Source organism: Macaca mulatta, chromosome 3, assembly GCF_049350105.2.
Source record: "Macaca mulatta isolate MMU2019108-1 chromosome 3, T2T-MMU8v2.0, whole genome shotgun sequence".
In the NCBI taxonomy this organism is placed as follows: Eukaryota; Metazoa; Chordata; class Mammalia; order Primates; family Cercopithecidae; genus Macaca; species Macaca mulatta.
In genome coordinates, this window is record NC_133408.1 from 181300696 (window position 1) to 181589053 (window position 288358).

Genomic DNA, 288358 nt, shown 5'->3' on the forward strand with positions numbered 1-288358 from the left:
ACTTCACGACCTCCCTTGCTCACGAGGATTATCTCCGCTTGAGAAAAAAAAAAAAAGGAAACATTTCAAAAAATGTAAAAATATAAACATTGAATGAAGACAAACTTTTCTTCTTCTGTGTGCTCCTTCCCCGCAGTGGCATCTTTGGAGTTGGTTTTCTTAATCTTTTCAGCAGTATCCAAATTCCTTGGCTGTGTACCACCATCATTGGTGGTTTTAATAACCTGATAAATGCTCTAAAATTGTAGACCTTAAAAGATAATTATCTCTGAGGTTCATATACTAGAACAGTGAAGGGTTGAGACCTAAAAAAAAAAAAAAAAAAAAAACTTTGATAATCTGTATCTATAAGGTGAGTGGGAAGAATCCCCATAAGGCACTGCTTTAGAAGGTAAAATGATGCTTATGCAAAGTAGTTCTCATTAATTCTGAACCAAACGCTCATAAAAACAAAATGGCCTTCAGAAAGTACTCTAGCTATCCAAGCTTGAGAATTTGGTTTCTAGCCCCCAGAGGTCTGCCTTTTAATATAACTTTCAAACGCTGAAGGATTGAGCTGCATCTACACTAAAATTAGGACTAAGCAAAAATAAAATCTATCCTTAGCTATTTTGGAGGCCAAGTGTGGATTCATCCTATTGGATATTGCATGTCCTGGAATATGCATTTTCTTTTTTTTTTCTTTTTCTCTTTTTTGAGACAGAGTCTCTCTCTGTCGCCAGGCTGGAGTGCAGTGGCATGATCTCAGCTCACGGCAACCTCTGCCTCCCGGGTTCAAGTGATTCTCCTGCCTCAGCCTCCCGAGTACCTGGGACTACAGGCACATGCTACCATGGCCGGCTAATTTTTGTATTTTTAGTAGAGACGGGGTTTCCCCATGTTGGCCAGGATGGTCTTGATCTCCTGAGCTCAGGATCTGCCTGCCTCGGCCTCCCAAAGTGCTGGGATTACAGGCATGAGCCACTGCACCTGTCCTGTATTTTCTTCTAGAATAACCCAGTTCCTCTGATACTGAAGACTTTTCTGAAACTAAAATATGCAATGACTTTTAAGTCATTTTAGAAAAAAAAAAAGTTGTCAGTTTATCTACACTAAGAACTGCAATTTTAAAAAACCAAAGGATTCTTAACATTAATTTTTTTCCCCATTGGAGAAAATAAGGAAAAGGCAAAGGGAGGAGGGGAAGGAGGAGAAGGAGGAGGAGGGGAGGAGGAAGAGGAGGAAGAAAAGAAGAAAGAAGAAGTAGGGGCATCCACAGTATCCTACCACCTAAAGATAACCACTATTAACATTTTGACATACTTTTTTCTGGTTATTTGTTAAAATATTTGTAATCATGTTGAATACACAGCATAAGTGTTTTTACATATTGGCTTGTAAAAATCAGGGGCATTCTCTTCTTTGCACTGAATACTTCATCCTTCCATCTCTTATTATCTTCCTGCTTCAACATCAAAATACTTCAGCTTGAAAAGAGGCCAGACTTTGAGCACCAGCTCCAGCCTTGATCTGGAAATCCATCTCAGTTTTAAAACCTGCATATTGCCTTCAAGTGCATAACAGTGAAGCTCCACTTTTCATTTTGCCCCCTTTTATCCCTTAATAATTTGCACAATGGTTCTGCCAATACCTAAGCTGCCGATTGGCTTCTTCTCCATCATTTAACGAATTTCCTTATCAGAGCCCTTATTAAAGTGTTGCTTTTCCTGTCATTAGCGATTTTGAAGGATTATATACAGGTTATTCTATTGTGACCTCTTACTTCCCTCATTTCTCTTTCCTTCCTCTCAATCTCCCTCCCTCCTTCTCTCCCTGCTCCCTTCATGTGTGTGTGTCTCTCTCTTTCTTTCTCTCTCTCTCTCTCTCTCTCGCCTCCCCCCTGCCATGGGCACACATACTTTCCTGTGTTCCACCAGCAGAACAGAAGTAAACCTGAATACTCAGTTGGGAAACTTGTGGGAAAGCAGTTGATGAGAAAAACTGAGGTGTAGGGATTAGATGAGGGCTCAAGAATTTTGCATGCTTTTGTACAAAATAGACTATAATGTAAATAGCATCCTCTAGATTTGTGCAGTATACAACCTGGACAATATTCACAGTGGCCCAGTGGTGCAATCTCAAGGCTAAATCCCAATGAAGGTGAAAAAAGAGCACACAGGAAGCAGAGCTTGATGCTTGCTCATTTGTTTAGGGGCTGCTACAAGTGTTAGTGTGGACACATGGATCTGATGGTCTGGTTGCCTGCAAGCAAGCTGCTGTTGCCTATTTGGGAGCATTTGACTTAGTGAGGAGGGACTCCTAGGAGAGATGATTTGCAGAGTCCATCTGTGAAGAATCAGCCGTGGTCTTCCACTCCCTCCCCAACCTCCACACTAGCTGTGGAAGCCTGGACTATCTTCATACTCTGACATGAAAACAGTGCTGGTATTACTATGAATTGTGTCCCTCCAAAAAGATGTTGAAACCTTAAGCCTCAGTACCTGAGAATGTGACCTTATTTGGAAATATGGTCTGTGCAGATGATTAAGTTAAGATGAAGTAATTAGACTTGGCCCCTAATTCAGTATGAACGGTGTCTTTGTAAAAAGAGGAAATTTGGACACAGAGACACGCAAATAGGGAGAATGCTAGATGAACATAAAGGCGAAGGCCAGGTGACACATCTACAAGCCAAGGAACCCCAATGATTGCCAGTAACCACCAGCAGCTTGGGGAGAGGCATGGAACAGATTCTCCCTCACAGCCTCAGGGGGAGCCAACTCTGCCAACATCTCCAGAACCGTAAGACAATACATTGCTGTTGTTTCAGCCAACTGCTTTGTGGTACTTTGTCACAACAGCCTATTGAGTGTGCAGAGAAGCACCATGTGGCATCTCCTTCTCCAGCGATGCCTTTGTCATTTCAAAGAAGCTTTACCTTTTATGGAGATGGGTCTCCTAACCCCTAACGCATCAGCATAACGTTTCTCCCTTTCTTCAGCAGCTCCCCGTTTACTGAACCCTTGCTAGGTCCTAGGCCTCATGCCAAGAAAGCCCTTTAATGCGTTTTGTAACTCACTCCTCACTGTGTCTCTATGCAGAAAGCATGGCTATTAGCTATGTTTGCAGATGAGAAGCTGTGCTCACAGAAGTTAGGTGACATTCCTGAGGTTCACACAGCTGGTATGGAACAAACCTAGGATTCAAAATCCAGATCCGTCTGGCTCCAAAACTCACACTTTTTTTTTTTTTTTTTTTTAGGCTGGGTCTTGATCTGTTGCCCAGGCTGGAGTGCAGTGGTGCAATTATGGCTCACTGTGGCCTTGACCTCCCCAACTCAAGCAATTCTCCCACCTCAGCCTCCTGAGTAGCTGGGACTACAGGAGCATGCTACCATGCCTGAATCATTTTTGTTTTCAATTTTTAGTAGAGATGGAGTCTCCCTAGGTTTTCCAGGCTGAACTCAAACTCCTGGGCTCAAGTGATCCTCCTACTTTGGCCTCCCAAAGTGCTGGGATTACAGGTGTGAGTCACTGTGCCCAGCCAAAACTCATATTCTTAATGATTATAATGTATTTTCCTTGCCACCATGTAGTTTATATTTTCAAAATCCTTAAACATCTTTAAATTTACCTTTTATTTGCTCTCTCTAGATTCTTTTCATAAATCCAAACTTCTTATTTTGTTAAAGATGTATTTTTATTGAGGGAAAAAGCTCCCTGTGTTCACCCTATTATAATTTTACTTGACCTGAAATTGGGCAGTTTGAAGTTGTCAGTGACTGATAACATAAGCTTCCTATTTTTTGAGCATTTACTATATACCCAGCATCATACTAATCACTTTACATTAATTGTCTCTCTCAATCTCTATACCAAGTCTCATTTTTCAAACATGAGTTTAGGTAACTTGCCAAGGGCACATAGGAAGTGGGGTCGTGTCAGATTTCGACTGTAGAGCTTGCATCTTAACTACTTTGTTTTATTGTATGTCGGTTTTTTCCTACTAAAGAGAATAAACAAGCAAAACATAAAAGCACTTGGAGCCTGGGCTCTGTTGCAGGAATGCCATCGTGTACCCTTTCACCTGCCTCCTCATCTCTCTCCAGGACCACCACAGTCATCAGCAATCTGCCTCCTCCCTCTCCACACCCTCCCATTCAGTCTGTGCCCAGTAGCCATATTGAAATGAAATACACATCTGATCACAGCACTCCTAGGCTGAAAACCATTCAATGGCCTGCTGTCATACTAAGAAGAAAATCTACATGCCTTCTGAGGCCTTCAAGGCCCTATTTCTTCTGACCTCCCCTATTATTGATCCTCATCTGCCTACCTCACCTTACGCACGAATCTGACACCAGCTTGGTCTAATTCCCGTTCCTCTAGCAATGCCAGCATGTCCTGGCCTCTCAGTCTCCCCAAGTGGTCCCTCTGCTGAGCACAGTCTCCCCATCTTTCCCTAGCTCCTAATCATGCTTCAGATCTTGTCTTAAATGACACTTCTTCAAAGGCCTTCCCTGATCCCCCAAACAAAAGTAAGTCCTTCTCTCTTAATCTCAGACCCTGGCTTTGCAATGCACTTTTATTCTAACCTGCAATTATGTTGTTTGTCTATTTGCTTGTTTTTGTGAGCCTTTCCCACTAAAAACTCACGTTCCATGAGGGCAGGGACTCTGTCTTTAACTCTGCAGCCCCCGAGCCTAGCACAATGCCTGGTACATACTGGCCTGCGAAATGTGTGTGGAATCAATCAACAAAAAGAAACAGGTCAGCACCTACTAGGAGCCACACAGAAACGGACTGCTAAAGGCGAGTTCCCATGACAGGACCTCTGAAAAGAGGTCAGAGGGACAGAAATGAAAATGGGAATAAATTCTGCTTATGCCTTCCACCTTTGTTCCATTTTTGTGGTTTCTAGAAACAATGAGCTAATCAACTGCCTGATATTATAGCTGTGCTGCTAGCCATCCCCTTTTCCTGTTCTCACAAACCCCATTCTTGACTCCTCTCTCTCTTGTCCCCAGTGAGAGGTGGCCATTCAAACCACCACCTCCCACATGTGCTTCAAAAATGTATTTTCCTTCCCCACATCTTAGATCTCACTGTTTTCCTCATTTTGCCTCATTTCCTTACAGCAAAGAGTCTGGTGATCTTAGAGGATTATTAAAGAGGGAAAAATGTTGATGTGTGTGTGTTGCAGTTAGAGAAAAAGGGCTTGTAGGGAAAAGAGGGAAATTTAATGGAAATTGCCAAGTAACGGTTCTGCCTGTTACCTGGTTGCCAAGGTAATTGTGAATCTCCGTCTTGCTCTTGACCAGCCATGGGGAGCCGAGGACACTGGTGGTGCATGTCTCCCCAGAATCCAGAGTCCTCTCCAGGTTGTCTGTGTGATGTCTCCCCAACCCCAGCTCCCCTCTGCAGTCTCTCCCCTCCTCACCACCCTCAGGAAGAAGCAGACTCTTGGCCTGTGATCTTTGAACAGAGCCAGGTGGTTGTTAGAGCCCTTGCTGTGTTTAAGTGAGAAGATATTGAGTCTAGATGTGTGGGCACTTGTGTTCAGATGAAGGACAGAAACAAAACCCTATAGACTTTGGAATAGCAGAATGCAGCCTGTTCAAACCTTGAGGACTGTTGACTTCACAAGAGAGAGAAAGTACCCACCCCTCAGCCTTCCCCAACTGTTTTTCTACTTTAGTAGAAAACTAAAGCTAAAGCTGGATGCTTTTAACATCCAGCTCATGGAGAAAATAGAGACACGTGGCATCCCTAGCAGCTGGAGCCCACCTGCGGCTGCAGTCTGGGAAGATCTTCTCAATTCTGTGTTCACCAAACCACAAGGAGAACTGCAGGTAATTTTTTTGTTCATTTTCTCCTCCATCTTGTTACACCACCAGCTCCATCACCTTCCGCTGCCCTGACATGAACATGAAGCAAGGGAAATGGATGGGTAATGGTCTCTTTTTTCTATCTTCCAAGAGTTTTTAGTAATATTTTGCTTTCCTGTCAATGCATATCTTCATTTAGCTATTTTACCTTCCTTCACCTGGTCTTCTAGATTTTGATAGAAAATACATTTTTCTCCAGAAATACAACTATTGCCAATACAAATTCAGTAGGGAAAATACTGGGTGTGATTTAGAACCATCTGGTGAGCCTCATTTCTCTCATAAAAGTTTTATGGCTCCTGATAACATATGTATGCATCCATTATCTCATGTGACATTAGAGCCACCAATGGCCTTGCTTCACTTCCAGAATCACTGGCAAATCTTAGTCCTTTCTTCCTTCCTTTCTCCCCTCCCCGTTTCCCAGTTTTCTAACTAACACGATTATTTTAAAGGAGTATCTGTGAGATTTAAACAAATACTATATTAAGATTATGTGCCTTAAAATGAAAGCAGCTTCTATCACTACTTCATTTTGAAAACTACTTATCTACCAAGAGGAGAAGATAAGGATCCCCTGACTCTACCATTTCTCTTTTATAGAGATAAGAGTAGACAGATTTTGTAACTTTTATTGAATTTGGTGGACACAATGACTTTATAACTATTATCTAATTTGTTGACTCTGATTTCAGTTATTGCAACAGGCCTTTTCCTATTCCTTTCTTCTCATCCTCAACACTATCTGAAAATTTTTAGATTTATATGTCCTTTTTAGCCCTCACATTCTAAGAAAAAGAGGCAATGAAAGAGGAGTCAACTACAGTCACCCAAGGAGAAAGAGACAAATCTGAGACTTGAACTCAGTTCTCCCAACTCTGAACATTTGCTTTGATAACATTTTAAAAATCATATTAAAATTGTTATGAGGCAATTGGAAATTTGAACACCAACTGCACTGAGTATATTAAAAATCATTGCTGAGCCCAGCACAGTGGTTCATGCCTGTCATCCTAGCACTCTGAGAGGCCAAGGTGGGAGGCTCACTTGAGCTCAGGAGTTGGAGCCCAGCCTGGGCAATGTAGTAAAACCTCGTCTTTAAGACAAACAAACAAAAAATTATTGTTAATCATTTTAGGAGTGTTAATGATAGTATGAGTATATCTTTTTAAAGAGACCTTATATTTTAAATGTAGACACTGAGATAGTTGTGGGTTAAGTAATGTCTGGGATTTGCTTCACGATAATACAGGAGGTGAGGAATTGGTCGAGGTACAGGAAAGCAAGATAGGTGATAGGTTGATAATTATTGAAGCCGGGTGGTGGGAGCACCATCACATGATTTTCTATACTTTTATATATGTTTGTAAGTTCCCATAATTATAGTTTATTAAATAATAAAAATAAAAACCATGTTTTCCTCATACATCTTTCCAAATAACAAAGACTATAAGGTTCTGATTTTGGGATTTGCATTCTCACCGTTGTTACAGGGGACCAACATGTCAAATCCCAAAATAGATTTCATAGCAGACATGGGGATTAAGAGACCAGCTAAATATTCAGCCACAAATGGGTCATTGCTGAGGGAAGCCAAAAGTCCACTAGAAATGCAGGGAGCATGTCACTAGGTTGCCAAAAATAAGCCCAGATTCTGACAGATGTCCCCTCTGAGGAAAGCACAACTGTGCTCTCATCTTCAGTGGAGTCGGCACCCAAGGACCCCTAAAATAGCACCAACAATGCCTTGCTGGTGCGTTAAAGAATAGCAAAAGACGGCCGGGCGCAGTGGCTCAAGCCTGTAATCCCAGCACTTTGGGAGGCCGAGACTGGCGGATCACAAGGTCAGGAAATCGAGACCATCCTGGCTAACCCGGTGAAACCCCGTCTCTACTAAAAAATACAAAAAACTAGCCGGGCGAGGTGGCGGGCGCCTGTAGTCCCAGCTACTCGGGAGGCTGAGGTGGGAGAATGGCGTAAACTCAGGAGGCGGAGCTTGCAGTGAGCTGAAATCCGGCCACTGCACTCCAGCCTGGGCGGCAGAGCGAGACTCCGTCTCAAAAAATAAAAGAATAGCAAAAGACATTTTTAGTTCCCTCAATATGACTTTCGTTCTTCCTTCTTAGTGCCTTATCAAAGAGAAGCCTTCTTGGGCACCATTAGTGGGTGGTAAATTGGTGGAGGTGCTTTAGAGGACAACTTGACAATATCAAGATTTGAAAGGCACTTGCAGAAATTCTCTTTCTGGAAATTTTGTTATATTTGTATACAGATACTTACGCAAATATATTCATTGCAGCATTGTTTGCTATAGCAAACATCATTAACAACTTAGCATTAATTCTTGGAAAATGGCAAACATAAATCTGGTCATATAGTGGAATACTATATAGTCATTAAAACAATCAAGGTCAAGTTCTGTGTGTTGGTTATAGAAAGATGTACAAGATAAACCATTAAGCAGAAGACACCAGACATGTAAGTTTGATCTTAGAGGAGACTAGCAGTTTCCAGAAGGTATGTGAGTTTGTCCTTGGACAGAGTTGAGAGTCGCCCTGGACTAGGGGAAGAAAATTGATAGAGCCAATATTCAATCCAGGTGTGTCTGGCCACAAAGCCTGTGTTCCTAACCATTCACAAACTCTTCATGTTTACGTACTTGATCTTTTGCAATTCTGGTGGCATGAACTTGGGAACTCGGCCATTCTCTGCAGTGCCCAGCACTTCCTTGGACCTGTGGGCCTCAGAGCTCTCTCAAAAAGAGCTCCTAAGCTCTGGGGCCAGATGGAGCAAGCTAAGCCCATGCTCCTGTGAAGACCTGGTCCCCAGAATCAGTCACTGGAGACGTGGCCTCTTGAAGTTTTCTCCTCATAGTTGGGACACAGTGTCCTTGTATTTTTCCCAGGAATTTCTCCTGGGGCAAGATGGAGAAAGCTAGCTCTCGAACTTTTCCCCTTGCTGTCAGTGGCCTGTGAGAACCTGGTATGTGATCCGTCTAAGGCTCTTTCTCCTTGGCATGTCTTTCTTTCGGCTTTCTTTCCTTTGCTTTCTTCAGGGGAGATAAAAAGCTTAAAACCTCTGTAGAAGGGAAAAGAAGACATGACAGAGGAATTGTCTTAAAATCATCACTACCTTTCTCCAAAATACAGAAATACTGCAAAAAAATTGTCTAAAATCAAAAGAATCCTAGTTTTTTACTTCTGGAAGTCAATGTTGAGTCTCTGTGTTTGACCTATATATTTCCCCATTGTATTCAGTGTGCTGATACATAAAGAAAGCATCTCAGCATGGGGGGAAGGTGGTAGTGGTTCAGACTCCCGCATAGATTTGGTGAAGACAGGGAGAAAATCTTTCACGTACAGGCTGAAAACAAGTTCAAAAATCAGATAGAGGCTACGAGATTGCTGTAGTCAGTGTGGGGCTGCAGGCATGAGCCTGGGGCTGCTCAACCAGTTTCGCTCTTGAAGTCCCTGGAGCCAGCAGTGGAAGTGGTGACTTATACAGTAAGAGCCCTGCACAGGTAGAGAAGCCATCCCTAAGATCTGATTATGAGAGGCTGCAAGTTTTCAGAGAGATCAAGCAGGGGATCTTAACCTTGACCGGAAGGTGAGTGGGCAGAACATGCTTCTAAAATTCTGTGCTGAGAGGCCAGAAGGTTGGAGAGAAATTTCTGGCTGAGACAACTCTCCTTCCCTTTTCTCCTCTCTTTCCTCCTGCCTGTTGAAGCAATCAGACAATGGATGGAATCCAAGAAAATGGTTGCCTTTAGCAACCCAAATTCCTTAACTTTAAGTTGTGATTTTCTGTTACTTTGTTACCCTCTTTGGGCTCTCTCTTTTCAAAGTGTGACAAACTGAGCATCATATTGAATAGAGATCTAATATAGACTGTAGCCTAGTGATTGCTTCGTGGGCTTTGCATGTCATCCTTCTATAAATACAGCCTGGTATTATTTTGGCTTTTCAGCAATAGCAGTCCACTGCTGCATCTCTCCGTCTGTGGTCAAGCGTGACCTCTCTCGTCTCTTTGTGTTACACCTGTGCCAAATCTCTCCTCCTCAACCCTGATTTTCCGTGACTGGCTTCTCTGTCTCTAAATTTACCACTTTCTATATTTCCACTCTTAGAAAATGCGGCATGATATTAGCAGAAGCCAGAGTTATTCAAATCCTCCTCTTTCACTATTGTCTAGAAATAAAAAACATCTTCAAACTGGAAGGAGCAGAAATAAAGGCTGACAGAGCAACTACAACTCATGGACAAAAGCAGCAACAGCCCCTTAAGAAGAATGGAGCCTGAAGCTGCAAAACCCTGGGTTCAAGGGCAAGCTCCATTTTTTTCATAACCGTGTGACCTTGGGCAAGTCATCAAGCCTCCTTGGGCTTCAGTTTTCTTACCTGTGAAAGGAGGCCATTTCACTACTTTATCTCTATGCTAACTTTTAAAGACTCAAGCATTAATACCCCACCCTGCAATGAGTCCCCTTTTGGAAAGCTTATGGATTTTTGGAGTTTCAGAGTCAGATGGAAGAGACAAAGCCTGACCCGGTTTTCTAAATCTTAGGATGTTTTATTGATCTCATTATGTTTGACGCCTCATGGAAACAAGAACATGAATATCTTCTACCAATTCCAAGGCTTACATCCTGAACAAGGACTATAGGAGTAAGAGGAAAACTCCTTCCCCCGTCAGGATATTTTCCAGTTGCCTCCTGGTTTGGCACCATCTTCTCAGGATAGCAGCTTGAATAATGATCAGGGAAGGAGTGAGTCTGCCCTGTGACCTTCACCTCTAATTCTGGCATGTTTGACCTGGAAGGTCTCCTTCTTCTAAGTCCCTGGCATCTTGTGACAACTAGCTTGGCCTCTTTATACCATGGGAATCATTCACGGCCTTAATATGTTCAGCCTCAGAAAAGCGGAAGAATGCCAAGATGTACAGAATCTTCAAGTCAACCAGGGAAAAGGTTTAAAGCTTCCTGAGATGAAGATAAGCAGCTTCTCATCAGGTGGCTGTGTTTGATAGTTAAAGATGTTTAGGGTGACAAAGCCTGTTCCATTGCCTCATCCCGAAGCATTGGGCAAAAATCAGAAGAAGAGTAGTAATCAATCTCTGACAGCAGACCCTTGCCACTTAAGTGAGGAATCCAGGAGCGCTCTCCTACCCTTATTAAGCCTCAAAAAGTTTATTTTCAAGTCTAAATAACCTTATCTGTGGATGTTTAAAGAACTTGTAGTATAGTCTCAAAGTCAGTTATTAACTTTTGAGGAATCATGAAAGAGATAAATAAGATTGGAGATAGCCATCGGATGGGATGCCAGTCATGGAAAGTCAGCCTAATATCAATGCCAAGGCATATGCTAAATTAGACTTACTTAAAAAGCAGAGGGTGGTGGGAGGAGACTAGAATTTAAAAAAGAATGACACTGGTACCATGGCCACCATACGCATGCACCATACTTGCCTTGTTTCATTTATGTTTTAATGATTATTTGGCTGGCAAGCTTCAGAGGCTACTGTGCTTAAAAGTATTTCTGTGCTTTAGGAAATGTTTTTAAAGTGTCATCTGTAAGATCTTTGTGGATAAGATGGTAAAATAAGGGATGTCTGGTAGTATTTCAGTGTGCATTTCTAGCTGTTGGTTGATTACCCAACGTGGAAGGGGGTGACTTTTATTAGAGCTAGTCTGAATCCTTCCAACATTGTCAAAGAGTGGGATAAAAACAGAAAAGAGGGTGGAGTGCGGTGGCTCATGCCTGTAATCTCAGCACTTTGGGAGGCCAAGGTGGGTGGATTGCTTAAGCCCAGGAGTTAAGACCAGCCTGGGCACCATAGGATAGACCACATCTCTACAGGAAAAAAAAAAAAAAAAAAAAAAAATCAGCCAGACATTGTGGTGCATGCCTGTAGTCCCAGCTACTCAGGAGGCTGAGGTGGGAGGATTGCTTAAGCCTGGGAGGTCAAGGCTTCAGTGAGCCATTTTCAAGTCACTGCACTCTAGCTTAGGTGACAGAGTGAGACCCTGTCTCAAAACAACAACAACAACAAAAACAACAACAAAACTCACAAAAGATATGTGTATCAAATGTGCCAGTGACCTTAAGCCAGGAAGGATTGCTAATGTCTTCACTGACAGCATCAAATTTAACGTGATTTTTGTTGGACTTTACCTTGAGTTAAAACAAATAAATATATAGTCCTACTATTTGAGTTAAAGATCAATCACACACATGAAGAATGGGAGAAAAGCAGCTTTGCAGAAATCCACATGCAAATATCGTAGCATTTCAGTTGATCACAAACGTAATGTGATATATCTTTAAGAATAATCCAGTGCAGTGTTTATTTTCTCCAACCAGAAGTAAAGTATTCAGGCACAAAGCATTTTTTTTCTCCCTGTATCTCGTGCTGCTCAATGACCTGGGGAACTGTGTTCAATTTCTCACCTTTACAATTTTAAGAGAGTTACCGAATAAAACTGTGTATAGAGGAGAGCATCCGGATTGAGAAAGAATAACCATAACACATTTTTTAAATGGGAGTTTCTTGTTATTATTGAACCAAAATTTATTGACCAACAATTATGTGGCAGGCACTATCATTGTCTCTGGAAATTCAGGGATACACAAGATATGATCCTATTGTCAAGGTGCTGATAATCTAGAAGAGGAATCAGACAGGTGTACAAGGTGAGGCATAATGAAGCCAGTACTGCAGGGTAGGAGCATGAACCAATGGGAATGGATGGGCAGGTGCGAGTCATTTTGATTGAGCGGCTCAGGAAAACTCGGAGGAAGTGCACTTCAAGAATCATACCTTTCTAAGTTGAAAGAAACCTTTTTCTTAGGGCATATAAAATTGGGAGGAGGGGGTAGATAATGGCTTCTTCTCAAAGATCCCTTTAACTCCAAACTATTTTGTATCTGAAGACTGGTCCTTGTACTACAAGGTCACATAGCTGGTTGCAGCCCTCAAGTTAGAATTCTATGGCCGTGTAGTCCTACAGAATTTCATCCTATTGTTTTTCCTGTGGGCCGTTTTTCCCCAATTGCTAAACCTTATTTTGCATGATTTTCTGCTAGAATTCAGCTGGCCAGCCAAATTTAGTATTGCCTGACAATTTGACAGCCACAGACTCAATTCCTTTGTCCAGATCACAAAGCCTCTGACTAGAATAGATCCACCCTCAACCCAGAGCAGGTGGCCTACCACTAGGTATGTCCCAGGCTAGTTTCCAAAGATCTTTGCCAAGGACAGGATGGATGTGAGAGGGCCTCAGGAGGAAGTAATAAGCTCGATTGGAAATTCTATTACATTAAGAAAAGGCAGCCATGAAAATAGAGCTAAATAATCCTACTGAGCTCAACAAGATAAATGTATACGTATTTTATCAGTATTGAAAATAGAGGAAGGAGAAAGAACGGAAGACAACTTGTATAGTTTGTTATCTCTAAAGTATCTACATCTTGTTGCTAGGGAGGGTCTCCAGTAGATTTGCCAACTGGGGCTTCAAGATCAGAATTTGCATTTAGGAGGTTCACTTTCATGGGGTTTATCCACCTGTGTTAAAATGGTAGCTCTTCTTGTAGGTGAGGTGGACTCCCACAGGAAGGTCTCAGCTGTGGCCTTCCATGCTGTCTTCATTAACTCTGGCTCCCTTGAAACCCTGTGGCCAAGAATCAGGTAAAATCTTAAATTTGTTAGGAGAAAAAAAAAAAGGAGAGTGAACATCTGGTCAACAGAGCACCTACTGCCAGCCAGAACCTCCTAGAATCCACATTCTCTCCACATTTTATAGTCTTCTCCTGATCTACGTGATCTCATATTTTCACTATTGATATAAATGGGATGATTAATACTCTGTGATGGTCTAATTTTACGTGTCAACTTGGCTAAGTCATGGTGCCCAGATATTTGGTCAAACACCGGTCTGAATGTTGCTGTAAAAATACTTTTTAAAGATGAGATTAATATTTAAATCAGTAGACTTTGAGTAAAACAAATTACCCTCTGAATATGGGTGGGCCTCATTTAATCAGTTGAAGAAATCCTTACTTGGAAAGTGAGTGAAGTCCCCAGAAGGAGAAGGGAATTCTGCCTTAGACTGCCTTTGGACTCAAGTTGCAACATCAACCCTTCTATGGGTCTCCAGCCTGCCAGGTTACCCTGCAGGTGTTTGGACTTGTCTCAGCCTCCACAATTACGTGAGCCAATTCCTTATGATCAGTCTCTCATGCTCTCTCTCTCTCTGCCCCCAGATATAATCTCACCTGCTACTTAGCAGAGGAACACTAGGCTCCAGATGTAAACTCCTTGCACTTTCCACTCCTATACTCAAGCAATCACCTGGGCTTGCATGTGTCCTCACCTTGTACCTTCAAAGCTAGGAGAAGATGACCCATTTTCTATTCTGAGTTGGTCTGTCCACCCGTGCTCTTGATCTGAACCCTTCCCATCTTCCCCCAAACTGAGACTTTGCTTCATCTGTTATCCCCTTTCCAGTATTTACAGCTGTGCATCCACTACCTTCCCTAATACTTAAAAGCATGCTGGAATATCTCCCATGTTTTACAAAAATAAGCAAAACACCATCTCTTTGAATGCCTTATCTCTCTCCTTCACAGCTAAGCTCCTCATGCTCATTTTTCCCACTGTCATCTCCCATTCACTCTTCAACCTGCTACATTCTACCTTTCACCCCTCACCATGCCATTAAATTCACTCTGCCAAAGGCACCGGTGATCCTTGGTTGCCAAATCCAGGGGTTGCTTTTCAGTCCTGACTTTGCCTAGCCTCTCTGCAGCCTCGGACACTGACCACTCACTCCCTCTTGGACCTCTCCACTCCCGGATACTATGACTCCATCTCTCCTGGTTTTTCCAAGTGAGAGATTCATACTGTGGTGGCAGAAGAGATCATCTTAGATGGTACAAGGTCTCAACTAGAGCTGCGAATGCTGCGTGAAATTGTACCTTCTATATCTGAGCCTTCAACACTAATAAAACACAAGTTTTATAGTGAGAACGTTGATGCTTTTTAAATTCTCTTCTAATTCTTCTGATTTAAACAAAGAGAAAATCTCAGTTTCATATTAGTATGTCTTTAACACCTCTCTAACACTTGCTCATCTTCCTTTTCTAAAAACAGAGAGAGAGAGCAGTCTCAGACATAGAGCCTTCTCTGGCCGATAGTCACCAGCAGGAATACAGAAAAAGAGGTTTTGGTTTTCTATTTCCATTGGTAGATATTTTAAGATTACTATCTATTACAATTGATACTACTTTCTCATTTATTACGGGGATAACATGTTCCCTTTCAAAACTTACAAAACAGAGAACTGAATGGAGAAAAAAATCCCAAGAAAATCATAGCACAGGTGACATGAGCCTGGGGTTTGCGAATGCCTGAGGTTTGGGAAATATGGCCTTCTCTGTCAGTGTTTCTTAGGACTCTGACCGTGGCCTCCTCTCACGCCATACAATCTTCCTGCGATTTCTCAGCTCGTCCCATAAATTCAATGACCTCTGATAAAACGCTGACCTCCAAATCTCTATGTGTAGCTCTCTCCTGAACTGTCAATACAGATTTAACCACCTCTGGGATATCCCCATGAGATATCCCACAGGTGTGTCAAATCATTGTCCTCCTTCCCTCCCTGCATTCCCTGTCTCGGTGAATGGCACCAGCCTGTCAACTAAACTGAGAAACTTGGAGTCATCCTTGGAACCTCCCTCTACCTCACCACCTCCTAATATATGGAGTGCCCGAGTCTTTACGCACTGAAGTGAGTCCTCTATTTTCTCTCCTCTGTGCTGCTGCCTTAAGGTAGTCTCATTATCTCTTGGAAGGGTTCACCATGTGCATCCTCTGCTAAGCTTTCAGGGCATTGTTTTTCCCCACATACAGAAACAAATGGGCCATGTGAAGAGTGTGTCTAGATCTGAGATCCACAGATGGGCCCCATGGGAGTCTTAAAATTGATTGCAAACCTTTATGTGAGTGGCCATGAATGCATTTCTCTAGGATAAGAGCCCATGACTGTCCAGATCCTCAGAAAGACTTTTGAGGCTAAGTGGGGAGCCCTTTCTCAACAAACAGAACCGTCATGAAGATTAACAAGGAGACTGAATGAGACGTGGGTTGCACTTAGGATTCTCTAGCCCTAGCCTCAACCAGGCTTTGCTTTGGGAACTTCCCTCACATCTGCATTGCTCACCCCACAAACACCTACCTTCTGAAGTCCTCAGCCTCTATGTACTAGCACACTGCTTAGATAATGACTTTAGCTGTTTGGGGTATCTCCCTCTTAGATGTGTACAGAAGATAATGAGGGAAGATAGATGCTTCTATGAAGGGAAAAATGCAGAGTTAGAATGCCACAGGCAACTCTTTCAAAACATTCTTCAAAACCCCAGTTAGAGTATTCAGGGCCTTGAGGGAGCCATGAGGAACACATGTATCTGTCCCTCACCATTACAGGGAAGGAGTGTGGGGTTGTGTGTGTCTTTGGTCATCATTATAACAAAAATAAAAACTACCCTTTCTGGAGTTTACTATTTCCAGGTACTGTGCAACACCACTCTATGATCTGTTACTATCCTCATTTACCAGATAAAGATACTGAGATTTGGAGTAATTAAATAACTTGCCCATAGTCCCAAGGCTAGTAAGATACGGAGTTGGAATTCAAGTGCAGATGCTAACCATTTTCTTATTGCTAACAAAAGCATAATCAATTTTTCAAAGTTGATTTATATCTACTATAGTGACTGGAAAACAAAAGTCACAGTTCAATTTGTTCCATGCATGGCAAATATTTTACCCAAGACAGAAAAAAATATACCTACACTATCATATTCAAAGGTCCTGTACCCCGCCTACTTGGAAACATTTTAGTCAGGCTATGTTTATGAGTTTTTTGGGGTTAGGGGGATATAGATTAAGTCGCTTGCCCCATTATTGATTAAATGATGGCACAGACAAACTTTAAATCATGGACTTTCATGCAAAGGTTTTTGTGAAAGCCTCCCGCATGTTGGGAATGCAGGAGGGGCTCTGCCATGCCAAGGCTGCAGGGATCTTCAGGGGGCAGTCCAGACCCACACCACCTCTCCCAGTTTTGTCCCTGCTCTCATATCCTGCTAGTGTTTCAGTGACTACTAAGGTTCAGAAAAGAGGCCGGGGTTGGTGTCCATAGAACAGAGCCAGCTTTAATGCCTGGAAGTTTCCAATAATTATGAAGAGAACCCCGCAGGCATCACCAGTCCAACAGGCTAAATCCAAGGGAACTCTAAAGTGAAAGGTTAAGACAGCTGGTCATAGGCATCAGGAAGACATATAAGAAATACAGCTGGCCGGGCGCAGTGGCTCACGCTTGTAATCCCAGCACTTTGGGAGGCCGAGGCAGCAGATCACCTGAGATCAGGGGTTCAAGACCAGCCTGACCAATATGAAGAACCCCTGTGTCTACTAAAGATACAAAATTAGCCGGGCATGGTGGTGGCGCATGCCTGTAATCCCAGCTACTCGGGAGGCTGAGGCAGGAAAATCGCTTGAACCTGGGAGGCGGAGGTTGCAGTGAGCCAAGAGCACCCCATTGCACTCCAGCCTGGGTAACAAGAGCGAAAAGAGCGAAAATCTGGATCCAAAAAAAAAAAAAGCCGTTACTGGCGCAACATAAATGGTAATAATCACTATCATTTATTGAGCACTTACTGGGTGCTAGGTACTGTTTCAAGGAATTTAATGTTTAATCTCCCAATAAGCATAGAAGAGACCAAATTCATTTCTTTTTCCTCCTAGACACAGAGACTTTGTTTTTCAGCCTGCCTTGCCATGAGTGGCTCCCGGGTATTCTGGAAAGTGTATTGCCTTTAGGTCTGATCCATAACCCCTCCCCTCATCCACCCAGCTCTTCTCCAGACGATCTTCCTCTATCTGGTAGTTAGCAGAATCACAAAATGGAAGGAATGTGAACTGAATTTCCATGTGGAAGGTTGCCCATTGAACACTCATTTGGACAACTTTACACGTGCAGTCAGTCTTTATTATATTAAGCCAGTAAGATTTAAGGGCTCATCTGTTAAAGCAGCTAGAGTCCCTACCTAATTGCACAAGCCCACAAGTAGTGCTATTACTATTGTCATTTTCAAATGAGGCTTTTCAAGCAGAGAGTAGCTTTCCCAAGGCCTCAACGAGTAAGTACCAGAGTCAAGATTCAAATCCAAGCCATTTGGCGCCAAAGCCTATGCTGGTAGCCACTAGTTCTCTCCTATAAGGAGTTGTGGGCATGAATGAGATAATGCATACACAGTGTTAGCATAGTGAAGGAAGCGTGGCCACTGTTAAACAGTCAACTCAATGTACTTGTTCATGATTATTATGAATGCCCTGAGGTCCTTCGTAGACTCTTCTTCCAGTCCCATCCTGATGCCCCCACCCTCAGTGTAGGGGCACATTTCTGTCACCTGAAGAAAAGGAGCCACAAAAAAACAGGCAAATTTGTATTCTAATAAACCCTAACTCACACCTACTATGTGTCTCTGACCAACTATAGGGAATAGTATATTTGCTACCTTTCTGCTTTTTCTGTGTGATTATAGCTGTATATTGAGGTTTCAGGTGCAAGTTGGGGCAATGTATGTATGTGTTGCTTGTAGAATAGGTCTGTTTGCACTGTGGTAAAGTTACGGATCTGTCCTGGTCTGGGTTTTTTTATCACCAGCTTGAAAGGACCTCTTCATACATATGTATATCAAATTGGAAGTTGGGGGAATAGCTAATATGAGAGAAGACAAAACCAAGATTTCAATTGTTCTCAACAGGCTGGAATGATGAGCAAGAGCCAGGAAGAAATTTAATGGAGAAAAACAAATGGCAGAATTTTAGAAAAAAAGGACTTTATAGGTCATTGACTGGAGCCTCTGATTAAATCCTTGAACTAGATAGATTTCCTCCCTCCTGATTTTTACTATTCTAATCACACCTGTTTCTGACGATCTCTGAGTGTGTGAAGAAATTACCTTATCTGTTTAAAAATCCTGTTAAATTCCAATTAAATGAACTGGGATAGCTTAGATTTTTAAACCCCAAGCTTTTAAGGAACATATATCAGAGGCAGACTTGTATTTAATCCCGTGTGTGTGATCTGTACTTTGGAAAGTGTTTAGTGAATACACTTCAGTTTTGTTTGTTATTAATTGGTACGGTAGTTCTGGTAGGGAAATCACTGTGAAGCTACAATTAAACTGGTCATTTTATTTATTTCTGTCACCTGCAGAAAAGGAGCCACAAAAAAATAGGCAAATATGTATTCTAATAAACTTGAAGTCAGGTAAATAGAACAAATTTATTAGTTTCCTATATGAGAGAAGTGTTAATAGGTTTGATGTCTAATAAAGTTGCTAAAGCTGAATGCTCCTCAAAATGTTCTCATGTTAACCTAAAAAATTCAAGGTAAACTAGTCCCACTTAAGTACAAGGTAAAAGCAAAGGGTTAGACTGAACAAAGAGTGGTAATATCATCACTAATAATTACAACAATCTTTTTTATTTCAATAGCTTTTGGGGTGCAAGTGGTTTTGGTTATGTGGATGAATTGTATAGTGGTGAAGTCTGACACTTTAATGCACCCATCACCTGGGTAGTGTACGTTGTACCCAATAAAACAATCTTTCTTAAATTGCAAAAGACATTAGAGTCACTTTGAGTACTCATCAAAATGCAGAGTCCTCAGTCCTGTCCCAAGACTATTAACCCAGAATCGCTGTGGACAGGGCCTAGGCCTGTATTTTAACAAGGTCCTAGCATTTTTTTATGCATACATGAACCTCTGGACTAGAAAGAAAATATCTAGATATTCCTATTTCCTTACAGAAATAGAGAATTCATGATTTAAAACAATAGTTTATATTCTGCTAGTACTAGTTTATGCTGATCTGGTTTTATTAAAGATTTGTATTTTTATGCAAAAATATAACTGAATAGAAAAGCATGCTATTCAACACTCTATAGAAAGCCTAGTGGTTTGGATTATAAATCCATAACCAAGTCACCTCCCATTTCATCAGTGGCAGGGTACGTAATGGCAATCAAGTACCTGGAAGCTAAAAAGCATCCACCATTTCCGGGTTGTAAGCCCAATCTCTGGTCATAGTAAAGACTGCCGTGAGAGTGACCAAGTCAAAACAGAAAGTCCACATCCTTCCCATGTATTTTAATTGTAGGTCAGCGAATGTTTTCATAGGTCCTTATCTGCTCCCCTGCTCATCATAGTCTGTGTGCCATTATAAGTCCTTGCTACACTGAACTCAACTCCCCTCATGTCCCTTTGATTCTGCTCTGAAGACTAGTTTTTGTCCTGGGCCTGGCAAGTCCTGGGCAGGTCTTAAGATTTGTCTCGTCCTGTTAGTCATGAGAGTAAGTTTCTTCTCATAGTTAATATGCCCAGTCCCAGATAATACTTAATCCCATCTGAAGCTTTACTGCTCCCTCAACTCTGTACTGCCTGCCGAATAGGACTGGGGCAGATGGCTGCTTTTCTTTCTCCACTGGCTTCTTAACTACTTGCTAGCTGCTATTTCTGGCCCTCATGAAGATGGAGAAAGGGATTCAGGAAAGGGTACAGTTTCTGGCTGCTGTGCAGTTGGCCTGTGGCCTTGCAGAGTTTCCAAGTGTACTCTTCACTCAAGCTTTATCTCTGTGGTTTCTCTGAGATGGCCCTCAAGAGCCTCCCAATGGTGTTGTCGTAGATCAGGCGCTGACTCCCCACAATGGTTGTGTCAGCTACCAACATTGAGGCTCTCCACAGCAAGGGTATACCCCTCTGCTGGTTCAGTTCATCCCACCAGGCAGAGTTTGTGGGCCAGGTCCCTTTGCAGGTGACTCTGGGTCATCTCCATCCAGCATATCACACATACGGTTCACCAGGAAACATCATTGCTCTACAAGTACACGTGCAAGTGCACATTGCTCCCAGGGCCATTCTCCGTGTCTCTGTCTCTGCCTCTCTCTCTCTTTGCTCTGCCACTTCAAGCCTTTTTCCTTTATATTTTCAAGCAAGTATTAGATAGTAGTTCCTAATATTCCCTAAGAGACATATCAGTCTCTCTGAGTCAATGCCTGCTGATTTGAGAGGAGAGCAAAGCATCTGTATTAGTTTGTTTTCACACTGCTGATAAAGACATACCCAAAACTCATAACAAAAAGAAGTTTAATTGGACTTACAGTTCCACATGGCTGGGGAGGCCTCAGAATCATGGCGGGAAGCAAAAGGCACTTCTTCCATGGTGACGGCAAGAGAAAACGAGGAAGAAGCAAAAGCAGAAACCCCTGATAAACCATCAGATCTTGTGAGACTTATTCACTGTCATGAGAATAGCACAGGAAAGACCAGCCCCCATGATTTAATTACCTCCCTCTGGATCCTTCCTCCAGCACATGGGAATTCTGGGAGATACAATTCAAGTTGAAATTTGTTTGTTTTTTTTTTTTTTAATTTATTTATTATTATTATACTTTAAGTTGTAGGGTACATGTGCATAACGTGCAGGTTTGTTACATATGTATACTTGTGCCATGTTGCTGTGCTGCACCCATCAACTCGTCATTTACATCAGGTATAACTCCCAATGCAATCCCTCCCCCCTACCCCCTCCCCATGATAGGCCCCGGTGTGTGATGTTCCCCTTCCTGAGTCCGAGTGATCTCATTGTTCAGTTCCCACCTATGAGTGAGAACATGCGGTGTTTGGTTTTCTGTTCTTGTGATAGTTTGCTAAGAATGATGGATTCCAGCTGCATCCAAGTCCCTACAAAGGACTCAAACTCATCCTTTTTTATGGCTGCATAGTATTCCATGGTGTATATGTGCCACATTTTCTTAATCCAATCTGTCACTGATGGACATTTGGGTTGATTCCAAGTCTTTGCTATTGTGAATAGTGCTGCAATAAACATATGTGTGCATGTGTCTTTATAGCAGCATAATTTATAATCCTTTGGGTATATACCCAGTAATGGGATGGCTGGGTCATATGGTACATTTAGTTCTAGATCCTTGAGGAATCGCCATACTGTTTTCCATAATGGTTGAACTAGTTTACAATCCCACCAACAGTGTAAAAGTGTTCCTATTTCTCCACATCCTCTCCAGCACCTGTTGTTTCCTGACTTTTTAATGATTGCCATTCTAACTGGTGTGAGATGGTATCTCATTGTGGTTTTGATTTGCATTTCTCTGATGGCCAGTGATGATGAGCATTTTTTCATGTGTCTGTTGGCTGTATGAATGTCTTCTTTTGAGAAATGTCTGTTCATATCCTTTGCCCACTTTTTGATGGGGTTGTTTGTTTTTTTCTTGTAAATTTGTTTGAGTTCTTTGTAGGTTCTGGATATTAGCCCTTTGTCAGATGAGTAGATTGCAAAAATTTTCTCCCATTCTGTAGGTTGCCTGTTCACTCTGATGGTAGTTTCTTTTGCTGTGCAGAAGCTCTTTAGTTTAATGAGATCCCATTTGTCAATTTTGGCTTTTGCTGCCGTTGCTTTTGGTGTTTCAGACATGAAGTCTTTGCCCATGCCTATGTCCTGAATGGTACTACCTAGGCTTTCCTCTAGGATTTTTATGGTATTAGGTCTAACATTTAAGTCTCTAATCCATCTTGAATTAATTTTCGTATAAGGAGTAAGGAAAGGATCCAGTTTCAGCTTTCTACTTATGGCTAGCCAATTTTCCCAGCACCATTTATTAAATAGGGAATCCTTTCCCCATTTCTTGTTTCTCTCAGGTTTGTCAAAGATCAGATGGCTGTAGATGTGTGGTATTATTTCTGAGGACTCTGTTCTGTTCCATTGGTCTATATCTCTGTTTTGGTACCAGTACCATGCTGTTTTGGTTACTGTAGCCTTGTAGTATAGTTTGAAGTCAGGTAGCGTGATGCCTCCAGCTTTGTTCTTTTGACTTAGGATTGTCTTGGAGATGCGGGCTCTTTTTTGGTTCCATATGAACTTTAAAGCAGTTTTTTCCAATTCTGTGAAGAAACTCATTGGTAGCTTGATGGGGATGGCATTGAATCTATAAATTACCTTGGGCAGTATGGCCATTTTCATGATATTGATTCTTCCTATCCATGAGCATGGTATGTTCTTCCATTTGTTTGTGTCCTCTTTTATTTCACTGAGCAGTGGTTTGTAGTTCTCCTTGAAGAGGTCTTTTACATCCCTTGTAAGTTGGATTCCTAGGTATTTGATTCTCTTTGAAGCAATTGTGAATGGAAGTTCATTCCTGATTTGGCTCTCTGTTTGTCTGTTACTGGTGTATAAGAATGCTTGTGATTTTTGCACATTAATTTTGTATCCTGAGACTTCGCTGAAGTTGCTTATCAGCTTAAGGAGATTTTGGGCTGAGACAATGGGGTTTTCTAAATATACAATCATGTCATCTGCAAACAGGGACAATTTGACTTCTTCTTTTCCTAACTGAATACCCTTGATTTCTTTCTCTTGCCTGATTGCCCTAGCCAGAACTTCCAACACTATGTTGAATAGGAGTGGTGAGAGAGGGCATCCCTGTCTTGTGCCAGTTTTCAAAGGGAATTTTTCCAGTTTTTGCCCATTCAGTATGATATTGGCTGTGGGTTTGTCATAAATAGCTCTTATTATTTTGAGGTACGTTCCATCAATACCGAATTTATTGAGCGTTTTTAGCATGAAGGGCTGTTGAATTTTGTCAAAAGCCTTTTCTGCATCAATTGAGATAATCATGTGGTTCTTGTCTTTGGTTCTGTTTATATGCTGGATTATGTTTATTGATTTGCGAATGTTGAACCAGCCTTGCATCCCAGGGATGAAGCCCACTTGATCATGGTGGATAAGCTTTTTGATGTGTTGCTGAATCCAGTTTGCCAGTATTTTATTGAGGATTTTTGCATCGATGTTCATCAGGGATATTGGTCTAAAATTCTCTTTTTTTGTTGTGTCTCTGCCAGGCTTTGGTATCAGGATGATGTTGGCCTCATAAAATGAGTTAGGGAGGATTCCCTCTTTTTCTATTGATTGGAATAGTTTCAGAAGGAATGGTACCAACTCCTCCTTGTACCTCTGGTAGAATTCAGCTGTGAATCCATCTGGTCCTGGACTTTTTTTGGTTGGTAGGCTATTAATTGTTGCCTCAATTTCAGAGCCTGCTATTGGTCTATTCAGGGATTCAACTTCTTCCTGGTTTAGTCTTGGAAGAGTGTAAGTGTCCAGGAAATTATCCATTTCTTCTAGATTTTCCAGTTTATTTGCGTAGAGGTGTTTATAGTATTCTCTGATGGTAGTTTGTATTTCTGTGGGGTCGGTGGTGATATCCCCTTTATCATTTTTAATTGCGTCGATTTGATTCTTCTCTCTTTTCTTCTTTATTAGTCTTGCTAGTGGTCTGTCAATTTTGTTGATCTTTTCAAAAAGCCAACTCCTGGATTCATTGATTTTTTTGGAGGGTTTTTTGTGTCTCTATCTCCTTCAGTTCTGCTCTGATCTTAGTTATTTCTTGCCTTCTGCTAGCTTTCGAATGTGTTTGCTCTTGCTTCTCTAGTTCTTTTAATTGCGATGTTAGAGTGTCAATTTTAGATCTTTCCTGCTTTCTCTTGTGGGCATTTAGTGCTATAAATTTCCCTCTACACACTGCTTTAAATGTGTCCCAGAGATTCTGGTATGTTGTATCTTTGTTCTCATTGGTTTCAAAGAACATCTTTATTTCTGCCTTCATTTCGTTATGTACCCAGTAGTCATTCAGGAGCAGGTTGTTCAGTTTCCATGTAGTTGAGCGGTTTTGATTGAGTTTCTTAGTCCTGAGTTCTAGTTTGATTGCACTGTGGTCTGAGAGACAGTTTGTTATAATTTCTGTTCTTGTACATTTGCTGAGGAGTGCTTTACTTCCAATTACGTGGTCAATTTTGGAGTAAGTATGATGTGGTGCTGAGAAGAATGTATATTCTGTTGATTTGGGGTGGAGAGTTCTATAGATGTCTATTAGGTCTGCTTGCTGCAGAGATGAGTTCAATTCCTGGATATCCTTGTTAACTTTCTGTCTCGTTGATCTGTCTAATGTTGACAGTGGAGTGTTGAAGTCTCCCATTATTATTGTATGGGAGTCTAAGTCTCTTTGTAAGTCTCTAAGGACTTGCTTTATGAATCTGGGTGCTCCTGTATTGGGTGCATATATATTTAGGATAGTTAGCTCTTCCTGTTGAATTGATCCCTTTACCATTATGTAATGGCCTTCTTTGTCTCTTTTGATCTTTGATGGTTTAAAGTCTGTTTTATCAGAGACTAGTATTGCAACCCCCGCTTTTTTTTGTTCTCCATTTGCTTGGTAAATCTTCCTCCATCCCTTTATTTTGAGCCTATGTATGTCTCTGCGTGTGAGATGGGTCTCCTGAATACAGCAGACTGATGGGTCTTGACTCTTTATCCAGTTTGCCAGTCTGTGTCTTTTAATTGGAGCATATAGTCCATTTACATTTAAGGTTAATATTGTTATGTGTGAACTTGATCCTGCCATTATGATATTAACTGGTTATTTTGCTCGTTAGTTGATGCAGTTTCTTCCTAGCCTCAATGGTCTTTACATTTTGGCATGTTTTTGCAATGGCTGGTACCGGTTGTTCCTTTCCATGTTTAGTGCTTCCTTCAGGGTCTCTTGTAAGGCAGGTCTAGTGGTGACAAAATCTCTAAGCATTTGCTTATCTGTAAAGGATTTTATTTCTCCTTCACTTATGAAACTTAGTTTGGCTGGATATGAAATTCTGGGTTTAAAATTCTTTTCTTTAAGAATGTTGAATATTGGCCCCCACTCTCTTCTGGCTTGTAGAGTTTCTGCTGAGAGATCTGCTGTTAGTCTGATGGGCTTCCCTTTGTGGGTAACCCGACCTTTCTCTCTGGCTGCCCTTAAGATTTTTTCCTTCATTTCAACTTTGGTGAATCTGGCAATTATGTGTCTTGGAGTTGCTCTTCTCGAGGAGTATCTTTGTGGCGTTCTCTGTATTTCCTGGATTTGAATGTTGGCCTGCCCTACTAGGTTGGGGAAGTTCTCCTGGATGATATCCTGAAGAGTGTTTTCCAACTTGGTTCCATTTTCCCCCTCACTTTCAGGCACCCCAATCAGACGTAGATTTGGTCTTTTTACATAATCCCATACTTCTTGCAGGCTTTGTTCATTTCTTTTTCTTCTTTTTTCTTTTGGTTTCTCTTCTCGCTTCATTTCATTCATTTGATCCTCAATCGCTGATACTCTTTCTTCCAGTTGATCAAGTCGGTTACTGAAGCTTGTGCATTTGTCACGTATTTCTCGTGTCTGGTTTTCATCTCTTTCATTTCGTTTAGGACCTTCTCTGCATTAATTACTCTAGCCATCAATTCTTCCACTTTTTTTTTCAAGATTTTTAGTTTCTTTGCGCTGGGTATGTAATTCCTCCTTTAGCTCTGAGAAATTTGATGGACTGAAGCCTTCTTCTCTCATCTCGTCAAAGTCATTCTCCGTCCAGCTTTGATCCGTTGCTGGCGATGAGCTGCGCTCCTTTGCCGGGGGAGATGCGCTCTTATTTTTTGAATTTCCAGCTTTTCTGCCCTGCTTTTTCCCCATCTTTGTGGTTTTATCTGCCTCTGGTCTTTGATGATGGTGATGTACTGATGGGGTTTTGGTGTAGGTGTCCTTCCTGTTTGATAGTTTTCCTTCTAACAGTCAGGACCCTCAGCTGTAGGTCTGTTGGAGATTGCTTGAGGTCCACTCCAGACCCTGTTTGCCTGGGTATCAGCAGCAGAGGCTGCAGAAGATAGAATATTTCTGAACAGCGAGTGTACCTGTCTGATTCTTGCTTTGGAAGCTTCCTCTCAGGGGTGTACTCCTCCCTGTGAGGTGTGGGGTGTCAGACTGCCCTTAGTGGGGGATGTCTCCCAGTTAGGCTACTCAGGGGTCAGGGACCCACTTGAGCAGGGAGTCCCTTCTCAGATCTCAACCTCTGTGTTGGGAGATCCACTGCTCTCTTCAAAGCTGTCAGACAGAGTCGTTTGCATCTGCAGAGGTGTCTGCTGCGTTTGTTTAGTTTACTGTGCCCTGTCCCCAGAGGTGGAGTCTACAGAGACAGGCAGGTTTCCTTGAGCTGCTGTGAGCTCCACCCAGTTCGAGCTTCCCAGCAGCTTTGTTTACCTACCTCAGCCTCAGCAATGGCGGGCGCCCCTCTCCCAGCCTCGCTGCTGCCTTGCCGGTAGATCACAGACTGCTGTGCTAGCAATGAGGGAGGCTCCGTGGGTGTGGGACCCTCCCGGCCAGGTGTGGGATATGATCTCCTGGTGTGCCTGTTTGCTTAAAGCGCAGTATTGGGGTGGGAGTTACCCGATTTTCCAGGTGTTGTGTGTCTCAGTTCCCCTGGCTAGGAAAAGGGACTCCCTTCCCCCTTGCGCTTCCCAGGTAAGGCAATGCCTCGCCCTGCTTCAGCTCTCGCTGGTCGGGCTGCAGCAGCTGACCAGCACCGATCGTCCGGCACTCCCCAGTGAGATGAACCCAGTACCTCAGTTGAAAATGCAGAAATCACCGGTCTTCTGTGTCGCTCGCGCTGGGAGTTGGAGAGTGGAGCTGCTCCTATTCGGCCATCTTGCTCCGCCCCCTCAAGTTGAGATTTGGATGGTGACACAGCCAAACCATAGTATTCCGCACTTGGCCCCTCCCAAATCTTATGTCCTCACATTTCAAAACCAATCATGCCTTCCCAACAGTTCCCCAAAGTCTTAACTCATGTCAGCATTAACCCAAAAGTCCACAGTCCAAAGTCTCATCTAAGACAAGGCAAGTCCCTTCTGCCCATGATCCTGTAAAATCAAAAGTAAGGTAGTTACTTCCTAGATACAATGGGGGTACAGGTATTTAGGGTAAATACAGCCATTCCAAATGGGAGAAATTGGCCAAAACAAAGGGGTTACAGGGCCCATGCAAGTCTGAAATCCAGTGGGGCAATCAAATTTTAAAGCTCCAAAATGATTTCCTTTGACTCCACGTCTCACATCCAGGCAAGAGGTGGGTTCCCATGGTCTTGGGCAGCTTTGCCCCTTTGGCTTTGCAGGGTACAGCCTCCCTCCCAGCTGCTTTCATGGGCTGGCATTGAGTGTCTGCAGCTTTTCCAGGTGCACTGTGCAAGCTGTCAGTGCATCTACTATTCTGGGGTCTGGAGAACAGTGGCCCTCTTCTCACAGCTCCACTAGGTGGTGCCCCAGTAGCGACTCTGTGTTGGGGCTCCAACCCCACATTTCCCTTCTGCACTGTCCTAGGAAAGGTTCTCTATGAGGGCTGTGCCCCTGCAAACTTTCACTTGGGCATCCAGGCATTTCCATACATCTTCTGAAATCTAGATTCCCAAACCTCAACTGTTTTTTGTGTTTTTTTTTTAGATGGAGTTTCACTCTTGTCACTCAGGCTGGTGGGCAGTGGTGCGATCTCAGCTCACTGCAACCTCTGCCACCCAGGTTCAAGTGATTCTCCTGCCTCAGCCTCCCGAGTCACTGGGATTACAGACGTGCACCACCATGCCCAGCTAATTTTATATTTTTAGTAGAGACGGGGTTTTGCCATGTTTGCCAGGCTGGTCTTGAACTCCTGACCTCAGGTGATGGGCCCACCTCAGCCTTCCAAAGTGCTGGGATTACAGGCATGAACCACCATGCCTGGCCCAAATCACAATTATTGACTTCTGTGCACCCACAGGCTCAACACCACATGGAAGCTGCCAAGGCCCAGGGCTTCCACCTTCTGAGGCCACAGCACAAGTTGTATGTTGGCCCCTTTCAGCCACAGCTGAAGCAGCTGGGACACAGGGGACCAAGTCCCTAGGCTGCGCACAGCACAGGCACCCTTGGTCTGGCCCATGAAACCGTTTTTTGCTCCTGGGCCTCTGGGCCTATGATGGGAAGGGCTTCTGTGAAGGTCTGACATGGCCTAGAGACATTTTCCCCATGGTCTTGGGGATTAACATGAGGGCCCTTGCTACTTATACAAATTTCTGCAGCCCACTTGAATTTCTCCCCTGAAAATGGGTTTTTCTTTTTTATCATGTAGTCAGGCTGCAAATTTTCCAAACTTTTATGCTCTGCTCCCTTACAAAACTGAATGCCTTTAACAGTACCCAAGTCACCTCTTGAATGCTTTGCTGCTTAGAAATTTCTTCTGCCAGATACCCTAAATCATCTTTCTCAAGTTCAAAGTTCCACAAATCTCTAGGGCAGGGGCAAAATGCTCTAGCTTTAGCAGTCTCTTTGCTAAAACATAACAAGTGTCACCTTTACTCCAGTTACCAACAAGTTCCTCACTCCATCTGAGACCACCAAAACCTGGAACTTACTGTCCATATCACTATCAGCATTTTGGGCAAAGCCATTCAGCAAGTCTCTAGGAAATTCCCAAACTTTCCCACATTTTCCTGTCTTCCTCTGAGCCTTCCAAACTGTTTCAACCTTTGCCTGTTACCCAGTTCCAAAGTCACTTCCACATTTTCGGGTATCTTTTCAGCAGTGTCCCACTCTACTGGTACCAATTTACTGTTTTAGTCCGTTTTCACCCTGCTGATAAAGACATACCCAAAACTGGTAACAAAAAGGTTTAATTGGACTTACAATTCCACATGGCTGAGGAGGCCTCAGAATCATGGCGGGAGGTGAAAGGCACTTCTTACACGGTGGCAGCAAGAGAAAATGAGGAAGAAGCAAAAGTGGAAACCCCTGATAAACCCATCATATCTCGTGAGACTTATTCACTATCATGAGAATAGCACAGGAAAGACTGGTCCCATGATTTAATTACCTCCCCCTTGGTCCCTCCCACAACACGTGGGAATTCTGGGAGACACAATTCAAGTTGAGATTTGGTGGGGACACAGCCAAACCATATCAGCATCAAAACTCTGTAAGCATGCGGATGACTCCTTCCATGGGACAATGGCAAGTGATGGACTAACTGTAGCAACACTGGTTTCTTAAGCTCATGAGGTGTTTTGCATGTGATTCAACACCTTCTAGTATATGGGGGATGTGACATCTATTACATTGTTCTCTACTTTTAGGGATTTGGTGGAAACAGTAGACCTCAGGAAGACTGGTATTAAACATCCTATTACATGTGTACATTCATAGACATGCCATTGTGTGCCAACTGAGCATGGGAGAGAGGGAGAACTTATCTAGATGGTATGTTCTTTAGAAGATAGCATGAATGAGAATAAATATGAAGACACATCGTAAATATAAAGTGATGATGATTTCTATGCTATCCTATGCTATTTGTGTGGGACTCGATTGGTGGGTGGAAAAGCAGAGAATTTTAGGAAATAGAGTAAGTGAAGAGGAAGGAGAAAGCCACCAAAAAAATTAGTAGGGAGGATAGAAAATTTCAGAAGAACAAGTGGACAAAGAATCTGAAGAAATAGTTAACATTTTAGAGGCCAGGTGCGGTGGCTCATGCCTGTAATCCCAGCTCTTTGGGGGGCCAAGGCAGGAGGATCACCTGAGGTCAGGAGTTTGAGGCTAGCCTGGCCAACATGGCGAAACCCCATCTCTACTAAAAGTACAAAAATTAGCTGGGCATGGTGGCGGATGCCTGTAATCCCAGCTACTCAGGAGGCTGAGGCAGGAGAATCACTTGAACCTGGGAGGCGGAGGTTGCAGTGAGCCGAGATCACGCCACGGCACTCCAGCCTGGGTGACAAGAGGAAGATTCCGTCTCAATTAAAAAAAAACAAAAAACAAAAAAACAAAAACATTTCAGGGAATCTCAGTAGACAAGGGAAAGGTACACTGAGCAGAAACTTGGCAACCCAGCTCCCCTGTGACCCTGATGATCAGCTGGGCATGGAACCATTTTCCTAGTCTACCTTGCCTGAATGTTACAGATGCTCGGAAACACTGTTGGTTTCCTCTCGCTGTTATCTTTCAGCTCTACTAATCCTCTGCATCTCCTTTGGGAACCACTGGACTAGAGGATGTCTAAGGTCAAGTCAAGCTCTGGGAGTCTACAAGGCACTCTATTATCTAAAGACAGTCATTTTGGGAGCTCAGCTCCACAGCCTTCCTTTAGAGTGGCAGTATCCTGAGTAGAAACTGAGACTAAGCTGGAAATTAGGCTGTGTCTCTGGAATAGCAAATAGACTCAACTTCTTAAGAATGTTCATTTAGGCTGGGCGCGGTGGGTCACGTCTGTAATCCCAGCACTTTGGGAGGCTGAGGCGGGTGGATCATGAGGTCAGGAGATCGAGACCATCCTGGCTAACACAGTGAAACCCCATCTCTACTAAAAATACAAAAAATTAGCCGGGCAAGGTGGTGGGCGCCTGTAGTCCCAGCTATTCGGGAGGCTGAGGCAGGAGAATGGTGTGAACCCGGGAGGCGGAGCTTGCAGTGAGCCGAGATTGCGCCACTGCACTCCAGCCTGGGCGACAGAACGAGACTCCATCTCAAAAAAAAAAAAAAAGGAATGTTCATTTATAAGCAGAACTCAGCTGGGACTTGGCAACAGAGGATGCTAGCTTCCTGGAGCCTCACTGTAGGTCAAGGTAATGTGGTGACAGGGTTGGGCCCTGGAGCATCCAGGTAAGCCCAGTATTGCCAAGGCCAGGGACTGGAGCTGTGAGAAGATAAGGGAACTCCCTTGTGTAGTTGTTCCAGAAAGCAGGCTACAGAGTTGCTAAAATAAGTGGAATTAGAGTAAAGGAAGGGCCAGGAGACCCTATGAGCAAGAAGGAAACAGAGCAAGAACTAAAAGGAAGAAGAGGTCTATAACAATGGTGGCTCATGCCCGTAATCCCAGCACTTTGGGAGGCCGAGGTGGGCAGATCACCTGAGGTCGGGAGTTCGAGACCAGCCTGATCAATATGGAGAAACCTCATCTCTACTAAAAATACTAAATTAGCCAGTGTGGTGGTGCATGCCTGTAATCCCAGCTACTCAGGAGGCTGAGGCAGGAGAATCCCTTGAACTCCAGAGAAAGAGGTTGTGGTGAGCCGAGATCAGGCCGTTGCACTCCAGGCTGGGCAACAAGAGCAAAACTGTCTCAAAAAAAAAAAAAAAAGAATGGAGCTCAGAAAGTGCTTGGTGGACTCAGGCAACTCAGGCAACCCAAGAGCCTTGGTTTCCAAAGCTTCCAAGAGGCAGACAGAGGTAGAAGCACGGACAACACCAACTGCCCATGCCTTCCTCCAGCTCCAGGGAACCTGGCCCAAAGAGCCACAAAGAAGGGTGACAACTGGGGATACATGGAAAGGGCATTCAATCCATGCTTAAATATTTGAGTGAAACAAGGTTAGACCATTACTGCCACCATTGATGTGTAGCTGAAGTGATGAAGTAGTTTTTCTAGGGAGCTTGAAACGTCAGCTCCATTACTTTAGAACTGTGCAATGTATTATCAGCTGTTCCAACAGAAAAGCTGCTCTAAACAGTTTGTAAATTGTTTATTTTTAACCCACAGGCTTGCGGTGGAGTTTGGCAGTGAGGAGACTTAGTGTAACAGAAGAAAGTCACCCAAGCTGCCTGAGGAAAGAAACCTTCAATTGAGGTGGCTTTAGTGATGCCCTTTATATTAATTGCTCTGTATACTGGGTAACGTCTATGGACCCTAGAGAAGTCTCAGATATGGCCCAGAAAGAAGAAGAACAAGAGAGAAAGAGAGAAGAGAGAAGCAGACAGAGAGAAGGGGAGGGGAAGGGGAGGGGAAGGGGAAGGGGAAGGGAGGAGGGAGGGGGCGCGGGCGGGAGGGGAAGGGAGGGAGGAGCGGAGGTTATAGTCCTCGGATCCTCCTGCAGAGCAGTAGAAAGTCCGGGAGGGGCCCGTGCCCGTGGCTCCAGAAAAGGAGCGGCCAGGTACCTGCCAGGTGCGACCAGGCACTTCCAGGTGCGACCAGGTACCTCCCAGGTGCGGCCAGGCGCCGCCTCATCTCTCAGTGGGCGACTGTATTTATTCTAAACCTAGACTGAGAGATGACAGCTTCGAGTCTGATCGGGAAGGAAACACCTCGCATGCCAAGCACAAAGGGGCTTACTCGTTTCTTTCCTGCAGCGGCAGCTTTCACCCTCCCTCCTGTTTCTCCGCTTTCCCTCCTTTCCCTCCACCATTCCCCGCCCACCCCTGCCCTTCCCGGGTGGGACACGTGAGCTGGTTTGCTGCCCGGATGGAGGCTCTAGGGCTCCGCAGCTCCCAAGGCGCTCCCGGATGAGTCTGCGACGCGTGGAGCGACAGCGCTGCGCCAGCCTCGTGGCCCACACCTGCGGCTTGATGTGTTTCTTAAAGGGCCCTTCCCTCTTTCCCGCTGCAGCTGACCTCTCTTCAGCCTCCTCGCTCACCTTAGTTTCACCTTATCCACGTTCTTGCGCTCTCAGTGTTTGTCCCCTACAACCCCTTTCCTTCCTGTACTGACTTTCACCATTACCTTCTCTTCTTTCCTCTCATTTACATGTCTGTTTTTATCTTCACTGTTTAGCTGGGGTCTCACCCCTTACCCCTGTCCCCATTAACCCAGCCTTTTCCCTCCTTTTCTTCTCAATGTTTTTGAACCCCTTTTCCTCAGCTAGCCATGAGTAACACTTGACAGCGGTAGAACCTGGCTTACTTCTGGAACTAGAAGGAGATCCTCGAAATAACTAAATTTAGGACACGCTTCGCCGACATATTAAACAGAGCACAGGTAATGTACTTAAACCTTTCTTGATGACTCAGGTGGACAGTGTTCAGGATGAACTGTGGTGGGAGGAACTTCATGGATTGACTACACTTTGAGGTCAGCATGGTTGGGTTCTCAAATTGCAGAATCAGCAGCTTTATCCTTTTGATTCACCAGGAGCAATCACACATTGTAGAGTCACACTATAACATTCGCAAGAGAACAAAGACAAAACTAGAGTGTCAGTGTATTGATTTATTTGGGGGGATAAACTGTTAGTGGTAGAGATGGGCAAGATGCTCACCAATCCTGTTTCTTCTGCCTGGGCACATAGGGAGACTATATTCCTCAGCCTCACTTGCAGTTAGGTGAAGCAATGTGATTGAGTTCTACCCAAGTGAATGTGGGCAGAAGTGATATATACCAGTTGTAGATATAGCTAAAAAATGTCTCAAATGCTGGAAGCAAAGGATTTTGCAATGGAGGAGAAACACAATAGAAGAATCCTGGATCCATGAGTCACCACATGGAAGAGAGCCACCAGGAGAGATGCCTGATTCACTCTGGATTATCATGTGGACAAGAAATAAAATGTTATTATGTTAAGACACTGAGCTTTAGAGATTGTTTATAAGTTAGCATCAGTATATTTTTACAGGGGAAAAATAACTTGTTTCCACTGTTCCAAATACCCATTTCCCATACCAAGGTAGATAAAAAACCTTGTTGTCAGAGGCTTGCTTGGTGAGCTTGAAATAGAACAAAGCCCTGAGAGTTAGTTTATTTAACTGCAATTCAACTTAAGCAAGAATGTTTGCTTTAGCGTAGAATACTGGAAAAAAGTTGATGATGCAAGTAAGGTGAGAGCGGCATTTAAATGGTCATTTTTGAAACGTGGGGTACCATCTAACTACCTGTTCATCTTTTGATTTAGGAGAAAAGAGGAGCATGAGAACCCAGAGGAAATTGTACCTATTCAGAAGTGTGGAGTGAGGATAGAAGTGCCCAGATTCAAAGGCATCATGAAGTGTCATGACAAGATAGAAAAGACTTTGAGCTGGCCAAGAAGGAATTGGACAAAATTATGAGTGAGGTAGGTGTTAGTTAAGTTCCAGGCACACATATGGTTTGCCATCTCGTCAACATCTCCATGTGAATGCCTAATCAGTGTTAACAGAAAAACTTTTGACAAATTAAATTTAACAGAGTTTATTTGAGCAAAGAATGATTCATGAGTTGGGCAGCACTCAGAACTAGAAGAGGTTTGGAGACTGCCCTGCAAAGTGGGTAGTGAGTACTTATAGACAGAAAATGGAAGTGAAGTACAGAAATAGCTTGATTGGTTACAGCTAGGTGTTTGCATTATTTGGACATGGTCTGATCAGTTGGCTGCCCATGATTAAAGCTTAGCTGCTTGTATTGGCTAAGATTGGGCTATCTGTTACCAAATATATACTCCTAAATTAGGTTTTCAGTTTGTTTACTTACTGAGTTAGCTTGCAGTTTGCTACATAGTGAGTCAAAGTAGAGAAACAGCCTCAGGCAAATGGCCTCCTGCTTATTTAATTTAATACAGGCCTTCCAAATCTAGCAAGTCCAAAACTTCCTCCCAAAGCCCCTCCCATCTCAATAAACATTTATTCTATTTTTCCAATTTCTTGGGCCAGAAAACATAAAGCTTGTCTTAACTCATCTCTTTTTCTCATGCTCCACGTTAAGTCCATTAGCAAATTCTGTATGCCTTACCTTCAAAATATGTCCAGAAATCAGCTACCTCTACCATCAGGCTGTGCCACTTTGTTCCAAGTGACAAACTTATCTTCCCTATGGTGGTGCAAAGGTCTCCTAATTGCCCTCCCTGCTTCCAGCCTTGCTTCCCTACTATCTATTTGCAGTCACAACATTTTTATTTTAAAATGGAAATCAGATTACATTAATCAAACTCTCCAAATGATTGCCATCTTACCAAAAATGAAATCCCAAGTTCTTATTGTGGTCTCCATGATCTGTGCTCCTGCTTCATGAGAAGAGGAAGTTAGTCTGTTTTGTTCTGTTTTGTTTACTGCTGTGTTCCCAGCAAGAATGTTGTCTGGCACACATTAGGTATTTACTAAGTATTTATTGAATGATGGATATAGAGATAGAGACTAGGAGGAAAAAAAAAAAAAGGAAAGAATATTTGAGACCATAGTCACAAGCATACATGGCATGGATTTAATGACCTTTGGTGGTGATAGCTCAAATGCTACAACATGAGAATGTCACCACTGTATAAGGAAGATCTTGGAACACACTCAGTTTCCTATTTTTTATGAAAAATATGAGGCTTTCTCCAATGGAAATGAGGAAGACAGTTAATTCCACAAGCATCTTGGATTCTTGACTTTTTATCTAAAGTTTTTTTTTATTTTTATTTTTTGGAGACAGAGTCTTACTCTGTGGCCCAGGCTGAAGTGCAGTCGCGTGATCTCAGCTCACTGCAACCTCTGCCTCCTGGTTTCAAGCAATTCTCATGTCTCAGCCTCCTGAGTAGCTTGGACTACAGGCACACACCACCACACCTGGCTAATTTTTTGTATTTTTAGTAGAGACGGGGTTTCACCGTATTGGCCAGGCTGGTCTCAAACTCCTGACCTGGGGTGATCCACCAGCCTTGGCCTCCCAAAGTGCTGGGATTATAGGCATGAGTCACCATGCCTGGCCTTATAAAAAGTATTTTAAATCCTCATTTATAACATCATTCATAAATTCTTTTAATTTAGAAAGTTCTACTAAAAAGTGGAAGACATGTACCACTATGTAGCTTAATGTGCATATGTCAAGGGCATTGTATATTCAGATACTGTATTTCCTTTGATAGATGCAAACTTGCAGGTGGATTTTAATGAATAAGCATAACCAAAAATATGGAACATCGCTGTAAATCTGTTCTATTGGATTTGAGGAGTCCCCCTGAGCTCATTTCCTCATTGTCTCTTGTTTTCCTTGACACACCATCCCTGTGGGTAGTGATTCAGGTCTCACCTCTGCTTTATGTCATCCTTCAGGTTCTAGCTTAAATGTCTCTTCTCAGAGAAACCATCCTTGACCACCATCTAAAGTAGGCAGCCTCTACCTGGTAATTCTCCTTCATAGAGTCCTTTTGTTTTCCTTTGTGGCACTTATCAGTGATCTGTAATCACATATTGATCTCTTGCCATTTATTCATTGTTGCCTATCTTCCCAGAGTGTGAGCCCCTTGAGGTCAAGACCATGTCTATTTTGCCATAATGGGATGCCTAGTGCTTGACTTAAGTGGATACTCCATAGAAGACACTGCATAGGTATTCAGTGGATACAAGAGTGAAACAGTGAATGAAGGAAGGTGGGCCTGGGCCAAGGAGCTGGGTGGCCAAGGTCAGGTTTAGACCATCAGCCCTACTCAGGACAAACGTCCTGACTCCTGCTTGGAGGCTTCCTCCCAGTCCTGCTCTGTGCTTCCCACAGCTGTTGATCATCTTACTGACAGGCAGACTCAGCCAAGAAAGTGGAAAGAGGAAAAGAAAAATGAGGCACAGGAGGGTAGAATGGAAAATCTCAGCTCTTAGCAGCCGCTCTTCCTTATTTCTTGCTAGAGTATTGGCATCTGTAAAAGCCTTGGCTGTCCTCCCCAACCTCCCCACTCAATCACAAACCGCAGCACCTAGAAAAAAATAAAGGCAAAAATCAATGTGCTAAATCTCAGTTGGGCTCAGTAGCAACTCCCTGCAGCTTCCCTCTTCATGCCATGGAACTGAGCTCTCCAGCCCTCTCTCTGAACTTGACTCCAGGGTTGGGGAACTTACATGCTAAAATATGCCCTCTCCCATTCGGCAACCCATTCCCAACCTGGTGAAGACCAAGGAGGAAGCTTCTGAGATTCTCCCCCTTGCCTTCCATTCGCAGCTCAGATTATCTGTCCAATGACTTCATCTATCCTCTCCTGCTGTCCACTCTTTGCTCCCTTTCTTCTCAGTCCTCACTCAGTCTCTGCCCTACTTACCCAGCAAGTGTGGCCTCTAAAGTTTTCCATTCAAAATTTCCCTCTTTACCTTCTCTTTTAGATGTGTAGAAAGTGAAAGGGAAAAGGAGATTGTTATCTGGGTACAGAGGGTTGAGTTGGGAAGAGAATCGTATTTTGATTATTAAAATATTAAAATGATACAGTTTCATTTCCACGTCACCACCACCACCCACCCCTCCCTGCCCCCACCTTTTTTTTTTTTTTTTTTTTTTTTTGAGACAGAGTCTCACTGCATTGCCCAGGCTGGAGTACAGTGGCATGATCTTGGCTCACTGCAACCTCCGCCTCCCTGGTTCAAACAATTCTCATGCCTCAGCCTCCCAAGTAGTTGGGATTACAGGTGTGCGCCACCACACCCAGCTGATTTTTTGTATTTTTAGTAGAGGGGGTTTTGTAATCTTGCCCAGGTTGGTCTTGAACTCCTGGCCTCAAGCAGTCCACCTGCCTTGGCCTCCCAAAGTGCTGCAATTACAGATGTGAGCCACCCCACCTGGCCCATTTTTCCCTTAACTCATATTCTTTTCAGCTCTTCCCCTCCAAGTCTGAGCCAAGGAGTCTACTGCCCCAGGGAAGGAGAAGGTGAGAGCCATGGAGAACTAAGAGGCAACCAAGCACCTCTTGGTGTCAAATCTCACTTACTTGACCACTTAATCAGGAGCTTTCTCTTGAAAGCTAGGCTTTGTGGAAAAAGAGCAGGAATTTCTAAATTTTAGAACTCTTCCTTTAATGCATTGAAAGCCCTGCCTGGCTGGCTAGATGGATAAATTTTAGGAAAGGACGACGGTCCATGTCAGAGAGAAGACCCATCTCATTGGGTGCTAGAAAGAAGCATATGAGGGATACAAAGAGACAGAGCAGGGACAAGAGATCACATAGGTTCACATTCCTAGGGACAGACACTCAGGTAAGTGTGTGTGTGCACGTGCACGCTCACGTGTGAGGGCACATGCATGGCCGCAGGTGAAGAGCAGGGGAGAGAAGTAGGGAACCTGCAAATGTTAAAGTGAAAGGTGGGCTTGTGTCACACATACCTGGGCATGCCTTAGAGGAAGCTCCCAGCTCCCAACTCCCAACTAAAGTCCCACTTCTTCAGGGTGACAAGAAGCAGTCATAAAGGCATCCGCTGAGGAAGTGGCTGGATGAGGGAGCCTGGGGCAGCACTCCCAGCTCTCCACTGCTGGCTCAGGAGAGCAGAGGACTCAGATGATCTTACCAGGCCCAGAGAGGATGCCGAGAGGGCTGGGGACCCACAGAGGTTTGTGGTCAGGAAAAAGGGACTGTTAAGGGTGCAGACTTTGAGACCAGGGCCAATGGCTGGGCCCTGCCACACTTCTCAGTCCTTTTTGCAGATAATCCTTTATTCCTTTATATCCTTTATTCTTCTTGGTATCTAAACTCTGGACTTCCTAACTTCCTCTCTTAGTGATATAATCCAATGTCACAGCTTTAAACGCGTGCAAGTCTCTAGTCCTAGCTCTTCCTTGAACACCAGATTGTTAAAGGCAGTTCCTTCCTCACCATTTCCACTTACAAAATAAAAGTATCGGCTGGGCATGGTGGCTCACGCCTGTAATCCCAGCAGTTTGGGAAGCCAAGGTGGGTGGATCACCTGAGGTCAGGAGTTCGAGACCAGCCTGACCAACATGGTGAAACTCCCTCTCTACTAAAAATGCAAAAATTAGCCAGATGTAGTGGTGTGCACCTGTAGTCTCAGCTACTCAGGAGGCTGAGGCAGGAGAATTGCTTGAACCTGGGAAGCAGAGGTTGCAGTGAGCCAAGATCATGCCACTGCACTCCAGCCTGGGCAACAGAATGAGACTCCGTCTCAAAAAAATAAAATAAATAAATAAGTAAATAAAAGTATCCAAAACTGAGCTGGGTGTGGTGGCTCACGCCTGTAATCCCAGCACTTTGGAAGGCTGAGGCTGATGAATCCCCTGAGGTCAGGATTTCGAGACCAGCTTGGCTAACGTGGTGAAAACCCATCTCTATTAAAAGTAAAAAAAAGTAGCCGGGCTTGGTGGCACATGCCTGTAGTCCCAGCTACTTGGGAGGCTGAGGCAAGAGAATTGCTTGAACCTGGGAGGCGGAGGTTGTAGTGAGCCGAGATCGCACCACTGCATTCCAACCTGGGCAACAGAGTGAGGCTCCATCTTGAAAATATATATATATCTCTCTCCAAAACTGAACTCCTTGACCTCTTCTGTCCCTAGAAAACTGCCCCCTCTCAGTCTTCCCTTTTTCCATATGGAAACACCAGTCTTCTAGTTGCTCAACGAAATCCCGCAAAACATGTGTGGTCCCTTTTTCTCCCCTGCCATTAGTAAACCTTGCCTACCCTGGCCTGTGCCCTTGTCATCTACCCCAGGATTTTGCAGTTGCCTCCTAACTCACCTTTCTTCTCCTACCCTTGCTCTCTACAGTCTATTCTCCACACAGCAGCTATAGTGAGACCTCTAAAATCTACCTGGTGCAGAATCTTCCACTGTCTTCTCATCTCATTTAGAGTAAAAGCAAAACTCCTTCCCATGGTCCTCCAGGCCCACCACAGTCTGTCTGCCCACTGCCTCTCCTGTTCACCTGCTCCAGTCTAGCCAGCTGGACCTCCTTGCTCTTCCTCTGACATCACACATGCTCTTGCCTGAGGCCTTTTGCACTTGATAGTCTCTATGCCTGGAAGGCCCTTCCCCATATTCAGACCTTCAGTGTCTTCGGGACTTAGCTTCAGATGGCTTCGTATTAATGGGGACTTCCCTGCCCACACTACCTGAATAATGATGGTCTCACCCTGCACGCCCTATTTCCCTCAGCCTGCCTCTCCACCCCCTGTATTGCTCATCTCCCTGACACATTGCAAGTTATTTGTCTATTTATTATCCACTGCACATCCAGAAGAATATAAGATCCATGAAGCCAGAGGGTGAGGACTTTGTTTTGTTCACTGCTATATATTCAGCACCCAGAACACACCTGGTACATAGCAGGGGTTCAATCCATATTGTGAGTGAGATGATTGAACAAAGGTTCCGGGTCCCCCATCTCTGCCACCACCAACTCCTGAAGACTCTCTACCTTCCCATGCACTATCCTGAAAAGGAACCAGCTGTGGAGGAAATCTGAACAACTTAACTTGAAACCAGAAAGAGTCTGAGTGATCTAGAAGCAAGACTACCTGTGGCCAAATAAGCTATGAAACCATACGCTGAGCAAGTATTACTTTTCTTTCTCTTAGTAGTTACCCAGTGGGTTGGAGGCTGCTGATGAAGAGCAGATCAGTTATGAGAAATTAAAAAGCTACATTTTCTTGGCACATCTGAGTGAACGGTGGCAACAAACATATTTCTGTACATGTGAATCTGTGTGGCTCCTTGCATGAGTCCAAGGAGCACATGTGATCACCTCCCTTTGTGTGCAATATGACAGAGGATGCATGAGACCAAATCTCTGCCTTCAAAATGCCAGCTAGCTGGGGTGCTATGATACATATTGTAGAGTTGGAGACATCCTCACGAAAGCAAGTGGCCAGATTCAATTATACAACCACAAAACCACAAAATCTTTTGACAAAGTTGTCCTGGTATGAAAATGTTAGGAAGAATGCATGCTCCTCCAAACTGGGTTGTAGGAGGGGCAGTGGAGTGGACATGGCAGTGTCAGGTCTCTATTACCTGACTGAGTGGGCCAGGCTTAGAGCTGGGTGTCAGAACAGTCATGTCTAGACAGCCCTCTAACAAACAAAAGGAGATGTAACTTCTCAGAACTCACTTGTTTCCATCCTTTGGAAACCATTTCTCAGAACAACTGCTCCAAGAAAGACTTGAGAAACCATCCTGTGGATTGAAAAGGATCAAGAAACCACTGGTTGCTATACTCAAAGGGAAAGAAGGGTCCATCTGAAGTCTTGCTGGCAAGGAATCCATGTCCTGATTTGCATACACGGAGTGTGTAGGGATCTCAGCCAACGAGAGCTTTATTTCTGCTACCTAGCGTTTGTGAGAGGAATGTCTAGATGTGACTATTCTGACACATTGCCACTGTTACCTGTCTTCTTCTACAGTGAGGGCACTGCTCTTCAACCAACAAATGTGGATTGCACACCAAGCCCGTCCCTGTTCTCCGTGGCAGGACACTGCCTTCATTCAGGGAGTCACTGTTTTAAATCTGAGCTACCCTTAATGCTTTCACATGGATGTGTGAACTGCACAGGCCAAACCTCTCCCACAAATCCCTGCTGACGGCAGCAGTACTATGTGATTCCTGTAGTATTGATCTGTGACTGACTCACAGACTATCCCAAACCTAGCCATTTAAAACAGAAAGTATCAATTACCTCACAGTTCCTATGGGTTAAGAATCTGAGTTGGTTTAGCTGGTGCTTCTGGCTCAAGGTCTCTGGCCAGGGCTGCAGTCTTATCTGAAAGCTCAAAGGGAGAAGAGCTGATTCACAACCCACTCATGTGGCTGTTTGCAGGCCTCCAAAGATCTGCTTCCAAACTTATTCATGTGGGCTACCTCCATGACACGACAGCTGGAATCTTCAGAAAGAGTAATCAGAAAGAGAGCAAGAGGCTGGTCTTGGTGGCTCATGCCTGTAATCCCAGCACTTTGGGAGGCCAAGGCAGGCAGATCACTTGAGGCCAGGAATTCGAGACCAGCCTGACCAACATGGCCAAAGCCCATCTCTACTAAAAATACAAAAAAAAAAAAAAAAATCAGCAGGATATGGTGGTATAGCCCTGTAGTCCCAGTTACTTGGGAGGCTGAGGCACAAGAATAACTTGAACCCAGGAGGTGGGGGTTGCAGTGAGCTGAGATCACGCCACTGCACTCCATTCAGGCTGGGTGACAGAGAGACTCCATCTTAAAAAAAAAAAAAAAGAGAGAGAGAGAGCAACAGAAAGTAATCAAGATGTAAGCCAGAGGCATTTTATAACCTAATATCTTGGAAGTGACATACCATCACTGAAGCCAGTCAAAAAGTCCAGTCCACAATCAAGGGAAGGGATTACATAAGGGTGTGAATACTAGGAGGTGGGGTTCACTGGGGCCATTGTAGAGGCTGCCTACCACAATTCCTTAATCCCAAATTTCCTTCCTGCTACCACATGGATGCTGCTTCCTGAGCCACAGCTGATTGGACCAAGAGCAGGCTTCTGACTCAGGCACATCCATCCCGCAAGCTGGCCAGGTGTGTCTTGGTATGAGAGCTAAGTCCAATAGAGGTGAAGATAATAAAGTCCAACCAATTACCTTCTCTCTCTATGTTCAATTTGATCTGAAGGTACAGCAAGTGGGAACAGTGTCACTGAACCCTATCAACAGCAGAGCATGAGAATGTGAATTCCTGTTGTTGGGGAGGCAATGAAATGATATGGGCCTTGAGATGTCTATGAATCCTGACCCACCATGGGTGCCAGTCTTCAAGAGGGTAAGCTGTGCTACCTTTTCACCCTTTGAAACCTGCTTGTTCTGCCCTTCACACATTCCCACAAGTTATTACTGCCTGGCTGAGAGATTTCCTGTTTTACTTATTTTCCCATAAAGAAACCATCTCTTAGCACTCATGCCTTAAGGAGGACTATGCCCTGCCATCAGGGGAGTCTAAGACCATGTGGTGACATCAGGTGGTATACCACAAACATGGTCAGGTCAATAAATGCATGGGTGCTCACAGCAATAAAAGATCTATTAATCAACAGGTATTTTTAAAAATAGCCACCATTTATTAAAGGTACTTATCTCAGTGCTTTGCCTGAGTTATTTTATTTAATGCTCACAATAACCCTATGACCTCTGTCTTATTATCTCTGTTTTACCAATAAAAACAGAGCCTTGGCCAAGTTCAAATAGCTAAGGAGCAGAGTCAAGATATGGGTCTAAGTTTTTCTCATTCTAGAGCCCATTACATTAAGCCACCTTTCCAGAAACTTCCATTTCCAGATATGTCTCCATCCTCAGGTGTGACCTTAGATATGTGTGCGATAAATAATTTCGCATTGCCTAAAGAGAGGCCTGGACTTTGTGCTCAGCTCTTAAGAGGCAATCTCTAAGCCCTTGGAATGTCCTGCCTGATAAAAGTTTTCCTGAGGGCTTTGGGCCATACCAGAAAGTCTAACATTGTGATGTATGGTGGGGTCTTTGAGTCATGTGGTATCAGCTTAACTTCTAGAGCGGCTGGGGACTTAGGCCAACCACATGGGCAGAGACCGTGTCTATGTGATGAAGCCCAACACAGACTCTGGACACCAAGGCGTGGGGAACTTCCCTGGTTGGCAGTATTCCATGTGTATTGTCACACATCATTACTGAGAAAGTAATACTGGGTATGTCTCCTTGGGAGAACACAACTGGAAGCTCTGTGTGTTTGGAACTTTCCTGGATTCTACCCCGTGCATTTCTTCCCTTAGCTGTTTTTATTCTGTTTTCTTTCACTGTAATAAACCATAACTCTGAGTAGAACAGCTTTCAGCAAAGCTATGAGTCCTTCTAGTAAATATCAAACCTGAAAGTGGTTTGGAGAACCGCTGAACTTGCAGTTAATGTCAGAGTCAGGGCAATTTTGTGATCTGTTCCCTCACTTTGTAATGTGTCTCTTAGGCTCTCAGCCTGGGTTTCCTCATCCATGACACTGGACAAGGTGATAACAATTGCTTTACTTATGTGGAGCCAGAGACAGTGTGGATAACAAGCTCTGGGAGTGGTGTGGTGCGCATCCGGAGAAACCATATGTGGCAGCCCCGGTTATCTTGGAAGTGGTTGTTAAGGACTAAATCTTTTTTTTTTTTTTTTTTTCTGAGATGGAGTCTGGCTCTGTTGCCCAGGCTGGAGTGCAGTGGCGAGATCTCTGCTCACTGCAAGCCCCACCCCCCGGGTTCACGCTATTCTCCTACCTCATCAGCCTCCTGAGTAGCTGGGACTACAGGCGCCCACCACCACACCCAGCTAATTTTTTTTTTTTTTTTTTTTTGTATTTTTAGTAGAGACAGGGTTTCACCATGTTAGACAGGATGGTCTCAATCTCCTGACCTTGTGATCCGCCCGCCTCGGCCTCCCAAAGTGTTGGGATTACAGGCGTGAGCCACTGGGACTGAATCTTTTTGACATGTATTGAGCATCCGTTCTGGAGAGCCACAGATAAGACATGACCCTTGTCCTCAAGGGCTTATCTTGTAGGGATGAGACCAATAGGAAAGAAACATTTGATGAGAAACAGTGCCACAACTATGTTTTTAAAAAAAATCTTATTGGAGCATTACAAAGATACAAAAAGTACACACATTTGCTTGTATGGCTCGATGAATGCTCATGAAGTGAACACGTGTGTCATGTAACCACCCAGGTCAAGAAGCAGAACATGCCCCAGAAGCGTCCCAAAGCCCTCACTCTCTTCCTAATCACTTTTCTTCTTCCTCCCCACATGAGGCCACTACCTTGACTTCCAGCACCAGGCTTGCGTGTTTTTAAACTTTATGTAAGCGGAGTACTACCATATGTATTCTTTTTGTGTCTGGCTTCTTGCTTAACGTTATGTTTGTGAGATCCATTCAAGCTGGAGCTTGAAGCTGTGACTCATTTATTTCACTGCTGTAAAGAATTATGTTTTATGAACATACCACAATATACAATATATAAAAATCTACTCTACCCCTGATGTACATTTGGGCTTTTTCTACCTTTTGGCCAACAAAGATTATACTGTGCTAAGCAACCTTAGAGGTAGGTGTCTTTGGAAGCACATATGTGTGCATTTCTGTTGGCTATCATGGCAGGTGAAGTAATGATCCCTCAAAGATGCCTGTGTCCTCATCCCTAGAACCTGTGAATATGCTACATTTCATGGCAGAGGGAATGAAGGTAGAAGATGGAAGTAAATTTGTTAATAGCCAGCCTTAAAGTAGGAAGATTATTCTGGATTATCTAGGCAGACCCAGGGTAGCACAAGCATCCTTAAATGTGGAAGAGGGAGACAGAAGAGGACGTCACAGTGGCGTAATGTGAGAACTCTCCTTTGCTAGCTTTGGGACCATCAGACAAGCACTGTGCCTGGGCCTCTAGGAGCTGAAATGGTTAAGGAAATGGATTCTTTCATAGGGTTTCCAGAAGGAACACACCTTTGCTGACACCTTGATTTTAAGTCAGGAGATCCATTTCCCACTTCTGAGCTGCAGAACTGTAGGATAATAAACTGGTATTCTTTTAAGCCACTAAGTTTGTGGTCATCTGTTATGGCAGTGATCGAAAATTAATACAACTGTATTCTTATAAGTAGAATAACTGAATATGTACATGTTCATCTCTTATGGAGATTGTCACGCAGTTTTCGATTGTGGTTGTATCAATTATACTCCCACCAGGAATGTAGGAGTGTTCCCATTGCTCCACACCCTCATCAATGCTTGGTGTCATCAGTCTTTTTAATTGTAGCCATTCTGTTATGATATCTCATTTCTATTTCAATATGTGTTCCTCTAATTATGAAGACAGTGGGGTAACTTTTCATATGATTATTGAACATTTGGGTTTCCTTTATCGTGAAGTGCTGATCAAATCTCTCACCATGTGTGATATTGGGATAGAAGAAGATATATTTGGCCTTCATCCCCAGTTGCTGCCACAGAGTTCCTGAAACTTTTATAATTTCCTTTGGTAAAATGTTTAATTAACTGATCTTCTTTGATATCTTTTATTCTCGTAAGGAGCATCTTTTCTTCTAATATTTGGTCTTTAACCCCGGTTCCTGACACAGAGATCCTAAATTCTTTGAAATGTTCTAGGTGACAGTAGTGTCTTTTGTCAAATGAGATGACTGTTGGTGGGCCCCTGGATGGGGGCTGCTCACCAGAAATGTATGATACTGCTGTGGTTAGATGCTTGGAACTTTCAGCCCTACCCCCTATCCTCCAGGAGGGGAAGAGGGCCTGGAGATGGAGTTAATAATTGGTTATGCCTATGTGATGAAACCTCCATAAAAATCCCTGACATATGGGGTTCGGAGAGCTTCTGGGTTGGTGAATACATCCACATGCTGGGAGGGCGGTGTACCCAAACCGTAACGGGACAGCAGCCCCTGCACGCAGGACCCTTCTCCACCTCACCCTGTACACCTCTTCATGTTGCTGCTCCTCTGTCTCCTTTATTATATGGTAAACCAGCAAACATCAGTGTTTCCCTGAGTTCTGTGAGCAGTTTTAGCAAATTGTCAAACCTGAGGGGAGTTGTGAGAACCTCTGATGTGTAGCCAAGTCAGACAGAAGTGTGGGTAACCTGGGGACCCACCTGTGATTGGCGTCTGAGTGGAGGGCAGTCTCGTGGCCTGATCCCTCAATGTGGGGGATCTGCACCAACTCCAGGTAGGCAGTATCAGAATTGCTTGGTATGGGAAACCCACACATTTGGTGTCAGAAGTATTGACTACAGATGGAAAAACAGCTTTTTCTTAGTACCATGCTATACCTGTTTGCTGTTGTGATAAAAGAGGAATAGACTTTAGAAGATATCTCTCTATTTATTCATAAAGCCATTCTGTATTCTCAAGTAACAAAATTAGGATTTTCTTTAATATTTTATGAGATTTTTTTCTTTTCTTACTTGTCTTTAAAATAGTATTGCAAACAGGAGCAGATTCTTCATCTGGCTATCACAGCATGGCTATTTTAGTGGGCTACAACATAAACCCACACACATACACACACACATACACTCACACAGAGTTGCAAACATATATGGGACAGTGGAAAGAAATATGAAACAGCTCTTAAAGCCACTAATAAATATTTTAAAACAGTAGTCTTAAACACTAACAGACCATTAGGGTATTATTTATAGATTAATAATCTCTGCATGAGACTATTTCATTCAGAGGCTCTGTGATGAGTGTATTTGGGCTGGCCTGGGTATTGAATGATGAGATTGATATATTTATTATTTTCTTTCCAGCTGATATAACTTCTAAAATAAATCATTCATACAGTTGGTGACTCATACAATCCATTTCAGTATGCTCAGCTACATGTTAGGAGATTTTTATTTAATTTAAGCATTTTCATTATTGTAGATTTTTATTGTTCACTGTTTACTTTTAAGTCTTGGGCACTTGCTATAATAAGGTTACTTGTCAGAGACTGCAGATAAAGAACAGCAATTCAACAATTAAAAGGCAACCAAGAATGCAATCTGTCGAGTAGCAAAAAAAAAAAAAAAAATCAGATCTGAAACTGCATGAAGATGGGCTGAAGGCCAAAACTATTATGCAAAATATGATTATTTCCAGTGGTAAACCAATATGTTTTGGGCTCCTGTGTTACATAGGGGATTTTGTAAGAGAATCAGAGCATCAGCATTTGGTAGGACACAATTCTTAGACTATCTCCTCACAGAATTCCCTTTTTAATACTTTCAGGATTTATTATACCAGGCCCTAATCCTTTCCTCTTCCTCTTTTCCTCTTTGTTTCTTCCCTTTACCAGTCCTCTGTTTTTTTTTTTTTTTTTTTTTTTCTTGAGATTGAGTCTTGCTCTATCGCCCAGGCTGGAGTGTAGTGATACAATCTTGGCTCACTGCAACCTCCACCTCCCAGATTCAAGCGATTCTCCTGCCTCACCCTCCTGAGTAGCTGGGACTACAGGTGTGCACCACCATACCTGGCTATTTTTTTTTTTTTTTTTGTATTTTTAGTAGGGACGGGGTTTCACCATGTTGGCCAAGCTGGTCTCAAATTCCTGACCTCATGATCCACTTGCCTCGGCCTCCCAAAGTGCTGGGATTACAGGTGTGAGCCACCGCGCCTGGCCTACAATTCCTCTATGTGTCTTTCCATGCTCAGAAAAAGTAAGTCTTGAAGACAAGGACCTAGTCTTCTTTGCATATCTTTCTAAGTATGTTTGGAAATTGTCTGTTCAGCTCTGCTTCCCTCAGCCTACTTCAAGCCACAGTTTCTCACATTGCCTCCTGTGGACTCCTGGTCATTCTACAGCTGTCCTGACTCTCGCCCCATCCCTCTTCAACCCCATCTTAGAAAGCCTCCACCCAGCAGCCAGACTGATCTTACGCAAATTTGATGGAATCATTCCTGTACTTAAAATGGCTTCTCATTACTCCAAACTCTTCCACATCTCCTGAAGGTCTTACCTGGTCAGCCTCCAGCCTGCCTCACCTGCCTCTTCTAGAATATTTCTCCTTCTTGCTTTGAGTTCTACCTTTCAGATCCTAGAACATACTGTGCTCCTTTCCACCTCAGGGCCTTTGCACATACTACTCCCCCGAGTCACGAAGGCCTTCTATGTGATACCAGTCCATTGGGTCTCAACTTAAGCATCACTTCCCCAGACCAGCCCTCCAATAATCCCAGCCTCGGTCGAGTTGTGTTAAAGTTTGTTCTCAGAGCAAATAACCCTTATTTGTCCTTTCCAGTACTTACCACAGTGAAATTTTAGCTGTATAATTCATTCATTCCTTCAACTTTCTTGAGCACTTAATATGTGCCCAACACCAAATATATACTGATGAACAAGACAGACCTGTCCCCAAAGAGCTTATAGTCTGGGCAGGATGGAGCATGGGGGGATGGGGGGAGCGGCTGATACTAATACATAGATATATATTGCAAATTATAGTAAGTACTTAAAGGAAAGAACAGAGTGCCATGAGAGACAAATGCAGGAGCCCCTACTATAGACTAAGGAGTTAGGAAAGCTCTCTCCATGGAGATGAGTTTTAAGTTAAGACCCAAGGCAGAGAAGGAGCCAGCCATGGAAATGCCTTCACGTGAGCTGTTCCCTCTCCTGGGACAGGGAATTGGGTGGGAGAGAGTTTGGCATGTTTGGAAAGAAGGAAAGAAGCCAGGATGATTGGAATGCAGTAAGTGACAGGGAGAGTAACCCATGGCAAAGTTGGAGAGTAGGCAGGGGTTAGATTGATTACACAGGGGCTTGTGGCTATGGGAAGGATTTAGGAGACTATTGTAAGGACATTGGGAAGATTTTTTAAAGATTTTAAGCAGGGTAGCTATGAGGCAACTCTCTGAAGTGGAGAATAGACCGTTGGAGGCAAATGTGAAGGCGGGGATTGCAATTGGGCTATTTCCAAAAACTTCCAGGAGGAGGGAAGTGTAATCCCTTGGACTAGCATGGTGGTGATGGAAATAGGGGATAAACTGGTTAGGGAGGCAAATCTAGAACTTAGCTTTGAACATGCTGGTTTGAGATGTGTGTGAGACACTCAACTAGATGTGTTCAGCAGCCAGTTATAGAAGCTGGAGTGAAAGATGGGGTGTTGGCTAGAGATCCAATAGAATCTCATCTAACCTCAGGATTAATTTGTAAAGTCAGCATGTGAGGCCAAAGCATTAACAATTAAAAATCATCCTTCAAAAACCCTTAGAGCTGTGGACCCAAGTCTTTGGAAGCTCAAAAGCCAGGAGTTAACTTGTTTTTCTCTCCGGTGTGTGGCCACAACTCCTCTCATCTCCCCTCCTCTCCAACAGTATCTTCTCCAATAAAGTCTGGTTTGTAGAAATGGAAATATGGAAAAAGTAGGGTCACTGTTCATCTAATGAAGCTTTACTGTCTTACTTGGGAGTCATCAACAAACAGATGGTTTTTAAATTACGGAGATGGGTAAGTTCACTTAGGGCAAGAGATGAGGGCTCTGCTAGTTTTCCAGGGCCATCATAACAAAGTAGCAAACCCCAGGGACTTAAAACAACAGAAGTTCATTTTCTCACCATTCTGGAGGCCGGAAGTCAGGAATCAAGGTGTCTGCAAGGCCAGGCTCCCTCTGAAACCTGCACAGGAGAATCCTTGGGCCCATCAAGCGTCTGGTGTTTGCTGGCAGTGCTTGGCATCCCTCGGCTGATTGATGCGTCATCCCATTTCCACCTCTGTGGTCACCAGGCATCCTCCCCTTGTGCGTCTGTGTCTCCACATGGTATTATTCTCTTGCCCATGTGTCTTTCTCCCTGCCTCTTAAAAAGACACCAGTCAGATCAGATTAAGAGCTCACCTTGCTCCCCATATGACCTCATCTTAAATAATTGTAGCTGCAGAGACCCTATTTCCAAATAAACAAGGCACTGGGGGGTTAGGACTTCAATGTGTCTTTGTGGGGAACACACCTCAATGCGTAACAAGGGTGCAGGGCTCTATCTCAGCAATAGCAATGGTAGAAGTCTGGTGGGCTGGGCAAGGTGAAAGAAATAGCAGCTCATCTGGGCTGTCGTTTTCATCTGCGCTGTGCTCCCCATTAGAATGTCTGCCTTCCCCCTCAGAATGTAGTAGACTCCATGGAAACAGAGGCTGCATCTCTCCTGTTCCCCACTGTTCCTCAAAACTGCGGGTAACAAATGTGAAAATAAGTTACCTTTGATAGGCTAGGTGCAGTGGCTCACACCTGTAATCTTAGCACTTTGGGAAGCTGAGGCAGGTGGATCACTTGAGGTCAGGAGTTTGAGACCAGCCTGGCCAACATGGTGAAACCCGGTCTCTACTAAAAATACAAAAATTAGCCAGGTGCCTGTAATCCCAGCTACTCAGGATCCTGAGGCAGGAGAATCACTTGAACCTGCGAGGCAGAGATTGCAGTGAGCTGAGATCATGCCACTGAACTCCAGCCTGGGCAACAGAACAAGACTCCATCTAATAATTAATTAATTAATTAATTAAAAGTTACCTTTGCCATGACTTTCTAAACCACAGTCTATTTCTCATAGGAAAAGCTCCGCTTTCCCCAGACATTTCACCACTAATCTCTTCACCTTCTAGATTGATCTTCCCCTTTCAGACCACATCTCTGCTTACTTAAGTTTCATCTACCTTCCTGAGGCTGGCGAGAACATACTGCAGTAGAGACAGCCATCACATAAGAATCACAGTCAGAGGATGCTTCCATTGCATCTACTTTGCCCTGGTCATTATATGGACATTCCCAATCTACTTCAGTCCTTTCCAAAACGTGTCTTTCCAGATTACACATTCCCTGCTGTAGTTTTTGTGAACTGCTCCCCAACCTCAAGGTGCAAACATGATCGCAATCTTTTTTTATTTTTCTATTCAATTGCACAAGGGGCCAAATGGCTAATTTGCTGAAAGCAGGTGCCTGTCTTGGGAACTTTCATTCCCCTCGGCCACCATGTTGAGGAATTCTGGAGGTTTATGCAGCCTCCAGAAGAGTCAGGATGGTCTCCATAACCCCCCAAAAGAGAAAATTAGGGGCTCCAGTCTTCTACTGCTATTGATTCTCAGTATCACGAGGTGTCACTGTTGAAAACTTGTTCTGTGCAGTCTCAGAGCTAACAATGATTTGCCCTGGGGTGATGCCTTCTAGAAGGCTCACATCCCATCGCAAGCCACTGTGGTTCTCTTAAGAGAACAATCCCACATTCTCAGTATGAGGCTATAGAAAAGTGTCCCCAGCCTCTTCTAGCTGGTCTCTGTGCTTTCATTCTTGCTGTAATAGAGTATTCTAAAAGTGTAGAGGAAGCTAAAATACCAAAAGATGCTGGAGGAAAGAATGGGTGGTAGTGTTGGGAGAAGAAAGTACATTGAAGCTGCTGTTTTCTGCATGAGATCCTTGCATTAAATCATGTCAGCCTTAGTGTGAAGTCTTGAGTTATGCTTTATGTTGTATACCTCTATCAAACTGAGCTCACCTAAAACCCTAGGAGAGACACAGAATAGTCACTGGAGAATGGAGGGGACTGACAACATTTCCCCTGCTTGCAAGTGTTTAGAATGTCGAGAAAAGAGCTCTGGACCTGGAACCAGAAGACCTGGGTTCAAGTCGTTGCCTTGCTGCTTATTAGCTGTGAGGCCTCCAGAAGTCGCTTGATTTCTTTGACCTCAATGATGAATCTGTGAACTTAGGGCCGTTCTAGTCTTTTCCATCTTGTGGTGTTCATGTGAGAATCAAATGGAGTAATGTGAAAACTGTAAAGCACCATGTAAAATGAGGCCTTTCCTCTCAGGCTTTTCTTTTATTTCTTTTCTTTTTTTTTTGAGAAAGAGTCTCGCACTGTCACCTGGGCTGGAGTGCAGTGGTGCCATCTCAGCTCACTGTAACCTCCACCTCTGGGTTCAAGTGATTCTCCTGCCTCAGCCTTCCAAGTAGCTGGGATTACAGGCACCCACCACCACACCCAGGTAATTTTTTGTACTTTTAGTAGAGACAGGTTTCACCATGTTGATCAGGCTGATCTCCAACTCCTGACTTCAGGTGATCCACCCGCCTCGGCCTCCCAAAGTGTTGGGATTACAGGCGTGAGCCACCACGCCCGGCCCCTCTCAGGCATTTCTAAAAATTAATAGACTTTTCTGGTTTACAGAAAAATTAAGCAGAAAGTAGAGTCCCCATATACTCTCTACCCTCATCCTCTGTTTCCCCTGTTATTAACTCCTTGCAACTATTTGTTACAATTGAAGAGCCAATATTGCTGTATCATTATTAACTAATGACCATAGTCTATATTAGGGTTTATTCTTTGTGTTGTCCATTCTGTGGGTTTTGGCAAATGTGTGACACGTATCCACCATTATGGTATTACACAGAATAGTTTCACTACCCCACAAATCTCCTGTGTTCCGCCTATTTATCTCCTCCTCCCTCCCCCTGAACCTCTGGCAACCTCTGATCGTTTCACTGTCTCCATAGCCTTGTCTTTCCCAGAACATCATATAGTTGGAATCACACAGTATGTAGCCTTTTCAGATTGGCTTCCTTTACTTGGCAATATGCATTTAAGTTTCCTCCATGTCTTGTCTTTTTTTTTTTTTTTTTTGAGATGGAGTCTCACTCTGTCACCCAGGCTGCAACCTCTGCTTCCTGGGTTCAAGCGATTCTCCTGCCTCAGCCTACGGAGTAGCTGGGATTACAGGTGCACACCACCATACCTGGCTAATTTTTGTATTTTTAGTAGAAATGGAGGTTTCACCATGTTGGCCGGGCTGGTCTCGAACTCCTGGCCTCAAGTGATCTGCACGTCTCAGCCTCCCAAAGTGCTGGGATTACAGGCATGAGCCACCACACCCAGTCACTTCCATGTCTTTTAATTGATAGCTTAATAGCTCACTTTTTTTCATTGCTGAGTAATATTCCAGTTTATAAGTGTATTCCCAACAGACTTTTTACTTTAAAAAAAAAATGACCAAAGACTACATTGCCTTAGAGTTCAATTAAAATAAGTATCAAGAGCTATGTGAAAGAGAAAAAATGGTGAAGAATGGAAGATGGATATGGGAGGATGGACGGAGGCTATAGGCCCTCATGCAGATGTTGTGTTTTGGAGAAGGGAGGAATTCTGGGTTTTGTGGTTGTAAATATAAGAACCACAATATATCCACTCTATCCCCTCCTTGAAATACAGCTTATCTGCCAGCAGCCTGATCCCCTAAGTGCAGAGCCTGAGCAGTCACCCTAATGCACGGTACCTGGGTTCGGTACTAATGGCAGATCAAGAAAGAAATGCTAGAGTTATGTGTCTCTCAAACCACAGTACTCTTAGCTGTATGCCTGATCCATAAGAGCATGCAATAGGCCGGGAGTGGTGGCTCACGCCTGTAATCCTCACACTTTGGGAGGCCGAGGCGGGTGGATCACCTGAGGTCAGGAGTTCGAGACCAGCCTGGCCAATATGGTGAAACCCTGTCTCTACTAAAAATCCAAAATTAGCTGGGCATGGTGGCGCGTGCCTGTAATCCCAGCTACTCGGGAGGCTGAGGTAGTGAGCCTGGGAGGTGGAGGTTGCAGTGAACCTGGGAGGTGGAGGTTGCACCGAGATCACGCCATTGCACTCCAGCCTGGGTGACAAGAGCGAAACTCTGTCTCAAAAAAAAAAAAAAGCGTGCAGTAGATGTTTGAATGAATGGTTGAAGAAACACAGGATAGGCCGCCAGACTTGGGGACTGACGGAAGGTGGAGGCAGGAGACAGAAAGAAAGGGTCATTAATGATCTTTTCATAAGGCCTTGGAGACACTATTGCCAGGCCCCAGACCTCCTTTACAAACTGCTGAGCACTGCAGAGGGACTGTTTGCATCAGACTCAAGCCAAGACATCCCCAATATCCCTGACAATAAAGCAAACAGTAGGCTGGCACTGGCTAATAGAGGAACCCAGGGGGAAAAACGCTTGTGGTGTTTATAGACAATTCTCCTTCTACAGCCGTATCTTCAGCGCCACCTAGTGGTGTACTCTTCAGGCTGGCCGCACTACCAAAGCTACCGACTAAGACTCAAATGCCTTGGTTTAAAGCTGCAAGGATTAAAGCTTTCCTCTTCAGTTCTAAGATAAGAGACTATGTGGGCATAATGAACAAATTGAGAGCTTTAGGATTCACGTCAGAGAATTTTAAGTCACAAAACTTAATCTCAGCAGTTACATACACAATTAGTAGTAGGATTTTGTATTTGCCCATACCGTTTTGCAATTTTGGACTTTGAATAGTTTTGGACATTGAATAGTTTTGGACAATGAGGCCAAGATCAAAAGTTAAAGCTGTGCAAAGGAAATGCAGAACTGAGAAGGGAAAAAGAGAATCTGATCCAGCCTCTGCCCCCAGGCGGGGGAAGTGTTATTTCCATTTCACATTTAAAGCAACTAAAGCCCTACAAGATGTCCGAGGTCAAATGTCCAATGTATGAGGCAAGGACTTCAATTGTGCCTTTTCTTTTGCTATGCTGCTTCAGAGTGCCCCTTTTCTTTCAATATTTGCTTTGTTTCGCTACAATTGCACTGATATTCTCCTACCAATGGGTCAATAAGTTTTATTTCTATTCTAAAGTCACAAACTACAGTGTTCCCCTAAAGGCTTGGATCATTCTGTTTCTCATGCAGGCACTAGACTTCCCTAGAATGTTCATAATGTGAATGGCAGTTCATGTGTTATATATACATTAAATATCTTATGTTTAATGTTAACTCATATTCCTTTTACTTGTTAACTGACCTTAAATTAGGTCAGTTTCTATAGGTAATATTGTAAATATTAATTAGATTGCAGTCAATTCACTGATAATTCATGGTAATTGTGTTATACAATTCACGATGAATTTTTAAAATCTGCCTTTTCTTTAAGAGATTGTGGTTTGGAATTCAAAGGAGAACTTACATTTATTCAGCATCAGATATTGACTGGGTGATTTTACGTATACTAATTTAATCTTTATGATTAACCCTATGAAGTAAGTCAAATAATTATCTTTATATTGATGAAGAAAGAAAGAAATTGTAAATAACCACCCCTAGATAGACTCTAAACAGAAGAGCTGGAAATTGAAAGTGGACTTTCTGTCTTGAAGTCAAGTAGTATTTCTACCAGACCTCTTGAATCCATTAGACTCAAAGTTCAGAAGTCTAAGTTTTATTTCCAACTTAAATACCACATACAATGCTGTATACTATAACATCCTTTTGAAAATTCACTATGCTCATTTGTAGATCCACAGTCTTATTGAATTCTAATATAAACATACATGTTTAGCAACACTCATGGAATTATTGTTCTTTTTTGGGTTTTTTTTTTTTTTTTTTTTGAGTGTGTATATATATCTATTAACTCTCCTCTGAAATAGTGCTCTATAAAGCACACAGTGAGGAATGCTGGTCTGGAAGATAATATGCTGGAAAGCCTGATTGGAGTGATCTGGACTAGAGAGATAGCTGTGAACTGAACGAGGATTCAGTCTTCCAAAACAGTCCTTGGGCACACTTGCCAAAAACAGCTCAGAGCATAATTGTGTTTTAAAATACTTGTTTGTAACCTTCCTTGTTGAAGAAAGAATTAATGTAGGAGAATAGGATTTCAATGGCATAATGGTTATCACCAGGGCTCTCAATGAGAATGTAAAACCTATCTATGGCCTCCTCTCACTTCCTCCTCTCACTTCCCTTCTTTGACATCTCTCTCCTCTTCTTGGATTGCTTCCCGCTCTGGCGGCTTATCTTAACCTGCCCCTCCCAGGGCTTACTGGGTTTCAACGTTACCTCTCACGCCTCTTCCGAGTTCCTTAGTGCTTGTCAGTTTGATGTTAGGAAAACAATCTGACCGAATTAATATTCATTATATTATCAGTCCTTTGTGCTTCAGGAGTATTTGTGATGGGAATAATTAAGCCTCCTCTAACTGGAAAATTTGAAATAGCTTCAGGGAGGTTTGGGAGAAAGAGTGTCAATGACTGTCTGAGTTTGTAACCCCAAGCTTGTCTGTTCCATTTTCCTGTGTCACATAGCCGCTGCCAGTGGATTCAGTGCTATTTATACTGGGACTCTCATCCCAGTCCTAAATCTAGCATAGGAGCAGACAGATAGATGCAGAAAAAATACAGCAACCATTCATGATAAAAACTCCCAGAAAACTAGAAATGCAAGGAACTTCCTTAACCTGATGAAGAGCACCTATGAAAAATTTACAGCTAAGATAACTCTTAACGGTGAGATTCGGAATGCTTTTCTCCCCAAATCAGGAACTAGACAAGAATATCTACTCTCACCAATTATATTTAATAGTCCCCTTAAATACTAATTGATAATATAAAGAAATAAAAGAGATGAAAAATATCGAGATTGAAAAGCAAAAAGTAAAACTGCCCTTATTTGCAGATGACACGATTGCATCCATGGAAAATCCTAACAACTACAAAACGTACTATACCAAAGACATGTATTTAGTAAAGTCGCAGTATCCAAAATGGATGAAAAAAAAAGGTCTATCTAGGTCGGGCACGGTGGCTCGTGCCTATAATCCCAGCACTTTGAGAGGCCTAGGTGGGTGGATCACCTGAGGTCAGGAGTTCGAGACAAGCCTCACCAACATGGAGAAATCCTGTCTCTACTAAAAATACAAAATTAGCCGGGTATGTTGACGCATGCCTGTAATCCCAGCTACTCGGGAGGCTGAGGCAGGAGAATCATTTGAACCTGGGAGGTGGAGGTTGTGAGCCGAGATCGGGCCATTGCACTCCAGCCTGAGCAACAAGAGCGAAAGTCCGTCTCAAGAAAAAAACGGTAATCTAGGCCGGTCGCGGTGGCTCACGCCTGTAATCCCAGCACTCTGGGAGGCCAAGGTGGGTGGATCACCTGAGGTCAGGAGTTTGAGACCAGCCTGGCCAACATGGTGAAACCCCGTCGCTACTAAATTTACAAAAACTTAGTCAGGTGTAGTGGTGGGCGCCTGTAACCTCAGCTACTCGGGAAGCTGAGGCAGGAGAATCACTTGAACCCAGGAGGTGTAGGTTGCAGTGAGCCAAGATCGCGCCATTGTACTCCAGCCTGGGCGACAAAAGTGAAACTCATCTCAAAAAAAAAAAAAAAAAGTTTATCTATATTCTAGTAATCAACAATTGGAAATGGAAATTTAAACCATACCATATATAACAATACTAAACAGTGGAAAACACTGGGATATATTTAACAAAATACGGTGCAAGACATGTACACTTAAACTTAAAAAACATTACTGAGATAAATGAAATAATACCCAAATAAATGGAGATAAATACCATATTTATGAATTGAAAGATGCAATATTGTAAAATGATTAAGTCTTCTTTAATTGGTCTATAAATTCAACATAATCTGGATCACAAGCACAGTCAAAAAACAAATTGACAAGATGATTCTAAACTCTGTGTAGAAATTCAAAGGACTTAGAATAGCCAAAATATTTTGCGAAAAGAGAACAAAATTGGAGGACTTAAGCTAGCCAATTTCAAAACTTACTAAAGAGCCTTATTAATCACAATAGCATGGTTTTGGCATAAAGATGTACATATAGACCAATAGAACAGAGTAAGGAATCCAGAAACAGTCCATACATATACGGTTCAATGACTTACCAAGGTAAATCAGTGGAAGAAAGGATGGCATTTTAAGAAATAATGGTGGACCAGGCACTGTGGCTCACGCCTGTAATCCCAGCACTTTGAGAGGCCTAGGCGGTAGATCTCCTGGGGTTGGGAGTTGACCAGCCTGGCCAACGTAGTGAAACCCCATCTCTACTAAAAATACAAAATTAGCTGGGCATGGTGGTGCGTGCCTGTAATCCCAGTTACTCGGGAGGCTGAGGCAGGAGAATTGTTTGAATCCTGGAGGCAGAGATTGTGGTGAGCCAAGATCGCGTCATTGCACTCTAGCCTGGGCAACAAGAGAGAAACTCCATCTCAAAAAAAAAAAAAAAAAAAAAAAAGAACGAAAAGAAAAGAAATAGTATTGGAACAACTGAAGAGAGGCATATGGGAAAAAGAACCTCAACCCCTACCTCACACAGTTCACAAATATTAACTTAAAATAGGTAATAGACCTAACCAAAAAATAAACATAAAAATTATAAAACTGCTGCAAGAAAACATCAGAGAAGTTGGAATGATCCTGCATTAAGCAAAAAACTCTTAAATGGGCCCTATAAATATGAACTATAAAAGAAAAAAACAATAAATTGTACTTCACCAAAATGTAAAGCTTTTGCTTTTCAAAAAGCACTATTATAAAAATAAAGCACAACATAGACTGGAATAAAATATTTGCAAAATATATCTGAAAACGATTTGTATCTAAAATACATAAAGAACTTTAAAAATTCAATAAGAAGAAAGATCACATAATTTTTAAAATGGGCAAAACATTTCAACAGATGCTTCATCAGTGTCTTCTACAGACGATTAGATATATTAGGATGTCTTCAGTTTTAAAACTAACATACCAAGTGCTGGCGAGGATGTGGAGCCATTGGAACTCTCTAGGAATGTAAAGGAGTGCAACCAGTTTGGAAACTAGTTTGACAGTTTCTTAAGAAGTTAAACACACCATAAAACCCAGCCATCACTTTCCTATGTATTTACCCAAAAGAAATAAAAACATAAACATATATCACACAAAGACTTGTATACAAATGTTGAATGCACCTTTGTTCATAATGGCAAAAAGCCAGAAACACCTAAATGTCTGTCAACAGGTGAATGAATGAAAAAAATTGCAGTAAACCCATGCAATGGGCTACTATTCATCAATAAGAGCAAACTACTAATGCACACAATGGATAAATCGTTTTTTGTTTTTTGTTTTTTTTTTAACTGTTGAGAGAAAAGCCAGAAACAAAAGGCTGCATAGTGTACAATTCCAATTATGTAAAACTCTAAAAGATACAAATTAACAAACAGTGGTAGAAAGTAGATTAGTGATTGACTGGTGCTGGGGTGGACTGAGGGAATGTGGGAATTGACTGGAAAAGGGTAAGAGAACACTTGGCTGGCAATGGAAATGTTCTATATCTTCACTGTGGCCAGTGTAAGAACATGTGCCTTTATCAAAAGTCATCAATCTGCACACTAAAAATGGGTGCATTTCATTGTATGTAAATGTTACGCCAATAAGATTTATTTTAAAAATTGTAGTGGAAATGCAAGGAGAAGAAAGGGGGTAATTTAGGTATAATTCTATGTGAGAGTGGGCAGATTTTGAGTAGGTTTATATGCTAAGAGGAAAAGACAGTGGAGATGGAGGGAGAAAATACCAGAGGGAGGAAAGGACTGATGAGGCAGATTTCTCAGGGACAGGAAGGTGGGGTTGCCATCCCGAGCACTGGTGGATGGATGAGCCGTGGATGAGAGGAGTGAACACAAGCTCCCTGAGTCTGCAGTGGAGGAAAGTGGTTGTACTATTAAGTTTGAACAAAGACAAATGTAATTTTGTTTGTGGGAGGGCAGAAAGTAGAGGAAGTTCATGGTTCATTCAATCATTCAACCTTTATTTATTTTATGCCAAACACTGTATTAATAAAGATATGGATATTCTATAAGAAAGAATAATACTGTCTCTGCTCTCATAGAATTTAGAATACAGTAGATGGGGGGCATTAAACAATTAAAGAACTAAATATATAATTACAGATTATTATGAATGCCATACAGGATAAGGAATCTATTAAAGAGTACAACAGAAGGAACCTAATTTAGACAGATGGCTCAGGGAAGCTCTCTTTGGTGAAGCCACCTGTCAGCTGAGAGGAGGAAGATGAGAAGGAGTTAGGTGATAAGTGAATGGAATGACTTCAGTGAAGACCTTAATATTGGACAGATTTGGGTGCATTTTGATACAGAACAATAATTATATGTGAATTTTAAGAGATTAATTTAGGGCCAGGTGTGGTGGCTTACGCCTGTAATCCCAGCACTTTGGGAGGCCGAGATGGGCAGATCACTTGAAGTCAGAAGTTCAAGACCAGCCTGGTCAACATGGTGAAACCCCATCTCTACTAAATATACAAAAATTATCTGGGCACGGTGGCAGTCGCCTGTAATCCCAGCTACTCAGGAGGCTGAGGCAGGAGAATTGCTTGAACCCGGGAGGCAGAGGTTGCAGTGAGCCGAGATCGTGCCATTGCGCTCTAGCCTGGACAACAAGAGTGAAACTTTGTCTCAAAAAAAAAAAAAAGAGATTAATTAAAAAAATGAAACCATAGAAAACTCCAAAGAAATATAAGTAAATTTCAATCACTAGATAGATGACTCTCCAAGAATATGCCTGAGATTTAACAATAGAAAATTCAAAATGTTTTTTTCTTTATTTTTATTTCAAAACATATTGTAAACCAAGTGCTTAATACTTGCAACAAATAAGTAAAAGGATTACCATCCTTACTACATAAAGAGCATGTACCAAACTGACAAGAAAATATTAAAACATCAACAGAATCCAGTTAGTAGATCATCCTTCTAAATTGATTGATCCTTTGGTCATTTAGGTAAGTTTATAGAATTTTAAAAATAAAAATAAACATAAAAAGCAAGTTTGGAAAATAGAATAAAAATACAAGTAAAAGACATGTAAATTTCTGTGGAAGAGGAAATAAAAATGGCTGGATAGATGAAAAAATAGCTTTACTCATAATCAAAGAAATTTAAACTGAAACAATGAAATACTGTTTTCCCAGCTATTAAATAAGTAGACATTGGGGAAAACAATACTTATTGATGGCAAGGGTGCTATGAGAGGCGCTATCCTATGAAGATAATGGGAATATAAATTGGTTTTAAGCTTTTCATTAAAAAATTTGGAAAAATATATCTGGAACCTCAAATATATTTCCTCTGATTCATTAATTCTAGTTTTAAAAACTAACCCTAAGGTTAAAATAAATGACATCAGTTATTTAAAATTTTTAAGTTAAAATCTTAATGGCTAATCATTCAACAGTAAAGGAATAGGCTGGGCACAATGAACTTGCTCCTGTAATCCCAGCACTTTGGGAGGCTGAGGCGGGCAGATCACTTGAGGTCAGGGGTTCGAGACCAGCCTGGCCAAAATGGTGAAACGCTGTCTCTACTAAAAAAAAGACAAAAATTAGCCAGACGTGGTGGCATGCCCCTGTAATCCTAGCTACTGGGGAGGCTGAGGCAGGAGAATTGCTTGAACCTGGGAGGTGGAGGTTGCAGCAAGCTGAGATCGTACCAGGGCCACTGTACTCCAGCCTGGGCAGCAGAGCAAGACTCCAATCCCAAAACAAAAACAAAACAGTGAAGGAATAAACAGTGATATATTCAATATTGAAAATATCATGATGTATGGTCACTGGAACAATGTGGCCCTAAGGACAAGGGACTTTTACTACCATACCAACCCAAAAGACATCACATTGGCTAGTCCACTGCATCAACGCGTCAGAATAAGGGAAGGGTGCTGTGCACTGCACCTTCTACCAAAAGAAGGCACATGTTTTCGAGGCAACAAGTATAAGATTTGTGTGTGCTCCAGTACCCACTTGAGAGGTGAATGAAAAGCTACCAGGTTTCAGTGAGCTCAGAGCATGAAAAGGCTCCTCTGCTGATCTGGTACGATCTGATTTTGACCTTTAGATCTAATCATGCTTCCAGTGTCTACGGACAGATCAGCATACAGTAAGACCCATGAAGGATTCAGAGACTTGGCTTTGGTCATGCTTTGCCAGAGCCCCTGTCTGGGGACTTACTGGAGGCCTTATAAATGATTGTAGTTTCTTGAACAATATTGCTTCTAACCAAGGACCCCATGTTAAATAACAGGTTATAGCAAATGAGAATCACTGGTCTTATGTGATACCCAACACCCAGAAGCAGCTGGCCTTATAGAATGGTGGAATGACCTATTATACTTCACTGATGGCCTCAGTTAAATAAAAGCTTTCAATATAAAGTGCTACCTGTAAGATTAAGAATATTCTTTGTACCAGCTCAATATATGATGCAGTTCTTTCATTAGCCAGAGTACATGAGTCAGGGAACTAAGTAGTAGAATTGAAGATGGATCATCTCACAAATACTCAGTGACCTCTGTCCACAATTTTTGTTCCATGTCCCCATTGTATAGAAAATTTAATACCCAATAAGGGAATTCTAGCACTAAGGGATTAATAGTTCTGCTGACTTTGAAGCTTAGACTAGCAGCTGGTCAATACAGGCACACAACAGGGTTTTTAGTCAGTGTGTCCAACACAAGTATTCATTCGTGACTAATGACCCCACTTACCTCTTGTCTGGTTGTCACTATGGTGACCAGCTTTGCATGTGCTCTGGCTGACTTTAGAGAGGCACTGTCAGATGGAACCCAAGCCTCTTGCCTCCTTCTCCCTGGGCTCCCTTGCTGGCACAGCTGCGAAGCCCTGCTCAGCACCCACACCTGTGCTTCCTGGACGTGTAGGTTCTTAACACACTGTGGGGCAAACCTTTGACCAGTGGGAGGCAAGAGTTGGTGGATAAATCCTTCCACCTACCTCTCCTCTATGGGATGGTTCCTGAGACTCAGTTTATATGGATTTTTTGGAGGACTGCCCCTTTGAATGAAGCAATTGGTCACATTTAACAGTGGTCAGCTCAGTACCACATCCTCATTTGGGCTGACATGCATTTGCACTCCCCTTGCTTCTCATCCTCCTCCTTGGAATTGCATGTCTTCATAAAGTAACAACACATGAGCCCTAGCCCACAAACTCTACTTACTGAGGAACCCGGGCTGAGACAGCTAGCAATGTGCAAGGGGCATGGGTGAGCATGCAGACATATGCACACACACATACACACCCCGTATCATACAAATACTATTGAAATGTAAAGGAAGGTTTGTTGAGAAAAACTTATAGTAGCGGCAGCAAAGAGAGGAGGAGGAAAAGAGTGCATATGACATGATCCCTTAAATTCTTGTTATTTCATATTGAGATGTTCTTGGATTGGACACAGCTGGTCATACTGTGGAACGTCTTCCAGGAATGGAATCCTGTCCCTTCTGCTTTTTGTATTTCTAGGTAAGTTGGGAGACAGACAGAAACACCTGGTCTACTATGTGATGCTGGGAGCATCCACACCGAGGAAATGACTAGGATCTGGAACTTAGCTAGGGGAGCCTGCACACCAAGCCAGAGATGTTGCATTCTTTGTTGACCTGGCTCAGTCCTACCAACTCAGCTTACAGTTAAGCCGGCTAAAGCTGGAAGGGAAGCAAGTCACCAGAGGCCCTAAGCAAAAGATTTTTTCTCATCAGGGACAAGTCACCACAGTTTTCAAGGGGAAATAAAGTTGCTGCTGTACAATGAGGGCAGGAAGATGAATGCATGAAACCCAGAAGAACACCCTGGGCACCTCTTTATGTTGCCATATCCGGTGCGAGTGTTAGTGAAAGACGACTACATTTCCAACCAGGCAGGCCCAGAACTCAATCCTCCAGGAATGCAGATCAGATCCCCCTTGCCCTCTGCAAAAACAAACCAAAACAAAAAGCCTAGCTCGAGACCAGGTGCAGTGGCTCACACCTGTAATCCCAGCACTTTGGGAGGCCAAGGCAGGGGAATCACTTGAGGGAGGCTGAGGAAGCAGATCACTTGAGGCCAGGAGTTCGAGACTGGTGTGGCCAACATGGTGAAACCCCGTCTCTATTAAACAAACATAACAAACGAACAAAAAAAACAAAAAGCCTAGCCAGCTGAGGGCTGGCCTGAGGTGAGGAGGTATGAAATGAATAACAGAGGGGCAAGTCAGAATCACAGCCACAGCCCAGCAGCAAGTGGCAGAACCAAGAACTGCAACCTCCACTTGTGTTTCGCTTTTGTAAGGTCACATCCATTTATATGTTTTCATTTGATTTCCTTTGCTTCCCTGTAAGATTTGCCTTTAATGTTCTGCACTTTCAGTCTGATGTATCTGCTGGGTTTGTTTGTTTTGAGACAGAGTCTTGCTGTGTCACCCAGGCTGGAGTGCAGAGGCCTGATCTCAGCTCACTGCAACCTCTGCCTCCCTGGTTCAAGGGATTCTCCTGCCTCAGCCTCCCGAGTATCTGGGATCACAGGCACCTGCCACCATGCCCAGCTAATTTTTGTATTTTTTTTAGTAGTAATGGGGTTTCGCCATGTTTGGCCAGGCTGGTCTTGAACTCCTGACCTTGAGTGATCTGTCCATCTCAGCTTTCCAAAGTGCTGGGATTACAGTCATGAGCCACTGCACCGGGCCTGCTGTTATATTTTGAAAACTGCCTCTTCCCATCTCTCTACTCTCTCATTCTGGAGCTCCTATTAGACATCTATTGGATTTCATTCTGTCTTCCAGCACCTTAACTCTTATTTATATTTTGCCTCTCTTTTTCGTCTTCTTGCTGTATTGGGTTAATATCCTCACATCTGTCTTCTAGTTCAACAATTTTCTCATCAGCTGTGTTTAACCTCCTGTTTAACTTATCACTGAATTTTTAATTTTAGTAACTATGCATTTTAAAACTTTCTGGGTATTATACTGAGTTCTTTTAAAATTTTGCTATTTTGTTTTTCTTTGTGCCTTGTATTCTTCTTAAGATTTAAATTTTTATGTTTAGTAATGATTTTGATCATTTTGAACTACTTTATTTCAAACTATAATTCAATTATTTTAAGTTTGTGGGGCTCTAATTCTCCTTTGGGTTTTTTTTCCCTCACTTACTCAAGGTAAATCATTTTTTTCATGTATTTTGTGATTTTAAAAAATTGTGACATCTTTAGAAAGGTTTTTCAAAAAACAGGAAAATCCTTTTTGGCCTGGTATGGGAGCATTCCCCCAGAGGCCTTTGTGTTTGCTTCTGTCAGACACTCAAAGCTATTATCAGTCTGGGACAAATTTTTATATTAACTTTCCCAGTTTTGAGACTTCTGTACCACTGAGATAATGTGTATTCAAATTAGAAAACCCACCCTAGGCACAGATTTGGTGTTATCACTTATTTGGGGACTCTTTTTCCACCTAGAGCTCGGGCTGGGACACACTGCTTCCTTGTCATCTTCCACATTGGTGAGTAGTTTTAAAAAAATTTTTTTCCCTAGTGATGTAGTCAGAGGTTTTGCTTCCAGCTCCCTGACTTTGGAGGACCCAAGTTCTCATGTCTTGTGCTGAGACATAGCTCCTAGATTGTTGAGCTGGAACCCTCAAGCCAGGCAATCACATCATCGGCTCATGTATTTCCATTTTAGCTTTCAGGTCCCGCTTATTTTCTGGCCCCATGGATGAAGCTTCCTTTACAGCAAGTTCAGTTATGCACTATGAATCCTCTTGTTATGTTTTAACCAGAATTTCTAGGTATTGGAAATAGGGAGACTTTGCAGGTCTACTACCTTGCCAGAACCAAAATTCCCCAAAAAAGTCTTATAATGATGGTGAGTACCTGTTGTTCTCCAGTGCCCCATTCTTAGAGCAATTCATAGTTAAAAAAATAAGAAAATTCAGAGTTGTTATTATATGGTAATGTATTAGGATGACAATACCATAATTACTGTTTTGTTTGAAATTTGGTTTCCTAAAAAAAAAAACAACAAAAAACTGCTGGACTCTATGCTCCTGGAAATGAAAAAATGAATTACCAAAGTAAAAAACTTAAAATTCATTCCAGGTAGAAGTTCCCTCTTCTTGTTCCAGGGTACTTAGAATTTGGTTTACTCCTGAAAACTAAAATTTGCAAACAATGTTGGAGACCTGGCTTGATACAATCAATGTGGGCCCTATGTTTGTTCCTACTCACTGTCATATTAAACAGGCAGCTGGAAAGTGCCGACCAGGGCCTAGCTGGAGTCAGGAGGAATAAGTGGCAAAGGATGACAAGAAAACACATTAACAAGAGAAGTCACATTCGGGAAAAGGCAGGGCCCATATAGGTCATGGGTGACAATGGGCAACATAGAGGGTTCTCATAAAATCTCATGCAATAATGTGAAAAAGTATTCTCTGTCCTAGGAACCTGTTGGTTTCTTGAAAGGCCTCATTTACATGTTTCCAATCTGGTAGCAGTAGATTCAGTGGATATTAAAGGTCATAATAAGGAAAGGATTTTAAGCACAAATACCACAAGAACACCATTTCATATTTTTTTCCTTAGGGGAAACAAAGTAGTCTAAAGAAATATCTGTATGCAAAAAATGAGCAAATAAACCAAGATAAGTGTTAAAAGAATTTGTACACAATTGTCCGTGATAAAAGTACTGACCCTAGGGAGCACCTATTCCCACAAGCAGGTTTCATTGGCGATGCTACATACTAAGGTTACTAATGGTGATAAGAACACTATATCTTTTTTTTTTTTTAAAACTTTTAACTCTATTTTAGTGTTAAGGAATCTACAGAAAAAGAGCATAGCACAGGTCCAAGGTCCAGGGAAATGACCGGAGGATGATTTTAGGAAAAACCAAAGGTTAAGCATCCTGTTGATGTCAACTTGCTTTCTTCTGTCATTGATTTTCACCCTTAAAACCTTGCCATAGGCCAGTGCGGTGGCTCACACCTGTAATCCCAGCACTTTGGGAGGCCAAGGCAGGTGGATCACGAGATCAGGAGTTCGAGACCAGCCTGGCCAATATGGTGAAACCAGTTTCTACTGAAATACAAAAATTAGCTGGACTTGGTGGCCCACACCTGTAGTCCCAGCTGCTCAGGAGGCTGAGGCAGGAGGATCACTTGAACCCGGGAGGTAGAGGTTGTAGTGAGCAAAGATCATGCCACTGCATTCCAGCTTGAGCGACAGAGCAAGATTCTGTTAAAAACAACAACAACAACAACAAAAATCACACAAAAAAACCTTGCCATCATATATATATATTTTTTTATCACTGTCCTCATTGTGTTTCCTATCCACCAATATAGCCTACGGCTTGCAGTTTATCAAGTTGGTGCTTATGGCTCCAGGGAACAGAAAACCCTGACTCTAGCCTAAACAATAAGATAATTTATTATTTCACATAATAGGATGTCCCAGAGTTTGGGCAAACTCCAGACACAGTACAACCATTTGGTTCCGTGATGTCATTGAGGACCTGGGCTCTTTATCATTTCCCTGGGACATTGTCTGTGAGTTGGCTTTGCCCCAGGGCTGGCTCCCTTCATGGATGAAGAATGACTATAGCAGTTTCAGGCATTACGTACACATAGATGACCCAATAGGAGAAAAGTGCGACCATCTCTTTCTCTTTTTTTAAAAACAGCTTTATTGAGATATAATTCACATACCATACAATTTTCCCACTTAAACTTTATGTTTCACTGATTTTTAGTAGATTCATAGGGTTGTCCTACAACTACCACCATCAAGTTTAGAACATTTTCATCTCTCTAAAAATAAATCCCATACCCATTAGCAATCATTTCCCACTTCTCCCCAAGCTCCCCCCAACTGTAGTCCTAGACAACCTCTAATCCATGTTCCATTTTCATGCATCTGCCACTTCTGGTGGTTTCATGTAAGTGGAGTCATATCCTATGTGGTCTTTTGTGACTGGCCTATTTTGCCTAGCCTATTTTTTTTTTTTTTTTTTGAGATGGAGTCTCACTCTGTCACCCAGGCTGGAGTGCAGTGGCGTGACCTTGACTTGCTGTAGCTTCCGCCTCCCGGGTTCCAGTGATTCTTCTGCCTCAGCCTCCAGGTGGCTGGGATTACAGGCATGCACCACCGTGCCCAGCTAATTTTTGTATTTTCAGTAGAAATGGGGTTTCACCATGTTGGCCAGGCTGGCCTCGAACTCCTGGCCTCAGATGATCCTCCCACCTCGGCCTCCCAAAGTGCTGGGGTAACAGGCGTGAGCCACTGAACCTGGCCTGCCTAGCCTAATGTTTTTAACATTGATTGCCATTTCTTTCTTGAATTCTCCCTTTTAAGAGGAAACCTTTCCTAGAGATCTCTCAGCAGACTTCCTTTTAAGACTGTTCTAAATCGAGTGACATGATCTATTCCTAATCTAATCATTGGAGATGGAAAAGGAATGACTGTGATTACCTAAAGTGAGTGTAAACTAACCCTTGGCAAAGGGGATGGGGTTATCTAGTCACCTGCTCTGTAGTTACAGGCAAACAGGGGCTGGGAAGGTGAAGAGTGGATGTCTGAACAAAATTTAGTTCCTGTTAGGAAAGAAGAAAGGGGCAATGGATGTTAGGTAAGGAGATAAAATGTACACTACACTTTAACGATACAACATAACAGTTATGAAAAAGGATAAGAATGGCGAAGGGGGCTCCACTTACCTTTGGTTTATTTATTCCACCAGTCTTCCTTCCTTCCTTTTTGTTTTACACCTGTAAGCTTCAGACTCTAGAGTGGTGGGTTCACCAACCACTCCAAATCCTACCCCTGCAATGGATTTTATTATACCACCAGGTTGAGTGAAGCTGACCAACTTCAGGGGCTTCAGGGAGGAGGCAAAGGCAGGGAGCGGGTAACTGAGAGGTGAGAGCCACACAGTACCCACTTTCTAGGTAATCAATCACCAGCAATTCAGCATGCCATCATTGCTGTTCTAGCCGTATGTAGTTGATGTATGCAAATGAGAGGGAGGTTGCAAATAGAATTTTTTGATACATATATTAAAAAATTATGTATCTCTATCTTGTCAATGAGCAAAAAATTGAAATGTGGGACTACCTTAAACCTCGATTCTGTCTCTCTTGTCTTATGTTCTTGAACACTCTTCCACAGTAGGGGGCAATCTGACTGGAGAGTGAAATACTCTTTCCTGTTGAATGACCATGGCACTCCTGTCTTAGTTTCTTCTCACCCTATTTCTAGGCCAAGGTCATTTCCCTCTAACATCCTTAATAACAGATTCTGAGCCAAGACCAGGCACAGTGGCTCATGCCTGTAATCCCAGCACTTTGGGAGGTTAAGACAGGTGGATCACCTGAGGTCAGGAGCTGGACACCAGCCTGGCCAACATGGTGAAACCCCATATCTACTAAAAATACAAAAATTAGCTAGGCGTGGTGGTGGGCTCCTGTAATCCCAGCTACTTGGGAGGCTGAGACAGGAAAATTGCTTGAACCCAGGAGGTGGAGGTTGCAGTGAGCTGAGATCACGCCATTGCATTCTGGCCTGGGTGACAGGAGCAAAACTGCATCTTTCAAAAAAACAGACAAACAAAACAAAACAGGTTCTGAGCCAAGAGAACGTTACCTCAGGATTGGTTCTGGACTAATGAGAAGCTACTGGGATGGTCAGCCACCATATTTGGAAAATGCTAGAGATCTTGAGATGTAAGTAAGACTCTTCTATTCTTGGGATCTACTGGGTGTCAGTCAGTACATTTACCCTCAAGGGAACATAAATTCATTTTGTAAGCAACTGGGGCCCATACTTTCAATGTGTCACTTATTTCAATATGCAATAAGTATAGTAGTATATGTGGCAATGTGTTAGATGTGAAAAGAGACACAAGTCCCTATCCTTGACAGTGAAAAATGGTCTTCTCTGAAGATCCCAGGTAAGGCTGAAGACCAAGGCAAATTCCAAATAGCTGCTTGGGATGACTTTTCTGCTCCTTGGGAACCTCACTCAGCTGTCAGCGATAGTGAACAGAGCACATGGAAAAGGAAGTACATAAGCCAAACCCTTCTCTCTGGCTGTGTGCATTTGGATATTTGGATCTGTCTTTGGTCCTCTCTGTGGCATGAATGTGCCATTGAGCCTTAGGGACTGTGCCTGAGGCACTGTTCCAGGCATCTAAGAGCCAGAGTGTCAGACCTGAGTCTTCTCTGGCATTGTAGATCCTTAAAATGGATCAGCAGAGGAAGCTCTCCAGGACTCTCTTTGACTGTGAGAGGGAACTTGTGTTAGTCCTTGACTAAGAGGTTTTTTTTTTTTTTTGAGAGGTAGTTTTGATCTTGCCCAGGCTGCAGTGCTTTGGCGCGATATCGGCTCACTGCAACCTCTGCCTCCCAGGTTCAAGCGATTCTCCTGTCTTAGCCTCCCACGTAGCTGGGATTACAGACACCTGCCACCACGCTTGGCTAATTTTTGTAATTTTAGTAGAGTCATGGTTTCACCATGTTGGCCAGGCTGGTCTTGAACTCCGACCTCAGGCAATCCACCCGCCTCGGCCTCCCCAAGTGCTGGGATTACAGGCTTGAGCCACCGCACCCAGCCTAACAGAAGCTCTTGGGGCTGCCTAAGTCAGACTGTCAGGTTTCTGTTGGGCTGCAGGAACCCATTAAGGGCTGGCTAGAGCTTGAGCCTGATTATGCTGGAATCTGAATGCATCCTCATAAAATGGGATTTGGAAGAGAGCAGAACTGGTATAGGTCTCCAACACTCCGACCTACACATCTGCCTGCAGGTGTGTATTCAGATTCCCTCCATCTCCTATATTTCCATCCTTCTTATAAAAATACAGGATGCATAGCAGAAATAAGTGATGCAGACTAAAAATATTACCATCATTCAAGAAAGGGGCAGGTCAACAAGGATGTGGCTATCAGGAAAGGCTGCGTGAAGGGGAGCTATGCAGGAAGGATGTGATTAGGATGGGCAGAGAGGAGGAATGGGGACACTGGAGGTTTGTGTGGGACTTCATAAATGGTGGACAGAAATAATTTAAATACTGATTCACTAAAAGTATTTAAATATCAACCTGTCACCCAGGTCGAATTCTCCAGGAAGCATATTCTAAGACAGTGTGTACTAATTCGTTTCTTGTGGCTGCTGTAATAAGTTACTACATACTTAGCAGCATAAAACGACAAACTTTTATTATCTTATAATTCTGGAGGTCAGAAGTCTAAAATGGTCCTCAGGGTTGCATTCCTTCTGGCTCTAGGGGAAAATCCACAGGCAAACATACAAGCATGAGCACATTCCATGTGGTCATACTCACATTCACACGTGATGCAGATGTCCCAGCCATGATGGATCTGGTCTTTAGGGGCCCTGAAGAACGGAAATGAGTACAGAACTCCCTATTCATATAATCCAAAACAAAATCAGCCCCAAAACAACACCAGCAAAAAGCATACATATGTGTGAAGTTAAAAAAAAATTCTTTCTAGATTGTTCTGATTGGACAATTACGGAAAGTTCATCAAAGCTGACCTTTTCTTATTTGGGGAACCACTTTCATGCTGAAGCCCTAAAGCATATGCTGAGTCTGAACCTTGGAACATCAGCATCAAGTCTCAGATTTTTCTAGCCTGCAGGTGAGCAGCTCAGCAGCTTATCTCCACACATAAACGCTTTAGATAGTTGGAAAAGAAGAACTGAAAATAATGGTCTTCCATACTCTATGACAACATTTTAAAGCTAGAAGGGTTTTTAAAAATGGTAATGTTCTCAGTCCCCTAGTTTACAGGTAGAGACTCAGGAGAGAGGGCTAGAAAGTTCTTGCTACTAAATAGTGTGACCCAGTGAGGACTGGTGCACCCTGGCATAAGGAATAGGTTTACTGCACCATAACTTCATTGAATGTTTCCCCCCACCGCCTTTTTTTTGTTTTGTTTTTTGTTCTGAAGCATTCAACTAGGGGGACATAGGTAAGTCTACACGTAGGAAATGCGCAGACTCAAGCGCCATGGGGCAGGAACCATGAAGGGCATTGTACCTGAGCATATCCCCAGTGCCTGTTGCAGGGCCTAGCACACTTTCAAATGTTGGTTGACAGGCCGGGTGCTGTGGCTCAAGCGTATAATCCTAGCACTTTGGGAGGCCGAGGTCGGTGGATCACTTGAGGTCAGGAGTTCGAGACCAGCCTGGCCAACATGGCGAAACCCCCGTCTCTACTAAAAATGCAAAAAAATTTAGCTGGGCTTGTTGGCACACATCTGTAATCCCAATTACTCGGGAGGCTGAGGCATGAGAATTGCTTGAACCCGGGAAGCAGAGGTTGCAGTGAGCTGAGATTGTGCCACTGCACTAGAGCCTGAGAGAGTGAGACCCTGTCTTAAAAAAAAGTTGGCTGACTGAATGCTGGAAGGAAGAAGGACCTGGCTTGGTCCCCACCCACACCAATCTGGGGGGCGAGTACAGAGTGTAAACTGTCTGGAGGTTGGCATTGGCCTAGCTTCTCCGTTACTCTCTTGTTCTTTAGAATCCAATCAAGCACCTGTGGCCAGAGAGATGTGTAAAATGGAAACCAGTCCCACCAGTCCCTGACTGCACCCCCTCAATGCCTTCTCGCCCTGTTTAACGTCATGTCCAAACTCCTGGCCGCGGTGGCCTGTCTCCACCTCTCCAGCTTCCTCGCTTGGCTTGGCCTTTCTCCTTAGCTCTCTCTGCCTCACCCGCACCGGCCTGCAACTCGCCAGACTGCCCCAGGTTTCTGAGCTTCTGCACAGGCCCTTCCCTCTCCAGGCTCTCTCCCCTGGATCTTTGCTTCAGCTGCTCCTTCTTGACATTCAGGTCTCAGACCAATGGCCCCGTACTCAGAAGGCCTAGCACAGGCCGCCTAATTTCACGCAGTTCTCCCCCAACCCGCGCTGCCTTCCGTCACCCGTTTCATTTTCTTCATGGCACGGAGCACCATCTCCAACGGCCTTGTTCATTTAGTTAATTTATTTTCCGACTTAGTTCCAGGCGCTAAAGCAGTGTTACCTTGGCAGACTTCCCATCAAATATAATAATATTTGCAAAGGATGGATGGATGAAAGGAAGAATGAGCCAATCAACGAGGGAACGCGGGGAAAGGCAGCCTCAGGGCGGCAGGCCCTGCCACCCACACCGTCCCTGGGCATCCAAGCCGGTTCCCGCCCCCGGCCCGCGCGCGCTCGCAGACCCGCGGCGGAACCCGAGGGCAGCGGCAGCGGTTTCCCTTGAACGAGCCGGGGAATCTGGTGGGAGCACACAGGAAAGGCAGAGCCGCGAGCTGGACCAGCCGTGGTGAGTGCAGCGGCGTCCGGGCGGGGAGCGGAGTGCGGGGCGCTGGGAACGGGCGCGCGAGCGGGGTGGTAGTCGGGATGGGGGCCCGGGGCGCTGGGCGGAGCCTCTGGAGTCTCGCTGGGCCGAGAGCCTCGGGTACCCGAGCATCAGGCGTTGTGGGTGCAGGCGGCTGCGCGGCTTGAGGGTAGGGGGTGCGGGCCTGGCCGGCGCGGCGGGGGAGGGCCTCGCGCGGATCTCGTGGTCACTGCGGGAGTCAGCTGCCCTGGGTTCGAGTCCCAGAGCTGTTGCTAACTTGTGAACCCTCCCTCACTCCACCCCTTGGACTTCAGTATAGTCCTTTGCAAAATGGGGTCAATAGTATCCCATCCATTGATGGGATGGTTGGTTCATTCATTCTGGCGCTTTACTAGGTTCTGGTGCTGCAGATGGATAGACAGAACTTGCCCACGAGGGGTTCACTGTCTAGTGAGAAAAACATTTCCACCTGGATGCTCCACAGGCATGTCAAATTCAGTGTCTCTTAAACCGCACTACTCTTCTCCACAAACCTACCACTCAAATCTAAATGATTGGAATCACTATTCAATCAGTCACCCAAGCACAAAAACCTGGCTTGGTTCCTCCTCTCTCACTTCCTACAGTCAATGAACCACCAAGTGCTGCCAATTTCTACTTTCTAAAGCTTTCCAAATCCATCCTTTATCTTGGTTTGTTCTTTTAGGTGCCTAGAGATTATGGCAATAACTTCCTAATGGTTCTCTTTAGCTTTAATTTTAGCTTCTTCCAGTTCATTTTTCATTCTGCTACAAAGTGGTCTTTTAACAGTTCAAATATGATTATATCACCCACCTGCTTAAAGCTCATTAAAGGTTTTTCATTGTCTTCAAAATAATAGCCAAAGTCCTTAGTGTGGGTTCAAGGTGGTCTTTTCTAAACCCCCCGTGGTCCTCAATCCTTTATCTCTAAACCACTGTTTCTCAAAGTCTGGTATAGTGGTGACCTCCATTACAACCAACATGGGAGTACTTGTTAAAAGTGAAGATGACAGCTTAATTCCAAAACAAATGAGACTCTTTGGGGAGGGGGCAGTTTCCAGGATTCTGTGTTTTTAACAAGTCCTGCACTAAAGGTTGAGAACCCCTGTTCTAGACACTCCAATTTTTACTCTGCTGTTGATGGGGTACGGGACACACTGCCCCAAAATATGACTCGTTGGCATTAGAGGAAACAACTGAAGCAGGAAAGTCACTTTGTGGCTTTTCCACTCTTCTCCCCTGAAGCAGGCCAGGAAATAAGTCTTTGACCTTCTTCTGTATGAGACCCTCCTGTGAGAGGTGCTCATCCTATGAGTATAGGATCGAGGAAAGGAATGCCCTTATCTTTGAAGACACAGGTACACAGAGAAGAATCTGAACAAACAGGCCTTGCTAAGTTCTCCCTAGCGTATTACCGTGAGATCATACCCCCTTTTTCCAGTCATACTTCTCCACGGCCGTCCACTCTGCATCAAACCTAGCATAAAAATACATGAATTTACCCGTTTCTGGGTATTCATTTTCTTAGGAAGGTTCCTGTGTCGCCTAAAACTTACCTTAAATAAATATGTATGTTTTTCTCTTGTTAATCTCTCTCTTGTTATAGGGGTCTCAGCCATGAACCTAGTTCTCCCCTCACTACCTACGTATTTTTCTCTCAACACACTTTACTGTCATTTATGCCTTTGTACACTCTCAGTTTGGGCTACTGTAAAAAAAAAAAAAAAAAAAAAACCAAAAACTGGGTGGCTTAAACAACAGAAATTTAATTCTTACAGTTCTGGAGGCTGGAAGTCCAAAGTCAGGGCCAGTATGGTTGAGTGCTTGGTGATAGCCCTCTTCCTTGGTTTGTAGATATCTCTTCTTGCTGAGTCTAGTCTTATAAGGACACTAATCCCTTTCATGGGAGCCACTCTCATGACCCAATTATCTCCCGAAGGCTCTATCTCCTAATACCATCTCACTGGGGATAGGGCTTCTATATCAGCATTTTTGGGGAACACAGCATTCAGACAATAGCATCCACAAAGCTCCTTCGTTACTTTAGTGACTCCTCCTCATTCTTCAGGGCTCAGGGAAGACTTCATTGACTGTGCGTCACCGCCTCAGCCCTAGACCAGGTTAGGTTCATTCTTGGCAGACTCTCACAAAGCCTTGTGCTGACTCATTTATCTCACTGTACTGCAATCATAATTGTATAATTGTGTTAGCATTGTGGGTTTGACAGTTGTGATTACTTGAGAACGAATGAGACCGGTTCTTCTCTGCCCTCACACTCAGCACAGAGCCTACCACATAGGTGTTTATTAAAGGGCTCTTGAATGAAGGAGTGATTTAGGGTCAGATGGAGAGGAGTTCAATAATTAGTTGGGGGTTTGGAATCATGTGTCAGCCTGACGTTGTATGGGATTCACAGGAAGATGGTCTCCCTGGCATTGGCTTCACTGCTGCTTTCGATAAGGATGTTTCTTCCCTTGAGAGGAATTTTGTTTTTTTGTTTTTTTTTTTTGAGACGGAGTCTCGCTCTGTCGCCCAGGCTGGAGTGCAGTGGCCGGATCTCGGCTCACTGCAAGCTCCGCCTCCTGGGTTCACGCCATTCTCCTGCCTCAGCCTCCCGAGTAGCTGGGACTACAGGCGCCCGCCACCTCGCCCGGCTAGTTTTTTGTATTTTTTTTTAGTAGAGACGGGGTTTCACCGTGTTAGCCAGGATGGTCTCGATCTCCTGACCTCGTGATCCGCCCGTCTCGGTCTCCCAAAGTGCTGGGATTACAGGCTTGAGCCACCGCGCCCGGCCGCCTTGAGAGGAATTTTAACCAATGGAATTTAAAGGGAGTCATAAAAGAACTGGACTTTTAAGTGGAAACAGTTTCTTTTTCTTGGTCTATATACCTCACTAACAGATAGTCATAAAAAATTTCTTCTTAAATTTTTGTTTATCTAGAAACTAATTAAGTTCATTTTCAAAAACTTAGAAAGTACATTGCAATTTTAAAAATGAAATAAACATCACCCACCATTCCACAACCTAGAGGGATCTACTTTAAAAGTTTGTTTTTGAGCCAGGTGCAGTGGCTTACGTCTATAATCCCAGCAATTTAGATGGCCAAGGTGGGATGATTGCTTGAGGCCAGGAGTTTGAGACCAGCCTGGGCAACATAGTGAGACCTTTTCTCTAACAAAAAATTAGCCAAGTGTAGTGGTACGTGCCTGTGGTTCCAGCTACTCAGGAGGCTGAGGCAGGAGATTTTTTTGGGCCCAGAAGTTATAGTGAGCTACGATTGTGCCACTGGACTCAATCCTGGATGACAGAGTGAGACCCTGACTAAAAAAAAAAAAAATTTGTTTTTGTTTAATTCTATTTTTTTTTTTTTAATTTATACTCATGTTTGAACATAATTGGGATAATGCCAATTATATATGGCTTTTTATCCTGCTAATTTTACTTAACATTATGTTTTGGGTTTTTTCCACATCAGTACAAATTTGGGGTAAAAAAATATTTAATTGCTATTTAACTTATTCATTGAACAAATATTTCTTAAACAGCTATTGTATGCCGGATCTTGCTTTAGGCCTGGGATACAGCAGTGACCAGAACAATGTCCTTACTCTCATAGAGTTTACATTCCAGTAGGATTAGGCTAATAAACGAGCAAGTGAATATAAGCATCATCAAATAATAAGTGTCATGAAGAATAAAGATATTCTGTTATGTCACTCTGTTTTTTAGTAAAGTCTTCCTAATTTGCCTTCTTTAAAGGAGTGTATGAGTGTCTATCATTTTATTATGTCATCAGTGAATACGATCATTTAAAAAATTATTTTGGTCAATAATGATCTCTGTAATCTGCATGTCTTTGATTATTCAGGAAGTTGAACATTTTTAGATAGCCATGTGCATTGCCTCTTCATTGAGTTTTCTATACATGTTTTCTGTTTCTTTTCCTGTTGAGGACCTGGTATTTTCTTCTATTTTGAATTCGCCCTTCGTATTATTATTGTGTTTTTGGGACACTTATGATGGATAGACAAATGTATACTCTTAAACAGTGGTACAGTGAGGCTGTAAGGAGTCAGAAAAACCAGAGGAAGCCTGGAATTCCCTTCCTCTCTTTCTGCCCCATCCCTCTTCCCTCTATTACCATGAGGAAAAAGTGATCAGAGAGGGAAGAAGTATAGGTTAGGTGGAAATACGTGAAGGAAGAAAGAAAGGTGGATGTGTGGGTGGGTGAGAAGATGCAGATGATGGGAATAGAAGGGAGAAGATGAGCTGAGGCCAGAGGAGAAATGGTAAGGAGGAAGAGGAATGAGTGGGAAAAAGAGTGGGAGAGGATAAAAGAATGGAAGGTAGAGTAGTAATAGGGACATTACATGAAGATCATGGATAAATTTTTTTTTTTCTTTTTCTGCCTCTACTAACCTAGCAAATCTCTAGAAGATGACGGTGTTCTTTAAAACGCTTCGAAACCATTGGAAGAAAACTACAGCTGGGCTCTGCCTGCTGACCTGGGGAGGCCATTGGCTCTATGGAAAACACTGGTAATTATCTGACAGCCCCACTCCACCTTTGCACCCACAGCGAAACAGCCCCAAAGAGCTTCGGGTTAAAATCTTGTTCAGCTGTGCTTATCTCTATAAAACATGTGGTGTAAAAGAAAAATCAATGCGATTCAAAGCAAAAACAAAGACTTCTTGTACCCAGAGCTGGAACTACATGTGTACTCATATCCAGTGGATAGAGAATAAAGTAGATCAGAAAGGAAGCTATTTTTATTCATTACATTTATAGTTGAAGAAATTAAGACATCCTAGAGAAAGATAAGTCCTTTCCCAAGTTAGTAGTGTAAACACCAAAAATCTGAGACGGGGCTTAGTCAATTTAGTAAGTTTATTTCACCAAGGTTAAGGATGTGCTGTGACACAGCCTCACGAGGTCCTGATGACATGTGCCCAAGGTGGTCTGAGCACAGCTTGGTTTTATACATTTTAGGGAGACATGACACATCAATATATGTAAGATGAACATTGGTTTTGGTCTGGAAAGGTGGGACAACTTGAAACAAAAGCGAGACAGCTGAAAGTAGGGAGGAAGCTTCCAGGTCATAGGTAGATAAGAGACAAATGGTTGCATTCTTTTGAGTTTCTGATTGGTCTCTCCCAAGTAGGCAATCAGATATGTATGTATCTCAGTAAGCAGAGGGATGACTTTGAATAGAATGGGAGGCGGCAGGGCGCGGTGGCTCACGCCTGTAATCCCTGCACTTTGGGAGGCCGAGGCAGGTGGATCCTTTGAGGTCAGGAGTTAGAGACCAGCCTGGCCAACATGGTGAAACCCCATCTCTACCAAAAATACAAAAATTAGCCAGACAGTCGTGGTGCACACCTGTAGTCCCAGCTGCTCGGGAGGCTGAGGCAAGAGAATCGCTTGAGCCTGGGAGGCTGAGATTGTGATGAGCTGAAATCAGGCCACTGCACTCTAGCCTGGGTGGGAGAGTGAGACCCTGTCTCAAAAAAAAAGAATGGGAGGCACTTTTGCCCCAAGCAGTTCCCAGCTTGACTTTTTTTCTTTAGCTTAGTGATTTTGGGGCCCCAAGATTGATTTTCCTTTCACAGTAGTAAGCAAGGACTGGAACTCATGTCTCCCTGGCATTTTATTCCTTCTGTCTCTTACTATAGTCTCTTGATCTGTCATCAAGGGACACTTACTGAATTTGTTCCTCTATCCCCTGTGACTATCCTCATCTATCCCATTAGCTTACATTGACTTAAATGAGAAGTAGACTTTCAAACCTTTTGTTTAAATAAAGAATTCAGAGGAGTCATGGATTTTATTAGTCTTCATGCATGGAGGGAGAAGAAAGTGCCAAAGCTCCTCTTCTAGTTTAACACGGTAATAAGATTTAAATAAACAGATAAGCAGATAAGTTTTTGTATAAAAATTATGCAAATTATGACAGCAGCCAATCAAATTGCAGTCTTTTGGAGATTAAGGACTACATTTTAAGTATGTAGCAACACTAAAATCCAGATGTCTTAAATGACTGCTTTGTTGAACAGAAAACAGAACAATTACTCTTTGAACTAAAAGTCTTAACATTGGAAAAGAGATTCATATTGATATTTTGTGAACACTCTCAATTCATCACTGTGAGAATAACCTTATGATACAACATGATGTCTGCTTTTTTTGCAGCTGTGGAAAAATTGGAATATATTCCCCTTCTTTTCTTTCTAAGTATTGTCAAGGCCAGATGCTCAAATTCCATTAGCCAGCATCTAAGGAAAAGAGCAAACGTAAGAAGTTTAAAATTTGTAGTTAAGAAAAGGGTGGAGCAGATATTTTAACAAATAGAGCATGGAATGTTTGGCTTCTCCTTTTTCTAACTACACTTGAGTCCTCAAGGCCCCTTTGCAGGCGCATCCAATCTAGGTCATGGCTAGGTCAGTCGGGGGAAATTCCCACCCACTGAGGATTCCTGCTGTTTCTAGGTGAAGATTCGAGGAACTGTGTACTCTGTTCAGGATATCTTTAGAGGAACCATGATAAGTTCTTGCCCATGTAACCTTGAGACTTTAAAAAAGGACCATTAAGTCTTCAGGACTAACGGAGGCCTTATTCTAAATTGGATCTGAAACAGCTTGAGCCAGAAGTGTGGTGGCAGCCTGGAGGCCTCATTTTGCTCTTTCTCCACCCTTGACATTCAATGTTACTGCTGCAAATGCAAACTCCTGTTGTCCTATTGCTCTTCTTTTTCTCAGACTGTTCTCTTGCATGATTTGGTACTATTTAGCCTTTTTTAAAAAATTGTGGTGGAAAAACACGGGACATAAACATTTTCACCTTAACCATTTGTAAATCTACAGTTTGATGGTGTTAAGTATATTCACATTGTTGTTCAACAGATCTCTAGAACTTTTTCATCTTGCAAAACTGAAACTCTGTACCCATTGAACAACTGCCCATTCCTGCCCCACCCCATCTGCCTTTGACAACCACTATTCTACTTTCTGTTTCTAGGAATTTGACCACTTTATACTTTGTGTCAGTGAGTCATATAGTATTTATCTTTTTGTGGTTGGCTTGTTTCACCTTAAATGTCCATAATGTTTATCTTTACCTTTTCTTTTTTTTTTGAAATGGAATCCTGCTCTGTCACCCAGGCTGGAGTGCAGTGGTGTGATCTTGGCTCACTGCAACCTCTGCCTCCCAGGTTCAAGTGATTCTCCTGCTTCAGCCTCCCAAGCAGCTGCGACTACAGGCGCGTGCACCATGCCTGGCTAATTTTTCCATTTTTAGTAGAGACAGGGTTTTACACTGTTGGCCAGGCTGGTCTCGAACTCCTGACCTCAGGTGATCTGCCCGCCTTGGCCTACCAAAGTGCTGGGATTACAGGTGTGAGCCACCGTGCCCGGCCTGTATTATCTCTAAATGTAAAGATACATTCTTTACGTTTAAAGAGGTATGGCCTTTATATCTGTCAATGGACATTTTGGTTACTTTTACCTCTTGACTATTGTGAAACATGCTACAATTAACTCGAGTGTACAGATACCCCTTGGAGATCCTGTTTTTAATTGTTTTGGATATATGCCCAGAAGTGGGATTGCTAGATCATATGGTAGTCTATTTTTAATTTTTTGAAGAGCCTTCATACTGTTTTTCCATTGTAGCTCATCATTTTACAATCCCACCAACAGTGTACAAGGTTTTCAGTTTCTCCACACCCTCACCAACACTCATTATTTTCTGTTTGTTTGATATGGGCTATCCTTATGGGTGTGAGATGATATGTCATTGTGGTTTTGGTTTGCATTTCTCTAATGATTAAGGAAGTTGAGCATCTTTTCATATGCATGTTGGCCATTTAAAAATCTTTGGAGAAATGTCTGTTCAAGTCCTTTTTCCATTTTTAATTGAGTTTTTTGTTGTTGTTGTTGTTGGTTTGTAAGAGTTCTTTATGAATTCCAGATACTAACCCCTTGTGAGATTATAGAATTTGGAATATATTGTTTCCTATTCTGTAGCTGGCCTTTTTACACGATTGATCTTGTCCTTTGATATATGTTGTTTTTAGTTTGGTTAAGGCCCATTTGTCTACTTTTGCTTTTGTTTGCCTCTGCTTTTGGTGTTATATTCAAGAAACCATTGCTAAATCCGGTGTCAGGAAGCCTTTCCCTGTGTGTTCTTCTAGGAGTTTTATATTGGGTCTTACATTTAGGTCTTTAACAGATTTTGAGTTAATTTTTTTATATGATACAAGATAGGGGTTTGGCTTCATTATTTTCCATATGGATATCTAGTTTTCTCAATACCATTTGTTGAAGAGACTGTCCTTTCCCCATTGTGTGGTCTTGGCATCCCTGTTGAAGATCATTTGACTATATAGATGAGGATTTATTTCTGGGCTCTCTGTTGTTCATTAGTCTATATATCTGTATTTATGCCAATACCACACTGGTTTGATTACTGTTGCTTTGTAATATATTTTTAAATTCCGTAAGTATGAGGCTTCCATCCTTGTTCTTTTTCAAGATTGTTTTGGATATTTGGGGGTTGCTTGAGATTCCATATGAATTTTGGGATAGTTTTTCTATTTTTGCAAAAAATGTCATTGGGATTGCATTGAATCTGTACATTGCTTTGTAGAATAGACATTTTAACAATATTAAGTCTTCTAATTTATGAAAATGGGATGTCTTTTTATTTAATTGTCCTCTTTAATTTCTTTCAGCAGTGTTTTGTAGTTTTTAGCATGTAAGTCTTTTACCTACTTGCTTATGTTTATTCCTAAGTATTTTATTCTTTTGACACAGTTGTTAATGGGATTGTATTCTTAATTTCCTTTTCAGATTGTTCATTCTTAGGATATAGAAATATAACTGATTTTTGTGTGGTGTGTATCCTGCGACTTTGCTGAATTTATTAGTTCTAACAGTTTTTTTTTTTTTTTTTGGTGTAGAATCTTTAGGGTTTCTACATATAAAATTATGTCATCTGTGAATAGGGATAATTTTACCTCTTCCTTTCCAATTTGGATACCTTTATTTCTTGTTCTTGCCTCATTGCTCTGGCTAGAACTTCCTGTGCTATGTTGAGTAGAAGTGCTGAGTAACATCTTTGTCTTATTCCTGATCTTAGAAGAAAAACTTCCAGTGTTTCAAAACTGGGTATGATGTTAGCTGTGGGCTCATGATATACGGCCTTTATTATGCTGTGATACTTTACCTTTTGTTGCCCTCCCCCCATGTTTTTGCCTATATATCCCCAACCTTTTCACAGAACAGTGCTCACTTTCTTTATACCAAACTTGTTTTTACCATGAGAAAGTCTTACCCTGTCGTCTTCTTGAGTGGAAGCTGCCTTGTCCTTTCTTTCTTCTTCTTCTTCTTTTTTTTTTCCCCCCAAATCAGGTCATTTTATTATTGTGGTTTTTACACATTTTATTTTAATAGTTTTTGGGCAATAGGTGGTGGTTTTTGGTTACGTAGATAAGTTCTTTAGTGGTGGTTTCTGAGATATTGGTGTACCTGTTACTGGAGCAGTGTACACTGTACCCAGTGTGTAGTCTTTTATTCCTCACCCAACTCCCACCTTTCCCCTGAGTCCCCAGAGTCCCTTATATCATTCTCATGCCTTTGTGTCCTCATAGCTTAGCTCTCACTTATAAATGAGAATATATGGTATTCCATATATTCCATTCCTGAGTTACTTCACTTAGAGTAATGGTCTCCAACTCCATCCAGTTTGCTGCAAATGCTATTATTTCATTTTATGTTATGGCTGAGTAGTATTCCATGGTGTATATATACCACCTTTTCTTTAGCCACTCATTGGTTGATGGGCATTTAGGTTGGTTCCATATTTCTGCAGTTGCAAATTTTGCTGCTATAAACATGCATATGCAAGTGTCTTTTTCTTATAATGACTTCTTTTCCTTTGGGTAGATATCCAGTAGTGGGATTGCTGGATTTAATGGTAGTTCTGCTTTTAGTTATTTAAGGAATCTCCATACTGTTTTCCATAGTGGTTGTACTAATTTACATTCCCACTAGCAGCGTAAGTGTTCCCCTTTCACCACATCCATGCCAACATCTGTTATTTTTTAATTTTTTAATTACGGCCATTCTTGCAGGTGTATGGTGGTATCTCATATTTTTAAAATTTGCATTTCCCTGATAATTAGTGATATTGAGCATTTTTTCATATACTTGTTGGCCATCTGTATATCTTTTGAGAATTGTCTATTCATGTCCTTAGGCCACTTTTTGATGGAATTATTTGCTTTTTTCTTGCTGATTTGTTTGAGTTCCTCTGCAGTGGAGTGCCAGTGGGGAACAAGGACCTCTTCTCCAAGGCCCTGTGTGATCAGAGGCTGCCTGCCTGTTGGGGTTTAGGTGCAAACTTTCCCTACTGCGTCCAGTGCTGCAATTTTGTCTGTGCTGTGAGAAACTACCCACAAGCAGAAGGATCTGGAACTCAAGGCCTGCTCTTCAGATTCTTTTGTACCATGAAGTGATTGATTCCTTGATGTCGTGCTCTCCTGCTCCTCCTAGGGATGGGGCTTCCTGGGAACCAAAGTGCAATGATTGTTACTGGTCTTCTGGATCTAGCCACCCAGCAGGGATAGCGGACTCTGGGCCGGTGCTGGGGAATGTCTGCAAAGAGTCCTATGATGTAATCCATCTTCAGGTCTGTCAGCCATGGGTACCAGCACCTGCTGTGGTGGAAGTGGCAGGTGAATGATGTAGACTCTGTGAGGATCCTTGGCTGTAGATAGGTTTAGTGTGCTGGCTTTCTTGAATGCTGGTTATGCAAGTAGTGAAGTTGTCACATGGATAGACTCAGGACGTTTGGTTAGCCAGGATGTTGCAGGCAGTGGTGTTAGCTGTTGTTTTCTCCTTCCTGGTAGCAGTGTTACTCTGTCATGAGTTGTGGTAATGGCCTGAGTTGGTTGACCTTCAGCCAGGAGGTGGCACTTGCAAGAGAACACCAACTGCAGTAGTAATAGTGGGATTTGAACTTGCCCTAAGTTGGGGCAAGTATTCTGGTTTCTCAGGTGATGGGTGGGGCCATAAAACTCCCAAGAGTTTCTATATTTTGTGTTCTGCTACCAGGGCTCATAGAGAAATACCTTCAGGTGGGGGCAGGGTTAGGTGGGTCTGAGCTAAGACTGTCCTTGGGGAGGGCTTGCTGTGGCCACTGTGGGGTATGGGGAGGTGGTTCTCAGGCCAGTGGGGTTATGTTCCAGAGGGTATTATGGCTGCTTCTGTTGTGCCGTGTAGTTCACCAGGGAAGTAGGGGCTAGCTGGTAGTGAAAGGCCTAGTCCAGCTCCCACGCATTTAGTGAGGCTGTTCTCACTTCCAGAGTGCTCTGCTAACAGTGCCAAGTTTAGATCCAGGCAGCCTGTGCGCAGAACTCAGACCTGCCCCAGGTCATAAGCTTCCCCACTGAGAAAGCAGGCAAGGCTTTCAGGCCACACTCTCCACACTTGTCTGCCCACAACGTTGGTGGCTTCTGCAAGATATAGTCAGGGATGGCATCTGTGGGCTTGAGCTGGAGACTGGGTGTGCCTACAAGGTTCTTCCTGCTGCTGCTTCTACTTTTTTATTTCACACAGTTCCCTACATTCGTTCCAGCTCTGTGTGAGGTTAAATCCTTCGCCCATGATCTGGATTTTCAAATTCCCCGGTGGGGATGTGTGTTCAGAGGCAGGTTTTCCCACCTCACACTTTGGGGAATCACAGTTTTTCGTCTGTCTTGCAGCATTTGCAACAGTGTGTCACTTCTTTCAAAGGATCTGTGAATTCTTTCAGTTTTCCTGGTACATTCCTGTGGTGGTTCTTGGAACAAAAGATCACAGTGTGATTCTCCACACACTGTTCTGTCTGTCCAGGTGGGAGATGCAATGCACATTAGCCCTGCCTTTTATCCGTCATCTTGCTCCCATCTCTGTCCTTTCAAATGGGATCGGGGTATAAGGATGTTGGGATTCTCCTGGCCCTTCAGTAGCTGTTCCAAACCATTTATCTTCCATCTTATACATCTTCCATCCTTCAAGCCTTATATCTGGCTATCTAATAAAACCATAAATATTCCAGCCTTCTAGGATTTCGGTTACATTCAGCTTAGGCTTTGGTGCCTGGCTTATCAATGTCACTTTCTTTCTAAGTCCTGTTATCTTCCCGGACACCCTGAGTGTCCATATGGATGACCTACCTAACAACCTACCCCCACTTTCCTTGACTTCTCCTGTATCTGCAGCTTTGACCCACTACTCCACCTTCTTCCAACTTCACCCCCTTCTCATTGGTTGAATGCTAAACTTTATCACTTGCCCCTGTTCCACTTCGGTATCCCATTCTGTCATTACGGCCTGCTATTATTCCAGTTTTTTTCATTCCATTACTTCTGCTCTTCAGTGTTATTAGGATTTCTTGTCCCTTGGCGCCTCTGTTTTCTTCCCAATCTATCATTCTTCCTTGCTTTTCATCTTTTTTATATCGTAGATTCCTTGATCCAACACATCATACGTTCCTCAACTCCATTTTTCACGTCATTCCTGGGCTTTTTAATCTCTCATTTCCTCTCATTTTCACAACTAAAGGTTTGTTTTTGTTTTTGTTGTGTTTAGAGATGGGATCTCGCTCTGTCACCCAGGCTGGAGCGCAGTGGTGCGATCATAACTCACTGCAGCCTCAAAATCCTGGGCTCAAGTGATCTTCCCACTTCAGCTTCCTGAGAAGCTGAGACTATAGGTGCGTGACAGCACACTCTGCTGATAAAACTTTTTGAATAGGTTCTCTCTGCTTTCCTATCTCCCACTCATGCCACATCCTCTCCAATTTTCATTATAATTATTTTCACCAGTTTTATTTTGCATTCCTCTTGACCACTGTGTTAGTCTGTTCTCATGCTGCTAATAAAGATACCTGAGACTGGGTAATTTATAAAGGGAAGAGGTTTAATTGACTCACAGTTCCACATGCTGGGGAGGCCTCAGGAAACTTACAGTCATGACAAAACGGGAAGCAAACACATCCTCCTTCACATGATGACAGCAAGGAGAAGTGCTGAGCAAAAGGGGGAAAGCCCCTTTATAAAATCATCCGATCTTGTGAGAACTCACTTTCATGAGCACAGGGTGGAGGTAACCACCCCCATGATTCAATTACCTCCTGTTGGGCCCCTCCCATGACACATGGGGATTACGGAAACTGTAGTTCAGGATGAGATTTGGTGGGGACACAGCCAAACCATATCAGCCACTCAGCTTTAGACCCTGTTGACTTTCCTTGAAATGCTTCACTTTTTTGTCTTTTGACTCCCCAAATCCTGTTTTTCCTTCTCTGTCTCTGCCTGTTTCTTCTTCTTCTCCTTTGTTACTTCTTTTTTTTTTTTTTTTTTTTTTGAGACGGAGTTTCGCTCTTGTTGCCCAGGCTGGAGTGCAATGGCATGATCTCAGCTCTCCGCAACCTCTGCCTCAGCCTCCTGAGTAGCTGGGATTATAGGCATGCGCCACCACGCCTGGCTAATTTTGTATTTAGTAGAGACAGGGTTTCTCCATGTTGGTCAGGCTGGTCTTGAACTCCCGACCTCAGGTGATCCTCCCGCCTCTGCCTCCCAAAGTGCTGGGATTACAGGCGTGAGCCACCGTGCCCGACCTCCTTTGTTACTCTTCTCTTCCCTTCTACTCAGGCATTAGAGGAGTAGCTCTCTAGAACTCTGCCCTAGGCCTTCTTCTCACTTTATATGCTCTTCCTGCATGATCTCATCACTCATGATGTCTTCAGTTACCAGCAATATGAAGCCATCTCCCAGATTTTTGTCTCTATAAAGACCTCTTTTGAATTCCAGACCTGTATATACATTCAGCTACTTATTTGTCTATTTGGATGCTTCACGGGTACCTCAAACTTAACAGATGAAAAATAAAGTAAAAAGCTTTCCTGCCAAACCTGTTCCTTCCCAGTAACTGGTACCACTCACCATCCAATTTCCCAAACTAGGCCAGGCATGGTGGCTCACGCCTGTAATCCCAGCACTTTGGGAGTCCAAGGCAGGTGGATCAACTAAGGTCAGGAGTTTGAGACCAGCCTGGCCAACATGGCGAAACCCTATCTCTACTAAAAATATAAAAATTAGCTGGGTGTGGTGGTGCATGCCTGTAATCCCAGCTACTCGGGAGGCTGAGGCGGAGAATTGTGTGAACCCAGGAGGCAGAGGCTGCAGTGAGCCGAGATCACACCATTGCACTCCACACTCTACCTGGGTGACAGAGAGAGACTCTGTGTCAAAAAAAAAAAAAAAAAATTCCCAAACTAGGAATTTATGCATCATCCTTTATCCTCCTTCATTCCCCGCATCCAGGTCATACATTATAAAGGATTTTGCTCCCTCTACATCTCTTAATGTATTGAGTTTCTTTTTCCTGTCCTCACTGTCATGGCTTTTGTCCATACTACTATCATCTCTTGCCTGGGTCCTTAATGGCCTCCTCACTGTTCTGGCACCTACTTTGCCGGTTTCTAATCTATTTTGGACACTGTTGCTAGAGTAATCCTTTGTAAGTACAGATTGCTATTGCTTTGAGACTCGAAGCACAATATTCTTACCAGCTCTACATGTGCTTGGCCCCTGCATACATCTCTGGACTTGCAACATTTTATACTTTAACACATGGACCTTTCCTGTCTTCCAAAGTGACATGTTCTTTCTGTTTCAGGATTTCTTTGAATGTCTGCACATGCTGTTCTCCCTGGAACACTCTGACTTTCTCTTCTTCCTTAGGCAACTATCATTCCTCCAGGTCTCAAATGTTATTTCTTTAAGCAAGCCTTCCTTGTCCCCTCTAGTCAGGATTAGACAATCCTCTTACATTTTCTCCATAGTTCTATGAACTCCTCATATGTTGTTCATTGCTATTAGTGATTTTCTGTTGTTCATTTCTTCTGTTATATCATAAGACTCTACAGGCAGGGGTGCTGTTTGTCTTGCTCAGTGTTGTCCTGTAGGCCCAGTACATAGAAGACACTTGACACACATTTTACTTATGGAAGATGGAACAAATGAGAATGAAAGGATGAGTGTGCAGAGGGCAAATATCAACCTTATTAACGGACCACTCGGAATTCACAAACTAGGCTGTTGAGTCCTTCGGAAGGAAATTATACCCTAAATTCATAGGTTACTCTTTCAGTTTCTACAAATTTTATTTTGAAATACTCACAAATTTCCTTACCCACTCTATCTTCTCTATACTTATTCTTAAGCAACCTAACTCCTAGTTCAAAGAGAATATGAAAAACATGGGCAGTTACCCCAGAGTGCATATTGACATCCTTTCTCTCTGTCTCAGTGGCTGAGGCAGCCATCCTCCTGGTCAGCCCCTCTGACTCTTCCCGTTCTTTCACCTCCCATTGGTTGTCCATTTCCTCACTTACATCTTTAGTCTCAGACTTTCGCTTTCTCTCTCCTCTGTTTGTCAGAATCTTTCCTAGCTCATACATCTTCACTCAAGTCTGCATTCCCATGTGTTTGGTGACCTGCTCTCATCTTCCGTTGACACCATCCTCAGAAGTGTATCTCATACTTGCAGTCCTACCTCCATTTGAGAATAAGCTTAGTAAAATGGCTTGTATCCCATCATTTGATTGAACCTGCTCTTGATAAGGTCATTAATGGCCTCTTAGTTGTTAAATTAAAGGGATACTTTTCATGCCACATTTGATTTTCTTGGCCCGTATCCTTTTAGGTACCTTTAGATATCGTCCTGCTTTGAACGTTGGTGTCCCTCATGTTCCATTCTCATTCTACACACTCTGTAAGGGATCACCACCACATGGTTGTTTTCAGGTATGATATATGGATTTTGGAGTCATCATATTTTTCTAGCCCAGATACTGCTTTTCTTGACATTTTGTATGAATAGAAAACAAATATTTTTTGGTAACAGATTTGTGAAAAATTGCATATTTTAATTTCTTTTTATCTGACCCCTTTTGATAACTGCTCTTAGTTTGTCTTTTGATATCAGATATTTATTTGGAGGTTCTATTCCATTTTTACCTTATTTATAATTTTTTTCTCCATTGAGAATTCCACCCCCTTCTTTTTCTCCCTTCCCACAAGTTTCAAAGAAAAAGAAGTCTGTGATATTTTTCCCCTCTGCATAATTTCCCCACAGCAGGTTGCAGCAGTTGACAAGAGCAGCAGGGACTACTCTCAACTCGAGAAGAGCAATTGCAGAGGAGAAAATGACCCTGTTTGCTGAAAGTAAAGACAGTTTAAGGATTGCTGATTCCTCTTCAACTGCTTTTACCAAGCTTTCCAGCTTCCCTGGGGAAGATTATGTTCCAGGTTGTTCGGTTCATCATGTCAGCAGTTTACCTGCAATAGTCTCTCACTCATTTCTGGTCCTTTTAGTAGCAAAGAGTCTGCTAATAAAAAGTAGCATAGGAAAGGAGGCAGTGGAGTAAAAAAGTTGTCTCTGGAGTCAGACTGAACTGACGCTTCCTAGCAATGTGACCTTGTGTCTTAGGTTCTTCATCTGTACAATGGGGATAATAACAATATCTCATTGGATCACTGAAGGATTGATTAACTGATATAACTGGAAAGCTGTTAGCATCCTATCTGCTAGATTTAAGGGTTCAATAAATGCTAGTAATTGTGAGTACACTTGATATAATACATACTCAGCACTGTGGAAGTTAAAACCAGGTGCCGCTGGTGACTGGGTTGTGAGGGACTTCAGAGACCGCCAGTGGGAAGGGAGATGTGGCTCTGCCAGGTGGTCTAAGGTCTGAGCCTTTTATTTATTTCGACTTTCACATGTAACAAGACAGCTTGGAAAAGTATAGTTTTAAGACTGAGCCAACATAACTACAAAAGAGGCCTGCCATACGTGGTTAAAAGCAGCAAGCCATGTCAGAAGCCTTTTCCATCTGATTTGGGCTCAGATTGTTCCTGTATCACTGCGGACCTTGTCCTCGCTCTTCCCAGCTCTGGTCTGTCTCCCCATCATTTTGGCTTTGGCACAACTCCCCAGCTAACTCCCGTGGCTGAGCAGTTAACGATAGCTTAGCTCCTGCTTAGTTCTGGCACATGGTTCTCAGTTTACTCCTTTGGCTTAGTGCTTCTGACACCAGTTCTGCTACCCACCTTGGCCTATGACCCAGGGGCATCCCATTTCTTTCTTTCTTTTTTTTTTTTTTTTTTTTTTTTTGAGACAGAGTCTCACTCTGTCTTCCAGGCTAGAGTGCAATGGTGTGATCTTGGCGTGATCTTGGCTCACTGCAGCCTCCACCTCCCAGGTTCAAGCAATTCTTCTGCTTCAGCCTCCCTAGTAGCTGGGACTACATGTGCGTGCCACCATGTCCGGCTAAATTTTTTTTGTATTTTTAGTAGAGATGGGGTTTCACCATGTTGGCCAGGCTGGTCTTGAACTCCTAACCTCAAGTGATCCACCCTCCTCAGCCTCCCAAAGTGCTGGGATTACAGGCGTGAGCCACCATGCCTGGCACTTCCTATTTATTTCTATGGAGCATCTAGCTTCTCAGCTTAGGATCCTAGTACCTTCCTGGAGATTTTAAAATCCCACAGACACCATAAATTCCTTGACATTAAGCTTGCAAAGCAAGTGTGTTACTGTAGCAATGGTCCTGGTCCTTGTGTTTAAGGGTTTTAATTAATATTGGAGCTTTCTTTCTCCAAACATAGGAAAATTAATTTTGATTACTGTATATTGGCTTTTCTTAGCATTGGTACAAGCCACCTTTCAAGTTCTATGGTCAAAAACAGTTTCTTAGAAGTAGTAAAAATAAATGATTATGAGTTTGCCTGAGGGGTGTGTTCAGTGTCATTCTATTTTATTGAGAATGTACTACTAATAATGGTGGCTCACACCTGTAATCCCAGCACTTTGGGAGGCTGAGGCAGGCAGATCACGAGGTCAGGAGATCAAGACCATCCTGGCCAACATGGTGAAACCCTGTCTCTACTGAGAATATGGAAATTAGCTGGGTGTAGTGGTGTGCACCTGTAGTCCCAGCTACTCAGGAGGTTGAGGCAGGAGAATTGCTTGAACCCGGGAGGTGGAGGCTGCAGTAAACCGAGATCATGCCACTGCACTCCAGCCTGGGCAACAGAGCAGGACTCCGTCTCAAAAATAAAATAATAATAATAATGATAATAATAGCTAATACTTAATCAGTAATTGCCATGTGCCCAGCACAATTCTGAGCACTTTACATTTATTAATTCATTTCATCTTCCTTATAACTCTGTGAGATGGTTATTAATCTCAGACTCATGTGAGATTAATAGCCCTATATAGATGAAGAAAGTTAGGGGCAGCAAGATGAAGTAATTTGCTCAAGGTCACACAGCTGGTATCAGAGCCATCATACAAAGCCAGATAGTCCTGATCCTAACCTCTCAAAATAGCCACTGTGTCTTAGGACTGTGAGAGAGATGAAGAACTGTAAACTGAGATTACCTTCTATCATACAATCCATTTGGTATAAGAGAAATTGTTATACCATAGTGCTTCAGAGTGAGAGCTTCTGAGCCAGTGGGGTCTGGGTTTAAGTCTTGCCTTTGCCACTTTCTGGATGTGTGACATTGGGCAAGTTATTTAGCCTGTTAAACTTCACTTTTATTTTCCTGTGCAATATGTCACAATATTATTGTGACACTAATCACTGCTCCTGGCACATATTAAAAATAGTACCTATTTTAGGCCAGGAGTGGTGGCTCACGCCTGTAATCCCAACACTTTGGGAGGCTGAGGCAGGCAGATCACGAGGTCAGGAGTTCGAGACCAGTCTGGCCAACATAATGAAGCCGTGTCCTTACAAAAAATATAGCAAATTAGCTGGGCATGGTGGTGGGCACCTGTAATTCCAGCTACTTGGGAGGCTGAGGCAGCAGAATCGCTTGAACCCAGGAGGTGGAGGTTGCATTGAGCCAAGATCGCACCATTGCACTCCAGCCTAGATGACCGAGTGAGACCCTATCTCAAAAAAAATAAAAATAAAAAATAAAAAAAGTACCTATTTTTATTAGAGATATATAAGGCACAACTATGTGCTATGTTCTGTTTGAGGGGTGCAAAGTAAATGTTAAGGGTGCCTAAAGAAAAAAAAAGATTTAAAAAACTTTTTATTATGAAAATCTTAAGCATATAAAAATTAGAGAATAGTATAATGAATCTCTAAGTAACATTACTCAGCTATAGCAGATATCAACATTTCACTAATTTTGTTTCATCTATGTCCTCTACTTTTTTTTTTTTTTTTACTGGACTAGTTTAAAGTAAACCCAGATATTATATCATTTTACCCATAAATACTGCAATACCTTACTCCAGTAGGTAAGGACTTTAAAAAAAATCACAGTGTTGTTATGATTATCATGAACTTGAAAAAACAAAAATAATTCTTTTATATTATCTAATATTCAATCTGTTTCTGTTTTTCTTATTGTCTCCACATTGTCTGTTTTACAGTGCTTTTTGTTCAAATGAATATCAAAATGAGTTTCTGTCTCTTAAGTCTCTTAAACTACAATTCCCCTTCTTTTGATAATATTTACATGTTTTAGAAACTAGGTCTACATTTGCCCTGTAGAATATTTCATACCCTCAACCGGGCAGATAGCTTCTGCGTAGCTGTGCAGAGCCATATGGGAGCCTGAGGCAAGAAGAAAAACCAGTGATATTGGCCCTGACTTTATTTAAAATTGTGTTACTATATTCATTATAATTTTTGTGCATTCATTTTGATTTTGGAAAATACATATTAAAATATTTATCTCCATTACTGTATTTTTTGGCACACCCTTAAATTTTGTCCTTGAGGCAAGTGCCTCATCACTGTGTTCTAGCCCCAGCCATGAGTTGCTTAATTTGTTCCTCTATCCTTCCTGTGTCTTGTCAGCTGGTGATTAGATCCACATTCTGGAGCTTTGCTCTTCACAGTGTGGTCCCGCAGCATAAGCATCTCCTGGGAGCTTCTTAGAAATACAGACTCTTAGGCCCCATCCTGACCCACTGAGTCAGAATCTGCTTTTTAACCAGATCCCTAGATGATGTGTTTGCTCATTAAAGTTTGAGAAGCACTGAGGGGAGCCATAATTAGATTCCAGTGCAGTTTATTTGGCAAGGATGCTTATAGGCCTGTGGTGAATTGCTTACTTGTATAACTTTAAGAGGCATGTATTGTCTAGGTGTCCTGTTTTTGGTGATACTAAGATTGATCAGTAGATTCCGATGTGATCAGCTTGACCCATCCATGAAAGTTAAGAAGGATCACTTCTTAGAGTTCACCAGAGTAAAATGGTTAAGAAAGGGGCCTCTAGAACCCAATATAGCAAAGCGACCCTGGATAGTTACTTAACTGCTCTATGCTTCAATTCTCTATCTGTAAACTGGAGATAATAGTTGTACCCATTTCACTGGTCATGCAGATTTTTTTTAGAACAATGCCTGACAAAAAGAAAGCTTTCAAACAGAAATAACACTTCTTTTCTTCTTCTTTAGTCGTTTCCCTCCTCTCAGAGAAAGCATCTTTACAAAGATACCATTTGAGTTGAGCCCTGCAGAATGAGTTGGACAGTGTTCTAGGTGATATTAATTACTTAATTATAAGCAGAAAATGGGAATTCACTCCATATTTTTGGAGAGTGGCAAAGAATTAGACTTGACTGTAAAGTCGCATGTTTTCAGGAGGATGGGGGAAAATCCAGTTGATGGAAGGCTTTGGATATAGGAAGTCTGTACTATTTGGGGAACAGTGAACATTTTTAAGGGGAAGAGAATGTCATGAACAAGGTAGCAGTCAAGAAGTTTAATGCAGCACACCTGTGCAGGATACATTTGAAGGAAAAAAGTCTGAACGTTTACACAAAAAGTAATAAAGGCCTAAACCAGAACGATGGCATTAGGGATGGAAGAACTTATGGGTGGATATGAGATTGTGATAGTGTGAATAATACATGAGCATGGGTGCCAAAGACAGGGGGTGTCTCTGGTTTGGGTTTTGCTGCTTACTAGCTATGTAGCCTTTATCAAGTTACTTTACCACCTGAACCTCTGAACCTCAGTTTCCTTATAAGCGTAATGGGAATAATTACACCTGTTTGGCAGGTTAGTTGCAAGGAGTAAATAGGTATGTCAAGTGCCTGGTACTGTGCTCAGCTTACAGTTAGCCCTAAAAAGATGCTAGTTGTTATTATTACTAGGTAGTTGACTGGGCATGTGATTGAAGGAGAGGAAGGCAGTAGAAATGATTTTTTTTGGCTTCAAGACTAGGATAATTGGTGATATAGAAATAAGAAAGTTGCCAGAGAATTGGTGTAAGGAGGAGATACTATATTCTGTTTTAGATACATTGAGTTTGAGACCCTGGCGGGCTATCCAGGGGGGAAATGTGTTGGATGCCAGGGGTAAATTATGCATGAGCCCCCCTTGACTAGACTCATAGATTTGCTTTTGGTGCAGATTATGGTTTCAATAATGGTTTGTGCTCCATTTTTCAGTGTCTCTGGTGTTTCTGACAAAGCAGATGTCTTACCTTGACATCAGTTCAGATTAGACTCTGACTTTGCAGTCAGTGGTCTGAGGCCTGGCTGCTTCATCCACAGCTGAAGGTAGGAAGGTTTTGTTCCCCCTCATGGCTTTTCATCATTTCAGATTCTGCTGACATTTTAAGAAAGCAGTTTGTTTTGCTTTTTAGCCATTTCAGAGTTTATCTTTTTCTCTCTGTGCACAGGCTGATACTGAAATTGGGGTATTAATAGGTGCTATTTAAGGAAGCTCATTTATGGGCAATTAAATAACATGCCTGTCAGCCCAGATTTGATAGGAAATAGGGGAACCTTTTTAAATTTTTATTTTAAGTACAATGAAGTTTAATTATATTTCTTTCAACTCTTTTGTTAGATTATCCAGAAAACAGATTTCTTCTTTAAAAAAAAAAATCTATATATTTATTTTGCTTCCTCCCCTCTGTCTTGGGAGTGGTGGGCTGAGATGGGCAGCCAGTATATGTAATTTATATTCTGTTTTGTTGATTTCACATACTTTTAAGGGAGTTTTATATCAGTGGTTTTCGATGTTCCAAGCGTTACAGAGAGAATAATCCAGCTGATGCTAAAACTAGCCCCTCTGTAGGTAGTAACTGACATCTCAAACATTTCATATCCCAGAACAGCAAAAAGACTGACAGTAGTAGCTGCTAACTTTATGTGTTTATAGGCCGGACATTGTCCAGATCTGTCATGTATCCCGGAACCCAAAGTAAATATCATTTCATGCACGCTATTTATAGAGAACAACTTGTGAGGCAGAGGGACATAGGGACACAGGGACTCTCTCATCCTATTCTTTCTTCTGAAGTAGCTGTCAAGATCTCTATGCAATCTGTTTTCTCTCCCTTTTTTTTTAATGTAAATAGATTTGAGTACCTTGTATGAAATTGAGTCTCAATATATATATTTGTTTATAATTGTATATGCAAATATATAATGGCCAATGGCACAGAAAGAACTAGTAATTTGGTTGCCTAGTAAAGATAATGTTATGCAGTATATGGAAGATCAGTATATGGCATAAAGTATTTAAATTGGAGTGTTGGATGGAAGCAAATAAATGAAAAAAGAGCAGAAAAATGGAAGAAGTGACTGGATCGTAAAAGAATGTCAGTGCTTATGAGAATTAGGGGTAGAAATCCTTGAAAAAATGGCCGGTGGTAGAAGCTCAGAGAAGGATGCCCATTAGTGGTAGCCAGAGCTTTGCCTAATGGTGGTACAGTCTGGACTTCAGCATAAACATAGCCAGTCAGAGGCAGAACTTTTTCCCCAGTGCCCACGGAACTCAGCTGACTAACATGGGCTCCTGTGAATATTAGGAACAGAAATTGATATCTTATGGAGACCCGAGGCTAGGATAAGAGAGTGAAAATAGAAAAATTTCATGTTCTAACAGGAGAAAAAGTGAGCTATGAAGACAGGCTTCCTCCACTTCCATTTCTCTTGGTCAATAGAATGAGGGGATAAACTGCAGAACCATCCTCTGGTTAATGAAAAATTCTACACAACAGACCAAAATGATTAGCTTAGTTATGTGAGAAAATCCTCCAGGTGATGCCATTTTTCATTAAGTCATTTCCCATCCCGAACTGGAGAGGGAACAAACTGTGTGGAGAAAATCCGAGAAATTAGAAGGTACTTGAAGTATTCACAAGTAGTAGCTTGTTCCACCTGAGTGCATAGAAGTGTAGAGTACAGTGGTTGGGATTTGATAAGAAGGGAAGATGTGGTTTTGGGATTTCTATACTGTTATTTCAGGGAGTGAGAAAGAATAGGTACCAAACTGGAACTTCACTGCAGCCTTTAGCTGTTATTTTAGGTAAAGTTATTAGGTTCTTGAGGTTATTTTAGGTGAGGCCTTCCCATGCAGGGCAGAGGTGGAGTCTTTGGCTACTAAGTGTTCTTGAATTAATGAATTCAAGTAGGGTTAGGTTTAGCTGGGCTTTTTCCTAAACCCACTAGAATGAAAGAATAATAGTAGTAATCACTATAGTGATAAATCATAAATTGAGGTGACCGTAAATGTGGCATTTGCCAGTACATATGGCGAAACAGTGGACAGAGGTTTCTTGATTGCATTTTTGTCATTTGAGAATGTCTGTAGAGAACAGAAGAAAAGCAGAGTATTGGGGAAAATGCCATGTTGAGAAGGAGGAGACTTCAGTTCTAGGACTAAGCCTTTTAGTAACTTCTGTCTCAGTGGGCAAATCACCAGGCCAGATGCTTTTACAGACTAGGTCAATTAGTTATTTTCTGGGAGCTCTAAGGAAATGACAGTATCCTGCTGAAGTGAACATACCAGAATCACTTGGCACTTAGAGACCTGAGCTTATAGAATTACATGTGCTCTGTGTGTGTGCCCAAATGAGAATCATTGCTGTATTGAACTTTGTTACTAATGGGATATTGTCATATATTTGTTTCAGGGGTTTCAGGGTGTGCGGAGAGGTTGACAAGCATTGGACTAGATAATTTCTAAGGACTCTTCCAATCTGAAAAATTTAGATTTCCAGGAAATGGAAATTGGGCTTAGATGCCTTTTACAAAGGCTTTTTTTTTTTTTTTTGGCCTGGCTGTTTGTAGGGCTTTCAAACTTTCACAAAAAATAAAAATAACAATAGTCAAAACAGGGATTTTAGACCTGAAAATTGCTGTAAATATTTGGAAGCCATGGTTAAACAGTGGGCAAATTCATATCTCTGGGGTGAATCACAATCTCATGTAATGAGGTAAAACATGTTTTGGCAAAAGGCTGCTGGGAGGATTGACTTTACTGAGACACAAGATGCTGCAGCCCTGTGTTGGTTCATTCCTCATTCCTTGGAATAGGTATTTTGTCAATTTAAATGCTGAATTGAACAATGAACTTGCTAACTATGAACTTGATTTCTCCATTCTTTCCTTAATGCCTCCCCACTTCTTGGAACAAAAATGCTGTTGGCTTGCTTTGTATTTATATTAAATATTTATCCTTGCTTTGTTAAATATACCACTAACTAAAGAAATTCATTCAGAGGAGCCATTTGTAAACCAAAAATATTATAAATAAATTTTCGGTGCCACCAAATAGCATTGGAATATAAATTTAATTTTCTCAGCAAGGCAATTTTTACTTCTATAAAAGGGTGTGATTCGCGGATGGAGCAATGGTGAGAGCACACCTGAACAATGGAGAAGGGGTTCTTATTCCTGACACAGGTAGCCCCTACTGCTGTGTTGTTCCCCTGTTGTCTAGGGTTGGACTGCACCGTCTAAGCTAATTTCGATCTGCTATTTTAAAGAGACCAGGGGTACCAGCCCGAGTGGTGGGTGAGTAGTTTGGCGGGAAGGGCAGTTACAGAACAGGTGACTCAGGATGAGTTTATAGGCTTTAAAAGGCCATGCTGTAACAGGCAAGTGGTAACAGGCTTTAATCCTTTTAACGCGAGCTGTGAGATGGGATATTGGCATTGAGCAGGGTAAGGGTGATTAGGTTTTAATGGGATGGTAAGGGGTGCATGATCAGTTGCCAAGGAGGGAGTGGAGGTGTCCTATACTTGTAGATTAAGGTGGGGAGATACAAGAGTAGGATGTGAAGGAGGCTTTGAACTGGGAAAAAGGGTGGCAATGAGGTGTGGCTGTAGTCTAGGAATAGTCCGGGAGGCAGATAATTTAGTTAAAATGCCTACACCTAATAAGGGAACTGGGCAGGTGAGGATAACTAAAAAGAGTGCATAAAAGAATGATGTCCAAGTTGGCACCAGAGTTGGGGAGTTTTAAGGGGTTTTGAAGCTTGGCCATCAATACTCACAACAGTTATGGGGGCAAGGGAAACACGCCCTTGAAAAGAGAGTAATGTGAAGTGGTTAGCCTCTGTATTGATTAAGAAGGAGACAGACTTACCCTCCACTATAAGAGTTATCCGAAGCACCTGTGATAGTCTAGGAGGCTTCCGAGGTGATTCTGTTATGCCCAGACCGTTTATTCCCCAAAGAAGACCACCAGAGTCCAGAGTCAAAGCTAAGCAGCAAGGATCTTTATTACAGGTTCGAACCTGGAACTCTCCCTCGCTCGTGAAACGAGACGGGCAGGAGAGCTCCCCCACTGAGCTCCGAACAATGTTATATAGTCTAAGGAAAGTAGGCATAGAATCATTATACAAATTAGAGGTATGATTGGCTGGAGTTTGAACAAAGCGATTTGGCAAACTATGATTGGTTCCCGCCATTTCTGATATTTCAGTACAACCCTTGAGGCAGAAGAGCAGTTTTACACAAAGGCAGTTAATTATATTGCGTCAGGTTGCACAACCAGTTTATGGCTATCTTGCTTAAACACACCTTGTGACCTGGCTATCTTACTTAAACATTCCTTGTGACCTGGCCTCAGAAAGAAAAACATGTACTTACAGAACTTACGAAACCTCTGGTACGTGCAGAGATTAGAAAGCAGAACAAAGAGTTTAGCAACATGGGGGGGGGGGGAAGGGAGGGTACGCATTTTTGTATCTTTGTGTCCTTTCAATTGGGCAGTGTCAGTCTTCAGCCACTAAGTTGAGAAGATCTGGGAAGGAGTCATTCAGAGCCTTGGGCCAGTTGGACAGTCCAATTTCCAGTGGTGTCCCGCACAGATGGGACATGCCTTAGGAGGAATCCCAGGCTGCGGGCATTCATTGGCCCAGTGGCCAGATTTCCAGCACTTGAAGCAAGTTCCTGGGGGAGGTGGTCCTGGAGGAACGCCTGGTTGCTGCAGTTTAGGCATTTGGAAGTTCTTGTATGCTGGAGATGTGGCTGGGGTTTCTCTCACAGTGGAGGCAAGGAATTGCAATTCAGAAATACGTTGCTACTTGGCTGCCTCTACTCTATTATTGTACACCTTGAAGGTGAGGTTAATTAAGTCCTCTTGTGGGGTTTGAGGGCTGGAATTTAACTTTTGGAGTTTTATTTAATGTCGGGAGCGGATTGGGTAATAAAATGTGTATTGAGAATAAGACGGCCTTCTGACCTTTCAGGGTCTAGGGCTGTAAAGCGTCTAAGGGTTGTTGCCAAATGGGCCATTAACTGGGCTGGGTTTTTTATATTGGTTGAAAAAGAGTCTAAATACTAACTGATTTGGGAGAGGTTGGATAAATAAAAAGGAGCATTAACTTTGACTATGCCTTTAGCTCCAGCCACCTTTTTAAGAGGAAATTGCTGGGCAGGTGGGGGAGGGCTAGTCGTGGAACAAAACTGTAAGCCAGACCAGGTGTGAGGAGGGGAGGTGATAGAAAGATTACAGGGCCGGGGAGCGGATGCTGAGGAAGAATTGGGACCTGGCTCGGCCTGGTGAGGAGCAGCCTGGGGAGGAGGGGAGAGGTCAGATGGGTCCATAAGAAAAGAAGATTGGAAAGACTCAGCAACACTTGGGGTTGGGACTGAGGGGACAGGTGGGAGGGAAGGAAGGAAGATTTGGGACGAGTTGCATTGGGAACAGAGACTAGGGAGGGACCGATGTGTAAAAGAATGCCTGGACATCAGGCACCTCAGATCGTTTGCCTGTTTTACGACAAGAATTATCTAGATCTTGTGGGATGGAGAAATCAAAAGTGCCGTTTTCTGGCTATTTGGAACGATTGTCGAGTTTGTATTGGGGTCAGGTGGCATTGCAGAAGAAAAGGCGTTTAGGTTTTAGGTCAGGTGTGAGTTGAAGACGTTTTAAGTTCTTGAGAACACTAAGGGAGAAGAAGGAGGAATGGAGGGTGGAAGGCTGCCCATAGTGAAGGAGGCAAGTCCAGAGAAAAGAGGGTGGAGACACGGAGAGACGGGGTGGGGGGTGCTTGCCCCCCAGCAAAGTGGTGCTTGCTGCTAAGGGTGAAGGATGAAGGTAGGCGTCCCCGCGTGATCAGACACCTCTGAAACATGGGTGAATAATCAAGCAGGCGTCCCCATATGATTAAAAACCAAGGGAAGACTGTCTTCCCGAGTCCGTGATCAGCGACGGAGTTTTGGGTTCACGGGTAAAACATGTCTCCTGTCTCTGCCAGAAAAGGAAAGGAAATGAAATTAAGAGAAGGGAGAGATTGAAAGATGGCGCCAAGATTGAAAGGAGAAAGAGGTTGAGGGACAGTGAGATAAGTTGGAGAAGAGAATAAAAAGAGGCCGCTTACCTGATTTAAAATTGGTGAGATGTTCCTTGGGTTGGTGGTCTGAGGACCCGAGGTCGTAAGTGGATCTTTCTCATGGAGCAAAGAGCAGGAGGACGGGATCTCCCAAGGGAGGTCCCCCGATCTGAGTCACGGCATCAAATTTCACACGTGTCCGTGTGAAGAGACCACCAAACAGGCTTTGTGTGAGCAATAAAGCTTTTTGATCACCTGGGTGCAGGTGGGCTGAGTCTGAAAAGAGAGTCAGCCAAGGCAGATAGGGGTGGGTAGTGGAAAATTACAGTCAAAGGGGGTTGTTCTCTGGTGGGCAGGGGAGGGGGGTCGCAAGGTGCTCAGTGGGGGAGCTTTTGAGCCAGGATGAGCCAGGAGAAGGAATTTCACAAGGTAATGTCATCAGTTAAGGCAGGGACCAGCTATTTTCACTTCTTTTGTGGTGGAACGTCATCATTTAAGGCAGGGACCGGCCATTTTCACTTCTTTTGTGATTCTTCACTTGCTTTGGACCATCTGGATGTATATATACGTGCAGGTCACAGGGGATACAATGGCTTAGCTTGGGCTCAGAGGCCTGACACTCAGTCTCCCTAAAATGTTTCCCTAAATGTATGGCTACTAATTTATGTCTCCCTAAAATGTATAAAGGCAAGCTGTACCCCGACCATTTGGGGCATAAGTCCTCAGGACCTCTTGAAGCTGTGTCATGGCTGTGTCCTTAACCTTGGCAAAATAAACAAATTGACTGAGACCTGTCTCAGATATTTTGGGTTCACACATTTGACCTAAAAATTCCTGAACGCAAGTTGGTATACTTTTTACTAGTATAGGAGGCAGTGCTGTACATTTGTCCTTTGCATTTGATAGTAGAATTTTTAGCTGTTTTTCTTTTGCTAAATTTCGCCATCAGCAATGCAGATGTTGAAATTTTAATGTGATTGCCTCTGTGGCCCTTATTTTCACTGACATCTTCTAAGCACTCTAAGGGGCATTGAAATGAAGACAGTCACCACTTAATACATGGTTATCAATAGGATTTCTTCCTTTATGCTTTCGTTACATTAGGAAACTTCTTTGTTGCATTGGGCTTGGGAGAGATGTTTCTTTGGTAGCAGGTAGTACATGATAGTGCGGTTTAGAGAACAAGAAGAGATAACCTTCTTTGGTTAAATGGGGAAGACCAGACCGGTAGGCCCTAAAATCCTTTTAAAAATCATTAACATTTTCATTGTTCCCTTGGTTTTCTGACCTGTTACACTGAGTACCTTCTATCCAAATGGAGATTCTGTCGGCCCGAAAGATCAAGCATTCTTCCTTAGCAAGATGCATTTCCTCCTGCTTGATCAGCTGTCTTTCTGTCAGAAAGGCAGGGCTGGTCACTATTTTCCCATATATGACAAAGGTTCAGTGCAGCCATTATCTGTTTGGGTAGGGAGTCCGGGATATGGGGAGGGCCATGCCATGTATAGTTTAGAAAAGCTGTCTCCTTCTGCACGCACTTTTAAGATTCATTTTTGTCTTTGCTTCCATTTCTTTCATTCCTATTGCTCCATGGGCAACCATGGGCACAGCCACTGGCAATATCATGATTAATTATTCTAGGAAGCCTGGATAACTTGAAGTGATTGTTATAAACATCTAAACTTGAAATCTATTTTGTTTAAAGCAAAGACTGTGTTTGCATGCACCAAGGAAAAAGCTGGTGGTAGAAATTGCTGTACAATTTGCCTCTAGACTGTAGTGGGAAATATTCTTTTTGGGAAATAGGGTGGATCGATGTGGTTTTTCTCTCCATGTAAAGTTGCTATTGGAATAACAACTTACCGTATTTTGCAGTCCTAAAGTAATAAATAAAATATTTATGGCTTGGAATAAGTTGAGAGCATCCCATTATCTATAGTAGCAGGCATGTTCTTATTCTTTTCAAGCCTCAGGCAGAGTGACATCAGCAGATTTTTTTTTCATTTTCTAATCCGGAGCCTTCTAATTTCTTTCTGTCAAAGAACCTGCATTTTAATACTGAGCAGATCTGCAGGGACCCTTTTTGATATGATTACGTTTTGTAGCACCTCTTTTAAATTGTATTTAACTTCAGTTCTCAGAAGACAGCGTGGTGTAGTGGAAAAAACATGGGCTTAGAATTTATGTAGTGTCTTGGTTGGCTTGGAAATGAGGTCTTCAGTTCACATTCAGATTCTTGACTCATTAGTAATCTGGAATTTTCTGATGACCACACTCAGAGTTCTTCTAGCTACAGAACCAGTTCTTGTGGTGCTTCTTGGTGTGTCAAAAGGAACTCTCCGCTTAGCCTCTTTAGAGAGTACTCCTTCCATTACACTCTGCACACCCACACACCCTGGGAGCTTCTTGATCTGGTAACGTTTTTGTGCACTTGGAATTTTTTCGTTTTTCATGCTGTACTACACCATAATGACTCTTACCCTTGCCCTTTGGTGATCATCACACTGGAGAACCATCCCCACTCATCTGTGCTTTCAGAATGCCAAATCCTCATACGAAGAATAACCTTCAGTTTCTCCTGCAGGACAAAGCATGCCTGTCTGAGCACAGTGAGTCAATCTCTCCTGTTCAAACATTTGCCACTTATTTATTAAACAAGTATTTACCAAGTACCCTGTGTCTACGAGAGTGTGCCGTGGGCTGTGGATGAGAAAATGGTGAATTATCCATGATTTCAAGAAGTTTATAATCTAGGAAGGAAGATAAGTAAAGCAGTTTTTGTGTGGTGGGTTGTATTGTGCTTGGCTTTTTTTTAAAAAGGAAGGGATAAAATGATCAAATCCTTGAAGATGTAGTTTGTTGTGTCTCTTAACATGCAGTTTGCCAAGAGCAGAAGCAGCATCAAGGGGGAATGGTGGAAGATAAGGAAAACTTTTTCCTCAGTTATCTACCTGATTTTTCCTTTGACTTTCAAATGAAGTACAGGGTGATTTTGGGATTCATTTGGTGTTCTCTGTCAACTGTCCATGATCAGGGTATCTCTTCCTCCTACTTTTCACCCTACTCGTAAAGATCATCATGTCCAGTCTCATTCCTTCTATTAGCAGGTAGCTAAGATTGCTATACAGAACTTAAGACTTGCATTTCCAGCTGTCACCTAGACACCTCCACCTGGGTTCTCACCCCATCTCGGATAGACAGACCCAGAACTAAGCTAAGTTTTCTCCCTCTCACCTGCACTTTTCTACTTCATTCCATCTCTGTGAATGGTACTGTCTTCTACCAATTGCTTAATGCAAGATGTGGACGCTATCTTTGACCCCTCATCTTTTCTTTAATTCCCGCCAGCCATCCCTCAAGTTTACCTCCTGAATATCTGCTGAATCTGTCCTCTTTTCTGTGTCCCCGCTGCCACAATCCTAGTTCCAGTCATCATCACTGACTATCACTGAGGGAGCCTCTGAGGTTTCACTAGATTCAGTCTTACCTCTGACCAATGCCTTCTTCACACACTGCAGCCAGAAGTAATCCCTTCAAAATGTAAACCTGGTCACATCCATTCTCTTAAAACCCATTAATGACTCCTTATGGCCCTTAGGAGAAATCCAGATTACTTAAATAGCTGAAAATGTCCATGGTGACCTGGCCTTTACCTGGCTTCTCCCATGGCGTGTGGCCTCCAGCTGTCCTGAACTACTTTCTCTTTCCTAAATTGGCCACGTTCTAGCACTTGCAGGCTTTGACATGCTATTTCTCTTGCCTAGATTCTACTCCCTATTTTTGCCTGGCTACTTTTTATTTTTTCCCTAGATCTCGGCTTCAATGTCATATCCTGTAAAAAGCCTCTAATTCTGTCAAAACTAGGTTAGATGCCCGCATTATTTGCCCCTTTTATGGATTACCTAAAAGTGAAATTGCATCATAATTGCCTGGTGAATTGTCATTGTTCCCTACTAAACTATAAACTTCACTAGGACAGGGAATGTTGGGCTTATTCACAAGCAGTCCAAGACACCCAGCACAGTGCCTGGCATATTATTTATCAAGAAACACGTTTTACTATGCCACCAATATTTACCAAGAGCTGTTCTTCTTTGCCACTTGATCCTAAGCTTCTTCAGGGCAGGACCAAATCTATTTGTGTGCCATAGGCAGCACTTCGTGTTAAATGAGTTTGTTTCAACAACTACCTTCAGAAGCATTATTGCACCTGACCTTTTAAAAAATATTATGTGAATATAAATTGAAAAATTTATATTAGATGAGACTATGCAATTTAAAAAATGTGCTATAAAACATACAACTAAATGAGTAATTGCCCATTGAGTATTGTCTGAAGTTTAGAAGAAAAAGCATCTGCTTAGGGACAGCCTGGCATGGGTCTGAATTCCGACTCTGCTGTTAGCAGAAAGGGGTCCTGATCCAGACCCTAAGAGAGGGTTCTTAGATCTTGCACAAGAAAGAATTCATGGCGACTCCATAGAGTAAAGTGAAAGCAAGTTTATTAAGATAGTAGGCCAGGCACAGTGACTCACACCTGTAATCCCAGCACTTTGGGAGGCCAAGGCAGGTGGATCACGAGGTCAGGAGTTCAGTTCAAGACTGGCCTGGCCAACATGGTGAAACCAATATAAAAATTAGCTGGGTGTAGTGGCGTGCACCTGTAATCCCAGCTACTCGGGAGGCTGATGCAGGAGAATCACCTGAACCTGAGAGACGGAGGTTTCAGTGAGTGGAGACAGCATCACTGCACTCCAGCCTGGGGGACAGAGCGATACTTTGCCTCGAGGAAAAAAAAAAAAAAGAAAGTAGAAGAATAAAAGGATGACTACTCCATAGGCAGAGCAGCAGCATGGACCACTCAGGTGCTTATACTTGTTACTTCTTGCTTATATGCTATACAGGGGGTGGATTATTTATGAGTTTTTTCAGAAAAGGATGGGCAATTCCCAGAACTGAGGGTTCCTCCCCTTTTTAGACCATATAGCGTAACTTCCAGATGTTGCCATGGCATTTGTAAACTGTCATGGTGCTGGTAGGAGTGTCTTTTAGCATGCTAATGTATTCTAATGAACATATAATGAGCAGTGAGGACACCAGAGGTCACTCTCATCACCATCTTGGTTTTGGTGGATTTTGGTCCGTGTCTTTACTGCAGGCTATTTTATCAACAAGGTCTTTATGAGCTGTATTGTATGCCACCCTCCTATCTCATCCTGTGACTAGAATGCCCAAACTTCTAGAAATGCAGCCCAGTAGGTCTCAGCCTCTTTTTACACAGCCCCTGCTCAAGATGGAGTCACTCTGGTTCAAACACCTCTGACACTACCACTTAGTAACTCTGTGGTTTTGGGCACGTCACTTTCCTTCTCTGAGTCTTGGCTTCCTGATCTGTAAAATGAGAATATTTTCTGTTACCTAATAATGCCTACCTTGCAAGGTTGTTACAAAGATTAAAGGTTTATGAAAACAACTGCCATAGTACTTGGTACAAGGTAGTTGCTCTATGTTATGTTTTGTCTTTTATTCTGACAATGCTGACATTACTGAAACATTTTTGGAATTTCTTTGTTGAGATAGTTTTCAGAGCTTGCTATAGATCATCAGACTATCTCAATGGGAGAAATCTTTTTTCTTTGAGGATGTGTTTGATTTTTAGGAATAGTCAGGTTCAGATAGCAAGATCAAGATGGTTAACACCGTTTTTGATATTAAACAAAGTTAAGTATGAATTGTTTTTTGAGACAGTTTCACTCTTGTTGCCCAGGCTGGAGTTCAATGGCATGATCTTGGCTCATTGCAACCTCTGCTTCCTGGCTTCAAGCGATTCTCCTGCCTTAGCCTCCCAAGTAGCTGGAATTATAGGCATGTGCCACCACGCCTGGATAATTTTGTATTTTTAGTAGAGACAAGGTATCACCATGTTGGTCAAGCTGGTCTCGAACTCCCGACCTCAGGTGATCCACCCACCTCGGCATCCCACAGTGCTGGGATTACAGGCGTGAGCCACTGTGCCTGGCTCAAAGTTAAGTGTGATTATAATGAGATTTTCTTTTGTAATATCAAAATTGGTACATATTCTGGCTCTCTCACAGGTGGCATTGACAGGATATTCCATTTGGCACATTAAATTCAGGGAATTAACAATCACAAAATCTTTTGATTTTGAATAGCATTCTGATTAATCAGAATTAATAAACTCAGAAGAGCTGAAATCTTTAATAATATATTTAATCACAAGCTAGTGATCAGAATTTTATTTCTAGCAACAAAGAACTTAGGGGAAAAAATGATCTAAGGTGCTACCCCATATTCTTGTGCATATTCGGGGCTATTGTCTTTTCAGGTAGGTCCACGGAAATCAGTGTGGCCGAGCTGTGGCAAGGGTGGTGTTCTTTCCTAATGACCCAGAGGAGCCTGTTGCCTTTCGGAGACCTGTCCTTCATGGTAGAGGAGGAGCCTGGAAATGGGCAGGATATAGAGATGGGATTGCAGCTTTTACAGAAGCATAGAGGGCTTGTGCAGAAAAATCCACAGGCTGAGTTTGTAGGAGAGATTGGAGGTACAAGGTAATTAGTCTACTAAAGGAAAGCATTGAAAGCGGGGGCCGGGGGGACCACAGTCCGGAGAGGCTGGACGCTGCCTTCCTAGGGCCCTGTGCAAGTTGAACTAGGGGTCAGCACAGTCCAGGGGGAGGGTCAGTGACAATGCCCAGGTTACTATGAGGAACCTCTTATTATTTTGTTATCCAGAGGTTACTGTGGGTTCAGTGTTTTACCTCTTCATTGTATATAAGGTCGTAAATGCAAATTATCCAGTAAGCTGTAAGGAGTTAGTGACATGTTAATTATTTTCAAGAATTTTGCTAGTTTGTACCCTGAATTTACCTCATCTTGTAGTGTATTTTTGTTGTCGTTACTGATGTTAGAATGATTCAGTGAGAGCATTTGATGGGGAGGGACACAAGAAGAAAGGGAAACATGAATATGTGTTATTTCCTGTGGGGAGTCATTAAAAAAACAATATTTGTGAATACTGGGTGCGGAGGGAGAGAAGGTTGCACAATGCCCTTTGCCACCTGGGCTTAGGGGAGCAGAGTCACTTAAGCCAATGGGGACTGGGCTGACTTGTGCTGGATTTCACAAGGGGTGAGGTTCCTCAAAATCTTTGTTATTGAACAACATCAGCTTTTGGGGTACTGATGTCATTTATCATTTCAGTAAAACATGGTTCTTAGGTTTTTGTTTGTTTGTTTTTTGAGACAGAATCTCTCTCTATAGCCCAGGCTGGAGTGCCATGGTACGATCTCCACTCACTGCAGCCTCAGCCTCCCAGGTTCAAGCGATTCTCCTGCCTCAGCTTCCCGAGTAGCTGGGATTACAGGCCTGCACCAGCACGCCTGTCTAATTTTTGTATTTTTAGTAGAGATGGGATCTCACCATGTTGGCCAGGCTGGTCACGAACTCCTGACCTCAAGTGATGCGCCCACCTTGGCCTCCCAAAGTGCCAAGATTACAGGCCTGAGCCACTGCGCCCTGTTGGTTCTTAGGTTTGAGATTTCAGATTCACAGCATCCATACTTCCTTGTGGATGGTGTTCCCTTAGTGAAGCCGCCTGCTTTATGAAGTTCAGGGGTTGTTCTGCAGCCTGGTTATGGAATCACGGAGCAGAAGCCTTTGACAGCAACTATGGCAAAAAGTAAAGCTTGCTTATTCCTTTTCATTCACTGTAAGTGTCAAAATCCCATTTGAATTACTGTAAAAATGCAAAATTTAAAGTTTTCAATGTTATTTAAAAAAGTCTAGAAAGAGGATATAAGCAAAATAATTTTTTTTTCAAGTTTTTCTATAAATTGGTTATTGTTCATCTTCTCTGGGTATTTGATTTCTTAACTGTTGTTAACCAATTTGAAGTTACTATCTTAGCAGTGCCAGCAATGTGCATTAGCATTAGCACAAGCTCTTAGATGAAGATTCTGGAGCCCCATAGGTGACTGGAGCCATTTAAAATGCTTTTATGGTAGAAACATATTTTAGAGACCTTAATGTTAAATAGGTGATCATATTCTGACAGAATGCTTTCATTTTTGGAAGCCAAAATTTTGCCTCATGACAAAATTCTCCATTTATGATCTCTTTTAGTCTCTGATGGTGACATAAAAAATAAGTGATTTAGATAAAACAGTAGCAGAAGAAAGTAAACATCAAATTTACTTGTGCAAATGACCTAATTTCCACTGGGTACGAAAAATGGAGGATATGTATATTAGTTTTCTATTGTTACCTTAACAAATTGCCACAAACTTAGTGGTTCAACACACCACAAATTTCTTGTCTTGCATTCTGTGAATTAGAAGCCCAAAGCAGCTCTCACTGGGCTAAGACAAAGTGTGGCAAGGTCTGTGTTCCTTGTGGAGGCCCTAGGGGAGAATCCTTTTGCTTTTCCAGCTTCTAGAGGCCACCACATTCCTTGACTGTCTTCACAGCCTTCTTGCAGCTGGCAAGGTTGCATTTTTCTGACCATTCTTCCATGATCGCATCTGCCTCTGATCAGAACCGGGAAACTTTCTGGTTTGAGACCTTTGTGGTTAGATTGGGCCCATCTGGATGATCTAGGACAATCTCCCATGTCAGGGTCCTAAGTTTAATCAGGTCTGTAAAATCCCTCTTGCCATGTAAAGTAACATACCCTCAAGTTGTGAGGATTCGGATGTGGAAATTTTGGGGGGATGCGGCATGATTCTGGTTACCGTAATATGGAAATATTTAACACAAACTTTTATTCAGAGGATGTATTTTTCAAATGTGCTGATAACTTGTTATCAGGTTATTTCGTTTGTTTGTTTTTTCAGACGGAGTCTCACTCTGTCGCCCAGGCTGGAGTGCAATGGCATGATCTCAGCTCACTGCAACCTCCGCCTCCCAGGTTCAAGCGATTCTCCTGCCTCAGCCTCCCAAGTAGCTGGGATTATAGGTGCCCACCACCATGCCTGGCTGATTTTTGTAGTTTTAGTAGAGAGGAGGTTTCACCATGTTGGCCAGGGCTGGTCTTGAACTCTTGACCTCAGGTGAACTGCCCACCCACTTTCACTAGGGTGTTTTTAGAGAAGAGGTGCATATATTAAAAAATAAAAAAGCTCACAAATTTTGTTTGGATCATAATCTATTGTTAAAGCTAATGATTATTCTCTTTTGCTTACTTTGATAGTGATAACCTACTAAGGAGAGCAGCCTGTCAAGAAGCTCAGGTAATACTATTTAATGTGATAAAATTAAACCCCTCCTTATCTTCATTGTGCAGAAAACTGAAGCTCTTTCAGGGGACTTGCACAGTGTCTTGCATCTGTGCAGTTTGGCTATTTTTTAGCACTATCAGGATGAATCACGCTGGGAGCCAACTCTGAGTAGAACTCCAGGAAGTTAACCATCTGGTGAAGAGCAGTTCTGACGCCCACCCCTGTAGACTGTTTGTTTCTGGATTGGTCCTGGGAACACAAAGCTGGACTGGTAGAAGCTCTGGGAATTTGTTTGTGTCTGCAGTTGTCTTTGTAGATCTGGCTAACCCCTGAATCATCCCTGATCCGAATAACCCCCAAGAATATCAGTTCAGAACAAGTGTTACCTCTAAAAGTCAAATCTTCTTAAAATTGTTGATTCATATTTTTAAAGTCCATCTTCAAGCTCAACTGGTCCATATCATGTACACTCTTACGTTCCATGAGATTTTACTTAAATATTCATTTATATGGCTAATTAATTATAGCTGGATTATAAATCCTTTCAAATTTAAGGCCACTTTTTTGCTCCCCACTGCAAAAATGTACATTATACTTTGCTGATGAAATTCTGTGACTGAGTTGCCTTTTTGTTTTGTATCATTTGAGCTTATGATGTCAGAAATACCAAAATAGAAACATGAAAATCAAAAGTGGCAAGTGTATGAAGCATTTAGTAATAGAAGTAGGTGGCAGACCTCATGTGTGTTTCTGAAATGTTTTAATGGATGACAGTGACAATAGATACTATAAATTAATTCCTCTCTTTGATTGTTACAATAGATATTATAAATTCCTCTCCTTAGCAGTTGTTACAGTAGATACTATAATTCCCCTTTTTAGCGATTGTTATCTGGCTGTTCTAAATCTGTGTTTTAAGAATTTGATTACTTCTTTGTTTAAATTTATTATCTTTCATATGGCTCTAAGTTGTTTTAGAAATCAATTCAAATAAACTTTAATATTAAATTAAAGGTGATCCCCGTCCCAAGCCAATCATTAGCAACTGGAAAATCCTCCTGGAGTACAGTGGTGTGATGTTGGCTCACTGTAGCCTCTGCCTCCTGGGTTCAAGCGATTCTCCTGCCTCAGCCTCTCAAGTAGCTGGGACTACAGGTGCACACCACCACGCCCAGCTAATTTTTGTATTTTTAGTAGAGATGGGGTTTCACCGTGTTGGCCAGGATGGTCTCGATCTCAACCTCGTGATCCACCTGCCTTGGTCTCCCAAAGTGCTGGGATTACAGGCGTGAGCCACTGTGCCCGACCCCTTTCTTTCACTCTTTAAGGAAGAGTAGACCTGTGTGATTGTAGGACCCTCCGTTTCTTGTTGAAGGTAAATGCCTCCACCTCTGTTCTAAATCCTCTCTCCTCATACGTTTTCAGGGATGATGTTCCTTTAGTTATTTTCTCCTTCTCGTGTCCTTCTCTTTTCTTTTCTTTCCTTTCTCTTTCCTTTCCCTTTCCTTTCCTTTCCCTTTCCTTTCCCTTCCCTTTCCCTTTCCCTTTCCCTTTCCCTTTCCCTTTCCTTTCCCTTCCCTTTCCCTTTCCCTTTCCCTTTCCCTTTCCCTTTCCTTTCCCTTCCCTTTCCCTTTCCCTTTCCCTTTCCTTTCCTTTCCCTTTCCTTTCCCTTCCCTTTCCCTTTCCCTTTCCCTTTCCCTTTCCTTTCCCTTCCCTTTCCCTTTCCCTTTCCCTTTCCCTTTCCTTTCCCTTCCCTTTCCCTTCCCTTTCCCTTTCCCTTTCCCTTTCCCTTTCCCTTTCCTTTCCCTTCCCTTTCCCTTTCCCTTTCCCTTTCCCTTTCCTTTCCCTTCCCTTTCCCTTCCCTTTCCCTTTCCCTTTCCCTTTCCCTTTCCCTTTCCTTTCCCTTTCCTTTCCCTTTCCCTTCCCTTTCCCTTTCCCTTTCCCTTTCCCTTTCCTTTCCTTTCCTTTCCTTTTTCCTTTCCTTTCCTTTGAGTCTCATTCTTTTGCCCAGGCTGGAGTGCAATGGCACAATCTCAGCTCACTGCAACCTCTGCCTCCCGGGTTCAAGCAATTCTCCTACCTCAGCCTCCTAAGTAGCTGGGATTACAGGCACATCCCACCATGTCTGGCTAATTTTTGTATTTTTAGTAGAGACGGGGTTTCACCATGTTGGTCAGGCTGGTCTTGAACTCCTGACCTTGGGATCCATCTGCCTTGGCCTCCCAAAGTGCTACAGTTACAGGTGTGAGCCACCACGCTGGCCTTATTTCTTTCTACTATTCTAATTCTCCACTTCCCCTGCATGTTTAGTTCCTTCCATCTCACAAATGGAAGTGGATTTGTCCTTATAGCCTCTGCTGGCTAATTTTCCTATCTGTGTACTTCCTTTTACAGTCTAAATTCTTGAAAATATGATATTTAAAAACAAATTTCACATAAACTTAAAGTAGTCTCACATAAACTCCTTAGCTCACTGTGAATGTCTAAATAAGAATGAAAACAGAATAGAAATTATAATGTTCCAGAAACTTCTTACAAAGAAATAGTCTTTTTCTCTACTTCAGAAAAAAAGTATTTTTGTTTTTGTTTTGTTTTGAAAGCAAGAAATAGACAACAATAAGAAAGGCTCCATAATGAACTGTCAGGGAGATGGCAGATTTAGAGTAAGTTATTCAATAAAAAATATTTGCATAACTTTTTTTCCTCCTCCCATGTTTACTTTGTACTTCCATACTAGAATTCTGCTTTCTTGGTTCAGGCCTACTCCCACCATTCAAGACCCCAATTTTTGCTCATTTTGTTACTTTCCTATTCTTATTCTTTTTGTTGACCATCATTTCCAATTCAGACATAATAACAAGAGTTCCCATTCATTTCTCATTTGGACTCCTCACATCTAGTCCTCTGCCTTTTAATTCTACCTCATCCTTGATCCTCTCTTTAGAGCTTAGAAAGGCTTTGGAATTAGAAGATGTATATTCCAGGCTTGTAATTTATCAACTCTGTAACTTTCAGGAACTTAGTCTTCCTGATTCTGGACTTTCTAATCTGGAAAACTGAGATTATTTTATACCTCCTTGGTTTCTGAGAACTAAGAATAATGTATGTAAAAATGCCAAATAGAAGGTGCTTAGTATATATTAGTTACGTTTCTTTTCTCCTGCCAGTTGCTGCTATTTAGTTATCATACAGGGTTGCAAAGAAGAGAAGGCAAATAAACTATTAGGTTTATTTTGTATGTGTATAAAGATATGAAGATTAACTGGTAACACAAAGATTCTTCATGAACAAGTTTTAGTGATGAGCTGGAGAGAATATTGTACTCTGCAAACTAAAGACATAGATTAAACTTCTCTCCTGACGGACTATGGCCTTACTAATTATATGTTTATAATAAACCTAGCCATGTCTTATAGAGAAAATAAATGTTATTTGCCTCTAGTAAATAAAGCAGGAATTTTTATTCCAATACAAAATAGAGCTTATTGTCATTAAATAATGTTACTTTTTGTTGTTGTTAATGGCATTTTCATTAATATGAGATCATGAAAGAACATTTTCCCCCAAGGTTAGATACCATATGTGCTGCAAGTAAATTTTTTTTTGGAATGGAAGAATGCATGTGACATTTACCAAATAAATAGACTTTTACTGAAAACTTTGCTCTTTTCTTTTTTAGGAGTTTGGCAATCAACTCATTCCTCCCAATGCACAAGTGAAGAAGGCCACTGTTTTTCTCAATCCGGCAGCTTGCAAAGGGTAGTGCCATTTGTGACTTGTTATATACTTGGTTTTTTAAGGGGGAAAGAAATCACAGACTGTCAGGCAGCTAGTGAGATTCTGTGAAATTGGAAGAACTAGGTTTAATACTCTTCTAGCAATAAGATTCATTTGTAATGTAGAAATAACAGTTAAATGAGAAATAACTATAAAACTAATGGATGCTTAGCAAACTTGTCTAATTGAAGTTTAATAATCATTCCAGGATTAACACCTACAAAGATGTCTTGTTTGCTTGGAAATAGTCCCCTCGGGAGCAACTGCTGCACTGCTAGGGCGTAAATCCTTAGGCCATCTCTGTCCACAGGATGTTCAGAGATGGCCAAGAATACTGTGAGCTTTGGAGATCAGCAATGTTCTTTCCAAAAGGGATGATCCTTGAGCTAGGCCTGAGAGGAAGCAGGCAGGAGAAGACTACTCACTCTTCTCAGCTGAGGAAATGGCTTATAGGGCAGGGGCCTGGAGACAGGAGTGACCTAGTTATGGCTTTGCTATGACACAGGACAGCCTGTAACTGGTCTGGCTGGCCTGGAAAGGTCATGTGGGAATTGTGGGAATTAAGGTGTGAAGAATAATTGAGACTTGGGTATGTAATGATTTGATCATGGCAGTTCATTGATTATACAAATGAACCACACTAAAAGGTGGGGAGGCTGTATGTGGGGGTGGGGAGTGGGTGTGTGGAGATTCAAAGTCTGTTAAGGAAAAATAAATGGGCAAAACTTTTTTTTAAACAATATTAGATGCAACTGTTATTCAATTGGAAAGGTGAATACAAAGACCTAGATGGCTTTAGAATGAATAATTAACTTTTTTTTTGAAAAAAAAAGAGTCAGAATTAAAGGGTTGAGTGTTAAAAAGTGATCTCTCTTATGTCCCTAATGTCCAAGATAGTTCTTTTTGGCTTTTTGGGAATCAGAAAATCAGTAGGCTCGGTGCAGTGGTTTACGCCTGTAATCGCAGCACTTTGAGAGCCTGAGGTGGGCAGATCACTTGAGCCCAGGAGTTTGAGACCAGCCTGGGTAACATGGTGAAACTCTGTCTCTACAAAAATACAAAACTTAGCTGGAAAATATACAAAAATTAGACAAGTGGCAGCATTTACCTGTAGTTGCAGCTACTTGGGAGGCTGAGGTGGGAGGATCACCTAAGCCCGGGAGGTCAAGGCTGCAGTGAACCATGATCGTGCAACTGCAGTCCAGCCTGGGTGATAGAGTGAGACCCTGTCTCAAAAAAAAAAAAAAAAAGAGAAAAAATTAGTAAATATGTATTAAATTGGATTCTATAAGATCTAAGTCAAATGACGTTAAGGTAATAACAACAACAATAAGAAAGATAGTTTGGGCTGAATTGTAAGTGGTAGGCATAATGTTGTCTGGAGTAAAACACTGGGTCTCTGAAGTCAGTTTTTCTAGTCATTTCTTGAGAGGCAGTGAGTGTGACTTCACAGACAGGAGGACACATCCTGCTTTATTTCTTTGTAATTCAGCTGTTTAATTCAGATTGTCTAAACAGACTAATTATTCTGCCTAACTGAATCATATCTGCTGGGCTTTGTTAGAGCCGCTTCCCTCCCCAATAAACACACCAGTCATACTGCCTATTAATCATTTTTGTTTAATATCAATACTAAATCATCCCAACAAATGAGCAAGTGCTAATATAACACAGTCAAAATACCCAGGATAAGTAGATTGTCAGTGGTGGCCCGTGGCTGAAGATAACGGAGAACTCAGCCTGGGTCTGGGAGTTTGAGGAACCTGGTCTGTTGACTGTTTTGCTGCTTACTAGCTCTGTGATACTGTGGGAGTTAATTCACTTCTTAAATCCCCAGCTTACTCATCTGTAAAACCAGAAAGGCAATAGTACATACTTTAAAAATTATTATGTGGAATAGGGACCTTTGGTATTAAATGAGATGATGCTTATTAGGCACTATTTCCATTTCATAATAAGCACACAATGTAAGAAATATAAACTGCTGAAATTGTTACTCTCGACCATGGGTTTGGTTCAGAACAGCCTTCGCTTCGCTCTCCCATCCTTCCCAGAAGCTCTTATACCTCTCCTTCGGCCTACTTCAGTTCTATTCCTTTAGAGAGCTAATAAATTAACAACTTGCTAATTTCTGATGAAACTTATGGCAATTTGTTTAAGCAATAACCAGTTATTTTGAGTTCCTGCTTCTAAGAAGTATCCATATTTTTAAAATTAATAAGCAAATTTTGCAGAGCAATTTTAGGTTCTTTTACATGTAAATGTATTTGCATTTTTAAAGATAGATTCATGTTTAAAACTATAACATCTTTATCTAAAGGTAAGCTAAAATACTGCCACTGAAGGAAAGTTTTCTAAAGGCGTTGTCTCCTTTAACAAGGTGAATCCCTGTGTGCTTCTAGGAAAGTCTGAAACTCTCCAGCATCCTTTTTTTTTTTTTTTAAAGCTTTCACTATTAAATTGCACTATTTTTGTCATCATGGCTCTGTCCTGACACGTTATTTATAATTTATCATGTAGCTGTTTCATTATGTAGTACTGGTTTAAAACTACATAAGAGCTTTAAGAAATAAGATAACTGTGTATTTAGCATTAATAAATAATACATAAAAGAGTAATTATTTTGTGTGTGCCTGAGTCTGGAAATTGCTATAAGTACCTAAGGTTTTTATTTAGCCTCGGTGCTATCTCGCCCTTAATTATGTGATAAATAATATATTTCTTACTAGTAACACTTGTTTTTCAATCTTTTATATTAGAACATTAGAAGGAAAAAAGTCTTCACCTTCATTTTAGAGGTTTTCTGAACGTATAACATCATATAAAGATGTGAATAAAGACCCAAATGTTCTAACCTGATTTCTTAAACTAACTCAAGAGGAGGTTACAGATTTGTTGTGATTGATATGGCAGATTGAGACTTCTTCAGAATTTTGCTTTTAGGAAGTAGATCTGATCCACTTCCAACTGATCCTTTCCTATCAATCTAGTAATGAAAGCAACCCTGGAAGGAAAATCATTTGTAGTATCACTAGCTCAGTGCTTTAATGTTGGGTTAAGCCCCCAGAAATGGTGAGCTGGAAAGGAGAAATTATTTACCCTTTTATGTTCATTCGAATAATCATTCAGAACAGTGGAAAGGTAGAATATATTTAATTTGCTTATTATAAACTCAGGCCTTTGGTTTGAGATATTCTTTTGGATGGTTCTTGTGAAAATTTGTGCAAGCCTCTCAATTTCTATTTTAATTCATAATAAGAAATGCTTTGTGTTCTATATGCCATTTGGTGGTTCTTTTTAGTTTAAAGAATATTGAGTTTGGCTTGTGCATAACTATACATGTCCCTCATTAGCTGCCTTTGTAGCTAAATATAAAATGTCTCTTCTCTAAAATATCCTTAACTTCTTGTATAAAGTATCCTTAAGGTCAAAGGATACATCCTTAGTTTAAAAATAATATCTTTTTTAGAAAGACATCTAAGTAAATGTGGATATAAAACTTAGGTGTTTGACATTGACTGAAAGTACTGGATTTTTTTTCCCTTATGTAATAGTTGAAATATTTGAGTAAAAGACAGGTCAACTAATTGGTATGTTTTAACTTTAGTTTGACTTTGAGACTATGCCATTGGTGGGAGAGATTGTTTTGCAGAAGTTGCAAAAGATCCCTACAGACTGTGTTTTTGAATTCTGACCTGAATTGGACAAGAGTTCACTGTCAGAATGATATGCATAATACTTTTGAAATATGCAAACTCTTTGGAGGCTGTTTTTTCTCTTATTATAAGACATCCATGTTGTTTCCTTTTCCTTAGAATTTACATCTCTACGTTTGGGGCAGGTTTATTCATTCATTTGTGCATTAATTCATCAGATACTTAGTAAGTACTTTCTAAGTGTGCCATACATAATCCTAGAGGTCAGGGGATTCAAGGATTAATAAGATTTGGTATTTATTTTTGGAAAGCTTCCAGTCTAGTCCTGACAACAGTCTTGGAAGTCTGTAATCACCATACAGTGTGAAGGTCACTAATAGAGATGTGTATAAGGTACTCGGGGAGCACAGAGAGGGCATGACTGTGCCTGGGAGTTTCAGACAAGCTTCTGGTGAATTAGTAGTTTTGTCTGCTTTGTCATGTTGTGTTCCTAGCTCCTCCACCTGTGTCTATCACAGTAGGTACTCAATGAATACTTGAGTGAATCAAGCATTGTTGCCTGAATGGAACCATATCTAGTGTTCGTTCTTCCCCTAGAGGAACTACTGTGTGAACCATAGGCCTCCCAAATGGATAAGAGCTTATTGCATTAGATAAACGGCAAATTCTCAGAGGCCCCAGGTGAAAGGTTTTATTTTTCCATGCATATTAACTCATTACTTGTTGTTAAACTTTCTGTACTTGAACAAATAGAGGAAACCCATATTTCATAGTCTTTCTTATTCTGCCCTGAAGAAGATTGTAAGGCTTTTTGTTCTTCTCTTGATAACCTGTGTTAAAATGTTTGTATTTTTTCCTTTGTTTACAGAAAAGCCAGGACTCTATTTGAAAAAAATGCTGCCCCGATTTTACATTTATCCGGCATGGATGTGACTATTGTTAAGGTAAGAATGGCTCCTGAATATTTATTTCACCCAAACAACTGCGTCTTATAACAACCTCTTCTCTTGGCTTCTTAGCAAAAATTGCTTGTCACAAGATCTAAGAAATTAATGTTGTATCCTGTTCTGACAATTAATAAACGTAGTTTTGTTTTTTTCCAAATAGTATCAGCTTTTCATTTTCACAATAGGATTGGATGGAGGCTTGGAGAACTTGATACCTTTCATCTAAGAGATAGGATGTGGAATTACATCTCTTGGAAGATGAAAGTTGTTATAGCTGTAAGAATTCTTTTCCTGAAAATACACAACCTTCAAGTTTGAGTAATTAATTTCTTAGTAGTTCCACAAACAGGTAAACCATTTTCTCTCTGATAAGGAATTATCTCTGGTGAAGAATTTTAAATGGTAAAGCTTTAGAATTTGTGAGATTTCGTTAAGAAAAGGAGGCAAGCATAAATTACAGGCAATTGTACTGTTTTGAAGATGCAGGACTCTACTTGTTGAATTTTAAATGAGATATATGTGGGTAAGTATACACATGTGTATATAGTGAAAACCTCTCTTACTGTGGTTATAAGTTGGTGGTCGACTAATTTCTAATATTGTACACTTCCAGGAAATCATAGAAGTTAAAAAGGATCATTTAGTCTCGTTTACCATGCAATGTTGAACCCTGTTTTCCAACTTTTCTGGCATGATTTTCCAGTTGTTTGTCTCTGGGGATAGGAGAAAGGGGAAGAAAACTAACATATATTTGAATACCTGTAATGTGGCAGGTAGGAGAAACCTTAGTATGGTTATGTGAGACTGATGTTTGTTTCTTCAATGATTGGTGAAACTCACTGGTAAAACCATCTGGATCTGGAGCTTTCCTTGAGGGGAGATTTTCTCATGTATGTGTGTGTATGTATGTAGAGACAGGATCTCACTTTGTTGCCAAGGCTGGTCTCGAACTCCTGGACTCAAGCGATCCCCCCACCTTGGCCTCCCAAAGTATTGGGATTATAGGTGTAAGCTACCATGCCCAGCCTTTTTTATCTTTTTTGAATTTTCTTTGTACATTAAATTTCTTTAACAGTTCTAGAAGCACTCAGATTTTATTCTTAATTTTTGTAAGGTAAATTCTTCAAGGAATTTGTTTCATCTAAATTTTCAAATTAATTGACATCAGCTTGTTCATAATGTCTTCTATTTAACTTAAATTTCTATAGCATGTGTAATGTCTCATTTTCATTCTCAATATTGTTTATTTGTACCCTCTCTTTTTCCCCTCAGTAATCTTGTGAGAGGTTTGTCAATTAGCCCTTGCCATGAACTGTTTTTTGGCTTATTGATCCTCTTATTTATATGTTTCATTCATTTCTGATCTTTTTTAATTGTTTCCTTCATTCTACTTTAAAAAAATTTTTCTGCTGTGCTTTTTCTGACGTTTTAACTTCGTGGCTTATTTCATTTTTACCTTTCTTTCTTAGTGTATGTATTTAAGCTACAGAGCCACTCTACTGCTTCAGCTGCATCCTATACTTTTTGGTGCATAATATTTTTATTATTTATTTTTAAATATTTTTGAATTTTCCTTGTGACTTTTCTTGATCTATGTGATTTTGAATTTCCAAATCTAAAGTTTTTCTAATTGTCTTTGTTAGTGATTTCAGACTTAATTGTATTTTGGCCAAAAAAATGAAGTCTATAAAATTCTAGTATTTTAAAGTTTGTTGAGATTTGTTTTATGGTCCAACATGTGCTCTGTTTTCATAAACGTTGTATCTATGTCTAAAAATTGTATATATCAGTTATTGGGCACTATGTTCTTTATATGTTCATTAAGTCAAGTCTGTTAACTGGGTAGGTTCAAATCTTCTATGTCCTTACTGATTTTTTTCTTCTGTTTTAACTATATAAATTATCAAGAGGGGGTGTTAGAAATCTCCCACTATAATTGTTGGTTTGTCTATTTCACTACATAGATTTGTCCATTTTTGCATTTTGTATTTTGAGACTATGTTATTAGATGCACTAAAGTTTCATATTATTTCATTTTTCTTACATTTTGACCCAGTCATAGAATGACTATTTTTAGCACAAATACTGCCTTTTATGATAGTCTATCTTATCTAGTATTACTGGCAATTTATATTTGCTTATTTTTAGTTTTTGCCTGGTATAATTTTTATATCCCTTTATTTTCATCTTTTTTCTCTCCTGAGATTTTAGATGTATTGTTGATAAAAGCATGAAAGCAGGATATTGTAAAGGCCATTTTCTCATCTTTTGACTCGACTGTTTAATTCATTCCAACATTCTATACCAGTTATCTATTGCTACAGAACAAATGGCCTCGCTGTTTTTCTGCTTATGATTCCATTGGTCAGCAGTCTCGCCTGGGCTTCTAGTGGCATGGCTGAGGAAGGGTGGTCTTCGATGACTTTACTCACATGTCTCCAAGTTGATGCTGGCTGTCCTCTGGCTCGTGTAGTCTCCACTAGGTATCTTCACATGGTAGCTCGGTGCCTGAAGTCAGTTACAGATATCCTCTAATTTTATCCCTTAGTACTTTTATATGTATTTTTAAACAAATAAGAATACTTTTATATTTATCTACAGTGCCATTTTCATACTTAGCAAAAGTAATGATTCTCTTTTATCATCTTACAATATCTAATCCCATCTTATACTATCAAATGTCCTGTGACTCATATATTTGTAATTTTTTCCAGTTTAAGATACTTATCAATCGTATGCAAGTACTAATATGTACATTACATATATAGAAAATAGACATTTAAAAGGATGAGATTAAAAAATAAATAGAAATACTAATGTTTACTTTTTATGCCTCAGTAGAAACTACTGCTCTTTACAGGGTTTGTTTTCTTTCTTTTGATTTAGCTTTTATTTTGAAATAATCTCAAACTTATAAAAGCACAGAAATAATACAAATTTCCATATCACTTCACCCAAACTCCTCAAATACTGTATTAACATTTTACCATGTGTACACATGCTCTGTCTTTACATGTATGTGTGTATGTATGAATGTGTGTGTATATATACATATATAAATATATATACACATATTAATGTGTGTGTGTATATATACATATGTATATACACACATATTATTTTCTGGCTTGTTTGAGAGTAAGTTGCAGAAATAATGTTCCTTTATCTCTAAATATCTATATCCTAAAAACAAGGGCACTCTGTTACATAACTGCAAGAACAGTTATCAAAATCAAGAAATTAGCATTGATGTACTATTATCTTGTAGAATTTTTTTTTTTTTTGAGACAGAGTCTCACTCTGTCACCAGGCTGCAGTGCAGTGGCACAATCTCAGCTCACTGCACCCTCTGCCTCCCAGGTTCAAGCGATTCTCCTACTTCAGCCTCCTGAGTAGCTGGGATTACAGGTGTGTGCCACCACACACAGCTAATTTTTGTATTTTTAATAGAGACTGTGTTTCACCATGTTGGCCAGGATCATCTTGATCTCTTGACCTTGTGATCTGCCTGCCTTGACCTCCAGTTGTTCCATGAATGTCATTTATGACAGAAGAGAAAACACTTTTTCTTGTTCTGCATCCAATCTGGGGTCACATGTTGAATTTAGTTGTGATATTTGTTTAGGCAACTTTAAAAAATTCCTCAATTTTTTTTTAAGAACGTCCTTCAGTTTGGGTTTATCTACTGTTTTGTTATAATTAGATTCAGATTATGTAGTTTAGTGGAAGTACCACAGAATGTTGTGTCTTCCTCAATGCAAAATACATGTAAGAAAGTCCTGTGAACTCTTTAAATTTTTAGCTTGAGATTTTTCAGATTATCCAGGTAGCATGCATTTGGGTTACTTATATAAGGACTGGCCTAAAGTTGTGGATTCTCAGGGAAGATGTTTATCCCTTCATTTAGCACCAAAGTTCAGAACACGAAGGTTTCTTTGCAGCGCCCTGGGAATCGGCTAGGAGTATGAGTGAGTCAACCTTGTTTTTATTCTCTGTAAACTGCACATGCCGTCTTTTGGGTCCTGGTTTATAGTGGGGTGTGGTTCTGTACTAGATTCACTAATCTTGAGCAGGTCCTGGGATTTTTGTTTGCTTTTCCTAGAACCTGGTGAAACTTTGAAAACCAACATTCAGATCTACCTGGTTTACTAGATGCCCTCAAAACATTTACTGTGTAGGTGCTAGTTTTATATTTAGTGTTCCTTACTTTATTCTCATTTATTGATGCATCAAAGATGTTTTCATTATTTTACTCAGTAGCTTTAATTTTCAATGGCAGGGTACCTAGCCTACCATTCTTTTAGAAATGGAATTGCAGCACTTCGCATAACTGGTTTTATTTAAATGACATAAAGCTCAGTGAAGTTGAGTGTTATCTTTATTTTGTGAATGAGGAAATCGAAGATACAAACATCTAGAAACCTGCTCAGTTATACAATTAGTAGTGACAGAGCTCATTTAAACACAGGTCTGTCGACTCTAAGGCATGTGCTTTCTACGGTAGGCTTTGTCTCCCATTTGACATGAAACCTCCAAGACAACCTTTTTCATCTTAGGATAGCACTATTAGAATATTCTTCCTAATTCTGAGAAGATATCTGTTTCCCAAAAGTTTTTACACATAGGTCAGTGGTTTTCATCTCTGGCTGAATATCAAATTACCTGGAAATGTTTAAAAATATAATTTATACCCCGGTCACACTCCCTAGATATAACTAATGTGGAGTGGAATCTGTCTGTATTTACAAAATAATTTCATTCATTCATTCACTTGTTCATTTGTTTATTCATTCCCAGGTGATTATAATGTGTAGTTGGATTGAGAATCATTGACTTCAGACTTGGTTCTATCCCATGGGTTCATGTGGAACAAGCCTAATCTTTCTTCTGCAAAATAGTCTTTGGAATAATAAAGAATGTTATCCTAATGCTCCCTTGAGCCTTCTGTGGTTTAAACATTTCCAGTTTCTTCACAGGGGTGATGGTTTCAAATCTGTCACATTCCTGATTGTTCTCTTAGATATTCTCCAGTAGTGCCCAGAAATGAGGTATGGGCTATCTAAGGAAGAGTAAAGCAAGACCATCAAGTCTCCTGTTCCATATACTATTCTTTCAAACAGCTCAAGCTCAGACTCTTTTGTTGTTGTCGATATATCATACTTTTGAGTCATACTGGACTCATTATCTTGTTTGCTATGTACCATCAGGCCGCTTTATAAAAAAGTAGACTTTTTTAGAGCAGTTTTAGGTTTAAGGAAGAATTCAAGAGAAATCACAGAATACCTGTATTCCTTCTCTCCCCCGCCCACAATTTCCTGTATTATTAACATCTTGCATTAGTGTTATACATTTCCTACAATCGATGAGCCATTACTGATGCATTATCATTAACTCAAGTCCATAGTTTTCATTTGCATTTGCTCTTTGTGTTGCACAGTTCTATGGGTTTTGACAAATGCATAATGCATTGTGTTCACCATTATATTATCAGACAGATTAATTTCACTGCCCTAAAAATCCTCTGTGTTCTTCTGCTCTACCTATTCATCCTTCCCTACACAGCTGATGTTTTTACTGTCACCATACTTTTGCTATTTTTAAGATGTCATATAGTTGGAATCATACAGTATGTAGTCTTTTTCAGATTGGCTTCTTTCATTGAACAATATGCGTTTTAGGTTTCTCCATTGTGTTTTCATGGCTCATTAGCTCATTTCTTTGCTAAGCAATAGTCTGTTGTCTGAATGTGCTACAGTTTATCCATTCACCTACTGAAGTATGTCTTGGTCACTTCCATTTTAGCAACTATGAATAAAATTGCTATAAACACTAACGTGCAGGTTCTTGGGTGGAAATAAATAAGTTTTCCACACATTTGGGTAAATGTCTAGGAGTGCTTTTGCTGGATAATATGGTAAGACTATGTTTGGTTTTATTGGAAACTGCCATTCAAAGTGGCTGTACCATTTTGTATTATTACCACCCGTGAACTAGAGTTCCTGTTGTTCCATATCCTCGTCAGTCTTTGCTATTGTCAGTGTTTTGGATTTTAGCCACTGAAACAAATGTATAACGAAATCTCATTGTTTTAATTTGCAATTCCCTAATGACATATAATGTTGAGTGTATTTCCATATGCTTATTATCCATCTGTAGATCTTTAGTGAGGTGTCTATTCAGATCTCTGTCCTTTTAATTGGGCTGGCTTTTTTTTGTTGAGTTTTAAGAGTTATTTGTATATTTTAGATGCAAGTTGTTTGCTATGCATTTTGCATATATTCTCTCTCAGGCTGTGGCTTGTCTTTTTATCCTTATAATCATGTTTTTCATAGAGCAGAAGTTTTAAATTTTACTGAATTTTAATTTATCAATTTGTTTTTTCTTTCATGGATCTTGCTTTTGGTGATGTATCTAAAACCTCATCACCAAGCCCAAGATCACTTAAATTATCTCCTATGTTATTTTACCTTTAGGCCTGTGATTCATTTTGAGTTAGTTTTTTGAAAAGTGTAAGGTCAGTGTCTAGATTCTTTTTCTGGGAGGGGACAACTGTTAGGCCACTTTTTAAATCCTTCCTCTTTTAGTGCATTTGGGATTTTTTTTCTAAGATCAGAGCCTCAAATATATTAATATTATCTTTATTGTCTTCGAAACTATGGTCTGTCAAATCTGTCAAGATATTTTAAAATTTTTATTCTTTTATTCATATACCTTTTCACATGTATTAATTTGTTTTTACAAATATTTATTTAGTGCCCACTATGAGCTAAGCCTTGTTCTAGGTTTTGGGGATATAGTCTTAACAAAATAAATTCCCTGCTTGTCCTTCTGGTGATCACTTCCCATCTTGAAGCTATTCAGGGGCCCACCAATCACCTCATTAGCACAAACTGTCAAGATTGAGAGGGGCTTGCCATGAATAACAAAAGACATTTTTATCACTCAGGAAATTCCAGGGGTTTTAGGAGCTTTGTGCCAGGAACCAAGGACAGAGACCAGAGATAGATATATATATATAGATATATATATATAGATAGATATTTTTTTTTCCTCCTGAGACAGAGTCTTGTTCTGTCGCCCCGCCTGGAGTGCAGTGGTGCGATCTGAGTTCACTGCAACCTCCACCTCCCAGGTTGAAGCAATTCTCGGGCCTCAGCCTCCTGAGTAGCTTGGATTACAGGTGTGCATCACCACGCCTGGCTAATTTTTGTATTTTTAGTAGAGACGGGGTTTCGCCATGTTGGCCAGGCTAGTCTCAAACTCCTGACCTTGTGATCTGCCTGCCTTGGCCTCCCAAAGTGCTGGGATTACAGGCGTGAGCCGCCACCCCTGGCCCAGATATATAAATATATATATTATATATATATATATATAAAATATATATATGTATATATAAAATGCCACAAGTGCTTGAGCCCATCTGAAATCCAGGCATTTAGTTTTTATCTATTAGTATGTATAGTGTGATACTAATTGGAGGGAGTGTTTCCTATTTTAATATTAGTTGCATTATGTCTATTGAAATTTAGTGTTTAGTTTTAGAGGTATACATATTATTGGTGGATTAAATGGTTCATTTAAGTCTGTGTATGTGTCTGAGATCAAATGGTGTCAATAAAAATGGTAAGTCTTAGGCATTGTTTTGTGACTACTTTGAATCATACCTGTATTTCTTTATATATGGTCATAACAATAATAACCTCCTTTTATTTAGTGCAATACCAGTTATGAACACTTACCTTACCAGTTGCTTTACAGACTGCTTTACAACTGTTTTACAGAGAAGCTATCATTATTCCCTCCCTCAACATACATAATTTCAGTGATGAGGAAATTAAGATCCATAGAATTTAAGGTCACTCAGTAAAAAGTAGAAGGGTTGAGATTTAATCTAGGTCTCTTGGGCTGTGACATCTGTGCTCTTGTCATTACATCTGCTTATCCCTATTTGTATGTACAATTGACTTCCTATAAAGGATGTAATAGAATCTGCACTGAACTGGAAATGATGCCTTTGACTAGCTAGCTGTGTAACAGACAAATTATTGGGTTTGAATTTTATTTTCAAAGTAAGGAGCTGACTAGATGGTTTCTGAGGTCCCTCTGGCTCTAAAAGTGTAAAACTGTAACAACTATACGTAATTGCTTTGATAGCTATTTTTTTCATGTCTATCAATTATGTAAAATTTATGAAGACAGTCAATGTAAAACTTTAAAGAAGATGTCCCACATTTTTAAACCTTTAACGTTGTGGCTCTAGGTTGATAAACTTATCAAAAACTTCATTGGTATTTCAGACAGATTATGAGGGACAAGCCAAGAAACTCCTGGAACTGATGGAAAACACAGATGTGATCATTGTTGCAGGAGGAGATGGGACACTGCAGGAGGTAGGACTGTTTTTCTCTTTGAAGCTATTTTGAAGGTGAGAAAAATGGAAATTAAATCTTAAAGCAATGGTATGTTGTAATTTAAATAAATTATTTAATTCATTACTTTCGGATTGTTGCCCTCTAAAGCTAGGATGGCTTTAAATTTTTCTCATGCACTTCCATTTCATTGCTTTTTGTAAACCCTCTACCCAGCACATAGAAGGATTTTCGTATTATCATATTTAAGTTTGATAATATTAATATAATAGAAGAAAAAATGGTGGTGGATGGGATAATCTTGTTATATTTTGAAGACTCTTATGAAATAGCCCTGTTTGTAATGGAATCATTAGTTTCCATCATCAGGTATGTTTCTTATACAATAAACAAATAGAGATTCACCTATCTACTCTCATGTCATTTCCATTACATATAATATTATACCACATTAATAGGAAGAGGTATACATGTTAAGATGTATGCATCTGCTTTTGTTTTAATATTGCATATTCTCAATGAGATACCACTATGCACCTATTAGAATGGCCAAAATTTCAGAACATGGACGATATCAAATGCTGGCAAGGATGTGGAGCAACAGGAACTCTTACTATTGGTAGGAATGCAAAATGGTACAGCCACTTTGGAACAGTTGGGTGTTTTCTTACAAAACTGAACACACTGTTAACATGCAGTCCAGCAATCATGCTCCTTGGTGTTTACCAAAGGAGTTGAAATCCTGTGTCCACACAATTGCACATGTATTAGCATTATTCTTAATTGCCAAATCTTGGAAGCAACCAAGATGTCCTTTAGTAGGTGAATGAATAAGTAAAGTGAGGTATATTCCGACAATAGGTATTATTCAGCACTAAAAGGAAGTGAGCTATCAAGCCATGAAAAGACATGGAGGAAACCTAAATGTATGTTACTAAGTGAAAGAGGATAGTCTGAAAAGACTATATACCATGTGATTCCAAGAATTTGATATCTGGAGAAGGCAAAACTATGGAGGCAGTGAAAACGTCAGAGGTTACCAGACGTTGAAGAGAGGGATGAATAGGCAGAGCATAGAGGATTGGTAGGGCAGTGAAACGATTCATTATGATACCGTAAGGGTGAATACATTTGTGTTATATACAAATTTGTTTAACACAAATTTTGTGTATTTGTTATACACAAATGTATAAGTGTTATACATTTGTGGAAGCCTGTAGATGTACAACACCAAGAGTGAACCCTAATGTAAGCTATGGACTTTGGGTGATGATAATAATGTGTCAATGTAGATCCATCAATTGTAACGAACGTGCCACTCTGGTGAAGGATGTTGATAATGGGCGGAAGGTTCACGTATAAGAGGCCAGGGGGACATGGGAAATCTCTGTATTTCTGTCAATTTCACTGTGAACCTAAAACTACTTTTAAAACATAAAATTTATTAATAAAGATTTCCTTAATGCTTACTTTGGTCCATTAAGGACAATAAGTATGTTACCCTGCAAGTACTCTTCTTTTCTAGCAGCAGAGTAGTATATTCATTATATTCTGGAAACCCCTGAGGAGCCCAATGCAGGTGATCCCACTCACTGCTTAATTCAATCCTGTATACTATAATTTTCATACCTCATTTCTGATTGCCTGGTGTCCCCATTTGTTGGTTTTACCAGTGTTCAGGGATCAGAAGCTAACAGCAGAGTACTGTCCTAGGTTTGACTTAATTTAGTAAGCTTCTTTTAAAAAGGCTGTGTAATGATGTTGTAATTGTTTTTATGGCTTTTTAATGAAGTGTGAAGAATATTGATAGCATGCTTACGAAGAAGGAAGTAGACCTCTCAACAGCCCCGTTTATTCCTGAAATTCAGTGAGGCAGGAGAAGATGAAGGGAGGAGACCTGGGTCAGGTTTTACTCTACAAAATGTTTTTAAAGAAATTGTGTATTTGGTATAATTACAGTCATATAAAAATATGTACTGATTAGAAAAAGGATTGGAGGGAAGTATATCAAATATAAACAAGTGATTAATAATTGGTTATCTGGGGCCCGGTAGGATGGCTCACGCCTGTAATCTCAGAACTTTGGGAGGCCAAGGTGGGCGGATCACCTGAGGTCCAGAGTTTGACCAACATGGCGAAACTCCGTCTCTACTAAAAAAAACTCTGGACCTCAGGTGATCCGCCCACCTTGGCCTCCCAAAGTGCTGGGAGATGGGGTTTCATTGTGTTAGACAGGATGGTCTCGATCTCTTGACCTAATTTTTTGTATTTTTAGTAGAGACGGGGTTTCGCCGGACGCCGTGGCTCACGCCTCTAATCCCAGCACTTCGGGAGGCCGAGGCAGGCAGATCACGAGGTCAGGAGATCGAGACCATCCTGGCTAACACAATGAAACCCCGTCCCTACTAAAAATACAAAAAATAATTAGCCGAGCCTGGTAGCGGGCGCCTGTAGTCCCAGCTACTCAGGAGGCTGAGGCAGGAGAATGGCCTGAACCCAGGAGGCGGAGCTTGCCATGAGCCGAGATGGCGCCACTGCACTCCAGCCTGGGCGACAGAGCAAGACTCCAAGACTCCGTCTCAAAAAAAAAAAAAAAAAATTAGCTGGGCATGGTGGTGGGCGCCTATAATTCCAACTACTGGGGAGGCTGAGGCAGGAGAATCACTTGAACCTGGGAAGTGGAGATTGCAGTGAGCCTAGATCCAGCACTCCAGCCTGGGTGACAGAGTGAGACTCTGTTGCAAAAGAATAATATAATAATAATAATTGGTTATCTGGGATGGTGGAATTATGAGAAATTTTTTTATTTAGGTATTTTTCACAGTTTTACAGAATATTGTCCTTCATATTTGTCAATAAGAACGATTTGTTAAGTGCACACTCTCCGAGTGTAGCAAAGTGCTTTTTTCCTGTAAATGTACTTTGTAGTAGTAAACTAGGGTTTTGTGTATAATTGATGTATACATCATATTTATACCCATTTTATAGAACTTAAAATATGTTTTTACCAATACGACTTGGAGTTTTTATAATCATTTTATCTTAGCCTTTATTGTATTGTAGATCCTAGGTCAAAAATAAAATCTAATTTAGCGCTAATTGTATTGGAGAATACTGTATGTTTTAAGATCCAATGCATCTTTTAACAGAGCTTCTAAGAAGAAAACAGGAATAAGTTTATGGTCTATGAAAATTGAATCCAATTCTTTATTATACAGGAAATACATATTGTTTATAATAATGTTTTATTATTGCATTTGTAGGTTGTTACTGGAGTTCTTCGACGAACAGATGAGGTGAGCATTTAAGAAAGTAATTGCATTTTAACTTTTATTTTTCTGTTCTTTATTGCTCTTCTGTCTTTTACTTTTTTTTCCATTTTATATTTTAAAATGGGTATACATTGTGCTTTCTTGAATTTTAGAAAAGAAAATGCTGCTACCCATGTCATAGAACACATATATTAACACATGGGGACTTTTCTGGTTTGGTAATTGATGGTATCCAATAACTTTGACAATGGTTATTTAAAATTTTGTTATGGAATATTTTTTTCAAAGAACTTTTTTGTAAAGAAATTGTGGCATAGTGGGAATCATCTAACAGTTAAAATGAATGAACTAAATGTATAAATATCTACATGGCTAAATCTCAAAAGTATTGAATTCAAAAACAGCAGGTTGCCCAGGTATGTTATGCATTTCCACAATGTTTTAAGATTCAGAAAACAATACTATGTATTGTTAATGGATGCCTAGATATGTAGCAAAAGAATAATAATGTGGATGGAAAGGAATCACACCAAATGCAGGATAATGGTCTCCTCTGGGAGGGGAGAGAGGAGAATAGGTTTAGAAGGGACTTTCATTTTTCTATCGTTTCATTTCTTAAAACATATGAAGCAAAAAGGTAAATGTTGACATTTGTTAAATCTAGGTTGTGGGCACATGGATGTTTTTGTAACATTATTTTATGCACTTTTCTACAATAGCTAGAAGATCCTTCTCAGTCCCTTTGGTAATAATACATTGTGCTCAGAATTGTTTTGAACCTTAGTATCTATTTTATGTGTGGCATTTAATTAAGTTAACTACTATGCCAGTACCATCTATTACTTGAACTTGTTTATTCTCTTTGCCTTATTTGTACTTAAGATAGTTTATAAAGCACCTTCACCTATCATTGGTCACTGTATAAATGGTAGACATTTTTAGTTGAATATTATCTGCAACTTTATCAAATAATGTGACAATGTAATACAGTCTCTGTTGCACTAGTGCATTGATCTAATATCTTCAAAACCCTCATTATCTTAACCAAATTTCTTTCAAACAGTTGTCATTAATGAGTACTGAAATATTTCTTCCAAATTCTGAGTCATTTTGTTGTCATTGACTGCCTTGTTTTAGAAATTACCCACCTAGCTTTATTTGATTACTGGTCTAGGGATGTGGGAAAGGAGATGGGGAGGCAGATACAGGGTCAGTTATTTGTCATAGTGGACACACCTGTGCTTCTCCACTAAGCCTGATTTTCTGATCATAACAATAAAACTTTCTTCTTCTTTTTTCCCCGTAGGCTACCTTCAGTAAGATTCCCATTGGATTTATCCCACTGGGAGAGACCAGTAGTTTGAGTCATACCCTCTTTGCTGAAAGTGGAAACAAAGTCCAGTAGGTTGTCAATGTGGGGAATTAGCATTTGTGGGTGAGCGAGCCTGGGAATGAAAAATTTGTGTATATACTGTACCTTTTTTGAGTTTTGATAGCCTGAAACTTCAAATAATTAAGAGGAGGACCTAGATCAGAGTTCAACCTTTCAGTTCATTGGGAAGTTTCCCAACTTGGTTGTGGGACTCTTATGATAAGTCTCCAGGTCAGGTGGAGGTGAATACTTGATGTCCTTTTGTCAGTTGTGAAGATAATATCCCTGACTTAAACCGTTTTTGTGTTTGTGCATTGTGAAATTCTTTAGTGAAGACAGATTTGTGCTGATCATTTGTTTGCTTTAAGTATACACAATGACAAATAGCAAGTCCCTTGTGAAGATTGAACTAGTAGCCTGGCTTCATTATCTTGATATTTAAAATAGATAAAACCTGTAAATATAGCCACATCCTTTTGGGAATACCTAAAGTGGTAGGCAGTGTAGACAAAGTAGACAGGGAAAGCAGTGTAACTCTGACATCTAAATTAAATTGCTGTGAGTCTCACAGTGTTTTCGGGAGTCAAGCAAATTGTTGGTATCACTGTTGTTTTTTGCTTGAAGGCATTATGTAAACAAAGCTCTGCTCTTTCAAGAAGTTAGGAATTTTGAATTTGAGCTTTGACAGTGATTAATAACATCACTTTGAGCAAACAGTTGTCAAGAAGACCCAGATAAATGGAGAGAGAGCTGAGAGATCAGTTGGCTGATGGTTAACGTAAGCTTTGTGACACATTGGAGGAAGTCAATAAATAAATATTTGTTGCATGATTTAATGAAAGTTTTCTCATGATTTTTCTGGTTATAATCTTCTAGAATAAATAACAATAATAATACTCAAGTGATTTTCTGTTTTGGTTAAGGAATTTCTTTTTCTGCTTTGGAATTCTTTGATTAGGCTGACTTTTGTGAATTTATTTTTGCTATTGTAATTTTAGGAGTCAACTGTATATCTTTTAACAATTCTGTTTTCTTTTAATAAGCACGTTGGTCCAGTTTTCAAAATACTAGGCATACACACATAGATATATGTCAGACCTTCATTCAAACTTCTTTCATGTTTCAAACCTTAATATAATGGGGATTATTCAGTTATTCGTTAGCCATCCTGAGGCCTAACTATAGGAGAGGCCATTTCGGTTGGCCATACTTTTTTTCCCAGTTTAGAATTTCTGAGGGGGCAGTAGATAATGACAGTTAATTGCTCACATTTTTGCTTCTCCAAGATAAATCCTGTCTGATTCAGGTGTTGGTTAAATTAGAGAGCTTGTCTTCCCCTGTGTCAGTGTAGATTTTTTGAATTGCTTTAGCCAATATTCCAAATAGCAAATGTCATTGATCCAAGGGTAGACCATTTTCCTGGAAGACCCCTTGCCTGTCCAAAAGCTAATTTACAGAGCGTGGCAACCCCCAGGGTCTGAGAGAGTCTTCAGTTTGGGGAATTGATTTTCCCTTGTAGTTAAACTACTGTTGTTGCTGCTGCTATTTATAATTTAAAAATTTATAAAACTTAATTTATAAGCATGCCCCAGGGCTCTTAGGTAATCAAGTAAGTCTTTCCTGAGTTCAGAATTCTGTAAGCCTCACAAAATGGCAGGAGCCTAAGGCTGTTTAAAAAGAACAAGCCTTTGCTTTTTGTAATGCTGTCAAGATTCGTTGTGCCATAGTTACTACAGAGGAAAAAAAGAATTTTGAATTCGGAATGTTGCAAGTAGATAATCCGAAAAGTGCTATTCCATGCTACAGTGCTGCTTTATTTAGAACTTTTAGTTATTGGCAGGAGAATGATAAATTATAGGTTGTGATTTTAGCTGTCTTCTGCCAAGCAATTTAGGAAAAAAATTTAATATAAAAAGACTTTTTGAGTTACAACAATTTTTTTTTTAAGGTCAGCCTCTCAAAGGCATTTACTAAATCTCTCAGTGTGTTAAATACTGTTCAGAGTAAGTACAGTGCTTTAGGATCCTTTCTGATAGCTTTTTTCAGAGTTAATATATTCATATCAAATTAACTTAAACTTGTGAGTGTGCTACTTACATTTTCCTAAACTGAAACTCATATTCCAAACTGCTACCTACTTCCCAAGTAGCATCTGTATTGGAGAGAAAAAATGGTGTAAAAATGAGTTGATAGAGAAACATGAGAAAGTATAATAGTTTCAGCTAGAGTTTAACCCAAGCATTTGAGTTAATGTGTGTATCTTGGGATTTTAAAGTATCTTAAGTTGTACCTAACTTTGTTAGAAACATTGGTTTAGGTGGATTTGATTCCTTAGGTGTTTACATTTAGTCCTGAGCACATTGATGGGGAGGACTGTAAAGCACCCAGATTTTAGATGTGGATTTTTTCTTTGGGAATCCATTAATATCCATTTGATACCTCCAAAGCAGCCTTACAGGTTAAGTTAGCACATCTTTGGAGACAAATTTCATTTTGTGACATGCTGGCTTTGTCCTCTTGGTAATTTCATTCAATCTCTCTGAGCCTCAGTTTCTCTTACCTGTGTTTACCAAATGCACACTAGTAGTGCTTACTTCAGAAGATTGTTAAAAAGCTAGAATAGGTCTAGTTAGGTAAGTGTAATTATGTCTAGTAGACTTTATTCATATTTATTAAAAATTCATTTGGGGGGACAAACAGTAAATAACAAGTTGACTACAATTACTGATTCTAGATGCTATAATTAAAACAAATATAAATCAAAACAGATAAGCCTCTATTCTACTGCTAACTGCTTTACCTGGAAAAGTTTTTTTTTGTTTAAAAAAGGAAAGAATGTTTTGTAGTCATTCAAATCAGTTACCATGGGACAGCAACAATTTCTATGAAATTAACAGAATCAACCAGTTCTGTACATAGCAGAATAGATTAGGAGGGGCCCTGTTTGGTTAGGAACTGCCCTTTTTTTTAATGGAAATTAAAGTACTTTCTAAATGACTTCTACTTGTAGTTGTACTTAAACTCTAGACAAAATAATTATTTTACTTCATTAATAATAGTTACCATATTTATTTTTCCAAAATATAGCTATGTAATAATAGAGGCAATAGGACACTAACACTGACATACCTTTACAGAAAACATGAAATACTTATGGATAAATCTAACAAAATGTGTGTAAGATTTATATGATGGAAACTACAAATCACTGAAGAGAGAAATCAAGAAGACCCAAGTAAATAGAGATACTTCTGTGTTCATGGATTGCAAGGCTCAGTGCTGAGATGTCATTCTCTCCAAAACTGATCTATAAATTCAATACAATCCCAATCAGTGTTTCCTAAGGCTTTTTGTAGAAATTGACAAATTGATTCTAAAATTTATATAGAGAAAGGAAGTAAAATAACCAAAATAATTTTGAAAAACAACAAAGTTTAAGGATTTACCCTATCTATTTCCAATACTTTAAAGCTACAGTGATCAAAACAGTGTGGTGTTGGCAAAACAAGAGATATAAATCAGCAGAAGAAAGAGTCCAGAATTAGACCCACACACATATGGACAATTGATTTTTTAACAAGGGCATCAAAGCCATTCACTGTATAATAGAAAAGACAGTTTTTATCAGCAAACAGTATTGGAACAGTTGAACATATACAAAAAGTAAACTTCAACCCATACCTCACACTATATATAAAAATTAGCATAAAATGGATTGTAAACCTATATATAAAATCTAAAACTGTAAAAATTCTAAAAGAAAATTTAGTCATTAGGGAAATGCAAATTAAATCTACCGTAAGATGCCACTATGCATCTATTAAGACAGCATAAACGAGAAAAAAAGCAAAAACCCGTCAAATGCAGCAACTGAAACTCTTGGATATCATTTGTGCAAATATGAAATGGTAGCCACTTTAGAAAATGGTTTGGCAGTTTCTTATAAAATTACACATATACTTACCATAGGAGCAGCAATCACACTTATAGGTATTTATTCAAAAGAAATGAAGACATTTGTCCATACAAAAACCCATACATGAATATTTATAGTAGCTTTATTCCTAACTGCCAAAAACTGGCAACAATGCCAATGTCCATCAACTGGTGAATGAATAAACAAATTCTAGTACATCCATACAATGGAATATTGATAGTCTATTGATACCTCCATTCATAAACAATAGTGTAAATGAATCTCAAGCTCATGCTAAGGAAAAAAGCTGAACTGGAAAGGCTCCATACTTTTCGATTCTATTTTATGACATTCTGGGAAAGCCAAAACTCTAGACACAGAAAACATAGTAATTGTCAGGAGCTGAAGGTGTGGGGAGTGGGTTGGCTACAGAGGGTTATGAAGGAAGTTTTTGGGATGTTGAAAATGTTATATATATTTGTTATGGTGGTAGTTATATGACTGCAGCATTTGTCAAAATGTGTAAAACAGTGTACCTAAAAGTATGAATTTTACTGTGTATATATCATACCCTAATAAATCTAACTTTAAAAAAGAAGTTACACTTCTAGTTTCCAGTTCCACATGTAAGGAGCTTGAAAGTTGTCACTCTGTCCTAACAATACATAAAAAGCTGAACAACCTGAAAACTCAGCAACTCTTCTTATATCTGAAGGAGAAGGGAGGACATAGGGCAAACTGCTGCCCCCAAGATTGGAGAGACAGGTGAATACAGGGGATTTTGACTTAATGAAGACACATACTGGAAACCACTTTGGAAACCAGTGCCAGGGTAGGAAAACCTGAACTGTAATTGATAAGTTGCTGAAGCTCAGTGTGATTAGCTCTGAGAGGAGTCCCAGTCTCCTGGGATCCAGTCATAAGGAGTCCCCCACAATATTGTGAGATATACCTCCAGGAGCTCAACCAGGAGCTCACAATAAATATCAGAGAAAAATCGCCTTATACTTCTGGCACTGGTGGGGAAAAGGAACCATTTTGAAATATGCCACAGTATTCTGTTCTTCTTAACAAGGCCTGTCCTCAGGAGAAACAAGTTAACCAGAGCCCAACCTGCTGGAGCATTATGAAGGTTTAACTTACTGGGGAAGGGAAATACTTAATTCTACTCAGCTGCAGCCTTGCATGTGGGAGAAGGGAAAAAGCCAATTCCAGCCCACTCTAGCCATTCTGTCCCATCTAAGGGAAGAGAAAAAACTGAGAAAAACTTATAAAGTTCAAAGTCCAGAGACATAGGCTCATTAAAGCCTGAGACCTGATCATTGCTTCCCCTCCCTTCACACATTACCCCTACAGTACTAAAGGCCTATTTACTAGCAGTTCATTATACCTGGTATGTCATATCAGATTACCAATTACAAGGCATACTAAAAGGCAAAAAATACAATTCAAAGACAGAGCAAGCATCAGAGCCGGATGTGGTAGAGATGTTTGAATTAGCTGACTGGGAATTAAAACGATGATTAATATCCTAAGGAGTCTAATCGATAAAGCAGACAGCATACAAGAACAGATGGGTACTAAAAGCAGAGAAATGGAAGTCCTAAGAAAGAATCAAAAAGAAGTGCTAGAGGTCAAAGATACTAACAGGAATGACGAATGCCTTTGATGGGCTTACTAGTAGACTGGACATAGCTGAGGAAAGAACATTTGAGCTGGATGATATCTCAATAGAAACTTTGAAAAGCAAAAAGCAAAGAGAAAAAGGAAAAAAGCAGAATATCCCCGGGCTCTGGGACAACTACAAAAGATGCACTTATAATGGGAATATCAGAAAGAAAAGAAAGAGAAGAAATATTTGAAACAGTAATAACTGATAATTTCTCCAGATTAGTGTCAGACACCAAACCACAGATTCAGCAAGCTCTGAGAACACCACACAGAATGAATACCAAAGAAATCACACTGAAGTATATCATTTCCAAATTACAGAAAATCAGATAAAGAAAAAAATCCCAAAAGAAGCCAGAGGACAAAAGGACTTGACTTATAGAAAAAAGATAAGAATTATATCCAACTTCTCCTCAGAAATCATGCAAGTAAAGGAGGGTGGAGTGGAAAATTTAAAGTATTGAGAGGAAAAGGCTACCATCCTAGAATTCTGTACCCTGCAAAATTATCCTTCACAAGAAAAGGAGAAGTAGACTTTCTCAGACAAACAAAAATAGAGGGAATTTATCTGTCTTGCAAGAAATGTTAAAAGAAGTTCTTTGGAGAGAAGAAAAATGGTAAAGGTAAAAAATTTGGCTCTATGTAAAGAATGGAAGGCCACTGAAGAAATAAGTAAGGTAAAATAAAATCTTTCATTTTTCTTAATTGATCTAACAGATGACAGTTTGTTCAAAACAACAGTAACAACAATGTATTCACTTGTGCATGCTTATGTATATGTCATATATGTTTTTAAATATAAGTGAAATGACAGCAATGATACAAGAGAGAAATTAGAATTATTATATCAAATAAATATACTCACACTACCAATGGAGTGATATAGTGTTACTTGAAAAGACTTGGATTCGTTGTATATGTATATTCCAACCACTAATGAAAGTTAAAAAGGAGTGTAACTGATATACTAAGACAGGAGAGAAAATGGAACTGTATAAAATGTTCAGTTAGAATCACAAAAGGCAAAAAAAAAAGAGACAAAAATGGGAGGAAAGAAAAGGGTAACAACTAGAAAAAGCAAATATGGTAGATATTAGTGCAACTGTTTCAATAATCTCTTTGAATATCTGTGGTCTAAATGTACAATTGAAAGATAGTGATGGTCAGAGTGCATAAAAAACGAGACCCAGTTTATATGTTGTCTATAAGAAACTACATATAAAGACACTTGCAGATTAAAAGTACATGGCTGAAGAAAAAAGTACCATGTTAACATTAATAAAGAGAAAAACAAGGTTATCTATATTAATTTCAGACAGAGCAGACTTCAAAGCAAGGGAAGTTATCAGGGATAAAGAAGAGCATTACATGATGATAAGGGGATTAGTTATTCAAGAAGACGAACCAGTCCTTTAAGTGTATGTGCCTAACAACACAATGTCAAACTATATAAGGCAAAAACTAGTGGAACTGCAAGATGAATTCACTACCATAGTTGGAGACTTCAAGATCCCTCTATCAGAAATGGACAGATCCAGCAGGCAGAAGATCAGTGAGGACATAGTTGAACTCAACAACACTATCAGTCAAAAAGGTACAGTTGACACCTAGACTCCTTCATCCAACAACAACAGAATACACATTCTTTACAAGCACACATGGACCATTCACTAAGATAGACCACATTCTGGGCCATAAAACACACCCTAACAAATTTTTAAAAATGGAAATCACACACTGTCTGCTCTTAGGCCACATGGAATTAAACTAGAAATCAGTAACAGAAAGATAACTAGAAAATTCTTAAATCCATGGAGATTATAAAACATGCCTCAAAATAACACATGGATCAAAGAGGAAGTCTCAAGAGAAATTTAAAAATATTTTGAACTGAGAGAAAATGAAAACACAACTTATCAAAAGTTGTGGGATGCAGCAAAAGCATGGCTTAGAAATTTATAGCATTAATTGTATATATTAGAAAAGAAGAAAAATCAATAATTTAAGCTTCCCCCTTTGGAAACAAGAAAAAGAAGAGCAAATTAAGTCCAAAGTAAACAGAAGAGAGAATACAGTTTTTCCTCAGTATCCATGGGGGATGGTCCCAGGACCTTCCAAGGAGACCAAAATCCACAGATGTTCAAGTCTCCAATATAAAATGAAGTACCATTTGCATATGACCTATGCACATCCTCCCATATACTTTAAATCACCTCTAAATTACTTATAATACCTAATATGATATAAATGCTATGTAAATAATTGTTATACTGTATTGTTTAGGGAATCATGACAAGAAAATGTCTAGTATTCTGTATAGATACAATGTTTAAAAAAATAATTTTCATCCAGTTGGTTGAATCTATGAATGCAGAACTCACGGATGTGGAGGGCTGACTGTAATACAAATTAGAGCAGAAATCAATGAAATTGAAAACAGGAAATCAAGAAATCAATCCAAAAGCTGGTTCTTTGAAAAGATCAATAAAATCAGTAAGTTTCTAGTCAGGCTAAGAAAAAAGGATACAAATTACTAATACTAGAAATGAAAGAGAGGACATCACTGCAGAGGCTATCACTTGTAATAGTATGGACACTATAAAGATAATAAAGCAATAGTGTGAACAGCTCCATACCCCAAAATTGGATAACTTAGATGAAATGAACCAATTCTTTGAAAGACACAATTTGCCAAAACTCACACAGGAAAAAATAACCTGTAGGTGAATGGATTAATAAAGTGTGGTACATTCAGACAATGGAATATTATCCAACAATAAAAAGAATTGAGGTATCAAGCCATGAAATAATATGCAAACACCTCAAATGGAGTTATTAAGTGAAATAAGTCAGTCTGAAAAAACTATATACTGTATGATTTTAATTATATGACATTTGGAAAACACAAAACTATGGAGACAATAAAAAGATCAGTGGTTGCCAGGGGTTAAGGTTCGGGTATAAAAAGCTGGAGCACAGAGGATTTTTAAGGCAGTGGAAATGCTCTGTGTGATACTCTAATGGTGTATACATGTCATTATACATTTATCCGGACCTACAGAATGTACAACACTAACAGTGAACCCTAGTGCAAACTGTGGACTTTTTAAATTTTATTTTAAGTTCCGAGATACATGTGCAGAACGTGCTGGTTTGTTACATAGGTAAACGTGTCATGGTGGTTTGCTGCACCCATCAACCCGTCACCTGGGTATTAAGCCCCACATGCATTAGCTATTTGTCCTGATCCCCCTCCTCCCTCCGCCTCACCCCCAAAACAGGCCCTGGTGTGTGTTGTTCCCCGCCCTGTGTCGGTGTGTTCTCATTGTTCAGCTCCACTTACCAGTGAGAACATGCAGTGTTTGGTTTTCTGTTCCTATGTTACAAACTGTGGACTTTGGGTGGTAATGATGTGTCAATGTAAGTTCATTAATTGTAACAAATGTACCATGTTGGTGGAGATGTTGATACTAGGGAAGGCTGTGCATATGTGGGGGAGCAGTATATGGGAAATCCCTGTACCTTCCCCAATTTTGCTATGAACCTAAGACTACTCTAAGAAAACAAAGTCTTAAAAAAAAGTTTTTAAAAAATCACAGAAGTTCTTTCAAACTTAGATAATTCAACTTGCTTCAGTAAGCATTAAGGAAAAGCTGTAGTTTCGCCTTAGTTTGGATAACATTGATATGGACTTTCTGTGGTTATTCTTTCTCATCATTCATTGTAATTGTATATTGACGCTTGTATCCCACCATTAAAATGCATTGACTTGGGACAATTTGAATATCAATAAGGCAAATAACTGTAATGTATTAAGATATATCAAATATATTTAAATCACCGAATGAGGTCATAGTGATACTAGGTAAATAAAAATGAAAAACTGGTCACTTTTAGAGGATACTAGGAAATCAACTTATTTTGAAAACCGATTTTTAAAAAGTTTAAAAAGTATTCTGACTTTCTTATATGACCAACATTTCAGGATATCCAAATTATGAATGAGGGAAAGTTTCTCTTTGCAGACCAGATAATAAACTAGAAAGAATAATAGAATTTAAAGATTACCAGTGTGCAAGTCTATTAATTAGGCAATGATTATTGATCATTTCCACCATCACAAAAGGAGAGTCAAGCAAATACCATGTACTCGTGGTGGAAGTACATACCACCATGTGGACTATTTTTGCCAAAAGCTTAAAGCCAAATATGTTACAGATTTTCTCTCCTAGACAAGGTTTTCAGAAAATACAGGGAATGGAGATGCATGTTAATACCATAGGGATTCAATCAGTAAAATCCAAACCTTAGAAACTCAGTAAGATAACAACCTGTTTCCTCAAGTAGGGAAGAGAAGAGGAGAGGGACTCTATATATTTGAAGAGACCTGAAATCTATAAGCCAATTGCAATTAATACATCTTATTTGGATCCTGATTTGAACAAAGAAACTAAAATACTTATGAATTAATTGGGGAAATTTGAATGTTGACTAAGTATATTTTTATATAAATGAATTGTTTAATGTTTTAGGTATGAAAATAATATTTCACATTTTTTTAAAAAAGTTTTTGTCTTTGGAGTACATAATAATTTATGGATGAAGTGTTAAAATGTCTAGGATTGCTTTAATTGATACAGAGTAGGGGGCAATGAGTGGGGGATATAGAAGGAAATAAGATTGGCCATGAGTTGGTAATTGTTGAGGCTGGATGAGGAATGTATGGGTTCATGGTATAATCATTTGTACTCTTGTATATGCTGGAAATTTTACAGAATAAAGTAATACATTCAGCAAATGTTAAATGCCTATTATGTGCCATGCACTGTGCTAGGTGTAGGTTTTATATTGGTCAATAAATGGGTGTAACTTAACACTAACCTTGTAGAACTTTTGATCTCCAGAGGAGACAGATGGTAAATAAAGAAATACGTATCCTAAATTGTGATCTGTCTACTGTGGAGAGTTATGAGTGCAGTTCAGTGATGGAGATTAGGGAAGGACATCCGTCTAGGCTGGCTGGGATAGGCCTCTCTGAGGTGGTGATACTTCAGCTCAGATCTGAAGGAAGCGAATAGCCAGCCATGCGCAGAGACTGCAGACTGTTTCCAGGAGGGGCGGGCACGCTGGGCAAGGAAGTGCTTGGTGTGGGTGCACTCGTTTGCTCTGAGAGACAGCAGTATCTTACTGTGTAGCCATTTGTTGATTCAAAATTTCTTTTGTGCACTATTGTATGTTTATGTGTGTCTAACCTTGGATCTAATAAATGACAAACTCTAGAACTGCTTCTCAGCCTGGCATAGTTTCACTTGTGCTACATGGATGTCAATAGTACATGCCTTTTGATGAATAATTTTTTTAACCTATAGACTTTCCAAATGACTCTTAGAATGTGGATAAGAACAGTCTGTGTTCAAAAGAATCAGCAATTAAAATGAAGCGCATCCTAGTAGTCCTGGAAAATAACAGAAATATGTCTCAGGTTCTGGATTATATTTTGCTAAGATAACTATAACAAGTCCTGCCCTTTAGTTACCCTTCTAGCTGTTAGAGCAAGAATAAATATTGTTTTTGGAAATGCCTGAATTTCTTACAATGAATAAAAAAATGTTATTATTATTTAAGTATCATATTCTCCAATGGTGAACAGGAGTCAAACACAATGTAGAGATTCAGTAAATGTTAAATGAATAAATGATCGGTGTCTTGTATGAACTTCTCCTTGCCAAAGCTTTCTCTTTGAGTCCCTATAAACCACTAGTACTTTGGGCAAGAGGAAGAGAGAGAGAGAGAGAGAGAGAGGTGTGTGTGTGTTTGTGCATGAGTGCATGTGGCAGTGTGGCGGGGGAGATGTTGCCTCTTTTTCACAATATGATCATTTCCTTCTCTCTTTTAGACATATTACTGATGCCACACTTGCCATTGTGAAAGGAGAGACAGTTCCACTTGATGTCTTGCAGATCAAGGTAAATCTTTTCATCACATATTGAAAAAACTGTGAAAGTAATACTCACATTTTAAAGAAAATAAACTGTAGCAGTTCAAATGAGGTCATCATGAAAACAGTAGTTGCTCTTCCATTCCTACCCCAAGTATTAGTCCCCAGAGAAAATTTATTTTTTACCTGTTAATTCTAGTTGTTATCACTAATTAATATGCTTTTGCTCCTATTTTTAAAATGTGGCTAAAAACATATTTACCATTGTAGTCATTTTTAAGTATACAGTTCAGTAGTGTTAAGTATACTTAACTACTTTTTTTTTTTTTTTTGAGAAGGAGTCTTGGTCTGTCGCCCAGGCTGGAGTGCAGTGGCACAATCTCAGATCACTGCAACCTCTGCCTCCCGAGTTTAAGCAATTCTCCTGTCTCAGTGTCCCAAGTAGCTGAAATTACAGGCACCCACCTCCACACCTGGTTAATTTTAACTACTTTTTGATTTATCAGTTTTAGACCTTATCTTTGACCTCTTTGTTTTACAGGCATACCTCATTTTATTACACTTCACCTTATTGCATTTCACAGATATTGTGCTTTTTACGAATTGAACGTCTGTGGCAACCCTGCCCCAAGCAAGTCTACCAGTGTCATTTTTCCAACAGCACGTGCTCACGTCATGACTCTGTGTCACATTTTGGTAATCCTCACGATACCTCAAACTTTTTCATCATTACTATATTGTTACGGTGATCTGTGATCAGTGATCTTTGATGTTACTATTGTAATTGTTCGGGGCACCATGAATTGTGCCCACATATAATAGCAAACTTAATTAAATGTGTGCGTTGACTGCTCCACCAAACAGCCATTTCCCTACCTGTCTCTGTTCCCTCTGACACAACAATATTGAAATTAGGTGAATTAATAACCCTACTTAGCCTCTAAGTGTTCACATAAACAAGAGACACCTGTCTCTCACTTTAAATCAAAAGCTAGAGATGAGGCCAGGCACGCTGGTTCACACCTGTAATTCCAGCACTTTGGGAGGTCATGGCAGGCGGATCACTTGAGGTCAGGAGTTCAAGACCAGCCTGGCCAACATGGTGAAACCCCATCTCTACTAAAAATACAAAAATTAGCTGGGCATTTAAAAAAAAAAAAAGCTAGGAATAGTTATGCTTAGTAAGAAAGGCATGTTAAAAGTTGAGATAGGCTGAAAACTAGGCCTCATGCCAAATAGCCAAGTTGTGAATGCAAAGGAAAAGTTCTTGAAGGAACTTAAAGTGCTACTACACTGAGCATATGAATGATAAGAAAGTGTGGCCCGGTGCAGTGGCTCACACCTGTAATCGCAGCACTTTGGGAGGCCGAGGTGGGTGGATCACCTGACGTTGGGAGTTAGAGACCAGCCTGATCAACATGGAGAAACCCCATCTCTACTAAAAATACAAAATTAGTTGGGTGTGGTGGCGCATGCCTGTAATCTCATGTACTTGGGAGGGTGAGGCAGGAGAATTGCTTGAGCCCGGGAGGCAGAGGTTGCGGTGAGCCAAGATCGCGCCATTGCACTCCAGCCTGGGCAACAAGAGCGAAACTCTGTCTAAAAAAAAAAAAAAGAAAAGAAAAGAAAGAAATTGAAGTAGCCATATTGCTGATATGGAGAAAGTTTTAGTGGTCTAGGTGGAAGACCAAATCAGCCATAACATTCCCTTAAGCCACAGCTAATCCAGGGCAAGGCCCTAACTCTCTTCAATTTTATGAAGGCTAAGTTAAGTGAAGAGGCTGCAGAAGAAACGTTTAAAGCTAACAGAGGTTGGTTCATGAGGTTTAAGGAAAGAAGCCCTCCTCCTAACATAAAGTGCAAGGTGGAGCAGCAATTAGCTGATGGAGAAGGTGCTGCAAGTTATCCAGAAGATCTAGCTAAGATGATTGACAGAGGTACCCGTACTAAACAACAGATTTTCTGTGTAGACAAAACAGCCTTTTATTGGAAGAATGTGCCATCTCAGACTTTCATAGCTAGAGACGGGAAGTCAACGGCTGGCTTCAAAGTTTGGGACAGGCTGACTCTCTTGTTAAAAACTACTGCAGCTGGTGACTTTTAAGTTCAAGCCAGTGCTCATTTACCATTCCAAAAGTCCTAGGGCCTTTAAAAATTATGCTGCATCTACTCTGCTTGTGCTGTGTAACTGGAAGAACAAATCCTGGGTGACAGCACATCTGTTTACAGCATAGTTTACTGAATATTTCAGGCCCACTGTTGAGACCCACTGCTCAGAAAAAACAATTCCTATCAAAATATTACTGCTTATTAACAAGCACCTGACCACCCGAGAGCCCTGATGGATATGTACAAGGAGATTAATGTTTTCTTGCCTGCTAACAGACATTCATCCTGCATCTCACGGATCAACGAAAAATTTCAACTTTCAAGTTTTATTATTTAAGAAATAAATTGTGCACCAAAGGTCATCAATAGATGAACTACAGTCTTGGCAACAAAGTGAGACCCCATCTATAAAAAAAAAAACTTTGTAAAAAATTAGACAGGCATGGTGGTGTGGGCCGATAGTCCCAGCTATCATAGATAGTGCTTCATCTGATGTATCTGGGCAAAATAATTGAAAACCTTCTGGAAACGATTCACCATTCTAGATGCCATTACAAACACTGATGATTCATGGGAGGAGGTCAACATAACAGTGTTAACAGAAGTTTGAAAGATGTTGATTCCAACCCTCATGGATGACTTTAAGGGGTTCAAGATTTCAGTGGAGGAAGGAACTGCAGATGTAGTAGAAATAACAAGAGAACTGGAATTAGAAGTGGAACCTGAAGATGTGATTGAAATGCTGCAATCTTGTAAAATTTGAATTAAGAGTTGTTTCTTATGGATGGGCAAAGAAAGTGATTTCTTGAGATGGAATATACTTGTGATGATGATGCCGTGAACCTTGTTGAAATGACAAAAAAGGATTTAAAATATTATGTAAACTTAGTTGACAAAGCATTGGCAGGGATTGAGAAGACTGACTCCAACTTTGGGAGAATTTCTGCTGTAAGTCACATGCTATCAAACTGCATATATCCTGCAGATACATCTTTCATGAAAGGATGAGTCCGATATTGCAAACTTCATTGCTGTCTTACTTTAAGAAATTGTCCCATCCACCCCAACCTTCAGCAACCACCACCCTGATCAGTCAGCAGCCATCAACATAGAGGCAAGACCCTCCACAGCAAAGAGATTAGGACTTGCCGAAAGCTCAGAGAATTGTTAGCATTTTTAAATTTAGCATTTAATGTTAGCATTTTTTTAAGTTAAGGTACATGCTTTTTTTGACGTAATGCTGTTGCACACTCAATAGACTAGTATAATATAAACATAACTTTTATATGCACTGGAAAACCAAAAAGTTCCTGTGACTCATTTTATTGCGATACTCACTTTATTGCAGTGGTCGGGAACCGAACCTGCAACATCTGTGAGATATATAAGAATTGCTCTCTATCTACGCTCAATATAATTGTATTGCTATTTTTAGTTCCTTTATTTTATTTATTTATTTTTTTTTTTGAGGCAGGATCTCACTCTGTCACCGAGGTTGGAGTGCAGTGGCACGATCATAGCTCATTGCAACCTCAAACTCCTGGGCTCAAGGGATCTTCCTGCTTCAGCCTCCTAAGTAGCTAGGACTACAGACCCACACCACCATGCCTGTCTAATTTTTTACAAAGATTTTTTTGTATAGATGGGGTCTCACTTTGTTGCCCAGGCTGTAGTTCATCTATTGATGACCTTTGGTCCACAAGTAGTTCATCTACCTCATATGGTTGTCTTGAATATTAAAAGAGTTAATAAACAAATATAAAATACTTAGGATAGTGATTTTTACCTGTGTGTATGGTGGCCACCTCTTCCTCTCATGCCCTGCCAAAGGTGAAACTGTTCTCATATCTCATCACCCTATCAGAGTAGCTTGTCTTTTTTTGAATTCATGTTAGTTGGTCATCTTGCAATCTTAGCTCTCTGATAAGCTTTTTTAAAGTTATGATTTTGTAGAGTATCTGGCTTTTTCTCATTTTTAGGGTGGGACAGTGTTCTTTTTTTTTTTTTTTTTTTTTTTTGAGACGGAGTCTCGCTGTGTCTCCCAGGCTGGAGTGCAGTGGCGCGATCTCGGCTAACTGCAAGCTCCGCCTCCCGGGTTCACGCCATTCTCCCGCCTCAGCCTCCGAGTAGCTGGGACTACAGGCGCCCGCCACCATGCCCGGCTAATTTTCTGTATTTTTAGTAGAGACGGGGTTTCACCGTGTTAGCCAGGATGGTCTTGATCTCCTGACCTCGTGATCCGCCCGTCTCGGCCTCCCAAAGTGCTGGGATTACAGGCTTGAGCCACCGCGCCCGGCCTGACAGTGTTCTTTGTACTTTCCTACATGCTAGGGGGGAATAGAATTTCCCATTTTTCTTATTAATTGTGTAATGTTTTCTTACTGATTTATACATGAACTGATGAATTATATTAGACATACATATTTTAAAAAGACTTAGAAGCAATGATACCTAATAGCAGTGATCATATTTGGCACCCAGAAGGTGGCTTTCAATACCATTCTCAATAAAAATAACCAAGGCTCTGTGAAGGGATGGCTTTCACAGGGCAATAACAAGGCAGGAAAGTACTCAAAAGCTGATGGAGATATCACAAAAGATGTAGCCTTCAGGTGTCCTACTCGCCAATTTTGGGACTCTTTGAATATTACAAAGAACAATAATGCTGATGAATCATAATGCCTTAAAAATGAAGAATCCATGAGTTTCCAGTGATATTTCAGGATTGCCAGTTTGTAAACGCAGAAGGAATGATAGAAAATCTCCATTTTAAAAATCACCTGTGTAATAATTGATTGAGGTAGAGATCATCAGTGAATACTAAAACCATTGGATAAAGGATTGTTGGTAAACAAAGTCCACAGTCTCAAAGTATCTCAGATTACTTAATAATTTAAAAGGGAAAATAGACTTTGATAGTGGAGAAATCTAGCATATGTTACTTTAACTGAGTGATCAAACTTAGCATTGCGAATAATGGATACACTGATGTCGTCTGCCTCCTGATGTGATATATTGAGAAGGATATAACATCACCTATGTATTTTGCTGCACAAAGTATTAACTAACTGAATATAATCATGAATAATTAGACAAATCCAAATTCTAAAAACAAAAATTGGACTCATCAAAAACTGGCAATGTCATGAAATCCAAAAGAAGGTAGACAGTCTGTTCAGGATTAAGGAATACTAAAGAAATAATTAACTGCAGTACAAGAGCCTGAATTGGAAAAATGAGAAACAATGGCAATCCATAAAAGGCATTATTGGAACAATTAGAGAAATTTTAGTATAAACTATATCTTAAATATTATGTATTGATGTTAGATTTCTTGAGAGGGACAGTGGTGTTGTGGTTATGTCTGTGTGTGTTCTTGTTCTTAGGAGCTGCATGATGAAATATGTAGTGGTAAAGGGTCATGGGTCTGCAATTTATTAGCAAATTTAACATCACTGGAGAACATATACACACAGATAAAGCTAATGTGGAGGAAATGTTGGCAGTTGGTAAATCTGGGTGAAAGGTATAAATGGTGTTCATTGTACTGTTTAAAATTTGTTTTGGTTTGACACTTTTCCAAAATAACTTTGAGGGTAAGAAGGTCCAGTAGCTATTGTCAATTCTTATCAGCGTTCTCTATTAAAAAATAATTTAAGTCTTAGAAAACAGGTATTCTCACTTGGATAGTAGTTACGTAGTGACTCCTTTTTCATCTAAACTCTTATTTTTTTTCTGGAAAGAGCAAATTCCTAGGAGGGCAGAGCCGCGAAGTTAAATAACCCTATAAACGGTGAGCCCCATGTTCTTAGATTTGTCCTGAAAATGTACCAGCTACATTCAGGATGAACATCTTATATTCATTCAGGTTCCCCGATATTTATGAATGAAGGGTCCTCACTGTGTCATGATTCCAAACTTCAATCCTAAAAAGTTGCTGTTAGTCACATAGAGCTTGCTATAAGTATATTTACAATTGGCGAACCCATGAGCTTGCCTTTTATTTTCTTTTCTTCTCGTGCACTGATGTCTGGACTCGTCACCATGACCTCATTGATCATGATAAAAGTGATTTAAATTGCAGTTGATCTTTTAGCATAAAATAAAGCTACCTTGTTTTCACAACATGGGATGGCTACGCTGAAATTTCAGCCTAGGAAAGGTACTACAGATTGTTATCTATGGAGATATTATTTAAAATACTGTTATTACCAAAGAAGGTGGATCAGGATATATCTCTTCATAACTGAGTGATTTATTCTTTCTTATATATGTGTTAGAAGTAATCCATCCCAGAGTATCTGAGATTTAACTGGAAATTCTTGCTGTGCTTTGATTGATTGATTGATTGATTGATTGAGATGGAGTCTCACCCTGTAACTCAGGCTGAAGTGCAGTGGTGCAGTCTTGGCTCACTGCAACCTCCACCTCCCAGGTTCAAGCCATTCTCCTGCCTCAGCCTCCTGAGTAACTGGGACTACAGGTGCGCACCACCACACCCAGCTAATTTTTGTATTTTTAGTAGAGACAGGGTTTCACCATATTGGTCAGGCTTGTCTTGAACTCCTGGCCTCGTGATACACCCACCTCAGCCTCCCAAAGTGCTGGGATTACAGGCGTGAGCCACTGGGCCCGGCCTGTGCTTATATTTAAACGTCTCTTATCTCCTTTATGTTTTTCTTTGAAATATATTGATTTTGTGAATTGATGAAACCAGTATCAAATTTACCACAGGCTCTGTGTATTGATGACACAACCCAGAAAGAAAACTCTGAAAATCAGTTCCTAGAAAATGTGGTACAACAGTCTCTACTCTGGTTTCTGAGGAACCCAACTAAGTTGGATACATTTTCTTTTTCCTTATTTTCTGAAAATTAATTTCAGAATATGGGGAAAAAGATCATAGACAAAGCCTTGTACTATAAGCATTATAGCTAAAGCCTGATACCACATTTTTCTTCTTTCAAAGAACAATCCAACCTTATCAAACATATGTCTGACGATTCTCCAAAGATAAAAGAAATAGTTCTTGGAAACAATAATGCCTTCTATTTAGCTTTTAGATTGTTCAATCTGTGTTCACATTTCACTTGAATCTCCCGCTCAGTGAGGAAGTTGAGGTGAGATTCGTATCCTCCTTTGACAGGTTAGGGAAAAAAGAATCCTTTGATTATGACGAGTTGTGCTGGAGATGTAACTAGAATTGAGATTTCCTTTCTTATAGTCCGTTGGTTTTTCCACTTAACTGCTTCGTCCAGGTGGCGTCATACTTGGCACCATTCCATGATTTTTGAAGGGCAGTTTTTCCCATATAGACATCTATAATGCCTGATACTTGACTTTAAAGTAGTTACTGGGAAGGTTTATAGAATTCTTTCTAGCTTTTTCTTTTTGTTTTTTCAACTAGATTCTTAAGACCCTCCCAACCCAGAACCAAATGAGGCACAGAGGGGAGTTCGTGGGGACTTAGAACCTTTCCCTTTTCCCTGCTTGCCATTCCTGGCTAATTACATGGACTCCTCCTTTTTAGACCCTGGCCTTGATCATTCTCTTAAGATGATGCTTGAAGCTGCTTCAGGACTCCTTTAGAACATCTTCTACTTTCTTTATCTAGGATCCCTGAAATTTCCAGATTAGGCATCTATCTAGTTTATAGGACTTGCTTTCTTTTCGGTGTTCTTTAAGCATTTATTCCAACCTGCTCACTCCATTATTTTCTTCCATAAACCCTAGGCCATTTTCTCCCAGGGATTTACTCTTTCTAGAGAAGTCTGTGAATTGGGGCAGCACATCTCCTTGGCTGTGGAGATCTGCCTGTGTGCTTGTTTTTCTTTTTGTCTTTGTTTACTGACCCAACCATCTCAAAAGTTGGCTGCCTACCCAGATCTTTAGTGGGTTAAGATATAGCGGGACTTTGTCTATTATTGGCTTCTACTTTGTCCATCTGACCTTGCTTACTTTTTCTGTGTTCATGTGTACCCCAACAGGGACTAGTCTCTCCATGGCTGGTCCTCAGGCCTCTTCTGAATCCTGACAGTCCTCTGCCCATCTGGAATACTAATTCTCTAGATCTGCTCACACATATTCTGCCTTGCTTGCCCATTTCCTGTTATCCAGAGCCATTCTCACCTTTTGCTAGGACACAGCACTCCACATCAGTGGAACTTTGGGGTCACAAGGTTTTTTATTTAATTCTAACGGAATGTTCCTAAAAATTCTTCCCCCAAGATGAAGAAAGAGAAAACAGGGTTAGAGGATCAGTCGGCAACCCTCAGTACTTAGCACTTCTTCCTCACACTGCATGCTTTAGAGCAGCATTTACCAAGAAATATTAATTATACAAAAGTGTCCTCCCAAAGAAGGGTTGCACAGTTGACAACTTAGGAAAGCTGTATATTGTGCCTCCTCCTTTGGAAATGTGTAATGTACATTAACATAGTAAAGACTCGAAGAAGAACTGCAGTAAACGTAACTTGCTTCAAACCAAATAAGTTTGGTATTTTCCAATTTATTTCACCATGGAATCTTCTGTCATCAGCAGCAGCAGCAGCATCCTCCTCAGACATAACACTTGTTAACATGTTATGAAACATTTGGGGAAATGATGCTATAGATATATACTGTTATTTCTCTCCCTTAGACTAGAATCACTTTCTTCTCTCCTTTATCTTCTTTCCAGTTCTTTCCAACCTCCTTTAATCTAGGTACCTTGTTTTTTAATTGCTGGCCAAATAGTGCAAAGTTTGCAGTTAGATAGGAGGAATAAGTTTTGAGATCTGTTGCACAGCAGGGTGACTATAGTTGATAATAATGTACATTTAAACATAACTAAGAGAATAAACTTCAAATGTCTCACCACAAAAAAGGATAAGTAAATGAGGTGATGAATATTTAATTAGCTTGATTTAATCATCCCACATTGCATACACATGTCAATCACATTGTACCCCATAAACATATACAAGTGATTTATCAATTAAAAATAATAATAATTTATGTTTTGTTTTAAAATTTATATTTTCCTTGACCATCCATCTCCTTAGCTTCCCCCACCCATTGCGCAGTTGTACCTACTTCCATGATACTCAATAGGTATCTCAATATAAATCAGAAGCCTGGTATATGGAAACTTACCACACTATTATACTTACTTAGCAATTTTGTTAAGGTGAAGGCATTAAGTGGGATTTAATTCAGACAATATTTGATTCAGTTCTAGATGACAGAATTAAGAGGGACACTGACAAACAACAGAGGGGGCTGGGTAAACAAGATAATGAGGCTGTAAAATCATGGCGGAACAACAGAAAGACTAGACGTTTAGCTTGGAGAGCATAAAGGCTAGGGAGGGAATGTAAGCACTTCGAGGCAGGGAGTGTGTTAGTGTGTTCACCTGTGTGTCTGCAATTCCCAGCACCATGCTTGGCTGAGTAGGGGTTCCATCAATACTGAGTGGATGAGTGAAAACATATCTGTCTTCAGATACATGAGAGGTGACGTTTGTGAAATTCCAGTGAGGGTAGGGATATTTTTGGCTCACGTAAAAGCTTTATGAGGTTATTCTGTCACCTCATTTTATGATATATTTAATCATATTTAAATAATTTTAAAATTTTATGTATTTATTATAAATTTTATTTACTGTTGGCCACTCACTGCTAGCAGGTGAGGATACAGTGGTGATAGCCCCTTTATACACTCACAGAAGATAATGTAGAGAAGGTTGTTTTAGTATTAAGCAAAAGATGACCTTGTTTTCAGAGGTAGAAGCCAATGTTCAAAAGTTAAGTGACTTGCCCGGGATCACTTAGGTATTCTGTGAGGATTCTCACTTCAAAACAATTGGTTTACGTTATTATACCATTTTATAAATCTTTAATGGTCAGCATGTAACATTCCTAAGAAATAATACAGTCTTTAAATGATCACTTATACTTTGATAAAATCATCACTTATTTCACCCCAAAATTCTAGAGTCATCTTTTGACTCCCCCATTCAGGCAGGAAGTCATGTTGGTTCTATCTTCAAAATATATCAAAAATCAAGCATTTCTTCTTGCCTCTGTTCTTACCACTCTGGTCCCAGCTGCCTTCATCTTTTGTCTGGATCATTCCAGGAGTCCTCTAACTCTTATCATTCCCTCTCCCCTTGCCTCCCTACAATCTGTTGTCAGCACAACAGCCAGTGTGTGGTCAGGAGTTAGAGCATGTCACTTCTCTGCCCAGAGCCCATCAACAGCTTCCCATCTCTGAATAACACCGAAGTCATTCAGAGTCCTTCAAGGCCAAACACAGTCCAGTCCCTGTGACCTCTCTGGCCTCATTTGGATTTCTCATGTACTTCAGGTCTCTGTTCAAATGTTACTGTATCATTGATATCCTCCATCACCTCCTCATGTTAGTAAGCAATCCTGGGCATGGTGGTTCACACCTGTAAGCCCAGCACTTTGGGAGGCTGAGGCAGGTGGATCATCTGAGGTCAGGAGTTGGAGACCATCCTGGTCAACAGGGTGAAACCCCGTCTCTACTAAAAGAATATAAAAATTAGCCAGGCGTGGTGGCGTGCACCTGTAATCCCAGCTACTCAGGAGGCTGAGGCAGGAGAATCACTTGAGCCTGGGAGGCAGAGGTTGCAGTGAGCCGAGATCACCCCACTGTACTCCAGCCTGGGGAACAAAGTGAGATTCTGTTTTGAAAAAAAAAAAAAAAAAAGGCCGGGCGCGGTGGCTCAAGCCTGTAATCCCAGCACTTTGGGAGGCCGAGACGGGCGGATCATGAGGTCAGGAGATCGAGACCATCCTGGCTAACACGGTGAAACCCCGTCTCTACTAAAAAAAAAAATACAAAAACTAGCCAGGCGCGGTGGTGGGCGCCTGTAGTCCCAGCTACTTGGGAGGCTGAGGCAGGAGAATGGCGTAAACCCGGGAGGCGGAGCTTGCAGTGAGCTGAGATCCAGCCACTGCACTCCAGCCTGGGTGACAGAGCAAGACTCTGTCTCAAAAAAATAAAATAAAAAATAAATTTAAAAAAATTAAAAAAAAAAAAAGCAAAATAAAAAAGTCCTCCTTCCCCTCAATGTCTTTGGGCTGTTTTTTTATCCCACTCTCTCTGCTTCCTACTGTTTCTAGCTACTTTATTGTTGGTACATAAAGGAATGATTAGAGAAAAATGTTTTTCCTTACCATCCCCTCTTGGTTGCTGATGCCCCTGTGCTGGCTGTCTTATGGGTTCATGTGTGAATTCTTTGGGATTCCTCCCCATGGCATACATAGTTTTCTGATGTTAGAGATCTGTTCTAGCTCTGCCTTTTTCAACTTCCTGCAGACAGCATCCAGGCTTTGCTCTCTCCACAGCTTCTGACTGCTTGGATACTATCATCCCTGGGCTAGGCTCTTAGATGGGATACTGTCAAGATGACTCAAAGGCCTGTTATCTTCCACAGTATCCACTGGGCACCCAGAAAACTAATATGTCCTTGCTGTACCAGCCAGTGAGTTGCTGCACGTTCTCCTTTTTTCTCTGCCATTTCTCTCTGGTTCCCTTGTCCCTTGCTAAAGCAGGTACAGAGAGTGAAAATGCAAGTCTACTGCACCTGCAGATCCTCGACAAAGGGATGAGAGGCCAGCGTCCTTCCCTTGCAGGCTTCTTTTATTGTGTTTGATTCTCCTAGAAATCTCTTTGATTCTCCTAGTCATTCCAAAGCAAATGATTTGCTTTTGGCATAGTGGAAAAGGGAGTGAAAGTGGCTTTGGGGGAAGCGCTCTTTCCCTTGCGGAGAAGACAGCACGCTTTCTCTCGGCAGCGACTTGCACTGCCAAGGATTTACCTCCAGTTGCTACTCTTCTGCTTGCACTGGCTGTGGTGGGAATCAATTGGTTCTGCCCGCTTTTAGCAACTTCTGTGGAGTCTTCTGTAGCATATGGTGGCTCTCTTTAGAGTGTGGGGGCACTGGGTGCCTGTCAATTTTCAGCTCTTAGACTTTAGATGAAATTCTGAGCTACAGGAAAAATTCCATTTAGAATCCTGGTACCTAGATTATTGATAATTTTTAAGGAAGATTCAGGGTGGAGTATAAACTCTTAGGGACATTGGCTGTATTGTGTATTTTTTCTATATGTTGCTTAATTCACTGATTTATTAGAAATTCACTGATTATAATATGCAGTATTTGGCCATAAAACATTGGACTAACTCCAAATCACTTTTTATTTTGACTTTTTCTAGCACATATTTGACTGTATTTTCAGATATTCAGGTGAAACATTCTAGAGTACCAGGATTCTGATCTCACTTGAGAGCTCTTGATCCTATAAGGAAAATGCAGGCTTAAGTTATCTTTGCCTTGGACAAGTACAGGAAAGAAATTCTAGCCGACCTGACTACTGATTGGTTCAAGAAGTAACATAGTTAGTACTCCCAAATTTACAGTCCAAAGTATGACAGTAGGTTCCCCTGCCAGCAGATTCATGAAACCTGATGTGTAAAACTTCCCTTCATTTACAGTGTGGCTTATTCAAGTATTTTTACTGAGCACTCACAGGGTTAATGTCTTTAATGTTTGAGCAGACTTTTTAGAATTTTGGTTTGATGAAAAGTAGGCCATGAACATTTGCTGAGTGCTCACATGTGAAGAGTTCCAAGTGACTGATTGTAATCATGAATTTAAATGAAATGTGTTTAACTTCCAGGGTGAAAAGGAACAGCCTGTGTTTGCAATGACCGGCCTCCGATGGGGATCTTTCAGAGATGCTGGCGTCAAAGTTAGCAAGTAAAGGATTACTATATTGATGTGTGATTTTTTTAAAAAAAAATCTTATTCTGTCCCTGCCTTTCAGGTTTTAACTCACAGAGATCTTCTGGGAATAAATTTGGTGGGTCTTGAGGTTGAATTATGTGTGAATAATGGAGGTAGGAACAATCAGGTAGAAGTTTATGTCCTATATGCAGAAAGGCTGGGGAAGGTTGCAGCTTCCTCAACATTAGCTGGGCAGTAGCTGAAGAGGAGAAGGGTATGTCTCTATTTTTAGGCACAATATTTGAGCATAGGTTAGGCTCAAGCTAGGCTGTAGGGAGAACTGGATTGCCAGTCATTCTGCAGCTGCTTAGCTGGCTACCAAGTGGAAGGGACTGCCTGGGCTACAGCCTGACGGCGCTGTTGCAGTCGGACAACTTTTCCTGAGAGGTATGTTTGTGAAGGCCTCGCAGATTGGAAGACCACAGGCCGCTGCTCTTAGAGGAGGAAGAAAGGCGGCGCCTGGCTGTGCCGTGAGGTGGGAGAAACAGGCCTGCTGAGGAGCTGATGAGAGGGCCAGCACTGGGTTTTCATGGGAATTGACTTATTTTTGGAGAATCCATTGTGTGCGGTGAAACTCTTGGCTTGGAGAGAGGGTGTGTTGTGTTCCATCTGCTGTGGAGAGGTAAAGTTAGGCAAGGGCTTGCTGAGCAGGACTAAAGGGGACACCGTGTGAGATTTGCTTCATACCTGGTGGGTGGTATTTTCTCTTTACTTTTTCTTAAAATCGAGGGCTTACAGTTTGAGTATAGTTTAAATGAATTGTGGTTGATCTCACACATAGCTCTCAAGAAATTGCTCTTTCACTTGATAGGCCAGCCTGCCATGCTTTTTTTTTTTTTTTTTACAGAAATTTCTCTCACTTGTTTCACTTTATTATTCTTGCTAATGAGATTCCTGACAGTGCAATGTCAAAAGAGAGACATTACCATATTATATTACATGTTGCATTCTGAAGTATTTCGCATCTTTTTATTTGCAAGTGTGCCATGATTATGGGGTTCCACAAATTACCTTGTGTTTGATCTGAAATCTCAAATCCAGCAGCTCACCAAGTGAAACTGCTTAGCTTTCCCTAAAAAAGTCTGGTTAGGACAAATTGCTTTCCAAAATGTGTTAAGCAACAGTAAAGCACAGTACAGGTCAACACTTTCAGGGCTACTTTATATACTTGCCCCATATCTTGGTTGGTTTCTGAACAAAGAATTTTAAAATTCTGATTGTCATTACGTGCTGCCTTGGCTAGGCCCATCCGCTGAGTTGCTCTTTGTATTAAGAAAGAAATGGTAGAGATAGGAGAAATCATTTCCTAGCTGGCTATAGAAGACTACAAGACAGTGGCAAAATGTACTATTGGTAGAGATGAAGGAAACTGAGGAATATGTAGAAGGTAACTGCCTGAGTTGAGATGACCTTCTACTTGGCTAACTAGGGAAAGAAGCAAACTATAAAGGAAATTTTAAAAAAAAAAAAAAAATCAGATGATCAGGGCCTCATTAGTAGTAGCACAATATCAACCTGAATAATAATTTAGAATGTTTCTGCCTTCCCTCTTGGATTATATCTAAGCTCTTTGTCTGTTATTCCAGGCCCAACTTTCTCTGTCATCACCCCTAATTATGAAATTATGCATCTTTACTTCTAAGCTTTTCCCTCTTTCTCTGGCTGTTTTCCTGTTTCCCATACTCTAAGTTTTGTACCCTGACTTTATTCTGTGCCATTCATTTTATAAGCATGGCTGCTCCAATGATTTTAGGCCCTTAATGATTTTTTGTCTCTTTTTGATTCCCCTTACCAATAAGCAGTGATCAGTTTATGCTTTTCTGTATAGTCATTCATTGTTTGCTTTTACTTATTTGGGTCTTATTTTCTCAAATCATAAGCTCCCAAAGAGGGAAATTTATACTTTATATTTCTTCTGTTTCCTCCACATTCATAGTGGATGCTAAATAAATGTATATGATCAGAATCAATAGAGAGCAGTTAATGGTGAGTGATTTGTTAACAGAGATAAGTTTTAAGAGAAGAATCTACTTTATGCCATTTTCTAATTCCGATTAGGTGTCTTCCTCTCTCCAGTAGCTTTTATGTATTTAGCAATAAGCAATAGATTCTCGTTATTCCCAGATTTAACATTTGCCATTTTGAAGCTGTATAACAGGAGTCATGTGAAATTATGCTGGTTTGCACATTTTAATTGAGTGTGCATATGTGCGTTTGTGTGAGAGGACATGGTGTACAGGATCTAGTCATTTAGCTTGGGATCAGCACATCAGAGCATGCAGTGTCTGCATCTTCGTGTGGCTGCATCATCCTTTACTCATAGCCCTTTTGAATGTACACTTGACCCGTTGTATCCATAGATGTAAACAAATGCAGAGAGAAAATATTTAGGGAAAAAAAAATTCCACAAAATTCCAAAAAGCAAAACTGGAATTGGCTGCACACCGAGTACTGTGTTGAATCCGTGCAAATGAAGTGATGTGTAGGCATCGTATTAAGTGTTATAAGCAATGTAGAGTTGATTTAAAATATACAAGAGAATGTACATAGATTATGTGGAAATATGCCATTTTCTATCAGGGACTTGAACATCTGCAGACTTTGGACTGAGGGACAACTGTATACCGAACTGTATTCTATGGCTTAAAGGATGTGTTTAAAGGATGTTGTGAATTTAGTGACTCAGGGAGCCTGGTTATATATCTCTCATAAATTGCAAGGATCTTTACTGTATAACTAACTAATTACATATAACTTGACAAGGCATCGAAATGTGGATTTAAAATTGGATGTAATACTCTTTTATACTAAGCCATAACCTCCTAGCTACCAGAATAGCCACTCATAGCAGAGATGTAATTCTAATGTATTGTCTGCCATGAATGGTATCTATCACATGATAGTTCTTTTGATATTCTTATCAGATTTTTATCTTGGTCTTTTCACAGGTACTGGTATCTTGGGCCTCTAAAAATCAAAGCAGCCCACTTTTTCAGCACTCTTAAGGTAAATGTGATTTACAATGTAGATATTTGCTGTGTTATTTTGTTGTTTCTCTGTAATGCAAATATTTGGTATATTTTTTTAATTCCTTGCTACAGATGAATGTGGCATGCTTCAACACTAAAACAGGGCATGTTTGATTAAGTATAAATACAAAAAGCATTCCTGTTTTGATAAGCAGTCACCCCTCATCTACCAACTCATTCCCTCTACTTCCAAACCCATATTTAATCTCTCGTTAGCATTCTAATTCCCTTTGCTATTAATTCACTCTCTTGCCAGACAGACCTTGAACATAACGCCCTATGTCCCACCGATTATTTGTATGCTTGTCTATGTTAGTACCTGGAAATGAATTGAAGATTTGCATCTGAATATGTAATATCTAATTGTACAGGTTTGTGTTTATATCAGTAGGTTTCAAACTATACTAGCTAAGTATGGGTGGTGGTGACTGTATTGGAGAGTATAGGTATGGAACATTTCCATTACCAGAAAAAGTTTTGTTGGGCAGTGCTACTCTATATGATACAATAGAAAATACTGGCATAGAGAAAAGCCTAACAACTTTTATTAGTGAAAATGCTAATAGAAAAGTCATCTTTACCTGTGGACTACAGACTATATTCAGCTTTTATGCAAATCAAAATGGTATATTCACAGTTTGGCTAGCCAGTCTGAAAATTGGCAGATGGGGTTGGAATGTAGTGAGAAGTTTGGTTCTAATGTTAATATTCAGAGTTATTGAGTGTTTTTCTAATTATAAAAGTAATACATGTGGAAACATAGCTTCTTTTACCTTTTAAACTTTTGGAAAACATAGCTTCCTTTACCTTTTAAAAAAATTCTGGCTGGATTAAAAAATTAAATGTAAAACCCTAAAATCACTAGACTACTAGAAGTAAATGTATATAATTTTAAAAATGAACTTGGCAGGGCAAGGTCTTTATATACCAAGGGCAAACTGGATTAGTAAAATCGGTTACTCCTCGAGGGAATAATTTCATTGGTGGAGTTCTGAGTGCATTTAGGAAGAAACAGAGTAGCTACATATTTAAATGGAATATAAACTGTTTCCACCGTTTATTCAGCAAACAGTTGTTGATATATGCTTGGGATACAAAGTCACATGAGACAGGTTTCCTGCCCTCAGTAGAAGTATTCATATGCTGGGAGGGAAGTGTAAGCAAATCAGCAGTTAGGCCAGTGCTGTGAGAGACAGATAGAAAGACTAAGACGGGAGCAGAGAGGAGGGGCATCTCAATCTAGTGAGGGTCGGGAAATCTTCCCGGGGAGGTGACACTTACACTAAATTTTGAAACATTTAAAGGCTGTGTGAAGTCACAGTGGTGTGACATGGCCCTTAATTATGATTAATGCAGTAAAATGGCAGGAAGTGAAGCCAGTGGGTTAGGTAAGGGCAGGTTATGGCAGGGTTTGATGTGCAATTTGACTTTTATCCTTAAAGCAATGGGGAGTTATTGAGTCTTAAGCAGAGGCATGACATGAGCAGATTTGCATTTTAGAAAAATTGTTTTTTTCTAAACAGAAAAACAGATAGGATGTAGGTAGCTCAAGTCAAGGACATTAGATAGAATATTGTTAAAGTAGTCAGGTGGGAAGTAACATATAGACTAAGGAGGTAACAGTGAGTATTGACAGTAGAAGACGGATTAAAGAACTGTTAAGTTAGAACCTCAAAAGTCAGAAGAATATAGGATTATCAGATTTCTGGTATGAGGGACTAGAGTTTGGTAATTGGAGTTTTCCACTGATGTTGATAATACTAGAGTGAAGAGAGATGAAATTTTCAGTTTAATCTATGTAGAGTTAACATACCTGTGGTACAGACAAGCAAAGATAAAATTGTGATTTAGGTCTGGAATTCAGCAGAGAGGTCTGGGCTACAGAAACAGATTCAAATGTCATAAGTGTGTGAGCGGTGTTGAAACCATGGGTTGGGTGAAATTACCATTCAGTACAGATGCCAGGAATATCCCTAAGGGACATAAACATTTAAAGAACTACCAGAAATGACTGAGAAGTGCTAAGAGAAAATGCAGGAGAGAATACTAACATAGAAGCCAATAGAAGAGAGAATTTCAAGAGAAAAGTAAGAGTTTCAAGAAGCAAAGGCAAAGACTTTAAATATACAGACAAGAGAGTATCCATCGAATTTGGCAGCCTCCAAAAGCTGGGCAGCCTCCAAAGTGTGGTGGCTGAAGCCTGGTTGAAGAAAGTCGAGACATAAAAGTGATGTAAAGAAGTGGAGATGGCAAGGACAGGCTACTCCTTCAAGAAACCTGACTTTGAAGAGAAGGAGATAGGGAAGGCAAAAGCTGAGAGAAACATGGGATCAATATGGAGTTTTTAAAAGTGGAGAATATCCTTGTGTTTCTAGACTGAAGAAAAAGAAAAGAATGTGAGGAGGTGAGGAGAAGGGAGACAGAAAGCATGACTGAATTGGCAAAATCCAAGAGCAGGTAGAAGGGTGTGGGATCCAGAGTCCTGGATTGTCCCTGGACAGGAGAAGGGACACCTTTTTTCATTGATACAGGAGAGGAGTAAAGGGTAGGTCCAGATAAAAATGAGATTAGAGAAAGTTAAGGTATTCTCACTGACGTCCCTGATATTCTCACTGAAGTATAGGAAGCAGTCATCCTGTCAGAAAGGCGGTGGGTAGTGGTATGGGGGATTCTGAAGAAAGATGAATGAAGGAGGAGGCTTAGGATTATCAAGTAGCATTGAAGACCTGAGGCTAACGATTTGTAGACACGAATGCTCCTTTGGGTGACTGCTTTTCCCCATATTAGTACTCAGCAGGAGTATCATTTTCTCCTCTAGTAATACTGAGCCATGATGTAAGAGTACAGGAACTTAGTGACAAGGCTGATCCAGAATTGGGGCTTTCTAGGACATATTGTAGAAGAATAAAGACACAGGAGAGCCTGGAGTAAGTGGAAAAAGAAAGCGATTGAAAAGTAATGGACTATCAGTTTGGCACTGAGGGAAAATGAGTGGTCAGGGAGTAGAATCCTCAGTGTGATTGAAAACTTGGGGCATTTAGGTCTTCAGAGGCCCACAATAAAACCCCTCTCTTCCTCTTTTTAGTTTGAACCAAGGTATGAAAACAAATGTAGGAACTAGGCAGATGAAGATCAAAACGTCAGCTTTATAAATGTCAGCAGGAGTGGAGGACAGAGCACAGATACGTGGTCTCTATCTGATCTCCTAATACTGTGAACTGAAAGTATCCACTGAAACAGCTCCTTCAGGGCAGAGACCACCACAAGAAGCTAATTTTCACCACATAAAAATTAGAAGCAGTGAATGTTTGAGACAAGGACAGCTGCTGTCAGAGAGAAAAAGGAAGGGGCTGGATCCATGCATTGGTCCTTCTAGACTCGGGGAGGAGTAAGTGGTGGAGTGAGAGAAGCCAGTGTTGCTACTGTTTTGTAATTCACCACCTGGAAACTTGAGAACAGGGAAGCATTTCACCCTAAGAGACACAATGGGCACAAAAGAATCAACCAGAAGAATATGGGATGTGATTAGAGGGTAGGATCTCAGAGTTTTAGATTTCCAAAGTGAAATAGTTCTGGGTGACATTAGGGGCCAGGATGTGGCCATGGAAATGGGTGGATGTGGTGAATTGGAGGTGATGTCAAGGGCTGAGAGGCTAGGGTATGGTTTTAATTATTCATGCGGTCAGGATGTGATCCAGGCTGACACTGGACTTGGGATGCCAGGACGCAGAAGACAAAAAAAAAAAAAAAAAATAGAGTGTGAGGGTGATGGGCTTTGAAGCAGAAGTGAGAAGCCTTGGGCTGGATTGTGAGCCTGGGCTAAACCATTCTGTCCTGTGTGTGGAATAAGATTCCAGAAGTGAGGTAGGTACTTGATGCAACTGGATTTCCTCAGTTTCATTTTGCATCACCATCTGTAAGCCAAAGATGAATTTATTACAGATGACCCTATGTTCATTCACCCTCCTTTTGGACAAGTGTAAATGGTGGTGGTTAGTCCATTTTAGGGGGAGCAGTGGAGGCAGTACTTGCTGAATTCATGGTTTTTAAGATCTAGCTTTAAGAGGAAAAGAAAGCTTGAGGATTCCATGCTCCAAATTAGCATTCCATCCAGTGAGAGGAGATTATTAATTCACTTTCTAGCAGGTATAAAGAGACAAATAAATAACCTTTACTGAGAGAAACTCCCAGAGTGGAATTGTATATGCCTAAGAAAATTTTCTCTCTCCACATTAAAAGGAGTGGCCTCAGACTCATCAAGCCTCTATCTCATACACGGGACCTACAGAGAGACCTCCCACTGAACCAGAGGAGACCCCTGTACAAAGACCTTCTTTGTACAGGAGAATATTACGAAGGCTTGCATCCTACTGGGCACAACCACAGGATGGTGAGCAATGTGGCGACTGAGGATTGGAGGGCCCTGGTCAGTTTAGGAGTGCCCTAAAGTAGACCTCCAAAATCAGTTTGAGAGACTTAACTAGAGCAGGAGAAGCCTTTCAGGAATCACTGAATTGATCCTTCTGTGTGCCATCAGAGCATGCCCAAGCAATGTGCCATCAATGGGCATAGCAGTCTCTGTGCACAATCTTTCTGTTAATGTGACTGCTTTTGGTAGTGATGTTTTAGGCACAGAGATGCCATTTTTACCTCTATGTATAAGAAGCATGAAATAAATAAAATGAAGGCAAAGAGTCAGCAGAAAGGCTTGAGAAACTGAGCTGAGCAGCTAGCAGCTAGCCGTCCGTGGTGGGTGGTTAAATGTTAATGGAAGAAACTGACCTGTATCTAATGGATTCCCACAGCCCTTTCCCAAGAGGTGAGCCCAGAGGTCTGGAAAGATGTGCAGCTGTCCACCATTGAACTGTCCATCACAACACGGAACAATCAGCTTGACCCGACAGTAAGTGTGCTTTTTTATTAGAAAAGCATTTGGTACCTAAGAAAAGTGACAACAGCTATAGAATGCTCCCACTAATTCAGTTATTTTTATTTTTACCCTGTGGAGATAGAGAGGGCAGGGTCAGGGGAAAGAGGATGCGGTGTGCCTTTAAGGAATAACAGCAATGAGGAGAAGCTGCCACCTGCAGGAGTGGCATAAATGCTTCTGGGGCTCTGATCACATGTTCTGCTCATTGCTTAATTGGCATTCAGAGAACTTAGGGCAAGAGGGCTTTAGAAATGCAAATTAACTATTCCCATTTGTCACTGGAAAAAAATTGTGGAATTTTTACTTGAGTAAATATCCACGATTTTCGTGACTACTAAATATGTCAAATTAGATCCTCAGGAGAAAAATACCCACACACATACATCTGTATCTATATCTACATGTGATTTATTTAGGCCCAATCTATAGGTATGCACTATCCCATATGGTAGCTATTAGCCACTTGTGGTTAGTTAAATTTAAATTAATTAGAATTAAATAAAATGGAAAACTTAGTTCCTAAGTCACACTCACCACATTTCAAGTGCCCAACAGCCATATGTGGCTAGTAGCCACCATATTGGAAATCACAGGTATACAGCCTGTCTGTCAGTGCAGAAGGTTCTGTTGGGTGGTCCTGCTGTAGAAAATACATCCGAAAGTATTGAAATAAAGCAGGCATTGGCAAACTGGTCTGCCACCTGTTTTGTATAGCCCAGAAGCCAAGAATCTTCTAATTTTAAATGATACAAAGAAAATCAAAAGAAGAATAATTTTTGTGAACAGAAAAATATGTAAAATTCAAGTTTCAGTATCCATAAATAAAGTTTTATTGGAGCACAGCCATATTCATTCACAAATACATTGTCTGTGGCTGCCTTTGTGCTATAGGGGAGAGCTGAGTAGTTGTGACAGATTGTATGGCCCAAAGCCTAAAATGTTTATTATCTGGTCACTTACAGAAAAAGTTTACTGACCCTGGTATAGAGAAAACCTTGGTAATATACCAATAGGAAAGTAATTGTTAACTGGACTAACTACATTCAGCTTTTATGCAAATTAGTCTGTTCACAGTTGTCTAGGCCAGTCTGAAAATTAGCAGATGGAGTTGGAATGTCGTGAAAAGTTTGATTCCAATATTAATAGAGTGATAAGTTTGATTCTAATATTAATATTCAGAGTATTGAGTTGTTTTCTAATTATGAAAATAATACATGTCCATTGCAAAACATTTGGAAAACATAGCTCCCTTCATCCTATAAAAAAATTCTAGTTTGATTAAAGAACTAAATGTAAAATAATAAAATGATTAAAGTATTAGGGTAAACGGCACATGTTTATACCTATGTAACAAGGCTGCACATCCTGTGTATGTACCCCTGAACTTAAAATAGAAGTTTGAAGTTAAAAAAGTATTAGGGTAAAATCTAAGTGATTATCAGTATAAACTTAAGGAGGACAAAGTCTTTCTAAGCATGACATTTAAGGCAAAAATCATACTGATGCATTTGTCTTTTTATTTAAAAAGATATTCTAAACTTTTAAATGACATATTGGGAAAAGTATTATCATGTGATAGACCAGGAATTCACTTTTCTTGTAACAAGCTCTTAGGATAAAGCAATAAGAAATGGGCAAAGGACTAATATAAAAAGTGAGCAAGGGGTAAGAATAGAAAATTCATAAAAGAAATAAGCATTTGAAAAAATAGCTTATATTTGCTATTTACTACATGCTAGGCACTGTCCTAAGAATTTTACATAATATTATGTAATCCTTATAGGTAAATATATTTATCTGCATTTTGTAGGTAAGGAAACAGTGATTTCGGCAAAGAAATACAAATTAAAATAGTAACATTGAATTGTCATGACTAAAAAGCATGTTATAGGTTAAAAGCTTGGTGGTGTGTGTTTGTGATGGGAATATAAATTGGAACATCCTATCTCAGCAACTGGGTATAGTATCTATGAAGTGTCTAAAATATATGCATACCTTCGGCCCTATCAGGTGTATTTCTAAGAATTTATCCTACTGAAATAATCTGATGAATACATAATGTAGGCAGTCCTTTTTTACATAATGGAAATTGAAAAACACTGGTGAAAGTGGATATATGAATGCTAAAAAAAAACAAAACAAAAAATTCTGTTCCAGAGGAATTTAAAAGAGAAAGATAAAATTTCTAATTATACATCTCCTTTATACCAAGTCTTTAATAATATGTATTTCGAGTATTTTGTTCATGTTCTTTACCATTGTTCTTTTCTCTGATGACTGAGTACCAGTGAATGGATTGAGTTCAGTCAGTATGTGATGGTGATCAAGATTAGCCACACTCACAATGCCAAGTGCTTTTTATCTTTGTGCTTATTATAAAAGTATACGATACTGTGCTGCTTATCACTAGTAGTAGCAAATTCATTTCTTTTTTGCACAATTCTTTATAAAAATAAAAGCAAATGCAATACATTAAAGGCAATGTAGCTGCCGTGTAATAGCTCAAAATGTTCACTTATTAAAACCAGTACATTCAGTGTATGAAAGAAGCTGTAGAAGTGTAGAATGTGTGAAAATTAGGATCTCTTATACAACTATGCTCACTGTATTTATAATAGTAAAATATTTGCAATGAACTAATCAGACTGAATAAATTTTGGTACATTTATTAAAAATCATGTCTATTATAGATGTATTATTTTCTATCTATTGACACGGGAAAAAAGATTTGCAACATAGTTCCATTTTTCTTTAAAAAGGAAATACCCCCACTTAATAAGTGAGTTTTGTAAATGATGGAGGTAAAGCTCCAATTTTATGTTCTTTCCAAATAGAAAGTTGGTGCCAGTTGTCCAAGCACCATTTATTGAAATCTCCATTTTCCCCCACTGATCTTCAATAGACCTCTGCCGTACATCATGTCTATATACATGTAAATGTTTCTAGTCTCTTTCTTCTATTGTTGTTCCATTTTCTCATACTTAACATTAATACTCTGCTTCTCTTAATTATTACAGTTTTATAATAAGTTCCATGTTTTTCTTTTTTTAAAACAGTCTCCTGGCTATTCTTAGCTCATTTGAGTTCTATGAATATTTTAGAATGTTTATTAAATCCCACATAGAAATGTTATAATATTGATCTCACTGCATTGTACCCATAGATCAATTTGGAGAGAAATGACATTTCTACAATATTGACTCCTCTCGAATATGAACGGGGTGTATCTCTTCATTTGTTTAGGGCTTCAATGTCTTTCAATGAAGTTTTATAGTTTTCTCTAGAATATCCTGTCTTTTGCTGGATATATTCCCAGTTATCTTAATTTTTATGCTATTCTAAATAATATCTCTTAAAATTTCATTTTCTGTCTGATTTAGTAGATGGACATATAATTGACTTTTTATATCAATGCTGAATCAGCAACCTAATTAAATTATTATTAATTATTCTAACTTTCTTTCAATGAATTCTTTCAAATTTTCTATAGATTTCGTCATGGCCAATGCAAATAGTGCAAGTTTTGTTTTCTCTCTTCAAATACTTATCCTTACAATCCTTCATTTTACTTAGAGCACTGGCTAGGACCTCAGTACATGGTTGAGTAGAAGTAGCAATAACAGGAGTCCCCATCGTCTTTCTTATTTCTGATTTAGAGAGAAAGTCTTCATTGCTTCATTCTTGTATTTAATGTGTTTTCTTTTTTTATAGATACCCTTTATCAGATTAAGGAAGTTCCTTTCTATTCCCAGTTTGCTACATTTTTATCTTTCATGTTAAATATCTTAGATACTTAATTTTATCAAGTACTCTTCCAGCATCTATTGAGATAATAAAGTTTCCTCATTTAATCTGTCAAAGCAATAAAATGAATTGATTTTTGAATGCTAATGTGAGACTTTTGGCCAAGATGGAGCAAAAAGCACCAGCTTTATACCTTAAACACCTTAAACATTAGACAAAATCTATGAAACAACTGTATGAGACATTGGTATGAGATAAGCAGCATAGGTCAGTGAGTCCAGAGAGCAGGGAGTCAAACACGGTGAGCCTGACGCTTGCCCCAGCTGACTGCTGGAGAGAGGCCACTGCCTGTGGAGAGGGAGCCCACACAGCCCATGGCCCCCCTCGGTTGAGGGGCCTTTGAGAATTCTGAGAAATCAAGGCAGCTAGAATTGCAAGGCAGGATTCAAGAAAACCACATAGAGAGGAGAGCCGCACCCAGAACCAAGCTAGAAGTTTATGGAGGTTTCCTCTGGAATCTTCAGCTGAATACTGACAGGTGCATGCATGTGGGAAACCACCACCTGAGATGGAGGTTGAGTTAGCAATGAGCAGGCGGGACAGTCTCGGGAGCGTCAGTCTTCTCACAAAGCCAGGAATAGTTCGTGTTCGAACCAATTAGAGTAGAAAATCCTCTTCAGACATGGGGCATTGGGTAATGTCCTCAGAAAGGTATCGCCTCACTAGTGAGTCAAAATTAATTCTAGACTAAAGGCTGCCCTGTTCCCTGTTAACAAAGCTAAAGGCTCGCCTCCAAAGAACCACAGTTTCTTTATAGGTAACTTAATTGTGCTTCCAGAACAAAGCTTTAGAACAGGGGTCAGCAAAGGACAGCCCACAGGCCCGAATATCCTGCTGCTGTATTTATACAGCCTTGAAGCTAACAATGTTTTTTACATTTTTAAATCATTGAAAAAAATCAAGAGTATTTTTCTGTTACGTGTGGAAATTGTCTTTAAATTTCAGTGTCTGTAAGTCAAATTTTACTGGAACACAAGCACGCTAATTCATTCTCTGGCTGCTTTCAGCCACCATGGCTGGGTTGAATAGCTGTGAGAGAGACCTCATGGTCTGCAAGCCTTCAGTGTTCACTCTCTGGCTCTTTACTGAAAATGTTTCCCGACCCTGTTCTAGCTGAAGCGTGGCTCTCCCCTGGGCTCTGTCTTTCCCACAGCCTTTAAGCAGTGGCTGTGTTTTCTTTCTTTTCCTCCCCTTGTATGCTGGGCCTGGTGACTGGTGGTTGTCCTCCTGTCTCGTCACTGCTTTAACCCATTCTTCCTCCTCCTCCTCTAACTCTCCCCCCAGCCCCACCTCTCAGTGTCCTATTGTCAGAGCAGATCATTGCTCCTGGGAGCTCCTGAACCCTGGGCCATTCTTACACATTTATCTATAATGTTAATTCCTAGCCCACTGTCTCCCTCTGCAATACTACTCCTGTCTTAATTCTCAACACGGCAGCCAGAGGGATCCTATTGAAATGAAGCCAGAACATATTTCCCTCCTTAGAACCCTCCAGTGGCTCTCTGCTTCATTCAGCCTAAAAGCCAGCTTCCTCACCATGGTCTATGAGGCTCTGCTGATGTAGCTCCTCTCTTCCCTCTGTCTTCCTCACTGTTGTCCCTGTCACTCACTCTGCTCCAGCCACATGGGCTTCCTTGCTGTTCTGTGCTGTCAGACGTGTTCCCCCACCACCACCTGAAGGCCTCTGCCCCAGTAATTACCCTTGCATGGATTGCTCATCCGCGGATTAGGGGTTCTCAAAGTCCCATCCTTAGATCAGCACATCAGTATCGCATGGAAGTTGCTGGAGATGAAAATTCATGGGCCTCACCCCAGATCTACTGAACCAGAAACTTGGGACGGGGTGAGTCTGAGTTAAAATATTTTTATTGATTGATTGAGACGGAGTTTCACTCTTGGCACCCAGGCTGGAGTACAATGGCACGATATTGGCTCACTGCAATCTCCGCCTCCCAGGTTCTAGCGATTCTCCTGCCTCAGCCTCCCTAGTAGCTGGGATTACAGGCACCTGCCACCATACCCGGCTAATATTTGTACTTTTAGTAGAGACGGGGTTTCACCGCGTTGGCCAGGCTGGTCTCGAACTCCTGACCTCAGGTGATCCACCTGCCTTGGCCTCCCAAAGTGCTGGGATCACAGGCGTGAGCCACTGCACCTGGCCAAAAATTTATTTTTTAGTTGACAAAGAAAAACCAGAGTCTGAGTGTTACCTGCTCTCTAGTGACACTTGCTAAACTTTGAGAACCACTGCTCTGGATGTCCACATCGCTGACTCCCTCATCTCCTTCAGGTCTCTTTTCCAAGGCTTCTCCATGGAACCCCCTTTTATAATGCAGCCACTGCCATCAGCGCCACCTCATGTTCCTCGCTCTGCTTCTTTGTTCCTTTTTTCTAATATACTCTGAAATACTTGTGGTATCCTTCTAACACAGTTTATAATTTACTCTTTTACTATGATCTATCTATTCCCTCCAGTCTCTACAGTAGAAAGTAAGTTCTTTGTAGGCAGAAATTCATGTGCATTTTGTTCAGTGGTGTAACCCAAGCTCCGTGGGTTCATGGTGCATGATTGGTACTCAGCAAGTAGCTGAATAAAAGGTGAACTTTCAAAGTCATCCACTTTATGTTTTGTAATTCTTAGTTGAGAGTTAGTTGTTCTTTGTTACCCTTTAATCTTAGGCAAAGGCTTTAAGGCTCTCAGAGGCCTGTGGGTTATCCTGGGCCTGATGATTTTGAATGTACCCCCAAAGAAACAAGACCTCTATTTGAAGCTGACATAGAAGTTGTGGGATTCATTTACAGAGGGCTAGGTTTGTGTGGCTAGTCACTGACTGGTAGCAAGTTATGGGAAGTGGTCCAAGAATCAAGTCTGTTCTATAGCCATTTTGTCATAGCTCAAATCATCCAGAGCTTTCTGTGGCTGGAAATGGAAAGTTTTTAAACATTATCATAGAATAAATGGATTGCTATTTTTCAACTCTGGTTGCATACCAAATTTGTATGTAGAGCATTTAAAGGAGCACAGGCACCTGGGCTCTCCACACCAAGCAGCTGGTTCTATGCTGTGATGTGAAGCTGATGTACAGTGAACACTGAGATTGCTGGGATGGGCTGAAAGCTTGGCCTGCAAGGGAAGTAATCCTAGAGACTAGAACAGTTAATAATTACTAGTGAGTGACAGAACGTCCAGAACCTCCCACTCTGAGTTTTCTGTTTGCTTATGTAGTAAAAAAAAAAAAGCCAAGCAATGGAGATGAATTTTCTATAAATTATACCTCAGTAAAGCTCTTAGTGGGAAAAAAAAAAAAAAAAAGGCTGAGAATAGGTTCAGAATTAAATCACTACAAGTAGAGCCCCCTATTTGTACACAGCTTCAAACTATGAACCATCAAAGCTGAGGATGACAACAGGCTGCATTAGCCAAATTTTAAGAGTAATGACGTTAGTGTTCTTAACCTTTTTAGAGCAAAGAAGATTTCCTGAATATCTGCATTGAACCTGACACCATCAGCAAAGGAGACTTTATAACTATAGGGTAAGTGGACTGGGGTTCATAGGAAATGAGGCTTGTGATTTTCTCAGATTTTACTATTCAGAGTGCCCCATGAAGTCTAAGACAGAGATCCAGCCAAAGCCTTGTCTTGTTTGGGAATTTCGATGTTCTTTCTTTCCTAGGGGCTGACATGTATAGTGCCCCTCTCCTGTGCTGGCCATCACTGTTCATTTTGGGGGATCAGAATGTAAGAGCAGTCTTTGTTTTTCAATTGAAACCAAAGAATTCAATGGAGCATGACACAGCGTCAAGAACTTTGGTTTCAGGGTCAAAGAGCTGAATGCAAATTTTGATTCTGCCACTTACCCGACGTCATGACTCGGATCATTTAGCGTCTGAATCCTTTCCCTGTCTACAGAATGAAATAACACAATCGTCTCTGCCGATCTCAGGACCGGCGTTCAGCCTTGAGTAAGAGAATGTGTGTCAAGTCTTTTTATATTGTGAAGCACTTCACAGTATCCATTACTGTTTATGTCAGTTCACCATGTCCTCCTATTCCCAGGGCCTTCATAGAGAACTCGAAAAGGTATTGAGTACCTTGGGCATTTCCCAGGCCTTTTTCCCTTTCCAACACAGAATACCCTTCCAAGTCCTGTGATTTGTTAAGTCCTACCTCTGCCAGAATTGTATTGGTTAAGAACACTATAAATCCTCCTTCAGAGCATCTGAGGAGCTGGTGTGTTCCCATGCCAACTGGTAATTTGCTCAGCTCTGCTTTTCTGTGCTTTGTCTCAGAGCTCCCTCTCGTGCCCACTTAGGGATCACACATTTCTGTTGCAGCGGCCTGGTCTCCATGGCTACTTCATTATCTACACAGGCACATAAGTTTGTTGTTCTTGCCTTTGGCATAAATTCTTCAGAGACTGAATAGCTGATTCTGCAGCCTTTGATTTTCTTGCTGTATCTATAGGAAAAAGAAGGGAAAATCCTGTTCCTTCTACGGAATGTCCAGAAATCACACAATCTTCATTGACAGTCTGGCCAGCGAGACCAGCAATATTCAAATCTCCTTTATGATACTGGGATCCAGAAATAGAGACCCCAATTCTATTGCTAAGGTTAGGCGAAGCCACTATGTTCTGCATTGTTAGCATCAGTGGCAGCCACAGTGTCCTTCTGTTCTCTACAGGAAGTGAAATCAAGTAATGTCTGTTTCCTCTGGATACCTGAAGAGAACATTGTGAAGTTGCATTAGAAAACTCTGATACATTTCGTAGAATTACTGTTGTTAATGAATGATAAATAATGGACTAGTTTACCTGGATTAGCTTTTACTGTACTTCCACTGCCTAAAGGATATATCTGCATGAGGTGGAGTGTGTGTCTGAATATGCGCTGGAAATTTTACTCCATAGTACTTACTCAAGGGTAGATATTGTATGCCAAATAGACTGTGTTATAAATACAGTCATCCCACAGTATCCTTGGGGGATTGGTTCCAGGACCTCCCTCAGATACCAAAATCCAGATTCTCAAGTCCCTTCTGTATAGTGGCAGGGTATTTGCACAGACGTATGCACATCCTCCCTGTGTACATTAAACCATCTCTAGATTACTTATCATACCCAACACAATGTAAATGCTATGTGGATAGTTGCTATACTGTATTCTCTAGGGGATGAGAGTCTGTGCAGATTCAGTACAGTTGCAAAAATAGGTATTTTCTATCTTCGGTTGCTTGAATCCACAGGAGTGGGACCCACAGATAGGAAGGGTTATCAGAGAACTTCTAAGACTAGTTGTTCATATACATAAAAATATCTACATTAAAGTAAAAATATTTTCTCCTTCAAGTAATAAATCACAAGAAGTACCAAATACCAGAAGTTTAGTACTTTTCCTAAAGAATTGAATTTCATTCTAATTTTTAAATTTGAGACTAACAGTCTAAGAATTAGTTACATGTGGAATGATTATTTTTAAATCAATCAATTTTTAAATCAAATTAAGAGCATTTCGGAGAAAGTCATAACTTCATGCACAGTTCTCTACATTCAGTCTAGAATGTATCACAATGCTAAGCAAGAATCACTGTGGAAAAATTATTTACAGAACTCTGTGGCTTAATAGACCATCTGTCCACTTATGTAACCTCATAAAAAGGGGGAAAGAAGTTGCTACGTTGTTGCAACCTAATGCAGTTGCCATCACTGCTCTTAAGCTTGCTTTTTCCTGTGCCCACAGAAGTCGAAAGGTGAGAAACCCCAAGCTGCACGCTGAGGGCACGGAGTGTCTCCAAGCCAGCCGGTGCACCTTGCTTGTCCCCGAGGTGAGTGGGGAAGGGGTCGGAAGATCCACAGCATTTGATTCGTTCGTCGTCGGCCTGCCCCTCTGCTGTGTCCCATCCTTCCTCTCTGTTAGCTAACCCACACACTTAGGCACGTACTGTGTGCCAAGCATTTTGCCAGGCTCTGGGTCATATTAGCGGGGAGCCGAAAAGGATGGCAGAATCCCCTTCGGAGTCACGGATTTAGAGTTGGACTCTTGAAGACTCCCATCGTTTTCAAGCGAAGGTTCTTCCCTAAAGTGGTTTTTAGGTCTCCTTTTATTTTTCCATATGTAAATAGTGCAGAAGGTGACTACATTAAGACAGAGAATTGTCTAGCTGGCAAATGTTAATAGTTGCTTTTACTTTAACATTTTGTATAAAGGGTCTGGAAGCAGTTTTCAGTTCAACACTGAATTTTTCTGTATTACAAAATGCCATGCTTAGAATAACCTATGTAAGTGAAAAATATGGAAATAGAATCTGGAATTGGGAGGTTATTCAATTGGCAATTCGGAAAAGAGGCTCTTCAGATAGCCTTTGAAGACATGTGGCCATTATATTACTGTATTCAGACAAGACGATAGGTAAAGAGAAGGTATCCCCATAGTGACTGGCATCACAGTTTCGATATAAATATTGAATTAAATGCATGAGTTATGGAAACATTTCATAGACTCTGTAATGATATTAATGTTCGTATACCTTAGGTATATCAAGCTAAGCAAGTCTTACAGAATAATGAAAATGATCCAGCAGATATAATAGCTTGTCATAAGAGAATTAGCTGTCTTTCTCTATTTTTATTTGAGAAAGATTAGCATAATATAGAAGGACTATGTTTATGAGTTCCTTAAGACGTTGCAGGACCCTTGCCTTTTAATACATATTTCAAAATTATAACCATGTTGTTCAAATCCCAAAATACTCTGGGAGGAGATAGGGGCTAAAAAAAGAAAATAAATCCTTTTTCATGGATGGTAGAATTAGGATGTTTCCAGAACCAGCACTGTGCCATCACAGAGTAGGCACTGAATGTTTTTGTAAAAGAACGTTTAGGGTAATCCTCAAGACAGGATGTTGTTTTCCGTAATGAACTTGTTCTGGTGCTGTTGTGAGACCCCAACTCCAGTAGGCCACTGATGTGGGTTTGAGCTGTTCTGAATATTCTCTTTACCCCAGGGAGCAGGGGGCTCTTTTAGCATTGACAGTGAGGAGTATGAAGCGATGCCTGTGGAGGTGAAACTGCTCCCCAGGAAGCTGCAGTTCTTCTGTGATCCTAGGAAGAGAGAACAGATGCTCGCAAGCCCCACCCAGTGAGCAGCAGAAGACAAGCGCTCTGAGACCACACTTTAGGCCACCGGTGGGACCAAAAGAACAGGTGCCTCAACCATCCCAACAGTGTCGTCAGAGGGGCCCCAGGGCATTTTCATGGCAAGTACCCCTCTGCCCCCACTCCAGCAGTGCTTCCCAAAGCGTGCTCTGTCACCTGCTTTGCAATCCGCTTCCATTAGTGCATGTTTTATTTTGGTGTGACGGTCAGCGCTCCTAAACACGAACTTTCCTCAGGCTGGTTCAAGATGGAAAAGGACTTTCTTCTGTTTTCTTCCAAATGCAACCACAGTGGAGAGCCCACAGTGGGCTTAGCCTGCCTACGCCCTTCCATTTCTGTTCTTTGACCGTGCTAGGAATTCCAGGAAAGTGCATTCCTTCCCTGGCGACCTTTTCCTATTTCTAGGCTCCTTCACGGGTGCTGCTGTTTTGTGAGCTCCGGCTCCTGTTTAGCTTTTAATTCAGTTGTATCCTCAGTCCAGAAATGTAGGCGAGGTTGGTTCCCTCTTCAGCCATGGCTACAATACTGTAAATTGCTAGTTTTAATTTTTTTAAGTAGTGCTTCCTAAATGGTTTGCATGAGAGCCATCTGGGGTACATGTTGAAAATTGATTTATTTGGGGTCTACCCCAAACCTAATAACCCAATTCGGGGATGGGGTCCAGGAATATGCATTTTTAAAAAGTCAGCTGCCCTTCCCAGGTGATTCTATAAGTTGTCCCTCAACCGTACTTGGAGAAATAGTGTTTTAAAGCAGTGGTCCACAAAGTATTCTGCTCACGTGCCCCCCAGAAGTATTTTGGAAAATCATGTATTCCCCTCACCCATCTAAGTTGACATCTAAAATTTTTCATGGGAAGTTAAATAGTTGACAAAGTATGTATTTGCTGGTGTCGTGTAAATATTGGTATTCTAAAATAAAAACTGTTACATCACTATTTTAAACATATCCAGTACAATTTAAATATCGTAACAATTTGACACCCTTCATTTATTTATAAAAATAAATGAGCTAGTTCTTTAGTAGTTGAACATTTAAAATTGGCTTTTCTCCTTCTGTATTTCTATACTACTTTTCAGCCAAGAATCCTATCAGAATGTAATCTATTATGCCTGCCATCTTTTAATCATTCACTCCATTATCTTGTCAACAAAAAATATAAATGGAAATAAGTTTTTTTTAGTTCTTGCTTTAAGTGTTTATCTATCTCAGTCCAGAACAAATGTTATCATAATTATTGGTATATAATGAAAACGGTATTAATATAATTCTTTGATGATTAAAAGTTGTTTTATTAGAATGTTTTTTATCCTAATTAGTTCATTTATCCAAGAATACATGAATGTGATTTACAGCTGAGATGGGGTTCAACCTCAGCTGTATTCCTTGTTTCATTTCTTTATAGATGTGAGCACATAAATTCTATGGAACAGAATTATGTTAGCAATGTCGTACAGTTCTTTGAATTCCTTTGGAATTTCGACAAAGATCACAGTGCTCTATCATCAAGAATTATTAATGATGATCTATCAACTAACAACTTGATTAGATTCTCCTTTAGTCTGTTGAAAGCAGAGAACTAAAATCCACCTGATTTGCCAGGGCTTTGCCAGCCAGTCATTAGCACCGTTTTTACTACCGCAGACATTTTCCTTTGTTCAGTGCCCCTGAGGTTCTCACACTCTAGGGGGCAGTGCACCACAGGAAGATCAATGAGGGAGGATTGCCAGGGGGAAGGGGAGGAAGCAGAGCTGGCAGGCCTTAGCTGCAGGCTCTCTCTCAGGCAGATCCCTTTTAAGACAGAGTACATACACCAGGCCCCCACATCCCATGGAGATGGGAGAGAGACCAATGCTTGAGTAGATTACAGAACAGCTATGAAAAGTCCATGAATGAAGATCACAAAAAGGAAGGCTTTCTTATTTCACACTGTATTCTTTAGGGTGGTAAAAGTTCTGCTTTTAGCAAAAACGTAACAGATGGTTCCAAACATCAGCATAAAGATCACTCATCCCATACCACCCACAGGTAGGGAGGAAGGATGCTGTGGTATATGAAAACAAAAGTTTTCACCTGAGCCGAGATTCATTTAGCATATCGTGGTTCTGTAACAGTTCCAAGGACCAGTGCAGAATCTGGCTTTCTTCTCTGATAGGCTACCAGTGTGTGTTTGTGTGCTCATGTTATGGTTCTAATCATAATGGTACATATAACTGAGGAAGGATATGGAAGCCACTTTAGAACCCTATTCATTTTTAAATATAAAGATGCCTTGTTTCCTTGATTCAGGCTCTTTCCTGTGAGGGCTTGGTTTCCTTATTGTTGACTGCTTTGTTCTTTGCCTTGTCCTTCCCCATAAAGCCTGCATGGAAGACGTTTAACAGTGCAACTAAAAGAGCGTGACCTGAGTGAAGCTTGTCAGCCAAAGCTGGAATGCTGAGCTATCTAGAGGAGAACCTAATAACCCAATTTGGGGATGGGGCCCAGGAATCTGCATCGGGAAGCTAGCCACCCTTCCCAGGTGATTCCGTTTAGTACAAACTTTTTGACAGATTAATTTCACTCAGATGCAAAGATTAATCCCAGCACTTTAGGAGGCCAAGGCAGGTGGATCACCTGAGGTCAGGAGTTCGAGACCAGCCTCGCCAACATGGTGAAATCCCGTCTCTACTAAAAATGCAAAAATTAGCTGGGTGTGGTGGCAGGCGCCTGTAGTCCCAGCTACTCTGGAGGCTGAGGCAGGAGAATCACTTGAACCCGGGAGGCAGAGGTTGCAGTGAGCTGGGATCACACCACTGCACTCCAGCCTGGGTGACAGAGCAAGACTCCATCTCAAAAAAAACAAAAACCATAGTTGCTTTCTGTAAGATAGAGTTTAAGATGAAGTTTATAAAGCTTTTTTCCTTTCCCTCACAGCTGCTTTGCACATATTTGGATGCAGTTATATTTCCTAAGTGCCAGTGCTTCACATATGTAACTGATGCATCGGTTCTCACAATAACCCTAGGAAGTAGGTACAGGTTGAGCATCCCTAATCTGAAAAGGTGAAATCTGAAATCCTCCAAAATCCAAAACTTTTTGAGTGCCACCATGATGCTTAAAGGAAGTGCCCAGTGGAACATTTTGGGGTTTGGATTTATAATGCAAAGATTCTAAAATCCTAAAACATCTGAAATCTGAAAATACTTCTAAGTCCCAAGCATTTTGAATAAGGGATACTCAGCCTGTAATAATATATGGTTACATAGCTCAGAAAATAGGAACCTGGCTTTGAATCCAGGCCATTTGATTTACAGAGCCAGTGATAGCAATGTACCCTATACTGGTTCTAAATACATACTCTAACTCCCCAAAAGGTTAAAAATGAAATAAAAGTTTAGAATATACACATACACCAAATATATATATATACACATACAATTTTAAACTTAACTTTGATAAGAGAGTATGTAAAGTAAAAGGGTGGTGGTCTCTGTGGGATTCCAGAAGTTTCCTGATGTAATTAAGGGTACACAGCCCTGTCTCTTCTGGGTGGCATAGTCATTCCCAACTTTGTTTCCCATTACCTGGAGAAAGTCTGTCCAGACCGTGGCTTCCAGAAGGACAGGTAGCAGCTCCCCAATCTCCTCCATCGTCACTGTAAGTGAAGTCAGGTTCAGCCCCCATGGGCTCTGCTCATGGGGTGGGCCACCATTCCTTCCTACCACAAACCACTTTTCTCGGACTGGAGAAGGGACTGCAGCACACGTGTTCATGTTAAAATGTGAACTTTAATTGTAAAAATCATTTTCTGTAAATATAGTTATATCAACCTCTCTGCACGCAACTTGGTTCATATATATACAGATATGATATTCATAGATGTTATTTGTACCACAGAACAAAATCAATGCAAGAAACATTTACTCTTAGCTTCAGGATTAACCCCAGCTTTCTTTAGGCCTTAAAATTACCACCACTGGAAACAGAGAGCACGGCATACCTGGGCACATCAGTGTTCAGGGCAAAATTTATGAAGTGTCTTACTAATTTCATAATATGAGGTAAAGACCCGAAACAAAAATAGATTCAGTCTCTTGTATTGCTGTAACTCTTAGGCTGGGGTATTAATCAAAATAGGATTTTTACATTTAAGGCGACAGGCAGGCTATGCTGATTCTAACTCAGAAAGAAATGGGGAAACAGTTTTTCTAAGGGTACAACTATTTGTTTAGGCTTATTTTCCCAGACCTATACAAAAATTCAGTCAACAAACTTTGGGTAAATAAAGGAAATTCATTTTGCTTTCCTCTGCTCTCTGTCCCTGAAGTCACTCATCTAGGCTGGCTGCTCAAACGCCCAGAATCTCCACCATTCTTCACTTGACAGTCTTCATGCACACGTTAGACCCAAATTTTTTTTTTTTGTATAACACCATCTTAACATTTTTCAATATACTGTATCTTTCTTTGGTTTACCCAAAGGAAGGAGTTTTCACTCTAATGTCAATATATTTGCAACCATCCAACTCAGTGACCTCTGTGTGGACTGTTCACTTTGTGGATCATCTCTGGCTAATTGAAAACATCCTGCCTCATCCCCACATTCTCTGACTAGCCTTAGACAGCAAAGTAAATTTATTATTAGTCTAAATAAGCATTCTATAGCAAACATACGTAATTCACACCTGGCCTGCTATGAAAATTAAATTTTCTGAATTTAGATCATATTAGCTCTAAAAGCCCCACAGTGTGCTAAAAATCAAGAATAAATTCTAAAAAGATGAAAGCAAGGCTTTTTTCTCCATTTCTTTATAGAGCACTAGAAAATTCTTATTCCCCTTCAAAATTTGCAATTTCATCCAACTGCCCCTAAATTCTAGTTCCAAAAACGAATTAAAGTGCCAGTTATAACACTACCTCCCACTCCCACCTCTCTCAAGAAAGAGGCCTAAAAATAAGAATGATGACATTTACCCTTTTTTGTACTAGAGCTTTACTTAAGGTTGGTATTTTTATGTCAACCTTCCTAGGACTGTCAAGTCTACCTCCTAAAGAGCATGTCAAGATTTCATAGCACAATCTCCTTATTCACTCTCCAAATTATTTACAAAGTAAAACTTCTATGGGGTCTCAGCCACCACCAAATTACAAAACTGCCCATTTCTTCTAGAATAATAGTTTTAAAATTTCCTTCCATTTCAGTATATGCATACTCAGTTTATCACATAGTAATATCAATAAAAAAATAAACTTCCATTTCTTATAAGAAAAACATTAACTTAATTCACAGTTAGCCTTTTCCCACAACACTCAAGACTCCAGTAGCTTCTAGGAACAGAGGTATATTAGTAATAAAAATGGAATATTAAAAATCCATGACTTGGGAGTAAACGGAGCCCTTAACTCCTCCTCTCCCCCTACCTGAATCAGAAAAGGGTTTTCCTGAAATGAGAGGGGACGGGACTGGGGTCAGCATGATTCTCACCTCGGTATAACTACAAGGTACAGGGGAGAAGACAGGAGGGATGGCCATTTGGCAGAATCCAAGCCTACTAGCTTGGGATCTATTAGGGAGATAAAAGCCTATGCCTGGCATATTGGTCCCCAATCTGATTTTCTTGCCCATGTTAGAACTGTCATCACACTAAGGCAAGTTCACTGCCAAGCTGAGCATTATCCTGTTTATTCATCCACCTGCCCACTCCTCCTCTACCTCTGCAAGGATGACCTGTACAGGGACTGGAGAAAGCATCTCAATCCATTCCCCGGGCTGTGCAGTTTCAGAGGGAAATAAATGGTCCCTCGGGTCTCTGCCTCTTCTCGGAGGGTTGATGTCCTACAACTGAAAGCCTAATTCATTACTGCCCTTTACAAAAGCTTCCCTGAAGGCCTCAGTTTAAAGGTGAGTGATTTCATCTTTTATTGTGTTTGAAGGGCTTTCAATGTATCAAGACTGAGAGCAAATTCATCCTTATAGCCACCAGAATGAAAAACAATGATTTAGCTAAGATTTAATTTATCTTCTAGCTAAAGTCTCATCGGTAGTTACATGATCAACAAATGTTCACATGTGGCATCTGGAAGCATGTGCACCTGTGTGCTAGCTTAACTTTCTTGTCTTGACTTTAAAGTGGAACAAAACAAGGTAAGTTATAGATGCAAGTTCCTAAACTAAATTACTTCTATTGATACATCAATGATTTCAGCTTCCCTCCCCCTAATCAGATGGAGACACAGATGCTATAATGGATGATGGATATGGAAGACAAAAGCCTTCTAATTCATTGCAATCATAATTTACTGAGGACTGTAGAGGTCCCAGGTGGGACACTGACACTGGAATTGTCTCTACCAGGCATAGAGAATGTTTCGTGTTTAAAGCCCAAGCAAATTCTAAACACATAATTTGGGCCATACTTTTATTCTGGTAGGGGATAAGCCCTACCATTTGGAACTCCTTGTGGAGAGTCCTAAGCCAGGAGCCAACTGGACATTTTCCCAAAGGCTGAGTAGTATCATCTGCTGAGCCCACAGAATTGAAAACACCCCCTTGAACAGGCCTTTGTCATATTTTACATGGACACCAACAAGCCCCAAACCTGAATTCTCCTCCCACCTGGAATTTCTTCTGACTTAGGAACAACAGGGCAGCCCAGCCAGCGTCTCAGGTCAGCAATTATTTCTCAACTGGCACATGTTTCGTTTCACAGTGTGGCATGAGATCAGGCTGAAAGCTTCACAGGAGAACTAGGCCTGCTCAGGCAGGCCAGGGCTGAGGCCCAGCAGGAGATAGTGGCAGAAGGTATCACACCACAAGTTTCCAACCCTCCTCCAGGAGGCCAGTGGTAATCATAATGCCCGCCCCTAAAGAGCTTACAGACCCGGCCGGGCGCGGTGGCTCAAGCCTGTAATCCCAGCACTTTGGGAGGCCGAGGCGGGCGGATCACGAGGTCAGGAGATTGAGACCATCCTGGCTAACACGGTGAAACCCCGCCTCTACTAAAAATACAAAAAAAAAAAAAAAAAAAAAAAAACTAGCCAGGCGCGGTGGCGGGCGCCTGTAGTCCCAGCTACTCGGGAGGCTGAGGCAGGAGAATGGCGTAAACCCGGGAGGCGGAGCTTGCAGTGAGCTGAGATCCGGCCACTGCACTCCAGCCTGGGTGACAGAGCAAGACTCCGTCTCAAAAAAAAAAAAAAAAAAAAAAAAAAAAAGAGCTTACAGACCTAGAAGTCTGTGAACGATGTTCAGCACTTTCTTCTGAACAAAAGCAGATGGTTTCTCAGAAAATATTTCACTGCCTCACTGGCACATTCTCCTTTGTGGCCACCCATACCCTGACCCTCTGCATGAGCGGGAGGGTGGACTGAGACAGAAAGCTACCGAGACAAGCACAAAGTTAAGGGAACCCAGAAGCCCTGACTCACCATTCACAGGAAAATGCAGGAACTTCATTCTCACCCTGCTATGTTTACACCAGCACTTCTGAGCTTGCAGTTAAACCCGCAGAGTGTTTGCATATAGAAGGCTCGGAGCAGAAGTGCCTAAAACAGCTCCTCCTGGCAGATTCCCTAATTCCAGAAAAAGGTCTTCCTGTGTCCTCTAGGAGAATCAGATCTTTCCTTTCACTCCTGCTCCTGCTTCTAACCACCTACCCCCAGCTTAAAACACCCTGAACCTCAGGATACCATGAAAAGTAACCATTAGCCTTAAGTTAGAAAGGACCCCTCAACCCTTGAGAGGCAAGAGGAGAGGCTGTGTGTAAAGGGGAAAAAAGATGAGTCTTCAACCTCGAAACACGGATGTTTTTTCTTTTGTAAACATCTACATTACTGAAATGACAGCAACCAACACTGCAGAGGAGAAGTGTATTAGCTGTACAGTTTACATTTCAATGCCCAAACTTATTTATATATTTACATAAAGATGCTACCTTGATTAATCAATGTCTGTTTGCATGTCCATGTGTGAATTTCTTCAGTTTTGATATTCCATATGAAGGAGCTACAGTGAAAATACTTTTGAATAAAGCAGTGAACCCTAAGCACCTTATCTTGAGATGAGATGTGTGACCCACCATTTGAATGTTATTTCTCTCTGCTGTGTACGTTAGTCTGGCTGGGTCTTGGTCACAGACGTAGATGCACTGACGGCTATTCCCATAATCGAGCCAGGCGGGAAGGGGGGAAGAGGAAGACATTATTTGTCACCAGCAACCCAGTATCCCAAGTCAAAATTCTCAATCATGGCCAAGAAGGCCTAAACTCAACCCACAGGAACTGGCTTTCTAACTGGTTGACAAACACGTAAGCTGCCCTCCTGCAAAAGCCAATCAGAGGACAGGCAGGTGAAAATGGGACCCAGCCTAGAGCAGAGCACTTCAGAAGAGAATGGTTAAATCCATCAGTGATGCTCGGGGCTTCCTCACCACTGTCCTGGGTGAAGGCACTGCCACATTTTCTCTCAACAAATCTGTTATGTCCCTGGATCCAAAGATTTAGCCTAAGGAATGTCACCTCTGCTAAAGAAAAGTGTGTTTGTGAGGGGTCCAAAATGATGAACGGTCTTGTTAGCATCATGCTCCACCCTCTGAGTTAACCAGCTCAGATCCTTGCTAGATTTCGGAATCCAGAAAATCTGTGTTGATCCAGAGTTGCTACTGCTAATGCCTCCAGAGAACTCATGTCCAGATGAAGAGAGAGTGACTTCTCCATCCTATTCGAACTTCAACTGCTCTATCCTCCAGCAGCCCAAACTTCAGCCTTTAAAAATACCCCTTACTCCAAGAGCATATTGAACCCTTAAGAGACTAAATTGGAAAATTAATTTGCTTGCAAGCTCCAAGGCCAGCACTGGCCCTTAACAGTTCACCAATTCATCCCAAGAGGAGGGGTTTAGAGAAAGAGGAACATTACATTGCATGGCCACCATGAAGTTACTTTGAGGAAGGTTTCAAGGCTTCAATCTACAATTTTAGTTTTCAGCTCACTGATAAGCAACCTCTGTCATTCTGACCGTAAGATAAGCTCACATTTGGTGTCAGAAACATCCTTTTTTCCTTCTTTGTGGTCCTTACTCAAGTAAACAGAGAAGACATAAAGTTGCCCCAGTGAACAAGAAAAGGGATTTGATCCCAAGACTCGTAGAGCTACTAAAAACTTTAAAAGATCATCCAGTTTAGTTTCTGCCTTTAGGCAGATGAACATCTTAAGGCCATAGGGGACAGATGGTTGTCTTATTCTCAAATACGTCAAGGGACAAAGACCGCACAAACTTTCTGAACAGTCCATCCCAATATTTCCAGAGCTCAGCCCACTCCTAGTGATACAACTCCTATGACCAAGCCCAAAGGACCAGCAGCTCTGGGAGAAAGTGGCAGATTCCAATATCCTAACATGGCAGGACACTAAACCAAGGCGATCTCACCTTATCTCTAGGGAAAAGGGCAGAAAGGAAATTGCAAAAATTATGTTTGTTGGAAAGTATAAACAATATTCCTTCGTGTCAACTTAATAAAAAATGAGGCCCTCTGGGGGCCTGGGGTGAACTCCAGGCTGCTGACATCCCACATGAAGCGGCTCCCAGTCCTGTTGGCTCCTCCTACGGGCAACAGGGGTTGTCGATGACTAGCATGACATCAATGCCATAGGCCTCTAGCAGGTCCAGGAGAAAGCTCCGGTCTCCTTGGGGGTCTAGGCCCATGCCCCGGGCATGCTCTGCTGTCAGAGTTTTGTCTTGACTGGCAGACACCTCCAACAAAGTCTGAAATATCCGGTTGTTTTGTTCTAGGAAAAATCTGCATTTAGAAGACAAGACACAGGAAAGGAAGGGGGAAAAAAAAAACTCACTAGATAATCCACATATGGGGAACCAAAACTATACTGTTGTTTAATGTACTTTTCAGTGGATTCGCAGGTATCTTAAAACAAGAAAAGAGTAAAAGTTAAACAATTATTCAAGTGCTACTAAAGTTAGCAAAGAAACCTTTTGGCATTAATTATGGTGTGATTAGGGAAATCTCTAAACAAGATGGCCTGTCAAAATCCATTTTCCTGTTGAGGGAAGTGACCGGGGTTTAAACACAGCCTGAGAAGAGGCCCCCACACACTGCTTTTCTCTTTCTGCTTAGTCATAGGAGGAAGCAAAAATTCAACAACACCAACAAAATGAACATGAGCCAACATTACCCTTGGGTGTTTGCTCTCCCTTGATGACTCTTTGGGAGGAGTGAGATGCACAGATCAAGATTTAAAAGTCACTGCTTTAGAGTGCTTTATGAACAAACAAGCCCCGTTCAGGGCAGCGCTCACTGTCTAGTTAGACTAGACAGTCCAGCCCCATACAGCTCTCAGGTCTGCAAAGTGCCCGGTACCTGAAGTGGCCTTGGGTGCTCAGGAATTTCAGACACAGTGGTACATGTCATACTGGATGAGACTGTGGCTGTGCTCAAGTCTCAGATACTTTCCACCTAAACAGGATGTAGGTTTTAGGAAGTCCACTATTAGAATCAAGATGCTACACCTTTGTAGAAATGCCCACATTAAGTTTTCAACATCAAACCACAACCTCAGCCCTGGAAGACCAAAGAGGAAGCTGGGAGAATTCAGTTCCCAGCACAGAAGGCTACTGCACCCAGCTGTCTAGGAATGAAGTCAGTGCTGTGAGGTGGAAAGGCCCTGGTTCCTACCCCTACGGGGCAAAGAGATTTCATTTGATTCAAGAATTAAAATTTCAGATTATCCCATAATACTCAGTGCAAGGAACTACTCTATTCAAAGGAGGCAATGGAAAGGAGAAGTCCCTGAATCCTGAGGGACAGACAGCTTCTATGCAGTGGACATCCTTGATGTAAAAGCCCAACAAGAAAAGAAACACTAAGACTCCTGTTTTCTCTTAAGGGCCCTGCTTCTTTCCGTAAGTCCTCTGGGTTCCCCCAATGGCATTTCAGGGCTCAGGTTTGCCTCTGTAAGGAGCCTGGCTCTAAGTGCCCTTGGCAGCAATAAAGGGCATCCCTGGTCTGCAGTGAGTGACATGGGAGGGATGCAGGTCACTCAGTGCTGAAGGGATCCTCAGGGAGACCCCACGCCCACGGCCCCAGGACTCACAGCACGAAGAGGTCCTCTTCACAAGGGTTGTAGTCTTCTTCTACCTCCTGGGAGTACAACAGCATCTGCCTGTTGGGAAGGAGAGAACCATGAGACTCTGGTGCAGGTACCAGGACCCCAGTCACAGGTGAGGCCTCAGCCAGGCATCTTCAATGGGCCACCACCTCCCAGGAAGCAGCACCAGCCAGGAAAGGGATCAACAGGGTTTGGACTCAAAATTCCTGGGGTCCAGGGCCAGTTCTGCCCCTGGTAATCTTAGGCAAGTAACAATCTTTCCTAGTTGTCTATCAGTGGGGGATGATGATAACATTTATTTCATAGGATCACCAGATTATTGAGAATGACATCAGATACATATAAGCAAGCTTCTAATACAGCGACCAACACAATGAAGGTGCTCAGTCAAGGTGCTCAGATTCCAAAGTCCATGAGAAGAAAGAAACCAGCACCGTGGATCTACTCCCCTCCTATCAGGGCAGCATACAGGGAGCCTGGCCTCTTCCACTGCAGGGCTTCCCTTCGTTTCCATCTCCATCCCAGGCAGCATGGAGACTGGCAGAAATGCGTCAGGGAAGGGACAGAAGACAGGCTTTGCAGAGACCCCATGCTGGAGCTGCCCTGAGGAGGGTGGAGCCCCGGTTCTCCCCGTAGCTGCCGCTACCTCTGCTCATTGAGCCGGCGGTACTTCTCCCTGTCAGCGCTGTTGATCTTCAGCAGCGGCTGCAGGTGGTCGTGGTGTGTCTTCACATTCTGGTTATCCACGTAGACGTCATACAGCTCCCGCTTCTCCTCAAAGATCTTCTCTGTGGTGCCTGTGGAACCCGGGGTTAGAGAGGCGGGAACCCACCCGACCCCACTGGGAAGCAAGGCTCCCAGGAGCCCCGCGTCTGGCAGGAGCAGGGCTGGGACCTGAGGGCAAGATGAGGGGAGGGCCCCGTACTCACAGGCCACATAAGACACCTCTACCTCCAGGCTCTCGATGTCGGCCACGTTCACGTAGAAGAAAGGCTTGGACTCAGGAATGGTGCCCCCGATGCCAGGCAGTGAAACGTTGGCCAAGCAGCAGCAGCAGTACACTGTGGGGACAGAGGAGGTGAGCGGGGAGGGTCTGCCCCTCCACCCCCTTCCTCCCTTGGAGCCTGCAGCTCAACACCTCTGCTCTAGGCTATCTGGTGCCTCAGGAGCCAGGTGGCCCTGGCATTCTGAGGAGACTGGAGGTAGCAAGCCTCTTTAGGTCCCACAGGAGAAACTGATCCCTCAAGGTGATGTCGGCAACATGCTTCCCAAACCCCATAAACATTTCTCAGTCTCTCTCTAGCTGGTCTTGCTTAGAATTTGACCTTGTCAGAACTCTGGCCTCTATAACCCTTGTGTCTTCTGGTTCCCCCTTCTGCCTGTCCCTCCCCAGTCCTTTCTGTCCTTCCGCCTTTCTGGTCCACCTCCTGTGTCTGGAACACCCCTCCACACTTGTGCTTTCCCCAGGTAATGCTGTCCATCTCAGATATGAGTGCAGAAATAATCTATCTCCCTCAAATCTTTATCTCCAGCTCAAACGCCCACAGGTCCTGACCCAGCTATGCAGGGTGGGTGGACACCCCTGCTGTGACGGTCTCAAGGCAGCACACCCTCATCACATCCCACACTAACCTTTTCAAGCCAGCCCCCGGCTGCTCCTCAGTCCCCCATCTGGTGGCCCCACCACCCTTGTTATCCTAGACTCTTCCGTTGCAGCCTCACACACATCAGAACCTTTACAATCCAATCTGACAAGTTTTGTCCAGTTTCTCTAAAATACATCTAGAATGCATCTTCTCTGCTTTAATCCAGACCCTAATCTTTGGCCACGCCACTGATGTGTCATCCAACCCATCTTCTACATTGTCACCTGCGTTCACAGCCAATCAGGTCATTCCTGGGCTTAAAACCCCATCCCCTTGATGTGGCCCAAACTCTTCCAAACTTGATCAGTGACAGAAAGACTCAAGCAGTTTCTGCTCCAGGGATTTAAGCAGCACCCCTGACTCTGGCTTCTGGTTACCTCTATAGCACACCACGCCCACAGGTGGGGGAGAAAATATCAAAATGCGCTTTCGAAGTAAGGCAAATTTCCAGAGGATGAGGATCTGTTCTCCAAAGAACTTTATAAACTGAGACATGCAGCCAGCTGGGTGTGTGATCTGAAAAAATTGAGGGGAATAGGGAGGAGAAAGAGTGAGGAACAGCTTGTTAGAAATAGAGCTAAAGGTATCTAATCCTCACCTCCGAAATTCTGAAGTCCATCCAAACAGATACATTAAAGGATGCTTATTTCCACACAAAATGATGTTTTTCACTTTAAAAGTCTTACCTTTAAACTGGATTTCTATAATACAACAGCTCCCTGATACACTGATGTTTGAGTTTAGAGATCATTCTTTTACTCAGGAGAACAATGCAAAGAAAACAAAGCTAAATTTAAATTTTAAAAAATCAGAATAAAAGCATCTCTGAAGACACATTCTGCTTCAATAAGAAAACTCAACTTGAAAACATTACTAAGCACTGTAAGTAATAACACAATGAGCAAACAGTCCCCAGTCAGATCCCAAATCTACAGGACTACTACTGTGCAAAGTGAGGTGTCTGCAGAAGTCACAGGTAGGAAGGAGCCCCTGGCATAATCCCTGCTACACTTCACCTCTGACCACTCTTCCTTCTTTTTTTGAGATGGAGTCTCACTCACTCTGTCACCCAGGTTGGAGTGCTGTGGCGTGATCTTGGCTCACTGCAACCTCCACCCTCCTGGGTTCGATTTTCCTACCTCAGCCTCTCAAGTAGCTGGGATTACAGGCATGCACCGCCAAGCCCAGCTAATTTTTGTATTTTTAGTACAAACAGGGTTTCACCACATTGGCCAAGCTGGCTTTGAACTCCTGACCTCAAGTGATTCACCCACCTTGGCCTCCCAAAGTGCTGAGATTACAGGCATGAGCCACCACGACTGGCCCCACTCTTCCTTCTGACACTAACTGGCAACCCCTGAATTGCCTTCTGGGAACCCTGAGCCAAGGAGTATCATAGGGGTTAAGAGCATAAGCTCTGATCCCAGGAAGAGCTGAATTCCAATCCTGGCCCTGCCATTTACTAACAGGGAGATCTGGAGAAAGTTAGCTAATGTTTTCAGTTCACTATCCTTAACTGTGAACTACGGAATCATCACTTACCTTGTAGGGCTATAAGGACTGCCTGAGACAAAACATGAAATAGCACATAAAAACAGCCAAAGCTATTTTTAGAACAGAAAGGCTTCAAACCCCAGGCCTCACAAACCCCGTAAGCTTTGTGAAAGGTCACTTCCATGCCAAAGTGCCAGAAGTAAGAGCTCATCACCCATTAGGGAGGCAGGCAAGAGCACTTCTGAGAGAGGCACCGACTCCCAGGCTGCCTGCTAGGGTTTAACAACTACCAGCCTTCGGGGGCACCTACACCCGAGCCTCAGGGCAGCCTCTGCACTCTGCCTGTCCAGGTCAGGGCTGTCCTGGGCCCTCCGAAGCTGCATCTGCAGTACCCAGAGAGGACATCCCTTTCCAAGGCATCACTCCTGCACTGATACCACTTCCCTACCCCATGCCAGGATAAAGGCAACCTTGCGCTGAGCATGCCATTTGCCACCCATGCCTACTCCTCTGCCACCACATCCCAAATCATGAGGAGGAGAGGCACCAAGTGACCAAGGCTGGTTGCATCCCTCCAATCACTATCTCTCATCAAAGTCTTAACAGCAATCAGATAGGAAAGGGCGCCAAAGCATGCCCCGGTTCCTCCCAGCTTTCCCACTGGTTATCTTCAAGCGTCCAACTTGTTCTTCCACCACATGGAGGCCAGGCAGGGCTCGCCCAGCGTATATTTTATAGGTTAGTGGGAGAAACAGGTAAACAAGCATTTAAAATACAGCCTGATGGGAGCCGTGATGGGAGAAGAATGGGGGTTGGTGGAGCAAACCAGAGGTGCCTCATCCCACTCTAGGACAGACAGAAAAGACTTCCTGGGGGAAGTGATGTTGAAGCTTTGACATAAAGATGAATCTGAGGCTGGGCGCTGTGGCTCACGCCTGTAATCCCAGCACTTTGGGAGGCCGAGGTGGGCAGATCACAAGGTCAGGAGTTCAAGACCAGCCTGGTCAACATGGTGAAACCCCATCTCTACTAAAAATACAAAAAATTAGCTGGGTGTGGTGTCGTGTGCCTGTAATCCCAGCTACTTGGGAGGCTGAGGCAGAAGAATCACTAGAACCTGGGAGGCAGAGGTTGCAGTCAGTTGAGATCGTGCCACTGAACTCCAGCCTGGGCGACAATGCAAGACTCCGTCTCAAAACAAACAAAACAAACTAAAAAAACAGATGAATCTGGGGGAAGGTGTTCACATACAAAGGCGTGCAGGTAAGAGGGAACATGGCCCTTCTTGGGACCTGCAAGTAGTTCAGGTCCTGTGCCCAGCCCATGCCAGGAAGCACTGCCCATAGGACCACCTCTTCTCTTCTAAAAGAGTCAGCTCTAGAGACTTCTCACCCCTCCTTACTTTACCAGGCTCACTGCACATGCAACAGAAATTTCTCCTGCTTTCATTGACATCTCTTTCCCTTTTTCCAGCCTTGTTTCTCTGTGGCTTTTACAGAGATCTCTCTTTCCTTGATGTCTCTAGTGTGTACCTTCATGTTTTCCCTCCAAGCTTTCAAGTCCGTACTCCATCCTCTTTTCACTCCAATTTCTTTTTACTCCCTAACCTCTGTCAGCTCAGTCTCCATAGCAGGCTCTGATAAGACCCATGCCTGCCACTAGGGAAGCCCTCCACTCCTGGGGCCCAACCCTCCTCCCCTATATCCCTCTCCCACTCCCCCATTTTCCTAAAGGGAGCATTTAACAGCCACATCTGGATCTCTCGGAGAGGTCTTCCTCTTCCCTCTGCTTCCTTTCCAGTTTATTTTCTTTCCCTCTGAAACAGTCCTATATCTGACTCCTACATTAAAAGTCTACTTCTTTAAAGTTTTTTTTTTTTTTTTTTTTTTTTTTTTTTTGAGAGGGAATCTTGCCCTGTGGCCCAGGCTGGAGTGCAGTGGCGCTATCTCGGCTCACTGCAACCTCCGCCTCCCGGGTTCAAGCAATTATCCTGCCTCATCCTCCCAAGTAGCTGGAATTACAGGCGTGCGCCACCATGCCTAGCTAATTTTTGCATTTTTAGTAGAGACGGGGTTTCACCATGTTGGCTAGGCTGGTTTCGAATTCCTGATCTCATGATCCACCCACCTTGGCCTCCCAAAGTGCTGGGATTACAGGCATGAGCTGCTGTGCCCAGACTTAAAGTTTTCCTTTATACGTGTGTTCATGTTGTAAAAATTCATTGAATTATATACATATGATTTTTGAACTTACTTCTTTAAAGTTTTATATTTCAATAAAAAGCTTAATGATATATATACATTATTTTCCATACATGACAAATAATCATATATACTATTTTTGAACTTATTCCTATTAAATGTTATATTTCAATAAAAACTGAAAGATATATTACATTATTTTCCATCCATGACAAGTATTATATCATACATGCTATTTTTTTTTTTTTGAGACGGAGTCTCGCTCTGTTGCCCAGGCTGGAATGCAGTGGCGCGATCTCGGCTCACTGCAAGCTCTGCCTCCTGGGTTCATGCCATTCTCCTGCCTTAGCCTCCCGAGTAGCTGGGACTACAGGCGCCCACCACCACGCCTGGCTAATTTTTTTGTCTTTTTTAGTAGAGACGGGATTTCACTGTGTTAGCCAGGATGGTCTCAATCTCCTGACCTCGTGATCCGCCCGCCTCGGCCTCCCAAAGTGCTGGGACATACATGGTATTTTTAAGTGTCGTCATTTGTTTTTTCCTGGCCCTGCCTTTTTAATACTTGTAAGCCTTGCCCTACCCCATCCCATACTTTACCTCATCCCAGGGAATACATATCTTAAGCTTGTATATACCCATCAATACTTTCCATGTTTATGTCTGGGTGTGTGTATGTGTCTATCTAGACAGAGACTGTGACTGTTTAACAACAGTGTAATCATATCACATGTACAGTCGGCCGGCCCTCTGTATCCCGATACCATATCCTTAGATTCAACCAACTGCGTGCAGATAAAAAATATTTGGAAAAATAAAGAACAACAACAATAAATGTATGTAAAAAACAACACAGTATAACAACTATGTGCATAGCATTTCCATTGTATGAAGTATTATAAGTAATCTAGAGATGATTTAAAGCACAGAAGGTCCCTGATTTACCATGATTCAACTTACCAAGTTTTCAACTGTATGATGGGTTTATTAGGAGGTAGCCCCATGGTAAGTCAAGAAGCTCCTTAAGACTTTGATGGGATTATGGTTTCTACTGAATGCGCATTGCTTCCACACCATCATAAAGTCGAAAAATCATACATTAAGTGGACCCATCGTAAGTCATAGACTGTCGGCTGCGTTGCCAGCATTAAATGCACTTTTGACTTACAATGTTTTCAACTTACAATGGGCTTAGGGGGGTGTAAACCCACAGTAAGTTGAGGAGTATCTGTATATGGGAGGATGTGCGTAAGTTACACGCACAGCCTACACCCTACTATATGGGGACTTCAGCATCTGCAGATTTGGGTATCTGAGGCAGGTCGCCCAGAACCAAGGCCCTGCAGATACCAAGGGATGATGTTTTCTGCACCTTGCTATTCTCACACAAATGAGATCTGGTGGTCCTTCCATGTCGTCATCTTATGCTCTAATTCACTATTCGCCATGGCTTTCAATCCATAGGCCTTCTAGTTTTCTACCACTGTGAACAATGTTGAATTAAATATTGTTACACATACATCATTCTGGTAGATAGATCTTGAGGAGTAAAGTTGCTGAAACAAAAGCCACGTATGTTTTATTTATTTATTTGTTTATTTATTTAGAGAAGTCTCACTCTGGCGTCCAGGCTGGAGTGCAGTGGTGCGATGTTGGCTCACGGCAACTTCTGCCTCCCAGGTTCAAACAATTCTCCTGCCTCAGCCTCCCGAGTATGTGGGATTACAGGTGCCCACCACCAAGCCTGGCTAATTTTTGTATTTTTAGTAGAGACAGGATTTCACCATGTTGGCCAGGCTGGTCTCGAACTCTTGACCTCAAGTGAGCCGCCCGCCTTGGCCTCCGTAAGTGCTGGGATTACAGGCGTGAGCCACCATGCCTGGCCATGTTTTTTATTTTGATGTGCTGACATACTGTTTTGTAAAAAGACGACACTCCACATTTGTATCTGCAACCATGACAGTACCCTCTTCCCCGCATCTCCTAGGGTCTAACAGTTATGTTAATGAGCTGTCCTCAAAAGCATGGGCAGTTTTCTTTTTTCTCCCTTAGTCCCTCATCTCTGGACTCTTATGGGGAGGAATATGAGTACATTTAGGTCACATGCAGGTCACCTCCCTGTAGATTTGGAGATAATTCCAACAGAAATTTGACTCTGAAGGGAAAAATGGGTCTCAGTTATGAGCAGACAGAAAGAGAACAGGACTCAGGTCAGTGCAAGCCCAGAGTACCTCCAATGGCCCTCTGACCATTTCTTAATGATTGTCTCTCAGCCTATACCATGGGCTTGGGAAACCTGTAAAGGACAATTCCTAAACTCACACGCCAATTGGCTTCCTGTTAGAGTTCTTCAATGGAGAGCAAGGATTGTGGATTGAAAGGCAGAAGGAAATCTCTTCAGCTTCTTGCTCCAGCTAGTATTTCTCCAGCAGCAGCAGACACCCACGACTCCAGTCTCCAGCTTTCCTCAGCATGCACAGCACAGGTGCAGCCACACCTCCTGAGAGGTCCCAGCATAGATGCGCAGTGCCTCCCTCAGTGATCTGAGTACTGGCTGTGTAGGGACCCCTCCTGCAGGCTCCCATGGTTTTGATCATTCTGCTTCTCTTGCTTTGTTACCCCAGCCCTAGGGGAGGGTAGAAGGCAGCCTCTAAGATAGTCCCCAGTGATACCCACCTCTTGGTATTTACAGCCTTATGCGATCCCCTCGTCCTCTTAATTTGCTTCTAAGAAAATATGGTGACATTGCAGGGCTGTCACTTCCATGATTAGGTTACAAAGGGTTCTGACTTCCATCCTGCTAGTACACTCTCTTACTGGCTTAGATAAAGCAACCTCGCATAGTGGAGAGACCCACATGGCTAAGAACTGAGGGGAGCCCCCAACTAACAGCTAGCAAGGTACTGAGGCCTTCAGTTCAAAACAGTCCTCAAGAAATTCAATCCTGCCAACACCCACATGATCTTAGAGGTGGACACCTCCCCAGTCAAACTTTCAGATGATCCCCTAACCCTGGCTGATACCATCTCATGAGAGATCATGACATAGAGAATCTGGTTAAGCCATGCTGGGATTCCTGACTTACAGAAGCTGTGAAATAATAAATATATACTGTTTTAAAACATTAATTTGGGGATAATTTGTTCCACAGCAATAGATGACTAATATAGGGTGTTAGTCAGGCTATTGTCTATGATTACTAATATATTGGCTACCTATTCCTTTTCTACTCCTTCAGCCTTCCAACTCCTATATTACTGATTTCCTGTATTAAAATAGTTTGAAATACCTAGCATGGTCTCTTTTCCCGGTAAGTCCCTAATTGGTACTTATTAGGATTCAAGTTCCAAGGTCTACTATTTAAGGCTCTCTACAATCTAATTTCAGAACCTAGTTCTCCAATCATTTCCCTCGTGCCGGCTGACTTAATCCCAGCCAAACTAGTTTGCTCATGTCCCATGAACTTGTCTTGCATTTTTCCATGTCCATATCTCTGCAAAGACAATAAAGTGGGGCAGGACACATGCACTGGCTGTAGCACTAGACCTCTGTTTAAAACTTGGCTCTAACTCCTATTAGCTATAAGACCTAAAGCAGTCACTAGCCCTTTATAAGCTCCGGTTGCTTTCGCTGGAAAACAAGGATTAAAAAAGCATTTACTTTTATTGTAGAGAATGCTGCGACAGGTATAGATAAATAGCTGGCACAATGCGTAACTCCCAGAAGGTGCTAAGAGAGTGACAGACCATGGTCCTCACTGCTGCTCACACCTTTCCTGGTTCTGGAATCAGCAATCCTCACTCTCCACCTAGCCAAATACTCAGGGACCGCATCCTCTCCTAAGACATCTTTCCCAGAGTTCTCCCTTGGACTCTTGGCATAATTTCTCTACCAGAGGAGCCCTAGGTTTCCATGGAAACATCCTGTGGCCAACCACAGGGGACAGAGAAGAAAGAGAAAGAGGAGATTCATGTTCTTAGTCATATTTGCACCCTTCCAACACCTAACGCTTCGCTGGGTGTTTTGCTAACTGTACAAAGCCAAAGTACTTCAGAAACAAATACAAAATGAAGTAACATCAAAAGTATATTCACTAAGAAATGTCATACTTATTCATCAAACTCTTCATCTTTAGTTCAAATGTCTGGTGTTAAAATATCAGAAGCAATCAACAGAAGTAAATCCATCTTTTCACGACTGGCCTATCACGCCTTTATACTATGATTACAGAAGTGTCTAGAAAGCATATTGTTTAAGATAACTTGCTTTATGTTTTAAACAAACCAAATGCCTATGTTGCAACTCTACTCTATCAAAAGTAGATATTTTGTATGATCCAAAGACATAAATGTTTTATTCGTTAAAAATTAATCGACAGCTACTATTCCCAGATACAGATCCAGTATCGCGTAAGAAAAGCAGGGCTAACCTCACCTTCATCTCAGGGTACATGTATCGGTGGATGGAAGGCAGCCAGTAGACAGGGGGCAGGCTGCTGCCTCTGCCGGGACCAGCATGGAGCACCCCCTTTTTGTCCTCATAGAAGGCGGCCAGATGAGAGTAATGTCCTGGCATCTCCAGCTGGTGCCTGCAGAAAAACACACACATGCATACATGCATGCATGCATACATACACACACGAACACACACACACACACACACACACACAGTGAGAACAGCCCTGGTCACAGCTCTGCTACCACTCCTACCCCCCACCCACCTCAAGGGCTGTAGCACTCAGGGGCAAAGGCCCTGACATACTCCAAAGATCCCCATTTGGAGGCTGCTTAGGTCACCTCCTTTGATGCTACAGAAGATCCTCAAGAAAAGTTCAAACATGGGCCTGAAACTCCCTGACAGCACCATGGAACACATTCTTTTTCTCATGGGAAACAGACAGAATTAACAGACTATGACTAATGTCTATTGTTCTTGAGCAAGGTACGCCGCAGACTGGGTGCCACTTCCCAGAGAATGGCCGCGTCCTGTGAGAAGGGCCAGCCTGGAAGCCTAACATTCCCTGCTTAAAGCCGCTCTTTGTTTAGAGACCTCACGCTTGCCTGCTTGCTTTGTGGTTATGGAAGAATACGGAGAAGCTTACCTCCAATGTCTCAAATAAGGGAAAACAATTATTATTGGATATCATCAGGGCTCATAATTTCTGCATTAAGTATAATAATAAAGAAATAAAAAGCATCAGAATCTCTTCTCTGCCCGCCCCACTGGCTCGGGTCGCAGAGCCTGGCTGTGGCTGGCCCTGCTGGCTGACCCCAGACCCCAGACCCCAGAAGGCAGCACCCTGGGCCATTTGGACAGTGGAGAATCCTGCCCCCCAGTGAAGCTCAGGAGCACTGTGAGGACTGTTTGTCACTATGTTTAATGGGGGTGTTATAGGTTGAATTTTGTCCCCACAAAAAAGATGGGGCCCCAGCACCTCGCTCAGAATGGGAACTTATTTGGATAGCATCTTTACATAGGTAATCGAGTTAAAATGAAGTCACTGGAGCCGGCCCTGGTCCAGTATGAATGCTGTCCTTATAGAAAGGGGACTTTTGGACACAGAGACACACACACACAGCAAACAGCAGGTGAACATGAAGACAAGAGACTGGGATGATGCATCTACAAGCCAAGGAACCCCAAAGATTGCCAGCGTCCACCAGCAGCTAGGGGAGAGGCCTGGAACGGATTCTCCCTCATAGCCCCAAAGGGAACTCACACTGCTGAGACCTTGACTTTGGACTTCCAGCCTCTAGAACTGTGAGACACTATGTTTCTGCTGTTGTAAGCCACCCAGTTTTTGGCACTTTGTTATGCAGGCCCGGAAAAGCCCTAATTGAGGGAGGAATAAAAGGCACCAAAACCCTCTTAGCCCATCGTTATTTTCTCAGTGTCCTACAATTTCCATCAATCAATGAACAAAAAGCAAAATACGGCTTCACTGAGCAAGGGAAACATCCCTAATTATGGTTGGCCCTGGAACAGCAGTGATTAAAAATAGGCATTCCCCGCTGCCACACTGCCTCTGCAAACTGCCACAGTGGCTTACCCCAAACTATGACACAAACTGTTCAGAGCCAAGATTTCATCAACCAACTATAGTCTTCCATTCTCCAACCATCTCCACTCTAGACTGACTTACAGCTCTTATGTCAAAGTGATGACAACAGACCTTCAGACAAATTTATATTTTAAAAAGGAAAAAAAAATCATTACTATATTCATATAATGATTACTAATGTAAGATGGATGATAGCTCCAATTTCAGGGCTCCTATACATTTTAAGTTTTGACAAGGAGGCAGTCCTCCTGTAACAAATAACTAGTTGGGAGGAGGGTGCTTATAATCATTTAGTTCACTTTTACAAATGTTCATGAGCTAGACAGGAAACCCATGGTCTAAGCTGTGTCTGACTATTCTGAGAAGATGGCAATTTCAGATACTTTTTAGGGAAGCTGGTCAAACTGATCAAAGTTTGATTCACAGAAAAATCACACAAAGGCAATTATGTTCAAAGGTGTTTTTATTAGGATGGAATTTCCCTAAAAAGAACACTGAGAATATTTTATTATATTTTAATACTATATTTTCTGTGTTAAAGGGGGCTGTGTCAGGGGTAATTTATATTTTTTCATTCAAAGGTGTTTCATTAGGATCAAATTTCCCTAAAAATACTGAGAATCATTTCATCATATTTTTAATACTACTATATTTTCTGTGTTAAAGGGGGCTGTGTCAAGGTAATATTTTTTCATTTTCTATGTTTATTGTTTGCTGATTTGCTGCTCAATTGCCTTTTCTGTTTGACTACATTAAACTGTATACTTGAATCATGATTCTAAAGAAAAGTTCGGTACAAAAGTTAGAGTCCTTTAGACAAAGAACTAATATGAGGATTCTGTCCTTTGACTGCCTCAGATATTCCTGACTGATGGGACAGAACAAGGCAATAATATGGAATCTGAACATAGACAAAAACAAAAATTGGCAGTTCCTGGATGAATGTTAAGCAACTGTTGTATGAAAGCCTCAAAATTTACACACACTACAGATTTTGCAACAAACAAGATTGTCAAACCGCAATATCAAGAAAGACCGAAAAGTACTGAAACAAGGCTCAGAGTGCTGGATCAGTTAGTCTTCAAAGATGATGTCAAAGGAGCCCTTCCTGGTGAACTTACCTACAAGAATGCAGAAATTGAGAAACCACCACACTGAAATGTATGCCAAACCACCTATGGAAACCATCCAAGAGCCACGACACTGTAAAAACTAGAGAACAACTGGCTCAACATATATTATTAATCTGAAGCCATAGGCTGCTGGGCCAGAGACACTGGGATTCTCCTTAAGCCCACAGCTCCTTCACTGATAAAACACAGCCATATGTGGCCATGCAGATGCCCAATGCAACTGACCCTGCCTGTCCCTACCACACCAGCAATAAATCATCCACAATCAGAATCAGAGATGCCTCGTGCAACAATTACACTTCATCACTCTGGTGTGTTAATTATTGGTCTGAACAGGCCGGGCGTGGTGGCTCATGCCTATAATCCCAGCACTTTGGGAGGGTGAGGTGGGCGGATCGCTTGGGGCCGGAAGTTCCAGACCAGCCTGGCCAACATGGTGAAACCTGTCTCTACTAAAAATCCCAGCTACTAGGGAGTTGAGGCACAAGAATTGCTTGAACCCAGGAGGTGAAGGTTGCAGTGAACCAAGATCACACCATTGCATCCAGCCTGGGTGACAGAGCAAGACTGTCTCCAAAAAAAAAAAAAAAAAAAAAATATATATATATATATGTGTGTGTGTGTGTGTGTGTGTGTATTTACATATGTGTATATATGTGTGTGTGTGTGTGTATATATATATGTATATATCTGTCTGAACAAATCGCCTCCTAGTTCCTGGCTTTGCAAATGCAGAAAAATAAGCACCCCCATTTATTACTGCTGGTGCAGGGATACAATGGCACCACCTTCTGAAGCGTAACTTACAGCTTGTATTAAATTGTACATTGTATATATCCTCTGATCCAATGATTCCCCTTCTCGGATTGTGGCCTAAAGAACTATTTCTAGATGTGAACAGTCATTTACTCATAAGGATGCTAATGTGCACGGTGGTGAAAAAAATAAGGAACACCCTAAAACCCCAATAACAGTGAAACAGTTAAATAAATTGTGATGTATCTATATATTGAAATGCTGTGAAACCACAATAATATTGAGGACTATAATTCATGATACACCGGAAAGGTTAATATACCAAGTTACAAAATTTACATACTAAATGACCTCAATAATCCTTTTTTTTTCTTTCCCTTTTGGAGACGGAGTCTCGCTCTGTTGCCCAGGCTGGAGTGCAGTGGCGCGATCTCAGCTCACTGCAACCTCCACCTCCGGATGTATTTATCATCTAGCTTCAATAATATTTGATCCATAGGGTTATATCTATACCCTATACCTTACCATCACCACTTTTTTTCCTAGAATGTCTTAAAGAAAATCCCACCTCATAACATTTCATTGATAAATGCTTTGTAAGGCATCTCTAACTGATAAAATCTGTTTAAATAACTAACACATAATCACCATGCCATTATCTCACCTAATAATAATGCCTTAATATAAATATCCAGTCCACATTCAAAATATAGCCACTGTCCCCCAAACACTATTTCACAGTTGGTTTGAATCGAGATCTGAGCAAGGTAAAATGTGGTTATGAGTCATGGGTCCGTTTCTTCAATAACAGTCCCTCTTGCCTTTTCTAATTTAATTTGTAAAATTATGAAATAGTTCTCCAATATCTTCTGATTCATTAGAAATAATCATTAAAAAGACTCTTTAGAGATACTGAGGGCAAAAATTGTAGATGAAATACAAGTAAATAGGTTTGGAACATTGGAAGTCAGAAGAAATAAAAAACACAGATTAAGTGCTGCAGAAATGAAGACTAGTGAATTCATGTAAAAGCTGCTGCTGTATTCAAGTATTATCCTAACCTAGACCTGAGCTTATCTAACTGTGCTTCCTTCTTTTCCTCATACTCTGTCATGTAAGTCTCTTCTGTTACCTATAGCCCTCTTTAATCACCAAGCTGTAAAACTTTTCTAGCTATGACTCAAAATCTAGAAGCCATAAAAAGATGAATGAATTCAAAGAAAAACACCTATATGACAAGAAGGTAATGTTAAAAGACAAATGACAAAGTGTTATATCAGTTTTCAATTTATATAACAAAGAAAAAATTTCCCTATCGTACAAACTCCTAGAAATGAATAAGAAAAGGCCGGGCGCGGTGGTTCATGCCTGTAATCCCAGCACTTTGGGAGGCCGAGGTGGGTAGATCACATGAGGCTGGGAGTTATGGCCTTTACAAGTGGGAAGAAGAGTACACATGGATACCTGAGTGGCCAGAGGGGCAAACTGAGGCAGAAGCTGTTGACTTTTTCTCAAAGTCAAGCCTTCCCTTCTTCCTGTCTGTAACCAATACCCCAGAGTTCTAACTGGTCACAGGGTCACCCACCTAGTAGTGATGCTTCCCAGTCTGCTTTGCTGTTGGGTGTGTCTCTGTGATTGAGAACTTGACAATGGAATATGAGAAGTGAGATAGGTAAGAGAAGTGAGATATGTAAATTCTAGTCTTTCCCTCTTCCCTATGAGCTGAAATGCAAACATAATAGCAGTGAGCAGCTTTCAACATTTGGGAAAGAGCACCTTGCAATACAAAACCATTCTTAGGATATGGTAGACTAACAAGAGATGAATATGGGTCCCTGAACAATTGTATGGAACACAGCAGGCTACCTAACTTGACCACCTGCCTACCTCTATGCTATGACATGAGCAATAATCTTTTATCTTAATTGGGCCATAGTAATTTTGGGCCTCTGTTCTTGCTTTTAGCCAGGACCCTAACTAATATAATAACACCTTAAAATTTTTGGATTTTGAACCATGAGACTGTGTTGCCTACTTGGAAAATTAGCTTTTTAAAAGGAATAATATTGTTTTAAAAGTGTCAAAATCCCAATAAAATGGTCTTTTTTAGAACTTCATATTACTTCTGAAACAAAAAAGAAAAAACTGAGGAAATATTTTGAATACAGAAAAAAATATATGTGCAAATGTATTTTCCACAGCTCCAAAAGGTAGAGGAGCAGCTAAAAAAAATAAACAGTTAATAGAAACATGCTGCATGTTCAGCCACAGAGAATAACCAATAAATGTATGGGACAGCTCCAGCAATAAAGAGCTATTAAAATAATCATCAAAATGACAAACATGGAAGACAATGGGGAGAAAATATATGCATGACAGGCATTCCTGGAGAAGGAAAAACCAGAACGCAAAAGTTAAATATTTTATTACAGAAGAAAAAGTTCCTAAAGTTAAAAACAAAAGACCTATCTATTGAGCAAAGGGGACAAACTATCCCAGAACATTCTGATATGAACTAATAAACATTTGGCAAGTTCAGGCCGGGCGCAGTGGCTCACACCTGTAATCCCAGAGCTTTGGGAGGCCGAGGTGGGTGGATCACGAGGTCAGGAGTTCGAGATCAGCCTGATCAACATGATGAAATCCCGTCTCTACTTAAAAAAAAAAAAAAAAATTAGCCAGGCATGGTGGCGGACCCCTGTAATCCCAGCTACTAAGGGGGCTGAGGCAGGAGAATCGCTTGAACCCAGGAGGCAGAGGTTGCAGTGAGCCAAGATCACACCACTGCACTCCAGCCTAGGTGACAGAGCAAGACTCCGTCTCAAAAAACAAAAACAAAAACAAACAACAAAACAAAACATTTGGCAATTTCAGAAACAGCACAGACAAAGATAAACTCTATAGGTATCTGGATGGAGAAACTTCTCCAAAAGGACTAATTTCAGATAACAGTAGAACAGTATCTATAGCATCCTGAGGGGAAGAAGAAAGCATTCAAGAACTGTACAACCAGCTGAGGATAAAGGGAACAGGCCAACGGTATTGATCATGCAAGATCCTTTCAAAGAAAGAAACGTGTTTGATGGTAAAATTCAACCATTCAAGAATTTATTTTTTTATTTACTTTTATGTTTTAGACAGGGTCTTGCTCTGTTACTCAGGCTGGAGTGCAATGGCACAATCATAGCTCAGAACTTCTGGGCTCAAGCCATCGTCTCACCTCAGCCTCCTAAGTAGCTAGGACTACAGGTGCACACCACCATGCCTGGCTAATTTTTTTGTTTCTGTAGAGTTGGAATCTTGCTTTCTTGCCCAGGCTGGTCTTGAATTCCTGGCTTCAACTCATCCTCCTAAATTGATCCTCCTTGGCCTCCTAAAGTGCTGGGATTACAGGCGTAAGCCACCATTCCTGATCAATTTTAATGTTTATATATTGTTTCTCAGTAAACAATTGTTACATTTTGTCACATATTGTCACATTTTTCATAATCGTTTTTCTTAATTTTGGAGGAATATTTCAATGAATAGTGTATCTTACTGTGAAAAAATATTTACTTGAAGTTATAAGTAAAATTATGTTTAATAAATGTCATTAACACAGCCTGTTATTTGAGAAAATTAAATCTATAAAATATTAATCCTATTTTTGTAAAGATATTTGTATTCTACAATCACATTCATGGAATATTGTCAATGGATATCTGTGAGTGTTACTATTTGAGAGGATTTTTTAAAATCCTTTGTACTTTCATATAAATTTTTAAATAATAAACATGTTTTTTCCACAAACAACAAAGTTCACACTTTCAAAGCTGAAGATCACAATTATGTTGCATAAAAATGTTTAAATAGTGATAAATTTTAAAAGTATAGACTATAAAAGTATATATTGTATATACTCAAATATGTATTTTAAACGTACTCACATACACAGAAAAGAAGTGGTAACATTTTGTCAGTGCTTCAGGGATTAGGGATAAATTTTCCCCTCAAAATCTGAAATGTAATTAGGTTACTTGCATGATGAAAAAAATGTAAAGTAACTAATGGTTTTGCTGCTTCTGTTAAAAATTCTCTTCCTATCCCAGGCAACTTGGCTCATGCCTATAATCCCAGCTCTTTGGCGGGCTGAGGCAGGAGGATCACTTGACTCCAGGAGTTCACGACCAGCCTGGGCAATATAGTAAGAGCCTGTCTACCAGAAAAAATATTTTTTTTTTAAGTTCTCTTCCTATTATCCCAATCATAGTAAGAATGCCAATAATAAAAAGAGTAGGCTTTTAAAAAGTTTAGGATTTCTTTGCCAACTTGGGGCGAGGAGGTAACTATTGTGGCTTTGAATAAACAAAGATCATGTACCTGTCAACAAATGATTTAATTTAAAAAAGTGATGGCAGTATTAAATCCAAACTGAAGGCAGAATATACCCCGGCTTTCATTATAGAGTGAAGACTCATCATGCAGGACGTTGGCTGAAATGAAAGGACACTACCCGAGGCGTGAAACATCACCATGGATGTTCTTGGAAAGACATCTGCTGCTCTGGCACGCAAGTGCTGTCTCCGAGGGCTCGTGCCATATGCACCAGCTGGTGGATCCTGCTGCCTCCCTGCACATGTACGGAAGCCACGTACCGAACCTGGTTCTCCAAGAAGTGCATGTAGCGGTAAAGCAGCGTGTAGGAGGGAGAGAGGATGCCCACAGACTTCATCCGCGCGCCACGTTCCAGCTCGCTCTCCACTGGCATGTTGGCAAAGCAGGCCAGGCCGAAGAAGGGCCCCTTTCGGAAATAGCTAGAAGAGACCAAATACATAGCGTGGCTCAAGATCAGAGAGGAATTTTGAGATGCATTCCTAAACAAAACAAATGAACCGTGTCTGGAGCTGTCAATGACAAAGCTCAGCCTCAAAGAAACAAGTAGGCCAAGCCACTTGACCTCACCGATGAGACGAGCAAGGCTTGAAGAGATTACAGAACTTGCCAAGGGTCACCTGGCTGGAGCTGGGAGTTGGTCCCTGGCAGGTCTGCTGCTCAGCTGCCCGCGATCATGGGACACATCTCTTCTCTCCTGCACCACAACTAATGACTTGGATGGGAGAAGCAGAACCAACATTCCTCTTCAGGCTCCTCTGGAACTAGGACTCTCTTTCATAGCATAAAACGTGTTGATTCTTCCCTCACTTCCTGAGGCTCTGATATTTTTCATTGAGCTGCCGTTTTATTTCCTCCTCTTTCTCACACTTGTATCAGTCATGAATTCAGCCCCATGAGGAGATTAAAGCCACTTCATTACCCTCAAGGTCTTTCCATCGTTCCTTCTCACAAAACTCTCTGAATGCGCCACTACACAGGACTGAAAAATGGCCTGACTTGAAGCTGGAATTTCAAGGTTGAACACATAGATGTCCTCAGTTAACTCACACGGGGCTGAAGCCGTGCACTTTCATTAAAACCAAACCTCAGGTGAGGCCCATGTAATTTCTGAGACACTGAGAGAACCTCTACAGGTAGGGATTCTTAAGATTTGTAGGTCATGAAGCCCATTGAGAATCTGATGAAAGCTAGACACCTCGCTAGAAAAATGATGTAAACACAAAACTATCCATGTTATTTTCAAGGCATTTACACACAGCACATGAAGACCTCCTAATAAGAGCCCTTCTGCTTTGGGGAGCGTGTGGAGATGGGGGGAATGGTACGAAGAAGACTCCAGTTCAGAAGTACTTACATGAAATCAGATTGTATTTTATGGGACCCACTGGCCATAGACTTGAACTCAACACCTTCGAGGTCAATATCTTGAGGTAAGCACCATTCTACCATGTTCCCTGTAGGAAAAGGAAGATGCAACATCATTCAAAGAAAATGGGTTAGTACAGGGCTTAGCACACATGGCTTCTCAATAAACCGACTGCTGACTCAGCCTGACACAGACCAGCGAGATGCTCAGAGCTCAGCTCCTCCATCACCGGCAGGGGTGACACCAGAGGACCTGGAGACGGACACTGAAGGAACCTCCCATCTCTGCCCTCAAACACTGTTCTCCTCCCTCAGAAGGATGCTGCCTTTGATTCTGTCATTCTGCTCAACCACTTCCAAATCTGCCTTTCTGCTCAACCACTTCCAAATCTGCCTTTCGTGGCCTCACTTCTCTGCATGTTTTTTTAACCTTACGCCCTCATTTCCTTATCTCGTGTTCTCTCCTTAATCCCTTGAGATCTTGATTCTATCTATAGCCACTAATGACTGGGAAAAATCCCAAAACATTTTTTAAATTCTCATTCTCATTCACCTCTAGATAGGATTTGCTAATTCCTCAAACATTTCTCCTCTTTTTCCTATATTTCCATGATAGAATACTATTTTTGTGCTTTTCCTACCTGTTTGACCAATGTAACTCTGTTTCCCTCCCCCTCTCTCTCCTAAGTGAGGTCCTTCTTCAAGGGCCAATGATATTTGCTTCCACAATTCTGGGACTCATTCACTCATCATTAATTATTTCGTTTCTCCTGAGCCAGATGCTGGAGATACAAAATCCCTGACCTCATTGAGATTAGATTCTTGAGAGAAATGAGGAGATCTAGAGGAGATTAGCAGTTATAGTGCAGGGGGATCAATGTTATGACAGAGGATAAGGTGTGATTTTTTTTTTTTTTTTTTTTGAGACGGAGTCTCACTTTGTTGCCCAGGCTGGAGTGCAGTGGCACAATCTTGGGTCACTACAAGCTCCACCTCCCAAGCTCAAGGCGATTCTCCTGCCTCAGCCTCCCGAGTAGCTGAGACTACAGGTGTGTACCACCACACCCAGCTTTTTTTTTTTTTTTTTGAGACAGAGTCTCACCTCTGTCACCCAGGCTGGAGTGCAGTGGCACGATCTTGGCTCACCGCAAGCTCCGTCTCCGGGTTCACGCCATTCTCCCGCCTCAGCCTCCCCAGTAGCTGGGACTACAGGCGCCCGCCACCAGGCCCAGCTAATTTTTGTATTTTTAGTAGAGATGGGGTTTCACCATGTTGCCTAGGCTGGTCTCCAACTCCTGGCCTCAGGTGAATCACCTGCCTCAGCCTCCCAAAGTGTTGGGATTACAGGCGTGAGCCACCACCCGAGGCCAAGGTAGGATTTTAAAAGTACAAGCATGCCTCAGGCTGTGGGAATCAGGGAACTACACAATAGCAGTGTTATCTGGAGTCTTGAGAGAATGCTATAGAATACTCCCTTTTGTTTTCGTGCATATTCAAAAGGGTTTAAAGCAAAACACTAAGCTACTTGTGAGATTTCATTTCAGAACAAACTTCTTATTAACACTCCAAATCCTAATTTGCTAGGCATTAGAAAAACCATCAATAATCCCAGTCAAACAACACTTTCAGATAATTGTTCAGGGCATCAGGGAATATACAATCTAGTCTCAGGACATGGTAGTTATCATACAGCACTGCCGAATCCCACACTCAGCAGCCCAAGGCACGTTCAAATAGTTTATTTTCAAAAGAGGAATGATTCCGATCATTTAGTCAATTCACTAAAGTGAAAAGCATGAAAAAGGAATTAAGAGTTCATAAAACACAAAGCTTTGAACAATGTTATGTTTGTCAGGGTCAAAGATAAGAAAAAGTACTCAGAAAGAAAGAGGGGTGACCTTGGGCATAAGATGAGCTTTTTAAGCACCAAGTTCCCCCATGCTTTCTTATATTTTCCCCTACCATCCATTCTATTACCTCCACAGTCCAGTGGATTTTTTCCCTGTGGCATGTATCAGGACAGCCAGCGAGCTTTAAAAGGTGCCAGGGGCTACCCTAGGTCCACAGAATCACCATCTTCCCTGCCCTGCCACAGGGTGATTCTGCTGATGCATGGCAGCGATAACAGCCCCTGCTTGGGCCTCTGTGTACATGCTCCTCACCCTTCACAGTGGCAGTATATGCTCAGCAGACGAAAGGGACAGTCTGGGACAGAGCGACAATGAATCTTGATAGGCTCTGTCCTCCTCATACTCAACCAACCTGCTTCTTCTAACACTCACTGCCTTGTTTACCCACACGCCACAAATTACTGGGTTCAGCTAGCTCAAACTTAGCTTCTTTCCTCCAACCCAGCCCGCTCATGACTACTTAGTGTCTTAAAACTTTATTTACCCAAATGTTATATTGAAGTATAGCATAAGTATAGAAAAGTGCCAAGATGTGCATTGCAGCACTATTCACAATAGCAAAGGCAAGCAACCAACCCAAATGCCCACCGATGGTAGACTGGATGAAGAAAACGTGGTTACACACCACAGAATACCATGCAGCCACCGACGGTAGACTGGACGAAGAAAATGTGGTACACACCACAGAATACCATGCAGCTACCCACGGTAGACTGGATAAAGAAAACGTGGTACACACCACAGAATACTATGCAGCCATCGACGGTAGACTGGATGAAGAAAACGTGGTATGCACACCACAGAATACTATGCAGCCATCGACGGTAGACTGGAGGAAGAAAACGTGGTTACACGCCACAGAATACTATGCAGCCATAAAACGGAACGAGATCACGTCCTTTGCAGGGACATGGATGGAGCTGGAAGCCATTATCCTCAGCAAACTAACATGGGAACAGAAACCCAAACACTCCATGTTCTCACTCATAAGTGGGAGCTGAACAGTGAGAACACATGGACACAGGGAGGGGAACAACACATACCAGGGCCTGTCGGTGGGGAAGGGGAAGAAAAAGCATCAGAATAAATAGCTAACGCATGAAGGGCTTAATACCTAGGTGATGGGTTGAGAGGTGGAGCAAACCACCATGGCACACGTTTACCTATGTAACAAACCTGCACATCTGCACATTTATCCGGGAACTTAAAATTTTAAAAAAAGAAAAGTGCACAAAGTACAACTCAATGGATTTTCCCGAAGTAAACATATTTGTGTAAGTAGCACCCAGATTAAGAAGCTGAAAGAACATTATTTGTACATCAGAACCCTCCCTCATAGAGCCTCCAAGTCATTAACCCTCTCTCATGAATTAGCTTAGCCTCTTCTGAGTTTCTACAAATGTAATTATAGTTTATATTCTTTTATGTCTTTTATGTCATCCATGATGATGTGTGTAGCAATAGTTTGTTCATTTAGTACTTCTATCATATGCATGTAGCAGTTTACCTGCTTAACTGGTGATGTGCATTCAGGTTACTTCCAATGTGAAGTTACAGCAACGGGCACTGCTGTAAACAATCCTGTATTTGCCATCTGCTGTAATAGTGTAAAGTGGCATTGTAATGCATTGGCCTGGTTAGGCTGAACTATCCTCCTCAGAATTTCCCTTCTTTGCATGCTTCCAGCTGAGATTTGGAAGTGAATCAATAGCCACGTTATGTTTGCATCTGTAAGGTCGGTGCAGAAGGTCCACTGCATAGCTGCTTCTCTGCAGGCTTACCACAGTGGTGAGGGGCAGCAGCCAGCCCTGAAGATGCTGCAGCCACCATCCCTTGATCTTCCTTCAGCTTCTCCGACTCCTAAGCCAGGTGTGTGTTTAGTTCCATAATAAAGGGCAACAGCTTCTCCTTAGGAGACACCCACATCACCAAAGCTGGATACAGTAACAGCCTGATCCAAGTTCCCATCTATCTTCATGAGTTTCAGCTTCTTATTCTTCCTCTTCCTCCTGCTTCTCCTCTTCTTCTTCACAGGTTTACTCTCTTCCTTCATAACTGTCTGCCCAGTAGACTTCAAATTCCAACAGCAGACACAAATAACAGCCTTATATAGATTGTCTAACAGCTCCCACAGTTGCATAAAACCAAATCCCTGCAACAAACTCCTTTATGTATCTCCTAGTTTTTCTGTTTCTTTGATTGAACTTTGACCATCACAATATGCACATTTCTACTACATCCCTAGGAATAGAATTGCTTTAAGAATGTTTGCATAACTGCAAACTAAGACACTCTCAATGATTCCCAAAGTAGTATTTCCCAAGCTTATGTTAATAGGGCTTCTGCAAAAAAGAAAACAAAATTTTGTAAAATGTCTGTTTTTTTGGTCAAGTTATCTTAGCTTAAACAAAGCTAGACACATTCCTCTATTGCAGAACTTCTCAGAGCCTTTAATATGCCACTCTGCATCGTGAATCTCCATGAGATCAATACAGTGCTTAATGTTTCCCCAAATTATCTTTTTTAAAGGAGTATCTTAAGATTTTTTAAAGGAGTCTCTTAAGATACTCATTTTATAGAAGGTATTTTTTTAAAAAAAGAAATATAGGTATATCAGGTATGCAAGCTGTCCTTCAATATCCACTCTTCCCTTCTTATATTTATTATATATTAACAGATTTATATATTATATATATATTAACAGATTTATTAAGGGCATGCGTTTAAAAAAACTGATGAATTAGTGTTAATTACCCTAGAAATAGTAATAATATTATAGTTATATAGGAAAATGTTCTTATCCTTAGAAGGTTTATACTCAAACATTTAGGAGTCACATATTATCATATCTGTGACTTACTTTCAAATGGTTCAGGAAAAAAAGGCATATCCAGATCTGTATATAGTCAGTTCTACTTTTATCACTTACTGGATTTGTGTCAATGCAACAGATGTACTTGAGAGCAATTTGAGCAAAGGGAATTTCATATTCACTTATGCTATAGACTCAATGCAATCCCGATCAAAATCCCAGCAAATTATTCTGTGGATATTGACAAGTTAATTCCAAAGCTTACATGGAAAGGCAAAGACCCCAAATAGCCAACATAATACTGAAGAAAAATAAAATTAGAAGATGAACAGTGCACCCAACTTCAAGGCTTCTTATAAAATTAATCAAGAGAGTAGGTATTGGTGAAATATCAGACAAATCGATTAATAGAACAGAATACAGAGGCTTGAAACAGACCTACACAAATAAATCATGTAATCTTTGCAAAAGGAACAAAGGCAACACGATGGAGAAAAGATAGTCTTTACGATAAATGGTGCTGAAACAAGTGGACATCTACATGCAAAGATATGAAACTAGACACCTACTTTACCCCTTTCACAAAAATTTATTCAATATGGAAAGCAGCTAGCCTAGGTAACATAGCGAGATCCTGTCTCTACAAAAAATTTTTTAAAAAATAGCCAGGCATGGTGGTATGAGCCTGTAGTCCTAGCTACTTGGGAGAGTGGAGTGGGAGGATCACTTGAGCCCAGAAGTTCAAGGCTGCAAGGAGCTATGCTCACTCCACTGCATCCCAGCCCAGGCAACAGAGTGAGACCCTGTCTCTAAAATAATAATAATTTTTTAAAATATGGATAGTAAACCAAAATGTAAAATGCAGAATTATAAAACTTCTAGAAGATATCACATGAGAAAAATCTGGGTGACTTTGGGTTTAGCAATGAGTTTCCAGATATAACACTAACAGCACAATTCATGAAGGAAAAATGGATACACTGGACTTCATTAAAATGTAAAACTTCTGATCCATGAAAGACACTATTAAGGGAATGAAAAGACAAGCCACAGACTGAGAGAAGGTATTTGCAAAACACATATCTGATAAAGGACTGTTATCTAAATTATACAAAGAACTCATAAAACTCAACAATAAGAAAACAATCCAACTTTTTAAAAGGATAAAAGATCTGAACTGACACCTGATCAAGGAAGATACACAGGTGGCAAATGACATATGATGTTGAATATTTTTTCATATGCTCATTAAGCAATTGCAAATTAAAACAACAATGAGATAGCATGACACACGTATCAGAACGGCTAACATTCAAAACACCAAAACCACCAAATGCTGATGAGGATGTGGGACAATAGGAATTCACTGGTGGGAATATAAAATGGCACAACCACTTTGAAAGACAGTTTGGCAGTTTCTTACAAAACTAACATATCATCATATGACCCAGCAACCATGCACCTTTGTATTTATCCAAATGAGCTGAAAACTTACATTCACACAAAACCTGCACAAAGATGTTTAGAGCAGCTTTATTCACAATGGCCCAAAACTGGAAAACCACCACGATGTCCTTCATAGGTGAATGGATAAACAAAACGTGAGACGTCCACACAATGAAATACTCTTCAGCAATACAGAAAAATGAGCTCTCAAGCCATGAAGAGACATGGAGGAACTTTAAATGCACGTCGCTAAGTAAGAGAAGCCAGTCTGAAAAGGCTACATACTGTCTGATTTCAACTATGTCACATTCTGGGAGAGGCAAAATTATAGAGACAAAAAAAAGATCAACAGGAAGGGAGGGATGAATAGGTCGAGCACAGATCTTTAGGGCAGTGAAACTATTCTGTATGATACTGTTAGGGTGGATATATAACATCGTGCATTTTTCAAAACCCATTGAACTGTACAACAGTGAACCTTAATGCAAATTATGGATCTAAATAAATAAGGTATCAATATTAGTTCATCAATTATAACAAATACACCACACTAATGAAAGATGTTAATAAAGGGAAATTATTTGTGTAACAGTGAGGGGGAGATAGTATATGGGAACTCTGTACTTTCTGCTCAATTTTTCTGTCAAATTAAAGTTGCTCTAAAAATAAAATATATTAGTTATGGGAAAAACCCTAATTGATGAATTAACCTAAATTAACTACTCTAAGAGTGGCAATGATACTATGGTGATGTAGAAAAACAGCCTTATTCTTAGGAGATTTATACTGAAGTATTGTATTTTATTTTTTTTAAGAGACAGGGTTGCCCAGGCTGGAGTGCAGTGGCCCAATCATAGCTCACTATAACCTCTAACTCCAGGGCTCAAATGATCCTCCCATTTCAACCTCCCAAACAGCTGGGCTACAGGCATGCGCCACCACACCTGGCTAATTTTTTCATTTTTTGTGGAGGCAAAGTCTCGCTATGTTGCCCAGGGTGGTCTTGAACTCCTGGCCTCAAGAAATCCTTCTGTCTCGGTCTTCCAAAGTGTTATTACAGGCATTGGTATACATATTCACGCCCAGCCCATACTGAAGAATTTAGAAATGAATGCCATGACATCCACAACTTACTTTCAAATAGTTTAGCAAAAAAATAAAAGTCTATATCTCTACAGACAATCAGTTCTGCTATAATGCTTGTTGAATCTGTTCCAAAGCAACTGATGTATTAGGGAATTTGACGTTTGTTTATGCATGATTTCAATCATGAAAAACACAAAGTGAATGTGGAAAACTACACCCAGCTGAATCAAGCCGTGTGGGAATCTACAAAACACATCCACCTTAAGCATCAACCCGCTACCTCAGGTCACCTCGTACTGAGCCATGCCATGCACCTCCAGCGTCACAGTTTTGCCTCTGATTTCAGACAACCCTCCTCCCACCACACATAGTAATTCACAGGCTCAATCCTTTCAGCACTCACCTCCAGATACAAACACCAGGTCTTTTAAAGGTACAGTTCCATGTTTACTGAGTATTTATGTATTTCTTAACCATTTATCATATGCAAAACTGTCCTATAGTTTTTGGTAGGGTTCTATCTTTAAAAAAGAAAAAAAAAATGTGCCACTGACAAAGTTTTTCTCAGAAGCCCTATGATTTTTAGTTCATGATTTTTGGAACACATATTTCATGTTATACGGGGAGTGACTATATAAGAATAAAGCAAATGGGGCAAAATGTCAATAAACGGGGACTCTAAGTGAAAGACATACAGGTTTTCACTGTACTATTCTTTCAACTTCTCAAAACATTTCAACTTACAAACTGGGGAAAATAACTGAAATAATAGCAACGTGTAAAAACATAAGGAGAGCATAAAGGACTTTGCAAAAGCCAAAAATAATTGAGGCAATGTACCACAGATAATAGGGAATGAAGAGCTATCAGGGCTTGAGGCTATCCTACAGAAACATTACAAATGAAAACCAGCTTACATATGGAATTTGAGGAGGCTTAATGTAAAGTGATTTTGCATAATTAGTCATCCTTATGGGATGCCATTTAATACCAGAAAGAAACTCATCCTGACTGCTACTTATGCCAGGCTCAGTCTTCACATTTCATGCTTTTAGGTTTTCCAAATATCCTCACTGTATTAAGAACTCAGCCAGGGAGCTGGGGCCTGGAAGGTTCAACAAAAGAGGTCATCTCATGGCTAGTCCATCAAAGAGAGGAGTCGCCACTGACAAGTGCCCTTTTCTCCTCTAACTTGCTCTCCTTCCATCTCCGTGTCCTTTCTCATCTTGCACCATGACTTGGGCCTATTACGGGTACTTATAGGCACTTCCTAGCCTCTACTGCAAAGACAACTTCTGAGGAGGGATTCACACAACGACCACGGGCGGTACAAATGTAGCAATATGCATTGTGGACCTTCAGCTGGTTATTGAACAAATATTGGTGGGGCACAACCTGGCAGCAGGGTGCCTGCCAGGTGCTGAGCTCATGCAAAGGCAAGTATGTCTGTGTTTAAAGGAACTTGGACTAACAGACTATGAGGCTGGCAGCTCAGTTACCCAGGGAAAGACAGAAGGCCAGTGCCGCGCCTGGCTGAGGGTGTCCAGATGGTCCGAACCCTGCCACTCCACAGCTCCGAAGGTCAGCCTGACAGCTCTGTGCACCAGGGCCTCCCAGAGCTGGGGTTTTATAAGCCCACGGGCTAGGCCAGATGTAGGCTGTCCTATATAGGTTGACAATTGTCTCTGACTTCCAAAACTACTTCTGTTTAAAGGAGAAATGACCAAACCCCCAGATGTCTTAAAATTCATCACTATTTCCTACGGATAACGAACATTAACTGCAGTAACTGTGGTCTGCTAGAAAGTTCACCTCAAAATATTTAAAATAGAGAAAGCAATGATCTTGAACCAAAACAATCTCTTTTTAATAGGAAATATGTCCATTTCTTTTTCCTCCTCTGTTAGATGACCCCCAAGCAAGCACTTCCTCCTGAGCTCTTCATTTCCTATCCAGAGACTGCCTCAGCTGGAGATCCTCTTCCAGCTCCTCTGACCTGAGGAGTGGAACTCCCACCCCAGCACGTGCCTGGGTTTTTACTCTTTCCACGGGCATCTTCCCATCTGTGTATACAGATTCTAATCAGGAAGTCAAAACAAATCCTGTTTCAGGAATAAAGGCAGGCAACCAAGAGTATTCCAGGTCCCAACACCACATTCCCTTCACATAACCACCTAAAGGGGCCACCAGATCCCACAGATGGAAACCTCCAAAGAGTATTTGGTTCAGACCCTAACACCAGAAAAGTAAATAACCCACGTGAGTTGACTTTGGGTCTGACATGGTTTGAAACAGTCTTTAAACCACCTAGGCTGAGAGCACATACAAGGCAAAGAGAAAAGCAACAGGATAAAGAATGCTGAGTCAGGAAGAAGCTAATCCTAGTGATTTAAAGTCAGCTATATGCCAATCCATGGCTGAATTCCAATGCATTCACTTTACAAAGAAAGACTTTCCATTTCACAGATCCCATATCATTCTCCACTGGGTGGTGGTGTGGTGTGGATAAGGGGTGCAGGTAGACTTGGACTCTGGCCCTAACTTTAGACAACTTAATGGCTCGGTGCAGCTGTTTTTCTCATGATTATGGTGAAGTCCGTTGGGAGGATCAGAGGCAGGTTGTTGAAACATGTGGCACAGTCCTTGGCACACAGTAGGCACTCAGGAAGTGGTGGGTATTACAATTACCATTTTTATTTTCCCCTCCTCAATTTTCAAGAGAAGAAACTGACTTCACAGCAGATGGCTACAAACTGATTTCTCCCTGAAAACCACAAGCAGGTGAATCACCAACCACCTGGGAAAGATTCTGCCATGGAAGGATTAAGCAAAAGAACCACAATTGTATTCCACTGGCATTTGGTGTAAATACAGGAGAAGGACGCAGACATGACAGTTTCTCTTCCTACGAGACTTTCTGGCCGGGTATCAGAACTGGCTTTTTCTTTGCCTGCATTTGAGCTGTCCATGCTTACGACTGTTGTTTGCATCTTAAAATTGTCCTCCAAATTTTCCATTCGCATTCTACTTTGTCACTTTCCCACCCATTGCTGGAGCCATTTATTATTTGCCACGAGTCAGATGACCTGGGCAGCGCTCCAAGTCGTGCCTCAGACACCAGACCTAGCCCTAATCTCACTGGGCCTCCATCATCTCCATTGTTTTAAAAAAGAAAAAATGCTTATGTTTCATAGACTATACAGGGAATCTATAGAGATTAAAATTAGCGTGTGTGATTTTAAATATACTCACCTGACATAAACATAGAAGCACTTAGATACATTAAATAGGCATTTAGATGTACTCTGGGCACTGGCTAGAGGCTGAGGGAGGAACAGGTAGAAATTCATTCCCAAGAAGAAAGGGAGAAACAGCTTGAAAACCTCAGCAGGTGATCTGCCTCTCACCTTACCCCTCCTCTTGCAAGCTGCCCCAGTACAAACACACAGAGCACAGGAATTTCTCCCAGACACCCACAATAAAACTCTAAACGCGGCAGTGTAATCTCTTATAAAGAAACAGTCTAATGAGGCAGATGCACAGATGCCCAGACATTATATGTTCAAAGCTTCATCGGCCTCCATCCTGCCCACACACACGTCCTCAGCCACACGGTGAAACCGCTCTCGCCACCATCTGGGGGCAGGGGTGTTCCCCAAGTGTGACAATATCCTTTCCTTTAATCAAGCAGACTAAGAAAATGTTACTAGAAACCCAAATAACAAAAGTAAAATTAAAATCAAGGCTCTAAATCATGGGGTTGAACAAAATGAAAAAGCAATATTCTGGCTTCCAGCATCTTCCACCCAGCTTGCAGAGTTAGCATCTGGGTCTGGTTTCAATAGCTGCTTTGTGGCCCAGATGATCAGCACCACCATCCGAGGGCCCCCTGCTCCAGATAAGGACTGAGTGTACACGTAAGCCTCGCTTTGAACCTGAAGCCCCTGTTCTTAAGTCACTTGTAGACTCAACAACCATAATTTTCAATCCATGAATCTGATGGAAATAAGCTTTAAGACTTTCTCTGATTCTTCCCACAGATGGCCAGCCCAGCTTTCCAAAACTTGTATCTAAAAGTGCAAAAGGATTACTTTCATTTCCACACCTCAGTCAGAGAATCACTGCACATATTCCCGCTCAAACGCACACACACACCCCTTCTAACAAGGATCCACCTCTCCTTTTCCTTTTTACTCTGCTTCCTAAATGTACCACGGCTATGAATTCTCTTCTCCCTCTTTCACTCTCTCCCTCTCTCTAATGCACACACACTGATTTGGACACATGCCAATAGTTATCCACATTACATGGGAAGATGCACAAAATACCATGGCCCGGGCAGTAAGTGACGGGGTGGGGAGGGTTGAGGTGGGTGTGGGGTGGGGGGAGGAAGGATCTCCTAGGAGTGGAAACCGAGGACACAGGTGGGAGAGACATGGGGAAGTGGCTAAGCAGGCAGGTCAGCGAGAGAAACTAAAGGGCAGACAAATCACACCTGTGTAAGAACTTCGACAATATGCTAATTTTGGTAAAGAAGTCAATATTCACTTCACTGCGCACACAGGTGAAGGAGAGGCAAAAGTCTGGGTGGGCCAATATTAAATAGGAACAAACAGCAGATCTGCCTCAGCAGTAGAGAGGGGAAGATGCTGGGCCAGTGATGCCTCCAGTTCACTGTGCCACTATGGGCCTCACTCCACCGGAACCATCACACAAGGGGTACATCCCACACTCTCTGAGGCCCTATTCTAGTGCTAACCTTGAGGCTCTCAGAAGCTCAGTAGCATTCATTCACTACATCTCCTACTTTTAAGATATATACAAAATAAAATTATATGGTACAAGGTCTATCAGAGTATTTTTACAGGATGCAAAGTGCCATTTAGGACTAGGATAGATGACAAGAGACAAACACATTTATGGGCAGGAAAGGACTGCTTTCCCCCCACCAAAAAAAAAAAAAAAAAGTTACAAGTGCTCCCTCTCACACTGCGCTCGCTCTTCCTCCTTCCTCATCCATCCCTGGATAAGGATCAGATGCCAGGGGTTCAGGCAGCATAGTATACTAGAAGGACAATGCGACTTACAGTCAAGTATTTATTGGCTACTTAATATTCCCAAATTACCTAAGCATCCCTGGTATGTTCCCTCATTTATAAATTGAGCATAAATGATCCTCAAATTACAGAGCAGTGATCAGAATAAATCAAACAGCATTATAGTAAAATGCCTGCACAAAGTGTCTAAGTATGTTACAATCCCTTCTTCGCACAGCAGCCTTAGTCTGAAAACCATCACACACACACACACACACACACACACACACACACACACACACTCCGTATACACAAATTCACAAAGCCATGCTCACTGCCTGTGACTGACAAGGAATGGGGGCAGGTACTAGCCTTTTGGTGTAATAATATCAAATATCAAATATTTGTAATAAATATCAAATGTCAATTGGCCAATATCAATAATTGATCAATTATCAGATTATCAACTATCACTCTGTCTGTGATTAGTATAAGACTTTCTTTTCTCTTTCCCTTCCCTAAGACTCTACCACTGGAGCTACCAATATTAAATCAGATCGTGTGAATGCGCCCTTTCCATTCCTTCTAGCTACTCTGAAATACTTCCCAGGATAAATCAAATGCTGGTAGCTGTTTACCTGTAAATGATGGGGTATGGTATAAGGAATATGATTAGTTACAAAGTATTGGTTTTTGTCTAGTATTACGGGTTACTTTGGTCAAAAAAGACCAATATTTTTCAAACTACTGGTATTAGGAATCTCAAATGCGAGTCAATCAGCATGTCTGATGAACACTTAAGAAAAGAGAAAAGAGCCACTGCGTATTCCAGCCTGGGCGACAGAGTGAGACTGTCTCAAAAAAAAAAAAAAAAAAAAAAAATGCATTACATGTAGAAGGAGTCAGCACTACTTCATGAAATGTCTGTTTCAGTTACGTAAGTACTGTATGTATGTGAGCATATTGGTTGTGATGTAAAATTAATTTCACATGATAGGTCAGTCAAAAAAGTTTGAAAGCCATGGAAATGGGGCAAAGGAATAAGCAGAAGTCACAAAGGCCTGAATTCTCCCCACAAACTCTGTCCCTACAAATGGAGCTCCACAGTGAATCCCACATTCTCCCTGTGTCCCACAGCTGAAAACCCCAAAGCTACCGGCCTGGAACCCATCCTCAGCTGCCATACTGGATTCCCCTTCTCCAGATCCTAACCCCTTTTTTCCCCACTCCATCCCACCTCATCCCAGAAAGCAGCCAATATTTTCCTGCACGAACAGGCACTCCACACTCCAGCAGCTGCCCTGGAGACATTGACCGTCACACCTGGGTTTCCTTAAGCCCTGACACCACGACTCCTGCGATGACACCTCCTTCCCCCAACACCGAACAGCACAGCCGCTTTCAGAGTCAGAAGTCCCTAGCTGACCCTCCAAGGCTTCCTGGGCGCGCAGGGTCATTCTTCCACTTTCTATCCCCCGCGGACTCCCACCTGGAAAATGCACACCTCTCTGCTGGGTGGCTAGACTAAGATTATGTGGGCTAAGGCTTTAATTCTCCAAGCATCTCCGAAAGACAGCCTATCGGGGAGGCTTCTCCTTTAATCAGCCTTCTGCTGAAACCCTCTGCCCCATCCCTCAATGCTCCCGGCGTTAATTCCTCAAAATAATGCAGTCAGAGAAAGTGAACTTGGCCGCTAGGAAAGTTACCCAGGAGGAAGCTACGGGGAGCTAGAGCGAGCAGGGCGAGGGGGAGGGGGAGGGGGAGGGGGAGGGGGAGGCCGGAGAGCTCAGGGCGCTCGCCTGGCGGGGTTTCCTCCGCTCAACGTGAAAAACCTTCTAGCCCTCAAGAAAAGAAAACAAAACCCAACGCGGCCACAAACCGGATCTCCTGTCACTGGAGAAGTGCGAACACCACTGTGGGGCTGGGACTCAGAAGAGAGGAGAGGAGGGGAGGGGAGGGGAGGGGAGGTCGGCGGGGCTGAAACAAAGCCCTCGGGGCCGCTCCGAGAGGCCGGGCGCCAGGACCCGGCTGTGCCCCGAGGCAGGGAGCTGGGGACGTGCCGACCCCCGCCCCTCCCCGAGCCCGGGAGCCCGGGGCCGCCGCTGGTGCGGGGTGCGGGGCCGGGAGGGCAGGTGCGCGCGCACCGAGCCCCTCCCCCGCGCCCCCAAAGCCCGGGGACACCCCGACCTTCCCCGAGCCCCCGGCCCTGGCGCGGCCCTCACCCGAGCGGGGGTCGAAGGTGACCACGAACACGGCCACCACCTGGTCCTCCTCCACGTCGCCCAGCTCCAGGCGCCCGGGCTGCAGCAGCACCTCCGGGGCGGCCGGCTCCTCGGGCTCCCGCCTCCGGGGCGGCTCCGCCGCCGGCCGGGCGCCCCCGCCGCCGCCCCGGCCCCAGCCTCCCGCCTGCGGCTCCGGGGCCTGCGGCAGGGAGACGGCGGGGCCCTCGGCCCAGCGCAGCAGCGGCGCCGCGTCTCCCTGCTCCACCATGGCGAGGCGAGGCGGAGTCGCGGGCGCGAGGGGCGGGGCGGGCTGGCTACGGGAACCCCTTTCGCCTGGCCGCGCCAATGCCGCCGCCGCCCGCCGGGTCTGGCGCTGCCCGGGGCCCCGCCGCGTAAGCGCCTTTCCCACGGAGCCGGAGCAGGCGTCCGCGGAACCGGCTTCGGGAACCGCCAGCCAGTTGGGAGGCGCCGGTGTGCGCGTCCGTGTGTGGGACGCGTGCGGCCGGAACGTTCATCCTTGCGTGCATGCACCTGTGTGCGGGTGGCGGTGCCTTCTCACCTAGGGTTCCGTGGTATAACTACCACTGTGAGTTTTTATGTCATCATTATTTTTTAAAGTCCCCTAGTCCTGTGGACCGTGACAGATATGTATTACATAACCCTGGATGTGTGGCAGAATCTGCTTCTAAGCAGCGGAGTGAAGCAGAGGCGCCCTGGCTACGCAGGTGTTTGCAATATAGCCATCAATACACACTGAAAAGGCCATAGGGTTAAGGTTTGGGAATTTTGCTCTTCCTTGTATATTGCAAACTGATTAGGATGGAGTATGAGTTTATTTCCTGGTATATATACAACTTGAGGGAATTAGGAGATGCTGGAGCGTTTGTGGGGCGAGGGATATTCCCTCAGAAGATCAGGAAAATGTTGCTCAGGGGAGAAAGAGAAAAGTCAGCTCTAAAGCTGATGGCTTTGGAAATTGATTAGGGGTTTTCTATGAACCCCCATTTTATATTTAAAAATAAATTTTAAATGCCTCAATCCTTGAGGTAAATCTAGCAGCTAAGCAACTCTTTAAGAAGAGATGTGTATAAAAATAGGAAGAGCTATTAAAATGGAAAGAAGGAGGTGGCAAGCGGAGGAGGTACACAGTTCATCCAGGGTTCAGCAAGTCTCCACGGTTTGCCTGTTCTCAAAAGGACTCAGTAGAGCTATGTGTTGGGTGTTACTCCAGGGGATGTTTATGAACATCCATGTCCTACACGCCAGCAGTGCAATGATAATGTGATTTAACCCGTATCCCTAAGGAGATAACCAACGACTGCCCTAGGCCGCCATTTCTAGTCTAAAATCTGTGATATAACAATAAAGAATGTACTTATGCAGCATTTTACACCCAAGAACAGGGTCTACTTTCATTATTTACGTATTTAGTTCAGCCTTTTCCCGACCTTACAAGGGCAAGTTTACAAGGGCAAGTAAGTGACCATTCAACGCTCGCTCCCTGGAGTATGTAGACAGTCACTGAAATAGATGAGGAGCCCCAGGTATGGTCCAGCCAACACCAGGGCCAGGGCATTATCTGGCTCATTCAAAGCACACCAGACTAGACTATATCCAAACTACTCCAAGCCAGATTCCAAAGCCCACTACTTCAGAAGATCAGGCCATAGCCAAAGCTTTTCAGGTTGAGGCATTCAAAATTTTATTTTTAAATATAAAGTAGAGGTTCATAGAGAATAAACAATTTCCAAAGCCATTAGCTTTAGGGATGATGGACTTTCTCCTTCTCCCTGAAGGGACTTCCTTGTCCTGAGCTTTTGTAGGAATAGCCATCTTCCACCGCCCCCACCCCCCAGCACATCCTAGATTTAATACTCTCAAGCTGTGTATATACCAGGAAATAAACTCATAATTCCCCTCCCAATCAGTTTTTTATATAAACAGAAAAGCAAAATTTCCAAACCCTAAGCCTATGGTCTTCTCCAGTCTTCATTTGTGTGTATATCCTGGCTTATCAGCCACAATGTCTCTTTAAATTCCTAGTGCATAACAAGTGTCCAACGAATACTTGTCAATTAAATATATGAATGAAAGTAGAGACTTACAATTCTGTGCAATGGGCCCTCTTGTCAGGCTTTATCTAACATCTTGGACCTAGTAGATGTTCAAAAATGTTAATGACAGTGATGACATCCCTCTTAGCACATGCATTCACAGTCTGATGGAGGTATTATACCTGACCATCAGTTATCTCCTCTTTGGTGACTGAATTTCACAAGATGATAGGGAGGGAACTAATTGAATTTAGCTATTAGAATAGCTCTGCTGTTGACGAAAAGAAGAGAGGAAGGAGCCATCATATTCAGGGACCCTAGTATGATGTAATATTTCAAAATGATTTCACCTAGGACACCGTATGTGTAAAACTGAAAATTTATTTTACTTTCCCAAATACTGAATATGTCTATGTTATATCAAATACAGAAAACTATCTTTGATCTATAACCTCACCACTGAGCTGGCCACTGTTAAGATGTTGCTGATCCTATTTCATCAATTCTAGGATGCAAAAATGTTTAGTTTTTATTTGTTGCCATAGTGACTCACTATTGCTGCTAGTCCCTGCTGAGGTCTAGTTCTCATAGAGGACATTTTGACTTGCTTTTTTTAGCCATCTGGAGGCACCACCAACCTAAGACTGCCTTGAATAAATTCTCCACTGAGGTTCATTCAACCACACAACCTAGCTTCAATACTGACTTGTAGTTCACATTCTTAGGCAAGATTTTTTTCTCCTTTCACCTAGTGACCCAGTTGAGACAAGCACGTTTTCTTGCTTGTCAAATCTCTCCGTGTGGGAGGTTTACTGGCCACAGTTTCTTCATGGTACCCCCATTAGACTTCTCATTTTTTTTTTATGATGAATGGCACATAAATATAATAGAACAGTCAGCCCTCCACATTCACAGGTTCAGCATTGGTGGCAACGTTACCTTGTTGCCGACATGTACTATGTAGTTAGGCCTAGGAAGGTTGCATCTGCACTGAACATATGCAGCCTTTTTCTTGTCATTTTTCCCTAAATAATACTATAGAATGACTGTTTACATTTTATTAGGTATTGTAAGTAGTCTAAAGATTAAAGTATATAGGATGATACGCCTAGGTTACATGTAAATACTATGCCATTTTATATCAAGGCCTTGAGCATCCATGGATTTTGGTATCCATGGGGGTCCTGGAACCAATTCCCACAGATACCGAGGGAGGACTATATATCTTAAAATAGATGTATTTATGTTTACATGTTGAAATTATGCTCTATATCCATTTTGTGTTATTTTTACCCTTAACATCAGAATATGAACAATTTGAGATCTGATTTAGAAACTTTTTATATGCATCTTTTTTTTTTTTTGAGATGGAGTGGCCTGTATCATTCTTATGTATGTTTTCCGTTGTATGTGTGTTTGATCATTTACTTAGCCATCTTTCACTGCTAGATAGTCAAGACCCTCCCTTTTTGTTGTGCCTAAAGTTTTGACCAAATATCATTTTTACTAAGCCCTGTGATACTAAGCCCCGCGCATAGCACTGGGACAGCTGGGAAGAAAACAGACGTTCCTTCTCATCAGGCTCACAGCCAGGCAGGAAAGACAGCTTCAAGGCAAGAAATGAAATATAGAATGAGGGGAGACAGGTAGGGCAAATGTGATCTGCCATTCAGGTGGCTGGCTTATGATAAAGGTGGCAATGCTGGGTTAAAGTGCGTTCACAGTTTTAAGGTTCTCTTGATTGTGCTGCCAAATTGTTGATTCACCAGTGTATATGAGTATCAGTTTCATTTCACCCTTGTCTAAATGAGGTATTGCCACTTAAAATTGTTTTTGCCAATTTGTCAGAGGAAAATAACATTTTGTTTCATGTTTATGTTTTGTAATTAAATCTCTGATCATGTTTTCAAACTACATGTTGGCGAATTGTGGTTCCTCTTCAGCACACCGTCTGTCCGTGATGCCCTTTGCTCGCTTGTCCTTTGCTCATTTGCACTGTCTTTCTATGATGCCCGATACTCATTACCAATCTGTATGAGTTCTTTATGCATAAGAATATTAATCTTTTGTCTGGCATAATATTTAATATTATTTAATTGTTAATATAATGTATTGTATGTTTCCAATGCCATTTATTTGCTACATAATCAGTTTTTTTGTGATTTTTTTTTTTTTTTTTGAGACGGAGTCTCCCTCTGTTGCCCAGGCTGGAGTGCAGTGGTGCCATCTCGGCTCACTGCAAGCTTCTCCTCCCAGGTTCATGCCATTCTCCTGCCTTAGCCTCCCGAGTAGCTGGGACTATAGGCACCCACCACCACGCCCGGCTAATTTTTGTGTGTGTGTGTTTTTTTTTTTTTTTTTTTAGTGGAGACGGGGTTTCACCATGTTAGCCAGGATGGCCTCGATCTCCTGAACTCATGATCTGACCGCCTCGGCCTCCCAAAGTGCTGGGATTACAGGCATGAGCCACTACGCCCAGCCTTTTTTGTGACTTTTTATGTTGCTTTGACATTTAGAAAGTTGGTCCCCCACCAAAAATTTGATCAACATTTACTTTATTTTTATTTTTTATTTTTTCGAGACAGAGTCTTGCTCTGTTGCCCAGGCTGGAGTGCAGTGGCACGATCTTGGGTCACTGCAACCTCCGCATCCCGGGTTCAAGCAATTCTCCTGCCTTAGCCCCACTAGTAGCTGGGATTACAGGTGTACGCCACCATGCCCAGCTAATTTATGTATTTTTAGTAGAGACGGGGTTTTGCCTTGTTGGCCAGGCTGGTCTCGAACTCCTGACCTCAAGTGATCTGCCCGCCTCAGCCTCCCAAAGTGCTGGGATTACAGGTGTGAGCCACTGCACCCGGCCCTCTTTTTTTTTTTTCTTTTTTGGTTATTTATAAATTGATTTCCTACATTTAATTTCTTAATCTATTCAATGCCTATATTGATATGTGGTAAGAAGACTAAAAATTTTGCATTGAACAGTTAATCAATAATTCCTACATGACTTATTGAATAGTTATTTCACTTCCTATGACTTATAATTCTCCTTTAAATACAATAGTAAATTTCTGTATGTATCACTCACCATTGACCTGTCTGTTCTTACACTAGTACCACACTAATTATTATACATATATTTTAAACTTTTATTTCCATGACAAGTAGTCTTGTTCCTTTACTCTCTAAAAATTATTCAGTCATTCTTTGACTATTATTTTTCCATGTGAACTTTAAAATCATTTTATCTAATTTCTCAAAAAAGTGAGTTTTCATTCAAATTGCATGAGAAATACATATTCACCGTATGTAAGGCAGGAAGAAACAGCGTCTTTCTATCACTGAGTCATTTTATTCTATCTTGCAGGAATAGTGTTCCATACAGGTAAGGAATAGGTAGCTCTGCATTCATCATTAATATGCATAATTAGTTCCTGATGATCCAGACAGGAATCCAAATTGTGAGGCAAGCTGAGGTGTTACAGGGATGAAATTAAGAATGGACAAGATGGGCCGGACGCCGTGGCTGATGCCTGTAATCCCAGCACTTTGGGAGGCCGAGGCGGGTGGATCACGAGGTCAGGAGATCGAGACCATCCTGGCTAACACGGTGAAACCCCGTCACTACTAAAAATACAAAAAAAATTAGCCAGATGTGATGGTGGGCGCCTGCAGTCCCAGCTACTCGGGAGGCAGGAGAATGGCGTGAACCCAGGAGGTGGAGCTTGCAGTGAGCCAAGATCGCGACACTGCACTCCAGCCTGGGTGACAGAGCGAGACTCCGTCTCAAAAAAAAAAAAAAGAATGGACAAGATGAAGAAATAATCTTTGTAGTGGTCTAAGGAATATCTATACCCTTATCTGTCCTGGGAATTGAAGTTCCACAGTCAGATTCTGAGAGTACCAAAAGCCCAGTGCATCCAGGGACTTCCTGGGTGCATCTGCTCCAGTCTCCCTATTTCCTAACATCTACTTTACACATTAGACCACACTAGTCATAATATCAGCCCTGTCTGCACTAGTATTTCTTTCCCAAGTCATCTGTGCTACAGGTGCTTGTTGGCGTGGCCCAAGTTTAAAGCACAGTAAATCATATCCTGCAGAGGTTACATTCAGGTTGTGCCAGAAATGGTATAGGGATTCATAAAATGATGTAGATTTTAAGAATTAATACATTATTTAAAATCTGCAAATCCCTCCCTTTTAGTCCTCTTCAATTTGTATTGGGGCTGAAAATTAAGTTTGAAACCTCATAAAAGCTATCCATTCTGCAGTGGTGTCCATCATGGGGATAGACAGAATATATAACATACTTGATTCACTCTGGACATGTTTATTGAGTCTACCATGTGCCAAGACTTGATCCAGATAATGGAGATAGAGCATCGAATAAGAGTTAAGCCCCTCTCCTCATGGAATTTAGATTCTGTTGGGGGTGGGGTGGGGGAGACAGACAAAATTAAAAATGAATCATTAAATATATAATGTATGATGTAAGGATTCTTGCTGTGAAGGGACATGACACAGCAAGGGGCCAGTGAATGAGTATGGGTACTCTTTAGGGTTCTCATGGAAGACCTCTCTGACAAGTGACCTTTGAGCACACACCTGCAGGAAGGGACAGGGCGAGTGAGATGTGGAGAAAGGGCATGCCAGGAGGAGCAAAGGTTCTGGGGCAAAAAAGATTTTGGCATCTGAAGGAATAGTGAGGAGACTAGAGCGGATGCCTGATGGGGAAGATGGCAGGAGTCAGACAGGCTGGAGATGGACCATGTGGCCTATGGGCCTTGGTGTGAGGGCTGGCTCTGTCTTCTGAGTGAATTGGGAGGCACTGGAGGATTTGACTCCAGGAATGTCAGCATCTGGCTTACTTTCTATTTTTATTATTTATTTATTTAATAATAATAATAATTATTATTATTTTTGAGATGGAGTCTCATGCTGTCATGCAGGCTGGAGTGCAGTGCCGCCACCTCAGCTCATTGCAACCTCTGCCTCCCGGGTTCAAGGGATTTTCATGCCTCAGCCTCCCAAGTAGCTGGGATTGCAGGTACCCAACACCACACCTGGCTAATTTTTGTATTTTTAGTAGAGACAGGGTTTCGCCATGTTGGCCAGGCTGCTCTCAGACTCCTGACCTCAAGTGATCTGCCTGCCTCAGCCTCCCAAAGTGCTGGGATTACAGGTATGAGCCACCACACCTGGCCTTGGCTTACTTTTTAAAAGGATCCCACTGGTTACTAGGTGTAGAATAGAAATCAATGAGGCAAGGGCAAGAGAGGGGATGCCCGTGAAGAGGAGGCTGTTGCCTTCAGGGAAGAGGCAGGATAGGACTGAAAGGATCGCTTACGGATTTGATGTGGGGTTGCAGAGAAAGAGGAGTACTCACTTGTTTCCATTTCCTGACATAGTAAACATCACAGGAGGAGTGGATGTGATGGGGAAGTTTTGGACATGTTAAGACTGAAGCCTTGTTAGACATCCAGAGGCAATTTGATATGGCAGTTGCAAATCTGAAGTGTAAGTTAAAGTTCTGTGACTTGGACATAAATTCAGAGGCTACCAGCTTACAGTTGGTGTTTCAAGCTGTGGGCTAAGTGATATTCCAAGAAACAGAGTGTATACAGAGAAGAGGAAAATTTGGGGGAACAGCCCAGAGGCCTCCAGAGTTTAGAGGTCAGGAAATGAAGATGAAGGAGCAAAAAGATTCAAGCACCTTATGGGCCAGTTTAAAAAATATGTGCATTTCTGTGTTTGCTTGATTACATTTAAAAAGTTGATTTTAAACATTTTAATGAGTATGTATTTATAGCAAAAAGTTAAATGATCAAATGCATGCAAGACACACCGTGCAGCAATCACCTCTTCTAACCCTGCCATCCCTTTCTCCATCCTTAGAGACAGCCACTTTTCACAGTTTATCATCAGTTTCTAGTAGTTACCTCCTGTGGTAGAGCTTACATTCTTCTTTACCATACTTAAAAAATCATAAAATGTTTTATGAAGGTAAAACTTCAGTGTAGGAACCTCGTGACTGGATCAGAAGGATGAAGAAGTAGCTGGGGATGTGTGACCAAGTTACTGGTGACTTCCAGAGCTCATCCCTTGGAGCACTGACAGTGAATAAGTCAAGACTGAGCACAGTAGAGATCCATCTCTGAGAATGTCTCTTCCATATCTGCTCATTTCTTCCCAGCGAGGCAGTGTGTGTGTGTGTGTCTGTGTGTGTGAGTGATGTGGGAGAGGCAGAAACAGACATACACACACACACACACACACACACACACACAGAGAGAGAGAGAGAGAGAGAGAGAGAGATCTTATTTCTGTGGCTGGGGGCTGTGGGGCTGGTCTTGGTGCAGGTCACACAGGTGACCTATTACCTGTTCTAATGTTAGGGAATCTGGGAATGACCACAGCCCAACTGTGACTAACAGAGAGAAGGTCAGACTAGTGGGTCTATACCATCGTTTTAAAACGTATGCTCCTTAAACTATTGGTAGGATATCATCAATCTCTAAATTACTGGGACATCAAATCAGAGACCTATTCCTAGTCTAAGAATGCTATGTCTTGTGTGAGTAGACAAGTGGTGTGTTTCTACTGTCACAGCTATTTTGATGAATAATCTCTAGTTCTAGCAAATGGGAATATTTGGCAAGAGAAGCAGTTTGTTAAAATCTGTTTGATTTATTCATCAGATAGATTTATAGTAGATTTCAAATTAATAGCATAACCTAGAGGTTTTTATTAATGACACCAAAGTGTCCATGGGTAAAATAAGTTGTCACTGATTTGCTTCAGAATACCCCAACACTCACCCTCAATGAAGTTGCAGGTATGAACGAAACAAGACTGTAAAGCCATACATAATTTTTGAAGCTAGGTTTTGGACACATAAGGATTCATTTTAATATTTTCTCCATTTTTGGTATGTTTGAACACTTCCAGAAGAAAAAGTTAAATAAAATGGAGAAAGTGTTAATAATAGACTCCTACGCTTTAAAGCAACCTCCAGGCTTTATTTACTTATCCCATAATCTTTCCTTGGAATTCTGTTGTGCCGGCAACGCCACCCATGAGATACAGTTTTATGAGCAGTTTGAAATGAGAAATGTGATGGGAAAATATCAAGTATTGTTAATGATTTATGTAATTATCATTGGATTCATCGCAGCTGACAGGTGGCTGCTTCTGAACACTCTCTCAGCAGGCAGGGAGATTAGGAGAAGGTCCCCCTTCAAGGTTGCTGGCTTTGCTGACCATCCTTGTCATAGGAACAGAGCTGTGAGGAGTCAGGAGCACTGGAGACCCCTGGTTTCAATGGATCCACATCCACTGCAGCGGCCCCAATCTGGACCTGGTCAGTGTTGCCACTGCTGATGGATTTGTCCAGGGAGCGAGAGAACATACGCTGGTGATTAAAATAATGTTTTCTCTAAGTTACTGCAAACTTTCTCCTGTGTAGTTGAGGCAACACTTCCAGTTGTGGTGAGAGATTGGACAAAAGAAAAAGAGAGCATACAATGTTAAAGCTGGCAGGACCTTAAAGACACTGCCTAGCCTTCTCACTCAGCAGTAAGTTGCAGATGACTCCTCCAGATCTTGATGAGGCCCCCAGGCCCTCGTTTAAGAACCTCACTTGCTGCTTTCTTGCTTCTATGGGGCACATTCTGGTGATGAAGGCCAGCTGTTTTTCTCCACCAGCCTGGAGTTCTCTCAACTTTGTTTCTGGCTTTCAGAGTCCCTGGCCAATTGTCTGGAGGCCCAGAGAGCCACTGTTAGTCTAAGGTCGCTTAAAAAATAAGGCTAATCCTGGTCCTGGATTCTGCCAGATTCCTAGAAAGACTGACAGTGAAATTGTCATTTCGTGCTTGGGAAACCAGACTTCACAATGGTTTTCAATGGGACGGTCCATCAAATATGTAAGAATCCAACAACATTCTTTTTTCGGAGTTGGAATGACTCAGTCCTAATTCAGTCTTAAATAAATAATGTGCTGGACCTTTACTTAGGCCCGTTTAAGTGTTTTTTTTACAATTCTCTCCCCTGACTGAGGGGACAATTAGGCCAGCATGTTCTTCCTTGGAGCGACAGACTCTCAAATAGCTCATTTTCCATGGCCTTAGCTTTACTTTGACAACGGGACAGTCTATCCAGGAAGGTGAATAAAAGTTTCCACCTCTTGCAAATTTGAATAGATAGATTTTCCTGCTTCTGTTCTTCCCATCAACATTTCATAGGCCTCAGAACCCAGTCTGGTCATAGTGGAGTCTAGGTGCTTCCTTATCACTCAGCAGTGTGTCTGCAAGGGGAGAACTTCCTTCAAGCACACAGTTTAGGGAACTCAGCCCTGAAATGCAAGGGTGGCCTCCTTCTTGCACATCTTATTCCTGGGAACTTCGCTTTCCCCCTGTGCATCAACTCCTGACATATTGAGAAAAAAACTCAAACGCTTTTTTAAAAAAGTCAAATACAGAGTATTTTAAACATGATTGAAATATATTAATTTACTTCCCCAAATTCATCCTAAAACAATTTATTAAACCCCTACTATATGTCAGGCATTAAAGGGAAAACCCTCTCCTTTATTGCCACAGATTACATGGGTCCCCCTTTTGACACATCATCTCAACTATGACCTGAAGGTTTATGTCAGGATGGATGCCTGTGGGATTAACATATACTGAAGCAGAGATAAAATTTTTCATAATGGAAAGAGGCTAAAAATTAAGAAAAGGCTACAACATGACCAAAAAAATAGTGAGGCCATAGGTAGCACCTCTAGGGATTCCCTTGGGTCATCCAGATCAGTTAACTATGCAATTCTTATTATTTAGTTGTCCAAATTTGGAATATCTTTTTTGTGCTCATTGTTACACCTTTCTTATTCTGAAGACTTAGCCACAATCATTATCTTCTAAGTCACAATACATGAAAAGGTGAATGGTCCAAGTTTCTAACAGTATTACTGCTGATAACATGAGATCTCAAGCATTGCAATGGCATAGCTGCCTCCCTAGGCAAACAATGTAGTCATAAATATGGGTAATCAAGAAGTATAGCAAGGGAGAGAGAAAAAGCAGCAGGTGACGAAAAAAAAAAAAAAAAAGAAAACCTGGTCTACTTGGGTAATACCCAATAAACCAGCCCCTGTGCCCTGCCTCCAGGACAATAATATAGCAGGTGTTTTGAGTCAGTCCTGCTTTACTGAGAGCAAAGCCAGCCTCTAGCTGGCCTGGAGAGGTAGGAATGACAAGCCATGGAATGGGAGGGGAAATTGATCAACATCAAGGCTGTAGAAAAGAAATTCTATCACCTGGCTTGCTAATTTGTAAACAAGACACTCCTAGGCTGAGAATCCCAGTTGATAATAATTGCATTACTGGTAACCTACAAGTTCTCCTTTTTCTTTGATTATTCTGGTTTTTTTTTTTTTTTTTTTTTTTTTTTTTGCCCCTGTAGGATGCTGAATCTCTGGCAAAGGTGGGCAGTGAGTGATTGCATTTTGTGAGCAATATTTTACACCCTGTTGAATTATCTGGCATAGTTTGTGTGGGTGGGAGGCTGTGGAGAAGGGCCAAGGAAGGATGAATTGGTGTGCCCACCTACAAAGGGCTGCAGCATGAGAAGGCTTTGAGCTGAAAAAACACATTCAAGTCTCCCCAGTTAGTTTTCATTTGGATTGCCCTCGTCAGGAGTTCTGGTTGGGAATGGGGAAGGAATTAGGAGAAAGTGGTGGAGAGATCTGTGAAGAGAGGTAAATGGAAGAGGCTTGACAGGTATCAAAGTCTGTAAAGAGAAGAGAAATAACATTTGTTTCAAACTCATCAAGCTGCCTTGGTTCCTGTCTCTCTTTGGGCCCATGTTTATCATGTAAATAATTTCTCATTTGCCGTCCCTCTGAAGCCTCCTTGAGGGGCACGAGTGTATCATTTTCCTTTTACATGGACTGCCTCTCACGTAGTTTTCCCCTATAATGTGATATCAGTGAGGCCTTTTTCCTTTGATATACCTATGCATTGTGTAATGATTACCAAAAAATTACCACACCCATGCCCACCCATGCTGTACATTAGGTCCCCAGAATTGTTCATCTTATATCTGAAAGTGTGTACCCTTTGATCAGCATCTCCCTATTTCCCCTGCCTTTCCAGATCCTGGTAACCACCATTCTCCTCCCTCCCTCTAGGAGTTCGACTGTTTTAGATTCCACATATAAGTAAGATCATGTAGTATCTGTCTTTCTGTGCCTGGCTTATTTCACTTTAACATAATGTGCTCCGGGTTCATCCATATTGTCACAAACGGCAGACTTTCCTTTTATATGAATGAGTAATATTCTATTGTGTGTGTGTGTGTGTGTGTGTGTATCCACTGCGTTTTCTTTACTCATCTGTCCATGGATATTTAGGTAGTTTCCATATCTTGGCTGTTGTGGATAATGCTGCAATGAACATGGGAGTGTTGGTATTTTTTTGAGATAATGATTTTATTTTCTTTGGCTATATAACTGGAAGAGAAGAGAGACAGCTGGATTGTATAACAGTCGTTTTTTTCTTCAAAGAGTTTTTCATCCTCATGGGGGCTTCTCTGAGAAAGAAATTAAATAACGTGTACTAAAGATATTAAAGAGCGTTTTACAAAATAAGGCATTTTTGGTAAAAGCCATTGCTGTTTTCCAGTGATCAATATCTGTTTCTATGTGTTGCTGATCTTTCTAGCCTTTCTTTTGTCAGTTTAAATTTTTGTTCAATTCCCTAGAAGCTTTAACTGCTAACAGCCAACAGCTGCAGGAGGGAGATGCCTGAATTAGGGCAGGTGTGTTTGGCACAGAGCTAAGCTGTGTCTCTGTCAGGGATACAAACTCCAGTCAAGATATGTTAGAGGCTGTTTAAGGATCATTATGATAGCCAGGTGATGCTAAATTGTAATTACCTGCTGTTAGCCATTGGGTGGGTGGGGAGAAGAATGGAGGGGAGGGTGATATTTATAAATGGCAGGTGTAAGGAGTGAAAATAATTTGTTTTCAATATGAGCTTATTCCCAAATTGGCTAACGGGTATGTTTAAAGCCAGGCTAAATTAAAGGAATCCAGTTTTCTCACTAGTATTTGGTAGCACATGGGTTCAAGGAGACTACGTGTCATATCCAGAAGAGTTCTGTACATGAACTGCACTTAATTGCTCCGAGAGTCACTGGAGCTTTCTTTAATCAGAATGGAAATCAAGATAAGCTGAGGTCTTATAGATTGGTAATACTTAAGGCAGAACATTAACACCATGCCTTGTAGCTGTTAGTTGGTAGAGGGAAATTCAGGCTACCGTCACAAAACCTGCAGGTTAAATTATTTTCTCCTCCCTGCTTCTGTAGGTTCACAGGGTTCCCTTCTGATAGAGTTTTTTGCCTGTGTTGTAAAGCTCTTTGGCTGAGATGGATGACAAAGATATTGACAAAGAACCAAGACAGAAATTAAACTTTTCCTATTGTGAGGAGACTGAGATTGAAGGGCAGAAGAAAGCACAAGAAAGCAGGGAGGCTTCGAGCCAAACCCCAGAGAAGGGTGAAGTGCAGGATTCAGAGGCAAAGGGTACACCACCTTGGACTCCCCTTAGCAACGTGCAGGAGCTCGACACATCTTGGGAAAAAGACAACGAAAGTCCAGATCAGATTTTGAGGACTCCAGTGTCACATCCTCTCAAATGTCCTGAGACACCAGCCCAAGAAGACAGCAGGAGCAAGCTGCTGCCGGGTGACAGCCCCTCTACTCCCAAAGTAAGTAAGGGGTGGGGGAAAATGGACCCAGGTCGCCAAGCTCCGCTTCCTGTAATTTAGCTGATAGTGACAGTGGATTCATGTGTGTATGACAGTCACTTCCAGGCTGTGGATGTCCTCAATTACATATTTATTGATGAAAATAGAGATTAAAATTATCAGAAAATGGACAGAATTAAATGGTTTGCCAGTTGTCTTTCTCAAAACCATTGGTGCCAGTAACTATTGGCTATTGGCCACAAACAAATTTTGGGTAGAAAAAAGTTCCTAAAGAATATTGGAACTGGAAGGAATATTGAGATTTAGAGCCCCAACTGTGCACTTTACATATGAGAAAATGAAGGGCCCAGGACAGAAGCTGTCTCACAGCTCAGCCAATGTTAGAGACAGGACTAGAAACCTGATCTTTTTGGCCTAGTCTGTTCTTTCCATTACGCCAACTGGCTCTATTTTTGTGTGATTATTTACTAATACTTTCTAATATCGAACACATTCATCTCTCTGCTGCTGCTCCTCCCAGAAGAAACTCCTCTCCCCTCCTTGGTCTCGTGAAATACAGGTTCTATTATATGTCAGCAAAGACGAAACTTGTTGATACTTCTTTATAAGCTGAGGATGGCAAATAAGCAACAGTCCCTGGTAGCATATTCCTTTATTCTTGTTGTGATTGGTGTCTTGTTGCATCGTTCATGTTATTAAAGCCATAGTTGGGGCAGGGTTACCTCTAATCAACTCTGGTGCCATGATGTGTGAGTGCTAGGATTGGTATTAGCTCTGCTTCCTGCTGGCTCAGCTTGAGGCACTTAAGATCATCATCATAACATCTGTGATCCTGACTGCGGCACAGTTGCTGTCAGCAGGTCTCTTTAGTACCTGCTGGGTGTGGGTACCATGTATACCAGGAAATTCTAAGCTGCTTGTTTGAATTGTAGAAAAACTAATATGCTCTGATGTCTATCTCTGGGTTTTTCAATGGTCACAGCACCAACCAATTAATCACCCATTTACTCTTTGAGAATTCCCTGTAGGTAAGGAGCGTATAATACAGTCTCTGCCCTCAAAGAGCTTACAGTCTAGCAAAGAGAAGTTATGCCAATAGATACTATGTGATAAGTGTGGTCAGAACCCGCTGGACACATTCTCAGTGCAGTGATCAGAAAAGACAGGTATCAGAAGGGCAACGAAAGTTGGTCCAGTTTTGATATATGGGGGAGAATGGGCTGAGAGAATGTGGCTTTGAGTGAGAGTACACAGGGAAGAAAACATGACATTCATTTGATCATTCACAGCTTAACTGAACACCTTGATATGTTAGCAGACCCTCTGCTGGCAAAACCCATTCACTGCCTTCAAAAAGAGCCCACAAAATGAATAAAGATTAAATAAATGAAACAATAAAGTTCAAACCATGTGTACTAGAGGAATGGTTGAGCATGATGAGAAGGAATTAGGAATTAAATCTCTCTCAGGGAAGACTTTCCAAAGAAAGTAATGTTTGAACGATGTCTTAAAGGATATTTAGTTAGCCAGGCAAAGAGGGGAATAGGAATTCTAGGCAAAGGGGAAAGCATCTATCAAGTTACAGAGGGTAAGGAGCTACTACACTTGGAAAACAGCGTGTTATTCAGTGTTACAGGAGCCTGTGTGTGAGAGAGCACAAGAGATGAGGCCAGTGTAGGTGGGCAGAAGTTAGATCAAGATTTTAATCCTGAGAGTGTCGAGAGAGCCATTACCATGGTTTTGAGTAGGGGGATTGTTTTGGAAAAATCATGACCTTTGTATGTATGATGGGATGGAGCATGAGAGAGCCTGGAGGTACAGCAGTATTCAGAATAGACCTGTTGAACAGAGAAGAGCCTGGACTGGGACAGACAGTGAAAAATTAAGAGATGACTTGATGGAGGGGTTCAGGGAAAAAGAAAACAATCTGATGACTGAGGTTTCTTGCTTGGTTCAGTAGATGGAATCAAGATAGGTGACACTGAGGAATATACGGGTTTGGAGAAAAGCAGAGACGTGGTATAAAAAGTTGGATAACTGGATCTGGGGCACAAGAAAACAATGAAAATTGGAGATCCATATTTGGATATCTACAGCATTTAGGAAGTAGTTGAAGCCATGGGTGGAGATAAGGTCACATAGCCTGAGTGCCAGAGTAAGGAGAGAAATGGCCCAGTTAGAAATCTTGGATAATGCCAAGGTTTAAGGGAGAGGCAAAGAACAGGGCTTGGGAGCAAAAGTGAAATGCAACTGGGAAAGTACATACTTTATGCAAACATAGTTTGTGTTAGAGGAAAGAGGCTTGGCGGCTGATCATTGTTATGCAGAAGACAAAGCTGATGGGAAAGGAGGATTGGCTTAGTCAGTCTTGTCCGAGGGATTGAACCAGAAATCATGTGAAATTCAGTTCACTGTAAGGACTTCCTGACAGAATCATCTAGAGATAGAAGAGCATGCTTAGGAGGTGTACGCTCCCTGTGGCTAAAAGCATAGAACACTCATTGATGACCACTTGGTAGGAATACTGCAGAAGGGATTTGTTAGTGTGTTTGCCTTGCTACAAAGGAATACCTGAGACTGGGTAGATTATAAAGAAAAGAGGTTTATCTGGCTTACAGTTCTGCAGGCTGTACAGTAAGCATATTGCCCATATCTGCTTCTGGTGAGGGCCTCAGGAAGTTGACAATCATGGCACAAGGTGAGCAGAAACGAGGCAGCTTGTTACATGGTGAGAGAAGAAGTGAGAGAGTGGAAGCAAGACAGGAAGGATTGCTGTCAGGCTCTTTTAAACAACCAGATCTGGCGTGAACTAACAAAATGAGAACTGGTTCATTACCATGAGGATGGCACCAAGGAACCCACCTCTATAATCCAAATGCCACCCACCAGGCCCTATCTCCGGCACTGGGGATTATATTTCAACATGATATCCAAATGGTATCAGGATTCAAGCATCAGGGGACTAATCATATTGACTGGGCCTTTAAAAAATCCAAACATCCCAATAATATCAGGATTCAAGCATCAGGGGGCTAATTGTATTGACTGGGCCTTTAAAATCCTCCTGTGTCCCAAGATACTATGTTTGTGTGTTTGTGAGAGGTTGCCTTCTCTTCTCACCATCTTCATAAGTCAAGTAGCTATCTGCCAAATTTCCCCAATCTCCTTCAATCATCTGTGCTAGAGCTATTCCTCATAGAATTATTTGCCCTCTCTGGAGCACATTTATACTCTCAACCTGTGTCATCTTTCAATAAATTTTCAAATTGCTGTACTTCTAAGCAGAAGTTCTTTCCATATGTCTTGTCCCAAACTATGTTCTTTGAGATTTTGAAAGGATTACTCATAATTCTACTATTCCAGCAATAATGACTATATTAACATAATTAATATCCTTCCCTACATCATAAGTGGTGCTCACAGATTCTCTTGGCCCTCATTCCCTGACTAGAAAATCTAGTCTTCCCTGATATGAATAATTTTTATCTGAATATTTTCTAGGCCCCTTATATTTTCCTTGATGTGGCAACTAGAACTATGTGCTGCATTCCAGGTGTGGCTACCCACTGTTTCATATGTAATAGATGCATTTTACTTTCCATATGATAATCAGCATTACAAAAAACTAATTCTCAGAATGACTTACAACAAAATTCTAGGTCCATTTTGCAAATCGCACTGATAACTGAGAAATATCATTATAGTTTCGCTTATTTTGAACCAATACTCAGTCTTCATGATAAACACACAGGAAAGCTGTGAGTCTGTCAACAAGGGCTTGTCTGCCCCCTGGATTCTTCAAGCAGCCCTATGAACTCCAAGATATGAGAAACACTTAAGTCTGGCAATGACATCATTTTTCTTCAGTTTTAAAACAAAAAAGGCTAGGTTACTGTGATTTTCCATAGCTTCCTTCATTACTGCTTATTCAATCATTTCTTTAGTATTTACAATAGATCCAATATTCATTTTTTGTAGACTCACATTCTTTAATGAATCATGCAATCTGGCTTCTGCTGCTACACTAAAATATCATGCGCAGAGACAATCAGAACTGTAGAAGTCTTTTAGAAAGAGCCTCACAGTGCAATGCTTATACTGTGGCCCCTGTGTGTGCTGCCATACTCCTGAAGATCCATAACACAGCTACTCCTCTGGCCCCTGACATCAGGTCAGCATTCTGCCTTCGAATTCTTTGGCTTTTCCCTTTGCCCTTTGGTTTCATTCTGGTTAGGTTTAGGCTGATGTTCTCTTCTTGTATCCCGCTTGGAGTGGTAAGTCCTGCACATTTGCCTATTTATTGGTAGCTGGTTGTAGCCACTGCAAAGATCTGAATCTTAAGGGCTTAGAGTACTAATTTTCAATCTAATTACCCCACTTCATGAAGCACTCCTCAGTTAATGCTATATTTTAAGTGAAATTTAAAACTTTTTTTCATGTTTAAATAGTCTATGAAATCTTTTTCTTATAAGGTGATTATTTCTGAAACACTGATGAACTGCTGAATAATGAACTATATATTCCTTAAGATTTAGAATTCACTTCTGTACCACTTGGCATCTAACCCAGCATCTGCTACGTAGTAGGCACCAAACAAATATTTGGATGAATAATTGAGAGGAAGTTAAAGCATAAGCTGTGAGAATATAGTCATTTTTATTTGTCTAAACTTAATGTCTTTGTCTTTAAAAACTGGAGATAGGACTACAACTGGTTTTCATAGCCAGCTGACAGAATTGCCCAGGGGAAGGGTTAGAGTTTGACTAAAGTATAGACTCCTGTGTTGACTTCATGAATCAGAATATCTAGAGGCAGAGACTGGGATTCTGTAGTTTTCATAAGAAGAGCAGTTACAATGCAACTAGTTCGCATGGAACCAGATAATCTCTAAGGCCCCTTCAGCAAAAGCATTCTTCGATTCAAATATTAACTAGCTAACTGATACGGAATGTCTTTACTAACGCTATTATGACTTGTCTTTTGTCATCCTCATTCAGAGCATGCTGAGCCGGTTGGCGATTTCTCCAACAGGGAAGCTTCCCTCCAGGGGCCCTAAGCATTTGAAGCTCACACCTGCTCCCCTGAAGGATGAGATGACCTCATTGGCTCTGGTCAATATTAATCCCTTCACTCCAGAGTCCTATAGAAAATTATTCCTTCAATCTGGTGGCAAGAGGAAAATGCGAGGAGATCTGTAAGTGCTCTATTACTTATGACTTTTGAGAACTGACCCTACTACAGTCAAGCGGTAAGAAGTGAGTGTTAAAGTAAGATTAGGAATGAGAACTCTATCTGAATGAAATGTATATGCTTACATATTCTCCCCTCCCTAGATATCATTGCTGGTTTTATCTGCTTTATCCCAGAGATTCTAACATCTTTCCATTCTGACATGTACTGAAGATGCTTTCTCTATAAAAGAACAAGACAGAATAAGCAATAGATTTCTGGCTTCTATTAGGAAGTTGAGTGGGCTGTGGAATTGCCTTCAAGGGGCCCCCTCTGGTTAATATGAGGCTGGCAGTTGTGGAAGGTGTAGTTCAAACTTCAAAGAGCATGTTGCTGCTTTGAGTCTTGTGTGACTAGTGATGAAAGCTACAGAGCAAGGATTTGAACTTCTCTGTGGGTGATCAAAGATCGGCTGAAGCAAAAAAGCATTGCTTTCAGAGCTGCCAAAGAATAGAAAGCCAAACTGCACTATTCCATAAAGGCCCCTGAATGACAGAAATTGTCCAAATAAGGATTGTGCATATTACTCAGGAACATGACTATGTCTCTTCAAGGCCTTTATAGAATGGAATCACTTCCAAAGTGGGGCAGTCATTTATGTTCATATGTACTCAGCAAAATAAATGGACAGCTAACAATGTAAACTTTGCAGAGTGTTTAATGTGCTATGTCAAGTTGTTTCTTTGGAATCAATGAGTATGTGTTAATCAGTCTTTGACCAGAATAGGTTCTCTCAACACTATCTCCTTCTTACTTAAGTAAACAGCACTTCAGCACAAGTCTACTCACCTACTTTGGTTACCAAGAATTCGATTGGTTTTTAGTTCTTTAGGAGTCTTTGTAAATCATTACACTCTCACTGAAGCCAGGAACAAAGACAGCTGATTTGAAATCTTGGCAATGAAAGTGGTGACACTTTTGTAGTGTCATTTGGTGCTTCTAAGAGTATTTTTCCTTATTTTTATAATTTATAAAACACTTCATAAAGTATTATAATGTGGTACTAAATCACAAATACCAAGCATCGATTTAGTTCCATGAATGTAGTGCCCTCCATTTGCCATTTCTACCTTGTGTTTCTCCAAAAGAAAAATCTATAGCTGGTTGAAATCTTGCTTAAGGATCCAGAATACAAGTATGTGTGGCAAAGAGGATGTCTGCTGGTCACTTAGCTTATTTAAGAGTAATTGAAAATATCTTATCCCGGGTTATAGCAGATTCTGCCCTACTTGTAGTCTACCTGTGAACTGATTACAAAGCCAGATTCTGGGGGAGGGGTGGGTGTTGGAAGGAGAGTGTGGTGTGGCAGTGAGGAGCAAATGCTTTGGCGTCAGACCTGGCTCCAAGTCCAAGTTCTGCCACTTGCTAATTGTTTGACCTAGAGTTATTTAACCTCTCTCTGTCTTGGTTTCCTAGTTTGTGGATGACGATACCCATTTAACAGTTTCACATATGTTCTGTGCTGTCTTGCTCCAGCACATGGTGTTCTACCTGCTGAAAACCTCACTCTTTTCCCTTTCCTAGTTCCTACTCATTCCCAGAATCTTGGCTTATATATTCTCCCTTCTGGGAAAGCTTTTTACTCTTGAAATAATTGAGTGCTGTCCATGGTATCCTTGCTATCTTATCCTGTTCTAGGTTCTTGTATTGAAATGTCCTGGTTATCCCTGCCTCCACATTTAAACCAAAGAGAAAATGATTGTCTTATTTACTCTTACATCCCTAGAACCTAGCATAGTTCAGGCTCAATAAATATTAATTATATATTGATAAACTTTTTTTTTTCTTTAAGTGAGGAAGCTGGTCCAGAGGAAGGCAAGGGAGGAGGACTACCTGCCAAGGTAAGCATGGTTCTTTGGCTCAGCTGCCACAACATAGGCAGTTTATCCTATTCTCTCTCTCCTTCCCCTCCCCTTCTCCCTCTCTCTCCTCCCTCCTCCCTTCTTCCCTATCCTCCCTTTTCTCCTCCCTCACCCTCCCCTTCTTGCCTTTGTCCTGCACACTCCCTCCCCTTCTTCTACCCTCTCCTTCTGGCCTGCTCCTTCTGCCCTCTCTTCCCCATCTCCCCTCCTCCCCTCCTTTCTCCTACTTTCCTTCTCTCCTCCCCTCCCCACCCCTCCCCACCTCACACTCTAGCTTTGTAAATGTGCTTTGCAGCTGAATTTATCTGGACCCTACTCAGGGTCTATGTTCTCCACGAGTTGTAACTTTGCCAGGCAGTGTCTGATATGTATATGCTGAATCATTACTTTAGAGTATTTTAAAATTAAGTATTTCTGCTTCTATCTTTAATCTGGAGAAAAATTCTACACTCATGGGGTAGAGAAGTGGAGGGAAAATTAAAATATTTTTGGTCTCAAAATAGAAAAAGAGAATTGGAAAAAAATGGCATAGAGCCAGAGATTTATATGTAAATTTTTAGCTTTTAAATGTATTAATATTTGATTTTATAATGTTCACAACCTTTGATCTATCCCTCATTTGATAATCTAACCTAAAAAAAATACTGTAAATATTATCCTCAGAGATGCTGATTGTAATAGCAAAACAGGGGGGAGACCAAATGCCTTATAATAGAAAAATGGCTAAGCTGATTACAGTTTTAATGTAATATTGTTAATTTAATGCTCAGTGGAGTATTAAATTGCCATTAAGATGTTTATAATACCTTGAAAACATGTGTATGTTCAACGTTCAGAGTGAAAAGACTCAAAAGTTTTATATCCTGAATGACCATAACTACCTATTGCACATTAATCACAGGGAGAATGAAATGCAGCTATAACCACTGCTATTTCAACATTTTTGAAAGGTGGAAATTTAATATTTGTTTTTCCTTTAAATTTCTAAAGTTTTCTGAAGCAAGTTTTATTTGCATAAATAAATGTGTTAATATGTTAAAAATGTTAGCACTTGGCTGTTGTAGACATCATAGAAAAGAAGGCCACTGGCACAGTCTTTCCTTCATATGCAAATGTTTCTGACTTAGGCCTTCATTATTTTACTCTTGGATTTTATTCCTCACTTATTTTATAATTTATCTCTTGATTTCAGATAGAAATTCTAATGTTTATTGAACATTAAATAAGTGCAAAGCATTGTATTTAGTTAGACCCTTTAAGGAAAAAAATCTGCCCAAACAGAAGTTAAAACCTTTGAAATTTCAAAACAATCTATACATAAATAAGCTATGAGATATGTGTATTTGTGTATATGTGTATGTACATATGTGCAATGTGAATATACATATGCGTGTATATATTTAAAATCTAGAAGGGGTTAGTAAATACTTCTATGAAATAGGACTTGGGTAGGAAGAGATTGTATATTAAGATAATTTTAGGCTAAGGAAGTAAACAACTTAATGCTATCAAGGCAGGAGAACAGAGTTCATGTGTAAGGGGGCAGGGTGGGAGGGGAGTGGTCAGGGATAGATGCAGATGGTACACTGGCTTCGTTGGTATCTAGGGGGAGGGTAGTCAAGTAGTGAGTGTGCAGTTGGTAGAAGGTCTTGAGGCTTTCTTATCAGGAGTTTGAATTTCTCATGGGAAACAATTAGGTATCTCTGATTCTATGGTATCATTTTGCAAAAATAACTCTTACTATTAGAAGAGTTGAAGAGAGGGCTGGTAGCTGTAGCAAATCCAAACAAGAAGGGAACAGAGCTTGAGACTGGCTAAGGGTAATGAAAATTAGAGATCTTACTGATGAAAGTGATTGGAATTAGATGTTGAAAATGAGGAAGTAGTAAAACTCAAGATTTTTCAAACTCATAAAGTTGGAGAAAAATTCTTCAGGATTGGGACACTGAGAAAAGGTGACTTTGGAAGATCAGTCAGCTTGGATTTAGACTGATAAATTTATGGAGATTTTTAGGTCATAATAGTTTAATTAGAATTTACTATGTACTTGACACTATCCTAAGGTACGTGTTATGTGTACTATATGTAATACTGTATATTATCATGTAATATTTAAAAGAACCCTGAAGAGTAGTTGCCATGATCTTCATCTCACAGATGGAAAAACTGAAAGGAGTTCAGATTGACCTGGGGTTATTTACTAACTGGGCAATGAGTGATATTGCTAGTTAGCCAGTAGTGGGAGTGGTTGCTAGACCTGAACACATAGTCTGAACTAACCAAAATTGTCAAAGTTTGACGATTTTGACAAGATCATTTCTACAGGCTGGTTTTTTGGGAAAAGAAACAGAAAACAAGTATGCTTATTCAGCTTGAGATGGAAACATTAGCATTCCGACTTTGAGACACGTAAAGAAGAGGGGTCTTTCATTTCTTTTAATTTGCTCCACCCAGGTCCCAGTTATTTTTTGAATTAAGGACAGTAGCTCTGGGTGTGAGAAGTTGTGTCCCCTTAGGAACATGTAGAAAAGAACAGTATGCCCAGATAGAGAAAAGAATATTGAAAAATAAGTGAGAATTGTCAGTATAGGGTTGTACAGAAGGTTACAAAGAAAACAAAGAAGATAGTCAGCAATTGGGCAGATTCTTGCTACCATGAATATTGACACAGGTAGAATTCATTGCAATCACCTCAAAAGTGTTTTTGAAAATTTGGAGCAATTTAGGACTGTAATATTGTTTAATTTTATTGCTTTACAACATGTTAGAATTACTCTAATTTCCTTTTTATTAAAATACTTTAGAGATGTGTTTTAAGAGAAACCAACATGGCTTCCCGCTACGAAAAAGAATTCTTGGAGGTGGAAAAAATTGGTGTTGGCGAATTTGGTACAGTCTACAAGTGCATTAAGAGGCTGGATGGATGTGTTTACGCAATAAAGCGCTCTATGAAAACTTTTGCAGAATTATCAAATGAGTGAGTACCTTTGAAATGCACTAAAAGTATAAACTTAGATTTGGAGAGCTGTTTCTTGTCAAATTATTTTGAATTTATAGCATCGATGTCGTTAAAAATCATTTGTATTTTAAAATCACCCCACATTACATGTTGTCTCATATTCATAACCTTTCTGAGTTTTCCAGCTCAGAGATGTTACTTCCTAAAATATAACATGATAATTTTAGATCATGATGCTTTTCTTTATTTTTTAATTTTTATGTATTTATTTTTTTCTGTGACGGAATCTCAGTCTGTCACCAGGCTAGAGTGCAGTGGTGCGATCTTGGCTCACAGCAATCTCCACCTCCCGGGATCAAGCAATTCTCCTGCGTCAGCCTCCTAAGTAGCTGAGACTACAGGCATGCACCACCACACCTGGCTAATTTTTGTATTTTTAGGAGAGATGGGGTTTCACCATGTTGGCCAGGATGGTCTCGATCTCTTGATATCGTGATCTGCCTGCCTTGGCCTCCCAAAGTGCTGGGATTACAGGTGTGAGCACCTGGCTGATCATGATGTGTTTGTGTTTTTTTGTTTTTGTTGCTTTTGTTCTTGTGGCTTTTACTTTCCACTGCTGGTCTTTCTGACTTAAAAAAAAAAAAAAAAAAAAAAAAAAAGAATAGATGTGTGGAATTGTCCTCTGGTGTCTGTTTCATTTATCAGAAATATTACCAAATAGAAAGTTATTATAAACTCACTGGTTTATCTTTACTTTATGTTAACAATGAATTCAATAGTAAAGTTTCAGAGACTGCATGCAAGGGAAAATAAGTTTGATTCCCAGAACTGTTCAAAAGTTTTTCCTTAATAACAAGGAAAATACATATTTTCAGATTCAGCCAATGCTTTTTATGAACTGTGAGGATATACTTAACACGCAGAATCTAGAATTACAGGTTTTAGAATTTTTTTTTTTTTTGAGATGGAATCTAGCTCTGCTGCCCAGGCTGGAATGCAGTGGCACCATCGTGGCTCACTGTAACCTTTGCCTCCCAGGTTCAAGTGATTCTCCTGCCTTAGTCTCCCAAGTAGCTGGGACTACAGGCATGTGCCACCACACCTGGCTAGTTCCTCATTTTTATGAGATTTGTCAAATACTCTATTTTGCTTAATTTGTGTTGGGATTTTCTATTCCATAAGGAATATCTCTCCCCAAGGCTGTTCCTGTGAGTATGTCATATTGGCTGAGGTTAACACTGACTCTAATGACTGCCTGGCCTTTATAGAGATGAATCGAAGGCCCTTTACAATATCTACAATCTGGTGTACAGTGGCCTTCTCGTTAAGCCCATTAAAATGTTTTGATTGTGACAGGATGAAATGAAGACCTGACGCGCATCTGCCATTGAGGCATAACCACTTAAAGCTCCTCTTTACATATGCCATGTTAAAATCAAAACACAATGGACTTTGGCACCAGGCTGACCAAGGTTCTGCTCTTAAGTCTACTATTACCAGTTCGATTTTGGGCCACTTACTTTCGAGAGCCTTCATCCTTTCCACTGTATATTACCAAATGATTATTAAGATTCAGTGAGATAAAATAGCAAGCAGTGTGCTCTCAATAAATATTCTGCCATTGCTAATAAAGCCTCATAGTTTTAAGAAACATTTTTGTGTACATTATGTTGATTGGTGTCTTTATTCCTCAATGCTTTTCTGTCTCATAGGAATTTGGCTTTGCATGAAGTTTATGCGCATGCAGTGCTTGGGCATCACCCCCATGTGGTACGTTACTATTCCTCATGGGCAGAAGATGACCACATGATCATTCAGAATGAATACTGCAATGGTAAGTAGTATATAGATGAATATCTACGAAGAAGGAGATGAACTTTATAAGCCTTTAGAAATAAACTTTCCCTCCTCCTCATAGTTTATGCCACAGATAGCAGACATACCTAAAAAGTCTGTACTATATATTATAGTCTTGCTTGGAAGCACAGAGCTTCTATACCTCTTAAAGGGGTCCTCGACTTATTCTTTCTTTCCCTTCTGTTGTCAGGATAATCATTCATTTCAGAAAATATTTATCCCATGTTAGACCTTGGGCAAGTGAAGATGAGTTAGATGTGCTCCCTCCCCTTAAGCAACATTCAGGCTGGTAGAGAAACCAGAGCTTTGGTGGCTGCAGCCTTCCTCCTTGTTGGCAGTACCTCATGACCTCACCTACAAACTTTGTCTTGGAGGGACTTCTTTTTTTTTTTTTTTTTTTGAGATGGAGTTTTGCTCTTGTTGCCTAGGCTGGAGTGCAATGGTGCGATCTCGGCTCACCGCAACCTCCACTTCCTGAGTTCAAGCAATTCTCCTGCCTCAGTCTCCCAAGTAGCTAGGATTACAGACACCTGCCACCACGCCTGGCTAATTTTTTGTATTTTTTTTTTAGTAGAGATGGGGTTTCTCCATGTTGGTCAGGCTGGTCTTGAACTCCCAACCTCAGGTGATCCACCTGCCTCAGCCTCCCAAAGTGCTGGGATTACAGGTGTGAGCCACCGCACCTAGCCGAGTGACTTCATTTTTGACAAGCTCCCAAACACTCTCTTTCCTTACTTATTCTTTCTAATTAATAAGTCACATATAGCATATAAATTCTAAGAAGACTTAAAAAAATAAAAAACTTTATTGTAGCCCTCCTTGTGTTTCTGAAAGGAGTTGAATTTTTCTCCCTTCTGAACTTACATGTCATGCTAAAATAATTCTTTAAATTCAATTTTACACAGAATGCATTTAAATATGAATTCCCTCAAATTCCATGACTATCCAGAGCTCAATGAGTGGAGCTATGGTCTTTGTAACTGCCAGTTAGAGCTAGGTCTCTATAATTTGAAGAACCTGCCAATGAACACTAATTAATAGTGTTCAGAAGCGGGGCACAATGGCTCACGCCTGTAATCCCAGCAGTTTTGGAGGCTGAGGTGGGCAGATCATGAGGTCAGGAGTTAGAGACCAGCCTGGCCAAATATAGTGAAACCCCGTCTCTACTAAAAATACAAAAATTAGCCGGGTGTGGTGGCATGCACCTTTAGTCCCAGCTACTGGGGAGGCTGAGGCAGGAGAATTGCTCGCACCTGGGAGGTGGAGGTTGCAGTGACCCAAGACCATGCCATTGCACTCCAGCCTGGGTGACAGAGTGAAACTCTGTCTCAAAAAAAAAAAAAAAAAAAAAAAAAAAAAAAAAAGGTGTTCAGAAGCATTCTAATACCTTAGAATCAAGATCAGATAGTTATATGAATCCAGACCTTTTATTTAATTGATAACAATAAATCGAGTACAGTTGATGTACCAATACTGTGGCTCAAATAAGATTTAGGTGTATATGCAGCTTTTATATTTTCCTTGGGTTGGCAGTCATTAAATATTCTTATTTTATGATCTATTTCTAATGAAATTAGACTTAGACTCAATTAAATTATAAAATAACTGATGGCCTATAACAACTAGCCCGACACTGACATGGAGCTAATCATTGACACCAATAGTAGCTATATGACTATGCCTGATTGATCTTCTAGTTAATAATTAGGTAAAACTTTTAAAATGTTAGCTGGTACATGCTTGAATCAATGGGGCCATATACTGGATACCTGAGATACTAGCATTTTCTTTTCCTCTTTGAAAGCCCGGTAATTCTCCTTTCCAACATATCTGTGGTATAGATGGGGCAGATATTATGCTTTGCACTGACACAGAATTAATCTATTTGTTGAACTGAAGCCATTCATGAGGAATGTATTCATTATAGTACTATGCCATTTTATACAAGGCACTTGGGCATTTGGGGCTTTGGTATCTGCAGGAGGTCCTGGAACTAATCCCCTGAGGATATGGGAGGCCAATTGTATTTACTGTGCTTTCATCTGTAAAACTCGTACTGTGGGGCTATTCTCCGTTGTTCTTTCCCAGGTGGGAGTTTGCAAGCTGCTATATCTGAAAACACTAAATCTGGCAATCATTTTGAAGAGCCAAAACTCAAGGACATCCTTCTACAGATTTCCCTTGGACTTAAGTACATCCACAACTCTGGCATGGTACACCTGGACATCAAACCTAGTCAGTGTGATTCCCTTCTGCCACTTCTACCATATTTTGTTCTTTCTATGCTATCATCAAAATCTAGGTCTGTATGTCTACCAAGTGTCAAAGACAGTGTTTGCTGGCAAGAACCCCTTTCTTCCATTTGTGTCCCTTTAAAAAATCAGTTAAATAGCTTTAACCATTCTCTCCTAGGCCCAACGGACATAGAGAAAAAAAAAGACTCTTACCCATATATAGTAAGGCCAAAAAGGTAAAATTAGGTATTTAATTTACTACAAAGGCAAGTGACAGCATATCAGCTACATTCTGATTGTGTTTATGACTAGGGCCATACTCATTCTAACTCTGCACTGATTAAGGAGAAATGAGTATCGCTCATTAATGTGAAACCCAAGGACAAGTTCTTACTATTTTTTTATTTTGGGGACAATAGTACTTTGATGCCAGCCCCTTCAGAGAATGGAGAATATATGAGGTCAGTTCAACTTAAATAGGTATGATCAATCACTAGCTCTTCAGAAGTGATGTGAGATTTCATAGAAAAAAAGAAACCTTAGTAGTCTTGCTATGTTCACACAAAAGAAGAAAGGAGAGAAGCTGAATTGTCAAATACAGAAAAGAATCTTTGAGATGAAAAAGCTTAGAAATCATTGCTTACATCTATCCTGTGATTTTTTTTTTTCAGGTAATATCTTCATTTGTCACAAGATGCAAAGTGACTCCCCTGGAGTCATAGAAGAAGTTGAAAATGAAGCTGATTGGTTTCTCTCTGCTGATGTGATATATAAAATCGGTTAGTCTGCCTTAGACCCTTAGCAATTACTATTATCCTATAAAATTTATACTGATGACTCAATTTATTCCAGTTTTAAGACATGCTTTTAAAGCTCTTTTTTTCTATTTTATTATTTCCTTTTTCCTATCTTTTTTTAGGTGACCTGGGCCATGCAACATCAATAAATGAACCCAAAGTGGAAGAAGGAGATAGTCGCTTCCTGGCTAATGAGATTTTACAAGAGGTATAGATTAGGAAAATAGAGGGTATTTTATAATCCGTTGAACCTTTGACTCTCAAATGGAGGATCTCAGTGCAAAAAATTAAAACTGTATATTTATCATTATAGTACCTCTCTTCCCATTCAGAATGGAGACCAAAGATAGGAGAGAAACTCTTCCAAAAAAGTGAGGAAAGCTGGCTCAATTAAGGATGAATCAATATTCAGACTTTTCTTTCTAAATGCCCTTTACTGTTTCCAGATATTTCTTAGACTTCCTAACCTCATGGATTGCCTGCTAAGAAGGAAGCCTTTTCCTCAAGCCCATATTGGTCCAGTCCATCTTTATCATGCCATTATCGTTCTGATAGCACCACCAGTTTCGGTTATTGAAATGACGTTTAGTCATTGCCCATCTTCTCCAATGTCTGTTGAGTCAGGCCTAGGGAGGATATAACTTCTTCCTGGGTGATAATCAGGTGAAAATGAGTATTTCCTTCCTGTGATCAGCCAAGTTATGTAGCAAGCCTTTCTGAGCCTGACAGCAAAATGGCAGTAAGTTTCTGCCTTGGACTCCGCAGGGCACAGCAGTGATAATCAGGTAGATTTATGTTCTCTCTTCTCTAGAACTCACTGACTACAGTGAATGTACCTTTGACCATCATATCTGTTTAGACCTTATATGCACTCGAATGAACCTTTCCTACCAGTTGTATTTTAATCTAGACTCACTGTGCTTGGCATAATAACTGGCCTTACTGTTTTCTGTTTTGAAGGATTACCGGCACCTTCCCAAAGCAGACATATTTGCCTTGGGATTAACAATCGCAGTGGCTGCAGGAGCAGAGTCATTACCCACCAATGGTACTGCATGGCACCATATCCGCAAGGGTAACTTTCCAGATGTTCCTCAGGAGCTCTCAGAAAGCTTTTCCAGTCTGCTCAAGGTGATCTCTCTTACGAGATGGACAGAAGATGCAATATCTATTTTTTTTTTTTTAATGCAATGGCAAGTAGTTGGGCAAAGAAAAATGGAGATGCTGGTAGTGTCACTAACAGAAAAAGGAATCTGACTAGAAGTCCAGAAAAAATAAGGGGCGGGGCCAGGCACAGTGGCTCATGCCTGTAATCTCAGCACTTTGGGAGGCTGAGGCAGGTGGATCACGAGGTCAGAAAGTGAGACCATCCTGGCTAACACGGTGAAACCCCATCTCTACTAAAAATATAAAAAATTAGCTGGGCGTAGTGGCAGGTGCCTGTAGTCCCAGCTACTTGGGTGGCTGAGGCAGGAGCATGACTTGAACCTGGAGCTTGCAGTGAGACAAGATCGTGCCACTGCATTCCAGCCTGGGCGACAGAGCGAGACTATCTCAGAAAAAAAAAAAAAAAAAAAAAAAATGGGGGGTGGTGAGACGGATGGAGAATTTCTTAAGGAAACTGAGAGGATATTGTAAAATCTTTCATGCTTAGTTTAAAAGTCCTGTTACAAACATTTTTTTCATTTGCCCTTTCTAACAATGCTGTAAGGTAGGCAGGTGGCATGTTATCCTGCAGTTGAGGAAACCATGGCTCAGAGCAGCTCCTTGACACCTGTAGTGACAATGAATTACGGGCTAACTCCACAATCAAATCTGGTCCTTTAGCTCCTACTTCAGGGTTTTAACTTTTGTTAGTGATAACAGTGATAGTACTAAAAGAATGAATTTCTATTATATGTAAGAAGGTATAAGACTTCTTTATTGCTAATTGATAATACCAATTATTTGAGCTATTAGAAAAAAGGCATGATGTCAATTCAAAAATCTGTTTTACTTGTACTTAATGACATCTGAGTAGTGTGGGGACAAGAAAAGGAAGATACTATGTTGAAATAGACACAAAAAGCTTATATTATCAAGCTTAATCATGTCAAGAAAAATGTATATATGACTTTAAATCATGTCTTAAGGAACAGGATTGGTTAGGATTCCCAAAATCTATTTCCTTGGAGATTAGATTTTTTTGGGTGGGAGAGGACAGGGTCTCACTCTGTTACCGAGACTGGAGTGCAGTGGCACAATCATAGCTTACTGCAGCCTTGAACTCCTGGGCTCGAGCAATCCTCCTGCCTCAGCTTCCTGAGTAGCCAGACTACAGGTGTGGAAGATTCACAGTTTACCTGCAAACTTCAAATGTATTTACAAATCTGTCCTTCTTCCTGACTTCTTTTGCTTTCCTGAAAGGAGACAAACTCTTCCTCCTTCCTTTTGTTCAGTCTAATCACCTAATTCCATGTGTAAACCACTTTTGCATTTAGTTGATATTTCAGTACGTAAATGCTGGCCCTGTAGTGGACAATACATATATTAATTTGTTAAATTCTAAAAATAGTCCAAGAAGGTAAATATAATTATCCCAAATTTCAGGTAAGGGAAATGGAGCTTCAGCAAAATTTATAAAACAAATGGTGGAGTTGGCTCAGAATTTTGTTCAGTGTTTTCTTCATTATATGACAGTGTCAGTTGCTGTATATAATTATGTATTTTCTACTATATTCAAATCATGATAGGTTAGACATCTTCTACCTTAAAATAAATGCTTTAGGAATACTGTCATGTTGGGTTATTAATATTAAGTGAAAAAGCAACATGATGTGGTAGAAAGTAAACTGGAGTAAGAGTTGGGCACACTGGGTTTTGGTCTTGGCTATTCCATAATTTGGATAATTTTTATCAAGGGTCTTAGTTTTTTCTGCTTTAAAACTAAGGCAATAGACTAGTTAGCCAGCCAGTTCCAAAATATGATTAAAGACAAATCAGGCTGGGCGCGGTGGCTCACGCCTGTAATCCCAGCACTTTGGGAGGCCGAGGTGGGCGGATCACGAGGTCAGGAGATCGAGACCATCCTGGCTAACACAGTGAAACCCCGTCTCTACTAAAAAATACAAAAAACTAGCCAGGCGAGGTGGCGGGCGCCTGTAGTCCCAGCTACTCGGGAGGCTGAGGCAGGAGAATGGCATAAACCCAGGAGGTGGAGCTTGCAGTGAGCTGAGATCCGGCCGCTGCACTCCAGCCTGGGTGACAGAGCGAGACTCCGTCTCAAAAAAAAAAGAAAAAAAGAAAAGACAAAGATGCGGACAACTGGTGCTACCAGACATGGATGATCCTCCTGCCCAAGGTGGAGCTCAGTTTTCATTTCTTCCCTCTGCACAAAGCCAGAAGCAAGGTCTTACAAAATCCACCAGGAGACGCTGGGTTGGGGGTGGCTTCAGCGAGAAGATTTTTCCCAATAGTGAAGCTTCTATTTCCTCTTGGTCCTATATCATCAGAACATGATCCACCCTGATGCTGAACAGAGACCTTCTGCAGCAGCTCTGGCCAGAAATAGAGTTCTCCGGCCTTGCCTGGGAAAAACAGAGGAGCTCCAACAGCAGCTGAATTTAGAAAAGTTCAAAACTGCCACACTGGAAAGGTATATTATTGGATGATGGGGGTCAAAAAAGAATCTGAGCACTACTCACAATGGTATGACTAGTCTACTGTGTCTTCTCTGTGGATTCAAGTATAAATATATTCACCATTATAATACATAGGTCCCTGCCCATAAGGACACTGGCAGCATGCGGCTCTTTGTAGCATCGGGCTGGGAGGCTCTGTGATTAGGTTGCTTGAGAGAGAAATTTCCAGTTAATGAAAACAAGGGAAGCAAGAGGGAAGAATATAAGGAAATACCAGTAAAGAAAACAGGATTCTAAGTGACAGTGGGTATCTTAGTAACTGGTTGGTGATCGCCTAATATAAGATAACCGCAGGTAAGATGGGTAAGACCTATTTTAGAAACCCCTTAAATTTCAGGGGCAGGCAGGTAGACATACTGTCCTGGTACACATTTAGAGGAAGGATTATTTTTCTAGGCAAAGAAAACAATCTGTTCTCCTGCTCATGTAGGCTTGTATTCATGCATATATTTACTTGTTAATCCATTCCTTCAATAAATGGGAATGCGAATACTTACCTGGTAGGGAGGATACCATGATCACGAAGGTGGTTTTCCCAGGGTGAGACTCATCGACTGACTCCGGATGTGCTGACCCCTGCGATGTCCCCAAAGGTGGAAAACTTGACTGCATAAGTGGTGGTAGTGGGGGACTGTGGTCATGCTTTCCCCTGAAAAATGAAAAAAAAAAAAAAGGAATTCAATGGGGTGGGGTTGGAGATGAGCAGTGTTCTGAAGGCATTTTTGAGTAATTATTACATGTTCTGTACACTGCTGAAAATACAAAAGAAAATGAAAAATTGTCCCTAAAATAAGCTTAGAAGTCTAACTTCTCTTGGATATACAATCATCCATCTTGGAAAGATTAGCTTTGAAGCATCCCTAACCTGATTTCTTAGTATTAATAACAACTTGTAGAGACTCTTGGCCTTTAGTCAGGTAAATCTTCCTAATAAGCCACTTAATATGTTTCTGTTCTCGTTTTGAATTCCATTGTCCCAGCTAATAAAGAAAGTATAAAGTACTATACTTACATATGTTATTCACAAGAATATAAGTACCACTTAAGGTGTGGTGTATACATTCTAGAAAGTCAGCTATGGAGACACAGGTGACTATCATCAGCCAGTACAAGTGATGGGCACCCATCATAGAGACGGGGCAGACAGCATCTTGAAATTCTCTAGACCAGGGGTCCCCAAGCCCTGCGCCATGAACCAGTACCAGTCGGGCCTGTTAGGAACCGGGCCGCACAGCAGGAGGTGAGCAGTGGGTGAGTGAGCACTACCGCCTGAGCTCTGCCTCCCACCAGATCAGTGGCAGCATTAAATTCTTATAGCACAAACCCAATTGTGAACTGTGCATGTGAGGGATCTAGGTTGTGCACTCCTTCCAAGAATCTAATACCTGATGATCTGAGGTGAACTGTTTCATCCTGAAACCGTCTCCTCCCCTGATGCCCCATCCATGGAAAAACTGTCTTCCTTGAAATCAGTCCCTGATTCCAAAAAGGTTGGGGACTGCTGGTCTACACCAAGTGTTGGAAAACTTGTTCCGTGAAGGGCTAGACAGTAAATATTTTATGCTTTGTGGGCCATATGCTTTTTGCTGTGATGATTTCAACTCTGCTGTTACAGTGGAAAAACAGCCATTGACAACATATAAATGAGTGGCTATGTTCCAATAAGACTTTATAAGTACAGGTTATAGGCCAGATTTGACTCAGAAGTTGTGTTTTGTTGACCCTGGTACCTGTCATATGTAGCTTGAAGAGCTGTTCACTTAATTTAAAACATTTTAAAGATCATTTATACTCCAATCAGCAGAGTCTGGGGAGCTAAACCTACCATGTTGTATGACATGCATATGTCAACCATTTTTTATGACAACCATAGTAACTGAATTTCCTATTCTGTACATAGCTCAGGCTTTTTTTCTGTAAATACTGAAAAAGAAAAACATTTATATATTAGTTTTGATCATATATATCTCTGATTGGAGATCAAGTAGTCTTTGCTTTTTCCCCCTTGCACTTCAGGGAACTGAGAGAAGCCCAGCAGGCCCACACACCCCAGGGAGATATCCATCATGACGACACTGGGGTCTCTGGGACCCACACAGGACCAAGAAGCACAAAACGCCTGGTGGGAGGAAAGAGTGCAAGGTCTTCAAGCTTTACCTGTGAGTAATCTTCCCCTTAAGAACTCATTTTGCACCAGCCAACCTTTTACTGTAGAACCTCTGGAAATAGATACCAGCTGTCCCAACCTTCCTCTTATAAAATGAAAAAATTAGCCAACTTGAACGCCCAAGGATTTCAAAAGCCACTACTAATTTACCATTTTATAGCCAAGATCCTAAAGCTAGTAAGGCTTTGTATTAGCAATGGTCCCAGATACAGTAATTGGAAGCCATTTCTCCTCTATTGTTATATTCCTAATGCCACTGATCAATAACTTATTTACTTCTCACACTTTTGATGAACAGCAGGAGAGCGTGAGCCTCTGCACTGAAGGAAGAAAAGGAAACAGCCCTTGGTTTGGCCTATGGATTAAGAGGTTGCTGTTGCTGATTCCTCACGAAGGATCCCAGGGACTCATTGTACATAGAAAGGAATAGAATTTAGTTTAGAGTTGAAGTCACAGCTTACAGGAAATGTGCCTGGATTTTCCACAGTGCTTCCCAGGTTATATGATGCTGTTCCTAAGAGAAAATTCCCAGCTTCTTGAGGAAGTGGGTCTCCTAATGTATACCCTTTCTGATATTGTATTTATTAAATAAATGGCTTCACCATTATGTGAGGTGGGTAAAAGTTAGACTGTATGCAACTTGGACATCTCTGAGCTGGCTGTTAACTTGCAGGACAAAAATGCTGTGGGGAGGGGCTTCAGGGAAAACTTGATGTGCCTGTGGTTGTTCTCCATCTATTTGCCCTGCCTCTCTTCTGGCTGTTCTGGTTGGTTTGATATTCCGGGTCTCACCAATTTCTCATGATTTTTATGAGAATTTGGCTTTGTTTCCTGTTTTTTAAGATCATATTTTATCTAAATCCTTTTTCTATACACATTTTAAAAGGAATAGAATACTGTATTTTAAATAAAGGGTTTTATCTTGTCCAAAGCCTAATTACAGGTAAAATATCCTTTGTAAAATGTAACTAACAAAGAACAAGAAATTTATGTTGGAGAACATTTTATGAATAAAAGGGTAAGAGAATTCAGTGGGTCAGTAGTAACAGGTCTTGGTGGCAAGTGTTAGCTTCACAGATCCAACAGTTAATAATGGTCAGGCTTTGCTAGAAAATTATGTTGGTCATAAAGGTATTTGATAAGCTCTGTTTGTGTCATCTTAGTGAATGCAACCTGTTGATGATAATGGCTTTTTTGCTGCTTGATTTTCTTCTTTCCCCCTCATTTTTAAAAGCTAATTAAGTTTTTTTAATTGAATAAACCCTAATACTATTCTTTGTTCTGCTTTGGAGTAGCAATTCTTTCCATGCAATTAAGTGTGGTGGTGGTCTTCCTATAGCCCATTGCCATTTTTCTTTACTAGGCTCTATTCAAAATTATAAAATGGGGTTAGTTTATCTCTTGCCACCTCCCGCTGAACAACACACACACACCAGGCCATGTCCCTTGTAGTATAGTACAAGGTCAACCACAATTTGTGATTTAGAAACAGGTAAATTATTAAGTACATCCAATGTACAGATGAGAATTGTTTGGTTATACTAGTCTTCTCAGGCATTAATAACTGACTATTTGGGTCTACAGCCTCTTCTCTACTGTGTTCCTCAGCCTAGCTTCACAACTGAATGGACCTGGTGCCAGATTATTGGCCGCTCTGGCTCTCTGGCTCTCTTGCTCTGGCTCTGGCTCTGGCTTGCCCGCTCTCGTTCTTTCTGGCTCGCCCGCTCGCACGCGCTCTCGCTCTCTGGCTTGCCTGCTCGCTCTCTCTCTCGCTTTCTCGCTCGCCCGCTCTCTGGCTCTCTGGCTCTCTGGCTTGCTCTCTCGCTCTCTCTCTCTCTCTCTACAGTAGCAGGATGTCACCAAAATAGTATGTATCTATCTGCATAGATACTACTGAGTGTGAGGGACTGGGTCTTCACTGGCTTTGGCGTTTCATCCCTTCCATTTCAGTTAGATGCTTATTCCTTACCTCAGTAAGTTTTGTTTTTGCAGAGATCATTATGTAACTTGGAAACTAATTATCACAATTATTTCATTAACATCATTGGGCTGGTAACATTAAAGAAGTTAAATTAAAATACTTTAGAAAATATGTTACTTCTCTAAGGATGTATTCTAAATGTCAACACTGACATTAAGGTACCAACAGATAATCTTGAGATCTAGAGGAATACTATTGTGCTCCACTGGTCTAAGCTCTGACACACATACCACTTTAGAGAGGCCATTTACTGAAAGTTGTAGAAAGATGAATATTGAAAGACATGAACCTTTCAGCCTGAACAACTAAGGCTTTTTATCTCTAAATGAACCATATTTTCAATCTTGAATTGCAGAAAAATTGTCAGGTTGTTTTTAAATTAAGCCATAATAACTACTAAGTATTGCTAAAATTGCTTTCAAACCATTCTAAAATATATGCAAGTAATCAGTGTAGGTAATAAGTGCTGCAATTTTTCAACAGTTATTATGAGGCTTTAGAGAAGCTGATTTAAAATCAAAGTAAAAACCTGATTAAAATTTATTTAAAAGTGGATAATTTACAGCAAAACTGTCCAAGGCTTCCTATTTATGATAAAGCATTGCCAGTCTTCATCTCTACCAATGGATGCCTATAGCTGGAACCTTTTTAATTCAGGGAGAAATAAGTCAGGCCAAAGGTGATTTTGCACCCCTGGGCATTTATGATAACACACTTCTTTCTCATTCATCTTTGCAAGTGATAAAAGCCCTGTGTCAGTCTACTACTGCCAGGCATTAAAACTGATTAAAGCCATAATGCTACCTGTCACCTCTTCACAGCATTGGGAAGGCCGTCTCTGGGCCCATGGATGAACTACAGAAAGTATGTGTATGTGTATCCTATGGCGAGGTTTCAGGGCTTCCTCATCAAAATGTGAAATTTAGGTTTCTGAAGGGGTATCTCTGATACAAAAATATATTGGAATCACTGTTCTAAGTCCTCGATTAAAAAGAAATTTTATGGCTCTGTGAGCATCCTTCTGGACTCTTCCCAGAAATAAGAATGCTTATTTGAGCATCCCTTCTGGATTCTTATTTCCATGACCTGGGCCCTACTAGCCTGTCCTTATTTTAAAGTATACTGTGAACTGGATATTCACAAGTTCCCTGAACTCTAAGAGCTCACAGTTAACAGGAGGGATGAGGTATCTTCGTGATCATTTGTTATAAGATGGACAGAGTGTGCAAAGAAAATGAAATGGGAGAACAGAAAGGAAGGAATGTTTCAGTAGAGAATTCTGAAAGTGTGTGAGGGGAGTGCATTTCAGATCCTGAGGATGGAGCAATGCAGCACAGAAGCATTTGTGTTAGGAGGGATCCATTTGATAATAGAAGAAAATGCTTTAATTTCTCCATGACATTTTACATCTAAAAAACTGTACATTTTATCACACTTTTCTTTGTCACAGAAAAAACAAAGCAGCACTGTGACTCTCTCCAGCCAGCAATCTCAGGAGAATGTGTATTGGCAATTCCTGTCTGAGAATTCAGAGTACTCCAGACTCTCCACTAAGATATTTAGAAAGTTGTAAGAGTCTGCTTAAGGTTCTCTCTTTTCAATTTGCATGGTGCTTTCTGCATTTTTCTTTATATAACTTCTCCCACACTCCTTACTCCAAAGTATGCAAATTGAAAGGGAGATATTAGTGGCATCATGAAGAAAGAAGTTTTAGGGCCAAGTGATTGGATATGGGTGAATGGATGTGGGTGGTCAGAGAGAGATGAAGATGATTATAAAGTTCAAGTCTGGGAGAATCTTGGTACCATTAAAACAAACAAGGGAGAAACTGACATTGGGCAAAAGAGTGAATTTAGTTTTTCATTTGACTCAAGTGGAAACAGGATTTTTAAAGAGAAAAATCACTGGAAGTCATTGACAGTAGTAACATAGTGGGTGGAGTATGGGATTACTGATTCCTGTGCAAGGCTTGAAGGCAGTATAGCGTGGTATGTTTTAGGAGCTCAACATTGTGAGGGTGCTAGTAAAATAGAGGTAAGCATCTGGAAATACGATATACCAACTGGTAAGCAAGACCTTCAGGAGTGAGTTAAGGTGTGTGTTGGAAGCTATGTTAAGATTTTATCCCTAAATGGCAAAAAATGGGAAGATGAAAGGTTTTAGGTAGAGGCCTGAGGAGGTGATTTGCCTGTTAGAACAATACGGTGGGTACCTTCTTTCTCCACAACCTGGACAGTGCCAGGACCAGGAGAAAGAGTGGAAGGGGTGGCCCCCACTGGTGTGGGTTCTGTAATTTATGGGGCTCCATACATTCTTTTTCCCGCTAGGCCCAGGATTAGCATGAATGAGACAGAATTTAAGGGGCACCAAGAAACTCAGCAATCAAGATTTGTAACACTTGAATGAAATATTCTTAAAATGTTAAAACTAATGAAAAAAAATTCATGATGAATAAAACACCAAAATTTTAAATAAAGACAAGATCAGTAAGCTGAATTAAAATTATTTAAGATTGTTACTTGGTCAAGAAAAATTGTGAAGGTATGGAAATTCTCTCAAAACAAGATAAGCAAAGAAGTAGATTTGAAAACATTACTGATCAGTTTACTTCCATTAAAAGTAAAGTTATATTACACTCCATCTTGGCATAAATAAAATATTTAAAGTTAAAACAGTGTTGTGAATTTTAATACACCTGTAATGTAATGGGTTCCCCCCGACCCTGGGTTACTAAAGAGTGTATGTCCACTGCCTGAATCCTGAAGGCCAGGCCATGTGCCAAGGCCACGGTGACCAGCCAGAGAGCAGGTGTTTCTGAGAAGCTAAAGATCTCAGAGAATATCTGAGAACCTACCAAAGAAAACAGTTCCATCACACACAATAGGCTAAAAGCCAGAAAATTAGCTTACAAGTAGCTTAGGGATGGGAGGCCAGGCGGGTCTCCACAGCTGTCCTGCTGCCATCCAGGAGTGCCTTGTATGTAAGTTCTCATAAACTCCTCCACTCGCCAAGCTGTACTCGTGCAGGTCAATCTTTGGTTTCTCGGCTTCCTCTCAGTTTGGGGGAAGGTTTTTATTAATGCAATTTTGGGTTTTTCTTGTTATAATACCTACTTTAAAAATTTTCAATACTGCTTCAACTACTTTAATGTTCTGGAAATATATGTGTGTATATATTGATATACACACATAAATTAGCCGCCTGGCTAATTTTTGCATTTTTTGTAGAGACAGGGTTTTGCCATGTCACCCAAACTGGTCTTGAACTCCTGGGCTCAAGTGATCCTCCCGCCTCAACCTTCTGAAGTGCTGGGACTACAAACATGAGCTACTGGACTATCAAAAATTTTTTTAAATAAAAATTAATTTAAAAATTTATATTGATATATATATCCACATATACACACATATATATTTTGTGTGATATATACACCCTGTCTCAAAAAATGTGTGTATATATAGATATATATATAAACATGCACATATTTCATTTATATATATATATAGATATATATACACATATATATATATTTTTTGAGACAGGGTCTCACTCAGTTGCACAGGCTGGAGTGTAGTGGTGTGATCATGGCTCACTGAAACCTCACCTTCCCAGGCTCAAGTGATCCTCCCACTTCAGCCTCCACAGTAGCTGGGGCTATAAGCACATACCACTATGCCTGGTTAATTTTTTTTTTTTTTGGAGATGGAGTCTCACACCATTGCCCAGGCTGGAGAGAGGGGCGCGATCTCAGCTCACTGCAAGCTCCACCACACGGGTTCTCGCCATTCTCCTGCCTAAGCCTCCCGAGTAGCTGGGACTACAGGCACCCGCCACCACGCCTGGCTAATTTTTTGTATCTTTAGTAGAGACGGGGTTTCACTGTGTTAGCCAGGATGGTCTCGATCTCCTGACCTCGTGATCTGCCCGCCTCGGCCTCCCAAAGTTCTGGGATTACAGGCGTGAGCCACTGCGCCTGGCTGCCTGGCAAATTTTTGTATTTTTTGTAGAGACAGGGTTTTGCCATGTTGCCCAAGCTGGTCTTGAACTCCTGGGCTCAAGTGATCCACCTGCCTCAACCTTCCAAAGTGCTGGGATTACAAACATGAGCTGCTGGACCTGGCCAAAATTTTTTTAATTAAAAATTTTTTTGTTTTTGTCTTTTTTATTTTTAATTTTTGTGGGTTCAAAGGAAGTGTATATATTTAGGGGTACATGAGATATTTTGATACAGGCATGCAACGTGAAATAAGCACATCATGGGGATGGGGTATCCTCTTAATCATTTATCCTTTGAGTTACACACAATCCAGTAACACTCTTATTTTAAAATGTACAATTAAGTAATTACTGACTATAGTCAACCTATTGTGTCATCGAAAATAGCAGGTCTTATTCTATTTTTTTTGTATCCATTAACAATCCCCACCTTCCCTCCAGCCCCCCACTAACCTTCCTAGCCCCAGTTTTTAAAAATACATAAACACACATATATATGGGGCACACATTCTTCCTTGTGCTTCAGGCTCCAATCTGGCTTAGATCCTGTATTCAGTTAAAATTTTAATACAGTCATGCACTTCATAATGATGTTTGGGAAAAAGACAGACTGCATATACAACAGTGCATCTACAAAGGTGGTCCCATAACATTACAATGGAGTTGAAAAATTTCTATTGTCTAGTGACATCGTACCTAAATAAAACATCAGAATGCAATGTATTACTCATGTGTTACTTCATATTAATAATGACTATGTCGCTGGTTTATGTGTTTACTATACTTTTTATTATATTATTAACTTATTTTTAAAAAGTTAACTGTAAAACAGCCTCAAGCAGGTCCTTCAGGAGGGATTCCAGAAGAAGGCATTGTTATAGGAGATGACTGTGTGTCACTGCTTCTGAAGACCTTCCAGTGGGACAAGAGGTGGAGGTGGAAGGCTGAGACTGATCATAATGACCCTGTGTAGGCCTAGGCTAATGTGTGTGTTTATGTCTTCGTTTTTTTTAAAAAAGGCAAAAAAGTTTTTTTTTTTTTTTAAAAAAACCAAAGGTAGAAAAAAGCTTACAGAATAAGGATATAAGAAAAATATTTTTGTATAGTGGTACAGTGTGTGTTGTAAGCTAATTGTTATTACAAAAGAGTTAAAACGTAAAAAATATTGAAAGATTTATAAAGTTATAGTAAGTGAAAGTTTATTGAAGGAAGAAAAATATTTTTTATAAACAGAGTGTAGCCTAAGTGTATAGTGTTTATGAAGTGTTTAGTGGGGTACAATAATGTCCTAGACCTTCGCGTTGGGTTACCACTCACTCACCCACTCACCCACAGCAACTTCTAATTCTCCAAGCTCCATTCATGGTAAGCGCCCCATACAATTTTTATCTTTTATACTGTATTTGTACTGTACCTTTTCCATGTTTACATATGTTTAGACACACACTTACCATGAATTACAATGGTCTGCGGTATTCAGCACAGTCCCATGCTGTCAGGTTTGCAGCCTGGAAGCAACAGGGCACACCAGTGACACAGCTGAGGTGTGTCGCAGGCTCTACCATTTAGGTCGTGAAAGTACATTCTATGGTGTCCGCACAGCAACGAAATCGCCTAATGACGCATTCCTCAGAACATTCCCTGTTGTTAAGCTACACACGACTCTTATTTTGTTCCTCCCGGATTTCTTGCATTAATTTTTACCTTTTAAAATATTACATTAAGATATTATTTGATTGCCAGTTTTTCTGGTGCTCCCTTAAATTTGACGGCCTGTCAGCCCTTCCCCGGCTCCCCTTTCTTTTTCTGCTTTTCTTAGTGCTTTAACAGGCCTGGAACGTTTTCTTTTTCTTTTTTTTCTTTAATTTTCTTCTTCTTCTTTTTTTTTTTTTTTTGAGACAAAGTCTCGCTCTGTTGCCCAGGCTGCAGTGCGGCGGTGCGTTCACCGCTCAATGCAGCCACGACCTCCAGGGCTCTGGTGATCCCCCGACCCCAGCCTCCCGAGTAGCTTGGACCCCAGGCGCGCGCCACCACGCCCAGCTAATTTTATACTTTTTGTAGAGACAGGGTCTCACTATGTCGCCTAGGCTGGTCACAAATCGTTTTCCTTTCTCCCCCCACAGGCAGAGCTAGTCTCTGTTTTGCCTACCTCGCCCCCTCCCGGGCACAGTTAGAAACCTCATCACAGAATTTCATTTAATTTGAACCTTGAAACCTTCCAAACTCACCACTTGGCGGCGTTGATCATCCTCCCGCGACCAAAGAGAAACTCGCGGAACTTCAGAGTTAAGGGGCGGCGTTTCCCACGGCGCTCGCCGGCAGTATTTCCAAGGCGCACGTTGTGGAGTTTCTGCTTCCTTTTTCCTCTCGCGAGCTTTGCGTTCCCTGTGCCCCGGAAGTGATCCCCTGGTTGGCTCGGCTGCTCGGGTTAGAGCGTCGGGTGAGGGAGGGATAGCAAGCGCTAAGCAAGTGGTGGAGTCCTGTGTTTTGGCTGCGCGTGATCCTGCGTGGGTCGGAAGGTGTTTCTGTAGGTGTCTGGCCCTTTCCTCAGTCGTGCCGAGGACTGCGTGATTTCTTCCCAGTTCTCCTCGGTTTTCAGGTGGTGGCGCCACCTCCGGTAAAGGGTGCCCACCTCTCCCCACGGTGTGGCTGGCTAGCCCGGGGATCTCTACGCTGCTTGGTCTTTGCTAACGGAGATGAAGGCAGTAATTTTTCAGCAACAGGTTTCAGATATAAGTCCCTTGGTGACGCTAATAGTTTTTGAGCCTTTACTATGCCTAAACTTTTTTAGAAGTTTAGAAAATGGCAGTGAATAAAGCAGATAAAAATCTGTGCCCTAGGGGAGCTTGCATTGTAATCAGATTTGAGAAGAAGTGGATTGGAAGTGGGATTAACTCACAATCAAAATTTTGTCTGGGTTGGAGGAAGAGGAAGTTGTTTGGGACCTAAATGACACAGGTGTGAGTTTATTTGGGAGGGAGGAAGGAATCCTCATCAGGTGTGCAGGAATGTTGGTACGTTGTGGTCACAAAATTGGAGTGCATAAGAATTATGAATGCAGTTAGGAATTTAGGACTGGTGAGTTGTGCTTTTGCCATAAGAAGTAATGTTTCTCATTTTGTTTTTTTCCTTTAGGAAGAGCCTAAAGATTAGACTGTAAGGAAAGAAAATAGAAGCCATGTTTCGAAGACCTGTGTTACAGGTAGTCACTTGTCTGTATTAATATTGAGATGTATTACTATCAGCGGTGATCAGAAGACTTCTTCAGGCTTTTAACTACAGGGCTAAAGACCTTTGAGCTCACCCACCCACCTCTGTACTCAACTGATACGGAGGATTGGTAGTGTAAATTTTGCCAGTGTAAATTATGTTCACTAAAACAAAAAAAAAGTTCAGGTTTATTCACATATGTAATAGGAATCATTAATTTTTAAAACGTGTGTGTGTTGCTTGAATTTAAGCAGTGAGAGAACATTATAGGTCTTTAGTGACCTAAAGACTGTAGGAATCATTGTTCCAACTTTTTTCTTAAGGCGTGTAGTTGCTTTTTTGACCGTCTACCTCCTGTGTTGCTAAACGTTCCTCTTCCCCCATCTTTCCACCCTGAAGAGAGCAGCTCAAGTCTGAATGGTCACCACAGATTTCACTATGTAGAAAATGCCTTCTCATTCCACTTAATATGGCTCCTCACTTTTCCAGTCACTCTAGCCCACCTTGAGCCAGTTTAGACTACCGTTTTTCCTCACTTACCACATTTGGGCACCAACTCCTGTAGATTCTTCTTTGGCTCTCCTACTCCCCATCCTCCTGTGAAGATCAATAAAGAATCAGTTCCTCCATGACTCTGTCATTTTTCCCACCTTAATCCTATATTCTTGGATCCCCCCTTTAACCTGTATGTATCTTTAATCTATTTTTTCTGTATTGAAATGTGAAACATAAAAAAGTTATTACTTAACACTAATGTTACAGTATTAAAATGTCTTTAAATAAGAGTTAAAAGTTTAATTTTAAAAAGTATCCAAGTTAAATAATCCTTTCCTAATCTTTTCCAGTAGGCTTTGATTTTTGTGTGCCCCAAATGAGACATTGTTATCATGTAAGATTTATGAGCTCTTGCTTGTCTGAGCACTGAAATGAGTACATTTCCAGAATCATGACACAGGTTCTCATTAGCAGTTTGATTCTATAGTATGTTGTACTCATATCTTTATTCTCTTACCCACACTGTGCCCCTAAGTTTAGTGATAGGATTAGATAGCCAACAGCACCCTGGGAATTGGTGTTTATTTGATTGGTGGGCTTCTGCTTTTTATATTAACAGTACTGCCACTTCGAAAATGTTTCTCTGATAGAATGGCTAGCTCTCTCAACTCTGTATTCAGTGATGTGTACTCCCATCTTTACAGTAGCTCTTGAAATTCAGGAGGCAGCAAGGGGCTTTGGGAAAGTAGTAGCATTGGTGTCAAAGGGCCTGGGCCTTGAGATCACTCGCCACATACTTCCTGCGGGATCTTGGGCAGGTTATGCAGTCTCTCCGAGGTTGTTTTCTCAGCTCTAAGTGGGGATAATTTTACATAACTTGTAGATTTAGTTTTATAATTGATTATAGATAAATCTCTTAGCTGATAGTAACCATTGCTGCTATTATGTGGTAGTGACTACCTTTTCCGACAATGATGTGATTTTGACTTGGACAGTCGAATCTTTGTGTTTAATCAAAGAACCAAATTTATTAGACCTTTTCTGATGCACTGAAAGCATGAAATTTCCCATGAAATATTTATAGAAATTGTATTAGGCTAAGCTCACTACTGAAGCTGTTTAATTTTTGCGATAACCTTGTGAAGTAGATATTACCTATCATAATTTTTGCTGATTTTAAAATGAAACACTTTAGGTTAATCATATTTGAGGCATCCTAATTCCTTTTAAGGTCTGAAGGAGCAACCGGGGGAAGGCAGTTACATAGACACAGGGAATCTGACTTTGGAATATGTTCCTGTTGCTGTGTCAGAAAGTCCCTCATGTGGTTAGTTCAAGAATGTATTGTTTTATTGGGATTTAACCTATTTCTCATTCTCTAAACCAGCAGACCCCAACCTTTTTGGCACCAGTAACTGGTTTCACGGAAGACAATTTTTCCCTGGAGGAGGCGGGTGCCGCGGGGATGGTTTGAGGATGAAACTTTTCTACCTCAGATCATCAGGCATTAGTTAGATTCTCATGAGCAGTGCACAGCCTCGATCCCTCGCATGAGCAGTTTATAATGGGGTTCGCACTCCTATGAGAATCTAACGCCCCTGCTCATCTGACAGGAGGCGGATCTCAGTAATGCTTGCTCACTGCTTGCCGCTCACCTCCTGCTGTGCAGCCGGGTTCCTAACAGGCTACAGACCTCTACTAGTCCTTGACCCGGGAGGCTGGGGATCCTCCTCTAAACTAGCTCATTGTTATGACTGAGAGTGAGGCTTTGCATTTATTCCACACCTCCTGACACTTGTTTGATCATTGCGTATGTTATTAATGAATCTACTTATTAAATTATTAATTATAAAACATCTCTTTTTACTCTCCTTTGGCCTAATGATGGATTAAATCAGTACCCATGTTGGATCTAAATTTCTTAATTTCTAAAGTCTACTGTAACCAAAATATAGTAATAATATAGCAGTTGTTTATACTAAAAAAAAAAAAATTAGAGGATGTATATATTGGATATATATAGTACTTTTTGTCTCTCCAGCTAATGAAAGCTGGATTTTGAAAATACTTGGCAGCAACTCTTAGGTACAGGTTGGATTTACAGATATTATCATACTCTGTAATGTTAAAGTCATATTATTTTGACTTTTCCTTTTGTGTGCAAACACAGAAGTGCCATAATCAGGGGGACTGTGGCAAAATAAACGGGAGTACTATAAAGTAACTCTTGAGCATGCCTTCTAGTACCTTCCCTGTACCTTTGGGCTTCTGCAGTAGGCTGCACTTGAAGTGTTTGCCGGGTCCTTCTGACACTCTTTTGGGAGAACATGAGAAGAGCTTCTCTTCTCTTCTGGAATTTACAGGAATTACTGACTACATGGTGAATGAATGTGAGTAATTCTTCCGTTGCTTTTGCCTTTCCTAAAAAATTAAAGCCATGTTACTCATTTGTTCTTCTTTAGGTACTTCGTCAGTTTGTAAGACATGAGTCCGAAACAAGTACCAGTTTGGTTCTTGAAAGATGTAAGTAGCTAATTTCCAAGTTTAAAATGTTATTTTTAGTAATTTGCCAATCTCAAATGTGCTGTAGAAGAGGTATGCTGGTTGGGTTTACCATGTTATCATTGTGCTTTTAGTTTATGTTTGCTCTTCAGATCTTAGCCTTGACCCATCAGGCTGTGGAGACATAGTATAAACTGAGCCCCTATTCTCCTTATCAGCCAGTTACTACTCATTCTCGTCGACCCTGTCCTGCATCAGAATTTCTGGCCGGGCACACGGCTTACGCCTGTAATCCCAGCACTTTGGGAGGCCGAGGCGGGCAGATCACGAGGTCAGGAGATCAAGACCATCCTGACTAACATAGTGAAACCCCGTCTCTACTAAAAATACAAAAAACAATTAGCCGGGCGTAGTGGGGGGCACCTGTAGTCCCAGCTACTCAGGAGGCTGAGGCAGGAGAATGGCATGAACCCCGGGGGGGGGCGGAGCTTGCAGTGAGCTGAAATCACGCCACTGCACTCCAGCCTGGGCGACAGTGAGACTCCGTCTCAAAAAAAAAAAAAAAAAAAGAACTTCCTTGAGTCATATTTGGTTATCTGAGTCTTCCCAGATTTTATTAGGCTGATATTATAAAAGATACTGTTTCTTCACAGAAATATTCCCTTGTATTTATAAAGATTTTCAGATCTCAGATTTGTTCTTTTAGCTCCACAGTCAGTTAAAAAAGATATCTTAAAGAAGAATTTAAGATCTAGAGCTTACAGTTTGTTTCGTATGGCTGCTTTTTCTATGAGTATTTTCTTCTTTCTTGACAACACTCTTTGCTTTTTCTTCTTTCTTGACAACACTCTTTGCTCTCGCAACCTCTTCTTATTCATTCCTTATTTTCTGATCTTCCAGAACTTGGGTTTTACTTAATACAGAGATTGAAGTTGCAGTGGTATTTATAGCATTTCTTCTGGACATTTCTCTCAATCTTGGGTGTGGATTTCTTTAGTGGTCAGCTTAGAGGCTGCTATAAAAAAATACCATAGACCGGGTGGCTTCACCAACATTTATTTCTCACAGTTCTGGAGGCTAAAAATCCAGGATTCGTGTGCCAGTATGATTGAGCTCTTGGTGAGGGCTGTCTTCCTGGCTTGCAGATGGTTGCCTTCTCACTGTGTCTTCACATGGTGGAGACAGAAAGTTCTGAACTCTTCCTATAGGGGCACTTCACCCTCATGACATCATCTAAGCCTAATTACCTTTTAAGGATCCCCACCTCCAAATACCATTACATTGAGGGTAGAGCTTCAACATACAAATTTGGGGGAAGGGGCACAAATATTCAGTCTATAGCAGGTTCTGTGTCTCATTTGGTCTTGGTGTTGTGTTTCAGCCCTGAATCGTGTGCAGTTACTTGGGCGAGTGGGTCAGGACCCTGTCTTGAGACAGGTGGAAGGAAAAAATCCAGTCACAATATTTTCTCTAGCAACTAATGAGATGTGGCGATCAGGGGACAGTGAAGTTTACCAAATGGGTGAGTAGAAAAGATGGGGGTTTAATTTTATCAGCAATAAATAGATACTATTTACTGCCAGTTGTCTAATTTAGAGATAAGCCACTTTAAACAAGATCTGTCTTTCTGTTTGTTCTCTTAGCAATTGTGACGTTGGTTTTCCTGGGCATGTTGTCCGTTGGCATTTGTAACCAGTTTCCTATTCTTGTGATTTAGGTGATGTCAGTCAAAAGACAACATGGCACAGAATATCAGTATTTCGGCCAGGCCTCAGAGACGTGGCATATCAGTATGTGAAAAAGGGGTAAGTTGAAGAAGGAAGGATCTTATGGATTGAATGGTTTAAAGAACTGATAAGAAGTGTTCTCATGGCAAGGAGTGTGTAGCCTGTTAAATCCCTGAGTACTACTAATGACTGTATTAATTTAAGAGGTATTTACTAAGTCCTCGATACTATATATGCATGGCGTGTTGCCATGTGTGACTAATTAAAAGGTATATAAAACATAGTTTCAGCTTTCTAAGAGTTTACAGTTTAGGGCAAACAGGGTGTGTACATAAATAGAAATAGATGAGGCAGGAGAGAAGGCAAAGTGGCATTTGAGCAAGTGGAACGTCTGCTTTCAGGAATTGCTGTGCCTCTGTGGCCGGGGATGCTGAGTGTGGCTCCTTGCCTGTTGGTTGCCATGTGCTGTTCCAGCAGACAACCTGTCATGTCTGAAGCCTGACACGCCGACTTCATCTTCATGGCTGTTATTTTATATTTGATGATTTTCTATAGGCTTAATAGTTCCCTTTGGGAAGGCTTGGATTGAGTATGTGTAAAAAGTGTGTTTTCCAGACTCAGAAGGACAAAATGGTGTGTGTAACAGCAGTTGTATTGATAGTTAATATGTTTAGAAATGTACTTGTTTTATAGAAATAATCAAATTTCATGAAAAAGAATTTAGCAATCACTAAAATTTTTCTTTTCAATAACTGTATAGCTTTTTTCCTATGTATCTTCATTGCCCTTTATGTATGTGTTTATGAATATGTGCACATACACACACACATATAAGGTATTTCAAGGGAACTGTCTGCACTCCCACTTACTGATTGATGGGTGTGTGTGGGGGTGGGGAGCACCTGACATTTCACTGATCTTTCTGTGTTGTACTTTTTTGGTGGTGGTAGACTCTCAAAACTGGTGCTATTGTCATTTTTCCACTCTTGAAAATCATGGTTAGGTTTGTTACCTAGTTTAGCCTTCTAGATAGTGTAGAAATAGTCTTAGTAATTACCTCTGAGCTGATACAGTGTAGAAATAGTCTTAGTGATTAATTCAGGGTAATATTATACTAAGCTACAAATTCATATTTTGAATTTTAATCATGTAAGTTTCTAAGGTCATAGAAAAGAATTGATAAATAAATGAAAATTAAGTCTGTTAGGGACTCCAAAATCAAAGGTCAAGGAAAATGATACATTGTAAATTATTCCTAGAGATTTAAAGGTTGCCACTAAATTGCCCTTTGAACTGTTTTGTTTCATTTTTTAACTTCCATAAGAGAAATAGCTGACAGATGAAAACATTGTCTGTTTTACCTAGATGTTACCCAGTCTGCTTGTACACTCTGTTTCAGTACTTCTAATCCTGAACCTTGAGAAGTGGTAGCAAAAATTAGGTTATGTACGATTATATATTTCATCCTTGTCATATACTCAGTACCACCCCGACCTGACTCTTATAACGCATATTAGGATCTCAACTAAAAACTGTACATTTTATTTATATCAGGTCTCGAATTTATTTGGAAGGGAAAATAGACTATGGTGAATACATGGATAAAAATAATGTGAGGCGACAAGCAACAACTATCATAGCTGGTAAGCTTGTGAAAATAGCTGTTTTTCCGTTTTCTCCTTTTCTTTTTCAAAAGCTTGGCTACACTGTAACTAACTAGGGTTAAGAGTACTAGTACTTAGGAGGTAAGGCAACTCACTAGAAGATGTCCATGACACTGATTTCTCTACATGGTAAGAGTCTCTACATTTATCCATTCCTTCAAAAAATTATTTTTATACTCACAGTTTTAGTCACCGGTAACTTTTGAATAAAGCCTAAAACTGAATTGTCCATCCCAGTACTTATTGTTGAGAATTACCAAAACTGAATGTATTGTCTTTCGGAAGGCTCTAGCCCTAACCAGGAAGAAGCATATGCCAAGATAAGAATTACACTAATGTGAGTGTGCAGATTTGTTCAGAACCTCTTTGGTACTTAGTATGCTGAAATTTCTATTTGAAATTAAGATTTTTTTTTTAATTTTATTTTTTCTGAGACAGAGTCTCACTCTGTTACCCAGGCTGGAGTGCAATGGCACGATCTTGGCTCATTGCAACCTCCATCTCCCGGGTTCGAGTGGTTCTCCTGCCTCAGCCTCCTGAGTAGCTAGGGTAATAGGTGTGTGCCGTACCGCCTGGCAAATTTTTGTAATTTTCATAGAGATGGGGTTTCACCATGTTAGGCTGGTCTTGAACTGCTGACCTCAGGTGATCCATCTGCCTCGGCCTCCCAAAGTTGTGACATTACAGGCATGAGCCACCGCGCCCAGCTAGGAAGTTTTTAATATTCTCTTTTTTTGTTTTTGTTTTGAGACAGTGTCTCCCTCTGTCAACCAGGCTTTAGTGCAATGGTGTAATCACAGCTTACTGCAGCCTGTACCTCCCCAGGCTCAGGTGATCTTCCCACCTCAGCCTTCTCCTGAGTAGCTGGGACTACAGGTGTACACCACCACGCCTGGCTAATTTGTCAATTTTTTTGTAGAGATGAGGTTTCACTACGTTGCGCAGGCTGGTCTCAAACTGCTGGGCTCAAATGATCCTCCCACCTCAGCCTCCCAAAATACTGGAATTACAGGCATGAGCCGTTGTGCCCGGCCTAATATTCTCTTTAAACAAAATACAGTACAACATAGAAAAGATGTGCACGTAAAGGTTAAAGAAGATTAACAAGATATCCCCTAGGAAAGAGTTTTTAAATTTTTGAAAATGCTGTAAGAATTTTGAAAATAATATACCCCTCTGGATGTCTGCAAGTGACATAAAGACATTTTTTTCAATATAAAATTGTGTTATTTTTAAATGTATTAATGGAATCTAAATAGCATAGCAATGTGATACCTGCTATCTTGTAAAAAATACCGATTCAGCATTTGGAAATTTTACATCATTCTTTTTTCTTTGAACTTGTTTTACTGTTTTTATATTCCCCTCAGAAGTGTATCTTAATAATTTATGGTATAGTTAAGAATTTTTTATTACCCTATTTGTAACAAAAATGCATACATAAAAGAAACTTTAAAATATTTAAAAGAATTCTATGACAAATTCTCAATTGACTTATCATTAAAGTTGTTTTTAGTACCTAATTGACCAAAATAATTTTAATGTATTTAAATTGTATTGGAAATATGTCTTTAAATGAGATAAGTGGTGCTTTTTTCACTTCTTGAGTAAATTGCTAAAATTAGACACTGTGAATTTTGTGCTTTTGTTTTTATGGATTTTTTTGTGCTTTTTTTTGTGCTTTTGTTTGTTTTTATGGATATAAATACTAAGAAATAAGAAACCTTTTTAAAATAAATACATGGCAATAAACTGAATTTTACTATAGTAATGTCTCTGTGTTTATGAACTTCTGAGATATGCCCAAATTAGATAATATTTTTAAAAATTAATTTTTGGGTTGGGTGCAGTGGCTAACACCTCCCAGTCCTTTGGGAGGCTGAGGCAGGTGGATCATTTGAAGTCAAGAGTTCAAGACCAGCCTGGTGAACATGGTGAAACCCTGTCTCTACACAAAATGCAAAAATTAGCTGGGTCTGGTGATGTGTGTCTGTAGTCCCAGCTACTCAGGAGGCTGAGTCATGAGAATTGCTTGAACCCAGGAGGCAGTGTTTGTAGCGAATTGAGATCACACCACTGCAGTCCAGCCTGGGCAATAGAGCAAGACTCTCTCAAAAAAAATAAATAAATAAAATTTTTTTTTTACTATGGAAAATGTGAAACATATATAAGAGCAGAAAGAATGGTGAAATGAACTCCTACCATTTCACTTCAGTATCAGCTTATGGACAGTGTTATATCCATGCCTCCAGCCACTTGTCATCCACCTGGATTATTTTGAAACAGATGCTAGACATAAGTTTATTCATAAATTTCCATAGGGATCTCTAGAAGATAGGGTGTCTTTTTGAAAATGTAACTACAGTGCTATTATCACACCTAATATTGATACATTACTGTTAATTTTTTAACTAAATATCATAGTGTTCAGATTTCCTTGATTACTTCATAAACATTCATACATTATATTACATGGTTTCTACCTTAAGTCTCTTAGATTTTGCTTTTATCTTTCTTCTTTCCTTTGCTCCAGAGTTCATGTCTTAACCACCATACCTTATTAATAATTTACAATTTGTTGTATAGAATGCTCATATGTTTTCTTACTGCTAAGTTTCTTTGAAAGTTTATTAACCTTGAAAAGCAGTGTAGGTATTTTCCTACCCTCCTGTGTGTCCCAATGTAAACCAAGAGTGTGGGCAAAATTTAGATTGTTCGGATTATTGTGTTGTTAGTAACCAAGCCAAATGGAAGCATTTCAGATGATCTGCTGTTTTTTTTTCTTGTCACTAGGTTCCACTAGCACAGTCAGTTTACTTTAGGTTTATGTCTGATGGCAAAATTGAGCTCTTTAGTGACATTTGAATTGAAGAAAATAGAGCTTATTGGTTGATCTGTTATATTGGTGATTTTTTTTTTCTCCTAGGGATCCTATCTGTAACTTAAAAATCACCACCAGTGGATGGCACTCTTAGCTTTTTCCACAGTGATATTTGAATAGTCTCTTCTGAAGTAACCATTCTAGACCGAAACATTCTAGTTTTTGGAAGATTATGGTCATGAACAAATATTCAGTCCTTGCTGGATAATTTTATCGTTACAAGAATCTAGATCTTTTGGAATTATAAAGGAAATGCAGTCATTCCTCCATGTCCCTTGGTTCTGCATCTGTGGATTCAACCAATCACAGATTGAATATGTTTGAAAAAAAGAAACCAATAAAAATAATACAACAACAAAAAATACAAGCGAAACAATACAGTGTAACAGCTGTCAACATACCATTTACCTTGTGTTAGATGTTGTAAGTAATCTAGAGATGATTTAAAGTATACAAGAGGAAGTGCATAGGTTATATGTGATTACTATACCATTTTATATCAGGGACTTGAGCATTGTGGACTTTGGTATCCATAGAGGTCCTGGAACCAGTCCCCCCATGGATACTGAAGGGTGACTACTACTTGCCTCTGTTCTTTTGTTTATCTTTAGCTAACTCCCTCTGGAATAGCATTTTAAGAGCAACATTTGATATTTTTGGATAAAAATGCTAACTCTGTGATGTTGATTCATAAAAATGTTCCCAAGAATTGGTATATTAAAATTATTCTGGGTCAGGTGCAGTGCTCACGCCTGTAATCCCAGCACTTTGGGAGGCCAAGGCGGGTGGATCACTTGAGGTCAGGAGTTCAAGACCAGCTGGCCAACATGGTGAAACCCTGTCTCTATTAAAAATACAAAAATTAGCTGGGTGTGGTGATGCACACCTATAATCCCAACTACTGGAGAGGCTGAGGCGGGAGAATCGCTTGAACCCAGGAGGCAGCAGTAAGCTGAAATCACACTGCTTCACTCCAGCCTGGGTGACAGAGACTCCATCTCCAAAGGAAAAAAAGAAATTATTCTGTTTTATAATTTAAAAATAAAACTTCTTCTATTTGAATTTTTAAAGTTAAAAACATAAATAAATCCTGTCATTGCTAACAGGGCCACATATGGACTCTTACCCTTTCCTCTAGACCTCCAGAGTGTAGAATGTCATATACTTTTATCCTTTTCTCTGAGGATGTGCTGCCTAGTGTCATGGCATCTGCCTGACCATTGCAAGCATCCCATTTTGTGACCAGTTCTTTTGCAGGAAATTGTTTCTAAGAAGGCTTTATCTTCTTTTCAGGGAAGACAAGAAATATCCCACCTCTTCTAACAAAATCTGAATTATTAGAAAAGCAGCCAGTGCCTAACTTTTAGCTCCACTTATGCCAACTGTATGTATACCTCTCATGAGCATAGCAAGTTATTTAATATTTTGAAAATTTGTCTAAAATCCTTTTAATGAACAGCACTAAAGTTGTATGTATTAGAGGAGAATTATTGAATGAGATGGAGAAAGAGTTCTGAAATTAATATTTACATTTTGGCTTTTTTACAGATAATATTATATTTCTGAGTGACCAGACGAAAGAGAAGGAGTAGAAAGGATGATTCTTCTTCGGCCATCATTGGGTACAGTCTCATTTCCAAGTCATGTATAATCTTTATCGCTCCCAAGGACAAGAATTAAAATACCCTTTTACATAAAATGAGTGATCATCTTTTTTCTGACTGTCGTTCTCACTCTCCTTTTTGTGGTATAATCTTGGTAGCTACTATCTGTTACAGCATTTACTAGTTGTTTATTCTTTTAGGGGTGGTTTCTATGTACAGGCATACAAAATAGTAAACTTTCAGGCTCTTTTGTGCTATGGCAAAAGGATAAATAGCCTTTGGGAAGGTCTCCTGGTTTTTGTATACACTTCTCTTACAATACTGATTTGTCTACTCAGTGAATTTACTGAGCATAACTGTATGTGAGACATTTATCCCATGTTTGTAAATACTGATTTTCTTACCGTTTTGCTCTGTAGACATGAAGGCAAGGACTGAATCTTCTGTTTGCCTGCCCTTTAAACAGTGCTTTACACAGAATAGCCACTCAGTAAGTCTCTATTACACAGAATAGCCACTCATTGATAGATGAATCATCCCAATGGGATTCTAAGCTTCAGGCAAATTGAAGGGGGTTGCTGAGCAGTGGTTAGTGTGTAACCTAAACATCTTTAAGACTAACCTACCTTCTTCATATCTTTTGTTTTCAGACAGTTTCACTAGTAGCATTTATGAAACATAGTTTACCAGCAATAAGGACCTGAAATATAATTAGAGGTGAAATCGTTCATCTCCAGGTGATGCCACAGGAGCTGTGGTTCTGTTCTATCTTTCTCTGCCCCTCTTATCTATCCTTTTAGAGTCTTCTGCAGAACTCTTCTTGGGGAAGGTAGAAGAGGATCCTCTTAACAACCTCTGTCAGTGCCTCCCTTAGAGTCTTAGGTCCTACATTTTCCTTTTATTTTTCCATATGGATTGTTAGGTACATCATGTAATCTTACTTTTTATTACAAGATTCAGGAAATTTTAGAATACTAATAATTTACCAATAAAGATGAAATGAACTCAGTTTTTCATGCATCTTTTGCTGTTTAACGTTTGCATCAGCTCTCCTGAGGTCTGCCTGCCGGTTTGCTGCTGTGTCCCAGAGGTTGGCTGCCACTGTGCAGGTTGTTTTGTTCAAATGGTAGAAGTCTCTCATACTATCTAGGCCACTCTGTCTCCAGTTTGGCCTCTGACCCAGCCTATGTATTTGCTCCCCAGCCTACATGTTCTGTCCTCTCTGCCTAAGAGTACAGGTGTAGTGCTAACTGCAGCTTAGGTCATATTGGACTTTATTAGGTTCAGAATTCACAAGCTATGTTATAGGTCCATGACTTTTTTGTCTTGAGGTTATTTTCTGCACACTTGAGTAGCTTTTTAATACTTACAGTGCATTTTGGTTGAGGAAAGATGGAATTTTTTAGCTTTGTCCTCTCCTTGCCCAGGAACAGTAGAACATTCATTGCTGTTTTCTCCTGCCAGCCATCTTTCTTTTTCCTGTAGTTGGGACTATTAATCAGCATATTAACTCTGCTCTCTTAAGTTCACACATTAAAACTGCCTGGTGATGTAGTCTTTATTCCTTTATGCCACATTCCTTAAGCAAAATTGTGAAGTGTATAAAATTTATCTTTTGAGCAACTCTATTTCTTCCATCAGCACAGCAACTTTTATGTGCCTTAAATGTTGTGAGAAATTATGCAGATTAATAGTCCTGTTTAAGCAGGGTGATAAATCTCTGCTTTGGGAAAATGACAGGCTGAACAGAAGAGCTTAATTACCAACCCAGAGCGGTTTCTGAGTCCAGAATGCAGGGGCAGAAGAGGATGCTGTGCTGGACCACTGTGAGCCGAGGGGCTCTGCTTTCAACTCTTCCCTGAAGGCTGCCTCTTCTCTCCACGCCTCTGAAAGGCCATGGGGCTGAAGCAGCAGTGCCTTATCAGACTCAGGTGTGTAGCGTGCCGTCCTCAGCATGCGTATGATTCTAGCAGACTGATTCTCTCCTCAAGTCAGTCAGACTTGCTAGGTAAACTTTGCCCACCCCTGGGAAGCCCCGTCTGCTGAGAAACTTTCTCCTGCTCCCTAGCTGGTCTAGGCAGAGCACATGTGGGAATATGATAGCGGTAAAATACTGTAGGGATCTTCTAACCCAAGCTTTGGGTCTTGCATTTCCCTTTTGGATGTGATAGTGTCAGGGAATAAACCTCAGAAAACTGCAGTGTGACCTCGATTTGGAGGTTTCGTGTTAAATGGTAAGATGAATAGTATACCTAGAAGAATGGGAGAAAAGGTACCAAACAGTATGTCCAGGATATCCCGTTTTTGAAAAAGAAGTTGTAATTAAGATATGCTTAAAGTCTGGAGGGAGAAACAGGATGTTGTTATCTCTAGAGAGGGTGATTATGTGTGATTTTCCTTGTTTCTTTACAATTTTTATATATATATATATTTTAGCATTGAACATATATTACTTTTATAATGAGAAAAAAATAAAACTTTATGTGGGGAAAAAGATCTTTCCATTATTTCTGAGCCAGGCTTACTTTACTCATTCACTTTTAATGAGTACCACTTCACTGGATGTGAACAAGAAAATCTTTTATATATTTTCCTCTGCCATCTGCATTTTAGCATCTCATGCTTGTATGATTCATTCATCTGTTAATACGTGTACACAGCCCAAAGTAATTTACTTTAAACATCAGCCTAGCCAGGTGCAGTGACTCATGCCTGTAATCCCAGCACTTTGGGAGGCTGAGGTGGGCGGATCACGGTGTCAGGAGATCAAGACCATCCTAGCTAACACGGTGAAACCCCGTCTCTACTAAAAATACAAAAAATTAGCCGGACGTGGTGGCGGGCACCTGTAGTCTCAGCCACTCGGGAGGCTGAGGCGGGAGAATGACATGAACCTCGGAGGCGGAGCTTGCAATGAGCCGAGATTGTGCCACTGCACTCTAGCCTGGGTGACAGAGCAAGACTCCATCTCAAAAACAAACACCACCAACCTATATGAGATCTACTTTTTGATGCCTTTACAGTTCTCAAAGAATCAATCATTTCTTAAAACACACTGGACATTTAACTCAGAGATATCTAAAAATACCAAAGATATGTTTCTGTGGCAGTTTTGGCAATACAGTATACATTTCTTTGGGAATTACTCATCATTGCAATGTGGATTACAGCCTAACTTTTGCAGCTCAGTTAGGAGAAGTTAGTGCTGTTTTCCCTTTGTTCCCAAATGAGATCATGCAATTCTTGAAGGCAGGGTTTCTTTTACTCAAACCACCCTTTTTCCCCAATCTAACTCAGCCTAGCACAGTGACATGAAGATTAATAAATGTTTGTCATTCAGTTAGGTGGGACTCAAAAAGAAAATGAGGGCAGGATCACTTTACTATTTTTCTGTCAGAGTTTGCATAATATTCTGTGAAGATCTGTGGGAGTAACAGCAAGAAAATCATTGTGGAAAATGAGAGGCAAGTCCAAGGTCAATGAATTACAGGGAAATCTCTTAAGATGAAACAATAATCATATTAATGACTGACATTTCTCTTCTGGTTACTATGTACTAAGCACTAAGCGAAGTACTTTTTATCATTGTCTCATTTAGCTATTATACTAAGAAGAAGGTACAATAATCCCATTTTACAGGTGAGGAAATCCAAAATCGAGAGAGGTTAAATGACTTGTCAAAGTCATGCATCTTCCAAGATGCACACCTGGAGTTTGAACTCAGGTATGTGAAGTTTGCATTTTGCTTTCTGCCCGCTGCCTGCTTCCACTTGCATTCATTCTCCACTGGCCCTCCATATCCACAAATTCCCACAGCCAACTGTATTTGTCCATTTTCACACTGCTATGAAGATACTACCTGAGGCTGGGTAATATATAAACAAGAGGTTTAATTAACTCACAGTTCTCCAGGGCTGGGGAGACTTCAGGAAATTGATGGTCATGGCAGAAGGTGAAGGGGAAGCAGGCACCTTCTTCACAAGGCGGTAGGAGAGAGAGGGCACAGGGGAAACTGTCACTTTTAAAACCATCAGATCTGGGGAGAATTCCCTCACTATCAGGCAACAGCACAGGGGAAACCGTCCCCATGATCCTGTCACCTACCAGGTCCCTACCTTGACACGTGGGGACAACAATTCGAGATGAGATTTGGGTGGGGACATAACCAAACCATATCATCCTGCCCCAGACCCTCCCAAATCTCAGGTCCTTTTCACATTTCAAAACCAATCATGCCTTCTCAACAGTCCCCCAAAGTCTTAACTCATTCCAGCATTAACTCAAAAGACCAAGTCCAAAGTCTCATCTGAGACAAGCCAAGTCCCTTCCACCTATGACCCTGTAAAATAAAGTTAGTTACTTCTAAGATACAATGAGGGTACAGGCATTGGGCAAATGTTTCCGGTCCAAATGGGAGAAATTGACCAAAATAAAGGGGCTACAGGCCTCATGCAAGTCTGAAACTTGGCAGAGCAGTCATTAAATCTTAAGGCTCTGAAATAATCTCCTTTGACTCTATGTCTCACATGTAGGCCACCCCAGGGCATCTGATGTAAGAGGCGAGCACCCACAGTCTTGGTCTTGGGCAGCTGTCCCTGCCTTCCTATGGCTCAGCAAGGTACAGCCCCTGTGTCTGCTTTCATGGGCTGGTGTTGTATACTTGCAGCATTTCCAGGCACATGGTGGAAACTGTCAGTGGATCTACCTTTCTGGGGTCTGGAGGATGGGTGCCCTCTTCTCACAGCTCCACTAGGCAGTGCCCCAGTGGGGACTCTATTGGGGGTCTACAACCCCACATTTTCTTTCCACATTGCTGTAGCAGAGGTTCTCCTTGAGGGCTCCTTTTAGCCATGGCTGGTGCTGGATCCGCTGGGATGCATGGAACCAAGTCCTGAGGCTGCACAGAGAAGTTGGCCCCTGGGCGTGGCCCAGGAAACTATTTTTCCCTCCAAGGCCTCTGGGCCTGTGATAAGAGGGGCTACCATGAAGGTCTCTGACATGCCCTAGACACATTTTCCCCATTGTCTTGGCTATTAACATTTGGCTCCTTGTTACTTATGCAAATTTCTTCAGCCAACTCGAATTCCTTCTCAGAGAGTTGGTTTTTCTTTTCTACCACATGGTCAGGCTGCACATTTTCCAAACCTTTATGCTCTGCTTCTCTTAAACATAAGGTTCAATTTCAAACTCTGTGAATGCGTATAAATGAACACTTTCAGAATAAGCCAGGTTACCTCTTGAATGCTTTGCTGCTTAGAGATTTCTTCTGCCAGATACCCTAAACATCTCTCCCAAGTTCAACGTTCCACAGATCTCTAGGGCAGGGGCAAAATGCCGCCAATCTCTTTGCTAAAGCATAGCATGAGTGAGCTTTACTCTAGTTCCCAATTAAGTTATTTATCTCCATCTGAGACCACTACAGCCTGGACTTCATTGTCCATATCACTATCAGCATTTTGGTCAAAGACATTCAGCAAGTCTCTAGGCTAAAGTTCCTAACTTACCCACATTTTCCTGTCTTCTGAGCCCCCTGAACTGTTCCAACCTCAGCCTTTTACCCAGTTCCAAAGTCGTTTCTACATTTTTAGGTTATTGTTATAGCAGTGCCCTATTCCCAGGACCAGTTCTCTGTATTAGTCCATTTTCACACTGCTGTAAAGATACTACCTGAGACTGGGTAATTTATAAACAAAAGAGATTTAATTGACTCACAGTTCCACATGGCTGGAAAGGCCTCAGGAAACTTACAATTATGGTGGAAGGCAAAGGGGAAGCAAGGCTCATCTTATGTGGTGGCAGGAGAGAGACAGCAAGCAGGGGAAACTGTCACTTTTAAAACCATCAGATCTTGGAGAACTCCCTCACTATCCCAAGAATAGCATGGGGGAAACCGTCTCCATGATCCAATCACCACCAGGTCCCTCCCTTGACATGTGGGGATGACAATTTGAGATGAGATTTGGGTGGGGACACAGAGCCAAACCATACCAGCAACCTTTTACTTTCTTCAAGTGTTGACACATTTATTGTATAATATTAATCAAATTCATTGATATTACCACTAAAATCAGAAAGTGTTAGAAATCTGTCAGATTCCTTACGGAGAATGTAGATTTTCCAAACTTTTACATTCAGGGGTACATGTGTAGGTTTGTTCCATAGGTTAACTCCTGTCATGGGCATTTGTTGTACAGATTATTTAGTCACCCAGGTATTAAGTCTAGTACCCATTAGTTATTTTTCCTGATCCTCTCACTCCTACTCTTCACCCTCTAGTAGGTCCCAGTGTCTGCCGTTCCCCTCTCTGTGTCCATGTGTTCTCATCATTTACCTCACTCTTACACGTGAGAACATTAGGTATTTGGTTTTCTGTTCCTGCATTAGTTTGCCAAGAATAGTGGTCTCCAGCTCCATCCATGTTCCTGCAAAGACATGATCTCATTCTTTTTTATGACTGCATAGTATTCCACGGTGTATATGTACCATTTTTCCTTCATCCAGTCTACCATTGATGGACATTTAGATTGATTCCATGTCTTTGCTATTGTGAATAGTGCTGCAGTGAACATCCCACAGCCAACCTTTCAAGAGTGACCCATGCAGCGTGCATCTAAATCACACTGGGAATTTAATCGGTTTTGGTTGGAGGGAGAGTTGTAAGTGAAGGAGAATACCTCTACCTCTTAATTCTTTCTGATTTTCAGTTTAATGATCTTACAAGAAATGAGTCAGTTTCTCTACCATGTTATCTTAACATATTCGTCTTCCTTTATGTCAAGCACTGTCTTTTTACTGGTTAGAGTAAGTTCAGAGCGTCTGCTCCTTTCATTGTTTACTCATTACCAGTTGAAATAATCAAGAATGTTGTTTAAGAATTTGTCAGACCCACTTTTTAGAGAATGAGATTTTTGGCAGGCATTAGCAGCATTGAAGTCTCCCCTCACTATTGTAATTTGCTTCTGGGCCAGTCCCACAGTCTGTACTAGGATAGTGTGTAACTTTTTAGGTTGTCAGCATCATGCAACCACAATAATGAAATTATTTATTTATTTATTTATTTTTGAGATGGAGTCTTGCTCTGTTGCCCAGGCTGGAATGCAGTGATACAATCTTGGCTCACTGCAACCTCTGCCTCGTGGGTTCAAGTGATTCTCCTGTCTCAGCCTCCCAAGTAGCTGGGATTACAGGTGCATACCACACGACCTGGCTAATTTTTGTATTTTTAGTAGAGACAGGGTTTCACCATGTTGGCCAGGCCGGTCTCGAACTCCTTACCTCAAGTGATCTGTCTACCTCAGTCTCCCAAAGTGCTGGGACTACAGGCACGATTAAATGCTTTTTTTTTTTTTTTTTTTTGTCTCTTTATTCTTCATCATTTTTTCTCTGCCATGTCAGAGTCTTGTTTTGCCATTGTAGGTGCACACCTTGACATTTAGTTTCTCTGCCTTACCTGTCATTTGAAAAAAAGGTGGTCTATAATAATAGTTCAGAATTAAGGCTGTGCAGTCAGCCTGGATTTGAATTACTGCTTCTCCACTCGACAGTTGAGTGGTCTCTCTCGTGAGTTAATTAACTTTATCTGCCTCAGATCTTTGTTGTTTTGTTTTCCTGGAAGTAAAACAAGGATAATAATTCCTCCTTCATAGGCGTGCTGTGAAAAGCACAATAAGTAACACAGTGCATATAACCTATATAATACATAGTAACTGAAACAAGTGCTCAATACATGTTGGCTGTTATTATTATTCTAGTTTTTATTTTAAACAAGGTATTTATTTATTTATTTATTTATTGAGACGGAGTCTCGCTCTGTCGCCAGGCTGGAGTGCAGCGGTGCCATCTTGGCTCACTGCAACCTCTGCCTCCCAGGTTCAAGTGATTCTCCTGCCTCAGCTTCCCGAGTAGCTGGAACTACAGGTGTGCACCATCACGCCCAGTTAATTTTTGTATTTTTAGTAGAGATGGGGTTTCACGATGTTGGCCAGGATGGTCTCGATCTCTTGACCTTGTAATCCACCCACCTCAACCTCGCAAAGTGCTGGGATTACAGGTATGAGCCACTGCACCTGACCATATAATTCTTTTAAGTCACTATGTCCATCTTGCCAAGTCTTATGTGATATTTACAAAGCATATTAACCTTGAAATAGTTTATTGTACCTGACTTGTTTTGTTGTTAACTTTCATGAATTACTAAACAGCTTATTCCATGTTAGTGATTTGTTTTATGCTTTTAATCTTCCACAACTATTTGTAATCAATCTGTGTATCTTTTTAAACTCTGAAGTCAGTTGGGCATCTGCTATATGTCATGCACCCATATAGGACCTGAATGTGGGGATGAATATAACAGGATTCCTGCACTGAAGGAATTCACAATTAAGCTTATGGACGGTTAGGGAGGATAAGCAGAAACCTTTGTAGCTAACTGTGATAGGGTGTGAGGAGTAGCTTAGGAGAGAATAGATAGGTTAGCTTTCAGCAGAGAAAACAGCATGAGCAAAGATCCAGAAACAAAAGTTTATGAAACAAAGGTGAGATATGGAAAGTGGGTTGGGGCTAGATAGTAAAGAGCCTTGAAAGCTTTCAGAGAACTTTGGCAATGGGGAGCAATAGAAGGTTTGATAACAAGGACATCTTATCAGAATTGTGCTTTAGAAGGAGAACAACAAAGACAGAGTGAAGGGCTAAAAGGAGAAAGCCTAGAGCCAGTTAGGAAGCTCTGTACTAAGCCTAGAAAGGTTAGCAAGAGTGGGGATGAGAGGTGACTTGAGGGGCATTTGGGATTCAAATTGATTTGACAAATGCGAATTGTGTACCAATTTTGTGCCAGACCCTGTGCTAGGCTCTGTGTTAGAAATACCGCAGAGAATCTCTTACAACTTCTGCCCAAGATCTAGTGGTGACACAACCACTATCGCTAAGAGGAAATGCAATTCAGAGGTGGTTCTGAGGTTCCTGCACGGAGACATGTGTGGATAGTAGCACTTCATTTCTGAGTTTATGGAACGTGGATGTGGGAGCAGAGTTGAGAGGGGGAAAGAGAATGAGCTTAGTTTTGAATATGGTTTATCCGTAGACTTTCTGACTGCTCCTTGGCAGGGCATTAATTATGTTAGTCGAGCTCAGAGGAGAAGTTGAGACAGTAGTGATTATTCTTTTTCTTCTGCCAAACACATTATAAACTGGTTATTTTCTTTATTTTTAATTTTTAAATTTTATTTATTTATCCTTTATTTATAACATATGTACGTATGTTGGAGTCTTGCTCTGTCTCCCAGGCTGGAGTGCAGCGATGCGGTCATAGCTCACTGCAGCCTCAAACTCATGGGTGCAAGTGATGCTCTCACCTTGGCCTCCTGGGTCGCCGGGATGATAAGCATGAGCCACCATGCCTGGCTGTGAGGTAACTTTAAAGCATTCTAGCTTTCTGTTGTAGATTCTAGCTTTCTGTGTTAGAAAACCATATTGTGGAAAAGATTTCCAGTTGCCCACCTGTTTTACGATGTACCTGGGACTTGCCTTAATCATGTACAGTAGGAGACAACTGCTTTAATCATGTCATGGAGACAACTGCTTTGAAAGAAGAGTCTTTTATTTCACAGTTCCCAATAGGAGGTGGCATGCTATGCCATGCAGGGCCACTTAGGGACGCACTGGAGTTGGTCAGGAGGAAGAAGGAGAGGGGAAAACATGAGCCAGAGCCTTTGTTGTGTTTTTCATAGGGAAGCAATGAGTAAGGTACTGGTGGAAAGCTGAGCAAGTTTAGGACTGGGTAGTTTGAATAATTTCAGCAGGCTCCAGGCTCTCAAGATGGTCCCTAGTTATCAGGTGCCTGGCCCTGGGGTGATTGAAAGCAAGGTCATAGTGTCCTGGGCTCGTTTTCTATGTCCTAAGCAAAGGAGGTAGTTGGGAGGGGCAGTATGGATTCAGGATTGGCTGGTTTGCTTATCCAAGGTGTTTTCTCAGGCAAGTTGTTTGCTAACTCTAGGAATTAGCTAACCTTGGGAGGGCACGCCTTCTCTGGGTCTGCAAGGCCCGAAAGTGTCAAAGCATAAAATATAGAAAATAAACATGATCAATGCACTACCCAGTATCTATTGTCCCTTCTGTATTTATAGAACCCAGTTGTGAGAGGGTGCGCAATGCATGCACTGCATTCCTATTCTTTTCAGTTAGGGGTTGCCAAGGGGCTATAGGCAGAAGTCACTTGGTGATGCTCTCAGGGAACTTTTTATATGAGTAACTCTTGGGAGGCATATCTGGTGTGCTTCCCCAGACTCTCATCCTACAGCTTTTTCTTTTTTGTCTGAAATGTGGACATTTCATGGCTGGATTTCCAGTTGCCATCTTAGACCATGAGGCAATCTTCAGAATGGAAGATAGAAGAAGCTGGTATCTGCGATCACCATGCAACCACCATACCAGCCTGGACAGTTTGCCTCTGGACTGCTTTGGGGAACACAAATATACCTCTCCTCTAAGCCACTTATTTGTGTTGTGTACTTAAACCTAATTCTTCCTTATTCATACATTGTTGACTTTATCTCTATATACGTGAGCAACTCTTTACTCTTACCTTTCTCTTCCATGACCTTCCACGGCAAGAAGAAGTAAAATCTTATCGTTATTCCCACGGTCCTTTAGGTTTTAAACTAATGTCTCATTAAATTTAGGGAAGGGAGTGGGACATGAAAAGTACACAAACCTTAGCAATTAACTTTAAAAAGAGTGAACATAAGCGTACTTTAATATAAACTAAGTACTGTTTAATTCTGCATGTAATCCTGAGTGAAGATCCTTAATTAATAGCCCCTTGTTAAACAGAGGAGCTCTTAGGTTAAGAACAGAAGTATTGTTCTTATGCTTCCCTTGGCAGTATTACAGCAGACTAGAAATCCAGAATGGGTCTGAGACTTCCCACTGCAAGTCCAAGATCGGGATGTAAGCTTGGCCACTTTCTGGTGAGGGTTCTCTTGCTGGCTTGTAGCTTACCGCCATCTCCATGCATGTAAGCCAGGCTCCAAGGAGCAGGCCTTTTCATTCTAATCCAGGATCGATGGCACTGAACTTTTACAATTTTATGCACTTAAACCTCACTCCAGGTGGATAGTGGCTCCTAGTGGAATTCCTCTTCTGTATCTCTGAGTCCTCCCTCCTGAGGAATGAGACTTTTTACTCTTCTGAGTAATTCTGAGCGTCCTCCATTTGGTGCCGCTCATCTTTCTGTTTTGGGTAGCTCAGAGCCCTACACCCTTTGAAACTGAGTCCAAGTCCTCCATCATCTTTGTGACCTAGATCTCTTCCTTCTCTATGTGACACTGGACACTACTCATTTGCATTTTAGCAAAGAGCTGCTAAGTTTAGGTTCATAGATGGAATATGACAATCCATATCATCTGTGAAGAGGACAGACTAACCTGAAAGAGCCAGAGAGGATTCCCTAAATTGTGCTGTACGACAGACTAAATTGGGCAGAGACGAGAGACAGGTACAGTGAAGCAACAGGTAGAGGAGTAGATTAACGAGAAAAATATCAAATCAGTGAGGAGATTCTACATATCAACAGAAAGAACAAAGATCAGGACTGCCTAATTGCTGACATGATGGGACTCACCGAGGGGGTATTCCTGATTGTGTGTGGCGCTCAGTTCACACTGGGAATTCTGGTCAATGGTTTCATTGGTTTGGTCAATGGTAGGAGCTGGTTCAAGACCAAGAGAATGTCTTTGTCTGACTTCATCATCGCCACCCTGGCACTCTCAAGGATCATTCTGCTGTGTATTATCTTGACTGATAGTTTTTTAATAGTATTCTCTGTCAACGAACATGATTCAGGGATAATAATGCAAATTATTGATGTTTTCTGGACCTTTACAAACCATCTGAGCATTTGGTTTGCCACTTGTCTTGGTGTCCTCTACTGCTTGAAAATCGCCATTTTCTCTCACCCCACATTCCTCTGGCTCAAGTGGAGAGTTTCTAGGGTGATGGTATGGATGCTGTTGGGTGTACTGCTCTTATCCTGTGGTAGTACCGCATCTCTGATCAATGAGTTTAAGCTCTATTCTGTCCTTAGGGGAATTGAGGCCACCAGGAATGTGACTGAACACTTCAGAAAGAAGAGGAATGAGTATTATCTGATCCATGTTCTTGGGACTCTGTGGTACCTGCCTCCCTTAGTTGTGTCCCTGGCCTCCTACTTTTTGCTCATCTTCTCCTTGGGGAGGCACACACGGCAGATGCTGCAAAATAGTACAAGCTCCAGAGATCCAAGCACTGAGGCCCACAAGAGGGCCATCAGAATCATCCTTTCCTTCTTTTTTCTCTTCTTACTTTACTTTCTTGCCTTTTTAATTGCATCATTTGGTAATTTCCTACCAAAAACCAAGATGGCTAAGATGATTGGCGAGGTAATGACAATGTTTTATCCTGCTGGCCACTCGTTTATTGTCATTCTGGGGAACAGCAAACTGAAGCAGACATTTGTAGAGACGCTCCGGTGTGAGTCTGGCCACCTGAAGCCTGGATCCAAGGGACCCATTTTCTCTTAGAGTAACAGAGGGCCTGGGGTGGAGCCCGTGAGCCTTTTGCCTGGCTCAAGACTACGGGATTCTTCCTGACCCTCCCATGATACCAGTTCCATAACATCACTAGGAGAGAAACCCTGACTGCTTTGCCCCTGGTCCCTGAGGACCTCTTCCAAGGTGAAAGCCATGCTTCTCACGACCTCTGTCTGTATGATGGTTGCGGAAGTGGGGAGGGCGCAGGAGTAGTAGTGTTTTGGAAATGACAATGTTGTAAGAACACTCTCACTATAAACACACGGTGCTGTATTTTAATGATCATCAGCTCCACACAATGAGTCTGATTACTAGTTTCAACTTAAATTAGATACTAACAGTGATAAACATAAAATTACATAGTAGACTTGAAGGAAAGAGCAAAAGTTTTGCAGTCCTGTAAATGTGGGCTCAAGTTCTGATTCTGGCCAAGATTTTTGGCCTCAGGTGAGTTACTTTAATTACCTGTCTGATCCCCTCTTCTGATCCCTACTGGCCATTTTAGCACAGTGTGTTATGTAAAGTACTGAGTAAGTGAAGGCTATTATTGTGCTAATATTGGATTGTGCAGCAACAGCAATTTCCATATGATTCTAGTTTCCACAAACCCATTGTGTAATGATGAAAACAGTGGAAAGAAAATTAAGACCTTTAGATTCTAGATTCCAATTCAATGTTGCATTTCATGATCATTTTGCTAAAGTACATTTTCAAGTAGTCATTTTGTAGATTGGCCAAAAGACCAAGTGGTTTTGTTTTTATTTTCGACCAAGATGCCTGCCTGGTTTTAAAATTACAGTTTTATCAAATGTAATATAAGCAAATTTTATGTTTAATCAATTTTATTTAAACAGAAGTATTAGATGCTGATTTACTTCCTGTTATTAACAATTTTGACATGTCAATGAAAAGATATTGCTTAATATCCTGAAGAATTCTCATATTTGTAAACATATTCAGTTAATACATATGGCATTATTCAGAAATGTGGATTTCTAGTCCTAATGGGACTCTCAGAAGTGGATTGTTGTGGCTAAGAATGTGGACCCTGAAGCCAGACAACCCGTGTTTAAATTTGGCTTTGGCCCTTTTGAACTGGGTGACCTTGGGGAAACTTCCTAACCTAGTCTCTATTTAACTTTCTTCAT

At 41.2% G+C, this 288358-nt stretch overlaps 5 protein-coding genes, 3 long non-coding RNA genes and 1 other non-coding gene across 22 annotated transcripts in view; 5 read left to right on the forward strand and 4 right to left on the reverse strand.

Moving 5' to 3' along the window:
- Positions 1-12463: 12463 nt before the first annotated feature.
- Positions 12464-30038, reverse strand: LOC144339994 (uncharacterized). Its single transcript, XR_013415657.1, has 3 exons — positions 29505-30038; positions 21091-21144; positions 12464-13531 (listed from the first exon to the last, which is right to left on the reverse strand). It is a non-coding gene; the product is annotated as an uncharacterized LOC144339994 (long non-coding RNA).
- Positions 30039-65336: 35298 nt separating this feature from the next.
- LOC114677135 (uncharacterized) lies at positions 65337-73568 on the reverse strand. Of its 2 annotated transcripts, XR_013415655.1 has the most exons (4): positions 73381-73568; positions 71672-71724; positions 69051-69156; positions 65337-68927 (listed from the first exon to the last, which is right to left on the reverse strand). It is a non-coding gene; the product is annotated as an uncharacterized LOC114677135 (long non-coding RNA). The 2 variants fall into 2 exon arrangements; XR_013415654.1 differs by having other exon boundaries at positions 65337-69156.
- Positions 73093-176641, forward strand: AGK (acylglycerol kinase). 6 transcript variants are annotated; one of them, XM_077994583.1, is made up of 16 exons: positions 73625-73665; positions 78125-78239; positions 110574-110613; positions 114281-114360; positions 118903-118978; positions 127279-127371; positions 130614-130646; positions 131929-132023; positions 143478-143547; positions 156317-156396; positions 159372-159429; positions 163692-163842; positions 164258-164355; positions 171651-171721; positions 173927-174011; positions 175292-176641. In XM_077994583.1, exons 2-16 carry the CDS (start codon positions 78139-78141, stop codon positions 175349-175351), a joined length of 1191 nt encoding a protein of 396 aa, XP_077850709.1. In that variant the 5' UTR covers positions 73625-73665; positions 78125-78138; the 3' UTR covers positions 175352-176641.
- DENND11 (DENN domain containing 11) lies at positions 176613-220260 on the reverse strand. 2 transcript variants are annotated; one of them, XM_028846389.2, is made up of 9 exons: positions 219980-220260; positions 205457-205556; positions 204363-204521; positions 196213-196366; positions 188464-188602; positions 187370-187501; positions 187087-187237; positions 186426-186494; positions 176613-178978 (listed from the first exon to the last, which is right to left on the reverse strand). In XM_028846389.2, the coding sequence occupies exons 1-9, from the start codon at positions 220245-220247 to the stop codon at positions 178882-178884; spliced, it is 1269 nt and encodes a 422-aa protein (XP_028702222.2). In that variant the 5' UTR covers positions 220248-220260; the 3' UTR covers positions 176613-178881. The 2 variants fall into 2 exon arrangements, with proteins under 2 accessions (XP_028702222.2, XP_014990568.3); XM_015135082.3 differs by lacking the exon at positions 176613-178978 and adding an exon at positions 179092-185116.
- An 8774-nt stretch (positions 220261-229034) lies between these two features.
- Positions 229035-262749, reverse strand: LOC144339993 (uncharacterized). Its single transcript, XR_013415656.1, has 3 exons — positions 262016-262749; positions 252918-253069; positions 229035-230454 (listed from the first exon to the last, which is right to left on the reverse strand). It is a non-coding gene; the product is annotated as an uncharacterized LOC144339993 (long non-coding RNA).
- Positions 233162-254911, forward strand: WEE2 (WEE2 oocyte meiosis inhibiting kinase). The gene is given in 12 exon segments (NM_001105546.3): positions 233162-233802; positions 238800-238996; positions 240824-240872; positions 243698-243870; positions 245565-245686; positions 247798-247944; positions 248615-248722; positions 248863-248948; positions 249701-249871; positions 252232-252374; positions 254437-254579; positions 254886-254911. Coding segments are annotated over 12 exon segments (1707 nt in total). The 5' UTR covers positions 233162-233460.
- Positions 252910-253072, forward strand: LOC114677297 (U1 spliceosomal RNA). Its single transcript, XR_003728574.2, has one exon. It is a non-coding gene; the product is annotated as a U1 spliceosomal RNA (small nuclear RNA).
- A 202-nt stretch (positions 262750-262951) lies between the features above and the next one.
- Positions 262952-274742, forward strand: SSBP1 (single stranded DNA binding protein 1). Of its 7 annotated transcripts, none has more exons than XM_015135066.3 (8): positions 262952-262991; positions 263700-263766; positions 266732-266792; positions 268153-268293; positions 268489-268576; positions 270053-270141; positions 274337-274427; positions 274592-274742. In XM_015135066.3, exons 2-7 carry the CDS (start codon positions 263743-263745, stop codon positions 274408-274410), a joined length of 477 nt encoding a protein of 158 aa, XP_014990552.1. In that variant the 5' UTR covers positions 262952-262991; positions 263700-263742; the 3' UTR covers positions 274411-274427; positions 274592-274742.
- Positions 274743-281523: 6781 nt separating this feature from the next.
- Positions 281524-288358, forward strand: part of TAS2R3 (taste 2 receptor member 3) — a 14863-nt gene continuing 8028 nt past the window's right edge. The window contains exon 1 of the mRNA XM_077997572.1: positions 281524-288358. This exon is cut by the window's right edge and continues 8028 nt beyond it. Coding sequence (XP_077853698.1) covers positions 286251-287201 — 951 coding nt within the window. The 5' untranslated portion in view covers positions 281524-286250 and the 3' untranslated portion in view covers positions 287202-288358.

What these genes read in the sequence shown, in the direction of transcription:
- SSBP1 (XM_015135066.3), top strand. Translation starts at nt 263,743, where the DNA reads ATGTTTCGAAGACCTGTGTTACAG. An exon ending in TTCGAAGACCTGTGTTACAG is followed by an intron (nt 263,767 to 266,731) that starts GTAGTCACTTGT and finishes GTTCTTCTTTAG; the next exon opens with GTACTTCGTCAGTTTGTAAG. An exon ending in TATCAGTATGTGAAAAAGGG is followed by an intron (nt 268,577 to 270,052) that starts GTAAGTTGAAGA and finishes TATTTATATCAG; the next exon opens with GTCTCGAATTTATTTGGAAG.
- AGK (XM_077994580.1), top strand. Translation starts at nt 73,430, where the DNA reads ATGAAAGGAAGAATGAGCCAATCAACGAGGGAACGCGGGGAAAGGCAG. An exon ending in GAGATGGGACACTGCAGGAG is followed by an intron (nt 127,372 to 130,613) that starts GTAGGACTGTTT and finishes TTGCATTTGTAG; the next exon opens with GTTGTTACTGGAGTTCTTCG. An exon ending in GAAAGTGGAAACAAAGTCCA is followed by an intron (nt 132,024 to 143,477) that starts GTAGGTTGTCAA and finishes TCTCTCTTTTAG; the next exon opens with ACATATTACTGATGCCACAC.
- DENND11 (XM_015135082.3), bottom strand. Translation starts at nt 220,247, where the DNA reads ATGGTGGAGCAGGGAGACGCGGCGCCGCTGCTGCGCTGGGCCGAGGGC. An exon ending in TTCTTGGAGAACCAGGTTCG is followed by an intron (nt 196,367 to 204,362) that starts GTACGTGGCTTC and finishes GTTTTTCTGCAG; the next exon opens with GCACCAGCTGGAGATGCCAG. An exon ending in ACATGTACCCTGAGATGAAG is followed by an intron (nt 188,603 to 196,212) that starts GTGAGGTTAGCC and finishes CAATTTTTTCAG; the next exon opens with ATCACACACCCAGCTGGCTG.